The sequence below is a fragment of the Cupressus sempervirens genome, chromosome 10 (assembly GCF_028749045.1).
Source record: "Cupressus sempervirens isolate cs-2001-9-10 chromosome 10, ASM2874904v1, whole genome shotgun sequence".
NCBI lineage: Eukaryota > Viridiplantae > Streptophyta > Pinopsida > Cupressales > Cupressaceae > Cupressus > Cupressus sempervirens.
The window spans coordinates 599,564,032-599,852,389 of NC_143127.1; the positions used below are offsets into that span (position 1 = coordinate 599,564,032).

A 288,358-nucleotide genomic window follows, 5' to 3' on the forward strand; every position below is an offset into this window, starting at 1 on the left:
TAAGTCCAGCTTCACTTCAAGACACCAAGAACTCAGAGCAATTAAGTGAGAAGAAAGTTGTAACCATGTCAAAGATAACTTAAGAACCTCTATCGAGTCCAACCCAAGTTTAGTACAAGTTGTACCATAAACTAATGACTAAGCACATCCTTTAATCTTTGAACCTTGCCAAATGCATTTGAGAAATGAACAAGAAAGACTATGTTTTGTCACCAAAAATGTAAAATCTACACACCTCGCCCATGAGTGATAACATGGACCCCCTTTGCACTTGCAAAGACCCAAAACCAAAATTGCTTTCTGACTGAGGGAAGCTAAAAGATCCCAAGTCAAATGACTTGATGCAAATCATACTCACTCACAACACCTAAACTAAACAATTGAAAGAAATCTATTCTAACCAACTGAAAGAAATCTACTCTAACCTTTGGGCCAAGCTGTCCAAAACAAACTCTACTCTAAAGAATGGAAAAAAAACTAAACTACTAACCGAAAGAAAACCTAAACTAACTATGTACAAAAAGGGCTCCAGACAAAGTCCTAGGCTTGGAAATAATACTTGAGGAATTGCCCATTGACAGGCAATAGGACATCCTCACCAGTGAGTGTCTTAAGTCTAAATGTACTATCCACAATAATCTCTAAAATCTAGAAAGGACCCTTCCAAAGCTTGTCAAATTTATCATGTTGCCCTTTCCTTTCATGGGTTTTGTCCCAATATAAGACGAAGTCAGAGATCCTGAAGGCCTTGTTTTGCACTTTTTTGTCAAACCAACATTTTACTAGCCCTTGATGTTTTGCAAATTTTTCTAAGGCTTCATCTCTTTTTCATCTAACTACATCAATTGAGCCAACCTAACTTGGACTTTGTCTTCATTCTCATCATAGTATTCCTGTATGAACCTTAAAGTTGAAATTTTCAACTAAATCAGGAATACAAGGTCTTGTCCATAAACCAAATGATAAGGAGTGACTCCTATGGACTCTTTAACTCTTGTTCTATCAGCTCACAAAGCGTATCTTAGATGTGTGTGCCAATCTCTTGGGTACCTATCTAAAAGTTTTCCAATCACGGTCAAAAGGTTCTTGTTTTGTGGATTCCGCTAGGCCATTCCCCTAGGGATAGTAACCTAATGAAAATTTTAAAATGATCCCATGGTCAAATGCCCACGCATGAAATTTCAAAGAAATGAAAGTAGAACCATTATCACATACAAAAGCAAGACACCCAAACCTGGTAGTGATTCTTTCCTCTAAAACTTTGATGACAATCTCAACAATGCAATTCTTGAAAGCTTGAGCTTCTGACCACCTAGTACAGTAGTCAGTTGCGGTTAGAATATACCTGTGTTGCACTAAGGAAGGTGGATTGATAGGACCAATAAAGTCAAGTCCCCACATCGCGGAAGGTCTCAGCTCAATAATCAACCACAAAGGCATTACTGGATTCCTTTCTCTCTTTGTCGTTGTTTGGCAAACATGACAAGTCTTTACGTGCTCATGAGTGTCTTTGAAGAAGGTTGGCCACTAGTATCCGGCTCTTAGTATCCAATGTGTCGTAGCTAAATCTAATCTATGTTCTATTCCCCATTTATCATGAAAATGTTCCAAAATGTTTCTAGCTTCTTTTCCAAATGATTCTGCTTGTATAACACTACTCCTTGCAACATGTATATTTTTCTCTTGAATCTCAGCGCTCGCTTTTGTACTGGATTTGAATGCGAAGGGCATCGGTGATTTAACAAATAATTGATTATGTCTTGATACCATTCATCCAGGTGCACATCCTCCAATTTGTAAACTTGTTGCACAAGTCCAGGACCCTCTAATGCCATGCTCTGTGCCAATTGTTGTCATCTAACCAATTTCATCGGTTGAAATTCTATGTCATATTCCTGGATAGTGGTGACCCACTTACCTCTTCTTTCTCCAAGTTTGTTTTGCATTGAAAGAATTTTCACTACTATGTCTAGCACAATTGTGTATACTTTGCTTCTCAAGATGTAATGCCTAAACTTCTTCATTGCCTTCACCAAGGCATATGCTTGTTTCTCCACATTTGGATAATTCAATTCAGCCTCCCTGAAAGGTGCACTCATGAATGCTATTGGATGCTCTTCATCTACCTCATTCTTCTGTGTCAAAATGGTTGCACATGCATGATCAGAGGTGAAAGAATATATATTGAATAATCTCTCATAATTTGGACTTACTAGAACTGGTGCGTTGACGATAGCCTGCTTTATTTCTTCAAATGCCTTCTTTGCTGTTGGAGTCCAATCCATCTTTGCATCTTTCTTTAACATTGCATTCATTGGCTTTACAATCTTAGCGAATGTGGATATGAACTTTCTCATGAAGTTGATCTTTCCGAAGAATGATTTAAGCTCTTTCTTGCTAGCTGGCGCACCAAGTTTGGAAATTGCTTCGACTCTCTCTAGATCTATCATCATACCCTTTTCTGAAATTACATGTCCCAAAAGTTTTACCTCGGTGACTCCAAACATACATTTCTTTGGATTCAAAGAAACTCCAAACCTCCTACATCTCAAGAAAACTTTCCTCAAATCCAGAATGTGATCTTCTCTATTCTTTGAAAATATTGTTATGTCATCCATGTAAATGATAATGCACTTGTCTTTCAAGTCTTTGAAAGCATAATCCATGGCCCTTTGAAATGTTGCACCTACGTTGATCAGCCCAAAAGGCATCCTCCTATATGCAAATGTTCCCCACTTCATGGTGAAAGTTGTGTTCAATCTATCTTCTTCTTCAACAATCACTTGATTGTACCCTGAATATCCATCCATAAATGACATCATCTGTGCTCCATTTACAACTTGCAAAACCTCATCTAGTGATGGCAATGGAAAATTATCCTTTTCTGATGCTCTGTTCAAATTCTTGAAATCGACACAATCTTATTTCTTTGTTTTTCTTCCTAACTGGGATGAGATTGGCGACCCACGTTGAATGCCTCACTAGGAAGATGATTCACACATTTAGCAACTTCTTTACTTCTTGGAATATCAATGGTTCTAACAAAGGATTGATTGGCCTTTGTCGCTGTCTGAATGGCTTACTTCCTTCCTTCAGTGGAATTGTATGTGTGATGATGGAAGGATCATATGTTTTCAAATCTTCACATCCCCAAGCAATTTCATCTAGGAATACCTTCATCAAACTCAATATATCTGCCTTCTCCTTAGGTGTACAAACTTTCCCAATATGAACTATTTTGGGACAATCCTTTGTTCCCAAATTTACCTCTTCGCATTCATCACCCCTTGTGGGTTGATATGGCACTTTGTTGAATTGCTCCATGTTGAATATTCTTTCTAACTCTATCATTCCCTTTGGACTAGTATTTGTCTTCAAACTCATAATTCCTTCTAAATCAATCTCCGCTTCTTCATCCACTTCACTGTCAATGATTTGTGCTATGAAGACATCTGAATTGGTCAAGAATTTGAGGATATGTCTATCATCTTCAAATACTTGGAAGTTCTTGACATTATCTGGTACTGATGGGACCGATGCTAACTCAACTCTAAATTTCTTCAAGCCTTCCAATTTAATTGGTGCTAGTGAGGTTGCGGCTTGTGCGAGGGCATTAGCCACCTGATTGTTTGCTCTATAGCTAAACTTGATATTGAAGGCATCGAAGTCCTCTATCAAATCCCAAACTCTGTTTCTATATCTCTTCAATCTCTTGTCATGGCAAGCAAACTTTTGTTTTATCTATTCAATTACTAAATATGAATCTCCAAGTACGTGAAGGATCTTGGCACCTTTATTGATAACACACAACAAGCCTAAAATCAAAGCTTCATATTTTGTCATATTGTTGATGCATGGTAATTGCAATATATGTGCCTCCAAATATTTTTCCCTTGTTAGGCTAACTAATTCAAATCTAGCTCCAGCTCCTCGCTTAGTCTCGAAACCATTGAACCTTAGAGTCCATACTCCATCACTTTCTTGATAATCCTTTTGGGAACCTTTGGACTTGTCTATTTCATCACTTTTCTTCATTTCCAACTTAGGGGATGTAGTTTGGTTCTTTGTTTCACCCATCATGCTACTTTTTGCTTCATCAACTTGTAAAGTTTCAACCTTCTATTTGCCATGTTGATCATCTTGTTTTAGTGTTCTTGGGATTCTCTTCTCTACTTGTTCTAAGGCAATTGTACACAAGGACCAAGATAATTTTGAATGGAAAGCATTGCGGATTCTGCACCAGTTGGGCAATAATAAGTCTCTTACTGATGTTCAGTTACCCAACTCTACTGCTTGATGTACAGTTCTAATCACAAAGTTTTTAAAATTCACAAACATGCCTTCACCATCTTCGGATGAAGTATCTAGATCTGACTCGATCAGGATCTTCGTAGAATCCCTTCCTTCGCTTATGATATTCATTGTCAACACTTCTGTCTTCTTTGGTCTATAGGTGTTCATATTTGTTTCTACAAACAATATTTCATTTGGTTCCCCATATTCAGTAATTGTCAATCTCAACCTTGGGATGCTATCAATCCTAATTTGGTTGGCAAGTCCTCTCCAAGGGAGCCACATGTGAGAAAAGTCAGTTTTCATGTATCCATTCAACCTTCTGACCCAATCCCTACCTAGGATCTATCCATAGGTATTGGCCACATCTACCACTGAAATATCTACCATGTGTTCCATCCTTGGATCAGATGCCAACTACATGTGTATGTTGTGTAGCTCACCTACCACCAGTACTTCTGTCTTATCCAATTGGGTAACCTTTCTATTTGATCTCAAAGGCATGATTCCCAAGCTTCTACAAATATTTGAAGGCATGACATTACTCGATGCTCTTGAATCTATCAAAAAATTATGGAGAAGCTTCCCAAATATCCTCACTGATAACAGGAATGGGGCTGGCTCATCTTTCCCTTGATAATATACCACTAGCGTCTTATGTACTTGCTTCGACTTCACTCCGAAATCTGTTAGTTGAACTACTCTTCCTTCTTCACCATTTCCTTATTGTTTACTAGGTCTTGACTCCTTTGAGTATGTGGTTCTGTCGGTGTTGATCCTTGAGCTACATAAACTGGTTGAGGTCTTGGTTGTCTGTTGAAACTGTTAATGTCTCCATATGCAATCTCTTGTGGAGAGTTCTCTATCTCTTCGTATGAAATCTCTTGAGATGAATTCATCGTGTTCCCTCCTAGAATGTCTTGGATCACATGCACTGAGTTAGGAGGCCTCCCTTGAGTATGCGTTATTGCACTTTGAGTGTGAAACCCTTGTGATTTGTTATCCTTCAAATTGTTAAGGAATGTATCTCTAATCTATGTTATCTTTAACAATTCAAACAAAGGGAGATTGATTTTGATCTTCTTCATCTCCTATGTTACATTCTATCCTAATCTTTTCAACTTGTCATTGCTCACGACATTGTTTCCTGCTCTTCCTCTATTTGCTTCTTGTGTTGACTAGACACTCTGTGATCCTTGAACATCTTGATTGTTCTATTGCATACTTTGTTGAGAACTTTGTGTTCCACTTACATTGTTATGGCTACCATGTCTGTACTTGGGTGCATCCCTTGAAGAATTTGGTACGTTACTTGCGTTGGGATGTGGAATATTGAAATTGTTTAGAGGTGAGAAGGATATGAAAGGTCCATCATTCCTCTTATTGTTTCTCTAATAAAACCTTGCATTGCTAGCTGGCTGTTGAAATGTTTGGTTCCCATCTATCGCTTGAACTAGAACAGCGTTACTCAAAGGTGGGAAAGAATCCAACCCATTGTTATATCCATTTTGATCTATTACCTCGCTAACTGGCCCATTGGCTGACTCGAGAGGAAATCTCCCCTGGTGTTCTTCGTATGCTTCAAATTCTGGTGGAAATGAAATCTCCTCAAAAGTTGGGCACTAATCATATCTCGAGGATGGGACAATTTCATACTCCGTGACCTTAATATCTTCCTAATAGTTCGACTCATCTATTATGTTTTGAAATAGGTTAGATGCCCTCTTGAACTCAGCACATCCTAACTTTGAATGTTGATCAGTCTCATGGAATCTACAATATTTAGACATGGTGGACTCAGCCAGAAATATTCTATCCATTGGCCTACTATCCATTGAGGCTTGATTATCCAATGGCGACACCACATTTCCATTGTTTGGGCATGTGTTCCATGTCCTCTTTTGGTTAGACTAATTGTTATATCCTTGATCTTGTGGTTGGTTGTTACCTTGATGATTATTATTTTGATAGTTCCTTTGATAATCACCACCTTGGTTGTTTCTTTGATAGTCTATGTCCTGATAGTTTCTTTGGTATCCACCTTCTTGATGATTTCTTTGATACCCTCCTTGATAACTTCCACCATGATTTTGATAATTGTTTCCTTGATTACCTCCTTAGTTGTTCCTCTTGAAGGATTGGAGTTGATTGTTTTGATTTCTCAAATAAGTAACTTCTGTAGGCAGTTTCTTGACTTGATCGATCAATTCCTTCACTTCATCCTTTTCTTCTTGCATTCTTGTGGATGAACTTGCACTTTGCAAAAAAACTGAAATTGATGGCGGTGCCTGAGACAACGGAGGTCTTGGATGTACCACCAACTGATTTGTAGGTGACTGGTATGTAAGTTGCAGCATTGGAATGTTTGGATTCCTAGCATTTGGGGATTCCATTCCTTGTTGGCCCAATTGCTTCCCCATTTCAATTGCTTTAGTGTAAGGTTCATTCAACGTTGTGGGAGCAGGATTTGCCATCCTTGTAAACATAGCTATCTGACTATCCAAGGCACTGTAATATGCCTCCAAAGCACTTACCTTTGTCATTGTGTAAGGGGCTTGCAATCTCGTGTAGGCTTTGTGGAAACGATTGTTGAAGGAACTTATTGACTCTTTATCATGTCTCCTAATGTCCACAAACATCCTAATGTAACTCTAATGGTGTGGTGGGCATGCCAAATTTTGCAATAAAAGCTTCTCTGAGCTAAACCCATCCTGTTATAGATGACACTGGCAAATTGACAAACTCATAGTAAGGGTCTTCCCCCAATGAATAAGGGAAAAGCCTGCACGCTACATCCTCATGTTGAATCCTTCTATTGCACAATGCATCTTCGAACACTTTGATATGCTCCTCTGTTGTACAATTAGGGTCATTAACAAAGAACTTGGAGTAGAATACCACTAGAGTCTTTGGCAAGTCATGATATTGTTGGAATGAAATGGATGAGGCATTGTTTTGAATCCATGGTGGTTCAGCCATCGTTGCTTGATTGACTTGAGCTTGAACTGGCTGACTTGAGGGGCTAGCCAAATTTGAAGTATTAGCTACCCAACGATTCCTTGATTTCTTTTGAAATTCTAACACAAGTAAATATTCTTCTTGGTGTGGTGTGGATCTCAGTATCCTTTGCCTCCTATCAGATTGCAGTTTCTCGAACCTTTCAGGGGAAAAAGACCCAATTCTTCTATCCAGCTTGACTATAGTTCAAACCTAATTGATTTTCCTAATTTGAATTTTCCTCAAGAGCGGCCTGAGCTTGTCTTCATGCTTTCCTTTCTCTTTCAAGCTTCCTTTCTAGTTCTCTTTGATGTTCCAGCCTCTTTTGAATTCTCCTTTCAATGGCTTGTGCTTTCCTTTCTTCTTGGTTCAATATGTCAATGGTGTCCAGATACTCTCTAGTATTCTCACTTTCCACCCAAGCAGTTGAACACAAACTTGCTACAATATGATCTTGGAGTGTTCCCCAAGTTGCTTTAGGTTGATTTGATCTGGGAAGCACCATTCTTCTTCATAATTGAATACTGACAAATCCTTAAACAAAACACTTTCAAGCCCTCCTTTTAGGCCCAGATAATGTTGAGGTTAGTTTTGTACCACTACATAACATATAGCAATTGAACACCTGATATGGAATATCAAATCCTCAATTCCTCTCTTGAAAATTTAATACTCGTGAAGACATAAGAAAAACTCCAATGTTCCTTACACCTATGGATACTAATTCAATATATTGATGTGATTTGTTGGTAATTGCGTAGGTGGCTTTACGCTATTTGTTTGAGGACAGCTTGGACTTTTGGTGGGATGATGGTGACGATGGTTTTGTATGAGTTCTAGATAATGTTGATAGAGATGATGATGGTGATGGAGGGTGAATGTTCTAATGACTTATGCCTTCCTAACCTTCTTTAAAAATCCAAATACTATACTACTTGCTATTCTACTCCTACTCCTATGAATGGAAAGATTAGCAAATGGACGGGGATCGAATCTGATGAAAGTTAACCAATGGCTCTAGCTTCATAGATGCAATGATTCAAGAGAAAGGAACTAGGTTACCACACAAGGCTTCCCAACAAGCTGCTAGGATGCTAGTGGCCTAGTTATAGATCCCTATCAAACATCCACTAATACTACTATGCAACTATCCATCTACTTTTCTCTCTACTTAACAACCTTCTTGAAATGAAATCTACTTTAGCAACTTCAAAGAAAATCTTATTTACAACTATTGAAAGTAGAAACCATGCAACAACACCAAAAGTTCTTAATCACCATGCAAGTTACAACAATGAGAAAGAAAAGTGATTTTGGCATTATCTTAGCAACAAATTTCTTCAACCCTTTACAAATGAGAGCAAATGGCCTTATATAGAGGCCAAAATTACAACCAACGGTAAAGATTAAGATCCAAAACATCATTCCAAATTGGATCCTAGAAACCCTAATTAGGGTTGCCACCCCATCAGCCAATGAGAAGATGCCACCTCATTAATGGATCAATGAAAAAAGGGGAAAGTGGCAACTGATGAGAAGACACCAAAATGGTAGCCAATCAGAATCAAACACCTATCCTACCCAAGAAGGAGAATTTTCCACTTGGGCTTACATCAAATGATCTTCTAATATAGTTCTACCCTTTTCTTTCATCTTTTTAGCCGAAGTAATGAACTTGGCTATCTTGTCATTGACTTCCTTCATGGGAGGGCAAGGTGTATGTTTCATATTGAGCTCAGTTGAATTCGTCATACTGCTTGCTACTTGCAGTGTCTTCTTATGGTTATTCTCATACTCTATTGCATATCAAATAGAGGCACTGAGGGAGGCAAGGGTGCCCAAATGTTTCTTCTTGATGGCAACCTTCCCCAACTCATCCAAACTTGATCCAATTCTGTCTCATTGATGTTCTCCTCTTTGATATCTTTAAAATCAAGTGCGGCCCCAACATCGCTCATCATAGTTGAAATAAGTGTCAACGCCTGGGCTGTGCTATACAATCTCATTCTGTACCTCTTCAAGTATTCTCAACCTGATAGTCAAGGCAACAAACCAAGACTCTATCATACTCAATCCTCCATCTACCAACTTGGCTCTTTCCAAATATTTCTCTGGTAGCTCAACGAATGCCTATAGCCTAGGAATGGCTAAGTCCTTGACTGGAAGAAAATCCTTCCATTCACCTTCAAATGTTCTAGATTTATCTCTAATAGCCACTAATGACCTAAATGTCGAGACAAAGGAAGGTAAGAAATTTCGCCCATCTTGGATCATATCATGGATCCAATCCTTGACTTCATGCAGCTGAGCCGATATCTCTTCTGTGTTGCTCCTGTTGTCTTGAGGAAGGGCTGCCTGGTGCAACTGTTGGATAGGTTGGCAATCTCTCCAATACTTGACCTCAGCCTCCAACTTTACGATCCTTTCGTTTGTCTTCCTCAACCTTTCTTTGATTGAAACAATGCCTTCCTAGATCTCCTCACATGCCATGTCATCAGTGATTCTTCCCAAGTTATGTTCCACTATCTCATATTCCTGAGCCACAATCTCATCCAATGCCTTATTAACCACTGGTATAGCAATCTGAACTCTTTGGTGACCATCATTGTCGTTCTTGATTACCTTTGCCACCGCTTTTGCAATTTGTTTCTGGTTCTCGCTATCACCCTTTTCTATTAATCATTGGATGCTTCAACTGTTTGGACAATCACTACCTCGCCTCTTAGCATAAGCATTTTCCTTAACCATAGTGGTGCAGTGCATCTCCCCAAATCTAGATTTGGTTCAACTAGCCTCGAGCGCCTGGCTCATTTCCTCAATATTAAGTGATTGATCCTCTTCTCCACTAGTGACTGTCACATCTTCTCCATGCTGGTTCTCTGAGAAAGGAGAGTACTTGGTGATGTCACTATAACTGCTTGATTCTAAATCAGAGCTCACCTCTACTACAACCCTTTGTCCACTTGTATTATCCTCTTGGCTTGTAGCCTCAATTATGCTCTTCGTTGATGGTGTTGCATTTTGTTTCTTTGTTTGAGGTTCTTGATGTTCTTTACTTTTCTTAACCTCCAAACATCTCTTCTTGCTCTTAACTATTCCTTGTTGCTTCATTCCTTCACCCTTCTATCCGACTGACTCCACTAGACCTTCCTTTGGTTTCATTTTTTCATTAGTAAGCTGTACCTTTTGACTTTGTAATTTCTTCAACTTCCCATTGTACCATGACTTGGTGTGCAAATCAACTGCCCTTGTAACTGCCTCCAAGGAAGGATCCTGATGATCATTCCAATCCATTGGATTCAACTCTGTTCCCTCCATTATAATATAATCTTCTCTCAACACATTTTCATCATCCTCTAGTTGATCGAGAATATCAAGGCCTCTCCATCTTATTGCCCTCATCATGTTCACTAACAATCTTGAGAAAGCTAGCTTTCTCATGTGAAAGTCATCCCATGCATTGGCCCAAAAATATTCTATAGTAGGAACATTTTTTAATGTATTTCCATGAGATGCCTTGATAAGACAATTAGGATCAAACCTTTGCCTTGTTCTATACCATGCTAGATGATACCATTTCAATTCTTTCTCCACAGCTGCAAAGGCTACAGGATTGGGACAACTATCATTGCCAAATCCAAATGAGAAGGTAATGCCTATCTCACCTTTGAGTTTCATCATTCTGTCATAATGCTCAAGTTGCCTAGCCAATTCCATAAAGACTACCTTGTTGGGTGGGTATCTTGGAAGTCTCTTGGGACATACCATGCTTTCCGCTACTCTAATATAAGTGAATTGTAGAAATTGGATGAACCAACTCCCATACTTCTTGACTTTTGCTTCTGCTTTTGATGAAAGCCTATTAGCAAGTATATATCCTTACTATCTTCATGGAAAAGGCGTCACAAAACATCTTATAGTTTTTGTTGTTTTGCAAGAGAAGTTGTGGATAACATTCATGCCCCAGCCCATTGCCAATTACTCCTAAGGCCTTAAATCTTTGATTTTCGTACAACCTCGCAATCAGATAGAACATATATGATGCCATATAGAATTGCTTTTGATTTTGTACGGTCCTAAGTTGCAATTCTAGATTCTTGCTTATGATCCTAGCCCAATCAAATCTTCTTTTTCCTTTTTCAATTTCATCAATAAAATACATCCAGTTTTTGAATTGCATACCTTGAGCTAGGCCCATGATCTGATTGAGAAGCACAATGAGATCGCCATACTCTGATTTGAAATTTGATACTGTGAGCCTTGATGATCTGGTAACTCCCCTTCTTGCCCTCTTGTAGTCAATTCTACTTTAGATGAATGAAATATGCCTCCTGGTTGTCCTGGAAAAACTTAGCTGCCTGATCCAACATTACCACTGTCATGCTTTTGTACTGGGGAATATTGAATGCTTCTTCGATCACTTATCCACCGATGTTGGCTAACACTATCTTCCCTTCATAAAAAATGATGGACTTACTAACCAAATCAAACTGGGATGCACATTCCATTACCAATTCTAAACAAGGCAAGGTAGGAGGGAAGTCCGTCGCGTGTACAATTCTACTTCTGTAAATATTCTTTGCCATGGGGGATTGTCCTTCCTTCAGTCTGTCCTTTAACTGTATCATGTTTATTGTGCTGACATTGGTATCACTTATTTGCCTCACTTTCGAGAAGAAGGTGGTCTTAGGCATCATGTCTTCCTTGTTTTTTTTGGTGTTTGTTCCCTTTGGGTTCTTGCTTGCACTAACATCTACCATCCTAAACACTTATTTCTACCCCTTCGTTATAAGTGATATGGTTTACTCTTATCGATCTCCAACCTTCTTTATATCAATGGATTCTAACTTATTTCTACCTTGCTAAGTCCTATCACTTCACTTATCAATCTCCAATCTTCAACTTAGGGGTGGGACTACCACTTATTTCTGCCTTTTCGTTACCTTAGGATGGATTACACTTATATCTCCCAACTTTAACCTAAGGTGGTCTAGCTTATTTTTACCTCGCCAAGTGTCCTATCATGAAATCTACACTTATCTCTCCAATCTTCAACCTATAAATGAGATGATGAAGTGGTGGATGATGAATGCGAAAACATAAGAGAAACGAAACCAAGCAAGAACAAGGAGTAAAATCCATTTTTAAACCAATCTTCAGCTCTAAAATGAATTGAATTTTACCTTAAATTTAACTTTACCAATAGTGGGGCCCTCTTTGAATTCGGATCAAACCTTAAAAAATTCAAGCCTCCGTGCAAAAAATTAGGATTTCGATCTCATTGAAACTACCCATATTTGCCCAAAAATCAAACCTTCAATCATGCATCCTCTACCAAATAAAAATTGCCTCGATCTAAAATTGAAATCACAGCTCTTTGCAAGAAAATCAAACTCCTTTCTAATAGCCAAGCAAGAGGAAGATATTCTGATTTGCCCCTCAAATCGTCTAGGGCTGAAATTGCAGCCCTAGTTGGAAGAAGAAAATATGGTGCAAAGCTCAAAATCTGCCTCAAGAAAAAAAGAAAAAAAAAAAAAGCCAAGGTTTGAAATTGTTCTCCTTTGCAAAAAATCGCCAACCATAGCAAGCTGCTCCTCTAACAAAATCACCAAACAAGTGAGCTGTTCCAGAAATCGCCAAGCACATGAAATCTGCTCCTTGTAAAATCACTATGTAGAAGGCTGCTGCTTGCAAAATCACCAAACAAGAGAGGAAAGTTGTGATGGAATGAAGAAATGGGAGAGGGGGAGCCCTCTTATACCATACTCCCTTCACTTCTCCAAGCTGGCCAACTAGCCCTATAAGAGAAGAAAATTAAATTAGTGTCTCATTAATGATCCCAATTTAAATGTCAAGTCAAAATTAATTTTGCCTATAGTGAAATTTGCACGTTTAATTGCCGGTTAGGATCAAAATTTACAAAATAAAATTAAAAAAGCCTTGGAGATGTTAAAAAAAATTCATTTAATAACATTTTGGTAATTAAGATATTAAAATCAACTCTAGCAAGCCACAATCAATTTTCAATTTTTATTTACCAATTTCTTTCAACATTAAAAATCTTCTAGGTAATTTTATCCAATTTAATGCAAAATTTTGCAATTTAATCCATTTTCGATTTTGCAATGCAATTTCAATTTTTACTAAAAATAAACCATTTTTCTAGCATTCAAAATCGATTTTTCCAATTTAATTTCACACTCACAAAAAAAAAAATTCACCGAAAAAATTCAAGATTTTCCAAAACAATTAAATCTAAAAAATTTCATTTTGAAAATGTTCAAGTCTATACAATTGTTTCCAATTTCCAAAATTTGTTTAAAAACGTTTAAATTTATATTGCTGGGTATTGTTCTAACCATCGAAAAATATGTTGTCTTTGAAATTTGCTTGGCCTAAGGATAAAATTACAAGTTCCAGAAAATCAAGTTAAGATTGAGTGAAGAAAGAAATCCGACCACATCCCCCCTGGCCCAAAAGCATCCAATGCGTAAAATCTCCAAATCAAAACTTTTGGACAACTCCGAAAAAAATTTCAGTAAGGTGATCCAGAAAAAAGGGGGTCCCCAAAATTTTGGGGCAATGATGTGAGAACCTCACAACAGAATGTCAAATCTGAAATGCAATCTCTATTCTGAAACATTGAATTGAAGAAAGTGGAAATTCATACCTCCAGTTTACTCAAGTTTTCTCGGGTTTGCAAAGTTGAGTTTATCTAAGTTTTCTCAGGTTTTCGAAGTTGACTTTATCTAAGTTTTCTCAGCTTTGCAAAGTTGAGTTTATCTTCCATGATCATATTGAGAAAGTCCACAGTTGGGATGGACAGAAGCTATAATGGACAATGGGAAGCAAAAAAATGTCAATAGCATTCAAATTTTGCATTGTGATAGGTAACTGACTTGAGTTAATGCTTATGCCATGTTTTCCTGTTGGTTAATAAGGTTAGTTGATTGGTTAGTTCAAAGCAGTTTGTGTTAAGGTAGTGTATCTTTCCCAGTCCCACTACCTAGGGGGGATATAAAGCTCACATATGAGGATCTTTGAACCACTGGCATGAAATCAAAGCCTTGTAACTTTGTAAACTTCAATCAGTAAGAAGTAACTTTTTAAGCTATGAACACGAACACCTGCAGGTTTATATGCCTTGATGGATTTCTTTCTTTTGCCTTGGGCAGTTTCTCTGTGCTGTGTCCATCAAGTCGGTTCGTTAAAAATCATCTCCATCCAAAATTCTCTACTCTAATCTGGTGAAGTATTATAGCATGCAAGCTCAACATCATAAAATTTGAGACTTGAAGATTCTGTTTTGCATTAATTGATAAAAATTTTCACTGTAATATATGTAAATTTCATTACAGTACATTACTCACTGGGTGCTAAAGGTTACTCACCTACAATATTAACCAATTTGTGTTCACAAATGTTACAGGATAACATGTTTCCTATTAAATGCTTGGATCTTCACTTCTCTATGGAAGATATGTTTGCTATAATGTCCCCATTTTTGCATCTTCTTAGTGCTGATGTTTCTAGTAGGATTGGCCTACCATCCAGGTTCTCGTAGGCTAGTGTACTGCATAGGGAGCCCACCCAAGGGTCGCAGATTCACAAAGGACATCTGCTGACTGCATTTTGGGAGCTTTTTTGACATCGCCAGGGGTCAAAGACAGTCTCCTAATTTTAAGGAGGGGTAACTCTTTTATAAGAGGGAGCCAAATTTTGAGGAGACTAGCAGAAGGCTCTGTGAACCATTTGGGATGGTCTCCTAGATTTTAGGAGGGGTCCCTATTTTTTAGGGATTGACTAGGAGTTCGCTGGGATGTATCAGATGGTTGTGATGTATCAGAAGGCCTTTGGGATCAGTCTCAAGACTTTGGATGCAGTTCCTATATTTTAGGGAAGTTCTGTAAATTTTAGGAGTGTCAGTTGGGTCACAGTTGTCATTCATCATCCGTACAGTGGTGCTAGTAGTCATTCATCGTCAGCAGGCTGGTGCTAGTAATCAGAGTACAATTTGGAGTCCAGATGGTGAATTAGAAATAAATCTGAAATAATTGAAGTTTTTACTTTAATATTTAATTATTAATAAGTCATAATGGTGACAGGGAAATATAATAAAGTAATAACAAAATGTCACCTTGGGCACAATTTCCTAGGCAAAATTTTGTAGTTGCAAATTAAAAGGTTGTCTTAATATTCTAATGAGCAAATAACCCTCGGGGTTTGATTAATGAGGGAACCAGAATATACTATTTCAAATTTTTAATAAAGTTCAATGTAAATTAATAAAAGAATGCCCTAGTTTGAACTCTTGGAGGGAAAGGGCAAATGGCATAAAAGAAGTTTTGGAAGCCATTATCCAGGTTTATTTTCTTATTGTGCAATTTGGTGGGGGAGCTCTGTGAAAGGTTTCTACAGCAGTGGATCTTTCAGGAACAAAATCTTCTAGAGAAAATTTGAAGTTGGTCATAGCCCCAGGCTCTCAAGGCAACAAGATATAGCATAGAATAGCATTAGTTTCATATTGGGATCAACTTGGTTGAGGGAAGTTTCTAGATCAATCATTGTTGAGGACAGATTTGTGGTATCAGAATTCATATTCGAGTTTGTGTGGTTGAATTATCTCATTCCAGTCAATTCCAACTTCACCGTTTGGCCATTGCAATTGTTTCCAGTTTGGCCATTAGGCAAGAAGAGGTAGAAACCAGAATACTAGACATCTGAATTGGGTCCATTCATATTTTACAATATGACAGGATATAGATCAGACATTAGCAGCAAGGCAAAAATACCAATTACTCCCAGCCATATCATCCAATATTTCCCATCTTCGGTGTTGAGCGGGCAGTGAAATTAGTGCACAGAACTTAGAAATTTGGGCATTTTCAGTGTTTAACAAACTGCGGAAGTTATACCCGGAGCTGCCAGAAAGGAAACAATCAGATTTGTAGCTTTCCAGTCCAAATTTGGAACTCCAAAGCCTTCTTAATCAGACAGCATTCTACAGCAGCAAGCCAACATCAATAAATTCTGAGTTATTTTAACCTATTGTGGCTTTGGTGTAAGAGAAATCAGGAATATGGACCAGATACCATCCCTTGTGCAGTCCAAGATATCAGATCTGTGTACAGATTAGACCTGCTATGGTTAGATCAAAATTTACAAATAAATAAAAAATCAGATTTGGTTCATAATTTGGTTCTTGTTTCTGATGTTAAGATAAATTCTTGAGGTTAGCAATTTTCAGCATTGTTCATTTACAAGCACTCTCCAAATTACTATCAAAAACACAATAAAACAATTAAATCAGAAGAAAGAAAAAAACATCTGACTTTACCAGAAATCAGAATTTGCAAAAATGTATTCTGGGGGTGGCTATAACAGGAGTGTCAGAGCAGAGTATCTTACCATCCTGTTGGGGAGTGATCAATTGTTGCTTTTCATCAGCTGTATAACAGAGTACAAAATGACCATTGGTGATAAATCAATAGTTGAGTTGATGCAAGAACTTTCTAAGTTAATGATAGACCATGATTTAAAGCATATTTTAAGTCAATGGTAAGACATAAACAAGATGACTATTAGACCAAGGCACATGTTACCACTGTGGATACACATGCATCTACAGAGGGATAAGGTTTTGCATGAAGACGACAACATTACAACAGCCTTGAGCATACCCTTACAGCCCTTCAATGACATTATTGGCATCAGTACAAAGGTTATTGCAGATAAGATCGTCATTAGTTCACCTTCAAAAGATGGGCTTGTTAAAGGAAAAGAGGATGAAAATCTCTAAACAGCTAACCATGATGACTCATCATCTCATTATCATGATGAAGTTGATTTTATCTTTGAGAACGCATCTGATTCATCTTTGCAGCTAACTGGCTTTGAGTAGAAGTCTAGTGACCCTTCTGATTTGGACTCATAGTATACCACTGGAAATGATAGTAAGGATGCTTGAGAGAGCTTGGATATCTATGGAATCACTGATGACCAGTACGATGCTTCTGATTTTGGTAATTACCATTACAGCAGTTCACTTCCTTTACAAATCAGTTCGTGGTATCCTTGAATAACCCCTTGTATGCGATGGTTATTGAGAAGATAATCAACAATCCTCTCTTTGAGTTGGAGGGGTGAATCAGTTGCTTCTAAAACATAAAAATCTAAACCCTCAAATCACAAATCCTCTTGATGCTTAAAACCTTAATTCTGATTACTGAACTGTAAAGCATGTAAATATCAGTGTTAACCTGGTGTAGGGGTGCGGCGGTGCGGGGGGACATCGGGACGAGTTTTGGGTGGGGGAAAAAAGTGGCCTCAATTTGGGGATGGTGGGGGGACGGCGGGGGTGCGGAGTGGGGGGGAGGGGGAGGTGGTTGCATAATATATAATATATATGACTGAAAATGTTAATTATGAAATGATACTTCAATATATTATATAACATACCAAATATAGTTGAATAGAGAAAATTGAAATGTGATTCACAAACCATAAGTCCAAACTTCAAACTTCATAACCATTACCAATGACCACTACCAATGACCATTTAACAAATTAATTTAGTTCAAGATGCAAGATTCAAAATTCATTGTTCAAATATGAATATCATCTATGATATATCATAAAGATGCTCATGATGACAATGAGCTAAGTAGCATGAAACAGTGAAATGAATTAATGTATCGTAGTCATATCAAAGTGAGTACAATCAACAAAATGACAAAATGTCAATAATGAGAATGGAATCATCCCAAATGCTGTCTAAGCATGCATGAAAAACAAATTAAAAAAGAAAAGAAAAAAATATTTTTTTTAAAACTATTTGGCCATTTAGCCGGCCGCACCCCGCAAGCACCCTGAGAGCAACCCTGCACCCAAGCACCCGTGACACACCCGAGCACCCACGAACCACTCGAGTTCTTGACCGGTGCAGCTGAGGTGCGGCGGTGCATTTTCGGCCAGTGGGGGTACTCGGGTGTGTGACGCTCCCACACCGGGTGCTTCAGGTTTTTGACCTGGGTGTGCACACCCGAGTTACACTGGTAAATATAAAATAGAAAACATCAACACACATTAACACATAATTTTATTGTGGAAACCCAAATTAAATTAGGGTAAAACCACGGAGGGGCCAATACCTACAATAAACTACTAACTTGTTAAAAGTATAGATTATTACAACATGGGGAATGTGCATGCATTCAGGCACACTTCCTAGAGTCCACTGCTCAATTTTTCCTTGGGCTCCAACCCTAAGGAAGTCACTGAATTACATACACCTTAGACTACAATCTGATAAGTTTGGTGAACTGTGTAGTACTCGCATCTACTCATGCCTTGATCAGGTCCATTATGGTACATACAAATAAACTATTGCAACATTATTTTGCAATCTCCCAAATACAAACTCAACAATACAATTGCTCCTATGGCAATCCCTTGGTGTTTGTGATTACTTCTCCACCTATGCATCACACAAACACAACAATTCAAGACCTAATTCATCTCCTTTTATCAGCAAATAGGTCAATGAAAACCTTCCAAACCCTAAGTTGTGCATGCCAAAATCAACCATTAGGATCGCTGCATGCAAGCCAAAAATGACTTGGATCCATCTCAAATACCTAGAGATCATCTTAACAATAAAAGTTTACCGATCTCTTATAATCTATTTTATAATCTTCTTTTATCATGTCAACCTAAAACAAAAAGATATAACATTTAGCTAGGTAGATCTGCCATCTTTGATTACCTCGATCAATGTAAACCGTCAAATCATTTGACACATAATCTTAGATCATTCTAAAGCATCATTAAGCTTAATCAAATAGTTATATCCATCACATTCATTGGATCTTTCAGCGTATTATGCTTAACCCAAAAACACTATCACCCCCAAACAAAATAATAATAGCTGCCTCCCATATTATCAGAATTACAAACCATTTGAATGGTAGATACATAACCAAGTCATTAACCTATTCCCAGCTGCCCTATTAATGATATCATCATGCCTTCCTGCATGAAACAAATCTTTCCAACTGTGTCAACTCTATTATACTGGAAAAGTAGTAACATAACTAGTCTTGATCTGTGCCACTATAACTTGACCAAATCATCATGTCAGAATCTGTAACTTTACACGAACAATGTAGACAACCTCTACATCATTCCCTGAACTGTGTTGCACTTCAAACAAAATATTCTTCCTATTTCCACCATCTGAGCATCCTTTAACACTGGAAGACTACATCTCCGAAATGCAAACTGTGTAATAAACAGTTGCCAAGTACACCATCCGAACACAAACATATTAGTAACATGTTGACATTAATGACAAAACATACAATTTGCTGATAATCTCCCCCTTTGGCATTAATGGAAACATGTGATGGGACAAGCAAGTAATGAAATCAGAAAACAACAGTACAAATTGAACAATATCTAAAATATATCTTTGTTGTTCAAAGCCTTGCTAACTCAGTTCTGCAACTACTCCCCCTTGCATTACTTCCCCCTAGGGATAAAAAGATAAGTCTGATTACATTATCTTCTTACCATCCATCAACCCCATCAGCAGTACTCTTCTGGATGTAGGCTGCTCCTTTGCTAGGAACTTTCTTATTTGCAAGTATGAACTTGCACTTCCTTCTGCTCATTTGAATCATCTGAAAGCTTTCTTATGTGCAAGTATATGAACTTTCTCTTCCTTTTCTCCTCTTTATCTGAAAGCTTTCCTACAGCTCATCTGCAAGTTTGGTTCTACTTTTGTCTTTGCTTCTTGGCTAGTTTTCTTCTCACAAAGTTCTTTTTATCCATTTTGTAGCCTTCTTTCACATCTAGTAGCTCACTAGCTACTTGATATGACATTTGCTGACTTGTTTTTCACATCTGCTTCTCTCCCCCTTTGACGTCAATGAAAAAGGTGTCAGCCGACTGGATTGTCGTCGGTGTTTCCGTAGCTGACAGAATGATTGTCGTCAATGTTTTTGTAGCCGACGGGATGATTGTCATCAGTGTTTCTGTAGCTGACAGGTTGATTGTCGTCGGTGTTTTTGTATTCTATAGCCGACGGGTAAATAGTTTGTAGCGGACATAATGTTTGTGGCCAATGGACTCCTTCGGGAAGGTTCGGGGATAGTATTTATATCCCGTCTAGGATCATTGTAATTCATCTTCTATCATTCATCTTATGAAGTATAATGTAATGTTCTGGCATATGCGAATAATAATAAGGAATTCTGCTATTCTGTTCATTGTCTGTGTGCATTTCTTAATTAACCTATGCGGTAAACATTTGGCGCCGTTGCCTTATGAATCTGGAAGGTGGGAGGAATGAAGATTAATGCCAAATCAGCTTAACAAGGATCGAAATAAGGTCAAGGGAAAAGATGGAATCCGTACTGCACAAGAACATTTAATTCTGGCACAGCAGGTAGACCGTCAAAGGAGATTCCAGAAGATTGCCGACGGAAACAGGAGTGCGGAGGCATTGTTGGAGGAGACTCGATAATGGGTGGAATTGGTGGAAAAAGCACGGGAGGAGTTTTTGAATTTGTGTTCGCCGAGGGAAGAGAATCCAGACGGAAGAGCATCGACTCGCACGGCTCGGAGTGCCGATGGAGCAAGAGCGTGGAGTGAACTCTTCGTCCAAGATATACTTCCGCAGGGGACAACTTCAAAACACCCTTCATCACCAAGGTTGTTGAGTTTGACGGTGTGGGAGACCAGTCCACCGGTGTGGGAGGGCAGTCCGTCGGTGTGGGAGTGCAGACCGCCGGTGTGGGAGAACAGACCGCCAGTGTGGGAGAACAGTCCGCCGGTGTGGGAGAACAGTGTTCTGGTGCGGGAGTGCAAACCGCCGGTGTGGGAGAATAGTCCGTCGGTGCGGGAGTGCAGACCGCCGGTGTGGGAGCACAATCCGTTGATGCGGGAGTGCAGTCTGCCGGTGTGGGATTGCAGATCGCCGGTGTGGGAGTGAACAGCACCAGTGTTGCAGGAGCGAGCAACGCTTGTTTACAAAAACCAATTGTGATGGCAAGACCAAAAGAGAAACTGCCGAAGTTCGATGGTGATGGTACGGCCGATCCCATTCGACACTGCAAGACATGTGAAACGATCTGGAGGGAAAATGGCATAACTAATGAAGACAACTGGATGAGACAATTTCTAGCAACCCTACGAGGTGTAGCAATTGACTAGTTTACTAGTATAGATCCACAGAAGCTAGACAGTTGGAATAACATTAAAAAGGAGTTTCTGGCAGAGTTTCAACTGTTGCGCGATGATAATGAAATTGTTGGCGAGATCTTCAATACCAAGCAGGGGAAGAATGAAACTGTCCGTGTCTACGCCAAGAAATTAAAAGATTTGATAAATAAAATGGAGAATAAGCCGGCGGATGGACTTCAGAAAAGGTGGTTCGTGGAAGGTCTACGCTCTAACCTAAGGAAAAAAATGAAAATTGTGCCGCCATCGTCATACACGGAAGCCTGTAACAGAGCATTGAATCTTGAAAGTGAGCACAAGACAAAGAAGAAGAAGAAGACTAGTTCCTCTGATTCTGATGACGACGACCCTTCTGGCGAAGATAGCAGCGACGATGAAGGCAGTAGCAAGAAGGTCCGCGCCCTATAGAAGGACATGATCCGCATGATGAAGGAGTTTAAAAACATGCAGAAGGAACCAAAAAGCAGTGAGCTATGGTGCACGGAGTGTAAGACCGACGGCCACACTAAAGGATCCTGTCCAAAGAACCAATTCTGTGACATTTGTCAGATCATGGGCCATTCGACAAAGGAGTGCCCTTTTAACATGAAAACCAGAGGATCTCCATAGGTGCTTCTTACACAGGCAGCTTCCACGTCAGGAGGGAACGGAAATGCAAACATTGATGGTGTCACTCCGGGGGGTACAGGAATAATAGCAAAGGGCAAAATAACATCAACAATGTGAACAATAACAATAATAATGGCAATCGAAGTCGAATCCACTATGATGCAAACGGACGGCCGATCGTGCAATACCGAACATGTAATTTGTGGGGTCAGTTTGCGCAGGATTGTACAATGACAAACACACCAAAATTATTATGCAGATGGTGCGGACCCGACGACCATGAAGATGCTAAATGTCCAAAGTCTGGAGTAAACTTAATCACTATCGGCACGGATGAAGAGGAGGTTTTGGCAATTACGCGGAGGCAAGCAAAACTGCCAACGCAGGGAAAAAAAATTGGGGGAAGCGCAGGCGAAAATTGGAAAGGCATCGTCGGCAGGGACATCTCAGTTGAAGGACATCACCAGCACCTTGGCAAGGAACTTCGCAGAACAAAACATTGTACGGAAGATCTTACAAACAGAGATACTGGTCAAGATAAGTGACCTTCTCACAATGCCCCAGTTACAGACGGCCATTCTGAATCATACACCATTTCCGAAAGCAACGGAGGACACAGGAAGGGACAGTAGTCCAACGACGGCAACAGTCCCAATGTTGCTGGCACTCACATCCGGATGGCATCCGACGGTCGTCAAGATGGGGATTTTGGAAAATGTTCTGACAGACACAATTGTCGACGGAGGGTCCAGCGTGAATGTGTTGCCGGAGGATACTTGGAAGAAGTTGGGAAAGCTGACGCTATGGCCACCTACATTCCAATTGCTCACGACAGACCAGCACGAGATCAAACTGTTGGGAACCTTAAGGGTGCAACCGGTAACTATTGGAACACAGCCATTTTTATTGGACTTTGTGGTCATTCCATTGAAAAGAAAAGGATATGATGCTATTCTCTGACGGACTTGGTTGCTGCAAGCAAAAGTAAAACATGATTGGAAAGGAAATACCCTATCAATGGAGCACAGAGGCAAAAGAGTTATAATTGACCTGCACAAACAAATGGTAGGTGAGGAGGCAGCATCTTCAGACTCAGAAGGTGAAGGCGATAGTGACGACGAAAGAAATGATGATGAAGGAAAGAGGAGAATGGAACCGGACGATGGAGTATTGACACTGGGAGGATCGAATGACGATGACCTAGACTCGATGAATGACCTTTACCATTGACAAATAGAAGACTACGAACTCTTTCCGAGTTGTAATATGTTAAGGGTTAATGAAGGTGAGAAAACAGAGGAAAATAAATGTCCGAAGGAATATAGAGAAGCGGATGAAGCAAAGGAGGTTACGGCCGAAGAAGGGAAGGACATACAATACAAACCCAGAAAAAAGAAAAATTCCACCGTCCGGTACACGGTGAATGGACCACATAGGAAAAAAAGAATGCATCCCACCATAAAATTACTTGAAGGGTGCCGACAACAAGGAAATAAGCTAGATGCCCGATGACCATAGGCACAGTGGGTGATGGAGGGGACACAGAACAGACATAAGGGGTGGCATGACAAACTCAACAGGTTTCAGCCGAAGCAGTTGGTACTCAAGTATGACGGTCGGAATGAAATCAAACCGAAAAAGTTTAAGGCTAGATGGGTTGGACCATATCAGATCCGGGAGGTCAGCGACAAGGGAGAGATAAAGTTGGGAATGTTGAATGGGCAAGAGGTACCTCATGCAGTGAACGGATCCGAATTGAAAATATACGGTGCCAAGAAGACTCCGTTGCTGTCGCAGAATGGCCAGTTGACTCCCTCGTCGTTGCAGAATGGCGACGCCTGGAGGCAAAATTGAGGTGTTGTTTATTTGTTTTATAAATGAAAAAAAAAAAAAAAAAGAGTGCCGAGGGCACTTGTTCGCGGAAGATGTTCTGTGGGAGGTTCTCCACAGGCACCTGTCCACGGAAGATGTTCCGTGGGAGGTTCTCCGCGAGCACCTGTCCGCGGGAGGTGCTCCGCGGGCATTTGTCTGCGGGCACCTGTCCGCGGAAGATGTTTTGGGGGAGGTTCTCCGCGGGCACCTGTTCGCGGGAGGTGCTCCGTGGGCACCTGTCCACGGAAGATGTTCCGCAGGAGATGCTCCGCGAGCACCTATCCATTTTTATCTTCCGCAATAATCAACATCCGCGGGCTGGTATTCGATTTCGTGGGAAGGGCAACAGTAGTGCCAATTCAGCTCGACATCACCTGGCATTGCTTGGCTTGGGTGAAATTGGAGGACGGATCCACGGAAGCTATTCCACAGGGTCTTTTTTTTCCTGCGATGGTGTGTCTGCGGGGTCTCCGTCAATGATTTCTTCCAGATGTCAAAGACTCTTTCACGGATGTAACACTGTATTCCTGCGACATCCTCTCATTAACCACGGCATTTGTTCGTTCCATGTGTAAACCGATTCAAGTGTCATCTTTGAGGGGTTTCCGTAGCTTGAAGAAGCAGATTTAAGAGCTTGTTGCCGATACTGCACTTGCAGGTCATAGGTTTTGATTTGAGACGGACAGACAGAATATCATTGGGTTCGTGCAAGGCAGAGGAAGGATCGATACCAAATTTAAAAAAAAAAACGTCGACAAATCAAGCATGCCTAGAATGAGTAACGAAGGATACCAAAGGGAAGGGGAAGTCTTAGTGATTGTCCAAAAGAGTGTAGAATCGACAGAAAATGACAGAAATGGTGTTGCCCCCTGGACCCCCAGTCGTTGCAGATATCAGTCGTAAAGTGTGACCAGTTGAGAAGACTTGAAGCTACTGCAGGCATGGAGTGTCTATGTACCAGAGGCACTGGGAGTAGGTGTTGGCCGAGAGGCTGTCTTGGTGGATGCATAGAGAGCTCGAGAGGAGTGGGTCATCTAGAAGGCAGTACAGCGACACTTAGCTCAGTGGACCCAGTGTTGGAAGTAGAGAAAGCAGCACAGGTGGCTATCAAGGTCAGCTTGAGGAGACACTATTGTGTTAGCAGAGGCTGCAGATGTAACGGGATGAATGTAGAAGTGATGTGACAGAAGCAGATTTTTCTTGTTGTAGTCACTCTGTTAATGTATTTTGTTTGTTAATTTGTTTCAGATATTTTGTAATTGTCGTCCAGAGACGACTTTTCTTTTTGGGGGGGATGGTGTCAGCTGACTGGATTGTCGTCGGTGTTTCCATAGCCGACGGAGTGATTGTCGTCGGTGTTTCTGTAGCCGACGGGATGATTGTCGTCTGTGTTTTTGTATTCTATAGCTAATGGCTAAATAGTTTGTAACGGACATAATGTTTGTGGCCGACGGACTCCTTCGAGAAGGTTTAGGGATAGTATTTATATCCCGTCTGGGATCATTGTAATTCATCTTCTATCATTAATCTTATGAAGAATAATGTAATGTTCTGGCATATGCGAATAATAATAAAGAATTCTGCTATTTTGTTCATTGTCTGTGTGCATTTCTTAATTAACCTATGCGGTAAACAAAAGGTGTCATCTTTTTCATCAGCTTGTCATCTTGCATGAATGTTTGCTTCCTTTTCCTTTTGCACTTGTTTTCAGCTACCAAGTACTTTAATGTCTGCTCCCTTTTCCTTTCTTGTTAGTTCTCTTCATCAATGTCCGCTTCCTTTGAAATATCCCAAGTGGATATTTACTCTGCTGCTGCTATAAATTTTATTTAAATAATTATGTTCTCCTGTAGGTGTTTTAATTATCTTGCAAAACTAGACGGAAGTTGCAGAAGGAATGATTTTATTTGATATTTTCACAATAACTTGGTACATTGTAAAGGTAGTAACCGCAGCAAACAGATAACAATAACAAGAGCTCGATACAAGCGTATGAAATTCTAGAAATGCTTTTATCTGTGCCAATAAGTTTGATATCAAAATCAGCGTCTAAAATAAGAAGTTGCTAACAACTACAATCTTCAATAATTATGCCCACAAAATCCAATGCCCACCTGGTATAGAACTGCTGCACAAATCTGCTCACAATGATCAACGCCCAGAATGATGCAATCTGCAAAATGCTACAAAGATAGTCTTCACTTTCCCACGCCAATGATATGAACTGCTGTAGGAACTCCACCAATGTCGAAACCTTGTGCAAGAATCAGCAAATCCAATCTAGTTGAGAGCTACATCCCAACTCAATCAACTCTCAACCTAGGGTTTGACATCCTAGTGAGGGAATGCTCAAATCAAAGCCAAACGCCAAATTATGTTTTCCAAACTATTCAAGATACTTTTCCTTTCCTTGCATTGGCCTTATATCATCTTCTCATGTAATTAGAACACTGAAAGGAACCCTAAAAGTAATACTTGAGAACTTTATAATATAAAGTTATATTCTTTAATAATTAGCGCCCAAGTGCTTGAAAATCATTATTTCACCAATAAGAATAGTTTCAAGTGTCAAATAGGTCCCTGAAGATGATGATTAAATAAAAGAGGCCGAGCTCTTTGCAACGGACTATCACGTGATGGAAAAACTCACTAGATGGAGCCAAAAAACTCCTTATTACTCCCTAGTGGCTAAAAACTTAGCCTTATTTAAATTATTAAAATGCTAACTTAGGAGAATATTTAAATATATTAAAATATTTCCCAAATAGCGAACTCATAGCCAAAACACCTCTACAAGGTGAAACTGAACTCGTCACCACCTATGACTAATGCCGGATAATTTGAAATAACTGACAGTCTCATCCCTCAAAAATAGAGATACTCCTAAAAAATGGGAACATCTCTGAATCTCTTGAAAACTTAAACCATAGAATGATCTTGCAGAGACTCAAGACTATAACCCATTGCCACCTCCTAAAATGTAGGAAACTCCTACAATTAAGGAACTGCTCTCAACTGCCCTCCTACTGTCTGAAACTCCAAATCCGAACACTATATACTCTGACTGAGTCTCTAAACACCACTGCCAGCCTACGAGACCCCATAATAGGCTAACTCTCATGTCACTGCTAGACAAAGCTAAAGAGGGGACACGACAATCCTTCCCTCTTAGAGATGCTTGCCCACAAGCAACTACAGAGCTGGATATTGTAAAATAGTCTCACCCTCCCAAGTGGTGTCCTCTATAGGAAGACCTCTCCAACAAATCAGATACTCTCAAATCACCCGCTTCATAGTTGGCGTTCCCTCTCTTCCAAGATCTCCTCAGGAACCAATGTCAACTTATCTTCCTCAACCAATGGAGGTAGAACTGGAGATGGTATAATATGTTGTCCCAGTGTCTTTTTCAGACATGACACGTAGAACACATTATGAATCCTACTGCCAAATGGTAACTCAATCTCATACACAACCTCTCCAACATGTCTAATAATCCTATATGGTCCATAAAAATGAGGCTTGAGCTTCTCAGCTCCACCCCTTTTAAGGGTGCTCTGTCAGTAAGGCTACAGTCGTAGGTAAACCATATCCCCCACCTCAAATATCCTTTCAATGTTGTGTCGATCAGCATAGACCTTTTGCTGATTTTGTGCCTACTGAAGATTCTCCTTGAGAGATCTCATGATGTCTTGGTTCTCCTACACCCAATCCTGTGCCAAAGGAACCTTGTTGTCACTAACCGGAAAATCAACAAAAGATAGAGCATCATAACCGGCTCTAAATGGAGTCATACAATCAACATATGGTACGTAGTATTATAACAATACTGGCCCAAGTGCAACCAACACACCCATGTCCTTTGCTGCCCTGACACATAACTGCATAAATACCCTTCAACCCATTTATTAACAATCTCAATCTGCCCATTTGATTGTGGGTGGTGGCTGGTACTAGGTGTCAATTCCGTACTTGTGAGCCTAAAAAGTTCTTGCCAAAAAGAACTCATGAACCTGCTTCCCTATCACTCACTATGATCTTGGGAAGACCATGTAGCCTAAACACGTCTCTTAAAAATAACTTTGCTACCTGAGATGCTGTGAAGTCAACTACAATAGAAAAAAAGTGGGCGTATTTAGTCAACTTGTCAACTACCACATATATGCAGTCTTTCATGAAATCCATAGAGATTCCTGTCCACTTTTGTTCTAGTATGGGTAAGGGCTGCAATAAACCAATAGAGTGAGTATGCTCAGACTTATTCTACTGGCAAGTCATACACTCTCGAACATGATGTAGAATGTCATCCTTGAGACCCTTCGAAGAGAATCTCTCCCGAACTGCCCTATAAGTCTTACTATACCCTGGGTGCCCTACTGAAGGAGTATCATGGTAGGCTTGTAGAATCTGTTCCTTCAACTGAGAACTTGGAACAAGGAAGACTTTGCCTTTGTAATAGATAACATCATCTACTACACTGTAGCTATCATCTGAAACTAATCCATCCATGACCTCACAAGCATGCTGATCTTTGGAGTACTCAACTAAAAGTTGAGCCTTCCAATCTGTTGAAATCTCACTTAATGAACATAGGGTGGCGACTGACAGTTTCCTGGAAAGTGCATCAGCAACGGTATTGTTTTTGCTCGTAGTGAACTCAATGTCAAAGTCATAAGCCTAGATCTTGCTCACCCATTTTTGTTGTCTATCATTGAGTTCTGCTTGATCAAGGAAGTATTTCAAATTGTTGTGGTTCGTTCTTACCACAAATTTACTGCTAAGAATATATTGTCTGAACTTGGCTAATAGATGCATGATAGCCAACATTTCCTTGCCATATGTGGAATACAAGCTCTCATTATCCCGCAACTTCCTACACTCATAGGCGATGGGGTGCCTATTCTGCATCAAAACGGCTCCTATGCCCACGCCTGAAGCGTCACACTCTAGCACAAATGGCTATGAGAAACGAGAAGCACCAAAACTGCACAAGTACTCATAACCTCCTTGAGTCTGTCAAAGACCCCCTGTGCTTGTTTTGTCCATCTAAAAGCTCCTTTCTTTGTGAGGTTTGTCAATGGTGCTGCCAACTGAGAGAAACCCCCAACAAATATCCTATAATAAGCACACAAACCAAGGAATCCATGCAACTCAGTAATGTTCTAAGGGCAGGGCCAGTTACAAATCACCTGAATTTTCTCCTCATGCACCTACACTCCATCAGCATTGATCACATGTCCCAAATATAAAACCTCTCTAAGTCCAAACTCACATTTAGATAACTTAGCAAATAGAGACTGACTCTCCATGATGCTAAGTACCTCCTCCACATGTTTGAGATGGTCCTCCCAAGTACGGCTATAAATCAAATTATCATCAAAGAATACCAATACTGATTCCCTAAACTGCTTGTTGAAGATGTGGTTCATGCATGATTGGAAGGTGGCCGGTGCATTAGTAAGGCCAAAAGGCATCATCAAGAACTCATAATGTTCGTAGTGGCAGTGGAAAGCAGTCTTGTGTACATCCTTTGATTGTACACGAATCTTATGATAACCTAGATCAATCTAAGAGAAGTAGATAGCCCCATGAAGCTCATCTAACAACTCATCAATGCATGGGATCGGATATCTGTTCTTGATTGTCTTTTTGTTTAGTGCTCTATAATCTATACACATTCACAAGGTCAAGGTCCCATCCTCCTTCTTGACAAGTACCACAAAAGAAACAAAGGGGCAAGAGCTAGGGCGTATGAAGTCGATGTCCAACAACTCATGAATGGTCTTCTCAATCTCATCCTTGTATGCCCTAGGATGATGATATGAAGTGGTGATCACTGGTTTAGCTCCATCCTCCATTTCTATCCCATGCTCAAACCCTCTATTTGGAGGTACACCAAGAGGTATGTTACCAAAAACTCTACCATGTCGGTCCATTACTGACTCAATATCAATATGAAATGTTTTGGCATCCTGAGGAGCAGGTATTTTGGACTTCACAAAAAAACGTGTAGCCCAAATCATATCATCATGTCGAATAATAGACTCCATCCTGTGAGAAGTCACCCCCTTAGGTCCACCGTATGAAGCTACTCTCAAGATCACTTTCTTCCCCCCAGAAAGAAACTCTAACTGCATGTGGTGGTGATCAATAATATACCTTCCGATACCCTGTAGCCACTGCATACCCAAAATAACATCATAATCCTCCAACAATAGAATATAGAAGTCATTTGTCAAAGTAAAATCTCCCATCTGAATACTAAGATGTGAGATCCTCCTAGTGCAGCCCAAAATTGCACCATCTGCAACCTTTACTCCAAAACCCTCAAATATCTCAAATTGTAGCCCATGTTTCTCAACCAATTTCTAATCAATAAAGTTATGTGTAGCTCCTGTATCGACCAAGCTCATGATTCGCTAGCCCTATAATGTACCTTTCAGTTGAAAGGCATGGAATCTGGGATAACTAGATAAGGTAGCCATAGTTACTTTGGTTGCCGCCAATGACTCTGGCATGTCCAATTCCAACTGAGATTGCTCCAGATGAGCCTCCTCGGGACTGTCCTCAGTGTCAGTGTCAGGTATCTCCTCATCATCAAACTCAGATGTCACCTCAATCAAATGAACGTTGTCTTTCCCCATGCAACAGTGCTCGGGTTCCCAAGGTTCTTTGCATGAGAAGCATAGTTTCTTCCTCAAATCATTTCGTGTCTCTAGGTCCATCCTAGGAGGTCTAGCTAACTGAGCATCCCTAAGCTGTGAGGTGTTGGCCTTCTGTGGAGGCTGTGAATCTCTGAATGGCCTTTTATCCAATGGATAAGTGGGAGTGGTGTCCAGTCTCAATGTCACATCAATAGCATCCTTAAGAGTGATCGGCTGGAAAGCATGAACCAAACCCTTAAGCCTATCCTGCAAGCCCTCAATGAATAGCATCACACTATGCTTCTAGGGCATATCAGGTACCATAATTGCAATGCGTTGGAACTCATTAACATACGCCTCTACATGTCCAGCCTATCTAAGATGCGCCAACTCCCTATAGTAGAGTTCGGTGTGCTTTCAGTCAAACCGAGTAATTAGCCACTAAGTGAACTCAGAATAGGAGTGAATCAAGGCATGATCCTAGGTAACCAAACCATGGTGCCACTAGTCATAGGCAACCCCATCTAAATGCAATATGGCAAACTGTATAGCCTCTCTCTCTAGCATGTGTCATAAGGATAAATAAATGTCTAGCTTGTGAACCCAAGCTCGTGCACTTGAATTACTAGTGCCATCATAAGTAGCCAATGAAATCTTCCCAGTAGCTCTACTAAGATCATTGTTCTGTTTTGGCCTATTACCTCTATCTCCTTTGAACCTGGCAGTATCCCTGCATCGTGAACAATACTAAGGAAGAGGGAAAACATCCCTAACCTCTGGGGGTAGAGCTCTCCACTCAACTGTGGCTACCATGACGGATTCCTGGAATCCCATCTCAGGTGGATCAACCTGTGCTAGCCGCTCACCAGGTAAAAACTATGGAAGCAAGCGTCTATTCGTAGTAGGTATACGAGGACGTTCCTATCTCTAGGAGTGAAGGGAGCTCCCAACCGACGTATGGGATCTATGACTTCCAACAACTGACATAGATCTGTCGTGTCCTTGCCTGCCTATTCGCCTATCCAACTTCATCCGCTCCAAATTTTCCTATAGCCTCTCAAGCGTCTGGACTATTATAGGTTGAGTATTGATGAGAGTCCTCAATAATTCTTTTTCATCCTCATCAGTGGTGTTTTGTTTGTTTCCTCTCTATTCATCTGCCATAGTATTTCCCTATTCAATTCCAAAACCTTGCTCAAGTTGAGCTCTCCTACGCATATATAATCTATGTATCTTAGCTCTTGGATGCACAGATTTGTAATCAAATCCACAGGCTAGCAAGATTAGGCTCTGATACCACTGAAATATCTGAAGTGGATATTTACTCTGTTGTTGCTATAAATTTTATTTAAATAATTATGTTCTCCTATAAGTGTTTTAATTATCTTGCAAAACTAGATGGAAGTTGCAGAAGGAATGATTTTATTTGATATTTTCACAATAACTTGGTACATTGTAAAGGTAGTAACAGCAACAAACAGATAACAATAACAATAGCTTGATACAAGCATATGAAATTCTGGAAATGCTTTTATCTGTGCCAATAAGTTTGATATCAAAACTAATAAAGTTTGGTACCTCAAATACAATCAGCGTCTGAATTAAGAAGCTGCTAACAGCTGCAATCTTCAATAATTATACCCACAAAATCCAACACCCAGCTGGTATAGAATTGCTGCACAAATCTGCTCACAATGATCAATGCCCAGAATGGTGCAATTTGCGGAATGCTGCAAAGATAGTCTTCACTTTCCCACGCCAATGATATGAATTGTTGTAGGAACTCCACCAATGTCGAAACCTTGTGCAAGAATCAGCAAATCCAATCCAGTTGAGGGCTATGTCCCAACTCAATCAACTCTCAGCCTAGGGTTTGACGTCCTAGTGAGGGAATGCTCAAATCAGAGTCAAAAGCCAAATTATGTTTTCCAAAATGTTCAAAGATACTTTTCCTTTCCTTGCATTGGCCTTATATCATCTTCTCATGTAATTCGAAGCCTAAAAGTAATACTTGAGAACTTTATAATATAAAGTTATATTCTTTAATAATTGGCGCCAAGTGCCTGAAAATCATTATTTCACCAATAAGAATAGTTCCAAGTGTCAAACAAGTCCCTAAAGATGATAATTAAATAAAAGAGGCCGAGCTCTTTCCAACAAACTATAACATGATGGCAAAACTCACTAGATGGAGTCGGAAAACTCCTTATTACTCCTTAGTGGCTAAAACCTTAGCCTTATTTAAATTATTAAAATGCTAACTTAGGAGAATATTTAAATATATTAAAATATTTCCCAAATAGCAAATTGATAGCCAAAACACATCTACAAGGTGAAACTGAACTCATCACCTCCTGTGACTCATGCCAGATCATCTGAAATAACTGACAGTCCCATCCCTGAAAAAGAGGAATACTCATAAAAAATAGGAACATCTTTGAATCTCCCGAAACTAAAACCATAGAATGATCTCGTAGAGACTCAAGACTATAACCCATCTCCACCTCCTAAAATGTAGGAAGCTCCTCCTACTATTAAGGAACTGCTCTCAACTGCCCTCCTACTATCTGAAACTCCAGATCCGAACACTGTATACCGTGACTGAGTCTCTAAACACCACTACCAACCTACGAGACCCCATAATAGGCTAACTCTCATGTCACTGCTAGACAAAGTTAAAGAGGGGACATGACATTACTACCATGTCTCTTTTGTTCTTCTCATTTGTCTCACAGCTCTGAGACACTTGTTCCAACCAAGAGTTTTACTAGTCAATCTTATCCATTCCTTAATTTTCTTCCCTTAGTTACGAGCCACCATAGATATTCAACTACTTGCCAAAACGCACAAAAGTTAAGGTGGAAGAAAGTCTTAAGAATCCAACAAGGAATAGTGAGTGTGATGGCCAAAGGATTGGTGAGTATTACTTTTTCACATGATAGACATTTGGAGGTAGCTAGGCTTTCCTTAACGCACCTTGCGGATTATGAGGATCACTAGAATATAATGACAATGCAGCTTACCTTAAGCTACTTTTAGTTTTTGACCATGGCTCCAACTTACCACCCATGTTTTCTTCAAATCCCAACATGCTATTGACAGTTGTTTGTTTGAGTCAAAGGTCAAGCCTAGGCTCTACAATGTGATTTGTAGTTTATTGGTGTCAGTCCCTGCCATACTAGCGATACTGAGTAGATGGACTTAGTACCCATGGCTTTCAGATAGAGTTCAGAATTAGGCGGAGTTCTATTGATAGCATTGGAAGGGTGATGCAACAGATGCTTGTTGTGCATCTAGGATCAGTTTTGGATATAGTATGGGTCAGTGTGTTTAGGCTCACTATAGGGCTGATTTGTAAAATGGCTTGTGGGCATGCCTACCAATTGGACATTGGGAATGAGGTAGGTTCCTTTGGTTTGCATTGGTATGCTGAAACCTTGGTACCCCCCTTTCTATTGGCTGAGGTCGTAACAACGGTATCAGGAGACTATATGTTGACTTACTGGTGTGTGAGAGCTCATTACATCCCCCCGTTGGTGTTTCTCCATGGATGGTTGTTTCAAAATGAGGTCATGGATACTAGATATGGAGATATGGTGGGTTGGCATGATGATATTTTTGTTATGATCAAAGTCACACAACAACAGTGTGGTGGTTTCTTGAAAGGAATGATTTGGGACTCTGGGATCACTCTTGATTTCAATTTGGATCACCTTGTCAATTGGAGGTTGTATTGGCATTGCTTGAGGATAAGTAATCTTTGAAAAGGGAAAACTGTAATGTCCCATTTGTGTGCCTTCCTTAGTGCAAGTGTTTCTAGCAAGAGTGGCATTTATTTAGGTTCACATAAGACAATGTATTGGATAGGGAGCCCACTCCAGGGGTTGCAGATTCACACATCTTCAGATTGCATTTCGAGTGTTTATCAAATGTCACTAGGTGTCAGAGATAGTATCCTTCATTATATAAACACTCAATATATAGTTAGAAGATGTCATCGAATATCACCATATGTGTTATCCACTATAATGGACTATGGTAACTACTATTATGGCATGTTGTGAGATATCACCCCATGTGTTACCCACCATAATAGATTTAAAGAATTACCTTTATGACATATCGTCAAATATCACCATATGTGATATTGCTATCAAGATTTAACTATGTGATTTTTGAGTCAAACTCATTGACCCATGTTTCATGAGTAGTGATTCAACATGAATCCATCTCTCATGAGAATAAATGGAACACTTAGCACTCATTGGATCTAGGTGATGCTCATAGGGGTGAAGCACCAGGACTTCTCGGGAGGTCACCCATCCCAATACTACTCCAGCCTGAGCACGCTTAACTACGGAGTTTCCTCCATGGTTAAACCCAAAGCTTGCAACCCCATTTGCAAAACCTTCACCAAGTGTTGTGCCTTATGAACCATTCATTAGAAAGCCCCTTAAGCTTATCAATTGATATGTAGGAGCTAATTTCCACAGCAAGTCAAATTGTGATATTGCTATCAGGATTTAACTGTGTGATTTTTGAGTCAAACTCATTGACCCATGTTTCATGAGTAGTGATTCAACATGAATCCATCTCTCATGAGAATAAATGGAACACTTAGCACTCATTAGATCTAGGTGATGCTCACAGGGGTGAAGCACCAGGACTTCCCGAGAGGTCACCCATCCCAGTACTACTCTAGCTTGAGCACGCTTAACTATGGAGTTTCCTCCATGGTTAAACCCAAAGCTTTCAACCCCATTTGCGCAACCTTCACCAAGTGTTGTGCTTTATGAATCATTCATTAGAAAGCCCCTTAAGCTCATCAATTGATAAGTAGGAGATAATTGCCACAACAAGTTTATTCTCATGAGAGATGGATTCATGTTGAATCACTACTCATGAAACATGGGTCAACGAGTTTGACTCAAAAATCACAAAGTTAAATCCCAATAGCAATATCACAATTTGACTTGCTGTGGAAATTATCTCCTACTTATCAATTGATGAGCTTAAGGGGCTTTCTAATGAATGGTTCATAAGGCACAACACTTGGTGAAGGTTTTGCAAATGGGGTTGCAAGCTTTGGGTTTAACCATGGAGGAAACTCCGTAGTTAAGCATGCTCAGGTTGGAGTAGTACTGGGATGGGTGACCTCTCGGGAAGTCTCAATGCTTCACCCCTGTGAGCATCACCTAGATCCAATGAGTGCTAAGTGTTCCATTTATTCTCATGAGAGATGGATTCATGTTAAATCACTACTCATGAAACATGGGTCAATGAGTTTGACTCAAAAATCACATAGTTAAATCCTGATAGCAATATCACAATTTGAATTGCTATGGAAATTATCTCCTACTTATCAATCACCATATGTGTTATCCACCATAAAGGATTTAGAGATCCCACCATTATAGCATGTCGTCAGATATCACCATATATGCTATCAACTATAATGGATTAGGGTAACTACTACTATGGCATGTCATCAAGTATCAACACGTGTGTTACCCACCATAATAGATTTAAAGAATTACCTTTAGGCATGTTGTCAAATATCATCATTAAGGATTTAAGATATTTACATAAGTAATAAAAATTGTTTTAAGAGACCTGAACCTTCATTGTGAGATCGTCACTGTCATCGGTATAAATTGTGTAGCCGACAAGTTGATGTCGTCGGTAGATACTGTGTAGTCGACAGGTTCATGTCATTGGTAAAGATTTTGTAGCCGACAAGTAGATTAGTATTGTTATGTAGCCGATGGACCCCTTCAGGAAGGTTCGATGGAAAGTATTTATACCCCGTCTAGGTTCATTGTAAATCATATTATCTGATGAAGCATAATGTAATCTCTTGGCATATCTAAATAAAGGAGTATTGTTGTTTCTATTCATGTTCATTATCTATGTGCATTACTTAATTAATCTATGCAGAAAACATTTGGCGTCGTTGCCCGATGGACCTGGAACAAAGGCTGGAATGAAGACTAATGCCAAATCAACTGAATAAAAACAAGAACATGCTGAAGGACAAAGATGAAATTCGCACAGCTCAAGGAAATTTAATTTTGGCACAACAAGCCAAGCGCCGAAGGAGATTTCAGAAGATTGCCGACGGAAACAAGAGTGTTGAGGAATTGTTGGAGACTCGCCAACAGGTGGAATTGGTGGAAGAAGCAAGAGAAGAATTTTTGAACTTGTATTCCCCGAGGGAAGAGAATCCAGATGCAAGGGAATCGACTCGCACGGCTCGAAGTGCCGGGGGAGCACAAGCGTGGAGTGAACTCTTAGTCCGAGATACACTTTCGGAGGGGGCAACTTCAAAAGATCCTTCTTCACCAAGGTTCGCAGCTGTTGAGACCGTCGGTGTGGGCGAGCAGAACGCCGGTGTGGGAGTGCAGATCGCCGCTGTTGGAGTACAGATCACCGATGTGGGACTGCAGACCTCTAGTGTGGGAGTGCAAAGCCACGGTGTGGGAGTGAATAGTGCCACTATTGCAGGACCGAGCAACGCCTATTTACAAAATCCAGTCGTGCTGGTGGGACCAAAAGAAAAGCTGCCAAAGTTTGATGGCGATGGTACGGCCGACCCCATCCGACACTGTAAAACATGTGAAACGATATGGAGGGCAAATGGCATAACAGATGCAAACGAATGGGTGAGGCAATTTCCAGCAACCCTACGAGGTGCAGCAATTGATTGGTTTACTGATACAAATCCACAAAAGCTAAACAATTGGGATAACATTAAAAAGGAGTTTTTCGCAGAATTTCAACTGTTGCGTGATGATAACGAAATTGTAGCAGAGATATTCAATACTAAACAGGGGAAGAATGAAACTGTTCGAGTCTATGCTAGGAAATTAAAAGATCTAATAAGTAAAATGGAAAATAAGTCGGCAGACGAACTGCAGAAAAGATGGTTTGTGGAAGGCCTACGCCCAAAGTTGCGGAAGAAGATGAAAATTGTGCTGTCATTGTCATACATAGAAGCATATAACAAAGAAATGAACTTGGAAAGTGAGCAGAAGACAAAAAAGAAAAAGAAAAATAGTTCATCCGACTCAAATGACGAAGCGTTCTTTGAAGAAGATAGTAGTGATAATGAAACCAATAGCAAGAAGGTCCGCACTCTATAGAAGGACATGATCCGTATGATGAAGGAATTTAAAAACATGCAGAAGGAGACAAAGGGAAGCGAGCTATGGTGCACGGAATGTAAGACGGAAGGTCATACTAAAGGGTCCTATCCAAAGAACCAATTCTGCGACATCTGTCAGATCATGGGACATTCCACAAAAGAATGCCCCTTCAATATGAAAACCAGAGGACATCAACAAGTGCTCCTAACACAGGCAGCTTCCGCATCAGGAGGGAACGAAAATGCAAACATTGATGGTGCCACTTCAGGTGGGTACAGAAATAATAACAGAGGGCAAAACAATAATAACAATGCGAACAATAGCAATAACAATGGCAACCGAAGTCGAATTCAGTATGATGCAAATGGATGGCCAATTGTTCAATGCTAAGCATGTAATTTGTGGGGTCATTTTGCACGGGATTGTACAACGGCAAACACACTGAAATTATTATGCGGATGGTGCGGACCCGATGACCATGAAGATGCCAAGTGCCCAAAATCCAAAGTAAATTGGATCACTGTCAGGACGGACGAAGAGGAGGTTCTGACAATTACACAGAGGCAAGCAAAGGTGTACCCAAACCCGGCGGAAGAAAAAAGGAAACTGGGGGAAGTGCGGGCAGAAATTGAAAAGGCATCGCAGGTGGAGACATCTCAGTTGAAAGAGACCACCGGCACCTCAACAAGGAATTGCGCCGAGCAAAACATAATAAAGCAGGTGATGCAAATGGAAGTCCCAATCAAATTAAGTGACCTCACAATGCCCCAGTTACAGACGGCCATTCTGAATTCTACGCTGCTTCCAAAAGCAACGGAGGAAACAGGAAGGGACAGTAGTGGAACAATGGCAACATAACCAATGCTTCTGGCACTCACAATGGGAAGTATCCGACGGTCGTTGAGATAGGGATTTTGGGAAATGTTCTGACAGACACAATTGTCGACGAAGGGTCCAACGTGAATGTGTTACCGGAGGATACCTGGAAGAAGTTGGGAAAGCCAATGTTGTGGCCACCAACATTCCAGTTGCTCACGGCAGACCAACACGGGATCAAACCATTGGGAACCTTGAGGGTGCAAACAATAACTATTGGAACGCAGCCATTTTTATTGGACTTCGTGATCATTCCATTGAAAAGAAAAGGATATGATGCTATTCTGCGACGGAATTGGTTAGTGCAAGCAAAAGTAAAACATGATGCTATTCTGAAACAAAATACCCTATCAATGGAACACGGAGGCAAAAGATTCATAATTGACCTACACACACAAATGGTAGGTGAGGAGGTAGCATCATCAGATTCAGAAGGTGAAGGCGAAAGTGACAACGAAGGAAAGAGGAGAATGGAACCGGAAGGAGTATTGAGACTAGAAGGAGGATCGAATGATGACGACCTAGACTCGGTGAATGGCCTTTTCCATTGGCAGATAGAAGACTACAAACTGTTTCTGAGTTGTAATATGTTAAGGGTCGATGAAGGTGAGAAAACAAAGGAAAATGAATGTCCGAAGAACTATAGAGAAGCGAAAGAAGAAAAGGCAGTTACGGCTGAAGCTGAGGGGAATAACATACAGTCCGAACCCAAAAAAAAAAAGATTCTGGTACATGCTGAACGGACTACACAGAAAGAAAAGAATACACCGCACCATAAAATTAGTTGAATGGTGCCGACAGCAAAGAAATACTCTAGATGAACGATGACTGCACGCACAATGGGCCACAGAGATGACAGAGAACAGACGCAAAGCGTGGCATGATAAGCATCTAGAACTGAACAGGTTTCATCCAGAGCAGTTGGTGCTGAAGTATGACCGACGGAATGAAATTAAACCAGGAAAGTTTAAGGTTAGATGGGTCGGACCATACCAGATTTAGGAGGTAGGCGACAATGGAGCAATAAAATTGTGGACCTTGGATGGGCAAGAAGTGCCTCGAGCAGTCAACGGGTCAAAGCTGAAGATGTACCATGCATGGAAGAGTTCGTCATTGTCGCAAAAATGCCAAGTCGGAACGTCTCCCTCGTCATCGCAGTTTGGCAAGGTTTGGAGGGAAAATTGAGCAATTCTATTTTTTGAAAATTTTTTAAAAAAATTAGAAAAAAAAGAAAAAGAAAGAAAAGAAAAGAAAGAAGAAGACTCAGCATGGAGGCTGGCCATAGGCAAGGGTTTCCGCGAATGACTTTCCCGCAGATAGCATGGTTTGTTTCCAGCGGCTAAACTATTCCCACGGTGTGTTGGTTTATCCGCAACTTTTCTCTCTTTTTGCAGATCCTCTTGTTTCCTCCGCGGACTAGGCTTTCTCTCGTGTGTGTTTTTTGGCCGTGGTTTGAAGACTGTATTATCCGCGGGCATTATGCTCTCCACGGTATAGCTCATCCTCCGCGGTGTGTTCTTCCACAGATATACCCTTTTCCTTCACGATGGTTCTGTTCCCCCGCGGATATCTTCTTCCTTGAGTTGCGATTTCATCCGCAGATGGTTGGCACTATTCTTCACGTCGGGTTCACTTGGAGGTCCCTGCGGTTTGTCTTTGTGCCCGCCCTCATGGCAGTTCATCAAAATTTTCGTGGAAATCCTTGCATCTTCAACTTTCGAGAATGACAGCCCTAATGGTTGCCATGATATTGTAGTTGGGTTCGGGGCGCAGCAAGATAACAAATTTGGTAATATAGGGAATGCATCATCCTGGCATTGCATTAAATCCATTAGTTCTCCCGTAGAGGTGTTGGTGAGTTCGGAGGGTTCCAACACTTTCAGCTACAGGAATATTTTTCTTGCAACAATTGGAGTCATTGTCATGCACCAAATTCATCATCAGGAGAACACAGAGGAGTTAATCTCAATTCCATTGTTGTAAGGGAACCATTCGGAAAGAAGCAAGTAATGGTGAAATATATATTTTGAGGCATATTATCTGCGAGAAGGAAAAAGGCAAAAGCATCAGAGCAGTAGGGAGTGATAGAGAGGCAGAACAGATGTAAGAGGCACAGCAGCCGACAAGCTAAATTAATAAAAAAAAAAAAACGACGACAGATTGAAATAGTTCAGAATGAGTAACGCATGATGCCAAGGGGAAGGGAAAGACATAAATAGGTGGAAAATGCAAACAATTGCCAAAAAGAGTGGGATCGAAAGAAAATCATGAAAATGGTGTTTTGTGTGGCTTCGAAAGTGCTAATTTGGTCTTGGCGGTGAGAAGCACTACCCCTCGACCCCACCCTATATTGCGATAGGGAGCGCACCTGGGGCGCTGTCCCTCAACCCCACTGGGGGCGTTGCCCCCTAAACCCCCAGTCGTTACGGTTATCAATCGTAGGAAGTGTGACCAGTTGATGAGACTTGGAGTTGCTGCAAGCATGGAGAGTTTGTGTACCAGAGGCACTTGGAGTAGGTGTTGGATGTGAGCCTATCTTGGTGGATGCATAGAGAACTCGGGAGGAGCTAATCATCCAGTTGGAGGCAGTATAGTGACACTTGGCTTTGGGTACCCAGAAGTTGGAAGCAGAAAAAGCAACACGGGTGGCTATCAAGGTCAGTTTGATTAAGGAGACAGTATTGTGTTAGCAAAGGCTACAGATGCATAATGAGTTGGAGACCAGTTTGTTGCAGACATGGGACGAAGGTGAAAGTGATGTGATAGAAAACAGATCTATCTTGTGTAGTTAGTCAGCTAATGAACTTTGTTGGATAATTTGTCTCAGATATTTTGTAATTGTCATCCGGAGACGACTTTTTCTTTTGGGGGGGATGATGTCGTTGGTATAAATTGTGTAGCCGACGGGTTGATGTCGTCGGTAGATACTGTGTAGTCGACGGGTTCATGTCATCGGTAAAGATTTTGTAGCCGACAGGTAGATTAGTATTGTTATGTACCCAATGGACCCCTTCAAGAAGGTTCGGCGGAAAGTATTTATACCCCGTCTAGGTTCATTGTAAATCATCTAATCCGATGAATCATAATGTAATCTCTTGGCATATGCAAATAAAGGAGTACTGTTGTTGTTGTTCGTGTTCATTATCTATGTGCGTTAATTAATCTATGCAGAAAACAGTCACCTCACAATGAAGATAATAATATAAAAGTGTCATATCATTGTTAGATCATCACCTCACAAGGATATTCATATCACAAGTATAAGGAAATCACCACAGACTCTCTCACGTGGTGTTTGTCATGGCATCACACACATGACATCCACCATAAACCATATCAAAGCGTGAATCAAGGGCTTTCACCTCAAACTTCTCTCTTGTAGAGAAGAATGCATCACGGAGAATTACACCTCAAACTTCTCCCTCAAAAAGAAGAACTCATTAAAGAGGAATTACACCTCAAACTTCTTCATTATGAAGAACTCATTAATGAGGGATTGCACCTCAAACTTCTTCCTTACAAAGAACTCAAATAACAACCTTTGAGCTCCTCGTTCAACGTTGCCTTTGATGAACTGCCAAAATCCCTCTGAATCTGATATCAAGCTTCTAAGCTTCTAGTCCAAGGTTGCCTTTGTAGGTTAGTCAAACTCCCTCTAAATGATAATTCCTCTCTTTCAAAGAAACTGATCACAATTTGTATAGACTCTTCCTCTTTGATAGATGTCTCATTAAGAACAACATGAACAACTCTCTATCCATCAGACACTGTGACAATTGAAATTTCATCTGTAAGAGATGCTTCCATAAATCGTGATCATAACAATGTGACTAGCTTTGGCAAGGCTAACTTCTGCTTTTCTCCGGCAAGGACCATTTGCATGCCCACATCTTCAACACATTCAAGCGATCATAGGTTCCTTCTATAAAATTTTGATTTTGACTGATATTGCAGACCTGAAAATTCAGTCAATAATAACTTGGTGCACAACTCTATATACATTATCACTATAGAGAACTTCACCAACTTCATCATATCAGCTAGGCAATACTTAAGAGATCATGTGCAACCAGACTGCTAATACCTCCAATAAATTTATGAATTGTCCCCAATACTGCAGAGCATTGATTCGCATTAGCAACATTGATATATCATTCAGATCCTCTGAGATTGAGTACATTGACATTGTGCATGTATTAATCCGATTCAATACCACTCGTACATTATACAATTTATAATAGATAGTTATTGATAAGATTTGTAAAATTCCCAACTAGGACTGTCTATCTATTATGAGCATGTTTATATTGTCTCATGATGGAATTCAAATATACTGACAGATACATATAGTCAGATTACTTATTCGTAGTGCTTATATTGCTCCATATTTCAAATGGTCACCCTGATATAATCTCCTTCATATTAGAGTATCAATTCCATTGATGTGTATAAGACCCTTTGAAGGTCAATAGATACCTGTTTCATACTATCTAATCTTGCATGCATCCTATTTGATGTTTCCCAATTGTTTAATCTTCCCTGGTAAGTATTCTAAATTTCTAATATCAATAATCTTTAATAATGATCCATGGTGATAATAGTATCAATTGTATATGACTGAATTAGTTTCCCAATATCCACCTGCATATAGTTTACTGTTGTTGCTAGATTCTTGATCTTGGTATATTCTTTATTGTCTTTAATATTTATCGCTATTTGTTCTATTAGATAATTCTTATACGCATGATGCCATGGAAAAAAAATTTGTGTGCCAATACTGGTGATGCTGTGGTAAGGAGAAAGCTTGAATCAGGATGTTTTCTCCAGCCAATGCCACATGCATTTCTCATTCCAGAATACTTATTTCTGAATCTGGAGACTTTGTATTTCCTTTCCTGTATCAAGGTACATCACAACAATAACCAGCAACAACCAATATTAAAGTTTGAACCTTCAAAGCAAATGAATAACTCATTCTCTGGAGATGCAATCTATCCCTAACATTAGCACAGTGCTAAGAACAGAGGCCTTCAGTTTTATCTTCCATTTTTAGCGAAACTGCACAAGTATTGGTTTTGGCTCCAAATTATTCACCACAGCTCTAAATATTATTCACCTTACTATTATTTTATCAAAGTCGCCAATTCCATATATAGGACTTCATGTGTTGCATCAGCTCATTTAGTAATATTGAAGATGTTAATCGAAAGATTAATATACCACAGGGATACATTTTATCCATGAATAATTATAGTCTCCCAGAATAAATAGAATATTCAGAATAGAATACCTTTATTTCCTGTGGACTATGAATGATTTTATTACACTTGCAAAAAGATGAGTTTCATTTGAATATAAATTGGTAAGCCGCAAAGTGTTCCTCTTTATTGTTACTATTTTTTTTTTACCAACAAACATCAATTCCATGCTTTTCTATTGTTGACATTTACCACATACTGGTTATATATTGTACAGACCATACATGATTCTAATTTTGTCTTTATTCATATTCAGCAGCTTTTCCTTTGACTGATCCCTTAGTCATCGAGCTTTAATCTCTGTTAATTTTCTAATGACATCACATGGACACAATCTACGTAATTGCTGACGTATGATTTCTTGGACCATATCATCGCTGTGGTAGGATCGCTGCTATATAATGAATCGCTGATATTGCTTAGCATGATTCCCTGCATATTTAGTATGAGCGGTCACTTAAATTAAATGCTGAAAGCTCATATAGTCGCTGCTATACTATTGTTGTCAATATAGTTGCTGAATGATAAATAATCCTAATGTTACTTCTGTGATGGCTAAGAATCCACAATTTCCTTAGCATATGAAGAGGCTTCCACAAAACATAAGTTGTTTGTATTATATGTTGATGTGCAATGTCTGTCGTGTCTTGCTTGCGCTTACGCCAACTTAGCTGTGCACTGCTTTGTATAAATCTGACTTAGGTTGCAGCCTATTTTATTCATGAACAAGTTTGTCTTTGCTGGCATTTTGTTTTTGTCTTGGATCGCTTCAGTATATTAGCACTGTTCATTATTGAGTTCAGGAAACCTCACAGGCTGGTAGGGAACCTGCTCTAATACCATGTCATTTGCTATAAGTATTATATAATTTATATAGTTTTCTTCAATATTTTTTAAAGATGAATAGTCAATTCTTTCTTTTATACTTATCATTGGTGACCCTTCGACAAGGGTCACCACTTTTCCCTTAATATATAAGCAATTATATTATTATTAAAATATAATAACTTTATCATATTATATTAAATTATATCATATTATATTAATTATATTATCACAATAATATATTTATATTATAACACCATTTATGTTATCTATGTCACCCAAAAGGAATCCGATAAAATAACATCAACAACTTCAACTAAAACTTAATTGAAATTACAAAGATGGTGGTTCTCTTAATCAATTCCTCTTTTTTAAGAAATGATTTGCATGCAACTACTTTCTAACTTAACAAAAAGTGCCTTATTGTTACGATAATACTAGTGACTCTAGAATTGACATTAGAACAATATCAAGGGTAGCAAATTTACTTTCTATATTTTGTGAAACAAATACAAGAACCCGAAGTCTCTTGTGCTTGTCTCAAATGAAGATTCAAGTAGGATAACCAATAAGGCACAAAGTATCTTATTGGATACTTTCAAATTTAATAAAAACACTTAAAATTGAAGCCCAAAGCCTTCAGTTCTCAGTAACTGAAGCTACTACTATCTATCACAATTTGTCCTTCTATAGCACAAAGTCTCCAAAAGTTCAAATTTGTTTTGAATGCAACAAGCAACTCAAAGTTTGCACAATTGAATCCAAATCCCTTTTGAATCAAAGCATTCAAGAAAATGTCGGCATAAAACAGCTTGAATTGGCACAAAGTATCAAAACAATCTGCCTCCTTTAATGAAAGCAAACTGATTTACATCCAAGCACAAAGCCTTAAGATGCACATACAAACTAGCAGAAGTTTCTTGCCTTGCCAAAAGATGATTAGTTACAATGAACTCCCTTCTTTATATAGGAAAAGAAAAGAAAGAAAGGAGATAAAAGGGGAAACTTTCAACCACCTTGACTTATTCAAAAACAAACTCCTAACTTTGACTTTTTCAAAGTTGCATGCCTAATGCAGTTGCCATTTGATTACATGTTACAACTTTGCACATGATACTATCACATGCAATTACATTTTTCTTTTCCATTAAATATATGATGAAAATATTCTAGGTGTTTGACAAGACATGACTTCTATTACATCATGCTTTATTGGTCTTCATACTACTACAAGATGCTCGAAGTTTTACAGTTGTTGTGCTCAAGTTTGGTGGAAGCATCTTGAACCAAAATATGAAAATGCATCCTTGATTGTTTCATTGAGTGTTCATTGACCATTTTTGTCTTGAAAGCATTCTATGCTTGTAATCATTCTTCCATCTCCTTGAAGGCTCCATTATGTGATCATGTTTGCTTTGTGTCCCTCTTTCTTCTTTGCCTATATAGAGTTATGCATGTTGGATATATTGGATGACTTTTAAGCAACAAAGGGTGAAGGCTTTAAGGCAAAACAAAAAAACTCAAAATGGGTTTTTTTGGGAGCATTGCATATTGAGTATGGCTGGAAACTTTTGGGACAGTGAAAGGATGTATGCGTTTGAGCTCAAAATGTCTGCTTATATGGTGGGAAAATCCAAAAAAAGGTTTTTGGAGGGCAATGGCACATGCGGATAGAAAGCTTTATGCGTGGAAAATGCATGAGAAACGAGTAGCATAGCATCTACTTATAATTAATTATTGTGTTTTCATCATAAGCAAGTGCACAAGCAACCACTATCATGAGTTGTAGTCACATGGCAGCAATACAACAAGTGCAAATGAAGTGTATGCAAATGTAAAATTGGGATTTTTTGATGCAAAAGCATGTTGTAAAGTAAGCTTGCTTTCCTTGGTAGTTTCTTTCAAGAACAATGTTTTTAATCCCAACTGCACATACAAATAAGGTGAAGTATATGCATGTGCAACTTGGAGAATTTAGATGGAAGATGGAAGGAGCACATCATATACATTATGCAAATCTGAAAATTGAAATTAAATGACTTGCATAAACAAAAGAACAAGTATTACAACAAAGCCTTATGAGATTGGCAAAGAATCTAACCTTTTTTCCTCAAGAAACAAAGGAAAAAGTCTCGTTAGTCTCTTATGAAAAATCTGAAAATGAATCCAATGAGATCTTCAGATTTAGAAAGGTTGCATGAATGAAAGTTATATAGACTTCGAATCTTGACTCAATCCTTGTAAAATAAATGCATTCTTGAGTCAAAATTCATAGCTTGCCAAGTCTAGGGAGTTGGAGATTAAAAATACATAATAATTGCAATTGTATTGACTAAATCAAATGCAATGTGCAATGACAATTAAAAATGGCATCTAGGGCATCAAATGCAACTTAAAAAGAGTGATAGACGAGTTGCAAATAATAAACAATACCCAAGAACTCACCTTGGAAACAAAATCTTTGAATTTGAAGAAGAAAAATGGTTAGAAATGGGCCATTTTTGGGCAAAAATGTGCCTTATATGGGTTGTTTGTGACCAAATCTTTTCAAATCTGCAATTTTGATGAGCCAAAATTGGTCCTTGAGAGATTTAATGTGAAAAGAACCCTAATGAAGGAAAAAATCATTGAGTTTTGATCATGAATCTTGTGATTCTTTGCTCCAAAATCCTGTTTTTGTCAAAAATGCCCAAAATAAATGGGTTTTTGCAAGTCAAAAACACGTGCATTCCTCTCAAAAATCGTCTTTCTTGCTTGTTTGATCAAAATTGTATGCAAAATAGAGTAATGACTACCTTTTCAACTTCCAAAAAACATGTTTTTGAACCCAAATTTGTCACTTTACCAAAACGCATGCAAGAGGGAATAAAGACGTGGTTTTAGTAGTGAAAAGCATGTGCTTTTCAAGAAAAAATTGTCACCCTTGCCTTCAACGGTTATAAGATGAGCATAGACACACTTTTTGGTGCTTAAAACATGTGCTTTTGGATCTAAATTCGACTCTTATAGGAGGATTTGATCCAAAATGTCTTCATAGTGAGTAATGATGTGAATTTTGAACCCAAAAGCACGTGCTTTTGTATTTAAAATCGGCACTCATATGCTCTGCTAATGTAAACATAAGTAATGATGTGCCTTTTAAAGGGAAAAGCATGCATTTTGCACTTCAAAAAGTCCACCACATGCATTAACATGTCAAAAAGCCTCTATTGAAGAAGTATAGACATATTTTTGAGATGCAAAAATACATGTAATTTAAAATACATATGCTTTTGGGTTAAAATTCCCCACCATTACACATTTAAATCATAACTCAAGTCAAAAAAACACATTAATGGACTTTTAAAGTGCAATAACATGTGCTTTTGGGTTCAAATTCCCCACTTGTAAGCATTTACGTGATATAAAGATGTGTTATTACATATGAAAAGTCCACCTATGTATTTAGGGCTTGTATTTTATTGGCAGTGGGTTTTAAAAGGTGATTTGCATGTTGATGATATGCAATGAGTGATAAGAACCCCACCTTTAGGCAATTAAAGTGTCTCATGTCATTAATTTTAATAAATAACTATAGTTTCCAATAAAGTAACATAAAAATAGACTAGAAAAGACCATCTTCATCAAAACATTAAAAACTATGGTCAAATCCATAGTTTAAAATTTTGGTTTCAGCAATATCTCAGCCAACCCAAAATTCTTGAAAATTTTGGAATTGGCAAAATCTCGATAAAAAAATCGGCAATAAATCGACACTTTTATCAAAAATTTGAAAATATACAATTTCTTAAAATATTCTTAAAAATGCACACATACACACCAAATTTGTAGAACATATAATGATTTGAGATATCCATCATATATTAATCAAAGTTTTGAGTTAATTAGTAATTCCAACTAAAACTTAGTACATTAACATAGTGATAGAATCATTTACCAAAAACCAAGTACATGTGAATATAAATAAGTTCAATACATATAGAAGTCAAACTCCATGAAACTACAACTTCTGAATACATATTAAGTTTAAGATTCAATATCAATGAAAACTAAAAGTAGCAATCATAAATTGTGGCTACAAGTAAAGCTCAAAAGAGATCGTCATTGTTGGGTGGTTGGTGTTGAAGTAGTTGATATGGCAACATCATCAACAAGTACCTGAATAAGTGCCTCGGGCTCAATAGAAGCCTTAGATGGATGACCAAGCTCATGTTCCTCCTCGCGCTGTCTCATCTGCCTCCATCTCAAACTCAACTAGTTGCTCATTTGTCAATAAAGGATCACCCACATCCGCATCTACATCCTCACCATCAAGAGGATCAATCCAATCTGTTGAATATGGATCAATGTCATCTAAGTCAAGTGCTTCATATGAAGCTTGCCCTTCCACCTTCTCATGCAAGCGAAGGTTGTACCTCATATAAACCAAGTCATTCAAGCATTTTTGAGTCAACCTATTGCGTTTCTTTGTATGTTCTGAAAAGTACTCCAATTTCTCTCATAGCCAGAAGCACAAAGTTGTGATAAAATTTGGATGGCAAGCTTTTGAAGATTAGGCATTGTGGAACCATAATCTTCCCACCACAAATCTACAAAGATTAAACAAGACCTATGTTCCCCCAAGTTTTCAATACGCGTACGGCGGGGGACGGCAGGACGGGTTTCTGGGACGGCAAATTTTTTTGGCGATTTTGGGGACGGGGGGGGATGGGGACGGCTATATATATAGGAAAATTTTAAAATATAGTATATACATTGAAATTTGTAAATATACATGTCATTCATATGAAACTAAGCACAAAGCATGTCATTTAAACATTATAGAACCATAACATACAACATTTGAATGCCATCTATGAAATAATATCCGATTTTAGTATTTTACTATTTAGTATTTTACTATTTAGTATTTTAGTATCCAATTCTCAAAATGCATATCAATACAATATCAGAGAACACTGAACAATGAATATTAAGTTATTAACCATTGTCAATATCATAAGACTCATAATGATAAGCATGATAAATCATAAATCTGAAAATCAAAATCAAAATATGCCCAAAGCTATAGGCTGCCATAAAGTAATAAGTATCATATAATCAATGTATCATAATCATGTTCATGTTCAACATAAAAAGCAAAACATAGAAAATGAAGCAGACTGTTGCTCCTATTCTGCCTCTACTAATCCATGGCATCAAAATCAGAATCCTCCTCACTGTCATCCTCCACAGGAAGCATAGTCTCATCTAATGGAACCCCAACCAATCCTAGTGCTATGTCATCCTCATCTATCTAGGCCACATTCTCAGGCTCAACATCCCATCGCAAAGCTGGTGTCTGCCTATACTCTGAAGTCTGGTGATCGGCAAGTCGAAGAGCATGATGCACTGTCACTAGCTTCTCCGCTCTTTTAGAGGTAACTCTATTCCTCTTGATAGAGTGGATATATGAATATGTGGACCAGTTCTTCTCTACAGCTGAAGAACTAGTAACATGTGAAAGGAGGCGACTGGCAAGTATCTTTAACTCAGGTGTATCTCTCCCATGCCAAGTCCACCATCCAATAGGATCCCTCTATGCCAAAAAAACTCTATCCAACCTTGCTTGTGGCTTACCCAAGTTTGGGCCACGAAGGTTGGTGAAGTCAAGGAACTATGCACGAAGAGTAGAGGCATCTTGAGCTGAATACATCTTATCAATTGCTTTTGTGAAGCCATCCAAAACCTCAGGATCATCACATGGGAGGCCCCTTCCACCCAACTGTGCATACCATTTGGGATTTAAAGCAAATGTTGCCATATGAAGTGGGGTATTCATTATGTTCCACCTCTGCGTCACAATAGGCCTAATATGCTCCTCATAAAAGCCCAATGTAGGATCCTTTGCCGCAACAATTCTCTTCATCTTACCCAACATGCTGTCAATAGTCTCATAGATCTCTCCTAAACTAGAAGCATCAGTATCAGCATATCTAATGACATCAACAATGGGTGCTATGACAGAGTAAATGTATCTGCAAGATCAAAATGCCAACAAAAAAAAAAAATCAGAATTAGAATTTTAAGAATTTTAAGATTATTAGTAGGAAAATCAGCAAGTAAAAGACTAATAGTAAATTTAAAAACCAACAACTTACTTCATTGTGGACCACCAACTCTCATCAAGGATCATTTGCCTCACCGCTTTTCCTTCAGTGGACTTAGAATGAGACCATCGTCCCCACTCTGGATTCACCACCATCAATTTGAAGGACCTCATACACCTCAATCATCCTCTCCATCAAAATGAAATATGTGCAATACCTATAGCAACAATTAAAAATTAAAAATTTAAACTTAAACATTAATGATTAAAATTTAAAACAAAAAGCATCACATGTAAGTAAACTTATAAATAATTTTTTTAAATAACTTAAAGTTAAAACAAACTAAAAGTAAACTATAATTATAATTGACATACCTTGTCTCGGTTGGTTTGAGGAACTCCTTCTTAGAGAAGGACTTGATAGAGCAAGTTAAGTGTGGTGGTTGCAAATAAACATTTGCACTTCTCTAGCTTCTAGCACCATTTGCTTCACCCATTCAATCTTCCCTATGTCCTTAAATGCATTGTTCAAGGAATGAACACAACAAGGGGTCTAAAATATGTGCCTATAAGCACCCTCTATCATCAAACCTGCTGATTTGCACACAGGTGCAGAATCTGTGATAATCTCTACAACATTAGAGGGCCCAATCTCCTCTATGGCATCTCGCAAAATGGTGAACTGAAAATCTGCATCCTTCTTCTTTCCTGAGCAATCTATGGCTCTCAAAAAATAAGAGCCAGCAGGGGATGTGACAATGATATTGATGAGTGGCCGATGTCTAACATCGGTCCACCCATCTATCACAATAGAGCAGCCTGTCCTAACCCAAGTGCGTCTCATATCCTCAAATAATAAAGCAACCTTTGAGTACTCTTCATCTAGGATAGTGGTTCGTAGCTTATGCTCACCGGGGGGCACAAATGAGGAATTCATGCTCATAATATCTTTCACCATTTGTTTATAATAAGTGGAACAGGCTGCATTATATGGGATACTATTAGCAACAAAGAATCTACCAATGGATGCCTTACACTTCTCCTTTGCCTGTGCATTAAACATACTTTCCACCGAGCCCTTCTCACTTCTACTTATCTTTCTCTTCCCTCTAGACCCACTAGGGCTGCCACTAGTACCAATGGCGGATGAAATATGCCTAGATGATTGTGAGGGAATGGATGGTGATGTCACTGTCAAATTTTGCCCCTCCATTTCAGCCTCTAAGTGCAATCTTTGACATTCTAATTTTTGTTCATCGGTTAGGTTAGGACAAGCTTTGACTCCTTGGCATGTAACACCTAAAAAATGTGACTTCACTCTTGTATAGCTGCCCCTAAAATCATCAAGACAAACATGACAATCCCACACCCTAGTCCCTTCCGAATTCTTTTTATCTTTTGGCCTAGGTGTGACATATTGGAGAAGAGGTTTTTTCCTATTGAAAAGACCCTTTGCAAAATTCTTCATAATGTCGGAAGGGCATTTAAACAAATCAGCTTTAGGATTGGGTTTTTGCCTAGTGTCACTACTAACAAGATCAACCTCTACATTTTCTTCTTCACTACTACTACTTGTACTCCCACTGCTGCTCATTGTGTTTAAATATGCAATTGAATAGATATATGAGCTGAAACAATGAAAAAAAATCAGACTTTGCAAGCTACAAATTTATTAAAAAAACGATAGATGAAAGCACAAAGAGTTTTATACTTACTTGGTGGACAAAATAGAAGATCAAACTCTTGGTCAAGCTCTTGGAAGCAAAACTATTACCTCCTCTACATGCAAAATGAAAACTTCAGCCGGCTGCAACATAAAATGAAAACCAAAGAATGGTTAAAACAATTTAAATGTGTTGAGTTATATACATTTTAAGGTTTTTGGAGGAGTGGGGCCCACTAGCCGACCAAAAAAGACATAACAAATGTTTTTTTTTTTTTTTTTTTTTTAATGTTTTGAGCTTGCAAAAAAGGGGGACAACCGGCCGTACCCGGTACGGTCGGGGGACGGCTAGACGTCCCCTTTCCATACCGGCCGTCCCCCTTTTGTCCCCCCACGTCCCCAAGTTTCGGGGATGTCCCCTGCAAAAAAAGGGAATTTGGGGACGGCTGGGGGATGTCCCATACCCGTCCCCCTGTCCCCGGGACGTCCCCGTCCCGAAACGGGGGGTTTTAGGCCGGGTACGCGTCCCCGGGGAACATAGAACAAAACCATTTATGATGTGGTAAAGCTTCCAATAAACTTCATGAGCAAAATAAATGGTATGATAAAAGTTTAAAACTAAGTGTTAGAAATAGATAATACTGGGGGGGGGGGGTGAATCAGTATTTTCGATCTTTTTACCCACAATTGAATATTATTAATTACTTTACCACATCTAGAAGAAAGTAAACGAATAGTGCTGAACAGTATAAACAACCATACAAAAAGAGAGATCATAACACCATATTTTGTTAACTAGGGAAACCCTAGCCAAGGGAAAACCCCGGTGGGGATGAAACCCACTAGATGATTCACTATATAAAGAATCTGGTTAAGGATATTGACCCTGTTAGGAGTCTATGAAGCATGTATAGTGTCTCGAGTCCCTATTAGGAGACTAGGCCTTGTTAGAAGCCTCAACCCTGTTAGGAGTTGGTGGATCATATACAAATGTGTGCAAGAAGAGCCGACTGCCCTAACATGCAACTATACAATAAGTTCTTCAAGAAATAAGTATACATACAATACTGAGTTATTTGTTGTACTTCGCAAATCTTCTGACTGATGATTCTTCACACAAGAGCAACTGCGCAGATATTAATCTACAACATATCTTCGCATCATATAGAAAAGTATCGCATTCACTTGTTACTCGCATTTCACAAGATCTTAACAACTTCGCAATTATTGATCAATAAATCATCATCCACTTTTTCACTTCCACACCTTAACTTCGCAAATAAAATTTTTTACTTATACAAAACATTTTAGTAAATTCTTCCTTAGTCAACTCATATAACATCATTAGAGTCGGCTATAACTTGAAACATTAAATCAAATTGTTAAACACATCTTGCTAATATGCTATGTTTTGCGCTATGTCATCACTGCATCACTAATTCCCTCATAACTCAAACTCGATTTACTGTACGAACATGCGCACTAATATATGTCACCATTATGACGTCATGCATCTTTGGTCAACTGCACAAGAGAATATTCCAAGGGAATATTCTGTTATCATCAAAACTATCCTGCTGTTGTAACACTATCGGATACTTAGACAATTTTTCCTTCACAAGTGAACATGACTAATCTACAAAACAAATATGTTGCCATAAATGACAACCATAACTTACCTTATCTGATTGATTGGACATATTGCCAACACTAAGTACATGTTCTTTTTCACCTAGCTGCAAGGTGTATCTCCTACGTTTACAACCAGGAGAAGAAAACAATGGCCTCTCTTCCCTCTTGTAGCTCTGCAACTCATCAAGTATGAGGTCTCAGAGGTTCAAATCAACAACCAATCTTCGAATACATGTATCCAAGCCAATTTGAGCCTCTGCATCTACTCTAAGGGTCCGTTTGGTTGTTGGAATATGATTTGAGGATTGGTATTCAGAATCTTGGATTTGGGATTCGGGAACTTGGAATCCAGATTATGGTTTTGGGAATTTAGATTGGAACTGTTTGGTTCAAAAGAATAAATATTTGATATTATGAATTTGGTATTCTAGACCTATTTGGTTCAAACACATATTCTAAAGAAAGAAGAACAGTCTAGGAATGGTTTTTATGTCTAAGTCAGAGATCAATGCATTCAACCATAGCTTTGAATGAAATAAATTCAACCATGAAAACTCATATCCCCACATCAACACAAACCCCTCCCTCCAAGAAACACTTGAAATTTTTTTATTTTAGATCCCCATTGCCTGATTACCATATTTCCACATGGACTAGCTCAAAAATATAAAGGATATAGCAAATATAAGAATTCCAACCACCACCACAACAGGTTGAAATACAAGTTGCGCATTTGCCACGGAAACATTCAAATTGAATAATGCCCCCATTAATGAGAACGATAATCTGGAGAAAGTTCACTCATGTATCACTCAATTTCTCAAACAATCTTGTTGAAATTAAGTGCATTTTCTATTGTCCCTGTTGGCCAACTATAGCTGCTTAATCATTTTGATTACTCTACACATAGACATTTATAAATATGAGACTATATGGGAAAGCTTTGAGAATTCCACAAATCATTTCATGCCTACCATGAAGCTCTGGAAAGGGTTGAGAGTAACTGCCTGAAAGACTTCAGTGGATCTGACTTCTGTGTCATTCTCTCTCTAGTTGAATCCATCTCCAAGAAAGATGACTCTATTCTCTTGTAAAAAAATGAGCTCGAGAGACTAGACTGGAAAATATTATTCCACTATGTTGCAAGCAATTGATATTATTGATGTAGTTGACTAAACAAAAGCAACAGTAGCAGTCAGTTCCAGGTGCATCCCTCCTTGTTCCAAAATAAGCTTCCCCTGTTTCCTACTTACGATGCTAAAGCAATGGACCATCTAGCGAGCATGCCATCAGAGCGTGCATAAAGTGAAAACACGACGCCAGTCGGATGATTTGATAGAATCCATAGGTGGAACTACAAATTGCGGCATGTACAGTGTATGTGGGGCTTATGGAGTCTGCTTTAGCCAAGCCAGTATTCAGTTGTATAGCCATATGGGTGGTTTTGAGCCAAGAAACGCCTTCCTGTCACAAATGGATCATTGTTGTCCTCCATGTGAGGCCCTGATGCCCTCACGAAGTCTGCAAGTGGTTCAGCCATTTTGTATCAACAATGGCGATAAAGGTGGAGAGACGTAGAAATGGATCTGAAATCTAATTAATTTTCACTTTATTTGGAATCCTCATTTTTTTTTAAATTGGGAATTAAAATGTGGATTCCAAATAACAAATATTTTGAAGGAATTTGGAATGCTCATTTTGGGTGTCAAATGGGGATACCAAATCCACATTTCTCCAAATTCCAATTCTAATTTGGCACACCCAAACAATGGATTTGAAATTTTCAAGGATTCGGGATGCCAATTCTTGTCTAATTCCAGAAACCAAATGGGGCCTAAAAGTGTTGTAGAAATAGAACTTGAGGTTTAAGTAGTAGGAAGTTGCATAAATATGTTGGTGGAGTTGTCTGTTCCACCTACGATCAATTATGTTCCATATAGGTCTATATTTGGTCTCATTTAAACTATACAAGTGTTGAATGGCCTCTTTGGCCCTGTCCATGGGCTCATACAAAAACCCCGTGGGGTTTTTATCCCAATCCACAATTCGTAAAACCTTCACCAATGGTTCTAACACCTAAACATAAAAAATTATACAAAAATCAGTGAATGGAAATATATCAAAATTAACTAATAAATCGTCAACGAAGACTTGAAAAACTTACTTTGAGAATCTCCTCCATTAGCTTTTCAAAGCTAGCATCAAACAGAATCTTCACAGCATTCTCTGATTCAAGCTTCTTGGCATAAGGACTATCTAGCCATTTATTATCTAGAAACATATGCCTCAAGTCTAAAAGTGTCACATATATGCTTTGCAAGTTTAGAAAATTAGTAACAAAGCATGTAATGCCCGCTCATACAAGATCCTTACCACTAGTGCGCTCTCTCATAAGACTCAAGACCCATGTATGATTGTAGATGTACTTTGCAATACTCCTTCCATCTTCAACCACTTTCTCCACCCAGCTCAGTTTCCCTAGGTCCTCAAGGAGCAAGTCAAGACAATGGATAGCGCAAGGGTTCCAAAATAATGTAGGATGCCTCTCCATTAGAAGTTTATCGGCTGCTACATACACAGTTACATTATCATCACAATCTGGATGACATTAGCCACTCAAACTTCCATTACCACCTCATCCGACATGTTGCACAAATTTTCTACATTTTTTACTTGATCAGAGGCATCAACTAATTTTAGAAATACCAATTGTCCCCTTGAAGCAACTGTAACGCTGATGAGCGTCCTACTCCTGTTATTTATCCACCCATCGGATTTAACAGTGTAGCCTTTCTATTACCAAACATGTTTTTTCTCTTCCACAAGTTGATGAATGTTTTTGACCTCACCATCTAACAATGACCCACTCACCTCATAAGGAGTTGGGAGCTTGAACCCCTTACCAAACAAAGAAATCGAAGTTACCACTTGATCTCAATACGGTCTACATAAAGCATTGAACAGAATATCATTGTGAATCAAGAATTTTGCAATTGCCACCTTTGTCTTCTCATGCATCTCTTTGATCCATGCAATGCCTAGCAAGCCAGGTTGAGCACCAAGAGTGTTACGTGGAACCCAAATGTCTAATAAAGACTCAACCACACTTCTTGATCCTTGTATTTGAAGCCCAATGAAAAAAGCCTCTTCACCTGTTTGTGATCCTATAGAACTAAATGTAATGTCCCCATTTTTAGCAGGTTCCTGCAGTTGGCCAAGTTAGATCACCATAGCGACCCTCGTGAGCTGACAAGGTGTTTTGGGGGTCTCAATTGTGTATTTACTATTTTTAGTAAGCCTATTTTTAGTAGTTGTTATTTTTGGCAGTGCAGTGGGTGGCTTGGCAGTTGGTCATCACCTGCAGTTAATCAGGTTAATAATTGCATGAGCTCTTATTTATTTATTAATCGTCAAGTTGCATTATTATAATAATGTTTATATTATTATAATAATGACTTTAAGAGATATTTCTAAAAAGTGTATTGGAAAGTTTCTAGTGCTGAGTTCTTTTGGGAAATTTCCACAATTTCTGAAATGGAGTTTTAAGGAAACTTTGGCCAACGAAAGCTTATAAATGAGAGCTCATTTCATTGGGAAGGACACACTTGAATATATATATATTTGTTTTTATTACCTTTGTGGCTTTTTCCTGAGTTTTGAATTATGAGCCCTTGCTCTAGTATAAGGGTCTCTAAATTTCTAATGCTTAAAGTCATTGCTGAAGTATAGTGGTTTTATTGGTCAAATCTCCTATCTGTCATTTTCTGTGTCTGGGAGATTGGTGTTGTAATTATGAGATTCGTCATTGACAGTTGTGCTGAGGTAAACAATTGTCAGAATTCTCCAATTGTATTCACTATGGCTACGAAGATGGAAATATTGAAGGGAGTTGACTGTATTTAGATTACAAGCTTCAGCTATCGAATTGAGATTTGATAGGGATATTGATGATTGCCAATTGACAATTAGAGGCAGCGTTCAATATAGTAATTGCTCTTAGGCGAGTTCTGAGCTGGATTCATTCCCAAAGGGCTGGATGGCAGTTATTACAAGACCTGCAATTTACTAGCTAATGTGTGACAGCACAACCTTCTACTAGCTGCAGTTTGATATTCTGGAGCAGTGTTTGGGTTTGACAGCAATTTGGACGCCCAAACACTAGCTGCACTAGTCACGGGTTTGGCATTTGGGAGGAGTAATAACAAATCGCAGTCATGGCATTCTAAGTTAACCCTGTGATCAGCTTGTGCAATCTGTGTTGGAGCTGGACGACATTTTCATTTTGCCTGTCGTTAGCATTTGGAGCCATGTCCATTGTTCTAGACTTGTGTGATTGAGTCCTTGGGAGTTTTGCATTGAAATTGGTGAAGGTGAATGTTGGTGGCATGCATTCATGTGGGATAACCAACCATTAGCTACGGCCTACACATTGTTATTGAGTTGGCACGTGGCAAATCACATTGAGAGCTGGCCAAAGATCAGCAGTTATAAACCAAGTTCTTAATACATTCAAGTTGATTGGTTATAAACTCATTATGCATTGTATATGCTTCTTTGAATAAGAAATGGATTTGAGTGTTAATTTTCTATGCTTCTTTCGGTTGTGCTATCATTTATATATGTTCCACAAAATATCAAAATAAAATCAGAAAAACAATAAAACAAAAAATACCAAGATTATTCTCATTTACAATATTCAGTTCTAGCCAGCTAAGGGTTTTTACACTAAAAGTCCCCATTGGGGTTGCTATGGCCTCGAAGGCCCTTTTTGCTACCTTATTTTGTGCATATTTTTGAAGGCTTGTAGAAGCCTCTCTTATAGCCTCTTCAAGACACATGGTACACGATGTAAAATTACTACATGGAATCTTTGCAAGATAGTATTTCAATCATCTTATGTCTAAAGTCATATGCTTAAGGCATAGATACATTGAACTTGTCCTTTGCTTGCTCCTGGGATCCCATGTTTCCGTGAAGGGTCCTTCTCTGTGCCACCAAGCATCCTCTAAAGAAATAGGTAGACTTTGAGAACCTAGAAAAAAAACAAGCAATTATAATTAGAAAGTGTCTAATGAGTAACAACTTAATATTTTATAAATTTGTCAAAATACTACTATAAATCTCATAGTTACACTGCCTTGGGGGATGGGGGGACGACAAAATGGGGGGACAAGTTTCTGGGACAGGGGGACAAAGGGGTCTTAATTTGATGACGGTGGGGGGACAATGGCAAGAGACAGGAAGGGGGGTATATGTATATATATGCATATGGTACTTAAAATGCTAGTTATAAAAATATGTATTGCAATATAAGATATAAAGATGTAAAAGAGTAAATACTTGAACATTGCATTGAATTGGAACATCGAACATTAAACATAAATAGTCAAATCTACAAATAGTCAACATCGGGATGTCCCCCATCCTTGGTGGAGGTGGCGAAATCTGGTGGCGCCGCTAGGGACGAGGGATGGAGTCCCCAAGTGCCCGATGCATTGAAGTCTCTAGGACATGGGGAAAAAAGGGGGTAGACGCATCCCCGTGTTACTATGATAAATCTACTAAAATCTATTATAAATCTACTAATATATATTATATATTATAGATCTATTAAAATATATTAACTAATAATTATAAATCTGTAAAAAAACTATTGTTATTATATGTTAACAATTCTTTAAAATGAAAATAAAACAATATTACTATATATTCAAAATATAGCAAATTTAAATTACTTTAGTCTTTAAATACTTTAAATTTAATGTAATTTAAATATTTTAAATTTAATGAAAATATTTTTTATTTTTTATTTTGAGTATTACTATATTTTAAATTTTAATCTTTTACCAAAACAAAATAAATTCTTATCTGGGAGGTCTTGGGTTCAACTCTACTCGAGCTTAACATATACTAATAATAATTAATCACAACACATAATAATAATTAATCTTGGTTTCCACCTCTTACTGATCAAATAAATAAATAAAACAATTAAATTTTTAACAAAATTTATTAATCAAATTTAAATATATTCAATTTTTTTTTTATCGCTAAGAGGCCGAAGTCAAGGTTAATTATTATTTATTGTGATTAATTATTATGATTATTAGTGAAGCTCGAGTAGATTCGAACCCAAGACCTCTCGGATAAGACCCTCACAATTTACCATTGTGCTGTAGGCTCTTGCCTAAAAAATATTCAAATTTACATAAACGTTTACAAAAAGAAATGAAAATACCTGGAACTTTAATTCTAAATAAACTCCAAAATTTGAATGTCTATGTGCAGAGATTCAAGTGCAAAAACAAGTCAATGACATCCGAATGAGTGTCGTCACAGAATGCAGAAACAAATTTCGTCGCCACGGATGTAGTCATTGGTCGTCGCTAAGGGAAAAAAGTTAAAATGAAACTAACACTTTGTCTGCACATAAAATAATAAAAATGGTAAACCTAAAGTCCATGTCCATATGACTTGTCAACAAAATTCCTGGTGTATTTTTTTTTTTTCTGCTTGATGTTTCCTGTGAAAATCGCAGCGTGTTTTTGCAAGTTAGTGGTGGCAATTTTTTGCACATTTAATCCGAACAAGATGGAGATTTGCAAGATATCGTGATATCGATGATATCTCGCCATTTTTTGAACTATGGTCAAATCGACTTAGAATGAGCTGGAATTTTAAAATGACTGTCAAAATCCACTTTAGACATTAAAAACAATTTTATTTTGTGCAATTGCCAATAAAAAAGCTCACTTTTTTAATAAGACGTGTTGTTAACTTGAAAATCCCCACCTTTTCCTTTATAACTGGAGCTAGACAACTTCATTTGAGGCCTACATTAGCTCAAAATAAGCGGGATTCCAAGGACTATTATCCTAAGCGGAAAACAAGATTAAAAACTACTAACAAGTAAGTTAAAAATGAAGAAAAGACGTGAAAGTTACCAAAAATCATGCAGTTGCAATTAGAGAAGAAAAACTCTTACTAACAAGCATTTGGGGATTTAACTTGATGGAAACCTTCGAAGAGATCACACAAATAAAGTTACAAAAAGCACAATTCAAGGATGACAAATTGCCTTCATGACGTTTGACTAATACGTACAAACAAAGAGGATGCACCTACAAATCCATGAGAAAATTGCGTAGGGTTGCCATAATTTTGTGATGTCAAATTTGAAGACAACAAATTGTCAATTAGCTCATAGTGATCAATCATCATACGTGGACTAATGCTAGTAGTCAAAATCCAATTTAGAGTCCAGATTGTAAATCTATAACTAAATTTGAAAATATTTAAGTTCTTAGTTTAGTATTTTATTATTAATAAGTCATAATGGTGACTAAGGGAAAAATAATAAAGTAGCAACAAAATTTCTTCTTAGGCAACAAGTTGTAAGTTGCAACATAAAAGGTGCTCTTAATATTTTAATGAGAAAATAATTCTCATGGTTCAATTTGTGAGGGAATATATTATTTTTGATAAAGTTCAATGTAAATTAATAAAAGATTGCCTTAGACATTCGAACTCTTGGAGGGATAGGGCAAATGAAATAAAAGAAGCTTTGGGGGCCATTTTTCCATTATCCAGGTTTTATTTTTACTTGTACAATCTGAAGGAGGAGCTCTGTGAAGGATTTCTACAGCAGTGGATTTCAGGGAGCAAAAACCTTTAGAGGAAATCCAAAGTTGGGTGTAGCCCCAGCTCTCCAGGTGACAAATCACAAAATACAACATAGAACAACATTAGTTTCATATTGGCATCAATTTGGGTGAAGGAATTTTCCAGATCAATCATTGTTGAGGACAGATTTGTGGTATCAGAACTCAGATTGTGTTGTTGAATTATCTAACTCCAGTTAATTCCAGCTTGGGGGTGCAGTCTAGGGTTATCACAATTGTTTCCAGTTTCAATGTGGAGCAAGAAGAGGTAGAAATCAGAATACTGGACGTCTAAGTTGGGTTGAATTATAGTTTACAGTCTGAAAGGATTTAGATAAGACATTAGCAGCAAGAAAAAGCACCAATTACTCCCCATTGTAGCACCCCAAACTCCATCCGATATTTCCCATCTTGGACGCTGAGCAAGCACGCAGTGAAATTAGTGCATAGAACTTAGCAATTTTCATATTTTAAGTGTTTAACGACTGCAGAAGTTATCCCAGGAGCTGCCAGCAAGGAAACAATCAGATTTGTAGCCTTACAGTCCAAATTTGGAACTCCAAACCCTCCTCAACTGAACAACATTTTACAGCAGCAAGCTAACATCTATAACTTCTGAGATTTTTTACCTCTGCATCCACATCATTGCTTTGGCGTAGAAAAAGTCAGGGAATATAGACCAGATACTATCCCTTGTGCAGTTCAGGAAGTCTGATCTGTGTTCAGATCACCTGGTATGATTGGATCAGGATTTATGAATAAATAAAAATCAGATTTTGTTCATGACTTGGTTCTTGTCTTTGGCATTAAGTTAAAAAATTTAGTTGGCTAGTTTTAGCAATGTTAATTTACAAGCACTCTGCAAATTATAATCAAAAACACAAAAAAGAAAATAAATAAGAAAAGAAACGGAAAAAAAAAAACAGAATTTGCAGAGTCGTATTCTGGGCGTGGCTATAACATTTGCGCTGCAATTTTATATTATTGTTTCGTGATTCTCTAACAACAAATTCCTCTAGCTTTCTGGGTATGTGGATATCATTCAGAAAAAATAGATCTCATTAAGGGTCACTTTTTCATTAAGACTTCAAAGGTGTGAAGAACAGGAAATTCTATAGAGTACGTGACCTGGTCAGCCATGAAACATGTATCTTTCAAAAAATAAATTATTTTTATAGTAGACAGCCTTTTCACCTTGTCCTGGAAAGACTGCAAATATTAAATCTGTTGCTCTTGGATCACAATCGTGTTGCAGAATTCTGGACTTTTTAGTTTTGAGTTCCATTTAACATCGGTTCTTTACAGGAACATTCCAAAATCAGACTCATTCAAGCAAGGCCTGATCCAACTAAATATTTCCTTGCCATGTGACTAAATGTTCCGTACGCAAAACCATTTCAGTTCCTAGAACCCTTTAAAGGTGAAAGAAGGCCTACAAGAGTCTTCTTAGGGTATAAGTTTCATTTAGAAGTATTATAATTTCTTATCTGTTAATCTTCTTCAACGAATATTGATATGATGTGTACTGGTGAACATGGTTTGTTGATATCTTGAATAATTGCCATGAAAATATTTAGATGATATATGGTACGAAAAACACAAATGGTGTGAATTGGACCTTGACATTGGACTTGTTGATGTCAGTCGCTGACTGTGTCATTATGTCTATCCAATAGAAAGGCTGAAGTGGATCATTTGATGTGCAAGTCCCACAGTATTTAATACTCGGTCTTATTCTTTTAACTCAACCAAAATATTACAGGATACAACCCATACATTTATACAGCTAATTCACAAAAAGGTGAATTTAACTCTTTACCTCATAACAGTAACCTGCATGCATAGAAGATCCAACAGTATAGGATTTAATACACAATTACTGTCAGTCCTATTTTATTTCAACATTTCAACTTGAAAAAATATTTTGATTTGATAGTTGATTTTTAAACTTATTCCGTTCACAAACATGTTCATACTGAACAAGTATGCATCCCCAGGCCCCATTGGTATCTAATATGAGAGACTTATCAATGTACTCTTTAATTCCCACTGTAACAGAAATCCTTCAGGAAGTATCCCTCAACCAATGCAACATCCTTTGACATTCTTGTTGTTAATCTGTTCAGTTTTCTGGGAGGAATATTGATATTCAATTCACTCTTCTTTATACCAGATATCAAAGGAAAAATTGTTATTATTAATTTCTGAATAGCTTCATCCTCCATAGCCTGCTTGCCAAAGAAATTCTCCCTGCCAAAAGATGCTAAACCTTTTGATTCAAGTAGAACAGAGCATAAGCCACGTTCATTACAGACATCTAGAATTGAATCAAGATCTAGCCTCTTCAGTATGATTACATCCACACCCTTTTGTCTCAGAAGCATCTCCATAGATTGACCACTTTGTTTTCCAGCATTTTGCACATCATCTACAATACTTCTCTCATCTGCTAACACCAAGGTTGGAGAAAGATTAGTGTTAAAAACAAATGAGTCAATAGGAAAGTCAAATTTTCTGGTAACTACTATCCTCAGAGGCTGTTTTGCCCCTGCTTCAGAAGAAAGAAGTGTTGGATTGTCAAACAACGCGTGATCTGAAACAATTACACCATCGTATTCCTTTAACAGTTCTGAATAGTAACCCCCTTCCTCCACTGCACCATCTCCAAGATAATCTAGCATTCCACCATCCAGTGACATTGATAACCTACAATTTCACAGAACAGCAAAGTGAAAAAGGATATTGAATGCCTATATGATGGACAAAAAGCAGAGTTCAAATGAATTACACCACAGACCTTGAGCAATTAATCCTTCCCAGCTTCAGAATATGAAAGAGAGGTCATGAGAAGAAAGGAAAGATCTTCATAGGCTTCATAAAGGTGTTCTACACTACACAGAGACAAACTAGGGGCTATGATGAATAAGCACAGCCTCCAATTCTCCTAGTGATTGTAGAGTGGAAATATCACTCAAGGCCACAGAGATATGGCAATCATACAGAATAACACAATTGAACATAAACAGAACAGAGATGGGATAGAATCATGCATGTGGGATATTATAATAACAATTTCCTGCTTAAAGATTAAAAAATCATAGCTGCCTTGAGATAAGGGAATACAGGTACTGATACAAAGATGTGAATAAGGATGCCATTGATATTAGGATACATGAGTAAACAACTGAAGGTACAGCTATATTTATGAATAAATGTAATCACCAAACATTGTGGATAAAGGGACAGGGACATCATTCTTATTTGTATACTGGAGTTTTCAGTAAAAATGCAAAAAGAGCATTGTAAATATTGAATGCAGCAGATAATGCAGTTTACAAGCAATCTAGCTAGAAAGAGAACAGGGTGAAGAATACACGTAAAATATTGCATACGTGATACAGATTATAAAACAGGCAAAGGAATTGAAGCATAAAACTATACATAAGAATTACTCCAAGCATACTTGTTGCATGGTGTAGAGCACATTTCCTTATCACATAAGTTAACACAGTATAGTTACGAAGTTTATAATTGCAAGTTAAGAAATGTTTAAGTGATATATACAAGTGATATTGCATGGATAAAATAAATTGTTCTGGAAAAAAGAAATCAAGCTTAGCCTCAAATGGAGCAATGCCCAATGAAGAACTTTTATTTGATTCAACGTAACAGATTAAATTTCAAAGATCATACAAAAAGAAATAAATGCAAACACTGTACTCAATGCTTGAGTAGAGAAAATATGGTAGAAGACAGTTACCAAAAAAATATTCTCTCTGTAAAGTCAAATTAAGATATATCAATATTAAGATGATCAATTGTAAAGAAAGACAAAGTATCTGATTTCACTTTCAAATAAAATGCAAAACTACTAAATAGCAATTTGATATATAACAGATCTCAAGCACTCAAAGTGTTGGGTGGAAATTTTGTCGCTGTAACTACAACTTACAAAACTGTGGATGTTTTGCAACTGAAACATTTTAGGATCAATTTAAAAATAGTGGTTCCAGCCACAGCATGTGCGACACAGTCTCTCCTACTTCTCAGGGACGGATTCCCCCTCTTATCGCTAGTGGAATCAACAAAACACTTAACTACTAAGCTAAATCAGGTTGAGACCTTCATCCTCGTCTCATATTTCAGAAAGATGTTACAATTACAATACAATCATAGAGCAATAGTGTAATTCACTTACAAAGTATTTGTTGGAGCAATATTTCCAATAAATAGAAGATATGACGTAAAAATAATCTTTAGCGTACCATCATTTTATGTAACCACGAAACTCCTGAAAGCTCAAAGTCTTCCCATGGCTCCTTAAGAGATTTTCAGAATAAGAATGAAACACATGTGCAGCTCAAAGTCTCCAACACGTATTCCACCCTACATGTACAAATGAAGAGGACAAAGCAGCACAAAGTTTGCAAGATATTCCCTTTCTTGAATGTCCTATGTTAATCTCAGACTTGATAAACAGGTCAAAGTCTACAAGACCAAATCTGAAACCAAATTATAACTCTGAACGCAATATGCAGCTCAAAGTCTACAAGATTGAGTTTAAATCCCTTTTGAACAAAGCATCAAATCTCACAATCAACTTAAGAAAATTTCATCACATTACAGCTTGGATTGACACAAAGTCTCAAAACAACCTGTCTCTCTTATTGAAAGCAATCTAATTACATCTAAACTCAAAGATTTAAAGTGCATGTACAAACTGGCAGAGTTTTATTGTCTTGCCAAAAGATGAAAATAACAATAAGGCTCCCTCCTATATATAGATGAGGAGCTGGGAGAGATGGGGAGAGACGCAGCAAAGTTGGACCTATTCCCTAACTAACTTTGACTTATTCAAACTCCAAGTCCTAATGTACTTGACCTACAATTTAAGTACATACAATGACTTTGCATGTGAAAAGATCACTTGCAATTACAACTTGGTTCTTTTAGGTGGTTCAGGATGGTTCTATACAGAATATGTAGGACGGTTCTCACCAGTACTTTTGTCTACCATGACTAATAATCATAACCAAACACAATATACAGCTAATACAATACCATATGATGAGAATTGAATGATATCTTTCATTAATTCCAAAATCTTCCATACAAATCTTCCTTATCTTTACTTGGATCTGTTCTTATATACTATTCCTATTGGTTAAGTAAACAAACACACATCGCTTCACTACAACTAATTACCCAACTCTCCTACTAACAAATTTTAACATTAAGTATACTAATAATTTATTACTGACCTACATTAAACCCCTCCCCCTTCCTCCCCCCCCAAAAAACCTATTCGTCTTCTAGACAACTAAGACAAAAATGAGCCAACCAAATCACAATGTTTGCTAAGAGGATGGTTGTGAGGACGTCCTTGGAGTGGTGGCTCGTGTCTACTGTTGTTTCAGAAGTTTCAAGTCCCTTCCTGCGGCTAGTTGCTTTGCTTGTGTTGTCTGCAGTAGCCTTAGTGCATCTATTTTGTCCTTTCTACCATGGCTAGCTTCTCTGCTTGTGCTGCTTTCTCCAATCCCCATTCGGTTTTTAACTATTGTATTTTTGTTTCTAAGAGAGCTCGTCTCCTTTAGATCTATGTTGCCTCCCTCGTTACCTACTGTAGCTCCATAAAAGTGGTTCTGAATGTTTGCTCCATCTGCGCTAATATAGGTATGATGGGTGGTTGTCTCATGTACGTATGTACTACTTGGGATGTCCTCCATTTTCCCATTTCTTCCTCCATTTTGCCTCCCACTCCAAGAAGTGTGCAAAATTCCTCATATCATCCGCTCTACATAAATTTCAGCAATGATTTCATTTCCTTTACTACCACTCCCATATCTGACTCCTTTTCTTTTTTTATTATCTCTTATGTAGTCTATCTTATGACATTTAATTCTGCTAGGAATTTTTCTATTGTATCTCCAAATGATAGTAACCCCCTTTCTGTCATCCCTCCTCTGTCATTTGTGTGTCCACTTTCAGCTTCTATTCTATCTTCACCCTCCATTTGTTGATCATATTGCTCCTTGCATAGGTCTCCCATCCTCATCAAAGTAGGTGAGGGTGGGCGTGCTTCTTTTACTGCTATCTGAAATTTTTCCAATAGCTTATCCGCTTCATCGATCGTACCCTCCTCCCCTCCTTGTCCAGGGTTACTTTCTTGGTGACTATTTGGTTCTTGCTCCTGTCGTGTCTTTTCTCTACTAGTTTCAGCAAGTGTGATGTAATGTCCCCTTCTCCGCGCTAGACCTAATGGCGCATTGTTGGTCTATCTTTCCATCTAGATAGGTTAATGGCATTTATTCTTAGGATGCCAACCAGTCACAGGAGTCTATTTGGTTTCATTGAAGGAGATATTTAAAGTGGGAACTTCTAAAGCTTAAGTCACTTTATTTTATTAAGTTGATTTATAGAGTACTTTATCATTTAAAGTCACTTTATGACAAAAACGACTTAAGTGACTAAAAGACAAAATAGGCTTTTATCTCACATTGTTCAGTTGTTTGCAACTCCCCTCACTTCAAGGTTATAAAAGAAATTATTTGCATTGGGATTTACACCATGAATTATATCAGTATATTGAATATGAAATCGGTTGCTTAGATGTGACTAGCTTTCTTAAGGACGAACCCCCCTAAGAATTGAGTGACTGGACATAACCCCAGTACCTCCACAAAGACTATCTTAGGTCCAAGTCAAATTTGCAGCACAAGTCTTCTATTGGAGTCAACATTTAGGAGAAATCAGGTAGCAGTCATACCATTTGCAGTCCTTATTCTAACTGATTACAAGCATATGTTCAATCCCAATATATTAGTGGTTGTGGAAGACATACAGTATCAATAACGGCAGGGAGTGGTATTAGTACGCTCACGAAAACCTACCCAAGGAGGCCAGGTCTTAGACGACATGGAATAATAATGGTATGGGGTGAATACCATGCGTGATACAGCAGTAAGCAGAGGTGACAACGTCAGTATCAATCCAAGGTCAGCATAGCTCTCTCTCTAGTCACGTCATCATGAGCCGGTTGCACGGAAGGCATTTCCTACAACATGACCTCCAGTATAGCCTGAGCCAATCACAACATCTGATTTCGTCTGACTGCGAGTCACACATCACGTGCAGGGTTCACTCCCATTAGATTCGAGTTTACTAGCAGTTGCATCAAAGGGGATTAGAGGGTCACAGACCCAAACGCGCTACCTCAGAATTTATGAAGTTGAATGAATATAAAATGATGGTGCAAATAAAGAAATTTTAGCCCAACCGGAAAGTCTTCGACAGCCAACTCACTACGACTGCTCCAAGTTCATTTCATTTAATTCCATAACTTACTTGCTTAGCTAATGTCCCATGTCTTCAAACCGTGGAATATAAATGCTTGATTATTGCGGAATACTTGTATTACAATAGGTCATTAATGGCTGAAATGAGTCCTTAGTATAATGCATTTTTGGAGTTTGGTTAAATTTCAATATTGATTTTTGTTCTAGCTTTTGCATTATATTGGTCTTCCTTGTTATTGTATTGCATTTCTAGAATCTGTATATTACAGTGGTATCAAAGCCATAAGTCCTGCCAACTTGTGGGAAAGATTATTAACGTAACAGGTTGGATTAAATAGGAAAAATGACAATTTGCGTGAGGAGGAAACCTTATAAATTTAGTCACTTCCAACCTGAACAGGTAGAATCTTCAGATCAGATTGACATTGAGGATACTTATTCAATTGATGAGGAGTTAACTTTTGTGACAAGTGAACAGGTTGAACAAGTACAGGACACTCAACTGGCATGTAATGAGAATGAACAAGAACGAGAAGTGAGGGAAACCTTGCGGGTTATTAGAGATGGGCAGAATAATACTGCTACTGCACTTCAGTAACTTACAAGTGCTATGCAACAATTAGCTTCGCCTCACAGGGTAGCACCGAGTCATCACAGTGGAGATGGTAGTGTGGCAGGATCACCTCGAGCTGCTAGGGCCCCCACACAAAACACGGACAGGCCTTTGATGCCCGTTTTTAATGTAGAGGAAGAGGTAGCACCACCCGCGGCACCAGCGTTATTGTCGGATAACATTATGGCTATGTATGATGAATGGGATTTATTCCCTAATGTGGTTAAGTAGAATTTGTCCTTTGTTCAATACTTAAATCAAAAAAGGGAAACAGAGAGACCACAGGAAGACAGGAGGCCTAGAGCACAGAATAGGGACTTGAAGCACACCATGAACAAACTATCTCTCCCCATTTTTGATGGCAGAAGTAAGACATCCGCGAGAGCTTGGATTCACAAGGTAGACACCTACCTAACACTTAAGCCCATGTCAAAGACAGAAGCCATTAGATTCGCCACAATGCATTTAGAGGGAGCGGCATATGATTGGTGGCATCATGGGCTGATCACCCAGGATCATGGTCTCATTACGTCTTACGAGACTTTCTACTCTAAGCTGATCACTCACTTTGACAGTAACGACAGTGAGGTCTATTACAGGGATTTGGCGTAGTTGTGACAAGGTGGATCTCTAAATGACTTCATTGATGGGTTTCATCAAATTTCGGTGATGGTTTCGGATATGTCAAAACATCATAAGGTAATGTTGTTTACTGAGGGTTTACAAGACAGATATAGAGGTTTGGTTAAGGTCCTTAAACCAAACATTTTGGATGATGCTATTAAGAACGCACATGATCTAGACTCACCCTCTTCGATACTATAGCCTCCTAAGAAACCTTATATGGGGTCGACTTCGTTCCAAAAGAACAAGAACCAACAGAAGGCTACTCCTCCCAGGCTGGACTTCGAGACACGGAATGAACTCAGGAGGAAGAAGCTATCTTTCACTTGCAGGGAGCCATGGACACTAGATCATAGATGTCTTGGCAAAGGCAAAATACATTATGTCGAGGTACTCTCAAAGGAGAAGGATGAGCAGCAAGAGGGCAGCGATGTTGATGGCAGCGATGAGGAAGAAAGTGAGGAGTGGCCACCTAGGGAGAGAAAGAAGGAATCCACTTAGCGATCCCACGGGACATCCCTTTCATTTGAAGGGAGTAGTTAAAGGACAACATATTGTATGTCTTTTAGATACAGGTGCATCACATAACTTCATAAGCACACACTAGGTTACAAAGAGAAAGTTACAGATTGATGATATACCCAAATTCAAGGTTAGAGTGGCAAAAGGTGAGAGATTGAGGTGCACAGGGAAAGTGCCAGGACTTCCGATTCACTTTGGTGACTTTCTTCTTGAGGCAGATTTTTATGTGGTTGATTTGGATGGATTAGATGCCATGTTGGGAAGACAGTGGTTGTAGACTATTAGTAGGTACATAGTTGATCATGATAAGATCCAGCTAGAATTCTTACAGGATGGCCGACAAGTGATCCCCAAGGCTATGTCAGAGGATGAACCCAGGTTGATTTCAGCCCACGAGATGGAGGCTATTATGAGGCATGATGACATGGAGTGGGCAGTACACTGTTTCATTTCCTCTAAGGCTACCTTAGACTTAGGACAGCAGATTCATATTGACATTTAGTCTGCTTAAAAAGCACAAGAGGGTTTTTGAGGACATACCTCCAGGTATTCCCCCATATAGAGGGTTTGAGCATATCATTGAATCAGAGGAGGAAAACCCGTCATCACTACACCTTATCGTCATCCCAGGCACTATAAAGAGGAGATAGAAAAGACGATTAAGGAACTCTTAGACATGGGACACATCAGACCTAGCTTCAGTCCCTTTGCTTCTTCAATCATATTGATGAAGAAGGATGGCACTCTTCACATGTGTGTTGATTACTGTGCCCTCAACAAGAGGACCATCAAGAATAGGTACCCTATTCCTCGCATTGATGAGTTACTGGATGAACTACATGGGGCAGTTTATTTCTCGAAGATAAACCTCATATCTAGATACCATCAGATACGGGTTCGCGAGGAGAATGTGTATAAGACAGCTTTCCGATGTCACTATGGACACTACGAGTTCTTGGTTATGTCATTTGGACTCAACAATGCGCCAGCTACATTTCAGTCATGTATAAACCATATTTTTACAAAACAACTGTGAAAGAGCGTATTAGTATTTTTTTATGACATCTTGGTTTTAAATAGAACTTGGGAGCACTTGCAACATCTAGATGAGGTACTTAGTATTATGGAGGGTCACTCATTGTTTGCAAAGGAGACAAAGTGTGAGTTTGGATTGACCAAGATTCTTTACCTTAGTCACATGATTGGTGCAGGTGGAGTGAAGGTACACCAGGAAAAGATTCAAGCAATCCTAGATTGGCCACCATCGAGGAACGTATCAGATTTGAGGGGCTTCCTTGGTCTTTGCTCTTATTAGAGGAGGTTCATTAGAGGCTTCTCACAGACAAAAGCTCCCCTCACCGATCTGGGGGCATTCAGGTGGACAATTGATGCAAAGGTGACCATAGATAAGCTCAAGAAGGTGATGAGCACATGCTCGATTTTGGCACTGCCAGATTTCTCTCGCCCTTTTGTACTAGAGTGTGATACTTCAGGGAGCAGAATTGGCACAGTTCTGATGTAGAATAGGCATCCGATAGCCTATGAGAGAAGGAAACTCAAGGATAGTGAGAGATTGTACTCCACCTGTGACAAGAAAAATGTTGGCCATTATGCACGCTTTAGCCAAGTTTAGACAATACTTGGCAGGTGGCAGATTCACGATTAAGACGGATCACAAAAGTTTGTGCTACTTCTTAGAACAAAAGGATCTAAATGAAAGACAACAAAAGTGGGTTAGCAAGATTCAGGCCTATGATTTCGAAATTGAGTATGTCAAGGGTAAAAACAATGTAGTTGCTGATGCGCTTTCCAGGAGACCTTTAGTAGTAGAATGTTGTGTCATTTCCAAGATATTTGCAGATTAGAAGTCCCAGTTGTTGGTTAATTACTCTAAGAATACTCAAGCGTGTCAGATTATGGATGGATAGCTTCAGGACAGCAGGTACAAGGTAATTGATGATGTGATTTTTTATAAGGATAGGATCTACCTCATACCAGAATCTAAACTAAAAGGAAAGATTATGGAAACTCTTCAAAATGCACCATCAGCCGGACACCCAGGTTTAGTCAAAACCTATAGACAAGTCAGGGAAAAGGTTTTCATGGAAGAGCCTCAAGGACAATGTCCTTTGGCATTTCAGAGAATGCCGGATTTGTCAGTAGAACAAATTAGAGCATGAATTTCCAGTCAGACTACCACAGCCTCTTCCTATTCCAACGCAGAAATAGGAAAGTATCTCCATGGACTTTATTACAGGGTTGTCAAGGGTATGGTGGTGGATAGATTGACTAAGTTCACTCACTTCTTTGCTATAGCAGCAGATTGGTCGGCCTCTCGAGAGGTTTTTCATCTACATGGTCTTCCTCGAACCATTGTGAGCAACAGGGATAGCAAGTTTCTTAGTACTTTTTGGCAAGAACTATTCAGATTGGCAGGTACGGAGTTGACACCCAACACGAGTTACCACTCCCAAACGAACGGGCAAACTGAGATAGTAAACAAATGGGTGGAGGGTTATCTCTAGAACTATGTAGCAGGACAGCAGATAGCTTAGGTTAAATGGCTATACCTAGGGGAGTATTGCTACAACTCCTCTTACCACATGCCCATCCGGATGACTCCATTTCGAGCTCTCTATGGCAGTGAGCCTCTATCATTCGTAGATCTAGCCTTGTAGGACAACAGGGCACCACTAGCTAGGGATTGGATACAGGATCAGCAAGACATTCTCAGATCTTTTCAAGAGAACATTCTACAGGCTTAGAATCAGCAAAAGATGTATGTTGATCATTGTTGGACAGAGCGGAGTTTTGAGTTGGGTGACATGGTTTATCTTCGTCTCCAACCTTACAAGCAGAGCTCCTTGAAGAAGAGTGGGTCTGGAAAACTTCAGCCTAGATTTTATGGTCCCTATCGCATGACTTGAAGGGTCAGGGAGGTCGCTTATGAGTTGGACTTACCAAATGATGGCAAAATTCATAATGTTTTTCACATTACTTGCCTCAAGAAAGTAATTGGTCAGCATGTAGTACCCTCCACTGGATTGCCCCCACTTGATGTGAAAGGGAAAGATTCGTTGGAAGCATTTTCCATATGAAGATGCCACTTGGGAAGGCAAATCAATCCTGCAGCATTCGACACTGAGATTGCTTAAGGGCAAGCAATCCTAGGAAGGGAGGATTATAATGTCCCCTTCTCCACGCTAGACCTAATTGCACATTGTTGGTCTATCTTTCCATCCGGATAGGCTAACGACATTTAGTCTTAGGATGCCAGCCATTCACAGGAGTCTATTTGGTTTCATTGAGGGAGATATTTAAAGTGGGAACTTCTAAGGTTATAAAAGAAAGTATCTACATTGGGATTTAAACCATGAAAATGATATTCATTATATTGATTATGAAATCAGTTGCTTAGATGTGACTGGCTTTCTTAAGGACGAAACCCCTTAAGAATTGAGTGACTAGACATGGCCCCAGTATCTCAACGAAGACTATCTTAGGTCCAAGTTGAATTTGCAGCACATGTCTTCTATTGGAGTCAGCATTCAGGAGAAATCAGGTAGCAGTCGTACCATTTGCAAACCTTATTCTAACTGATTACAAGCATATGTTCAATCCCAATATATTAGTGGTTGAACAAGACATATAGTATCTATAACAACGAGGAGTGGTATTAGTACACTCACGACAACCTACCCAAGGAGGTTGGGTCTCAGATGGCATGGAATAATAATGGTGTGGGGCAGATACCATGCGTAATATAGCAGTAAGCAGAGCTGACAAAGTTAGTATCAATCCCAGGTCAACATAGCTTTCTCTCCAGTCACGTCATCGTGAGCAGGTTGCACGGCAGGCATTTCCTACAACGTGACCTCTAGTATAGCCCGAGCCTATCACGACATCTGATTTGGTCTGGTTGCGAGTCACGCATCACGTGCAGGGTTCACTCCCATCAAATTCGAGTCTGTTGGTAGCTGCATCGAAGGGGATTAGAGGGTCATCGACCCAAACACGCCACCTCAGAATGTACGAAGTTGACTGAATGTAAAACGATGGTGCAGATAAAGAAATGTTAGCCCAGTTGGACAATCTTTGATAGCCAACTCACCACAATTGCTCGAGGTTCATTTCATTTAATTCCATAACTTGCTTAGCTAATGTCCCCTATCTTCAGACTGTGCAATATAAATGCTTGATTATTGTGGAATACTTGTATTACAATAGGCATTAATGGCTGAAATGAGTCCCTAGTGTAATGCATTTTTGGAGTTTGGTTAAATTTCACTATTGATTTATGTTCTAACTTTTGCATTATATTGGTCTTCCTTGTTATTATGCTGCATTTCTGGAGTCAGTATATTACATGTGATCACTAGGGAAAATGTTTGGGCCATTTTTATTCCCTATGGAGTGGTGATTCTAATGGTATCTATTGCCTTTTTATGTGATATGATATCTACCACCTTGGCATGTGGTATCTGCTCTGTGGAGACTAACGATGCTACAAATGAAAGTTGTGATGGAGTGAATACTATACTTTTGGCTACCCAGTCTGAAAATGGTGGTCCTCTTTCACCCCAGTTTGTTGTCCTATTGATTCCTACTTCCTCTTACACCGCACGACTGATCTCCCAAACAGGTACCATGCGATTGGTTTTGTTGATGTGCTCCGTAGAGGAGTCTTCTGGTGGCATCATACAAGTACCTCCTCCACTTGGCTATGTAAAAATGGTCCCTTTGCATCCATGATCATAGGTCACATGGTCCCCTCCTTCACCCATACGCCATACTCGCCCTCAATGTCGGCTGATATGAATGTTGTGTCTTGGACTTCCTTGTCTCCACAAAATTTTATTGCCTTCTCAAGTAGGACTCTTGGCAGGGACCCTCCATCCATTGGTAGGAATGTGACATCTCTAGGTGTTCCTTTGATAGCATCACTTATGATGTGTTCACTTCATTTCCCTCTAAACTTCAAGATGTGTCTAGATATCTGTATCTTTTGTTCCCTCTCTATCCAAGGTTTCTTCTTCGTCCGTGTTCCGTATATTGGTGGAAGCTTCCTTCCCTACCCTTTTTTCCCTTGGTTATCCACTACCAACATTAAATGTGTCAAGGTGCAAGCAATAACTCATTTCAAGTCAGTCGGGTTCCCCTCTACCGGAATGAATGTTCACCAATGCTCTGAAGCTACCTCTGTGCAAAGGGCCTCTAAAAACATGGTTATGGCATGGTGGGCCATGTAATAGGTTTTGTGCCTTAGCTCCAAAAATTCATTCGCTCATTCTTAAAGTAGTTGAGCCCAGTTATAAATCCTTCCCATATTCAGTCCATTTACCAAGGGTGCCATCCATATGCTTATATCATAGGTTCGGTTCCCTCCTGTGAGCTTGCTTTTGATCAAATCTACGATGCATCTTCATTCTGTGTTGGCTATAAAGGATTTTTTCAAACCCCTATTGTTATTTTTACTCCAAATGTTGTCCCATTCTTTCTCTATAAGGTCATCTCTAAATCAGTTGGAGCCATTTTTTCTTTTCTTCTATTGACATTTTGGATGGGGATTTTGTTGGTTTTTGCCCTCTATTTGGGACTCCAAAAATTTTGCTCACTTCTTTTGGCGAATAAGAAGCTGTAACAGTTTGTTGCAGGTACTGAATTATAGACTTGTGCCCTTTCTTATCATACCCAACAATCATTGTTCTAAGCACAAACTCAAATTCTTTCAAATCAAAGATAGGCATAAAATAATTTTGTCTACCTCTGCTTTTTGTAATGTGGCCTTCAATGGGTGATTATCTTCAGTATTCTCCCACCATGCATGACATTCACTTCCATAAACACTTTCAAATGTGATATTAGTTGTTGTGGATTTTTCTTCATTGCTCTTCCCCTTTACTTTCCTCTTTGTGGAAGCCATGTGTTTTAACTTTTATCTACAACCTAATATCTTTTTGTGAGTTTATAATTGTGCCTTTGCTAAGATTCCCTGTGTTGGTTTTCACCATCTTGTTAAGTGTTTTAAATGCATTGTCCCCACTTTCAGTTATGCCTTCTCCCTTCCAATGATTGTTGTCCGCGTATCTTCCGCCTATAATTAGCTTCCTCTTGTCTACATCAATTTCCGATTGTATGGCTCGTATGGTCTTTATTATTATCTTCAACCGTATGTTGCCCCTTGCTACAATCTTATCGTACGACACTTCTTGCCACAATCCTTCCATACAGTACCTTCTGCCACTATCTTGTTGTATAGTGTCGTCTATCACATTCTTGTTGCATGGTGCCTCCTATCATACGACTTGACTTGTTATTTGGTTGGTATGGTTTGCTGCCATACAGTTTGCCCATGTACCTTCTATTATACCGCTGTCACAACATCTCTTATCATAGGGTCTATTAAAGCTCCTCCTAGTGTACGAGCCCAAAATTTTATGGATTGTGCAGTCCATACGAAGTGTGTCCTATGCTATTAGTCCTTGCTAGTTGGCATACGCAGCTTACTAGTTCCCTCCTTAGGTTGTACAGCCTCCACTTGTACCCCTCTTCCTTCTGAGTTTCTCCCAACATACGGTCTCGTGCTTTCACTTTTGATTGAGTTTCTCTCCCCATAGGTGGTTTTATAATTGCTTAGTAAGGTTAGGGTTAGCCGCTTAAGTGATTCAATGCTCCCTTTTTCCCCTTATTAAGCACTTTTTTATTACATTCATTTTTTCTTGCTTGTCTCCTTTTTCTCTCTTTCGTTTTATTCTCCTTAAGTGCATTTCAACGTCCATTATCCTACTTGGATGCTTTGTTTGTCTTATTGTGTTTAAGGATTGGCTTTCATGTTTTGTCTCCTCTTTGAGCATATTAATTTGAAATACCACATTCCTTTATGAACTTTGAGCTTTGATCCATTTACTGGGTCTCTTATAGGATTATTATCCAGTGTAGACAATTTCACAGGGCCATTTGCTCCAACCTCCCTTATTTTGTAGGGTCCTAACCACCGGATTCTGATTTTCCTGGTCAGAGTTCATTACGATATTTAAGTACAAAATTGTCTTGCCTAGAAGTTCAATCTTCGTAAGTGTCTATCATGCCAAAACTTCCTCCCTCTTTGGGTCACTTTCGTCACCAGTTGTGTTGTCATCCTTCTTTTATCTAGCTTCAGTAGAGTATTGAGCCACTCCTTCAAGTTTTCAATCTCTCCCAACGATCCTTAGGTTTGGAACTATGAACTCTACTAGCATTACTACCTCCTGCCCATACATTAATTGGAACGGAGTTTGTCTAGATGTGGCTTTATTATTAGTACGGTAATCCCACAATATTGTCGGAAGCCTATCTTTCCAATAAGTTTTCTCTACTCCACATGTTTTATGCAAAACAAATACCAATACTTTGTTTGTCGCTTCCACCTAGTCGTTGGCCCTTGGATAGTACGAAATGGAAAGTGTATGAAAAAGCTTGAGTTTTGTTGTCATTGTTTAGATGACTTGATTTACAAAATGCACTCCTCTGGCACTAGTGATCTGAATGGGTATTTTGAACCGAATTACTATCTGTTTGCATAGAAATCTTGTCGTACACAGTCTTGTATTATCTAGGAGAGCCCTTGTTTCTACCCGCTTTGTAAGATATTCAATGGCCACTATTACATGTCTACATTTCTGCATGTTACTCATTTTTAAGTGTCCCACAAAATCTATTCCCCACCTCTCAAATAATTCCTATGGTTGTGATGGAAAAAGAGGCATAAAGTCCCTGTTTGATGGTTTCCCTACTCTTTGACATGTGTCACAGCTCAGCACCTACTCTCAGGCATCCATATGTAAGCTTGGTCACCATAGTCCGGCTAGTAAGACTTCGCATGTCATAGCATTTGGTCCCATATGGCCTCCTGCAAGTCCTTCATGGGGTTCTCTAAGTACCCCTAGAATATCTTCTTCCACTACACATCTTTTCAACTAGGGTATTTTTTAGTGGCGAATATTCATAGTTTGGCGAATTTTGGGATTTTTTGGTGTTGAAATTGGCGATCTGTAAGCCATTACATGGTGGCCCCATTGCCAACCATATTTTGCATTTTTCTTTGTTGGCGTTATTCGCCTTGCACTACGTCAATCTGATCATTGTCACCAATAGCATGTTCACCAACTTTTAATAAATTTGATTTGCATGCATATGGAGGGTTTCCCCGCTGTATTTAATTTTAAATTGCATTAGTTGACCCATTTCGCCCATGGTTGCTCATTTTGCATTGGAAGGGTTGGCACATTTTGCCCCATCGAAATTGGAATCAATTGATATAAATTCCAAATGGCAATTAGCCCATGAAACATTGAAAATTTTGAAAACATAAACACTCCCGCTTTTGAATTTATTTGTCTTTTCTTATCCCTAAATAGCATCTTGATTGGAATGGTTCCAAAATCAAGTTCATAGTCGAGCATTTGCAGAGGGAATTCATTGTCATACAAAGGGCCATAGACTAATGTAATAGAGTTACAATCTTGCAACACATGCAATTAGAATTCCAGGAATCCAGAGCAAGCGTAAAGGACCAAGGTATACCTTGATCATCTACTAGTTTGAGATATGTGAGTCTGCAAGCGCATTGGCTTCTTGATTAGAATTTGGGAACAATCAAGGCATATGCGAGTATGATGTTATGAGAGTCTACATTGGCATCTTGATATAAAACTTGTATCCCTTGAAGGCAAATTCAAGTCTACATTGGCATCCTAGCCCTATTGCCCAACATCATCTACATTTTGGAGATCTAAAAGTCTGCATTGGCATCTTGATTCAAGTTCATGGTCCGGCAGAGGGAGTTCATCGTGGGGAGATACTAGAGTTATAATCTCACAACACATTAAGGGTTCGTTTGGTTCATGGAATTGTAGAAATCGAGATTTCTACAAATCTCAATTTCGCTGAATCAAGGTTTTGCAAATCTTCATTCCTATTTTTGGGATTTTACTTGTACCGTTGTTTCACTTGGAAGATGAGTGAAAAGATACATTTTTATGCATAAGCTAGGAGTTGAAGGCAGACTCAAAAAAATAGTCCAATCTAATTTTTTCACTCTCCTCAAAAAGCATAACCAAGTTTTGATTTTCAATTCCTAGTTGCTAGTGGGAAGCCTAATAACCTACTTTTGTGACAAAATTAGAAGTCTAGTATTCTAAATTCCATTTTGCCAATTTTGAAACAACGCAAAATTTCTTAAATCCGGATTATGAAAAAGCCAATTCCTATCATCTTCCATGAAACAAATGGACCCTAAAGGACCAAGGTAGGCAATAATTTCTTCACACTTCATAGTATGCTCTCACATTTTGATGCCTTCTAAGTTCTAGGTTAGTAGCAATTACATATTCTACAAAAATTGACTTTTAAATTGTTGTGGGGTTGTGAAATCTTATTTCTTTTAGGTGTTTTCTTTGTATTGAATTTGGAACCTGCAAGGCATCTGCGTTTTTGGAACTCATATTTTGCTCATGCATATTCATTTTCTATAAGCAATAATTCCAATGTCTCAACCTAGACCACAAAGTTATACCCTATGCACATCTGAAGACATCCTCCAAATTAAATGATATAGGTCAAGATCAATTGCGAATGAAGGAGCTCACTTCGAGTTCTATCTTTTCCATTATCTTCACATCTTCTTTGGTGTTGGGGAGTGCATTGAAATGCCCCTTCTTGTTGTACTCCTAAAATGAAAAGTGAGAAAACATGGAAACAAGTGCTAACAGGTTCTGCAACTACATCAACTATGAACAAAAATCTAAATATCCAAGAACCAATAACAACACCTCCAAACAAATTCCTCGGAGATCCATGAGTAAAATCCATTCTATTATATCATCCTTCAAGTGCAAGACATATCCACGAAACTAGATATGCACGATAGATTATTTTATGAATGTTCTTCCTCCTCTTTTGTAGTCCGGACTGCTTTGTCTAAATGCCAATCATGGAAGAGGCATTTAGTGTTACATTAACTCACTAGCACAAGGCTTGTTATCCTAACTCAACCTTCAACGTCTAGCCTCTTCCAACAGCACTTGAAGTATTTCTATGCTTGCACTCTCACCAAAACCAACTGATCTGAATTGGAAAAGGGATTATTATTAACAAGCTTCAAAATTGATGGGCAAACATGTCTACTCAGATCACTACCATCAATGAATCTTTTGTGAACCATAGGAAATGTGTTTCACTGATACATAGGGTAAAGCTTATAATGCTAAATGACTCAATGAGAATGGCATGCACATGGGCATGCTAACACCACGTCCAGTTATCAATTTGGAGGTCACTACATATAACTTGTTTGGTTGATACACTTAAGCATTATTAATATTGCACCACATTGCACAAGGATATCTACAACTCATTTTGCTGAACCCTTATACCATTTTGAACTTGTTCCCAGATTCATAGAAGTATACCAATCACTACAAAGGGATGCAGAGCATTCTACTAAGTCTAACTGAGGCATATTACACTGTTAATCTATAAAATGGAGAACAAACACTTACAAATCTTGCTGCGCGGATGTGTGTAACTTGAAATTCAGGGAGTAGGTACATTGTGTGTTGCTCAAACTAACTCTGGAACTACGTAAGCAAAACATGAAATGTGGTAGAATGCGGATCATTAACATAACAACTCATATACTTTGTCTCTTAATGAATATATGTTTTGTCTCTTATTGTGGCCTTATGATCTTTGTCTCTGTAGTGATCTTTTTCAGTAGAGAAGAAAGAAAGGGAAAAGGAAAAAGAAGGGTCATGTTACATAATGTAGTACAAGTGGTTTACATATAACCACATTAGTGGCCAGCATGAGCAGTAGGAGGCTAGGTCAGTCAGTAGTAGAGGTAGTAGTAGTAATGATACTACTAACTATACCATACTATACTGTGCAGAGGTAGACTATACTATGATCATAAATGATAACTAAGCCTAGGCTTGTTCATGCCCATCATATGATCATGTAGTAGGAAATCCATATAATCCTTTATCAATCTTAGCTAGAGCCCCACAAACTCCTTTTCGTTCCCTTGTGACCTAATTTTGCATTCAATGATCTTTTTGTTTCCTTATACTTACCAATCATCTAGACAGTCAAGCAGTGTCAAATACAATGGATCATAGTTCCTAGACTCGCCCTGAGTCATGCGAGTCAACGAGTCGGATCACCCATACCAAGTCAAAACAACCTGCGACCCTAACCCTCCGAGTCACAATGGCTAAGTCACCTAGGTGACTCAGCTGACTCGCCTAGCTGACTCGGCTGACTCATCTGACTCAACTAACTCGCCTAGCTGACTTGGCTGACTTATTTGACTCAGCTGACTCATCTAACTCGCTTGATTTTTAATTTTAGTTTTAAAAATTTTCTTAATACATCTAAAATTTACCTTCGTACTTAAATAATCGATGCATGTGATCAAATTACCTTCTATTTCATGATGTTATTGTGTCTTTAAGCTTCATTCAATAATAGGTGCATGGAATGTTCTTTAAATCCTTAAAATCTCTAAATTTCAAGGGTTTTGTTGCTTGGCCGAGTCTAAGCCGGTTCACAAGTCGAGTTACCCTTGTCGAGTTAGAGTCGGGTCCAAGTCTCAAACTATGCAATTATTGAGCTTTTACATTGTTTTTAATTATGCTATTCACATGTCAAACCATGTCTCACATGTATATCACAACTCATGATGTTGATGCTAGACATTTATTAGCCTTTCAATAGTTCTAGAAGATTAGCTCATTTACGACAGACAAGCCCTTTGTAGGTTTCTGATTTTTTTTGGATTGTATATTTTGGTAGACAACTGACAAGCCAGAGGCTAGAGTTACAATTCTACAACACATTACACAGCAAAAAGAATTCAAGAGAAAGCGTAAAGGACTAGGGTAGGCAATAATTTCTTCACACTTCATAGTATTGCTATTAATTTTAATTCCTAACCTCAAACTAATATAACTCAGTCTCAAGGCAGTGCAAGGATTGTCAGTTGATTGAGATGTCGAGGGAGGGTGGGTCTCAAACTAATACTAGTCTCAGGGCAGTGAAGGGATTGTTAGTGGAAAGCTATATGTTGACAAGGGTAAGACTCCCCAAGGCAGTGAAGGGATTGTGAGGCCATCAAAATGCACAAAACTTAGAGATACTACCATAAAGGCTTTCTATGGAATCGGCAATGTTTCTGGTCCATCAACTTGTGCAACTGCAAGTGCAGAAGCCAATTACAGTAGCTCACCACCACCACAAGCTGGGGTTGTTATTGAGTTAAATCAAAAATGCATCAAATGAGGATGACAATGTTGGAACAGCAGAAGATGTTGTAACAAAAATGTGGAATAAGGAAATTCAGTTGGAAGAACATGCTAAGACTAAAGATAATATTGATGTTGGTAGGAAGAAAAGAAAAAGGAATGTAAAAATGGGGCAGGAGTGGGAAATGAAAAGGAATTTTAAGGTTGATTGGGTAGCAAAGTACTAGTTTATTGAACCAGTCTCAAACAATGATGAACAACCAACAAAATGCAAGTGTAGGATTTGTATCTGGAAAACTAAAAGATAGAAGTTCCAACTAAAGTTTGACACTATAGAAAAGCATATTGGTAAGGTTTATGAAAAAAAAGATGGAAAGGAAATATCAATAGTAAGATGGAAATCAAAGAAAGAATGTCATGTTAAGTATGTCATAGAATATGAAGAGCATAACAAGAGAATGGCAGTTATTAGTACTAGTAGTAGTGAAAATCCAATCAAGGTTGGGCTTCAACATGTAGCCAATGATGCAAACCTAGCAAAGACCATTTCGATAAGTGTAATTTTTCATATTTTGTCCGAAGGGCGTCCTATGAGAGACTTCACAAAATATAGTAATTTATTATCTTTTTTTAGAGCTCTTCACTATCCTATATCACATTGGTCAATAAACGTTGGATGGGAAATGGCAAATTGTCTTGCTGAGGTGGAAAAGCAAAATGTACAGGAAAGTAAAAAAATCTGAATTCATTTCATTATTCATTGTGGTAGATAACACTGCTTGGTGGTGTATGCATGTATATACTGTAAAAGAACATGTCCGTCAAGCCCGTCTACTTTGTGTTTGTAAAATGAGGGCTAATTCAACTACAGATCATTTATATTTAGAAGTTAAGAAAGCTTTGAATGGAATTTCTGGTATGGATGACTTGACAATTGCCAAGAAGTTAGTGTGTGTTGGAGTTACGGTAATGCAAGGGCAAAGTACTGGTCTTTGTGCAAAATTACAAACTAGTATTGCACCTTACATGCTTGGCATATACTACATGGCCCACCGAATGAATCTAACATATAAGATTGTAAGTGATTTTCCTAGAGTGTCAAAAGTTGAAGATCTAATCCGTGAGCTCCACTACTACTTGTTCAGAAGTCCTAAGCGTTTTGCAAAATTTAATATTTTTCAGGGAGTAATAGCAGGAAACAAGCTTCTCAAGGATGTTGAGACCAGATGGATATCTTTGCATGGACCAGTAGAAAGAATTCTAACAGAATATCAGTCCTAGATTGTAGTATATGAGCAACACCTGACAAAAGACAGAGATCATGATTTGTTGAATAAGTGATATAGAATCTATTAAATTTAGCTAGTCTTCTCCCCATTCTTGATTTAATGAACAAACTTGTTAAGACAGCCCAAGATAGGACTATGCATATTCATGAGTATAGTGATTTACATAAAATGACATGCATGGCCTTGGATGCTCTATATTCAGATCTCACAATTCATAGCCAATTTTTTCCAAATGGGAGATAATTACATAGTTGAATCATGCTAAGAATTTTTTACAATTCAATGCAAAAAATGAGTTATGTGTGTTTGTGAAAGGATTTCAAATACTAATGCACCAATCTAAGACAAGTAAGAGAGGCAAAGTACTGCCAATTAGAAAGGAAGATTTTGACAGGATTGTTAAAACTATTAGTGAAAATGTGAAGACTATTTCCTACCAACTTTCAAGTGAGATCCATGAAAGAATCCCTCAAGAAGAAATTCTTGAAGCCATGGGTTGTGTGTTTCCTCAATTTGGGAAAAACTTCGGAGATAATCCAAATGATGCAAAGTTATTCCATAAAAAACTCGAGGAATTGATATCACAATTTTCAAAGCAATGCACATTGCGATGGACAACCAATACAAGGAATTTTAGATTCAAATAATCTTAAAAAACAATGTAAACAATTTGCAATGTGTATGAAACAACATATGCAAAACTTTGAGAATCCATTCAATCCTAGTTCAATAACAAGGCTCTAGAAAAGGATAAGTCAAAGTGAAGTATTGTGCAATCAAATATCAGAATATTTCAAACTTTCTGATTTATATCGAACAATGATATTGGGGTTGGTGGAAGATGAGAGAGTTTTCAATGCATTGGGGTTTTTGAAATCAAAGATTAGAAACAAACTAGACAAATATTTGGAAACTTGCTTGAGGTTGTTTATAACTCAATACAATGTTAGAGATTTTCCTTATGATAGGTCCCTGGAAATTTGGAATTCCATGCGCGAAAGACAAGGCCTTTGAACCACTTCAAAAGCTGGTGGTGCTACTGCTAATTCTGAGACAAATGATGGATCTCGGTCTCAGAGTCAGAATGAAGATGACGATTTTTTTTATTTTGACTACCTAACTCAGAATGAAGAGGAACCTGTTAGTAATAGTCAGCTTCAAGATCTGGAGTCCATATGGGATATAGAAGCATCACATCTTAGACTGAATCAATAAAGTGATTTAGTGTTCAGTTTTTAAGTATTTATAGTTATACTTTACTTCTTGCATATTCAATCATATTACAATTACAATTTACAAAACTATAGTTGATGATTTTTATTACTGAAATACCAAATGCAACCTTCGTTTGAATTGATATGAATAATTGTTGATTAATCTATATGTAACTTTTTTTGGCATAAGCTTTTGAAGAGTTTAATTAGCTACTACAATTTGGGTTAAGAAGGGATTAATAGTTTTATGGAAAAGACAGAACTTTACTATGCTATAGGATATGAAGTAACTTTGTTGGTTTGTACTTCATGGTCAGTCCCTTGGGTCTTGACCCACTGGTCAGCATCATTTCTATTTATCATTTTCATAACTGCATTTGTGACAGCATTTCGAAATATTTATCCCTAGCCTATAGCCATCTACTCATTCTCTTCCCTCCCTAATTCCAATAGTGTTACATCCCAAATTTTGACCTAATTTAAATTTATTATAGCCGTTGAATTAAATGGATTTTCTTCATAGTCATGTGAAAGAGGTAGTTAAATATAGTTGTACTCTATGAAAAAATTTGTCTAACTGTTTATTGATGATAATCGTTATCTATTATTTGTCATATGATGATGTTACCAGTAGCTTGGTTTTGAAATTATGGTTAATAATTAAATTCCTTAATAAAATCTACATTAAAATGTTGTTTTGGATTTATTACGGAACTTGTTTTTATCGTGGAAAATATTGCACGAGTGATTGCAAGAGAAGACAAAGAGGAGAAGCACTACTTAACGCAATCAACAGAATGGAGTACTAACTTAGTTCAATTATCAAGTCGACAAGTATGACCTTTAACTATCTTGGTAAGGACCTAGTGACTTGAACATCAGGATACAATCGATGGACACACATGAGCTATTAAATGAACATTTAAAATATCAATTATTTTTAATTAAAAATAATGCGTACCTCAAATAGCTTTTGATTGTTTTTTCCACCACATCATTATAATGTATATTTATGTACGTGCACATAGATATAGAAATAAAGGTGACACCATAATATTATTTTTATTCAAGATTCTATCTAATGCGTACATTTAAATACATGTACAAGTAGATAAAATAATCTTCCAAATAAAGCATGTATTTAAATATACATAATAATAGATACGACCTTGGATAAAATATATAATATGATGCCATCTCATAAATACATCTAAGTCCAAGTCGATAAATATATTGTAAATTATCCTTGATTTATAACCTTCAAATCTTTTTCCATATATATTCAATTTCTTGCTAGAAACCAAAATGTACACTTGGCATATTATATTGGCATTCAAGAAGCCAAGTCATTTCTTTATGAGTTATGGCTTATCGGAAGCCATGAAGTTTATCGAATACCTCTTTAAATATTTGGAAGCCGTGAGAAACCAAATATACGTTTTTTTTCGAATTGTATCCTTATTCACGATTTTATTTTTCTGAACTTTTGGCCATGTTTTTCCCTCTCTTTACCTCTACTGGAAGTCGAGATTGTTATTCACTCCAAGATTGCGCTCAGGATATCTCACGAGCAGGAACTGGTTGATAGCGTCCAACAAAGGCTCATCCTTCTCAAAAGATAATTAGGTTATGTGGTCGGCATACCATTTCCGATTGAAACATTGTATTCTTTTCTATATTAATGTGCGTGTATTTACAATAGTACGGATTCCTTCCTTAGGATGTCGTACATCATCATTGTTTTCTGTTATTGAATAGTTCCTTAGAGAGTCTGAAATTTTCAAACCAAGTCAAGAACATTGATCATGATATATTTTACAACTCCATTTTGCTGATTTTACATCTTTATTTTACTGTTGTATGGCAAAATCGAATGATATTCTTTTTGCAAGCCTTAAGTTTATTTTCCTCAAGTGATATAAGTTGTGATGTATTGAAATCTGAAATATTATTACACCAACTGTGGAATCAGAAGAATGAGTTGGTTAAACTCTGAGAATTAAACACCTAAGACTCACTTGGCCGAATGGCCATGGAAGAGGTGAAGAGGTGAGAAAGAAATCTGCAAACAACATGGAAGCAAAATCAGATGTGACATAACAAACACATAAATATTTTTAAAAAGGGAAAATCATTTAATAGCTCATGCATGTTCATGTTTATTGTTTTCCCCTGTTGTCAAGTCGAGCGGCGGTGATCAGGTAATTAAATCCATCCAATAACCTTGGCCAAGGTCGATAAAGGCATGTTTGCCAACTTAAGATCACATGATGTCGATAGTGTCAGTTATTCAAATAGTTTCGTCCATAACTGACCAAGCATTCTAAACACTAGAAATGCTCGGATGGCTGGACTAGTAGTACCCCAGGCCCGATTACGGGGTAGAGAGGGCCTTTCTTTCCAAAAGATTGTGTGGAGATGAATATGGTCTGCGGTTGGGAGGTTAAGCCTAAGTCAATGCTTCTCCTCTTACTGAAAGCCAAGGCTTGCACAACTAACAAAAGACTCGCCAATTACTTCTTGTATGTTCCTCTTTCTATTTCATGTTATGCATTTACTTTACTTGTATGCAAGGAAAGATAATTAATCGTTATTTCAGTTGATTGTTATTACAGTTATTTCAGTTAATCATTATTTCAATTATATCAATTAATGTCTAATGAAAAGGATTCAAGATATTTTGTTTCGATAGTTTGTTAAGGAAAACTCTTTCATTTCTATGTGAAACCAAATATTAGTTCTTGTTTATTTTGTTATGAAAATTCATTTGCTACATATGGTATCAGAGCATTGGGTTCGACATTGAGCCTAGGGCACATTACTTTCTAGTAAACCTGAAAATTCTTAGAATAAATGTATAGGATGCAAGTATGTAAAACACCTCGCAAGAAGGCACAACATCCCATCTTTTTGTACCTAATTAAGAACATGCCAAACTATGATTACACTTGTTGTTCCATGCCTCAAGACAATGAAACTCTAAAACAAGTTTTCCAACGAATGAAGAAGGAAAGACTCAGGTGGACTCCTATTAGTAAAGCAGCATATAGAAACAAACTAATTCAAAACTGGAACACTCGTCAAGCCAATTCTCTTATGCACTTCCATGATCTTGGATGGTGCGGGATATATACAAATCTGAAACTGAACTGAATGCTGAGAAACAAAATTTAGATTCTATAATATATACATCCTCAGAAGAGAATTTTTTTGTAAATAAAGGCTGCTGTAAATGCAACATAGAAGTATTAAAGTTGATTAAATAAATTGGTTTAATCATGTGTTATATCCACTCGCAGTCTCTTTTAATTTGTTGAAAGCATGCTTATAATATATATATATATATATATATATACATACAAATATACAACAAATTGACATAAGAATCTTGCAAATTTCCAAGTTAAACCAATAAACAAACAAAATGAGCAGTGATGAGAACATTGCAGGTCATGACATGGTCCATGAAAATAACTCACAATCATCCATTGATTTATTACTTCAGATTTTGCAAGAAACGCAACTGAAGTTGGATAATATGGAAAAAAAAAATGAATGAGATGGCAGCCCAAATGGGGCAGAACCAAGAGGAAATACAATCCTCACCTCCTCCCAGAACAGAAATAGAAGTCTCTGAACACAGCAAGAAAACCTCTTAGGCTTCACCCACCCAAATCGAAAAACGAAAGAAACAAGAAATAGTGAGTGACCTGTCCGCAGATATTAAGAAGATCAAACCACCGAAATTTGTTGGTTCTGAATCCGGAGAGGATGCAAAAGCTCGGTTAACAAAAATCAAACAGTACTTTGAAATCAGGAATTTTTCAAAAACCTCAAAAGCAATTTAAGAAATATATCACTTTACCAGAGAAGCTGCTACATGGTGGGGAAACACCAAAGTTGAACTAGACATTAAAACCACTGAGATTACCTGGGAAAAATTTGTAACCATTTTTAAGAACCGTTGGTTACCCCAAACCTTTTATGACCAAAAGCTGTTGAATTTCCAAAATCTTAAGCAAGGAGATATGACTGTACATAAGTACTGGGAGAAATTCACCCCATTACTGAAGTATGTACCACCATACCAACAAGATAGGAACCTAAAGGTGAGGAAATTCATCATGGGATTGACCAATAGAATCAGAGGGGCAATTGATGTTCTCACTCCTTGAACCATGGAAGAAGCCCTAGAAAAGGTTGTCAGACAGGAATATAAAATCAAGAGATATGATTACATTCGGGATAATAAAAGAAAAACAAACTGGAATACAAAAGGTGCAGAGACTGGATCTCTGAAGAAACCGTTTAAGGATTATAAATTTAACAAGCCAAAATCCGAAGGGAATGGAACCAAGGATTTCAAAAGTAATTTCCTTACAAATAAAAGTAACAAGGATAGTGAAAAGAAGGGGCCACCTTCAAGATGTTTCACTTGTGGAGAAGATCATTATGCTAATAAATGCCCTGTAAAGATCAATACCAATCAGCCACACTGACCACCCATTCCACAATAGCAGCATGTTTATCAGCAAAGAATCCACGCAGCCCTTGACAATCGACAAGTAGAACAACAAATAGGCCCGATCGAAACTCCAAATAAGATATACGAGAACCCTATTTCCATCTTAATTGATACTAGAGTTTCCAAATGTTTTATATCACCTAAATTATTAAGTAGATTTCCAAAGAGATCTAGTTTTATGGCAAAACCATGGACAGTGGAGTATGCAAACCAGTCAAGGGCTAAGGTAGACCAATGTTTGTTTGAGGCTCGGTAGACCAATGTTTGTTTGAGGCTCGGGTTGATTTTCCAAATTTTTCCACTAAATTGAATTTATATGTAGCACCACTTGGGTCTTATGACATTATTATAGACATTAATTGGCTTAGCGAGCATAAGGCCAAGGTTGATTGTCTTTCTAAAATTGCAGATTGTTTGGATGACCAAGGCAAACCGATAAACATAAAAGGAGTTATACATGAAATTAAATCAAAATAGATATCTACCATGCAACTTAAGAAATGTGGAAGAAAAGGTTGTGAGATTTTTGCAGTAAGGATTGAAGATTTGAGGGATGCCCCGCATGAAATGAAAGAAAATTTGAAGGATACCTTTGAAAAGAAGTACCCTTACCTAAAGAAATATCAAGATGTATTTCTTAAAGCACTCCATGGGTTACCTCCATTGCAAGTTTTTGACTTCACTATAGAATTGACACTAGGAGCAAAACCAATTTCCCGAGCCCCTTACAGGATGACAACCACAGAATTAATGAAGTTTAAATTATACTTGCAAGATATGCTAAATAAGAAACTGATCCCCAATATTCTTTGTTAGGAAGAAGGACGAAACTATGAGATTATGCATAGATTACAGAATGCTCAATAAGGTTACTATCAAGAACCGATATCCACTTCCTAGGATAGACGACCTTTTTGATCAAATGAAAGGTGCAACAATATTTTCAAAGATTGATTTGAGGTCATGATATCACCAACTTCGTATTAAGGATGAAGATATTCACAAAACTACATTTAGAACTAGGTATGGACATTATGAATTCACAATGTTACCTCTCAGGTTAACCAATGCACCAGCAACTTTTATGAATTTGATGAAGAGCATATTTCAGGATTGTTTAAATAAATTTGTACTGATTTTTATAGATGATGTCCTAATTTATTCAAAAAATGAGAAGGAACATCAAGAGCATCTAGAAAAGGTTTTGCAAAGATTAAGAGAACATAAATTATATGGAAAATTGTCTAAGTGTGCTTTCTATCAAAAGGAAATCCAATATTTAGGAAGTTTGTATGGAATAAAAAATGTCAATCAGCTTTTGAATGTTTGAAAGAAAAGTTAACTACAGCACCCATACTAAGAGTACCTAACCCAAAAAAGAAATTCGTCGTTATAACTAATGCATAAGGTGAAGGAGTAGGAGGTGTGCTAATGCAAGATGAGCAGGTGATTGCATACGAGTCTAGGAAATTGAAGAATTATGAACAAAATTACGCCCCTTGTGATTTAGAACTAGCAGCTATAGTACATGCCCTCCAAATGTGGAGACATTACTTGATTGTGAAACCTTTCAATCTTCGATCTAATCACCATGGTTTAAAGTATATTTTTACCCAACTCAACCTTAACGCAAGACAGAGGAGATGGTTCGAGTTTCTAGCAGATTACGAATTTGATATTAACTACATCAAGGGTAACAAAAATAAGGTAGCAGATGCTTTAAGCAGAAGGAGACACATTTCCACGATGGCTGTCATAAATTTCAGATTAAGCAATCAAATACTACAACATTTGGAACATGACGAATTTTATGCAGAGATCAGTCAAGCACTCATCAGATATCCACATGATCCTAGATACTCTGAATTTAGAATTGAAGAGGATGGATTGTTAAGATATCATGACAGAATTTATATACCTAATAAACATGAACTTCAAAGAGTGATTCTAGAAGAATTCCATTTAGTGCCCTATTTAGGACATCCTGGGGTGACTAAAATGTTGGCAGATATAAAACCATTGTATTTTTGGAAAGGAATGAAAAGGGAAATAACAAATTTTGTGGCCGGGTGTTTGGAATGCCAAAGAGTAAAAGCAAAACATCGTTACCCAACCGACCTTTTGCACCCAAACGAAGTACCAGCATGGAAATGGCAAATAATTTCCATGGATTTTGTACAAGGGTTACCAATGACACGGAATAAACACAACACTATTCTAGTAGTTGTAGATAGATTGACTAAGGTTGCTCATTTCATACTAAGAAACTTAACCGATGGAGCACCAGAAATCGCTCATAAATTCATAAAGGAGATTTTTAGGCTACATGTAATACCAAACAAAATTATCTCAAACAAGGATGCCAGGATAACCTCCAAATTCTAGCAAACATTATTTTCGGCATTAGGAACTAAGCTAAATATTAGTTCAACATATCATCCCGAGACTGATGGACAAACAAAAAGTGTAAACCAAGTTTTAGAGGATCTTTTAAGAGTTTACTATATGGATCGGCAATACCAGTGGGAAATGTACCTGCCCTTGGTAGAATTTGTTTATAATAACTCCTATCAATCCACCATCAAAATGGCTCCCTTTGAAGCTCTTTATTGTCGCAAATGTAGAACTCTGGTAAGCTAGAATAGAGCAGAAGATAGAATAATTGTTGGACCTGAAATACTCAAAGAAATGGAAGATCAGATATTACAAATTCGTCAACATTTGAAAGAAGCTAATGATAAACAGAAAAGTTATGCAGATGCAAAAAGAACACCTAGAGAATTCTCAGTGGGACAAAAGGTGCTATTAAGAGTAAAACCTCAAAAGAGTACCATCAAGTTTGGTAAGAATGCCAAGTTGGCACCAAGGTATGTGGGACTCTTTGAAATATTAGAAATTACAAACCCAGTAGCCTACAGAATTGCCTTGCCACCAGCTCTTGCAAGGATGCATAATGTCTTCTATGTGTCATACCTTAAGAAATACATCACTCATCATGATCATATAATTGATTGGAACCTATTGCAGGTATGAGAACCAGGGGTGGTGGAAATAGAACCACTCAAAATACTCGAGATCCGTAAGATACGCTTACGAAATCGAGATGTGACTCAATGCAAGGTCCAGTGGGACCAATATATGGAAGATAATGCTACTTGGAAAGATTACAATGAAATTTTCCAAAAATTACCCCATCTTTTCTCCAGAGCTAGAGCCTGAACTTTTACCCTTCTGTTCTTTTATTTTTGTAATGATTTGGATAAATATTGTTTTTAAATTTTGTGGTGATATTCATCAAGGACAATGAAAACATAAGGGGAAAAGTATGTTACATCCCAAATTTTGACCTAACTTAAATTTATTATAGCCGTTGAATTAAATGGATTTTCTTCAATCATGTGAAAGAGGTAGCTAAATATAGCCGTTGTACTCTATGAAAAAGTTTGTCTAACTATTTATTAATGATGATCATCATCCATTATTTGTCATATGATGATGTTAGCAATAGCTTGGTTTTGAAATTTGGTTAATAATTAAATTCCTTACTAAAATCTACATTAAAATGTTATTTTGGATTTATTAGGAAACTTGTTATTATCATGGAAAATGTTGCACAGGTGATTGCAGGAGAAGATGAAGGGGAGAAGCATTGCTTAATGGAATCAATGGAATGGGGCACTAACTTAGTCCAATTATCGGGTGGACAAGTATGACCTTAAACTATCTTGGTAAGGACCTAGCGACTTGAGCATCAAGATACAATTGATGGACATGCATGAGCTATTAAATAAACATTTAAAATATTAGTTATTTTTAATTAAAAATAATGCGTACCTCAAATGGCTTTTGATTGACTTTTCCATCACATCATTATAATGTATATTTATGTACATGCACATAGATATAGAAATAAAGGTGACACCATAATATTATTTTTATACAAGAGTCTATCTAATACATAAATTTAAATACATGTACAAGAAGATAAAATAATCTTCCAAATAAAGCATGTATTTAAATATACATAATAGTAGATACGACCTTAGATAAAATATATAATATGATGCCATTTCATATATACATCTATGTGCAAGTAGATAAATATATTGTAAATTATCCTTGATTTATAACCTTCAAATGTTTTTCCACGTTTATTCAATTTCTTGCTAGAAACCAAAATGTACACTTGGCATATTATATTGGCATTCAAGAAGCCAAGTCATTTCTTTATGAGTTGCAGCTTCTCAGAAGCCATGAAGTTTATCTAATACCTCTTTAAATATTTGGAAGCCGTGAGAAACCAAATATATGTTTTTTTTCCGAATTGTATCCTTCTTCACGATTTTATTTTTCTTAACTTTTGGCCACATTTTTCCCTCTCTTTACCTCTGCTGGAAGTCGAGATTGTTATTCACTCTGAGATTGCACTCAGGATATCTCACGAGCAGGGACTAGTTAATAGCATCCAGCAAAGGCTCATCCTTCCCAAAAGATAATCAGGTTATGTGGTCGGCATACCATTTCCGATTGAAACATTGTATTCTTTTTTATATTACTGTGTGGCATTCAAGAAGCCAAGTCATTTCTTTATGAGTTATAGCTTCTCAGAAGCCATGAAGTTTATCTAATACCTCTTTAAATATTTGGAAGCCGTGAGAAACCAAATATATGTTTTTTTTTCCGAATTGTATCCTTCTTCACGATTTTATTTTTCTGAACTTTTGGCCACATTTTTCCCTCTCTTTACCTCTGCTGGAAGTCGAGATTGTTATTCACTCCGAGATTGCACTCAGGATATCTCACGAGCAGGGACTAGTTAATAGCATCCAGCAAAGGCTCATCCTTCTCAAAAGATAATCAGGTTATGTGGTCGGCATACCATTTCCGATTGAAACATTGTATTCTTTTTTATATTACTGTGTGTGTATTTACAACAATAAGGATTTCTTCCTTAGGATGTCGTACATCATCATTGTTATCTGTTATTGAATAGTTCCTTACAGAGTCTAAACTTTTCAAACCAAGTCAAGAACATTGATCATGATATATTTTACATCTCTAATTTGCTGATTTTACATCTTTATTTTATTGTTGTACAGCAAAATCAAATGATATTCTTTTGCAAGCCTTAAGTTTATTTTCCTCAAGTGATATAAGCTGTGATGTATTGAAATATGAAACATTATTACACCAACTATGGAATCAGCAAAATGAGTTGGTTAAACTCTAAGAATTAAACACCTAGGACTCACCCGATTGAATGGTCATGGAAGAGGTGAAGAGGTGAGAAAAAAATCTGCAAGTAACATGGAAGCAAAATCAAATGTGACATAACAAACACAAATATTTTTAAAAAGGAAAAATCATTTAATAGCTCATGCACGTTCATGTTTATTGTTTTCTCCTATTGTCGAGTGGTGGTGTTCAGGTAATTAAACCCATCCAAAAACCTTGGCCAAGGTCGATAAAGGCATGTTTGTCAACTTGAAATCACATGATGTTGGTAGTGCCAGTTATTCAGATAGGTTCATCCATAACAGAGCAGAGATTCTAAACACCAAAAATGCTCGGATGGCTGGACAAGTAGTACCCTTGGCCCAATTCCGAGGTAAAGAGGACCTTTCTTTTCAAAAGATTGTGTGGGGATGAATATGGTCCACAGTTGGGAAGTTAAGCCTAAGTCAATGCTTCTCCTCTTACCGAAAGCTGAGGCTTGCACAACTAACTAAAGACTCACCAATTACTTCTTGTATGTTCCTCTTTCTATTTGATTTTATGCATTTACTTTACTTGTATGCAAGGAAAGATAATCGTTATCTCAATTATTTTAGTTGATTGTTATTACAATTATTTCAATTAATCATTGTTTAAGTTATTTCAGTTAATCGTTATTTCAGTTATATCAGTTAATGTCTCATGAAAAGGATTCAAGATATTTTGTTTCGATAGTTGAGGAAAACTCTTTCATTCCTATGTGAAACTAGATATTAATTCCCCTTTATTTTGTTATGAAAATCCGTTTGTTACAAACAGTTGTTTGTGATCCATTCTATTAGCATCTAGTAGAATAGTTTTCCAAACAAGTAGAATATAAATCATTACAATGTTTCCCAAAACCCTCGAGACTCCAACCCACTGAACACTTGCAAACTAACTCAACCCTTTTTGGTAACATAGAACCCTCATGGTGCTTAGGCTTTCGCCATCCTAACTTGACTTCAAGACTTGAAGTTCATCTCCTTATCAGACCTTTCACTCAATGATCATTCCCAATGGTACTTCAAACATCTCACAACACCCCAAAACCTTTGTGACACTTGCACAATTAGGTTATTACTGACTGCCCCAAATCCCTTAGACATTCGAGATACATTCTCTCTTAACCTTTGGACTAGTGTATCCCTTCCTAAGGAATACTCTCTCTGTCTTCTCCTAAGACCCTTATCTCATTCCACTAACAACATATTTTGATTTCATCCTCTAACACAATCCCTATGGATCTAATCCAACTTATACAACAACAATTAGCTGTCAAAATATAAGTGTGATAACTTATATCTGAGACAGACACCTTTGAACCTCTTCACTTGATCATCCCTTGACCCACCTTTGAACTTATATCAGTCTGTTGACCCATGAGTCAGAATCACTTCTATTTATCATTTTCATAACAGCATTTGTGACAGCTCTTCTATTTATCCCTGGCCTATAGCCCTCTGCTCATTCTCTTCACTCCCTTCAATCCCAACTGTTCTTTGTGATCCATTCTCTTAGCATCTTGTACAACAGTTTGCCAAACAAGTAGAATATAAATCATTTTGATTGACAAGTTAGGGTATTTGGTTGCACAGGAATATAATTGTACCCTGAAATTATTGTTCAGCCACTTGCAAAAACTAGAATTTGAACCACTGAATGAATCATAATTTCACTAAAACAAGATTGGCAGCGCACCCTTGAATCAATCCAATCTTTGGAAACAACATTCTTGAACCAATTTCCTAAAATAAACTTATGTTCTTCACATATTCCGATGCCCATACAACATATAGTATGTTCCATCACCGAGATTTGGTTGTTTATTGCAAAAATTTCATGCATAAGTTAAATTGCAAGGGATAACCATTATATTAATATATTGACTGATGACTCTTTAATTCTTACAAAAATGGCCTTGTCATTGATGCTAGAATATATTTAGAAAAGTATGGGCAAAACCTATGGGATAGCTGTGATAATCATAGCCATAATAGTAATTATAACCGGTCAAAACATAGTCATATAGGTTTTGATAACTGGGAGATAATTACAGAACCAATACATAGTTATATTACAGAATATAACTGTATGGCTATGATTCAAGGACCAATTATTATCTATAACATGTACTCTTATTACCAATTGTAGACAATTATATTTATATCCAACAAGATACTCTTAGAATGCCTTCAGAATGTTCATTTACACTTGATTCAACAGGTTCTCTAGCCCCAAGCCTCTGTCATATCACCAAACCCACAGTTCACCCTCAAAAGGCAACTAGCCCGAAATTTAGGCCTCCACCGCCTGATTATTGGCTTTTACTCCAATTTATTCCAAAACACTCGACGATGTTTAAACTGATTCAGATACCCATTTGGCTCTGCTATACATATATCAAATTCAGATATTGGTGTTTTGCTGCAATTGTACGGCCCTGGACTGTACCACTGTTTTTTAGTCCCAAATGGCTCTCTTTTTCAAAGCAAGTACCCTCAAACCTTGGCAAAACCTTCTCAAACTCTAAATAGTATCTCTAATTGATGGAAAACCAATAATTTGGGTTTTGTTTTACCAGCCACCCTCTACAAGCCTTCCAAAGATCAAACCCTCACCAAACCTGCCCAAGACCTAGGGCTTTGTAGTTTCCTAACCAAAACTCAATTACCCACTAAAAAACTTACCTTCTCACCTTCCATTCAACATCTAGAAACATATTCCAACACAAAACCACCTCCTTATAAAGGTCAAACCTCTATTGGAATAAGGTTGGCATCCAATTCATAAGTTTTCTACATTCAACTTTGCCTTAATTACGGTGTACACCCTCCATTTGTGACAGCATTTCTATTTATTCCTGGCCTAGAGCCCTCTGCTCATTCTCTTCACTCCCTTCAATTCCAAATGTTGTTTGCAATCCATTCTCTTAGCATCTCTGTAATATACCCTGCCCAAACTAAGTGATTTTAACTCAAGGAATATTGTCAAACACTTGTATTGCTGCTTTTCAATGCTAAGAAATTTAGAGTGTTCGCAAATGATATTGCAATGCCTCTTACAATGAACTAATATGCAAGTGCAGTTCTTTTGATATTTTCAATGCATATACATGGAAACTAGATATGGAATGCATACCTACAGCCAACTGACATTTTGACAAACAATTGACATACAACTATTATGTTGATCATATATGCTATTAGATGGATATTTCGTCAAACAAATGGTATGCAACATGTATCTCCTTTATTGAATTCATTCTCATGTACAATGTTGCTATGAGTTTGCCAAAACAAATGGCTTACAATAATGCCAAAATCTAATTCTGAATTATCATAGCAAAATCATATGCCCTAAAAAAATTACAATGTTAACTACTAATAGCTGCAAAAGGAACCTGATAATAGTGATGCCCAAGGATGGAAATGAATCAAGCATAAGTACTATAGCGCGGCATCGTTCTTGCGTACTATAGCAGCCAACAATAAATGTATGCTCCAATTTAAGCACAAATAGAACTCCTAAATTGAAGCTCTCTTGAATACCAAATTCAGTGGATGTTTCACCATCTCAAATGGTTACAACACTAAAGAGTTGACATTCTCCAATGGCTGATTGAAATCAGAAACCTTAGTTTCTTCTCCCAATTTTCTATCAAATGCAATTCACAATAATCGGATGATTAACAATGAAGCTCTCACAATAATTTTGTGTCACAATAATTTTTCTTGGCAGGGCAGATTTCCACTCATGGCCATACCATGGCACATGGATTTTGATCCTCTCTCGGAATCCTTTAATAAGTTCCCTATATGGCTCCGGCTCCCTAATCTTCCGTTAGATCTTTGGCAAGATTCGGTTTTTGAAACTATTGGGAATGCTATTGGGGATTTCTTATATGTGGATGCTAACACTTCGGGTATTCTCCATTTGACCTGTGCTCGCTTTCTTGTAGACTTGGATGTCTCTCAGGGCCTTCCTGAGGCGATTTGCTTGGATTCCCCAAGGGGTTCTTGGACACAATTGTTGGATTATGAGGGTATTCATTTTCTATGTAGGAAATGCCACTTGACGGGTCATATTGCTGCTCACTGTGCTGCTAGGAAATCCAAATCTAGGCGACCACCTTCTTGGTTGTCAAAGGCCTCCTCTGAGCACTACACGGTGAAACATTCCTCAATTGCTCTTGAGGATTCTGAAGCCGAGGCTAGCTCCGAGCCGGTGGCTGAGGTGGATGCTCTAGTGGATCTTTCCTTGGATGCTTCTAAGGATTCTATGGCTGAGGATTGCATTCATTCTGAGTCGGTGGTGGAGGTGGCTTTGGTCTCTACCCTTGGTTCGGATGTCCCTCCTAGGGATCAAACATCGTTTGATTCTCTCACAGAGATTGTTGCGGCTTCTGCGTCCCCTGGGTTCCTCGGGTCTTTGTCTTCTGAGGCTTGGGTTGTTGAGGCTGCGAAGTTTGAGGACGATTGGATTGCGGTTAAACGAAAGAAGTCTAATGCTTATCCCCCCCCTTTAAATAGGGTCCTTCGGTCAGGTAAGGGAAAATTCATATCAAAAGGAAAATCTTTTGTTTCCTTATGATGACTGGTTTTTTGTGTTGGTGAACTGGTTGCTTTTCTGGTTCGTTGGATACTGGTCTGGGAGGTTTTTCAGGTTGCTGTTCCAGTCTGTTGACTTTCCAGGTTCTAGTATTGTTTTGGTTGATTTTTCTAGTCACATCTGTTGGTCTCAAGTCCCTATAAAACCTGATTTAGTTGGTTTTCTAATTTCAAGTCCTTTTTTTAACCTGGTTGTGCTTAATGGTTTATCTTTCTCTTTGATGTAAAGGGTTTCGGGGCCCTTTCAAAACCTGATTTTACCTTAATCTAAAACAATGAAGCTCTCACCTCTATTTATTCTTTTCCATTACCCTTCTAGAAGGAAATAAAATATTATTTAATTGCATTCATTAGAAGCTTCCCCCTTTCCAATACAATAATTAGTTGTATTTTTAGAAAATGCACTCTCTAGAAGCTTCTCCCTTACAATACAACAATTAATTGTGCTTCTAGAAAATTAAATTAATTAAATATAAAGTCACCTTTTAATTTTAATTTATTTAATGACTTGATAAGAAATTAATTTAATCAATTTCTCCACTTAGCCTTCAGAAAATGTAAAGGCTAAGAGCTCCACTGAGATTCTAAAAAGATGGGGACATTACAGTCCGCCCTTCCTGAAATTACTTGTCCTCAAGCAACTTCAAGTCCGGATGCTACAAAATCTCCTCATTCTCCCATGTCACATCCTCTACTAGAAAGTCCTTCCATTTCACCAAATACTCCCTTATAGGACGCCGCCTCAAGTTCCTTTCCTTGAAATCAATGATAGCCTCTGGCACCAATACCAATTTTCTCTAATCATCCAAGGGTGAAAGCACTGTAGAAGGAACAATATGATGACCTAGCACCCTCTTGAGGCATGACATATGAAAAATGTTGTGCACCTTGCTCTCTGCTGGCAAATCTAGCTCATATGCCACCTCTCCCACTTTTCTGATAATCCTAAATGGACCATAGTATCGTGGCTTAAGTTTCTCGGCACCACTCTTCTTGAGAGTGGATTGACAGTAAGGCTGCAACATAAGATGCACCATATCTCAAACCTCAAAAGTTCACTCAGTCCTCTTATGGTCTACATACTGCTTCTGTTGATTATGTGCCTTGGTTATATTATCCTTGAGAGTCTTAACAATGTCCTGACTCTCCCATAACAAATCACCTACACTGGGCACTCTACTATCACTCAAAAGAAAATCCATAAAATTGGGTGCTTCATACCCATACAGAGCCATAAGGGGTAACATCTCAATAGACATCTAATAAGTAGTATTGTAGCAATACTCACAGAGATAAATCCACCTTACCCATGCCTTTTGTTGCCGTGCTATATAATTTTTGAGATATTCCTCCATCCATTTATTCACCATCTCCATCTGACCATCTGTCTGAAGGTGGTAGCTAGTACAGGAGTGAGCTCTGTCGCACACAACCAGAATAGCTCCTGCCAAAAGTGACTCGTAAACCTGTTGTCTTTGTCACTCACAATGCTCTAAGGTAAGCCATGTAATCTGAATATCTCCTTGAAGAACAACTCTGCCACCTGTGTAGCAGTGTATGTAGTAGTGATCGGAAAGAAGTGTGCAAACTTCATAAGGCGATCCACAACCGCATATATGCAGTCCCTGCCTTGGGCTCTAGGCAATCCTGTGATGAAGTCCATAGATAAAAACTCTCAGTTCCTATCAGGAATCACAAGTGGCTGAAGTAAACTGGCTGGATAGGAGTGTTCCTGCTTATTCTGCTGGCAAGTGGGACACTCCCTAACATACTTAAGTACCTCTGCTTTGAGCCCTTTCCATGTAAAGTGCTCTCTAATTTTCCGGTATATCTTGTAGAAACCAGGATGTCCTGCCATAGGTGAATCATGAAAAGATTTCAGAACCATCCTCCTCATTGTTGAGCCTAGAACCAAAAATATTCGCCCTTTGTAAATGATGAGCTCATTCACAAGGGTGTATCTGTTATCCTGAATAGTTCCATATATGAATCCAGCTGTCCACACATCCTTTGCATACTCTGCAAGGATCAAGTGTCTCCAATCCTCCGATATATCTGTTAATAAGCTCAAATGGGGCCTACGTGATAAAGCATCAGCAACTACATTCTATGTCCCCTTAAAATGTGTAATATTAAAGTCATAGGACTGTAACTTGCTCACCCACTTCTACTGCCTATCATTGAGATCTCGCTGCCCCAAAAAGTGTTTTAGGCTATTATGGTCGGTTTTGATACAAAATTTGCTACCTACGAAATATTGCTTGAATTTAGCCAAAGCATGAATAATGGCTATCATCTCTTTATCATATATGTTGAAGCTCTGCTCTGGCCCTCTTAATTTCCTACTCTCATAAGCAATAGGGTGCTCCTGCATAAGAACCACTCCAATGCCCTCTCCAGAAGCATCACAGTGTAGCTCAAAAGGTTTGTTGAAATCTAGTAACACTAACACTGGATAGGAAGTCATCAACTCCTTAAATTTTTCAAAACAATCCTGTGCCTCCGAAGTCCACAAGAAAGCACCCTTTCTCATCAAATCTATCAAGGGTGCTACATGCCTAGAATATCTATCCACAAACCTCGTGTAGAAACCACATAATCCCAAAAAGCCCCTTAACTGTGTAAGGTTCACCAATGAAAGCCACTCCACAATGGCATGAATCTTTTCAGGATCCATGCATACGCCTTCTGCACTGATGATGTGACCCAAATACGACAACTCTGTCATACCCAAATCACATTTCGACTCCTTTGCATACAAGGACTCTCTGCCCAATATATCCAACACCGTGTCAAAGTGAACCAAGTGCTCCTCCCAAGACCTATTGTACACCAAGATATCATTGAAGAAGACAAGTACAAATTTCCTCAACTGAGGATGGAAAACCCTAATCATTGTTGCCTAAAAAGTAGCAGGTGCGTTAGTTAGCCCAAATGGCATGACTACAAACCCAAAATGGCCACAATGACATCTAAAGGTTGTCTTCTCGATGTTCTGCTCTCTAACTCTGACCTATTCATAACCTGATTTCAAATCTATTTTTGAGAAGAAGCAAGCTCCATGAAGCTCATCTATCAACTCATCAATCCTAGGATTGGGGTACCTGTTTTTAATTGTCTTCCTATTAAGCACCCTGCACATCCTCAATGTCTCATCCTTCTTCACCAACACCACTGAAGAAGCGAAAGAAGACTTACTTGGTCTAATGTGGCCCATAGCAAGTAACTCCTTCATGGTTTTTTCAATTTCATCCTTCAACCTCTTCGGATGCTTGTAAGGTGTAATCATGATGGGCTTAGCCCCCTCCTCTAAGTCAATGATGTGCTCAATACCCCTGTCTGGTGGTCTACCGAGTGGAATATCACTGAACACCTTAGAGTGTTTAACTCTAAGCTCCTGAATATCAGTAGGATATTCAGTCTTTTGCTGTCCCTCCTATGATGGCATTAACATGCACTCTATTGCCCACTCTACCTTATCATGCCTAATTAATCTAGCCATCCTCCGAAAAGAGACCATTCTAATATCATTGTCCCTGATTGCCTTAAGAATCTATGTCTTCCCAATCACTTTAAACCTCATCTCCATCTCCTTGAGATTAAGAGTAAACTCACCAATATTGTGCAACCAACTCATCCCAAGGACTATATTTGTATCTCCCATAGGCACAACATAGAAATCTACCTTAAAGGCATAATTATTAACTTCCAATGGGAGTCCAGTGATCTTATGATCACAACTGAGGACATAGCCATCAGCTACCCTCACTCTAATTCCCCCAAACTCCTCTGTTTGTATGCCATGCTTCTCCACCAGCCTCGCATCAATGAAATTATGAGTGGCACTAGTATCAACAAAAGTTATAACTCACTGTCCAGCAACTACTCCTCTCATTCGAAATGATCCTTTCTACTTAATACTAGTGAGACGAGCTTTCCTAAGTTGCCCATCTCCTGCCCCATCCGTGGACTCCATTTTAGACAAGTTTTCAGCCTTGTCTTCTTTTTTTTCACCATCTATTTCCTCTATATCAGACTATTGGTCTGAATTATCTGATTTTGATTCCTCATAGTATGCCCACATAATTCTATTAGCTTTTCCCTTTGGTCTAAGAGAACAGTCATGGTTTGCATCATAAGGTCCCTTATAGTAGAAACATAATTTTTTCTTTCTCAAATCATTTAATGTTTCCCTGTCAAAAGGTATTGGAGTTTTATCTTTAGAATCATTTTTAAAATCAGCCCTCTCTAGTTTTTTATAGAATGGTTTGTTATCCTTACTAGAAGATGCTCCTTTGGACTGAAATTTGTTTGTTGGGACTGCATGTTCTATACTTCTTGCCTTTTTCATTGCTTCCTGTAAAGAAATGGGATCAAATGCCTTTATCCAACCTCTTAGTGGTTCGAATAGGCCCTTAATGAAAAGAACTATCGATCTACACTCTGAAATGTTTGGCACCATGACTGCCAACCGCTGAAATTCACCAATGAAATACTCCAAGTTGTCAGTTTGTTTTAGGTATGCTAATTCCTAGAAGTAAACCTCTGGATCTTTTTTGTCAAATCTTTCAACCAACCTATCCACGAAGTCCTGGTACTCTGTCACCTGATTATGCTGAAGTTTTACCATAACATGGTACCACCAATCATGTGCTACTCCCTCCAAATGCAAAGTGGCATACTTGATAGCTTCAATCTCTGACATTGGCTTCAATGCGAAGAATGTGTCAAGCTTATGAATCCAAGCTTGAGCTGTCATCTTACCACTCCCATCAAAAGTAGGCATAGTAAGCTTGCTGTAGCCCTCTTCAACTCACTATTTTGACCCCTAGGCCTCCTATCCTATCTAAGTGACCTGTAATGTTCTCTCCTCTGATTTACAAAGCATTCAAAGGTCATCCTCTCTCGAACCTGGGGTGCCAATAATTCCCATTCATCATTTGCAGCCATAAGGATATCTGCAAATGTCTCATCATCAACTTCCTCTTTCGGTTCCTATATTGGTTCCTCTCTAACAAAAGTAGGACGTGTGGGCGTATCTACTATTCTAGAAAGAGTTCTATTAGTTCTAGGTGATCCCACTGCACTCCTATTATCCCCTTGTTCCTGATTCCGTCTGTCTTGTGGGTTCATGCGCTCAACCATGGTGGTGAGTGCCTACAAAGCTTGAGCCATTCGTTCTTGTCCTGTAACCATTGCTCTGAAAAATTCCCTTATTTCGTGATCCTCATTCCTATTATCTCTTGGTGGGCTACACTTTTGCCTGTCACCCATTGTGTTTGGCTGCCTGATAAAATCTAGTTCCCTATCAAACAAAGATCGCTTTATAGTGAAAAATCTGTGAGAGCCAACCCCAAGTGGCTTGTGATTGCTAAACCCTTAGGATGGCAGGATTTAGCTATGATACCAATGTGATATCCCTTGCCCAAACTGACTGATTTTAGCTAAAGGAATATTGTCAAACACTTGTATTGCTACCTTTCAATGCTAAGAAATTAGAATGTTCGCAAATGATATTACAATGCCTCTTACAATGAACTAATATGCAAGTGCAGTTCTTTTGATATTTTCAATGCATATACATGGAAACTAGATATGGAATGCATACCTACAGTCAATTGACAATTTGACAAACAATTGACATACAACTAATCATATATGCTATTAGATGCACATTTCGTCAAACAAATGGTATGCAACATGTATCTCCTTTATTGAATTCATTCTCATGTACAATGTTGCTATGAGTTTGCCAAGACAAATGGCTTACAATAATGACTATAGTAATGCACATTTCGTCAAACAAATGGTATGCAACATGTATGCTAAGCATATATGCTATTAGATGCACATTTCGTCAAACAAATGGTATGCAACATGTATCTCCTTTATTGAATTCATTCTCATGTACAATGTTGCTATGAGTTCACCAAGACAAATGGCTTACAATAATGACTATAGTAATGCCAAAATCTGATTCTAAATTATCACAGCAAAATCATATGCCCTAAAAAAATTACAATGTTAACTACTAATAGCTACAAGAGGAACCTGATAATAGTGATGCCCAAGGATAGAGACAAATCAAGCATAAGTATTGCAACGCAGCATCGTTCTTGCGTACTATAGCAGCCACCAATAAATGTATGCTCTAATTTAAGCACAAATAGAATTGAATTGAAGCTCTCCTGAATACCAAATTCAGTGGATATTTCACCACCTCAAATGGTTGCAAAACTGAAGAGTTGATATTCTCCAATGGCTGACTGAAATTGGAAACCTTAGTTTCTTCTCCCAATTTGATATCAAATGCAATTCACAATAATCATCCGCTCTGACCTCTATTTATTCTTTTCCTTCACCCTTTTAGAAGGAAATGAAATATTCTTTAATTGCATTCTAGAAGCTTCCCCCTTTCCAATACAATAATTAGTTGTATTTCTAGAAAATGCACTCTCTAGAAGCTTCTCCCTTGCAATACAATAATTAATTGTGCTTCTAGAAAATTAAATTAATTAAATATAAAGTCACCTTTTAATTTTAATTTATTTAATGACTATAAAAAATTAATTTAATCAATTTCTCCTTATTTCTCCACTTAGCCTTTGGAGAATGTAAAGGCTAAGAGCTTCACTGAGATGCTAAAAAGATGAGGACATTACAATCTGATACAACAATTTGCCAAACAAGTAGAATATAAATCATTTTGATTGACAAGTTAGGGGATTTGATTGCAAAGGAATATAATTGTACCCTGAAATTCTTGTTCAGCCACCTGCAAAAACTAGAATTTCCACCACCAAATGAGTCATTGATATCCAATATTGAAAATGCTCTAATCTCATTTCATAATTCCACTAAAACAAGATTGCCAGCCCACCCTTAAATCAATTCAATCTTTAGAAACAACATTCTTGAACCAATTTCCTAAATTCAACTTATGTTCTTCATATATTCCCAATGCCCATACAACATATAGTATGCTCCCTCAATGAGATTTGGTTGTTTCTTCAATGAGATTTGGTTGTTTCTTCAACTCCAACATAGTTGACTCATGGTCTTTCCAGTAGGCCCTTGTCTTGGGATTCACTTTAGAAAATTTGGACCTTAGTGTGCTTGATCTTTTCAATGCCACGAACAAACCTTAAAATGAGGCCAAATGTCAACAATAAATAACTCCCATGCAAAGAATCCAATAATACACAAACACTTAGTGATTATGCCTATTGTTTTATTGCAACTAGGAATGCCAACCTTTGTATAAATGAGACAAATCAAAAGACAAATGTTTGAACTCATAATCAATGAATTGATAACTCCTAAACATCATAATCAAGTGATTTCATGGGGTATTTGTTGGTGACACACTATAAGGTATATAAACTTGACTGGTCACTACCTAATTATCACTGTTAATACAGTCCTTGTAAGACAATAATTATCTACAGAAAGTAGATGATAATTGCTGTTACCTCCAGAATTAACTTACTGACTGTGCTAGAAGAGAAAAATGCTCAAAAAATATTAAAAGGGTCAAACCAATTAAAATGGGCACCTGCCTCAGCCCAACAAAGATAAAGTAACAGGCCTGACACTAATCCCAAGTTGCTCTTCTGATTAACTAATCTACTCTAATCTTTTAAAATAAATTATTCTAAAAACTAGTGAACAAATACTAAAACCACACACCTGGCATATTGGCAACCCAATATGCCAAAAAAATCATATGGCATACATGTCCTCAGTGGTTCAGTTTCTATAATCCTCTCAGCTTTGGGTAATCCACTTATGGAAGAAGCCAAGTAGATAGAAAATAAACCCAAAAGGAAATGGTTGTGAATGCTGTAGCTGCTATTTTGGGAGCTGGGAAGCTTTAAAAGTGATGATTGGAAGAGCCTAGGGGCTATGAAGAGTGTTGAAGATGTAGCGTCAGTCAGATATGATTCTGATTGATCTAATGTTTGGTTATTGCACTTGTGAAGAGACCTTGAATATGTGAAAGGACTATAGATGTTTAATTGCAATGATAGTATGATGAAACGTTTTTTCTTGCTTTGATGTATAGTCAGGCATTTGATATCTTTGTGATAAAGTACAAATAAATCTTAGACTGATCCTATTGATAGGGCTGACAAATTGTTTAATACAAGCATGTGGGAAAGCCTCTAACAAGTTGAATATTGATTGATAAAGCCTCAAATACACTATATTTGTTTATGATTGCATGATAGATTGAACATTATGCTCAGATTAATGAAGGAATTCAACATGGATCAGCATGATCCTTGAGGGAAATTCAGTTGTTTGTAAGATGCTATAGTGCAGGAAAATTGATTGTTTGTAAGAAGATAGATTGAACATACTTCCATCCCTCTAACATAATTCCTACAAATGTCTCTTTAATTCATACAAAAATGGTCTCGTCATTGATGGAAGAACATATTTAGAAACGTATGGCTATGATTCAAGGACATTGGAACACACTATAGGCCCTCCCTTATACATCACCAGACCCTCAACTGTCTTTCAAGCTTCACTAGATGGGTGAAATCCTTCATATGTCCCTGCTTACTGCCCTTTCTCTGACAGAGACAGCGAATGCTGAATACAGACTTTCCATGGTCAAATGCATGCGAAAGATATCGCATGGTGCTCTGCAACCTTGATGGAATCAAAGAATACATTAAATACCACCTTACCAAGGATGAGGACTGGATCAGAGTAAAAGACTAAGTTTCTACATTTTTATATGCGTACTGGTTACCCTAGATAGGGTTTTTTGATTTTCACTAAAAATTCAATAACTTCCTCAAAACTGAATGAAATCTCACCAAAATTGTTTCAGAATGAAGATATCTGAATATGCCAGCTTTCCGTGGGGGTTTAGACTTAGAGCATCTAGAAATAGATACATAAGGACAAATAAGTCTGATAACACGTTTACAATGCAAAAGAACAGTAAAACTGAAATGTATTTACTGAGAATTTGATCTAAATCCCTTTGCTTTATTGCCAAACTCAGTGATCTTGATCAATACATTCCTTGAGAGCATTTGCATTGTATTCATAACTGTTGATGGAGCCCTAACATTTTGCGAAAATCAGGGCCTCCATTTCAAACATAATGTTGGAGACTTAAAGAAATGTTGTCATTAATGTCAAATTGATCAGGGATATTGATGAATTGAAAAACATATCAAAGAGAATTTATTGATTAAGATAATGAAATCGATGCACAAAAGTATTGAATGAAGAAATCAAATGTAGAATACGTTGCTATGAAGTGATCGAGAATGGTACTAAGTATATATGTGGTGACAGCATAGTGACAAAAATCTGCTGGGACAATAGACTCTTCATCAAAGCAATAATGATCTAAAGTTCTAAACATATACAGATCATTCCCATAGTTGTGTGATCATCCATTCACTGCCGAGATTCAGAGTGCACTAAGGCTGGGAAATTGGTACTATGGTATATATGAGATAAGACTCAGTAATAAGCCACTGTTAGTTTCATTTGCTTGAATACTGTAGAAGGCTAGATACACTTTTAGAACAACATCTCTGCAATGAATCACATCATCAACAAACAAGTATATTTATCCCGTGACAATTAGGGAAGCTCTGTTGGTATTTGAGGAAAGAAGGGTTAACTACATCAAAGATGGAACGGTAATCATGTGAAGATCAATTACAATGATCAAATTATGGCTAAAATTGATATGTAATAGTGAAGAAACGTTCACGATGATAAGCAATCAATAATAGAGTATTCCAAAAACCCATTAGAACTTCGAGTGGAGTATATTATAGTCTTCTGTGAAATCAAACTATACCATACCCGATAGGAATATTCAAACAGTGATAGCTAACTCCAATAAGGGAATCGTAGACAGGTAAGGATGTTTGGAGGCAAGTAATTGGGGTAGATGATTTATATCAATCATTTCTGGTTTGGAGCATGACAACCCGCAAGGAGTTATAGATTGAACGTGACGAGGGCAGAAAGAATATTGTATGATTCCAATTAATCTATGCATCTAAGTGCTACCACGAAGAGCCAGAAAATTATACCGTCAAAAGCATAAAAGCTGCATCCTATACACGACAGAGAAAACAACAATGATGGTTGTCAAACATCGCTTGAGAAGATACGAGCATTGAGGAAGCCATGCAATACAAAGCCCTACCAAGTAAGATTTGTGAGATACAGTAAATCAGATGAAGACAAAAATGAGGGACATATTTAAAGTTCCGTGGAATGCGCAATAACAAAGAATCATTCAATATTGAGAACCATCGAATTGGAATTATTTGAACTTATTATATGCTTTCTACCAAGTCATTGTTGGTTCCAATATGCGTCAATGGTGAAGTATTACTACCACCTTGGAAACATACTTAATTTGATATTTTTTGGACACTATAAGACTTTGGATCCAAAAAAGATCAGCAATTAAATCAAGGACTAAATCTTAAAAGACAGCACAACAATTTCAGACTCAAGAAAGGAGCATCCCATGTCATGGGGAGTTCACACCATTTACACAACATCCCCCCACTTTGTACTCCATTTTGACAATAACATGCAAAATGACCCCATTTATTACAGCTCCGATATTGAATTATGGGGCATCCCCAAGTATCGTATTGGATGCAGCTCCAGGGTGTATTGGTATAGTTATTATTACTCCCTCGCCAATAGTTGCAATACCCTTGATGCCTCCGTGTTTGTATTTCTTGATAGTGTGGAGGGTGGTGTGACTTGTTCACTTTGTGCAAGAATACCTGGGCGCTTCTTGTCTCCAGGTTATAGGGGCACTCCTTAATGGAGTGTCCTAATACCTGTCATATGTCATAGAACGCCTTCTTTGGAATAATTGATTTTTTGTAGCCCTCCAATGAGTTAGTACACCAAAGTTGCTTGCCTTCTTTTGTTCCTTCTTTCCCAACAATCTCTTTCATCATTCACATTGTATCTCTTCTTAACACTTGCATTGTTTCGGATTCTTCTCCACTATCTCCTTCCATATTGTCACTGTCACTCCCATGCTTCCTTCTTTTTGAGGTATGTTTTCGCTCTCAATGTTCATGGCACGTGTGCAGGCATCTACATACGAGGATGGTGGTACCACCTTCATCTTCATCCATAGGGATGGGGTTAGTCCTTCAATGGACCATTGTTTTTTAATCTGTCCACTGGTTTATTTTCTACTTTACCTATGAGTTCCTTTAGTCTCTGATTATATGCTTGTATGAACTCATTCATCCCTTGTCTCGTAATATATATTTCAGTGACTATTTCACCATCATCTCATAATAGTCTAAACTCCTCTTTAAGGGTTGTTCTAATTATTTTCCATTATGTTTTCTTGGCAACATCCAATTCCATTTACTAGTCTATTGAAATCCCCCCCAAGATGGCTGAAAATGCTCTTAACCAATAATCCTAGTCATTCTCTCCATTTGCTTGCTAGATGGTTATACATGTCTTACAGTGACACACTAGGTCTTCTGACCCATCATCTTGAAGCTGGGAAGTTTTTGTTTCTTTGCTATTCGTACCATTCTAGTCCGCCAACTATTGCCTTGTGTGTTTGCCAGAGGCAAAATTCTCTCTACTCCTTCTACCTCTTCTTCAGTCCAATTGGAGCTTTATTCGTTGCTTGTCCGGAACTCTCTTTGTGCTGGTGTTTCTAGGTTTGTCCACCCAAACCTCATTTCTAGTTCTTCGGAGATGGCCAAGTTTTCTATTCTCAACTTCAATCAAGTTATCTATCTCTGATTCAAAGTCATTTGGTTCTTCTAGTTTTCTCTAGGTCACTAAGTTCCTGTAGACAATGATGCCTCTCCTCATGTTCTCTGATACATAATGACCACTGCTATGCAACTTCTCCCTTAGTTTCCTCTTCTGCTACTCGCCTTGGGTCTTTATTTGGTATTAGGGGCATTAATTGTTTTATTCGTTGGGCATTCTACATCGTGATGTATCTTGCTCATGCATTTTTTGTTGATTCCTTTGAGCAAATTGTTAAGCACTTGCTACCTCCATTGCTTGTGTTGTAATTGAGCATGTTGTTCTCTAACAATATTAGGCTCCTTGCCAATAATCAAGGTATTTGTCCAAGAAGATTGTACACTGCTGATGAGACCGGAAGTTCATCGCCTATCATGCTCTTTGAAACCACTCTCTCTTGGGCTTCCATTAACACATACTGATCGATCAAAACTTCCCACACCTGCACCAAATCTTATATCGCTTGATCCTCCCTTGTTATAATGTCCTCCTCCACGTCACTGTCTATGACTAGTACTTGTTGGAGTGCGTGACCCATCACTCCATTGCCTCCATTATCATGAAGTTATTATCTCAAGACCGACAACAAGGCCAAAAAATGTAGATTGTTCAAGATGGTTCTATACAGAATATGTAGGACGGTTCTAACCAATACTTATGTCTACCATGATCAATAATTAGAACCAAGTGCAATATACAGCCAATACAATACCATAACACCATATGATGAGAAGGGAATGATATCATTTATTAATTCCAAAACAGTCCATAAATATCTACCATATCTTTATTTGGATATGTTCTTATTTACTATTCCTATTGGTTAAGTAAACGAATCGACACATCCCTTCGCAACTAATTACCCAACTCCCCTACTAACAATTTTTAACATTAAGTATACCAATTATTTATTACTGACCTACAATTCTTAATTACATCTAATTTGTAAATAACAGAATTACAAAATGCATGAGGAAAATAAACTAAGTATCCGGCAAGACAACTTTTACTACATCCTTTGTCAATTTTCATGTTGCTACAGGATGCTCTATGATTGATGTGTTCAGATTTGGTGGAAACATCTTTGAACGGAAACTGCATTTTGAATCATTTTACATCACAGAAGCCTTTTTTAGAGATGCATCTTATCCTTCCAAATGTCATAATTCTCACTATCAAACTTAAGACGTTCATTTTTGTAAGCCATAGATCTCCTCAAGTTGTAAAGCTTTCTTCTCAAAGAGGACCCGATGCTTTGATACCAATTGTTAAGAAGTAAAGTCCATACACAACTAGGGGGGTTCATCAGTTGTGTCAAGATACTTTCAAATCCAAACTTATAAATCATTAACCAATACTGAAACATGATGCACAGTAGTAAGAAACCATACACCATAACACAATGATTTGATAATGAGGGAAAACCCTTGTGGGGATGGCATCCACTAGATAATGTACTAATATATAAGTTCCTTGTAAAAGGATGTAACCATATTAGGAGTCAAATACAATGCATTTAGTGCAACAACCCTTATTAGAGGATAAATCCCTATTAGGAGACCTTGAACCCTTGTTAGAAGGTTCCAACCCTGTTAAAGGATGATAGGAAACAAATAGACCCACTATCTAAATGCTCTAGTAAATGTGAAGAATAAATGCTTAGGATAACATATTCAAAACAATGAACTAATTAATCTGCAACTTGCCATAATAGTTCCTATGAAGCTCAACTCAAATATCCAACTTAATCACTGCCTGCTCTAATCATCCAACATCAAATTTTGCATCCATTGATCACATAAATGATACCTATGATGAAATACAACAAAGGAAAACATCTTTCCTTTATACCCTTTACAATTTATTAATTAGTTCAGCCTATTAAAGCTTCCCCAATGTACTTTTACTAACATAGGTCCATACTAAGGCATACACGCCTTCATTAGAATCCTTGCAAGTGTTATATTATAGTTCTCACATGTTACAATGGCAATATTACATTTCGCAATGATAAACAATATGTTTCCTCAACATAGTCGGCTATTTGTAAAATATATTGCACTTTACACAACAATGACCTTTCCAAAATAGTCCCAAGCCCTTGCTATCATGCACATAGCTGCACGAACAAGTCATCCACCATAATCCAAGCTAGTTGATGCTAATTCCATCTCGCCAATAAGATACAACAAATGTAATGTCCCCATTTTTGCCAACATCAAAGTTTGAGGGATTAGCCTATTATTGTGATCCTCGTAGGCTAATTATTGTGGATAGAGGGTCTTTTGAAGCAGAGGATCGGTTATGGGATGGTCTTGTCTTCTTCACAAATCAATATGTTCCAATATGGTCTTCGTTTGACTCAAATTGGACTTCATTTGAGCTTAGTTTCATGCACCTTCTATTTATAGCAAGTTTGGTGATGGTTGAGACAAACCCTTTCTATTTTAGGAAAGTGCATTTGGTCACATGGGAAAATAATAGGTGTGACTCTTGTTTCAAATGACATTTAAAGATAAGTATTTTATGAATTATTATTATGTTAGTGGCCAAATTATTATTAAATCATTAAATAGCTTATTATAAAGTTATAATTTAACTTTATAATTTCACTTAAGTTGAGGGTTGAGTCATCAGTGGAAGAGGCCATTAATTTAATTAATTCATGGAAGCCTATGCCAAAGAATTAATTAAAGTGCTGGAGCAAGTGATGATAATTGTATATTATTACAAATTCAAATATGCCGCCAAAACCAAAGTTTGCATTTAAGTGAAGTGTATGGAAGATGCTATTGGTCATTGGTGCATTGAAGAAGATTTTGGCTTTAATTGTTATAAAAGAAAGCCTCTAGCTTTGATTTTTTCATCTCTTGTTATTTTGCTTTTATGAATTTGGTGAAGGTTTTGAGGGTTTCAGCGTTAGCAGCTGGGAGAGGACTGATTTCTCCTTATGGTTTGCACTTTGAGCTGTTGCAACATACAGTAAATTGTGTTTAAACTTTGATTCCATTTAGTCACAAAATTGATGTATATCAATTTGGAATGCACATGATCTGAAATTAGCATTCAAGGGAAGGGTTTATTACTGAAGCTGAAGATTGTTGGAGTTATTTGCCATACCATTGGGCGCCCAACATTACAAATTTAAAGTTGTTTTTCATAGCTGCTAGAGGGTTAATTTGTGGCTGCAATCATCTCTATTGGGCAGCATTTGTGATCACAGTTGTAGCGATCTGATTGGGGGTGATCCCTATTGCCAACACTCGGAATATTAACGTCACTAGGAAACGTTTATGTGAGCTGCGACTTCCTGTATTAAAGCAGCGTTTGGATGTGACAAGGCTGTGTTTGGGGTTTACAAGGATCCACATTCTATCTGCTAGCAATGTTTTTCATAAAGCTCGAAGTATTGGAATTCGGCATGGAGATTTATTGTTCTTGTTTCTATATAATAGACACCAACAATCATTACAAGTTCCTTGTTAGCTTTTTGTCAATAACTTATTGTTTTGTAGTAATTTGCAAATGTCATAATTGCAATACATAGATTTGTGATGGAGTTATTAGTTGTTTCATTTCATGCTATTTGTATAAGTATTCATATATATTCAGAAAAACAATGGAACTTTCAAAGATTCAAAACAAAAATGAATTCGACAACATAATTTGAAGTTAGAGCCGATTAGGTTCCTTACAGCAAATATACAATCAACTGTCTCTGCCATAATTTCCTGTACATTGGTCTGCTACTAGTTTTCACGAAACATATTGTAACTCCTCTAGAACTCAACATAAGATCCAATATAGATATGATATCTATACTCATTCTTCTACACAAATCTAAGCTCGCATAGCTTAACATGTTTGTGAAGTTTTACAGGATCGTCGCAAACGTAATAGCATTGTCTCATCAATATATGTTTTTCAAATGCAACAATCTATCTTGCATTTATATTGAGAATGAGGTAAGAGAGAGACATGTCCCTTCATGGGACACGTCTATTCATTATCGTGAGATTAATATTATAATAAGTGATTATGTAAACTATATATATATACATATATTATATATATTATTATATAAATTTCTCCTAACAGAATTAGATATATATATATATAAACTATATCTCACATAAGATATATATCTTCAATAGTCTCATAGAATTTATTTGATAGAAGCTACAAAACATCAACACTCCCTCTTAGCTAGAGAGGGTAACACATGATATGATATTACCTCAGCGTAATATCAACAATGGAAAGTTTTTAATGATATCTTTGATCAGAAGATACCCACTATTTAGATAGCATCTCATGATATCAAAAGTAATGGCCTCATGAATGTCAAGTCACATGACATTCACCAAGTACTCCAATAGATATAAGGTAATGGACTCTTGAATATCGTGTTATCCAATATTCACCAAGTACCTATGACATATCTATACAAACAACTCGTTGACCATTAATGCAATGACATCTATCACTTAGTTGTTGATTTATAAGATATAATCTATCATGATTTTCTTAGACATCATAAGAGATCCATCACAATAGAAGGTCGTGGTCTATTTAAGTAACTTAATCCACCATGCAAGATATAATCTATTATCATCTGTTTCAAACATCATAAAATGTCTATCACAATAGAAGGCTATGGTTTGTTTAAGGAACTTAATCCACCATGCAAGTTATAATCCGTTATGATCTATTTCAGACATCATAAAAAATGTCTATCACAATAGGAGCTTAAGTTATTGAAAGATTGTCACCTTTTAATAACCTCTACAAATACAACTGATGATCATTTGGAAGCCGTCACTTCCTCATGGGGGGTAGGCCCATTAAAAGCATACAGTCACACACATGGATTTTCAGATTCATCTAAATATCAATCTTTTGAGCTCCTCATCTAATATTGCCTCTAATGAAGTGTCAAACTCCTTGTGAATCTGATATCAATCTCCCTTTTCCTGCAAGAACATACTCGGAGAGAAAGGAAAAGATCAAGGCAAATAGCTCTTATAGTATGCACAAAAATTCAAATACGAGAGAGACTGCAATGAATGTATAAATGGAATACTCAAGGGAAAATACTTATCTACACATCATCTATGATGCAATCTTTTACACTTCTTGATTAGTCCTCTTGATGCTAATATCAATACTCTGAAGTTATAATTCCGAACTATATATCTTTAATATTTTGCACACATATCCTTTAATAATTATCCATATCAATTATATTCTTTTCAATTAGTAGTTTTGTTGTTTATAAATGAGATCATATATATGGAAACCTTAGTTGTGGCTCGTCAATACATGCTTACCCCTTCGGGTTCCACTTGGTAGGCATCCACGTGGGAGATAACCCGTCATTACCTTTAGTAGGGGTAATCAATTGATATTTACAGTCATGCCAATAGGGGGAAGGTTGAACTAATAAGAAATAAACACTAATGTATGTCTCCGTTGTAGAACTCTGGGTATCCAATTGCTCATGTCTATAATCTTTGTAATGTATGTCTCCAACAATCACGATAACATTCAAAAAAAATTGTTTTGTCATATACTGGAAACGCCAAACTTTATATTGTTGACCTTGTATTCTTTGATATTTATTCCCATTAGCAAATCCAATACTCATAGAAACCTTGTGTATAATTCAGCTTTGATTTCATCCCTCCTCAATACCATCCTTAAAGAGTGTCATTCTAGGGTGTAACAAGCCTCAGATATGATCGCACCCTCAATACTAGTCAATTCTCAGATTTTCGCCAAGCCTTCATTATATTCTGTGGTATCTTTCATGGATATAGTGCTCAACTATGCCTAGTACGATGTATATAATTTCTTGCACACTTCTCATGATAGTGCTCATACTTGTGCCCTTCTTTTGATCTCAAAGGCCTTACAAATTACACACTCACTCTTCCTCGTTGATCTTACCAACGAGTTCCTATGGCCCATGTCACCATGATAAATATTTCGAAGTGTTTATCTTATATCAAATCTTTTGTCAATATATTGTATTCCTTCACTGCCAAGAGTATGTGATATTCCTGTTACTTAAATCCTGACATAGCTTGTTGACTTGGCTAAATTAGGAAAATAATATGATTCTATGAACGATGGAGTACTCTGAGGCCTTTAGATGCTATTGATCTGCTATACATATGCAAGTCACTTGATAACAACTTGTATGGTAAGATGATCTTCTATAGATGATTGTAATCAATTGCATAAATCTTCAATGTAGCGCACACAAACAATTATGCTTGACTTGGATCAAAGATGGTGAAAGCTGATGCTATCAACAGTATCGTTGATTTGATTTAGCAACAATATCGTTTATTTGATTTAGCTCATGAAATTGCTTTACAAGTCAATTAGTCGTCTATAAGAATGATCACATTTACGAAGTTCACGCTTTATTTGATGAAGCAGTCAAACTCAATCTTTGAAGAATAATGCTTCAATCACAAGGCTTAGTCACGACCTTAGACTATTAAAGTCTCTCTCCAAATTGAACCTTATCGCTCATGATAATATATTCGGCAATCAAGACACTACAAAGAGTCACCAGCGAGCATGAAGACCACTGTGTTGTAGGGGAATAAAGGCAACCGCCGCACACATAGATTGCAAGATTGCTATTATAAATAATGTCACCCCCATCATTTTTTACTAGTAATTATGTGTGTTATGTCGCATTGTGTGATACATTTGTTTGACAAGAATTTGGACAAATTTATTGATGCCCGGACAAACCATAGTAATTTATTTGTAGAGTGTTGAATTATTGTATTTGTGGATAGCTTGATTGACCTTTGATTGCCTTCTGCTTATACTGGTGCTAGGGACAAGTTTCATCCTCCTTCCTTCTACCCGTAAACTGGCCTCGCACACTTACATTTCTAACATTGCACATTATAATGTTGGATCTTCCAGCGTAAGTGCATCAAAACTCGCATTTGATTTCTTTAAGAACATGCTTATGTTATCTGTGAAACCTTGTAGGCAAGTAGAGAACCTACTCTAATACCATATAATAGCAATGCCTCATCGTAATGTGTTTTTCAAATGCAGCAATCTATCCTGCATTTATATTGAGAATGAGGTAAGAAGGGAGACATGCATGTCTATTCATTATTGTGAGATTAATATAATAATAATAACTGAATACGTAAACTATATATATATATATATATATATATATATATATATATTCTTATATTAATTTCTCCTAATGGAATTTAGATATATATCTATATACATACTATATCTCACATAAGATTTATATCTTCAATAGTCTCATAAGATTTATCTGACAGAAGCTACAAAACATCAACAACATTATATGCTAATTTCATTGTACCAACAATCATCCTTCTATATACAGAATATTTGACTGTCATGATCACATAAACATATGTTGTCATCAATGACAAAAATTGTCATGAATACAACACATGAATAATACATCCAAGTGCCAACCAAACCTCTATTTCTAACAATTTTGTTGACAAGTCATACATTCTTGTACATATTTTTGTATGTCTTTTTTTAGCCCTTCCATGAGCATTTTTCCCCTTATGCCTTTATATGTTTTATAATATCCTAGGTGGCCTACCAATTGATTATTTTGGTATTCCTTCATAATGATTCCCTTCATTTTGGATTATGGAGTTAAAAGTATATCCTTCCTTTATAGAAAATGATGTCATCTAAAACTCGGAAATGTTCATTAGGTACCTTCCCTTCCAAAACTTCGGTTTCGAAATGATCTTTGGCAATTCTGCTATTATATCATTTTTCCAATCTCCTAAGATACTAGGAATAGTGTTGATGTGGGGTCGCTTTGACAAGACATTTGACGATCTGTTATTTACTCCTTTTACATATTCTATATCGAACTCATAAGCATAAATTTTGCTCACCCACTTTTTTTGTTTGTCATTCAGATCATTTTGGTCTAAGAAGAAATGTAGGCTCTTATGATCTATTTTAACTAAGAACTTTCTGCAAACTAGGTATTGACAAAATCTTGCCAAGGCATCCATTATCGCTTACATGTCTTTGTCATATGTAGAATAATATTTCTCTGCTTTCGTGACCTTATGACTTTCAAAAGCCATAGGGTGTTTCTTCTGCATCAGTACAACTACTATTCCTTCTTGTGATGAATCACATTGTAATTCAAAAGGCATAGAGAAACCTGGTATAGCTAATTCTCGGGATGAACTCGTGACTTCAGTTAGTTGCTCGAAAGCTTGTTGTGCTTTATCATTCCAAGTGAATGCTCCCTTCTTTGTTAGGTCTATAAGGGGGGCTGCAATCTTTGAGAAACCTTTAACAAATCAGCGGTAGTAATTACATAGTCCAACAAAACCCCTGAGTTGCGTATGTAAAGAATATGGATCTGTTCTGGAGAAAAACTAAGTTCAGTAATGTCAGTAACCAATGACCAGTTTCAGACCCTTGAATACAAGTTGAAGTATAATGATAATTTCTGTTCTCAGTATTGCAGCATGCAGAGACTGTTAGTAATAATCTGATGACTATAGTTTATCTTGAATGCCACGGTTATTGATTCGCTGATAAGAACAGTCACCTGATACAATAATATACATCTTGTAAGAGGTCACGATATCATGAGAGGGTGTGACTTTTCCGTGGCAATTGCCACGGGAGTCACAACCTCTCATGAGATTGTGACTCTTCATAACCGATACCAATGCTTTTAAAATATTTATTTGCCTTTACCAATTCATGTTAGAATATAACAATATTTAATATAGTTTGACTTATAATGATATTAAAGTAATTTCACAATATGTACATGTAAATAATATTAATATATACAAGTGTGTGTGTGTGTGTGTGTGTGTGTGAATATATTATTATATCAATATCACAATCATATATATATGTTCATAACCATAATAAATACAAATGCTTCAATCCGAATGAAGCTATATTCTTAACAATGTAAAGTTTCTTAGTTTTGGCCATTCTTTGATAGCTTTGATCCTTTCTTCATCCACACTCACTCCTTTGTTGATTTTATGCCCAAGATAAAGTATCTCCTGGAGTCCAAATTCACACTTTGAAATTTTAACATATAATGACTCTTTCCAAAATACTCAAAATCTCCTCAATATGTTTTAGATGCTCCTCCCATGTTTTGCTATTAATAAGGATGTCATCAAAAAATGTGAGAAGAAACTTTTGTAACTGTTTTCTAAAGGTGTTCATGCAAGATTGAAAAGTTGCCGGTGCATTTGTGAGCCCAAAAGGGAGCACTAAGAATTCAAGGTGTCCATAATGGCATTTGAACGTTGTCTTCGGCATTTTTTCTTCCCTCATTCTGATTTTACAATATCCCAACCTTAGATCAATTTTTGGAAAAATAGCATGCCCCATGTAATTCACCCATAAACTGATCAATTCTAGTGATACAATATTTACTTTTTATGGTTTTCTTATTTAATGTCATGTAATTGATGCACATTCTCATGGTTCCATCTTTTTCTTAACAAGTATCACTGATTAATGTAGCGTCCCCTTTTTGGGACATTAGAAATATTAAAGGACACATTTACATGATATTAAAATTGACTATGAAAGAGTGGACTCTTATTTTAAAAGGTCAATTTAATATTCAAAGTGGGCTAAAGATGACAAGGAGAGATAAGACAAAAACCCAGGAGGGAAGTCGAAGAGTCACGGTTGTGAGAATAAAAGGACAAGAGACTCTTCATTTGGCATGCTTGGTTTATTATTCAGATTTCAGTTTCTCTCTTGCAAGGGTATTCGGAAAGCTTGAGCTTTCAGCCAGTGTGAGGATGTAGCCCCTCGTATCGGCAGACAATGGACACAAACCCATTGTCCATGGAGACGTCACTTCAGGTGTCTCGTATGTGCTTATAGGTTCTTCTGTGAGTGTTCCAGTCTGACTGTCATTTCTATGTTTAAGATTGGATTCTAATTGTTGGTTATTGTATTGCTGTTGTATAATGTAATAACATATTTTAAGGAGTTGTATGAGAGTTTATTGGTTTTATACTATTGGTTTGTAACGCATTTTCATATGTTGGATTCCTGAATATTGTTCTGAGAAAGGACGGGTTTATATATATGAGAAAATCTACTGGTTTCTATTGTTGTTTCGTAATACGTCTGCCTATGTTTGAGTTCTGAACATTGTATTCAAGAAGGACTAGATAAATATCTATTTGGGATATTTCCTATGGTTTACATTACTGCTTTATTTATAATGCGATTTCATATATCTATTATCTGAATGTTATCTTGAGGAAGAAATCGAATTAATATCCGGTTTGGGCTATTTCAATTAAGCAATTGGACTATTACTAAGTTGTATATGTCTCATCTCTAATATCTCTTTGATGGCTTTTGCAATTTCTTCCTTATATTTATAGAGGTGTCTATAAGGTGTTGTAATTACAGCCTTTGCACGTTCCTCTAACTCTATGGCATTTTCGAAACCTCTTTTGGGGAGAAGACCTGATGGAATATCTTCAAATACTTTTTCATATTTCTTAAGGATGGGGCAGATATCTACATGGAATGTTTGTCTATTAGTAAGGGTTTTATCTAAGACCATGTAGTATATACGGAGCTACCAACTCTCCTTGGTCATGTCTCGAGATCCTCTCCATTTTATTGCATGATACTTATTTTGGGGTTCCATTAGGCATTCCTCTTAATGTTATTTATTTTCCCTCATGTTTAAAGCATATTTCAAGATTAGGGCCATCCATGATAAAATGCCCAAGAGAGTTTATCCATGGCATTCCTAGGCTGCTATTATTTTGTATGTTTGCTACATAAAGATCTCTTTTAATTATATGCCTATCGGTGGTAATTTCAGCTTGAGTAACAATTTATGTACAATGGTCTATGGATCCGTTGGCTAATGCTACTCTATAGCCTTCAAAATCTTGGGTTTTTAGTCTCCTCTTCGCTACCAAGTGGTTGCTAATGAAATCATGAGACACTCTTGTATCCAATAAAGCAATCACCTTTTGTCATTTAAGTGTGCCTTTAATCCAAAACGGTTTGTTTTCATTTTGAGAGGTAATTGCTAAGGTTCCTTGCTCTAATTCACCATTTTTTACCGTTTTACTTGTCTCGTCTATTTTGTTTACTTGTCCTCTTTTACATTGATGACCACATTCGCAAGGTTCTTTACATTTGAAACATCCATTCTTTTGGATTAGTTCTTCCCTTTGTTGGCATCTATATCCTGTGCTCCATGGTTTTTTACACAAGTAAGATGGTTTATCTTGGTTATCCTTCCTTACTCCTTCACTTTGATGGAATGTTCTAGAAGTGAAGTTTTTGGGCCTTGCCCTAGCATTATTAGATTCAATCTTTCTTGCTCTCCTAATGTCTTCCTCTAGGGTTTGTGGCTCAAAAGGTTTTAGAATGTTCTTTGTGGATTCTTTTAGACCTTCTATGAACATATGTGAGTCTCTTTTGAGAAAGATTAGGGATCATCACTGATAAACCTTGGAATTGACATGCAAATTCATCCACTGTTCCACTTTGTTTAAGTGTTGGTTCTTGAAAGTATCATTCTGATAATCTTTCATCAACTTTGTTAATAATTTCTTGGGAGAATTCTTCATAGGAGTTTATATTTTGATGTCCTAGGGAGATAAGTCTGTGGTGCCACCATTCGTGTGTTGTTCCTTCCAAGTGAAGTATTGCAAATTAGAGGGTGTCTTCTTCTGTCATGAGCTTAGGATGAAAAATGTGTTTATTTTTTGTAACCATGCATGGCCTCTAATCTTTCCTGATTCATCAAAGTTTGGAAGAGTTTGTTTGTTCAGTTTGTATTTGTGTTCTTTATTTACATTCCCCTCGGGTGTCTTCTTTCATTTATCTTCACAAAATTCCCTAAATGGTACCACTTCTCTACTATGAGGATCTAAATCTGCATAAGCCCTTGCTATGTCCTCAGTTTGAGTCATGGGTTGTTTCATTCTTTCCTCTTCTATTGGGGACCCTTCTCTAGGCAAGAATGGGGGTTGGGGTACTATAGTGTTAGAGATCATATTGCTGTTCTCTGAATGATTTGAACTAATGTCTCTCCCTTGGTTGGGATGTCTCTTTAAATTATTGATTGAATTTCCCATTTTCTGTCAGGCTTGGAGTAGGGCCTGATTTGGATTTCCATTTTACTTATCAACACTTGGGTTGTTTGTTCTAAAAAGGATCTCATCTCATTGGCTAAGTCATTCATTGTGTTTTTCCTTGTTCTTCTCTCGTAAGTTTTCCTAAGCCTCGACTCACAGGATGGCAAGATTTTGCTCTGATACAATTGTAATGTCTCCCCTTCCAGATTGAGTGATGAAGGCTAAACCTGTAACAATTGTTAGTAGATGATAAAGATAAATATAAACATATATAAATATGAAATCAACGTATTACTAAATTTGCAATAGATGTTAGTGAGTAACAAGATAAATAATTATTAAATCAACTAATTACTAATCTCATGCTAAACCCCACCTAATACTTAGGAGGAACTCTTCTCAAATTTACCTAACCCCCTAATGAGAATAGCTCTCAAAAGCAACCATCATATGGAGAATGCCTTTCTAAGGCCTCTGGGAGCTCTATTAATGAGCGGACTCATTAAGAATAACTACTTGGAAGAGATCCCACCTCTAACCAAGTCTCTGATCTCTAACATATGCATATGATTAAGCATTGCAAAATATTAATTGCCTCTAAGAGATTCTTTACAAATCTCTTCTTGGGTTTCAATTTGAATCGCGACATTCAATCAAGAATACCCTCTAATCTCTGAGTTTTCTTTAAGAGAAACTCGACATCCATAATGAATGTCCTCTATTAAGAATCTTCTTGGCCTTCTATGAGAACTATAAAGTTCTCTTACATATATAATTGGTAAGCTCTCTTTACACAGTATATGTCCAATTAAGACATATCAAATATAATACACCTCTAATGACCTCTAGGATCTGCAATCATATGTCCCTCCAATATATTTGGTTCTTTGTATTTGATATTATTTATCAGTACTGTTGCTCACTGCTAAGTTTGTATATGCCTACTAAATATGTCGTTGGTCTCTATAGTCTCCATTCTCACTGTATCCTCTATTGTTGGACTGTGTCTTTTATGTAGTTGTCGATCAAGTCTTATCATTGCCTTCAATGATTGCTATGATATTAATTTTGTTAATGTTTCGCTATTAAAAATTATGATTCATTATATATTTTCTATCTAACTTATTATTGCCGAGTTCATTTTATTCCCTATCACCATCCTTTACTTATTTCCTTCTTTAATTTCATTCAATGCTTGTCCTCTCACATACCACACAGTCTCATTATATATGAGTGGCCACTTATGTGGGACGACCATGGGTCATTGACCAAAGGTCACAACCTTTGCTCGTGACCTTGGTCAAGCGAGCACTAGTTGCTAATTCCATTTAATATTTTGTATGTTTATTTTAATAATTGTATTGATTTATTGTTATTTTTCTTTTATTATATAATTTGTTTTAAATATTACGTGGTTGTGGTAAAATTGAATATGTATATATTTATTTGTATATGTATACCAGTGTTACAAGACTCGGACTCGCCTCACTCAGAAAGTCAAAATCTGGACTCAGACTCGACGACTGGACTCGGCAAGGAGTCTGAAAATAAAAACCCATGAAATTCAAATATTTTTAAGGATTTTAAGAATTTTCCATGCATCTTTTAGTCAATTAACATCAAATACACAATAATTGAGATAAATAGAAGCTACTGAATACACATACAATTTTGCATGGATCGCATAAGTATAAAAGCGAAATTCTGAAGGAAAACACTAAATAACACAATATAAAGTAATAAACACAGTGTCACTACAATGTCAAATGTCTGCAATATTCATGAATTACGAAATCCATGTCATCAAAAGTTCAAAACATATATCAAAATAACAACTAGAGTGTAGAACAGTAGAAGACTAAGGCTCATAGTAGACTATGTCCTCCTATGAGTACGCCTAAGATAAGTCATGGAAGACTGCAGAGCCATTCTCTCTCCCTTTGTCTGATGCTGAACCTCATCCTCATCCTCATCTTCATCCTCACCCTCACCCACATAATCCTCATCGTTAGACTCGGATCCATCACTCCTAGCCTCATGGTCTTACACTTTGTCTCCTCGTGCTCTAGCCTCCTCGACTGCCATCGCTATCGATATGGGAGAGCCAACTAGTTTGCCAATTTCTCTCTCAAAACCTCAATACTCTTCTCTAACTCTTTCCTCTCTATCACAAGCATTAGCAAAGGGTGGAATGACCTTTTTAGGTCAAATGGATGTTATACATAACAAAAAAAGTAAGTCAACCTTTTAATTTTTATTATTCTTTTCTCTTTTTTGCTGACCCGTCAGTGGGAGTCCTAAGCTTGGGACTCGGCAAGTCTGGCAAGTTTCTGGACTCGGCACTCTGCCAGGACTCGGCCGAGTCTGAGTCCAGAGGCCATTTGCCTCAGAAAGGCTGACTCTGCCTCGGACTCGCAGAGTCCCGTAACTATGATGTATACATATATGTATATGTATATGTATATGTATATGAACAATCATTATTATTTCTATCTTTTCTTTTGGAGTGTAGAATATAAATTTAATTATTTATATATAACTATTATACATATATGTGTGTGTGTGTGTATGAATGTATATGGGTTTAATATACATTTCTTTTGTAATGGGGAAGTCATAAATTTATTACAATTTCAAAATTTACAATTGAGACATTTTAGGGGTTATTACAGAAGACCATAAATATAGGCGTCTTTGAAGCTTTTCAAAAGGAATCTGAAAATTTTTGAAGAATTTCCACTATAAATTTGTTACGAAAAAAATTTAGGATTATAAAAGATTTCAAAAATTGGGACCTTGCTCGAATACCATGTTACAATGGTAATTGCTTGATATTATTCAAATAATGAAATGCACATATATAGGCAATTACAAAGAGGATGTTTCCTAAAGAAACAATCAATAATTGAAGACAAAATTAAAAACTATCTAATCAAACTAATATTAACCACTAAATACCTAGATATGAAAATATTATCTAATAATTTATAATAAAATAAATTAATAAACGTTTTCCTTCTCATGTACACAACAATTTCTTCAGTAAAACCCATTAAGACATTATAAAGGTTAACTTTGTGACATATAATATGCCTCATCTTGAAATTGAAAGGTGAAAAGAAAGGTTTCAAAACCTCCATCTGGATTTGAAGCCAATTCTAAAATCTTATAGAAGTGCCAAAAATCATTTTATAATTCTCTTAGAATATCATTCCCGCACTTTGAAATGTTTCTCAAGCTTTCAAATGGTTCCCACAACCTTTGCAAGCATTAATGGAGGTTTCATAGACTTGCAAAACTTCTAACAAATTGATGTCTTTTGTTATTCTTTTCCTTTAAAAAGTTTGTTGGAAACTTCTATGGTTGCAACAACCATGTTGGGATTCAACAAGGTTGTGACAACATTGTCACGTTCTAACAACATTTTCTAACCTCTACAAAATTGCAAACTTAGAGTTTTCCTGAGACCAAAAATGATTGGAGAGTTTTTAGAGCATTTCAAGCTTGAAAAACTAATTTTGGTATTTAGGGTGGTTGTCACAACCTTGTCAGTTTCCTACGAAAGTTGGATAACCTCAAAATAAACTGACACTTGATTATTTTTTGAACTTAAAAGATTTGAACGGCTTGGCAACACATATAGCTTGATTAGAAACTCAATAACTAGGACCATGAAGGAAAAACATAGGTAATTTGGTTCAAGAATTCAACCAGCATTAGAAGTTTAGCCTTGGAATCATATGGCATCTAGAAGCATAGGAAAAGTTTAAAACCAAGCGGATTGAAAAATGTGGACAACAAACTACCATAGGCATTTGCCTCTTTGGAATCATATGTGAACCATTGTCAGCAGCCTTTTTGGAATCATAATGTGAACCATAGTCAGCCACCTCTTTGGAATCATAACCATTGCCATTCACCTCTTGGAATCATACGTGATTCCTCATGTGTTAGGAAAAGAATGACCAACTATGTTTTTGCATATTGCCACTTTTGTAAGTGTGCTTGTGCATGCTATCTATGTTGCCTATCTTCTAAGCAAGGTAGGAGTGGGCCTCTTAATTCCATTTGGTTGGGTGACAGACTTGCCCACTGCTGCTTTACAATCAGGAGCTGTAAGGATCTCATTGGAACAGTGGAGATCTCACCTGAAATGCATAAAAGTCCCTAGCTTTTATTTAAGCATTTCTGCATTTTTCATAATCAAGTGAAATTGTAGAGTGACAATTATTTGTCTTATGGATGCAACATATGTATTAAGAATTGAAGTTATGGGTTGGCCATTACCATTGTAATAATCATCAGAAAAAGAATTATGTTGAAAATAGATTCATTTGTTTATTATGGAATGTGCCTGAAAGAGGGGAAATATTGTTTAAATATTGAAAGTTATCATTTTGAATCCTGAGGGATGGACCATATTAGCTTTTGTTATTTTTATTCAACGTATTATAGGGCAGAACCATAGGATTTCCCAACCATCTTCAAAGCTTAATTTGAAGTTCTAGGTTGTACTCAAGCGAATTGGAGCTTTGGGCAACATAATAGTGTTTTTTGACCATAGAAAGCTCATAATTGATATCTATCAATTGGGGAAGCTAATAAAACATGTTCAACAGTGCTGTGTAAATTTTTATCTTCAAAAAGTGTCTTCTCTGTGAAGCAAAGTAATGTTCACATCCAAGTAGTTGCAAAAGTGTTTGGGGATTATGGTAGCATCCATCCCATCACAAAAGTGTCTTAGGCATGGACTGTTTTGGTGAAATTTTCAGGGGTTGTTTTGTGCAATTTTAGCTTACTGAAGTTTTCTCAATTTCCAGAACAGATTTATGGTGTTCCTTTTAGGCAGAGTTTTATGGAAAACTTTGATGAGCAATTACTGCCTCAATATGTACATTGAAATAGTTTTCTCTACATTGGTGGAATGCCCTTGAGATGGACATTAGTTATCAAATCTACTGGATGGACATGTCTTCCCTTTTGAACTATTTTGAAAAAAAAAAGCAAACTAGAAAAATCTAATAATACTCAAAATGTCCGTGATGTCAAGGAACTGCTAAAAGTATTTCCTATGGAATCCTAAAACATCTGCTTAGGAATGCCCAAATATTTTGTCTTATTTTGAAAATGCAGTAAGAATCTTCACTTTGGCAAAAAGAATCATATATATCATCCTGCTAGAGAATTCAAGCTCAGACAAAAGGTTGTAAAGGAAGCAAACAGTAAGAAAATAAGAAACTAATCACACCACTTGAAGTGAATGATTTATGCAAATGCCAAAAAGTAATATGCCGTGCTATAACCACATGCAAATGTGCAAGACATACATATTTTCAATGGAATATATTATATTATTGCATAAGTTTACTGTCAAAGAGGGATACCATATCTCCATATGACCAAATTACTCCAAAGAATGACTAGCAAGATAATTTACCTCATTGTAACAAAAGGCTTCCCTGTTAGAAAACGATAGATATATGCTTCATTTAAGCTCTGGCATAAATGTTCTTCCACACCAACTATTACATCAATTCCTGAATTTCTTAGTGTTGCCACACCCTTGGATGATACAATTGGATTTGGATCCACCATACCCAGCACCACACGTCTTACTTTTGATCGAATCAGTGCTTGAGTACATGGAGGAGTTCTTCCATAGTGATTGCATGGCTCTAGGCTCACATAAGCTGTGGCCCCTTCAGCCATTGTGCCTGCTTCCCGGAGTGCAAAAACCTGCCAAATGTTACACAGAGAAAACAAAGAGAGGCATGTGGTTATTTCAACTTGAAAAGAAAAGATTACCATGGCTCGTAAAATTAAAAAGGCAGTCCCAAACGGTTCTTCAAATCATATTAGAAGAATGATACCTCATATTTTGCAAAATTTTCAATTATGCAGATACCATATAAACAAGTATGAAAACATGCTCCATTATTCAATTGCCAGCCATTTTAGCTCCATAAAATGGATCTTCTAGAAAGGAAAGGGTATCAAATAGACTTTATAATTTACAACACCCCATTTATCTAAACTTAATGACATCCAAACTCCATAACTGGATATTCAATGACTCAATAGGCAAGGAGTTGATATGTAATAGGCATGGTGATGAAGTGTAAAACATGTAAAAAAAACAGAAAAAATTCCTTCCTTCATGTACTGACATCATCATCATTTTCGGGTGGCTTCCTCATGCTCTGCTTTCATCAAAAGGCGATGCATTTCTTTCAACCTGATAAACAAGCCTTCTAGAGAATGTTCCACAGCTCAATCAAGACCAAAAATCAAATGCAAATATATGCTACATTTAATTAACAAAATTTATCAAATATCATAGCACATTAGGAATACACTGTTGACCAGAATAATTTTCAAAAAGCACTGAACAGTAGTCATGCAGTCACATATATATATTGGGCTATATTCAGCAAAAAGTCCCACAAAGAAATTCATGCAGCTCCATAAGTACCTGGAGAAGGTAAATAGGTTTTTGTCAACCTCGTTCTAGAGGTGCTAATCATTGAAGCCAACCAATTTGAAGATTGCATACATAAGCTTGTACATTGGCAAATGAAAAACAATAGTTTAAAAGCAGACATACTTATTTTGCAGGCAAAACTATGAATAAAGGGATGATTAGTTTCACTATAGAGTGAACGGCATGAGCATAAACTGCACCGCAAAAAGTCATGGTCTCTGAAACTGAGGATTTGAAACTTTAGTTTTATTTGATAGAAGATGTTGACAGGCAGAAAAAAAAAAATTGGCTGTTCAAGGGACAGTGGCATAATGCTGTCTTGATTACCATGTGACTAAGGGACCTTTATTGTAGGAATTCCTTGCACTTGGTGCAGTGATACCCAGTCTGGTGCTAGTGCACCAGCTACTAAAGCTAAACAATGTAGTCTCCCACAAACACACCCTAGTAGGACCCTTATGCCATTGAACCACAATGTTAGTTGCATCAAAGGAAGTCTAAAGTTGGGTCTTAAGGTCATGTGCATGGAAATGGCATACCAAGGTCCACTATTAGCCTTGTAGAATATTCCTAGAGTTATGAAACACATTCCACTAGTCAATTGTGTAGGACTTGTAATTAAGCTATGTTACCAGATTTACTTATTGCAGGCTGAAGTCTGGTTAGATTCGCTAAAAACTCTGATCCTTATCACATTCACTGGAAATTTGGCTGCAGTGGACCAAATTCGTCGCAAATTCTTACAGAGGGACCTAGGCCAAATTTACCAGAATTTACAGCAACTTTGACTAAACACAGCAGAACCCAGGCCGAGTTTGGTGACCTTTTTTATGTTTTTTCTTGCGTAATTTCCTATATGAATATGAATATGGAAAAAAAATGATTATGTTGGTATGTGAATGAAGTGCCAACTGCCAAGGTCTTGTTCCTGTCTATTATTTTACCTCTTTCTCCAAATGATTGTACATACTTCATTCTATTTGCCAATGAGAAATAAAATGTCGTGAGTAAACTATCTGGTTCAGATTAAGGTATTCACCGTCTCATTTGCATTGGCATACATTTTATTTTGGCTGCTGCATTCTGTATTCCTGAAGGATCAGTCTGCGTTTGAGAATGCAGCCATCCGCATGTGTGTAGTCTTGATGTAGGAATCTAAGATGAAGATGAAGATCCATCAAACGTATGTCTATCAATATCTGTAAACAAAATGAAAAAACAAAGCTCCAGCTCGAGGCTCATCATCATCCTTAAAGCTCGGTCACAGCCTCAGCCTCAGCCTCTAAGTATCCAGTCTGCATCCATCAAACGTATGTCTATCAATATCTGTAAACAAAATGAAAAAACAAAGCTCCAGCTCGAGGCTCATCATCATCCTTAAAGCTCGGTCACAGCCTCAGCCTTAGCCTCTAAGTATCCAATCTGCCTACTACAAAGGCATCTAAGGTAGGTCCTAGAGGGCTGCCGAGCCATAGCCCCTGCATGTAAGATGGGCTCACGAACAACATCACTACGGCCTGTGTCTGTGTGTGCGCATGTGCATCTACCAATGCTTGAACATGCTCTAGCTACCTCCTCTGCCATGGCCACAGCCTCAGCCTCTCTATCCACCTAGACAACCCACTCATGGTCTTCCTCAGTGAAGATTGGATCCACAGCCTCAATAAGCCACTCTGATTCTGGATCAATCTCCTCTAGAATGATCAGAGAGGAGTCAGCACCCAAAATCTGTCTGATCCTAAGACGAAGGTTGTAATGAACAAAGACAAGATCATTCAACCTCTACATAGTCAAACTATTTCTCCTCTTTGAGTGGATGTGCTCGAACATGGACCAACTGCGCTCACATCCAAAAGTGCTACTTGGCTGACTCGAACGAATGGCAATTTTTTGAAGTTTTGGGGTTGTGGGCCCAAACATTTGCCACCATCTATCTGAAATAAGGGAAAACAAAAATAATTAGTCTCATTTACAATTTTCGGTCCTCCTCAAACTCAACCTTTATATCCTCTACCATTTCATCCAAGAGGTATGCACTCAACTTAGCCTCAGTTGGGGCTTTAAACCCTGGACCACAAATAGCAACTGCATCTATCATGTTTTGCCAATAAGGAGCCTTATCACAAATAAATTATGATTAGAGATTTAGATGTCAAATCATTATGTAAGCTTGTAAAGTGAATCTATGATTAATCAATGAATCATAAAACAAGTAGATATAATTAAAATTTTATTTTAACCTTAAAGAAAACAAAGAAAAAATAATCAATTACCTGGCTGCAACAAATAGAATGTTGCAAAAGTACCAAAATTTGCAAATCTCTTTTCTGGCAGCATCATAAATCTCCTTGTTCAAACCCATGCCCTCAAGCATGGGTTGTGAGCCAGGAGTAGTGCGGGGTGCAAAGTAACTATTTAATCTATTTTTCTACACCCTAGGCCGCAATAGGTTGGAGTTGGACTCAATCTTAGTATATAACCGACTAGCACTAGAACTAGGACGAAAAGGAGGCCTAAAAGAACCCTCTCCAACACAATGTACGAATACGGAAGCTGATGCAGATGCAGATGCGGCTACAGGAGCATGGGAGCCAATAGCCCTTAAACGTTCAAGTTGCATTTTCTTATTCAATTTCTCTTCTTCATATTTTTCTAATGCCACTAAACAAGTGAGTTTTGCCTCGGCAGTTTGTTGAGTACAAATTGTAATATCATGTCCAGGTATAGCAGTAATGTGGTATTTGAATCTATAAATACCACCAGAATTTATTTCTTTAAAAAACATACATTTCATTTGAAATTTTTTTCTTCCAAGAAACTCTTCGATATATTTCCAACATTCATCTTTTTGACCCATTGTGGAAAATGAAAACAAAGGGCTGCTGCAATAAGAAAATTCAAGTAAAACCTCAAAGTTTGAAACTAATAAACAAAAGTTACAAAACAACAAACTCTAGTTTGCAATTTAATAAAACTAAAAAACATTCAAGATTTGCAAATGAAAACTTAAAAAATTTAACATAGAATACATAATACACTAACATGCAAAAAAAATCAACACTTACTTCTTGCAAATGAGTTGAGGAGTGTTGCTATTGACTCCTTAATGCTCCCAATGCAATTATGGCCTCCCCAGATGGACTTCTGATCTCTTTGGTGCTCTTCCTTCTTACAGGTTGGAAACTTGTGGTTTTTCTTTTCTTTTCTTCTCTCTCTCTCTTTTACTTATGTTAAACAATTAGAAGGCCCTTTACGGTTAAAACAAAGAGCAAAGGCCAAAAAGAAAAAGAAAAAAAATTGTGTTTTATTAGAAAAATAAGTCCACTTTATGCCTTGCCACACGGCTAATTCATGGAGCCAATTTTGGCGATTTTTTCCATGAATCAACGATTAAACAATTCATGAGAAAAATTTGGCTGATCCGATTCACAACTCATGAAAAATCGTCCATGTTGAATCGAATCGCCAAACTGGCGATTTCATGGCGATTCTCAAAACTCTGGTGTATATAGATTAGAGTAACGAGATTCGCCACGAGTCAGGCGAGTCTGCCAAGTCAGCGAGTCACCAATGGCTTTCCGAGTCAAAATGACCTGTGACTCGAGCTCAGCGGGTCAAGTGAGGTGACTCGCGAGTCACAGCGTGACTGATCACGACTCACTTGACCCGGCCACGGTAACTAGTTTCTAATTAAGGAAAAAGAACACAAAAACAATGTTTTTTTAAATTTTTTTTTTGGTTCTTTGTTATTCTTATAACCCTAAAAGGGCTTTCATAACACTCTACTATGAGAACAGAAAGAGAGAGAGGAAGAAGAAAAATAGAGTGTCATTGTTTTGCAACCAGCTGAAAGGAAGAGGAGAAAAGCTTGCATTTGTGACATTGGAGCAACTATATGCTTGCATTTAGATTATCAAGGAGTTTATAAGAGCTCTTCTCAACACTTCTCAACGCATTTCAAAGAGGTAAGAGTTGATATTTTAGATTTTGATATTTTTTCTCTATGCTAATGGGTTTTTTGGATGAATCTTTTCTGTATGTCTAAGGGTTTTGTTTTACTTTAGGTCTTCATAAAATACAATGCTTAAATGGTAATATTTGGTCTTAAATGTCTTATTGCAGCAACCTTTACATTTTTCCTTACTCATAATGGCTCCTGGAGGTAAAAACCAAAGCTCTTTAAAGGCAATAAAAAAGATGAGTGTTGGAAGTACACCATAGACTTTCCGAGTAGACGTAGAACTCAAACAAAATGCTTATTTTGTAAGGTCGTTAATAGTGGGGGGATAAATAGATTGAAATCCCATATTGTTGGCATACGTGGTCATGATGCTGAGCCTTGTAAAGTTGCAACTGTTGAGGCTCAACATTTTTGTTATGTTGCCTTAGAAAAATATGAATAAGAAAACCAATTAAGACAAAAACAATTAGTAGAGTTAGCTCAGATTAGTTCCAATTCCCTTCCACGCTTATCTGAAAATGTTTATGTATCTAGTTTTACACCCGAACTAGATTCAATAGGTTGTGTTGGAGAAGGTTCTCCCCTTCCCCACTATCGTCCTAGTGCTTCTACTAGTTGTACTTCTTCTACATCTATTCCTTGCACTGCTACTGGTGCTACCCCTGCTAGTAGTACTAGCTTTACCTTTCATCTTAGAGTCAAAAAATTTAAGTTGGACAATTTTTTTGTTCCACGTTCCACTCCTAGTGCACAACCCTCACTTGAGAGCTTGGGCTGGAATAGGGAGATCCATGAAGCTAGAATAAGAGCAATTTGCAAGTTTTGGTTTTGCTGCAACATTCCATTTATAGCAACCAAGTACTTCAACTTTATTTATATTTGATCGTTTTACGTTTTAAACTTTTAAGTTTTAAATTCAATTTTATAATTTTAACTTCATGTTGAAAATTTGAAATATGATAAATAAAATATTTTTATAAATGTTACAAAACTCCTTATTGGCAAGGGATGATTAATGCGGTTTCCATCTGTGGTGCGGGGTTTAAAGCCCCCACTAAAGATGAGTTGAGTGGCCCCCTCTTACTAGAAATGGTTGAGGAGATGAAACTTGAGTTGGAGGACCATAGAAAGATTTGGAGCCAAAGAGAGTGTAACATTATGAAAGATGGATGGATAGATAGGAGGAATAGGACTCTCCTAAATTTTCTTGTTTCTAGTAGAGGTAATTCATCATCCTCTACTTCTCGAAGTCCAAAATTTAATGTACTACTGAATAACTAAAATTTTGTTTTCTTGACTATTGAATGATAATTATTTTGTTTTATTTTCACTTTTAGGATCCGCCATGTTTTTAAAGTCTATAGATGCTTCCTCACATGTCAAAAATGCAAAATTCATATGTGAGGCTATGAGGAGGTCATAAGGGAGGTGGGGGAAGAGAATATTGTCCAAGTGGTGACTAATAATGGAACTAATTATGTTGTTGCAGGTAAAATTTTAACTTCTAAGTTCTAAAAAAATTATTTTAGTTTTTCATTAAATTTTGAAAATTAAAAGTTTTTTAATACATCAAAAATTTTCATTGTTTACGAACTAATTTAAAATTGTTGCAGGAAAACTTTTGATGGAGAGACACCCAAGAATCTTTTGGACTCCATGTGCGGCCCATTGCCTCGACCTCATGTTAGAGGATATTGGCAAGCTTGAATGGGTGAAATCATGTGTTGCTAAAGCCAAAAATCTTTGCAAGTTCATCTATAATCATGCCTTGGTCCATTATGAAGGAATACACAAAGGGAAAGGAGTTGGCTCGTCCTGGTATCACAAGATTTGCCTCTAATTTTATCACACTAATATCCTTGCTGAGTTCAAGGTTAGATTTGAGGTGCATGTTTGTTGGTCCACAATGGAGTTCCTCCTCCTTTGCTGCCACCCCTACAGGGATAGATGCAACAAAATGCATTTATGATGAAGAAAGTTTTTGGGAGCCATGTATGGAGATTGTGGAGGTAATTTAAATTTTAAAAGCTTAAGTCTTAAAATTATATAAAGTAATTTATCTCATACATATTTTTGTTTTATTTTCATTGTGCAACTTTGCAAAGTTTCATCATTCACTAAATTGGTTTTTTGTTTAATTGTTTTGTAGATCATTCAGCCCCTTGTAGCCCTCCTAAGAGTTGTTGATGGAGAGAAGCCCACTATAGGCTACATATATGAGGGCAAAGATAGGGCCAAGGAGGCTATTAAGGCCAAATATGTAGGAGTTGAGGACAAGTATGGCCCTATTTGGGACATAATTGATAGGAGATGGCAAAATCAGCTTCATAAGCCTATCCACGCAGCAGCTTATTACCTCAATCTGGCATACCGTTTCCGTGAAGATTTCAAGGCAGATGAGGAGGTTCTTAGTGGTATACACTATGATATTGAAGATGGCCACTAATGCCACAGATATATTGCTTGAGATGGATGCCTATAATAATGCATTAGGGCCCATTTTTTCAAGTCAAATTTGCAAAGAAGGTCATACAAAATTGCAGCCAGGTAAAAATTGTAGCTTAAGCCTTATACAATCTAGTTTCTAAATTTCTAGCTTTAAAGTTCAAATTTTGAAATGAGACTAATATTATTTTCTTTTCCTTTTTTCAAAATTCAAATAGATGGCAAATGTTTGGGCCTTCAACCAAAAACCTTCAGCAAATCGCCATCCGCATAATAAGCCAGCCAAGAAGCACTTCTAGATGTGAGCGCAACTGGAGCATGTTCAAGCACATCCACTCGAAGAGGTGTAACAGGTTGTCTGTGGAGAAAATGAATAAGCTAGTCTTTGTGCATTACAACCTGTGCATTAGGACCAGGGAGATTTTGGATAGTGACACCTCTCCGATTACTCTAGAGGAGGTTGATCTAAAGTCTGAGTGGATCACTGACGCTACTGATCCTGTCTTTGATGATGAGGACTTAGAGTGGGTTGACGAGGCAGACAGAGAGGCTGAGGTCGTGGCTATGGCAACAGAGGACCAAAGAGCTCCAGTTGTTCCTAGTGGCACCTCACAGGCACTGGCAGAGCTAGAGACTACAATTGATCCTAGATGCACCTCACAAGCTGATGCTATGGCTAATCAGTCATCCAAGACCTACCTTAGACGCCTTACTAAGAGGCATTTTATAGATTACACTGAGTTTGACGTTGAGGTTGGGGATGAGGATGACGATGAGGACTAGGAGCCATAGCTATAGTCTTGTTTTAACTTTTTGTTTAACTTAACATATGATCGGAATTTGGAACATTTGATGATGACTATTGATGTAATGGATTTCATATACATTTTGATGGGTTTCATGGATTTATCATTTTATATATCTATGTTTAACTTTTAAGTATGTGCATTATGATCAAATTACCTTCTATTTAATGGTGTTATTGTGTCTTTAAGCTTTAATCAATAATGGGTGCATGGAATGTTCTTTAAATCCTGAAAAATCTCAAAATTTTGAGGTTTTTTCACTTTGCCAAGACACTGGTGAGTCCAAGCCGGGTCATGAGTCAAGCTACCCTTGCCGAGTCTGAGCTGGGTCCAAGTCACATTACTTTGATATAGATACAGACACACACACCTACATACATATGTACATACATATATTGTAATGTCCTCATTTTAGCAGATCCATGTAGCTAGGATTACATACACACACACACCTACTATAATGTTCTCATTTTAACAAGTTCTTGTAGCCAGGATTAGTCAATTCATCATTGTGACCCTCGTGAGCTGACAGCTTGATTTGAGGGTCTCTATGATGGACTTGCTATTTTGAGTAAGTCAATTTTGGGGTGGTTGTTATTTTAGCAGTGTAATGGAGGCACAGGTGGTTGGTCATCATCAATAGTTGATTAGGTATATAAATGGAGTTCATATAATAAGTTATTAATGAATCATTTATTAATACGTGACTTTATCTTTATTCATGTTATAATTTGAAAGTGTAAATGAGTAGCCTCTTAAGTGAGAGGTGTATTGAAGATGCTGAATTGCATTTTGGTGTTATAAATATGACTCCATGAAGAGGATCACCTATCTCTATTTGCCTTGTGTTTTTATGATAATTTCATTGTTGGTGAGTGTTTGGAGTTGGAGAATTGAGAGCACTAATTCCTCCTTGCTGAAGCACTTTGATCCATTGCAATACATGGTGAATTGTGCCTAATTTCTCAGGTTGAATTGCACAATCAAGTCTGAGAAATCTTGACATTGTTGTATGCCAAGATTGTTATTCATTTGCAGCAATTTGTTTCAGAAACTCCTACTGCATTGGGCTTTTGAATTATCCCAGCCTTCTTAATTGTGTTTACTGTGACTGGAAGGTATTTATATGTTGCAAATTGGTGTCATTATCTCTGCTATATTCTATATTGTTGAGTGGCCATTTTGATCAGAGTTTGGCATGGTTTTTTGGGCAGCCAATTACTCAATCAATCCATTGTTTTGGATGCCATTCAAAGGCATTTTCCTTGCTGCACATTTCTCACACCATTGGCATGAGTCTATACATTGTTGTGGCTTTTTCGAGTAGCCGCATGAGGGTTTAGCATGGAGGAGTTTGGGCGCTTCTTTGTTTGGGCAGTGTTTTATATATATTAGCTGAAAATTGCATAGAGTTGGAGGAAATACACTGCTGGTACGTGGCCACAAGACTGATCAGCTGCAAACTAATTCCTACAGAAATCACCTACAAAATGCCTTAATTTTAACTGTAATCTTGTGTAAATCAGCAAAATAAATTGCAACATTTGATTGCAAACATTAGTTGATGATTGGCATTGTTAGAAATTATATTGTTGATTATTTATTTCAGTATTTATTATCTATTTGAAAATCCATAAAAATTACATATTCCAAAAACACAATAAAATGTTGCAATAACCCAAAACACAAAAAAATACATATTCTTCAGCATTGCTAGTGTGAGCCAACAGGGCTCTTACAGTGGCATCAGAGCAGTTTCTTGCCAACTCACAGGGAATTGGGGGTTCAGCATGGCACAAAGCTTCAATCCTGGCAGACACTATAACCTCATAAAGGTATGATGCTAAGCTTCCAAATTTTTAGATCTCCCAGAACTATTGGATGTCAATCCTCACGTGTGTCTCATAACCTCAATGAGATATAGTTTCTCTGATCCATTAGCGCTCCAGACTATTGAGCATCTATCTAACCTTTGTATCCTTTTTTATCTTCAAAGTACTGAGCTCTTCAAAAGAAAACATGATTTTCATTTTCAATGATATAATCATCACTAACAACATCTAATGGTTCTGCATGAACAACTATATTTATTGATTCTTTAATTTTACCTTTGAGAGGGTCATTTGAAATAATTTTACAATTGATTGCAGTATGCCCTACTTTTCTATGATAGTAACATTCAATCTCATTCTTACTAGACATTCTCTTTCTTATCTTTGAGTATAATGCAAGAAAGAGATGAGTATCTTCTCTTGAATCTCCTGTAATTGTTCTTTTCTTTGACCTAGAGCACTGAAATCAGATCTTCTTAAGTCTGTGAAGGCATCTGGCTGAGAGTAAAAATAACATAGGTATATTTCAAAAGCAAAATATTTAGCAAAATAGCTTTAGCATCATCTTTATCAATCACATCAACAACTTTTTCCAGCTATTTGATGAGAGATCCTAAATTACTAATGTGGTTAGACATAGTAATTTCATCAGACATTTTAAATCTAGATAACAAAAGCCTCAAAGAAAACTTTGCAATTGTTGTTTTTGCTCAAAATAGCTTAGTTACTTCATCCCAGATTTCTTTAGATGATTTTTCTAAACCAAAGTGATTCAAATCTGAATCTGAAAGAGCAAGACCAATAATGGACTTGGCTTTCTCATCTCTGCTTTCCCAATCAATCTTTCTTTTAGCATCTATATGTAATACTTCAATGTCATTAACTATACCCCATAAACTTTAATTCATCAATTGCATTTTCACTTTCCATGTGTGAAAATTATGACCATTATATTTCTTTAGAGGCACATCCATTTTAAATTTTACAATTATAAATAATAAGATACCTTTCAATGTTGCACTGTACAAGATTTGTAGCAGCAGCAGACTTAAACTCTCACAACAGCTACTTCTTTCAAGACAAAAGCATTGATACGATATTAAAAACAGAGATATTGTAAAGCAGAAGTAACACAGAGAAAAAGGAACTTGTAGCTTATTATTCATCATTGGAAAATACAGGTATGTATAGTCATTTGATTTCAACAAGATCCCATAGTTATGCTAGTACAAATGATAGCAAACTAATACAAATGACAGCTAACTAGATATCACTAACCACTAACTAGAACTGTTTGACAGTTAACTAGGAATGGTGGAGAGCTAACTCAACACATTGAGCAAATAACCCTATTTGATGACACATACTGACTGATTTATTTATGTTGGAGCATTAATTCCAACAGAGCTGAAGGTCAAGAAAGGAACCAATAAAGAAAGTAATTAACTATGGTGTATCAAGTGCAATGCTGAAGGGCACACAAGAGATAATTGTCCTAAAAAGATGTTATGTGAGATTTGTCAAGTGATAGATCATTCAATAAAGGAGTGTTCATATAATTTGAAGACTAGAAGCATGCAAGTACTCTTTACACGAGGAGAGCCTACATCCAAACAACAAAATGCCAAGTAGTTATAGAAATCAACAACAAAATCAAGTACAATACGACTTAGTAGGTCGTCCTGCCATACAGTGTCAACAATGTAATGAGTGGGGTCACTTTGCACGGGATTATCAGAGCATACAAAAAAACTAGAGTTTGTTGAGCAAATGGTGTGGTCGAGGGAATCGTGAGGACTTCAACTCTCCAAAGAAAAGGGAGTAAATATGTTGGACATAAAAGACTTGGAGGAGGAAGTGTTGGCAATCAATAGACTTGAAACCAAGAAGGCAGTATATCCCTATCCTTGTGCAAAGAAGGAAAGTCTTAGAAAAGTAAAGGCTAACACTGAACAAGAGATCACAAAGGACAGAAGATCCTCAAATGTTTGCACTAGTACTCTACTATGGTCAGAGTCCAAGAAGACTATCATGAGATAGATGTTGCAAGCCACCATACCCATATAGGCACTTAATCTTCTGCAAACCATGCCACAACTGAAGATGGCCATCACCAACATTGTCGGTAACAATACACTAGGCTAGGACCATAGCAAGTCGATAGAGGAACAAAAAACAGTCCCACCATTGACCTAATGCTACTAGTTGTAGGCATTGGGAGCGATGGTCAAGATGGAGATAATGGGACAAAAGATAACATAAACTATTATCGATGAAGACTCAAAGGTAAACTTACAACCAAAGGAGACATGGAAGGCCCTCAGCAAGCCAACACTCTAGCCACCAACCTTCCATTTGGTAGGTGACAACTAGCATGGCATCAAACCACTTGGGACACTCATGAGACTGAAGGTCACCATTGGCATGCAATACTTCTTTCTAGACTTTGTTGTCATCTTGCTTGAAAAGAAGGCATATGACGCCATTCTGGGAAGGAGCTAGTTGATCGCAATGAAAGAAAATCACAATTGAAAAGAGAATACACTATTCATCGAGAGTGATAGGAGGAAGTATGTCATTGACCTACAAAGCTAGGCAGTGAGCCAAGAGTTTGCCTCAAACTTAGAATCTGAAGACAGAGAGTTTGAGATGGAGGAAGGCAGGATGATGGAACCCAAGGATACAAGAGTGTTATAAGTAGAAAGTTACTCAAAGGATGAGACAACCTCTTTGAATGGACTACTCTACTAGCAAATGGATGATTATAAAGTACATCAATCAACATATAATATTTTGGAAGCTACAACACTTGGTGAAGACCAGAGGATGGAAGCATGTGATACATCTGACACTACACAAATAGAAAATGAAAGAAAAAAGGAAAAAAGAGTGAAGGTGGAACAGGAGCTAACAAGAGGAAAGAATTACGTCTGTATGGGCTAGGTATGTGTTGTGAGGTTTTCACACCATCGCCCCAAAATTTTTAGGGACCCTCTATTTTTTGATCGCCTTGGTAATAATTTTTTGAAGTTGTCCAAAAATTTTCGATTTTAGAAAATTTTACGCCTTGGACGCCTTTGGATCAGGAAGGAGGTTAGATTTATTTTTCACCCGATTTTTAGCTTGATTTTCCAAAACGACTAATTTTATCCTTAGGCCGAACAAGTTTCAAAGAACAACACTTGGCAAGATAAAATTGTAAATTTTGTACTTAGACAATTTTTTTTTTTAAATCTGGATATAATTGTATAAACTTGAGTAATTTTCAGAAAATGAAATTTTTGTTAGATTTGGATTTTTTGAAAAATTTTGAATTTTTTCAGTGAAAAAAATTAATTTTGTGATGGTGAAATCAAATTGGAAAATCGATTTTAGATTCTAGAGAAATAATTTATTTCTGTTAAAAAATTAAAATTGTATAGCAAAATCGATTTAGATTAAATTGCAAAAATTGGCATTAAATGGATTAAATTTGCCTTGAAATTTTTAAGTCTTCAAAGTAATTAGTAATTTAAAATTGAAAAAATCAATTTTGGCTTGCCAAATCCGATTTTTAATGATATATTAATTACTAAATCTTCATTAAATGAAAACGTTTAGCAACTCCAAGGGTTTATTTATTTATTTATTGCAATTTTGGTCTATCCAGCAATTTAAAAATGCAAATTTCATTGTGGCAAAATTAATTTTTAGCTTATCATTTAATCCGGGCAAGAATTGTGCATTAATTAATGTTTTTTTTCCCTCCTAGGTGCAAGTCGGCCAGCTAGAGAAGGCAAGTGAATTGGGTATAAGAGGGATCCCCTTCCCCTTACCTCCTCATTCATTCCATCATCCTCTTCCATTCTTGGGCGAATTTTGAGGAAAGCAGCAATTTTTCTTAAGGCAATTTTTTCCAGATTTTGGCATTCTTGCAAAGGTGGATTTCCATTGTTGGCAATTTGATTTTTTTCCATGAAGGCTGCAGTTTTGCCCTAGGCAACTTCTTGTGGAAAATCAGAATTTCTTGCCCTAAGTCGAATTTTGTGGGGGCCGAAATTTGTGGAAGACAAAATTCTGATTTTCAAAAGGGGCTGTGATTTTCTCCCAGAGATTGGACGATTTTGTTGGTGAAGAAAACAAGTGATAAAGTTTGATTATTTGGCACATGCATTGGCAATTTCAAGTGGACAGAATTCTGATTTCTTCAGCTAGGGCATCAATATTTGCAAGGGGTTTGAAATTCTTAGGTCTGATCCTAAATTCCAAAAGAAGAGCCGGCCATTGGTAAAGGTAAGTTCAATTCATTTAGAGTTGAAAGGGGTCCTTAAGCGAATTTCGCTCTTTTGTTCTTGTCTAGTTTTGTTTCCCTTGGTTCTTCTTGCATTCATCATCCACCACTTCATCATCCCACCCTAGGTTGAAGATTGGAGATTGATAAGAGTAGAATCCATGATAGGACATTTGAAGAGGCAGAAATAAACTAGACCACCCTAGGTTGAAATTGGGAGATATAAGTGTAGTCCATCCTAAGGTAACGGCAAGGCAAAAATATGTGGGAGTCTCACCCCTAGGTTGAAGATTGGAGATTGATAAGTGTAGTGATAGGATTTGACGAGGTAGAAATAAGTGTAGAATCCATCGATAGAAAGAAGGTTGGATATCGATAAGGGTAGACCATATCACTTAGAACGAAGGGGTAGAAATAAGTGTTTAGGATGGTAGATGTTAGTGCAAGCAAGAACCCTAAGGGAACAAATACTAAGAAAGACAAAGAGCATATGATGCCCAAAACAACTTTCTTCTTGAAAATGAGGCAAATAACTGATACCAATGTTGGTACAATAAATATGATACAGATAAAGGACAGACTAAAGGAAGGACAATTTTCCATGGCAAAGATCTACAAAAGCAGAATTGGCTGCACGAAGGAAAGAAAGGAGTCACCAAATCATCGAGGCTCACAGTGGCAGACTTCAAATCAAAATATGGCGATCTCATGGTGCTTCTCAGCCGGATCATGGGCCTAGCTCAAGATATGCAATCCGAAAACTAGATGTACTTCTTTATTGATGAAATTGCAAATGGAAGGGACAAATTTGATTGGGCTAGAATTATAAGTGAAAATCTAGAATTACAACTTAGGGCAGTGCAAAACTAGAAGCAATTCCACATGGGGTCCTAGCCCTTCTAGTTGATTACAAGCTGGCAAAGGTTGAAGTGCGAGCTTTGGCGAAGAATGAAATTGGGTGAAGAGCAAATCTGATTGAAGATTAAGATTCAAAAAGCCCCGCAATTCAAGAAAGAGCAGATTAGTAGAAGAGATTTGAAAATATTTGAGGTTAGGCAAGGCTTGGCTATTCGTGCAAAGCTAGCTTGGTTGGATTTGAATGGGAAGGTTGGAAGACCAGGAAGGTTAAGGAAGGCAAGGATAATGAGGGAGGTTAAGTTCAATTTCAAGATAGTGGCCAAGAGCAAGGCTCTCAAGTTGCAAAGTTCACATCTAGGGAAGCCATCGAGGCCAAGGCAAGATTACCCCAAGTGCATGAAGACCTCATCCTTTCAGGGTCAAGACATCATGTACAAGCAAGTTCGAATGGTGATGAGAAAGTTTCTAAGGACAAGCTCAAGCATCCAAGGCTTCACCTTATCTCAAGGATTGAATAAATTTATAAGATAAGGTTGATGAGGTGGCACTTTCATGTGCATGCAATCAAATCATGCCAAGTGTCCTATGTTCTCATTGGTTGACAAATTATTGTAACTTTCCCATTGGCCCACAAAGTTGGTGCCCTTATGTAATTGGTTGAATAATGGTAATCCTAATTAGGGTTTGTAAGATATAATCTTGGCCCATGATTTTTGCCTCTTAATCTCAGCCATTCATTGTAATTTGGAGCCTCTATATAAAGCCATTTTGCTCTCATTTGTGAGGGAGTTATGTTGGAGAATTGTTGCCAAAATACTATCAAAATTGTTCTCTATTCATTGTTGTGGCTTGCATGGTGGATATACATGATCGTTTTGGTGTATTGCATGCTTCTCATCTCTCAAATTAAAGTAGGATTTCATTTCATGTTGTTAGAGTAGAAGTAGATGGCTAATTGTATGGTGATGTTAGTGAATGTTTGATAGGGACCTATATACTAGGCCACTAGCATCCTAGCGGCTTGCTAGGAAGCCTTGTGTGGTAATCTAGTCCAATCGCTCCTAAGTTCTACTTGCATATCATCTTTCCACTTGTAATTCAAGTTGGCTTGGAAGATAGGTGTCAGTGTGACAATCCTAAGAGTATCCCTTAGAATCATCGCACCAATGGAGGTAGTGGCGTTGGCAAGCTTTCATTTGGTTAGATCCCCATCCATTTCCTAATTTCTCCATCCATAGGAGTAGTAGTAGAACAATAAGCATTTAGTGGTAGGAGTAGTTGAAAGTGAAAGTGATCAAGGAGAAAAGAGCAAGTTAAGCAAGCAAAGTACCACCAAGTTATCTTCGAATGAATAACGTAAGCCCGCCTACGTGATTACTAGCAAATCACATCAATATACTGAGTTAGTATCCACAGGTGTAAGGAACATTGGAGTTTTGCTTATGTCTTCTTAAGTATTAACTTTTCAAGAGAAGAATTGAGGATTTGATATCCCATATCAAGTGTTCAATTGCTCTATGTTATGTAATGGTACAAAAACTGACATCAACAGTATGTTATAGCACTTGCAAGAATCGAAAAAGGTAAGATAATGCCACACGAAGGGAAGTCGTACAATAGTTGGAGCCATCATGCACAAGTGCATTGCTAGTCGTATGAGGAAGCACAACAACTAAGCGGGGAGAAACAGCCGTATGAGGAAGAAAAGCTATCAAAGGTGTTGTGCAGACATAGTTTCTTAATGACAGTGGCATACGGAAGAGCTTGGGAGAGAAGTGTCATACGTAAGTTGCAAGCAAAAAATGAATTGTACAAACCTTTTCATACAGACAGAGAAGTATCACAAGTTCTTCATGCCAAAGCGCAAAATTTGCTGCTGAATTTTTGTACAGTCAAGAGAGAACAAGCACCATATAGACAAGAAATTCATACACAGAAAAATAAATGATGTTGTATGGGATTAGGCTATACAAAGAGGAAGGAATCAATAGGTTGTATGACAAAAACAGAAGCAAGTCGTCTAAGAGAGGGGAATCATATAGGGGAACGAGTGAATTGTTTAAAGAAAGGAAAAGCCTATATGAAAAAGAAGCATCAAGTGTTGGTAGTGGACTAGCGTCCCTCACAGGGTTCGCAACATGGCTTAACTGCCTCATGTGGTTCTATAAGACTATTGGTTGTATCAACCATTAACAGGTCAATCTTTTGGTGCAACAGCAACTCTGGCCTTTCGAACAATTGGTATTAGAGCTTGGTCATAAATTCAAATCTTGCTAGCCACGGTGAGTGACGCTAGGAGGGCGATTGTTGGCAGTGGGCCAGCATCCCTCGCAGGGTTCACGACATGGCTTAACCGGCTCCTGTGGTTCTATAAGACTATTGGTTGTATCAGGCATTAACACGTCGATCTTTTGGTGCAACGCCAACTTTGGCCTTTCTAACATCAAGGTCATACATGTAGAGGACACCATACAAACCAAGGTCATACATGGAGAGTACACCATATGAGCAAGGAAAAGGTTGTACACAAAGCAAATAACTAAACCATCATGATTTCCAATTTGTACGTAAGAAAATGTTGCCAATCATATGTGGAGGTGCCATTTGGGTAGTATGGGACAAACCTGGCCATGCAATACATTGTGACGACTTCTAAGATGTATCTTGCATGGTCATCTCAATGTTACCCTTCAGTTAAACTAAAGCATTTAGTGGGTCATGTCTTGAAATTTCACTTTGATCATAATTGTGACTTGATATCTATATTGTTTGGCTCCTTTAATGTTATTTTTTACATCATAAAAAGTCATGAAAATGAGGTGCGCCATGGAGGACCAGGTGGATTTGAAAGTGTTACATTGGTATTGGTGGCAGTGTCGTTGCCCCTCAACCTTGTCTTGTATCATGACAAGGAGTGCACGCTATACTATGACAGGAAGCACACCTTGTATCATGATAATGAGCCCATGAGGGATGCTGCCCCTTGACCCCTTTGAGGACACTACCCCCAGACCACTATTAGATTTTTGAAGTAGATTATAATGAGTTTGCATAGTACAAATCATTGTCTACACTCTTGCCATTAGTATTCCAAAAGTATTACTTGTAATCCTTGATCGACAATCTCTGGTCTTCTTCTCTGTAATGAATTCATAATCTTACTATTAAATTTATGAGTGAATAAAGATATCATTTACTCCTATGTCTAGTATGCACTTCCATTTATATTATTATTTCATGTGCGTAATTTATAGGGTATAGTTGTAAACAATAACATTACCTTTAAAACTCACAACTAAAGCCTCCATATCAAACAACCAATATGTAGGATACGATCAAAATGTGTAGCTCTAGCCCTTAGTACCAAATCACAAAATGCGTACATAATCATAGGCTATAAATAGCATATTCCTTGCCCAAGTCGTAAGTTCATTGAAAGCCAACATTCAACTTGGGCATTGTTTGTCACTCTTAGAAGGTTGCAAGTGTAAATCAGTTGACGATTGTCTCTCTTGGCAACCGTTGGGTCATTTACATATGATGCTTAACGCCAAGGAAGGGGATAAGGTATCGTCAAATAAATAGTAATCCTTGACCGGCCACCTCTTGTCTTCTTCTTTGTAATGAAATAAAGATCCTAGTAATGAATTTATGAGCAAATGAAGATACCTTTTACTCCTTTATATGGTATGCATTGCCATCTATTTAATTATTTCATGTGCGTAATTTACCAGGTATAGTTGTAAACAATAAACTAAACCTTTAAAACTCACAACTAAAGCCTCCATATCAAGCACCCAATATGTAGGAGACCATTAAAAATGTGTAGCTTTGGGCCTTAAAAAAGAAAAACACCCAAATCACAAAATGAGTCCATAATCAGAGGCTAAAAATAGTATATTCCTTGCACATATCATAAGTTCATCGAAAGCCAACATCCAACTTGTGCACTCTATTATCTACATCTAAAGAAGGCTTGTGGCATGTCATAATATGCATCATAAATTGGTCAACAAGTGTAAGTTTCCATCTTATAATTTTTTAATGTACCAATAAGGTTTTGACACACAAAAAGCATCATATGGACGAGTGATTGTACGAAAGGCATGGACAAGAAGCGTTTAGCCATACATCAAGAAAATACACATACAGGAGAAGGTGTTTGAACCAGAGTAACAAGACTCGCTGCGAGTCAGGTGAATCTCCCGAGTCAGCGAGTGCTTGCCGGGTCAAAATGACCCATGACTTGGGCTCGGTGGGCCAGGGAGGGTGACTCACCTGACTCGCGTAACTTACGAGTCAAGGCATGACTCACGGGTCACGACAATTGTGACCCGACCGTGGCAGTCAAAGTCTGAGTAAGTTAAAACGTCAAAAAAAATGCTTATTTTTTAATATATTTTTTGTTCTTTTTATCCTTAAGACCCTAAAAGGCTTTCATAACACTCTATTGTGAGAGTGTGTGTGTGTGTGTGTGTGTGTGTGTGAGAGAGAGAGAGAGAGAGAGAGAGAGAGAGAGAGGAAGACAAGAAAGAGAGTACCATTGTTTTGCAACCAGCTGAAAGGAATAGGAGAAAAGCTTGCATTTGTGACATTGGAGCAACTATACGCTTGCATTTAGATCATCAAGGAGTCTATAGGAGCTCTTCTCAACACTTCTCAACTCATTTCAAAGAGGTGAGAGTTGACTTTTTGGATTTTGATTTTTTTCCTCTATGCTTATGGGTTTTTTGGATGAATTTTTTTGTATGTTTATGGGTTTTGTTTTACTTTAGGTCTTCATAAAATACAATGCTTAAATGGTAATAATTCATCTAAAATGTCTTATTGCAGCAACCTTGACATTTTTCCTTACTCATAATGGCTCCTCCAGCTAAAAAACCCAAGCTCTCTCAAGGCAATAAAAAAGATGAGTGTTGGAAGCACACCATAGACTTTCCAAGTAGAAGTGGAACTCAAACAAAATGCCTATTTTGTAAGGTCGTTAACAGTGGGGAGATAAATAGATTGAAATACCATATTGCAGGCATACATGGTTATGATGCTAAGCCTTATAAAGTTGCAACTCCTGAGGCTCAACGTTTTTGTTATGTTGCCCTAGAAAAATATGAACAAGAAAAGGAATTAAAACAAAAACAATTAGCAGAGTTAGCTCAAATTAGTTCCACTTCCCTTCCACGCTCATCTGGAACTGCTTCTGTATCTAGTTTTGCACCCCTAGGTTCAATAGGTTCTGTTGGAGAGGGTGCTTCCCTTCCCCCCTATCATCCTAGTGCTTTTGCTAGTTGTACTTCTTCTACATATATTCTTTGCAGTGCAAGTGGCACTGCCCCTGCTAGTAGTACTGGCATTACCTTTCGTCCTAGAGTCAAAAAATCTAGGTTGGACAATTTTTTTGAACCACGTTCCACTCCTGGTTCACAACCCTCATTTGAGCGCTTGGTCTGGAATAGGGAGATCCATGAAGTTAGAAGAAGCGCAATTTGTAAGTTTTGGTATTTCTACAACATTCCATTTATAGCAGCCATGTACTTCAACTTCATTTATATTTGATTGGTTTATGTTTTAAGTTTTAAATTCAATTTTTAAAATAAAATTTTATAATTTTAACTTCTTGTTGAAATATGCTAAGTAAAATGTTTTTATAAATGTAACAAGACTCCTTATTGGAAGGGATGATTGATACGGTTTCCATCTATGATGTGGGGTTTAAAGCCCCCACTAAAAATGAGTTGAGTGGCCCCCTCATACTAGAAATGGTTGAGGAGATGAAACTTGAGTTGGAGGACCATAGAAAAATTTGGAGCCAAAGGGGGTGTACCATTATGACGAATGGATGGATAGATAGTAGGAATAGGACTCTCCTAAATTTTCTTGTTTCTAGCGGAGGTAATTCATCATCCTCTACTTCTTGAAGTTTAAAATTCTATTTTATTGACTATTCAATGATAAATATTTTGTTTAATTTTCACTTTCAGCATCCACCATGTTTTTGAAGTCTATAGATGCTTCCTCACATGTCAAAAATGCAAAATTCTTATGTGAGGCTATTGAGGAGATCATAAGGGACATGGGGGAAGAGAATGTTGTCCAAGTGGTAACTGGTAAAATTTTAACTTTTAAGTTCTAAAAAAAAAATTTAGTTTTCCATTAAATTTTGAAAATTAAAAGTTTTTTAACACATCTAAATTTTCAATTGTTTACTAACTAATTTAAAATTGTTGCAAGAAAACTTTTGATGGAGAGACAACCAAGAATCTTTTGGACTCCATGTGAGGCCCATTGCCTTGACCTCATATTAGAGGATATTGGCTAGCTTGAATGGGTAAAATCATGTGTTGCTAAGGTCAAAAATCTTTGCAAGTTCATATATAATCATGCCTTGGTCCTCAACATTATGACGGAATACACGTAGGGAAAGGAGTTGGCTCGTCCCGGTATCACAAGATTAGCCTCTAATTTTATCACACTAAAATCATTGTTGAGTTCAAGGTTAGCTTTGAGGTGCATGTTTGTTGGTCCACAATGGAGTTGTTCCTCCTTTGCCACCACCCCTGTAGGGATAGATACAACAAAATGTAATTATGATGAAGAAGGTTTTTGAAAGCCATGTAAGGAGATTGTGGAGGTGATTTAAATTTTGAAAGCTTAAGTCTTAAAATTTTATAAATTAATTTATCTCATACATATTTTTTGTTTTATTTTCGTTGTGCAACTTTGCAAAGTTTCATCATTCACAAAATTGTTTTTTGTTTTAATTGTTTTGTAAATCACCGAGCCCCTTGTAGCCCTCCTACGAGTTGCTGATGGGGAGAAGCCTGCTATGGGCTACATATATGGGGGCATGGATAGGGCCAAGGAGGGTATTAGAGCCAAATATGTAAGAGTTGAAGAAAAGTATGGCCCTATTTGGGACATAATTGATAGGAGATGGCAAAATCAACTTCATAAACCCATCCGCACAGCAACCTATTCCCTCAATCCGGCATACCATTTTCGTGAAAATTTCAAGGCAGATGAGGAGGTTCTTAGAGGCCTATACACTGTGATATCAAAGATGGCCACTAATGCCACAAATATATTGCTTGAGATGGATGCCTATAATAATGCAATATAGCCCATTTTTTCAAGTCAAATTTGCAAAGAAGGTCGTACGAAACTGTAGCCAGGTAAAAATTGCAGCTTAAGCCTTATACAATCTAGTTTCAAAATTTCTAGCTTTAAAGTTCAAATTTTGAAATGAGACTAATATTTTTTTCTTTTCCTTTATTAAAAATTCAGATAGATGGTGGCAAATGTTTGAGCCTTAACCAAAAACCTTCATCAAATCATCATTCGCATAATGAGCCAGCCAAGTAGTGCTTCTAGATGTGAGTGTAACTAGAGCATGTTCAAGCACATCCACTCGAAGAGACATAACAAGTTGTCTATGGAGAAAATGAATAAGCTAGTCTTTGTGCATTACAATCTGTGTGTTAGGACCAAGGAGATTTTAAATAGTGACACCTCTCTGATTACTCTAAAGGAGGTTGATCCAAAGTCTGAGTGGATCACTAAGGCTACTGATCCTGTCTTTGATGATGAGGACCTAGAGTGGGTTGACGAGGCAGACAGAAAGGCTGAGGCCATGGCTATGGCAACAGAGGACTAGAGAGCTATAGTTGTTCCTAGTGGCACCTCACAGGTACTGGCAGAGACTATAGTTGATCCTAAAGGCACATCACAGGCTTATGCTATGGCTAATCAATCATCTAGGACCTACCTTAGATGCCTCACTAAGAGGAATTTTATAGATTATACTGAGCCTAAGGTTGAGGTTGGGGATGAGGATGAGGATGATGATGAGGATGAGGACTAGGAGCCATAGATATAGTCTTCTTTTAACTTTTTGTTTAGCTTAACATATGATTGGAATTTGGAACATTTGATGATGACTATTGATGTGTTGGATTTCATGGATTTGATATACATCTTGATAGGTTTCATGGATTTATCATTTTGTATATCTATGTTGTACTTTTCTATTTCCTTCAGCTACTATTTAGTATTTAGCAATTTACCTTTGTACTTATGTAATCAATGTATGTTCAACTTTTAAGTATGTGCATTGTGATCAAATTACCTTCTATTTCATGATGTCATTGTGTCTTTAAGCTTTATTCAATAATGGGTGCATGGAATGTTCTTTAAATCCTAAAAAATCTCAAAATTTTGAGGTTTTTTCGCTTTGCCAAGTCCGAGCCGGGTCACGAATCAAGTTAGCCTTGCCAAGTCCAAGTCACTTTACTTTGGTTTGAGCTATACAACAAAACACAAGGCAAAAAACCCATCATCATGTGGACCATACTGTACCGTCTTAAATTGGAAGCACTCCAATTTAATGAAGGTTTAGCACCTATTTGATACGAGATCATCAATCTCCTTGCACCTCTCCTTTCTTCCCTTTTCTGTCCTTTCTCCTAGGTGGAATTGGGGTAAAACCTAATAGATCTTTTTTAAAGCTCCTATTTTCATAGCGTTAAGCGCGAGGTAGGACCTATCCTCCTAGGTCCTCCCTTCCATTCATTTATCTACTTGGAATCTACTCTTTGTACCGAAACGGCTATATCTCGAACTCTGTGCTTGATTTTTGGGATCCAAGGCCTGTTTTGGGATCCCAGAGGTTCTAGGTCATGATTGTCAAGGATGCAGTGTGGCCCTGATGGGCCAATCAGGGACGAAGCGTGTCCCTGAATGGGCCCTATATTGGGTCCCCAGCTCGGGTCCCATGTTCGGATAGCCTCGAGGTGTTAATTCCTAGGCAAATCAACCTGTGCAAATTACTCAATTCCAAACCCTATATAAGTCATTCCATTGCCTCCATTTGACATCATATAAAGCAATTCATAATCATCAAATGTTCAAGCATGCACTCTAGCTCTCAAGTTCTCAAGCATTCAAGTCTTCAATCCTTCAAGCATCTTTTAAGCATTCCTCCATGGAAGATCAAGGATTCAAGCATTTCATTATGGGAATCTCCTTCAATCCATTCAAGATCATTTTTTGCATATTCTACATCTATTTATCTTCATCTTCTTGATCCCAATCAATTGGTGAAGTTAGCACATTGCATTCGATTCAAGAGATCCAGCTATTGTTAGGTAAATCTGTATATTTGCTTTACATTTCATGCTATTTCAATTGAAGGTTAATTCCTAAACTGGGGTTTGACCAAGACAATCCCCCATCAACAACAAAAGCCTTTTTTTTTATTGCAGATTGCGAATACCAGATTGACGAACAGGTTGTAGATTTGAGTACCCTTTTGGCTTTCTTCAAAATTGCAACATAAGAATTAGTGTCACACTCATTCTATCAGGCCGACCGAGTCACTTCTAATTGATCAATGGTGACCGGGTCACCTCTGATGCTCTATATTCCCCCTAACAAATTGCGAAACGATTTCTGAGTTTTGGCCACAATGCAATTCAGGCCTAGACATGATGATTCCAATCCATTATGATCAGTACAACAAGCATAAATTGGGCTTTAAGTGTGTTTTCTCTACCTTCTTTGTCTTTTCAGCATGTTCACTTATACACAGCTCTAGCTTACAATCTCATCTAGGATTTTCAAGAATTTGGTTATTGTTTCCCCTATTTTTCCTAGACCTGGTTTGCATTGGTGTTCCTTTCTTGTTTGGGTTAGCACTAATCTTCCTAAATCTAGTTCTCTAGAATTGGGAGTAAAAGTACTTATCGCCTTGATTTCCTCTCTCTATTATGTGTATGTATGTGGTTATGTGATGAACTTTGGTCTTGTATCCTTGATTCACATTTCCACCCCTACACATACAATCTAAGGTGAAGATTTTATTGGCAACTCTACAGAAATTCTTTATCGTACATAGCTGTACTAGAAGTCGCATGACACTTGGACAGTGTGAAGTTGGCATTTTTCAAAAGGATGGTTAAAATCAATTGCGTGGACCCTTGTACAGCCAGTTATTCTATAAAATATAAGGCCAAAAAAGACAAGACAAAGACATCACAAGCAGCTACGAAATATACAAGAAGAAAATAAGGGCAAAAGTATAGAGGGACAAGCAGGTAAGTATTGAGTCCCTCACATTTGAGAGTGTCACTAGCAATAGATGTCACACCTAGTGGAAGAAAACTCTAGAAGATCACCTTGTAAAACTCCCTAGGGTAATGCCCACATTTAGTCTCTCAAAGTTCAAGCCCACATTGCACATGATGGTTGCAGGGTACAATGAGCACTCAAACAAGATGATGAAGTATTTTGGGCACACAATGGTTGTAACTTTTTGACCCAAGGAATTTGCCAATGTGTTAGGCATTCCATCAAGGGGTCATTCAATAGTCAAACCCTTTAAAATGTCCATTGACGAAAAAGATATATTGCTCAACGTATTATGCAAGTCGGACTTCTCTACATAGGAGTGTAACAATTTGTGGTGCAGCAACAATAATCATGGGTTGAAAAGGCCATTCATTGTTACAGCAGAGTGGAAGTGTAATCTCTACCTGGTAAAGAGTAGACTTATAGAATCAAACTAGGCCTCTGGCATAGCCCTGTAGATGGTTAAATTGATGCACGATATCATGCTTGGGAGAGTGTACAATTGGGTGTATGTGGTATTAGAGCACATTAAGGACGTTTTTAACCTCAAGCACAAGATCTTTTAGGTGCCCCATCATGCATAGCATTATTTCTAGAACCTTGCGAACACAAGTACTTGTAGGCTAATGTAGAAAATTTGTACCAACTAGCAAGGTAGAACCCAATAAGCTGCTCATATTCTATTGGATGCATTTGGATACCCTTATGGCCAAAGGGGGAGAGAAGCCCCTTCAAAAGAAGCCATAGCAAAAGAGTGCAATAGCCGGTATGGAGGAGGGCAGTGAGGAAGAAGAAATGGTGGAACTATCATCTTCTGAGAGTGAGAGGAGAGTAGTTTTGGATGGTACAACATGTACAGGGTAGTAAAGAAGCATCAAAGACAACAAGTGGAGATGACTAGGATAGTACAGAGGAAGGAATCTCAATGGTAGAAAGGATTGTACTAGTAGTACTTGACTGGTGAGCCAAAATATCTATAGTACCACTAGCCAAGATTAAATTCACACTAGCACAACTGTCACCCCCTACGCATTTGGTCACATAACAAGAGGCATGACAAACCCGTTCGATGAACAATTTGGGGCCATCCACACTCCACATAACTACATCAAATGGAATCCAAGAGGTTACTCTCATGGCTTTGGTGGTGCAGTCCTTACAGTCAAAAGTTTGGTCTCTACGATCGAAGGTGTTGTCTCTAAGTCAAAGGTGCAGTCCTAAAAACTAAAGGTTTAGTCTCTACAATTAAAGGTTCAATTCCACTCACTATAAGATCAGGAGATGAAGGGAGGATGTTACAGCAATACATAATGATATCATAGGGGATGTGGACGTAAGCAGAGACACAATAAGAGGGAGTGTAATGCTTGTACCTATGAGAGGGAATTTGTTTGAGACCAGGATGGATAGTGTTTAGGAAAAGTTCAAGATGGGTGTTGATAAAATTCCACCCCCCTCATAAACCTTGTTGATGGTCTAACATGTAATGTCCCCGATTTAGCAAGTCTCCGGAGTATGGGTTTGTCAGCTCATTATCGCAACCCTCGTGAGCTGATGTCTAGTTTTGGGGGTCTTTGTCATAAGATTACTACTTTTGAACTTACTATTTTTAGTAAGTCACTTTTGGTCAGTTGCTATTTTTGGGTTGAGCAGTTTAGATAGGATGGCCTTTGATTCTGGATATTTGATCTTTCTGGGTTCTTTATTTAAGTCTTTTTTCGGTGAGCTTGTTGGCTTAATGTTGATTTAATTCACATTTAATAAGCATAGTATTTTATATTATAAAGTGTTATAACTTTATATTATAAAGTGTTATAACTTTATATTATAAAGTTGCCTTTTAAGCAGAAGGTGTGAGAGTGAAGCTGGATGGCTCAATTTGTGTTATAAATACAATTTTTATTCGAGGAGAGCTCCTCTTGAATGATATATCTTAATTTTGCTCTTGCTTGCCTGAGGGTTTCTGAGAATTTTTGAGTATCATTACTTGTAATTGTGTTGTAGTAAACAATTATCATAGCTCTCCGACTGCAATTACTGTGGCTACGGAGAATTGGACTTTTGAAGAAATCGATTGATACACGCTAGAAATCGATTGTTAATTTGATAACTATTGTTCATTGTTGAGATTTTGCGTTTTGAGATATCTACTTGCTTGACGTCAAGGTTGTTGGTTTGGACGAAGTGTTTGAAGATAAATGTCCCAGTCAGATTTGTATTTGATGGCCCCTAGAAACCAATTACCAGCATTTGGTGCATTGAAAGGGAAATTGTTTGGTCGAATTACCTGCTGCGGCTAACATTTTGGAACACATGAGGTGAAATGGTCACTATTGGTCAACAGTCAAGCAATCGACATTCTACACTTAGTTAAATCATGTGGCCTTCTCCCTACGTTATCTAATTTTCATCAGGTGTCCACATCCTACTTGCTGGTTATCCATGGAATCAAAAATTCTTGTTCGGCATCAATCAATTGGTGTTTAGGAAATTGCATTTGCTGTTGGAAGGTGATACATTGTGTTGGAGCTTCCATTGATGCATTTTGTGGTAGGGTCGAATACTGAAATCAGGTTCTAAATTAATAATTTTATTATTAAGAAATCTTGTTTTGCTTAATCGATTAATTCAAGTTCTATTCAAGAGTTGCTTTAGCTTTAATGTTCTTGCATCCTTCATTGAATCAAAAATATATATAAAATATATATTCCAAAAACAAAACAACAGAGAGAAAATTCACCCTCTGACAGACAAAGACCATTAGAAGCAGACTTGGGGTTTTTACAATGGTATCAGAGTAGTTTCCTACCAGCCTGCAGGAATTAGGCTCAAAATTTTCAGAGGAATATTTTGTTTGTCCGCATCTTGAGATATGGATGATGATCGAAGGTTTGTGCTTGGAATGCACTACACCCGACAAGATCAGAATGTACCTCCAAGAGAGGGAGAGCCGGAGATTCAGTTTGGCGTGGTAGGTAGTCCAGGGGGTTCTGGTGGTTTTGGACAACGTGCTACGGATGCTCAGGTTGACAGAGATACCTTGCAAGCATTTCGAAATATCGCAGCCGGGCAACAATAGATGATGGGTGTTCTCCAGCAATTGTCTAACACCTTGCAGCAGCTAGCTTTGCCTCGGGATCGGGGTAGAGAGAGAGAGACCGAGATATTTTTGTTGGTTCCTACAGGTCACATGTGGATGTGGTACCCAAGGCTGATGATAGGAACAGGACCGAGGATCATGTCAAGATGGATGATAGGGTGGACAGGAAAGGTTATATTGGTGCTCAAGACAGGCCACAGAGACCCACTTTTCTGAGACCTGAATTAGATATAGTTGGCACTACTTCTAATGCTGCTCCATTTGTTGATGATGTGCTAACTCATTTTCATGAGTGGGATGCTCTTCCTCATTAAAGGATAACTTGAGTTTTGATAGATATCTAACATAGAAGCGTGAGCATTCCAAGGGTAGGCCTACTATTGACAGATAGCGGCCTAGGCATATTGAGCTCCAACAAGCAGCTCGTAAGATGACATTGGCTCATTTTGATGGAAGCGATAGAGTGACTGCTAGAGCTTGGTCCACAAGCTTGACACCTACCTTGCTTTGCGTCCTATGACTAAGGAGGTTGCCATTAGGTTTGTTGTGCTACACCTTGATGGAGTTGTGCACGATTGGTGGAATCATGGTTTGGTATCTCTCCATCATGATCAAATCAATTCATATCAGGAGTTTGTTGACAGATTGATAGAACGTTTTGACAAGAAGGATCCTAAGGTTTATATTAGGGAGTTGGCTCAGTTAGGAGAGACAGTTGGTTTGGAGGCATTCATCAGTGAGTTCCAGAGGATGTCAGTGATGGTGTATGACATATCTGAGTGGAGGAGGGTTATGCTTTTCATTAAGGGCCTTGCTAAGCCACTCAAAGGGTGGATTAAGTCATTAGACCCCCCATCATTACAAAAGGCAATGAAAAAGGCTCGTAATTTAGAGGCCTCTACACCTAGAGGCAAGTTTTCCTCAAAGCCTACTATGTCCTCCTATGATAGGACACCTCCCTAGAGAGAGGAGAAGACTGCGGGTAAGCGTCTTGTTGCAGCACCCTTGGACTGGGAACTAATTAATGATTTAAGGAGGAAGTTGTGTTTCTATTGCAGGGGTCCCTATGATGTCAACCATAACTGTCCCATAAAGCCTAAGGGTAAAAATAGAATGATGGAATGGTTCTACAATGATGATGGTGGGGATAGTGATTAGGGTCAGCTTAGGAGTGATGATGTTGAAGATGAGGTGGATGACTCCAACCTCAAGGTAGCTTACTTATCCAGTATGAGGAAGGAGGGAGCTTCCCGGATGCATGGGCTCATAGCTAGATAGAGTATTGTTGCTTTATTTGATACTGGAGCTACTCATAATTTCATTGATGCTCGTTTGGTTATGAGGAGGGGTATGCTGACTGAGGATTTTGAGAGCCTATAGGTATAAGTAGCTGATGGTTACACCTTGAAGTGTAACAAGATGATTTCAGATCTTCCTGTGAAGCTTAATACATATGCTTTCACTGCAGATTTTTATGTGGTGGACATGGGGTGGGGGACAGATATAGTTCTTGGTATGGCATAGTTACACACACTTAAGCATATCTACCTGAGCACTAAGAAGATGGAGATGAGGTTCATTAAGGACGAAAAGCCCCAAGTTCTTAAAGCAATCCATAATGATGAGTTGAAGCGAATTTCACGTAGGCGTATGCAGCACTTGGTTCGTCATGAGGATATTGTTGACTGGGCAATAGAGTGTAGAATTATGTCAACACAAAAGAATATTGAGGAGGCAGAATATCCACCCGATATCCAATAATTAAGGATTAAACACTCTAAAATGTTTAATGATTTACCTCCTAGTAGGCCACCAGATCGCAAGATTGAGCATATTATTGAGCTAGAGGAAGGCACTAAGCCTATTATGATTACTCCTTACCGCCATCCAAAGAGGCTCAAAGATGAGATTGAAAAGACCATTTAGGAACTACTTGATCAAGGGTATATTAGGCCAAGTCCCCATTCGCTTCTTCAATTGTTCTAGTAAAGAAGAAGGATGGTACCTTGTGGATGTGCATTGATTACCGGATGCTGAATAAGAGGACCATTAAAAATTGGTACCCCATTCCACAGATTAATGAGCTCATTCATGAATTACATAAGGCAAAGTATTTTTCGAAGATTGATCTAAGGTCTGGCTATCATCGAATGCAGGTTAGAAAGCAAGACATTGAGAAGACAACATTCAGGTGTCACTTTAGGCATTTCAAATTCTTGGTCATGCCCTTTGGTGTCACCAATGCTCCTACCACTTTTCAATCTACTATGAATACGGTGTTCCACAATCAGCTCCACAGGTTTGTGTTGGTCTTCTTTGACAACATTCTAATTTATAGTAAGACTTGGGATGATCATGTGGTTCATCTGGATACAGTTTTGGATATTTTGGATCAGGCCTCCTTGTATGCCAAAGAGTCTAAGTGTGCTCTTGGTATGACAGTTACTTTATTCGGGACATATTATCAGTTTTGATGGAGTAAGTATGGACCCAGATAAGATCCATGCTATTGCGGAGTGGCCTACACCAGAGACCCTGACACAGTTAGGAGGGTTTATTGGTCTTTGTGCCTTTTATCATAGGTTTGTGGCCGGTTTCTCACGACATGCTGTACACCTTACAGATTTGACCCGTAAGGGTGCTTTCCAATGGTTAGCGCAGGCACAGGAATGTTTTGAGAAGTTTAAGACTATTATGATTTCATGTCCAGTGTTGGCTTTGCCTAATTTTTCCAGGCCTTTCAATTTGCATTGCGATGCTTCCAAAGAGGGTATTGGTGTTGTTTTATCCCAAGATCGACATCCCATCGTTTTTGAGAGCAAGAAATTGTGAGGTCCTAAGAGAACTTTCAGCATTTATGATAAGGAAATGTTAGCTATCATGCACACTTTGGCTGAATTCAGGCAATATCTGGTGGGCAGCAAGTTCTGCATTAAAACTAATCATAATAGCTTGAGACATTTCTTGGGACAAAAAGATTTGAATGGAAGGCAGTAGAAATGGGTCAGCAAGCTACAGTCTTATGATTTTGATATCTCCTATATCAAAGGGACTCAAAATGTAGTTGCGGATGCTCTTTCGAGGAGACCACACCTTTGTGTAGTTTCTGATATTTCAGAGGATTGGAGGCATTTAATTATAGTTGAATACACCAGGGATCAGTGGGCGACAGGTATTGAGGATGGTAGTATTCAGGATGACAAATATTCACTTTCAGATGAGTTGATTATCTACAAAGGGTGGATTTATTTAATTCCAAAGTCAATGATGCGTAAGATTATTTTACGGGCATTCCATGATTCTCCCATGGCTGGTCATCCGAGGTTTTTCAAGACTTATAGATAGGTTCGGGAGAGATTTACATGGAAGGGGTTGAAGGATGATGTTCATCACTATGTCTGAGAATGTTAGGTTTGTCAACAAAACAAACACGAACACACATATCCTATTGGTTTATTACAGCCACTTCCTATTCCTAAAGGGAAGTAGGAGGGGATCTCCATGGGCTTCATTGTGGGCTTGCCTAACGCCCAAGGGCGGGACTGTATATATGTGGTAGTAGATAAACTCACAAAGTATGCTCACTTCTTTCCTATTACCGCTACCTATTCAGCTGTGCAATTGGCTGAATTATTTTTTAGAGAGATCTTCAGATTGCATGGTTTGCCTAAAACCATTGTGAGTGACAGTGACAGTAGATTTATGAACCATTTTTGGCAAGAGATTTTTAGATTGTGTGGATTGAGTTGACTCCTAGCACCAACTACCATCCACAGACTGATGGCCAGAAGGAAATAGTGAACAAGTGGGTTGAGGGTTATCTGTGGAATTATGTCTCTTTTCAGCAGAAGGCGTGGGTAACATGGATTCACTTATGTGAATATTGTTACAATTCCACTCATCACATGACTATATAGATGTCGCCTTTCAGAGCTCTATATAGTTATGATCCTCCTAGTTTTGTGGATTTGTTATGTGGTGATAGCAGAGTACCAAGTGTTGGGGAGTTACTACAGGACAGCCAAGATGTAGTAAGGACCTTGAAAGATAATATACTGAGGGCACAGAATCAGAAAAAGCAGTATGCTGATCAAAAGAGAACAGCTCGAACTTATCAGGCAGGGGACATGGTCTACTTGACGTCGCAGCCATATCGGCAGTCTTTGATCAAGAAGAGTGGAGTTGAAAAACTTAAGCCGCAATATTATGGACCCTTTCGGATTGTGCGGCAAGTTGGTGAGGTAGCATATGAGTTGCAGTTGCCTGATGATAGCAAAGTTCATAATGTGTTTCATGTTTCACGCCTCAAAGGGGCTTTGGGTCATCATGTGAGACCTTCTCTTGTTTTGCCACCGTTGGATGACAAAGGGAGATTGGAGTTGATTCCAGAAGCAATGCTTGATACGAGAGAAAGGTGATTGCGACGGAGGACCATTCGTGAGTTTTTGGTTAAGTGGCAGAATCTACCAAATGAGGATGCTACCTGGGAGCCTGAAGATATTCTACAACATTTCGGACTTCGATTGCTTGAGGACAAGCAATCTTGGGGAGGGAGAACTATAATGTCCCCGATTTAGCAGGTCTCCGGAGTGTGGGTTTGTCAGCTCATTATCGCGACCCTCGTGAGCTGATGTCTGGTTTTGGGGATCTTTGTCATGAGATTGCTATTTTTGGACATACTATTTTTAGTAAGTCACTTTTGGTCAGTTGCTATTTTTGGGTTGAGCGGTTTAGACAGGATGGTCCTCTAATTCTAGATATTTGATCTCTCTGGGATTCTTTATTGAAGTCTTTTTTCGGTGAGCTTGTTGGCTTAATGTTGATTTAATTCACATTTAATAAGCATAGCATTATATATTATAATGTGTTATAACTTTATATTATAAAGTTACCTTTTAAGCAGAAGGTGTGAGAGTGAAGTTGGATGGCTCAATTTGTGTTATAAATGCAGTTTTTTGTTGAGAAGAGTTCATCTTGAATAATATATCTTAATTTTGCTCTTTCTTGCCTAAGGGTTTCTGAGAATTTTTTAGTATTATTACTGGTAATTGTACTATAGCAAACAATTATCATAGCTCTCCGACTGAAATTACTGTGGCTACAGAGAATTGGACTTCTGAAGAAATTGATTGATACACACTGGAAATCAATTGTGAATTTGATAACTATTGTTCATTGCTGAGATTCTGCATTTTGAGATATCTACCTGCTTGACGTCAAGGTTGTTGGTTTGGACGAAGTGTTTGAAGATATATGTCCCAGTCGAATTTGTATTTGATGGCCCCTTGAAACTGATTACCAGAGTTTGGTGCATTGAGAGGGAAATTGTTTGGTCAGATTACCTGCTGCAGCTAACATTCTGGAACACGTGAGGTGAAAGGGTCACTGTTGGTCAACAGTCAAGTAGTCGGCATTCTACACTTAGTTAAATCATGTGGCCTTATCTAATTTTCATTGGGCGTCCACATCCTGCTTGTCGGTTATCCATGGAATTGAAAACTATTGTTCAGTGTCAATCAATTGGTGTTTAGAAAATTGTGTTTGCAGTTGGAAGGTGATACATTGTGTTGAAGCTTCCATTGATGCATTTTGTGGTAGGGTTGAATACTGAAATCAGGTTCTAAATTAATAATTTTATTATTAAGAAATCTTGTTTTGCTTAATTGATTAATTCAAGTTCTATTCAAGAGTTGCTTTAGCTTTAATGTTCTTGCATCCTTCATTGAATCCAAAATATATATAAAATATATATATTCCAAAAACAAAATAACAAAGAATGAAAATTCACCCTCTGACAAACAAAGACCATTAGAAGCAGACTTGGGGTTTTTAGATAACACTTCCAGGAGACAAACATTTTGCACAAGCTTGAGTGCATAGGATGAGTCCCTCATAAATTGGGAGGAGGTACAAGTAGTAAGGAAACGATTAAAATTGAAGAAGAATGTGTGCACAGGCAAACACTTCCCTAAAGAGACCGTTGGGATGGGGGATGCTAGCAAGAGTGATACAGGATGATGACTACATTCGTGACTCCAAGCCTGACCCCCCACAAGACCCCTTGGGACTGATCCAGATATATTTGGTAGAACTAGAGGGGGTTGTTGTTTACTAGCAATGTGGGGTGACAGACCTCACCAAGAAGGTAGACATGGGACCCATCTTGGTTGAAGTAGAGAAGCTCCTAGAGTTCATGACACGGAGTTGCAAGCAAGAATTTGCAAACCATTTTACTGTCTATGAATGGTAACTCATAGAGACATCAGAAACAGTCAACACATGTTGTAAACCATACACACCAAAGGGAATCATGGCATGATAGGCACCCTCCATAGGGAACATGTATCTAGAGACACATTCCTCCAACACCAAAGAGTTACCTACAATGAGAGGAAAGAAAAGGAGCACATGTCAGTAGTATAGCACGAGGCAACTAGCCTGGAGAAGCTTGTGGGGCAACAAAACATTTCTACAACCCTCGGGGAACAATTAGTACATGAACAAGTGCTAAGCTAAAAGAAGAAACCATGTATCTCACTGCCCTATCTACCACCACTGCATCTAACAGCCTTGCCTCCAGTCTCTTCTAGTGAAGCTTAAGTCTATCCATACTCTCTCAAAACATTTATCTTCTCGCTATTGTCCATACCACTCCGCCGGCTCCCAGAACTACAAATCCTCTTGTGTTTGTCCATGGCAAGAAAATGTGAGAGTGTTGGTCCCTCCCAATACAACAACAAATCTGAAATAATAATGAATTTCCAATCCCACGGGATGGCAGAAAACCACTCTGATACCAATGTAAAGAGCCCAACTTGGCTCCCACTAATTATGCAGAATAGAGATGTTTATTTTTTGGATTTTGTGTTTTTTCTTTTGGAATATAAGGCAGACTATAAAATATAGATGGAAACTGCAATATAAAATTTGCATTCCATATCCACTATTTGAAATTCTAAAAACTTACAATTTATTTGTCAATAAACCAAGGCTGCAACTGAAAGATTACAATAAATATGAGAGTAACCTGGTTTGCTTGTGTAGTCCCAATAACACAGTAAGGCCAATTGAGATACCTAGTCGCAACTAGAATAACTAATTCGCTGCCCTAGAGTTTGAATGTTGCCTTCACCAAAACATTGCCAATATTGTTGGCTGCCCAGCAATGACTGAAATTATGAAACAGCAGGCTAGGAATAACAAACAATGACATCTCCAAAATCAGAACTGTTGAACGCTCAAATATAATATGCAGCAGTGACTGTTTATGCAGATATAACCACCCAGATATGTAGAAAAATGGCATCCAACTGCAAGTAATTTAGATGCCTAGGCTAGAGTCATTACAGACACCTAGAATGCAAGCAAAATAATGCAACAACAAGACATATGGGCGTTGTATGCTCAATCTTAATATTGCCAAAATGCATGAATGAATCCACGCCAAATACAAGACCCCTTGGCGTTCAAGCTATAAATCCAACCCTTCAATTCTGATGCAAATCAACTAAACTAGGATATCCAGAATTACCACATTCTTGAGCACCAAACTCTAATTTGCAGACTAAACTCTCATCCAACAATATAACTAATTGAGCACAAATTAACGCTAAATTCTTCAGCAAGCCAGTTATGTCTCAGCCACTACAGACACAGCATGACAAGTCTCTCAAATTCATACCAAGAATCTCAGAAGAAATCCATTATACTTCAGTAATGGATTGAATTCACCAAACTCAATCAAAACCCTCTCCAAGAAATAATAAAAGCAATAGACAAATGAATGATCAATTCTCATAATGGGAGCCATATTTATAATCTTCATTGTGCAACTTAGCTTCAACTATACACCTTTCACTTAAAAGCCTTTTTTCTTTATACTTAGGTGCATAATATAATTTATTAATTTCCTTTTTGGCTCTCGAAAATGACCTTTTCAACCATATCATGAAATTTCTAGACACGAGGTGATTGTTTCTTGTGCTCAAGGTCTAAAACTTTTTAACCCGGTTCTAACGAGCTATGACACTAAAAGGTGACCACCATACAATCAAAGTAACGTGACTCGGACCTAGCTCAAACTAGGCAAGGGTAACTTGACTCGTGACCCTGCTCGGACTCACCAGTGACTCGATAAAGTGAAAAAACCTTGAAATTTTGAGATTTTTTAGGATTTAAAGAACATTCCATGCACCCATTATTTATTAAAGCTTAAAGACACAATAACATCATTAAATAGAAGGTAATTTAATCATAATGCACATACTTAAAAGTTAAACATACATTGATTACATAAGTACAATACTACAAAGGTAAACTTCTAAATACTAAACAGTAGCTGAAGGAAATATTAGAAAAGTAAAACATAGATATATAAAATGATAAATCCATGAAACCCATCAAAATGTATATGAAATCCAACACATCAATAGTCATCATCAAATGTTCCAAATTTCGATCATATGTTAAGTTAAACAAAAAGTTAAAACAAGACTAAAGCTATGGCTCCTAGTCCTCATCGTCATCCTCATCCTCATCATCATTGTCATCCTCATCCTCATCCTCATCCCCAACCTCAACCTTAGGCTCAGTATAATCTATAAAATTCCTCTTAGTAAGGCATCTAAGGTAGGTCCTGGATGACTGATTAGCCATAGCATCAGCCTGTGACGTGCCTCTAGGATCAACTGTAGTCTCTGGCTCTGCCAATGCCTGTGAGGTGCCATTAGGAACAACTGGAGTTCTCTAGTCCTTTGCTGCCATAGCCATGGCCTCAACCTCTCTGTCTACCTCGTCAACCCACTCTAGGTCCTCATCATCAAAGACAAGATCAGTAACCTTAGTGATCCACTTAGACTCTGGATCAACTCCCTTTAGAGTAATCGAAGAGGTGTCACTATCCAAAATCTCCCTAATCCTAATGCGTAGGTTGTAATGCACAAAGACTAGCTTATTCATTTTCTCCACAGACAACCTGTTACGCCTCTTCAAGTGGATGTGCTCAAACATGCTCCAATTGCGCTCACATCTAGAAGCGCTACTTGGCTGGCTCATTATGCGAATGGCGATTTGCTAAAGGTTTTTGGTTGAAGGCCCAAACATTTGTCACCATCTATTTGAATTTTGAAAAAAGGAAAAGAAAAAAATATTAGTCTCATTTCAAAATTTGAACTTTAAAGCTAGAAATTTAGAAACTAGATTGTATAAGGCTTAAGCTGCAATTTTTACCTGGCTGCAATTTTGTACGACCTTTACAAATTTGACTTGAAAAAATGGGCCCTAATGCATTATTATAGGCATCCATCTCAAGCAATATATCTATGGCATTAGTGGCCATTTTCAATATCATAGTGTATAGGCCACTAAGAACCTCCTCATCTGCCTCGAGATCTTCACGGAAACGGTATGCCGGATTGAGGTAATAGGTTGCTACGTGGATGGGCTTATGAAGCTGATTTTGCCATCTCCTATCAATTATGTCCCAAATAGGGCCATACTTATCCTCAACTCCTACATATTTGGCCTTAATCACCTCCTTGGCCCTATCTATGCCCTCATCTATGTAGCCCATAGCGGGCTTCTCCCCATCAACTCGTAGGAGGGCTACAAGGGGCTCAATGATATACAAAATAATTAAACAAAAAAACAATTTAGTGAATGATGAAACTTTGCAAAGTTGCACAATGAAAATAAAACAAAAATATGTATGAGATAAATTAATTTATAAAATTGTAAGGCTTAAGCTTTTAAAATTTAAATTACCTCCACAATCTCCGTACATGGCTCCCAAAAACCTTCATCATAAATGCATTTTGTTGCATCTATCCCTGCAGGGGTGGTGACAAAGGAGGAGAAACTCCATTGTGGACCAACAAACATGCACCTCAAAGCTAACTATGAACTCAGCAAGGATTTTAGTGTGATAAAATTAGAGGCAAATCTTGTGATACTGGGACGAGCCAACTCCTTCCCTTTCGTGTATTCTCTCATAATGCTAAGGACCAGGGCATGATTATAGATGAACTTGCAAAGATTTTTGGCCTTAGCAATACATGATTTCACCCATTCAAGCTTGCCAATATCCTCTAACATAAGGTTGAGGCAATGGGCCGCACATGGAGTCCAAAAGATTCTTGGGTGTCTCTCCATCAAAAGTTTTCTTGTAGCAATTTTAAATTAGTTATTAAACAATGAAAATTTTTGATATATTAAAAAAAATTTAATTTTCAAAATTTAATGAAAAACTAAAATAAAATTTTTAGAACTTAGAAATCAAAATTTTAACTGCAAAAACATAATTTGTTATATTATCAGTCACCACTTGGACAACATTCTCTTCCCCCACCTCCCTTGTGACCTCCTCAATAGCCTCACATAAGAATTTTGCATTTCTGACATGTGAGGAAGCATCTATAGACTTCAAAAACATGGTGGATCCTAAAAGTGAAAATTAAACAAAATAATTATCATGCAATATTCAATAAAACAAAATTTTAGTTATTCAATAATACATTAAATTCTAGACTTCGAGAAGTAGAGGATGATGAATTACCTCCACTAGAAACAAAAATATTTAGGAGGGTTCTATTCCTCCTATTTGTCCATCCATCCATCATATAATGGTACACCCCCTTTAGCTCCAAATCTTTCTATGGTCTTCCAACTCAAGTTTCATCTCCTCAACCATTTCTAGTAAGAGGGGGTCACTCAACTCATCTTAAGTGGGGGCTTTAAACCCCGCACCACAGATGGAAACCGCATCAATCATCCCCTGCCAATAAGGAGTCCTATTACATTTATAAAAACATTTTAATTAGCATATTTCAAATTTTCAACATCAAGTTAAAATTATAAAATTGAATTTAAAACTTAAAAGTTTAAAATGTAAAACAATCAAATTTAAATGAAGTTGACGTACCTAGCTGCAATAAATGGAATGTTGTAAAAAAATCAAAACTTGCAAATTGCTCTTATTTCAGCTTCATGGATCTCCCTATTCCAACCCAAGCTCTCAAGTGAGGGTTGTGCACCAAGAGTAGAACGTGGTACAAAAAAATTGTCCAACCTAGATTTTCTGACTCTAGGATGAAAGGTAAAGCCAGTGCTACTAGCAGGGGCAGCACCACTAGCAATGCAAGGAATAGATGTAGAAGAAGTACAACTAGCAGCAGCACTAGGACGATAGGGGCGAAGGGAAGAACCTTCTCCAACATAACCTATTGAACCTAGCCCGGGTGTAAAACTAGATACAGAAACATTTCCATATGAGCATGGAAAGGAATTGGAACCAATCTAAGCTAACTCTACTAATTGTTTTTGTTTTAATTCATTTTCTTGTTCATATTTTTCTAAGGCAACATAACAAAAATGTTGAGCCTCAACAGTTGCAACTTTACAATGCTCACCATCATGACCATGTATGCCAACAATATGGTATTTCAATCTATTTATCCCTCCACTATTAACAACTTTACAAAATAATCATTTTGTTTGAGTTCTACCTCTACCTGAAAAGTCTATAGTGTACTTCCAGTACTCATCTTTTTTATTGCCTTTAGAGAGCTTTGGTTTTTACCTCTATTATGAGTAAGGAAAAATGTAAAGGTTGCTGCAATAAGACATTTTAGATGAAATATTACCATTTAAGCATTGTATTTTATGAAGCTCTAAAGTAAAACAAAACTCATAAACATACAAAAAAAATTCATCCTAAAAACCCATAAGCATAGAGAAAAAAATCATCAAAATCTAAAAAATCAACTCTTACCTCTTTGAAATGTGTTGAGAAGTGTTGAGAAGAGCTCCTATAAACTCCTTGATGATCTAAATGCAAGCATATAGTTGCTCCAATGTCACAAATGCAAGCTTTTCTCCTCTTCCTTTCAGCTGGTTGCAAAACAACGACATTTTATTTCTCTTCTTCCTCTCTCTCTCTTTCTTTTTCTCACAATAGAGTGTTATGAAAGCCCTTTTAGGGTTATAAGAATAACAAAGAACAAAAAAATTATTAAAAAACATTGTTTTTGTGTTATTTTTCCTTAACCGGAAACTAGCTGTAGCAGCCGAGTCAAGTGAGTTGTGACCCGCGAGTCACCTCACTTGACCCGTAGAGCTCGAGTCACGGGTCATTTTGACCCGGCAAGCCATTGGTGACTCGCCGACTTAGAAGACTCACCCGACTCGCGGCAAGTCTTGTTACTCTGCATACAATACCATCAAAAATAGCAAACTCGGCATATTTAGTTGAATAATAATAATAATTCACCCATCTTGTGAAAATGACTGAAGAAGCATTAGAATTGAAATCTAACAACACAGGAGTGCTCCTAATGAAGAAAAACAATGAATGAACTTGACATGGTGACTTACTAAAAATAGATGCTCCCTCCAAGATTCTTGGAGTCCGAAATAAAAAATTAAGAGCATCACTCAACTCCTCTAACCCAACTAAGGTCATCAGAACCAACTATTGACTTACTAAAAATAGTAAGTCCCTCAAAGTGAAGCCAAAACTCACCATAGGCCACTGGAAAGCCTAATAACTCCACAATAGAGACCCTCAAATCCCACTGTCATCTCACGAGGGTCGCAATGAATGAACTAACCAAGCCAACTGCAAGAACTTGTTAAAATTGGGGACATTACAGGGGGGTGGTCAAGGGACGTCCCCATCCCATTCCCAATTTTCATAAAGAGCCAAGGGACATTGCCCAAAGTTGGGGAGGTGGTTGTACGTCCTACGAACACCTTAGTTGTCCCCCAACCATCCCTGGGACAGTTGGCCATCCCTGATGGAAAAGACCATTAGCAGTCAAAAAATTAAATTAAAAATTTAGAAAGTGGATTGTTTATAATTAAAATGTGGGCCCCTACCTAATTTTCTCTAAAAGGCTAAAAGGCATTGTATGTCTTCACTTGCATTTCATTTCTGATTTTTCTCAATCTTTGTCTAAGCTCTCATAGCTGCAAAAAGGGTTTGAAGGAAGAGCAAAGTGCAAATGTGCAAATGTGCAAATCATTGAAGGAAGCAAGAGCTTGGAAGAGGTAAGTTACATCCTTCGCTCCTTTTATTTTTCATCTATTTTTTCAAATTTTAAAGCTTGAAAAAGTCTCTTTTTTTAGAATTTTTGTGTTGTTTTAGTATTACTATTCATTCCTCAATCTCAAAGAAAAATCAAAATGAGTTGTAGTAGTGAAGATGAATTGGAAATGGGTGGAAAAAAATAGAGGTCTACCTTAAAGTCTTGAGGCTAGTACTAGGCAGCAACCCAACTTGTTTAATCATGCTTCAAAAATCATGAATAAATATGCAAAGGGTCATTTCAACAAGAAGAAATCTATTCTCCAATACATTACTCCTAAGGGTCAAAAGGAAAAAAACAGGGGAGACTAGGGTGTGCGATTGTCCTGTTTGCATGGATGACTTTACAGGCAGCTATACAAGGGATACAAGGGTGAAGTCTCATTTTTTGGGTATAGCATGCCATTGGGCCATAGCTTGTCCAACTTTAACTGAAGAGGAGAGAATAGAGTGCACTATATATTGCACTCGGAAGCTGAAATGGAGAAATAAGGTTTAGCAATGCCAGCACCTTCTTTTTCAAGTTCATAATCATCTAGGCCTATCTCATCCCTTGTGTATTCTAACCCTATTGAGACAAGAGGAAAGAGGAAGGTGAGTGGTGGTGAGAAGGGAGAAAACATTCAAAGCATGTTTAATGCACAAGCACCAAAAGCTACAGAGTCAATCATTGCTAAATTCTTTTTTGCTAATGCTATCTCATTTCATGTGGCCATTCCTCTTATTTCAAACAAATGGTGAAAGATTTAGCCACTATGGGTCCTTCATTCGCACCCCTTGGTCATCATAAGCTACAAACTACCCTCCTAGACAAAGACTACTCCAAGGTTAATGTGTTGTTGGAGGATATGAGACGGACTTGGCTGAGGATAGGCTGCTCTATTATGATGGATGGGTGCATTGTTGTTAGACATCCGTCACTCATCAATATCACTTTCACATCCCCTTTTGGTTCTTATGTTCTGAAAGTCGTAGATTTTCAGGGAAGCCAGAGGATGCAAAGTTCCAATTGACCATTTTGAGAGATGCTATAGAAGAGATTGGGCCTGCTATTGTTGTATAGCTGATCATAGGTTCAAAATATGTGTACAAATCAGTTGGTTTAATGGTGGAGGGTGCTTACAGGCACGTGTTTTGAACCCCTTGTGTTCATGCATTGAAAGGCATAGAGAAGATAGATTGGGTGAAGCGAGTGGTGTCAAAAGCTAGAGAGTTTCAAATGTTTATTTGCAACCACCACATGTCACTTGCTCTTTTTAGGACCTTTTCGAAGGAGGAGTTCCTCAAAAGCCATGTCAATTATTTCATTTTAAAAATTTATTTAAATAATTGTTACTTGTGTTTTCCAATTACATTGAGTCCTGTAATTATAAATATTATAGGTATGCCACTTACTACATCTTGATGGAGAGGATGATTGAGGTGCATGAGCATCTACAATTGATGGTGATGAATCCAAGGAAAACCCAATGGTCTAATTCTAGCTATCCCGAAGGAAGATTGGTCAAGTTAAAAAATCCCTGATGACAACCGGTGGACCATAATGAGGCAAGTTGTTGATTTAATTTAAAATTCAATATGAGCCTTTTGATTGTTAATTTTCATATTAAACTAAAATTTATAATTATAAATTCATAATTCTTTCGAACTATTGTTTGCATTTTGCAGCTATCTTTGCTCTGTCAACTCACCCATCTTAGATCTCATTAAATATGTCAATACAAACTTTTTTAGTCTTGGAGAGAGATATGAGACATTTCACAATACACTAGAAAAGATAAAGAAAATGATTTCGGCTAGAGATCCTTCTTTGGGATTACATGAATAACATATTAGGCCCATTGTGGCTAGGAGGTGGAACATAATGAATACCCCACTTCAATGGAAACCTACACTCTAAATCCCAAATGGTATGCAAATATGGATGGAATAGTGCCTCCATGTGATGATCCACAAGTATTAGATGAGTTCACACAAGCCATTAATAAGATGTTTCCAAAGGAGGAGCCTTCCATACTTCGCACAAAATTCCTTGATTTTAAAAAACTGTGGTCCAACATTGAGTAACCCACAAGCAAGGTCGGATAGAGTCATGTTGGTACAAAGAGATCCTATTCCATAGTCGACATGGCATGGGACTGATACACCAAGTTCCTCTCACCTCCTTGAATAGGTTACTAGTTCCTCTATTGCAAAGAGGACTTGGTATTCCCCTGTCTTTATTCACTCCCTCAAAAGGAATAGACTTACTTCGAGATGAACAAAGAAGCTAGTGGTCATGCATAGTGCTCTTCGACTTAAGGATCATTGGATTGTGGGGTATAGGTAAACTCCAGCTTTATGGTGGGATGCTAATCCTATAAGTGTGGACGAAGATGATGAGGAGACACCACCAGGATTGGTTAAGACTTTGTTGGATGAGGATGCACTTATAATGGAGCATACAGTGGCAATGACTCAAATGACTTTGGTTTTGATGCAATGTTTGAAGAAGCAAAATAGGAGCAACAATGTACTTTGCTTTTTTGTGTTTTGATTTTTATATTGAGCATGAAACTATATGGTAGAATTTTAGCCTTTGGGCATTTTGTATATAAAACTTAATTTTTTGTTTTCACATGCATATTGACAATAAGTTCCAAATTTTGAATGCATATTAAGTGTTAAAATGGTTGACTATTTAGTATTTAGCATTGAAACAATTAAAAATGTTTTTGATTATATGAAAACAAGTTTTGAAGGGCTCCTAAAACCCTTTGCAAAAGAAGCATAAGATTTAAAACATTAAAGCCCAAACCAAACAACGAGACCATAAAAAAAAAGGCCATCCAAGAACAAAAAGCCGATGGAGATAGGGACAGCAACAGAAGGCCAGAACACAAAAGACAACACCCCTAGGACATAAATCAACCAGGGCCAGGCAGCAAAACACAACCTAGACACATCAGAATCTCTACAATCTCCAGCTCGAGCTCCATCTTTTCTGTTGCTTGCTTGATCTCCTTAACCTCCGTAGTGGCAAAGGAAGTCATCTTTCTAGTGTTAGCTCTAGTTCTCTTACTAGGGTCAGCATGGCTGTCAATATTAGCCTCCTTATCTTCCATGATTTGGATAATCGCCCTGTCATTAGTAGATCCCTTCAGCTTACTTATGAGAATCTTGATGTGCTCATTAGAAGCTTTTAGGATTTTGTAACTCAGATCAGCGATCCGTTTAAAGTAGATTCCAAGTTGGAAACCCTACCATCCAAATCCAAGACTTTAGCTTTCAGGTTATGGAAAGCAGCAATGTCCATAATAGAGCTAGCATTATCCTTCTTTTGCACAGTAAGCAAGCTAACACCAACATCCTCACCGCTATATTTAGCTACATCCTCTTGGTTATTCACCTTGCTCTCAAGAGCTCTCATCCTCAGGTTCACCTCTTTGATCTCATGATAAAACCATTTAATGGACCTTTAATAGTCCAGCATACCATTCCTTGCAATTAAGAGGACATCCATATTGGATTCTCTGCTAGAGTCACTTAGAATGAGCATAGAAGGATCAATAAGCTACATAAGAGAATCAGCACCAATATCCTCTGCCCTAACTGCCAAATTCATCTTTGCACTGGAAATGGCCAGCTTAACCTTGCTCAGATCAACATCCTTCCATGAGGTTTTCTCCCTTAGATGGGGAGTCTCCTTGTCCAGGGGAAAAAGAGGCAGAATCCATAGCAGGAGCCTTAGGGGAGCTCAGGGATACCTCTTTCACACCTATTAGTATTTTCCCACCATCGCCAATGGGCTTGGGAGTAGACTTCTTCATCTTTTGGCTCTTTGAAACAAGGGGCAGCATGCTCTATTTTTTCTTCTGCCTCTCAAGCTCATCCCTGTCAGTGTCCATATCATCCTCCTTCTCATCATACTCATCATTAGAAGAAATAACCTCCTTAATATTTTTACGTTTTTTACCCTCATCTTTCAAGGGGTTTCTTGGACATAGGCCCCTTCCCTTTGCCCTTGGTGGCTTTTGGTTCAATTTCCTCAGAAATGCAAGTCCTCACTATCCTCACTTTCAGAAAATTCATTAAAAGATTCAGAGTCATCTAACTCAACCCCTGGCTCATCTTTACCCTCAATGGGGATCCCCACCGAGTGCATCTTAATGTGCTCATAGATTAAAAACATAAGTCTATCATGCAGTGGGGGGTTGGTAACCTCAGGAGACTGTAATGTCCCCATTTGAAAGACTAAATTTAATAAGTAATATAAACAATAATGAATAAATAAATCAATTTATTACTAAATATACTATTTTAATGAAATATCAAATTGATATAATATTCTATTATATCAATGGATATAGTGATAATATTAAAATAATAATAATAATAAATGAAATGATAGGAATAATATTATGTACTATTAATAAAATAATATATTATCATTAATGCAAAATGTATATCACTCATATAATTTAGATAACAACATAGATATAACATATAAAAGAATATATTAGTGTAATGATTATATGAGTCACCAATCGGTGAATAAAAGAATGCAAAGATAATGAATGAAAGATGTGTTGACAATTATAATAAGAGTTAAAATAATCCTCATAATAAAGAGTGGAAATGTTAACCACTATAGCTTTGGGAAGACGTGTGATTAGTAAAGATATGAAGCAAAAGGACAAAGGGCACATATATGGGACATGAATCCTTGTTCAGGGAAGAAGGTATAAGAAATTCTCGCAATCATTCAAAGGGCATCAGACGGGGAACGGCAAAAATAGATTACTTATTACATTGACTAAGGCAGCAACTGGTCTATTTATTAGTCAATGATATTGGGATTATTCGGATAGCTATTCAGACTTTGGAAAAAGTGACAGAGCCAAAGGCCTATTCCATTTTTACATTCCAAGGATAGTGATTGTAGCTAATTAGAGGGATTGCATCAGATCAAACGCTACAGACAGGGATACCAGTAGAAGAAAGAATGATATAAAGGAGAAAACATCGAATAGAACAGACAATTAGGTGGACTAGGAAAGATGGTTCCAGCAGCTCCATGTGTGTGGACTATCTAATAAATTCATGTTACTCGTATAGATTTAGCACCAAGGCTATGAAGGATATCAGACCAATTTTTGGAAATATTGGGACTGCATTCGACTACCCAGGGAGCAATTTACAAATGCCTAAGTCTGTAATAACAAGGTCTGTAGCAAGCAGAGAATAGAGAACAATCTATCAACGTATAAGGATTTGAAAGGCCAGAAATGAGGAGGAGGCAAGTTGCGTATACATTCAGCAAGTAGAGATCTGACGGCAACAATTGGATAGTAAAGTGATAAAAAAGGACTTCAATATGGCAAAGGGAAGTCACCATTACCCAGATTTTTCGATCTTACTCAGTCAATGTCAGAGTGATTTCAGTATAAGTGATAATCGAAGGATATACAAGAGATGAATATTGAACAGATGGTGAACATTATATCCAATGATTAGTATCAAAGAAAAATCTTTAACATTAGACATCCAATAAATCTGAGACCAACCACCAATGAATGGTCAATCAATTGCTAAAGACCAAGTTAACAGTTATGAACTCAATCAGCACACAATTCAAATCCAGTCAGTGGTGAGTTATCAATAAGAGAGCTTTACACATCTTGGAATGGAAAGATCACTATACATTTATATGCAACATAGATTTATAAGGGAATAAGGAATCCTACTATATAGTAGTGAACAAGTCTAAAGTGAAGATAAAGGAATAGCTATAGGTTTAACATAACTAGATTAACATTTATATATCCATTCAGTAATAAGGAGAAGGAAGAATTATATTGGATGGAGAGAAAATCAAATCATGATATATCTAGTTCTGAACACAAGTTATCACTTATTCGTTATGAAGGAGATGGAGCACTAATAAGATATAATTTGTATGGAAACAAGGGGTTAACAAAATGGATGAAAAGAAGAAAGATTATTAGTTATTCATATTAGAAAGATTTATCTAGTAAAAAGGAAAAATCAACATATCCAATTATAATTCAATCCATCTTACAATCCTTAGTCAATGGAATTTGTCATTCAAAGACAAAATTAAGGCAGATACATCAAGGGACATTACAAAGACCTAATTCCAATGATGCTAGCATTCAAGGAACAATACAAGTAAAAGGATATGGATCTGAAACAATGAAATGTTATATGGTAAGGTTATATAATGTTTAAATTGCATGCTTTATCCCAGTATTACAGTACTCTATGAATCCCAAGCTGAGCCTCGCTTCCGGAGTTTTTGGCTCTGGACTCGGACTCGGCCGAGTCTAGCAAATTCTTGGTTGAACTCGCAAAGTCTTGGCAATTGGACTCTGTTGCGGCCGACAACAAAAAATGTGCAAAAAAAACAATTCTTAATTACTCTAACTTGCTTTTGGGGGTTTATATGTTTTGTCTACGACCTAAAAAATGTCATTCCATCATGTGCAAATAAAAACAAGAGAGAAAAAAAAGCTTGAGAGAAGAATATATGGGTTTTAGAAATAGATGAGCATATCAGTTGGCTCTCATATATCGATTGTTGATTGTTTGGGCAAGTTTGTAGCTTGCATTCACACATTGAGAGGAGCTGAATGAAGCATTTGGAGGAGGCTTCTACAAATTTGATTTGCCTTTCCATCTTTTCAGCAATTTTGAAGAGGCAAGTTACATTTTTTGTATTCTTTTCTGAAGTTTTTACATTCATGAATCATATTTTGGTTTCCATTTTGTTTACATTTGTTTTAGACTTTAGATTTGTTCCATTTTATCTTTGCGAGGTATTGGAGGAAGTGTTGAATGAAGTGGGTATGGAGAATGTGGTATAGACAAACGCACATAATGCAGCAAATTATGTAGTTGCAAGTAAGCTTCTTATGGAGAGGCATCGCCACTTGTTTTGGAACCCTTGTGTTGCTCATTGCATTGACGTCATGTTGGAGGATCTTGGTAAACTTCCCTAGATAAAAAAATGGGTAGAACAAGGAAGGAGTATTTATAATTTTATATATAATCATACTTGGGTCCTCTACCATATGAGAGAATACCCAAATAAAAAAGAGTCGATTCATCCAGGGGTCACTCGATTTGCAACAAATTTTATCACGTTACAATCCTTGCTTCAATCCAAGGGAGGTTTGAAATGCTTGTTTATAAGTGAGGTGTTGACAACGTCATCATATCGAAGACCACTGCATGGATTGAGATGGCTGATTGGATCTTTGATGAGAGTGGCTTTCAGCAACCAACCAAAAGATTATGCAAGTAATTTTCCTTTATGTCCTCATTTCCATTTCATTTCATCATTTTTGTAGCCACTTGTTTATGATCATTTTTCAGTTTTGAAAGTAAAACTTAATGTTTCAACTTTACAATGATTGCAGTTCATAGAGCCTCCTATGAATTATTGATGGAGAGAAGCCCTCAATGGGATACATTTATAAGGGCATATAAAGGGTGAAAGAGGCCATTAGATCTTTTTATGAAGCGAATGGAGGTAAATATGGTCCCAAATGTCATTGATAGACGATGGCACAATCTACTTCATGGACTTATACATGCATCTGCCCACTACTTTAATCTGGCATTCCAAATCAGCCCAGGTTTCAAGGCCAATGATGAGATGTGGAGTGGGCTCTATGATGTTGTAGAGAGAATGTCACCTAGTGAAATAGTTGGAGAAAATGTAATCCATGAGATAGAAATGTATAAGAATGCACAAGGAGACTTATTCTCACAAAACTTATGCAAGAAATATTAGACACTATTGATGCCAAGTAAAAATTTAAGATTCCAATTTCTAATTCTATTACCATTTTACATTGATAAAGTCCAAGATATGGAATTGATTTTAAATTTTCTTGTTTCAAATGCATGGTGGGAGATGTTTACTACTACAATGTCAAATCTTTAGAGGGTTGCAATTCGTATCTTGAGCCATCCATGTAGCACTTCAAGATGCAAACGCAATTGGAGTTTGTTTGAGCATATACACTTGAAAAAGTGCAACAGGTTAGTAGTGAAAAGGTTGAATGATCTTGTGTTTTTTCATTACAACCTTTGCTTCGTTACAGACAAATCTTGGGCACTGGCACATCTCCTATCATATTAGACAAGGTTGATCCACAACATTGAGATTGAAGATCCTATCTTTAGTAATAAAGACTTGGAATGGGTTGATCAAGTGGATCCATAGGTAGAGACAATAGCGATGGCACAGGAGGAGGCTACAGCATGAGGAGACCCAATGGAGGGGCCTAAGGTTGAGAGTAAGGGATTTGACTCTGAGGATGATGAGGATTATGAGGATGAGGATGAGAATGTCACTGAGGTTGGACCGCAAACACAAGGAGAGAAGATGGCTATAGAATCTTCCAAGACCTATCTTAGGTGTACTCATAGCAAAACATAGGCTACTATGAACCTTAGTCTTCTAGTCTCTAGCTTTTATTTTAATGTGTTTTGTGTTACGTAACATGGCTCGTGTTTGCAAATGTAAATATATTGCCATTGTTATCGATATGTTCCAAATGCAGATTTGGATTTCATATAAGTATGAGAGGAGGAGACATGTCTCTTGTCTCTTGAAGAGACATGTCTCCAAGGTTTAAACATCATTAGTTAGTATATTAATAATATAAATAACCATATGTATAATATATTCATTATTATTATATATATGTAGTATAATATATGTAATATATATATATAAAAGAATATTTATCTAATGATGATTTACCATCAATAATGAAACTCGCAATCATATCAAATTGACTATAACTACAAACTTAACACTCCCTCTTAATTAGGAAGGATTGATATAGAACATATTATGTTCTTGAGCATATGAAGAGATATCATCTCAGTATGATATTCCTAGAATGGTATATTTAAGGATATCAACATAAATGTATCAACACACACATATATGTAATAACATATATTACATATGGAACTAACTTCAATTCACAATGAGGCTAAATTTCTCAACACTTCTTCTTTAGCAAAGAGGGAATTTAAGCAAATCCTATAACTTTAATATAAGTCTAAACATCATCTTAAGTGTGGTTTATAATAAATTTATGTTGTGGTGTCTGGCAAGATCCGGCCTGAAGAACCATAACAATTAAATTTCATGGTGTCCGGCAAAATCTGGCCTAAAAAACCATGATAACACTCGCTCCAACACATTTTGGTGTTAGGAGATAGGTCTATTATTGATAAAATCATCACCTTACAATAGTTACCTTTTGTTTGTTATCATAACTTCCAGCACACCGAGACAACAACTTAATGTAGTCTGTTATGATAACAGGTCTAGCTATTGATAAGATCGTCACCTTTCAATAGCTCCCCTCTAAATATATACATCAATGAAAGATCGTCACCTTTCATGACATAATCACAACAGCATCATGTAGTAACTCACATGATATCCACCATGAACCAAGTCAGAAGGTGGACCCACCATAGCTGCTACTAAGGTGGAACAAAGGGTTTTCACCTCATACTTCTCTCTCATAGAGGAGAGCGCATTATGAAGAATTTCTCTTAGAACTTCTCCTCATAGAGAAGATATCATCCACAAAGGATTGCACCTCAAAATTTCTCCCTCTAAACATCGATCCTAGGAAGTCAGGGCCTCTAGTTACTTCCTCAAAAACTCTCTTCACCCAAGGATGCCTGTCGAACTCAATCTGAATCTAATCTTCTGATTTTCTGGTGATAAGTCGTCACTTCCTCATGATATACGTAGGAGTTGGCCCATCAACATCATCCACATGTATTTCTAGACTCCCTCTAAGTATCAATCTTCTAAGCTCCTGCATTGCCTTCAAAGAAGTGTCATACTCCCTCTTAATATAGAAGAATCTCATAATCTCAATCATCAAAAATGAGAGCCTTATTTTATCCATCTTGATCATCAGGTTCTTTGGAGCTACTATCATTAGGTTGAGTCTACACAATATCTAGTAGCATGTGTAAAGTACCAACTTTCTTTTCCTATAAGAACATCCTCAAAAGGAAAAGGTCAAGGCAAATAACCTTTTATAGTATGTATAGAAATTACCAATAAGAGAGAGATAAATGTCAAAAATAAGAATACTTATCTACACATAAAGATTCAGAATTTTCTTCTTAAATTATTTGAGAATGGAACATCTTGCCTCTAAAAGTGGGAATGGAACATTGACTAGTATTCCCCCACAATGTAAAATTTCCACTTATTCTTTGAACAATTTTGTATCAAATATGATAACTCCTTTCTAACTTGCTCTTTTTATCCATTGAAAGTCCAAACATTCATTTAGCTTAATAATAGAAGCAAACACAAACTCGTCCACAATATGCCAATATCTTGATTGAGTATGATTGTGCCACTTGAATGACTCTTCAACTCATACATCAAGTTTCATTTATCAAAGAGAGACTCGTAGATGGTTCAATTAAAGTCACTACTTTCTTATGATGTACACAAGGGGTAGGCCCATTCACATAGTTGCATGAATTATAGTCCTCTTGACTGGTACAATTTATCGATCACTGAAGATTCCATCACAACATTGGTTTACTCACTCTGAATCAATATGATCAATATCACTAAAGGTTGACGAAACCATATCCTCTATATGCTCCCTCTGACGGATGTGTCAGAATCCCTCTGAATCAGATATTAATCCTCATTTTCTTGCAAGAACATTCTTGGAGGAAAAGATCAAGACACATAGCTCTTACGTGCGTATAGAAGTAGAGCTACAATGAATAGACAATTTTAATGCTCAAGGAAAACAAATACTTTACAAACATCCTTGATTGTCCTCATCATCACTGATGTAGTAATTATGCATATAACATTGAATTTCTTTCACCCTTCTTATAAGACATTATATTGATCTCATAAACATCAATCATTTCTTAAATAAACATTATATATATATATATATATATATATATATATATATAGTTATCCATTGTACTTTCAATTATAATATACATATCACATAAATGAATAAAGCGCATCTTATACTCACCTTTATCTTTGGCCCTTATAACCATAGGCATCATTATTTTTGTTGTTTGTGTATAGGGTTAATCTTTATTCCCTTACATCTTCTAGCGCGGCTCTCTTATTAAAATAATCTACTCTCGATACTTCAATATGCCGATGAAGATATGACCTTCCCAATTGTCACAGTGTGAACATTATTAGTTTCACATCGACCAATACTGAATGGAGAGAAGACTATATGAATTGATGTGTTCGTTATTTGCAAATTTGTCACTCAACCTTCTTGTATATCACACTCTTAATATGAGTCGACATGACTTTAAACGATGACTTTGATAATGTCTCGGTCTTATGGGCCCCCATCGAATATTCAATTGTCCCTCCTTACCTCTTTATTGGCATGTGTTTTGAGTACATAGGCTTATTATTTCCACGTTGGTCAAGCACAGTCATTATTGGCAAAAACATATATGCACCGTCCTTGTTGATTTACCTGTATGTTGTCCAAGACTGTCATTTTCTTAGGAGGTGGCAACGCCAATATTTGAATCAAATATGCTATGTTCTTGATCTTCCTTAGTAGGTGTATATTCCCAAATTATATTCATATACAATCTGCAGTACCAAGAGAGCACGCCCTCACAATAACTTGGTTTTATTTGTGTGCATCACATTTGGTTTAATAGTTTCAAGAGTTTAACCACAAATCCATTCTTTGATAATTCTTTCAATTTTCGCATTCTGTGAGACATAATATAAGCAAAGGAATTCTATGAAGCTATTTGCGTGTAATGTTTATGATTCACATTCTACATACATGTCTATGCAGGCGGCTACAAATAAAAGAGTTAACAACGTCTTCTATCCCAATAATCATGTCTCTGAGGAACACATGTTCCATATATATTATATCTCTTGTGCAATCTCAATCCCTCCGAAGTCATATTATATTTGCAATTCTCAATGCGGATATAGCTTTATACTCCCAAATTGAAGGAGTGACAATATTTTTGGTTCATACAAAAATCAATCCCCCAAAATTTGTATATCTATGCACATATTGATCATGACGATATTTGCAAATGGCTGCTTTATAATTGAGGTGAATGTTTACTCGAAGTCTCCAATCGTAGTTCTCCTTGAGATTTAAGTAGCGTCGAAGATAGCTTGGGCTAGAATCATGTGTGGAGTTTATCATCGAACATTATGACCTTATTTCTCTTTGCAATCCCTTCTGTGCTACCACTCCTGCAATCTAGCAATAATAATTGGGGTCAATGTGCTTGGGATCCAAGTGATTTCAATGTCTTCCTAGGCAGAGAAACTATTTCCATTGGCAACCACCACAATTGAAATGTGTATGCAAGAGAATATGCATGGCCACAACTTAAAGCAGTGGACTCTCCTCTCAACATGCTTTTGGACAAGGATCCCAATTAAAAGTTTCTTTGACCTATGCTCACTGTGCACAAGATCTTTCTGGATATCTCATATATGTTCCAAAGAACCGTAGATTTTGACATTAGCTTGCCGTGTAACTTTAAATGGTCTTAAAGTTTCTATTGCCCTTTTAACAAAACCATTTTTTGTATTTCTTGCACTTAGATTGAGCATGTTGTTGGTTGCAGAAACTCACTTTGGTACCATCCATATGGATTACATGTATAAGGAATATGTCCTACAACTTAACTTACATCATTCCAACCACTTAAATCAATTCGACATCTAGACCATAACCCCTCTCTATGGTGCTTACTGGAGATAGAGGATAGTGGAGACCTTCCGCCAACCTGCGATCAAGCCATTTAATGGTAAGAAACTCTATGCGGTTATTCAGGGCCAATGATTTCTGATATAATTGCGACCATTTCTTGTTCACTACTGAAACTCCAATAGCACAGATCGATAATCTAAACACACAACTTGATCTGCATTGGCTTCCATTGCATTGATTCAATCTAATTATTGAACACCAATCTCTTATTATTCATTTATACATTTGCAACTAGGCTCTAATACCATGTTAAGTAACATGGATCGTGTCTGCAAATGTAATCATATTGCCATTGTTATCGATATGTTCCAAATGCAGATTTGGATCTCATATAAGTATGAGAGGAGACATGAAAGAGACATGTATCCAAGGTTTAAACATCATTAGTTAGTAAATTAATAATATAAATCAACATATGTATAATATATGCATTATTATTATATATATGTGTGTGTGTGTGTGTGTGTAATATATATATTATATATTATATATATAATAATATATGTATATAAAAGATTATTTATCTAATGATGATTTACCATCAATAATGAAACTCGTGATCATATCAAACAGACTGTAACTACAAACTTAACATTTTGAACTTTTGATACCATGGATTTCATCTTCCATGAATATTGTGGACAATTGACAGTAACACTATTTATACTTCTAATATGTTATTTTGATTAACTTATTTCCTTTAGAAATTTGTATTTATTCTTATGTAACGTATGTAAACTTGTGTATGTGTGCAAAGTAACTTCTATTTATCTCAATTACTTTGTATTTGATGTTAATTGACTACGTGATGCATGAAAAGGCTTTAAATCCTTAAAAAACTTTGAATTTCTTGGTTTTTCTAATTTGCCAATATGAACACCGAGTCTATGTCCGAGCCCAAACTCAATTTGTCGAGTTTGAGTCTTGTAACTATGCTTGATCCATATTTTCATATGATTATAATGTATATCCGCAAATTTCCATATATTTTATATAGTTGGTCCCTCTATCGTCCTCTTGTTGTCCCCAAACTCAATGAAAAATATTGTCATCCAAGAAAATTGTATCCCCATCTTCTACCATCTTCATCCCAAAAACTTAAGAGTAATATTGACTATAACATGTGACACCATGATGCGGAGCATTTCCAATTCTTTTCACTTTGATTTCTAGATGGCCTCCATGTAAAAAAACTTGTTACAAGCATATGATAAACATTAAAAGATTACACATTCCTAGCATCATTCATATTTATGAGACCATTTCTCATTATTCTACTTCTACAATCATTAGTCTTATGAGAAAATGAGAAAACTTGTTGAAACCATAGCACTGACCCTTGAACACTTCATGCCTTATGTTCATTCTACTTCTACAGTTTGTAGCCTTATGCCCAAATTTATTGAAAATAATAATCATTGCCATTAAAAACTTGAGAGTACCTAGTTTGGGCAGTTTGATTTGGAACTGTCCTTTTGAAGTTATTTCTTTTGTTTTGAACATGAATAAATTTGTTGATCTCCTACCGTCTTCTTAGATTCATCTTGAATCTTTTCTTTACCATTTTCAATGTTTATCTTAGAACATTCTCACTTATAAAACCCAAGGTCACCTTTGTTCTTCAATGATTTCTGAAAGCAGAGCATTTTATCAAGTGGGTCCGTCACCAAGCTGTAATATATTGCTTTGGGTAGACGATACTCAATGGAGGAATCTAGCACCTTACTCAATGTATGTACCATAATATAGTTTCCTTCATATGTTGGAGGGTGACAACACTATGTATGCAAGTTTTTGGATTGTGTCCACACTTGACACTATGGATTCCACAATGTCACTTCATATATAAGAGGTTTCAATCTTTTATTATCCATGGCTTCACATTCCTTTTTTCATTCTAATGTTTGGGGCTCCATATTATTTTCATTGGCAGAAGTTGACACACCTCCAGCACATGACAGCAAGGATAGATGGACGTGTGCTAGAAAGTATTATGTTACGTGGCATCAACCAGCAAGCAAGGCGATCTTCAACATTTTAAGGAGACACTCAGCCTGAACTGACATATGTTTTCAAAAAATACAAACAGCGAACAACCCTATTTGCTGCTCTATCAAGTTTGTCAAATGCTTCTTTACTATGGAGCTAACATAGTTGTAGATGGTGACAACAGGACACCCCTCCACTTTATAGTTGAAGCTGAACGTGACAGAATTGTATATGTATTTATGGAACATCCACATATTACTGAGTTAGTTGTTTTAAAGAATAGTTGTGGAACAAACCCTGATTTGGCTCCTGCAAATTCCCCGTGCCTTAGCTTTGTTGGTGTGGTATGTAATAATTGTGATTTTGGTTAATAAGGTGCCGAATATCTTCTCTATCATTACTTCTTGCGTTTCAATGCAAATGCAATATGCACAACTGATCATTCTTTAATAGCTATTACAACAATAAAAAAATCTAATGCACAACATTCTAATTTGTAGAGATCTTCTTTGAAATGCAAATGTAATATGCGCAATGTTATATTGGCATGAACTTCTCCAATGTCGTGCAATGTTGGCAGAAAGGAGAATAGAAGATCTCCACAAGACAAACCCGCTACATAGTTTCTTTGGCAATGCACTTCAATTTATATCCATATAATATATATTCACTCAATAGCATATAATAATAAATCTAAATCTCAATACTTCTTACATTTGCAACTGGCTATATTACACATTGGAGGCTTATTACAGAAAATATATTTTCTCGACTTTGCCCTGGTAAATGCGACATGTCTCATCTACCTTCATAGCAGTAATGAGGGTACTTTTATTACATGTCTTACCAAGTTAAGTCAACAAGTCGTTGCCAAGCATGCAAAATTTGTGGCCTTCTATAGAGAAAAGGATCCACCTATCAATTATTTCAGCCTTTAAACATATTTGAGACGTCAACTCAAGTCACATAGACTAAAATCTTTCAATAGTTTGTGTTTGTGCAAGAATCAAACCTTGCAGCACCATTATCCACTTGGCTCCTACACGAATGGACAAGTCTGTTATGGGCTATTTTCTACCTCCCTTCCGACACCCAACTTCATTCAAATCACACACAGAGTATCTTTTTCATCTGGCAGCCTCTTACTTCCAACAATGGTGAGTCTTGCAGAACCTTTGCCACTCCCTGTGATATGTTTAGCCAATGAATGAGCTGTTGACCACAAGGAGTTGAGAGACCGAAGAATTTTTATAAGTGCAATGTGTTATTCCATAATATTTCTTCCTCGTCTCGATTCATCACATACATCAATAATTGTGAAGCTCCCACAATTCCTTCAATACCAAAGTTTAACATTTGTTTGCATGTATGTGGCGTATTATGCCTTTCATAGATACATGAATCATCCAATCAAATGATGCTTCCATATGCAAAGTTCCTATTTATTAAAAAATATCTGCTCACAACATGACCATCTTCTGGGCAAGGGTTTTCTGAGGATCATTCATTATCGGATGGTGATCTCTGCGAAGGATGAATCCATCACCGTAAAGCCTAAGGAACCTCGCAATGTCTTTCACCAATCTTGACGCTTTCTTATGAAAACTGGACTCAATTGCAGACAAATTTGAGGAGGAATTTAAGGATAGAATATCTTCAGAAGAACAAATCAACTGATCAATAGGTATACACTACTCATGACTGAACTCGCAACATTTGTTCGTTGGACAAGCACATTCTCTTATCACCCTCTGTGTCACTGGCAACAATCATTCTGAAATTTATCTTGTCTTGACCTTCTAGTAGACTGATCTTTAACTATCATTATTTCACCACTTCAATATTGTTAATGGTGAGTTGTGGAAAATCGTTTCATCATATTTTCATTTGTCTACATTTGCACTCTAGCTCTAATACCATGTTAAGTAACATGGATATTTTCTGCAAATGTAATAATATGACCATTGTGATTGATATATTCCAGATGCAGATTTGGATCTCATATGATAGGAAGAGACATGTCTCATGAAGAGGCATGTCTATATATATATATATATATATATATATATATATATATATATATATATATATATATATATATATATATATATACTAATATATATTATTATTACATGAATACGTATATATAGAAAATGATGATTTACCAATAACAACAATGAATCTCCCGTTGTAAAGCGAGCCATCTGAAATGTTATTGGTGAAGAGTTATTATCTCCCGTGGCGCCCCTGTTTCTTTACTCGTCACATCTTGTTTCCATCTTCCTCTCCAATGCTATGGACCTCATGCAATCTCCTACGTTGCTTCGATCCCTAGCCCAAAAGGTAGTTCGAAGCATTTTCCTTGGTGATAATAAACTGTCATTGGCCATGCAACAATACAATCTCTGGAACGGTATGGCTTTAGTGGGAGGTTTGTTTTCACATTCTCAACTTTTGGTCAAGCACGAGTGCTTTGTTTTGTTTGAAGCCATCAAGAAGTTGATAGAAAATCGTAGCTCCATCTCCATGAAGAATGTATTGCAAGCGACCTCTCGCTCTCTTGGCTTTCAAATCGAAGAAAGAATTAAAAAGGTGGGTTATGCCCTTATTGATCTGCAAAGAGTTTCTAATCAGTCTAATCCTCCGAGGTCGAGTGGAGGAAATGTAAGCCTACAGCTTCATGATACATATGCTTGGAGTTCAGCTTTTCAACCAAATGTTGGTTCAAGTTGGTCTCATAATCGTTCTGAGGCGTGCTCAAGTTGGGGGCCTCACAGTGATCACAGTGGGGGTTGGCATGGCGGGCAAGCTGAATTAGAAGGTGGCAGTCAAGCTGTTTGGGAGGGTTTGCCTGATTTTGACAATAAGTTTCTTCAAGGATACGATGATATGGAAGTATGATTTTGGGGGTATGCTTTTTTGAGTTTTGGCCTTTTTGTTGGTTTAATTGTCTTCGAGATGTTGGATTGTTTTGAAAATCTCGACTGATAGAGAATTCTGGATGGGTTGATGTTTAGTTTTTGATAATTGATGGTATGTTGATGGGTGGTAGTTGATACACCCTTTGTAATTATGTTTTCTTCAATATTTTCAAAATATATAAATCTATGTATATATTAGGGACGATGCTAGGTTTTCTTCACTGATTCTTTCCCAGTTGACCTCGTTGAATCAGATTAATAAAATATTACAATGGAATTAGCCACTTTTGCCTTAAAAAAAAATAACAATGAATCTCAGATCATATTTATCCAACTAAAGCTACAACTTCAACAGATATGTCTGTCAAGAATTATACTGAAGAATTTTACAAAATATAAATCAGATCTGGACATTGTGAATCTTCTAAGGAAAAGGTTGCAAGGTATGTTAATGGTTTGAAATTCAATGTTCAGGATCAATTGAGTATGTTGAAACTAAGCTCAGTTAAAGATGCTTATTAGTATGCAATGAAGGCTGAAGAAAAGTTAGGAAGAAAGCACAGTAAACAAGTGACTAAAGTTGAAAAGGGTAAGCAAGTTGTTTCCAATAAGAAGTTTGTATTCAGATGTACTTGTTTTAAATGTGGTAAGGATGGAAATCGAGCTTTTGAATGTCCTAGTGTGAAAGTTGGCAAACAAACCTTGGTAGTATAGGAAGAATAGAAAATGGAATCTTCTGATGTCGATTTGGCTTCACCAGAAGTCGGAGAATCTCTTTTGATGAGAAGAATCATGTTGGCTAAGCATGATGTGGAACCAGTGCAAAGAAGGAACTTATTCCGAACTATTTGTAAGTGTGGAGGTAAATGTTGTAAATTTATTATGGATGGACGTAGTACTGATAATCTTGTTTCTGAAGAGATGGTTGGGAAACTTGGTTTGCAAAGATTGAAATGTCCTACTCCTTATGGTATCACTTGGTTTCAAGATGATCATTGGGTGTAGGTTAGAGAACAAGGCTTGGTTACTTTCAGTAGTGGACCTTTTAAGGATGAAGTTTTATGTGATGTAGACATGAGTGTTTGTCATGTTTTAGTTGGAAGACCTTGGCAATTTGATAGAGAAGCTATACATGATTGCAGAAAGAATATTGTTATAGTTCAAAAAGATGGTATAAAATTTGTTTTTATTCCTTTGAAGGATGAGGAAAATGTCAAAGCAAAGAACTTAAAGCATTTTCAAGACTTTCAATTTGAAGACAGCGGAACCTGTGGTTAAGATTCCTATTGATCCTGTGATTAAGAACAGAGGTAAAAAGAAGAAATCTTCTAATCAGATGAAGGCATGCAACATGTATGATTCATTTGATCCTAGAAGTAGTAGTAGTAGATCTAAGATATCTGATGGCATAGTTGGTTGCAACAATGAGTTTGGACAAACTTCTATTTTGATTGATGAAGAGGATTTGTGGATTAAGAATGAGCATGGGATTTATATTCTGAATTCGTTCAGATGTTCATAAGTGTTGATTTTTCTGAGGATCACTACAAATGTAATTGCATTGTTGGTAAAGTATATGTTTTCCAATGGCAGCAATATCACTCTCATTTATATTAAGGAAGAGACATGGGGAGACATGTCTCCTCATGAGACATGTCTATCTATTAGTATCTAATTAATATAATAACAAATGATTATTTGATAATGTAATATCTCATATAAATATATATATATATGCACTTTAGTATCATAGCTTACTACCAAACATCAACACTCCTAGCTAGGGAGGATAAGCACATGACCATTTATTACCTCAATGTAATATAAAGATTGGGAGTAATGGCCTCCAAATGTACTCTTTGAGGAATGACCTCCTAAATGTTGCCTTGCAAGATATTCACCAAAACTGTGAGTAATGGCCTCCTGAATGCCACCTCATTTGATACTCACCAAGTACTCTATGTAATGGCCTCCTAAACATCAATTTGCATAACATTCACCATGTATTCAAAATGTTCATAAGGTATGTGCACGTGCATTCTCATAATGCTTACCATATGAACATCCACCATGATAAGTATAACCTATCATGATCTTCATAGACATCATAAGATATCCATCATAATAGAAAACTAAGTTATTGTAAGATCGTCACCTTTCAATTACTTCTGTAAATTCAAGTGATAATCATTTGGAAGTTGTCACTTCCTCATGATGTACACAGGGGTTAGGCCCATTAAAATCACATAGTCATGATGTATGAAGCATAGTCCTCTTGACTGCTACAATTTATTGATTACTAGAAAATCCATTTCAACACGATTTACTCCCTCTGACTCAATACGAACGAGATCACCAAAGGTTGACTGAATCATATCCTCTCTACTCCCTCTATTTCAAGGTTTCCTCTAATGAAATTTCAGGCTCGTAAATCTCAGTCTCCTTCCTTCAAAAACATACTCAGAGGAAACAATCAAGGGAAATAACTCTTATCTATATAAACATAATCCTTTCAAAATTTATAGTTAGAAATCAATCACTATCTTAATGATTCCTATTAGCCATATTTGCCCTCCCGCCAAAAAATTGAATTTTGCCTATCAAGCTGGCCAATGGTCATATTCTCACAAATATTCATCTCGCATGTGTAAGGACATGGCAAAACCTTGATATATCTGTTATATTCCTAAGTCTTCAGCCCCTTATATTTAATGTTATACGGTTTTGGATTCAAGTTGCGACCATGCGACTTCCTTTTATCGCATAGTCGCAAGTTATCATGCCTTAACCTTCAAGTTGATTGCGAGGGCACAATACAGCTATCTCCACAGTTGGCACAGCTTTGTAGTATTTCATGTAATATCCCGTTTTAAGACCGCGAGGTGGCGATTCAGTTGTGCACATCGTCACATGGATTTATGTTGTGTTAAACGCTTAAGTGGCAATGGAGCAAAATTTAATGGCTCGCATGTTCGCAGGGGTTAAAGTGAAACCATGAGTTAATAGTGCGGATGTGCAACAAGCCGTCATGTCGATGAGCTTGGTGATGTGGCAGTCTAGTGCCAGGGTGAGTTGGTTCAAAGACAAGTCTTGATTGGTCGAAGGGTTGACATGGACAGTAAAAGCAACTACATGTTTCTAGGCTGTTAGATCTTTCAAGGATCAGTAGTTGTCGCTTTATCGCTAACGAAAGTCGCATGAAGGATAATCATAGCAAGATAGCGACAGATCACCAAGTGTCAGTGTGGGTCCTATTTCCATTGTGGGTTGCGAGCAAAAGAAAGAATGTCAAATGAGTTGGCACAAGGCAGTGTTTTCATTGGTTGAGTTACTAACAGGGGTCATACATCTTCGAGACCATCAAATTGAATGCAAATCAAGCGTCATTGTTATGTCGCTAACCAAAGATGCAAGGTCATTATCCATGGTGACATAACGATGAGTGGACACGTGTCTCAAAGGGCCCAGGTGGAGAGTAAGCAGTTGGCGGTGGCAGTTAAGATCATATTCGCAAAGTCGTGAGCATTTCATGTTAAGGTTCAGACCGAGACGATGCGAATGGTATGTTGACAGTTAGGTCCCCATGTTTCACAGGGTTGCTGACATTTGCTGCTAGCCAAGAAAATCGCGGTGATGATACGAAAGCTTAGAATCATGCAGTCATCGAGTAGCAACGGTTAGTAAGAAATGTTGGAGACAAACTACAAAGCAGCGATAGCAGTTAGTTTGACTATGTTCACAGATTCGTGAGGCAAACAATTAATAAAGGTAGAAAAGTGGCAAAGCTGCAACTAGGATAAGGTGGTCAACTCATGAAGACTTTGCAGGTGGTCAAATAATAAAACATGACTGGTCCATGTGGTGGATCCTGGGGGTTGACTCTAGTTGACCGATGACATGGCTGACTTGGCATGCTGATAACAAAGAAAGCCTTTAATGGCAAACATGATCTTCTCAATCATCTGCAACCACTTTCATTGTTCTCCATGCCCTATAAATGCAAAGGACACTCTCTTCATAGCCGGGTTATTTATCTACCCAGTCAGAATGATAATGGTCGTCATTTTTGTCTTCTCAAGGTTCTACTTGGTGAATAATATGATTTTCTTGCATTTGGATGCATACCATGATCAGATCTTTTTCCATATTTGCAGTGATTGTTCTCTGCAATCTTAATGGTGGTGGTTGAAGGTGACTTCCAGCTGAAGCAATCCAGAGGTTAAGCTTTTGAAAAGGTTGATTCTTCTCTATTTTCTTTGGCATGCACATTGTAAATAAGACTTAGGATAAAACGATCAAACCTTAAGAAATGTTGAAATAATTGAATTAATTACAATTTGATCAAAAAAATTGATTTGAATTGATTTAATAAAATATTGCAAACCATTGATTCATGAAATTGATAAATTGAATAATGGGGGCCCATAGTCTAGGTGACCATTTTAGGGTGCATACATTTGCCCCTCTTTGACTGATGTGTGATTGATTTGGGAACACATGTAGTCATAGAAAGAAATTGAAGTGTGACATCGATTTGGGATCACAAAACAACCCAGATGTGTGATCGATTCGAGAACACATCAAGACAAAGACCTTTGCCTTTGGACTTCATGACATTTTGCCTTATCTCTTTCAGCCATTGATGTACTATTTGAGATTCATTTGTCTCTCATCAATGTATTGTGGTTGTCTGTCATTTGCATGATTGTATCTCTTGTGGCCTATGAATGATATATAGTGGAACTCTTCTTCCTTGTGTCATTTATCTAGTTATCTGATTTGCATGTGATTGTTTGATTAAACGAGTCTGAATCTGTATATTTTGATGTCATGATAGTTAATTATGCATGTATGGGCAGAGACAGAGTTGAATACTCTATTTTGGTGCATCACCTCCTCTTAGATTAGATTAGGTAGTTTGCTTTCATACACGCCTCCCTTTTCCTCTCAAGAAATAGTTAGGTGCATCCTAATAGTAAAGAAGTCGGCCTTCTCCGAAGACTCAACCTTATTGTTCAAGTCCCACAACTTGAAGATTGTTTCCATGTTTCACAAGGTTGCCTTTAGGTAAAAGCTTTAGGCAAGGGTGCAAACTTTTGTGACAACAATTCCATAAAGTAATCTTAAAATCAAGATATATAAATATATATATATATATACTCCATCACTTATCAAATAAATTATTTATTTACTTAGAGTTGTGCTAACTAACTATCCCTATATATATACATCATATATGTATATAGCGATATAGAAATGATATAAAAAGGTTAAGTCCATTTTATTCTCAACATTGCCTATCAAATCTCCTTGTTGCTTTGAAAATCATTTGATTTTAAATATTCATATAAAATAATGCAATTCATTCTTATTATTTATTATCATCATCTATTTTAATAGATGATTTATATTAGATGTACCATCTTAAAAATATACCTTTGCTTTTAATGGGGTCCACTGTCATTGCCTCTATTACCTTTTGGTTATGTTACCCTTACTATATTCGTTGGTTCTTGGATGCCACATAAGCGGGCCCTCCTCCATGTATATGTCAATTGATCCTGCCATTTGTGGCTTTGTTATACATGTGCTCCCTTGTCACATTGTCCACGTCAACTGTCTTGGGTCGAGTATGGAGAATTTGGCGGGGTATTCCAACTTCCCAATTTGCTTGTTGCGGTCTTCTTTTCCAAACAAAATCGAAAATCCTCCTTGTCCGATTCAAACTTTATGCATTTTATAATCCATATCACCCTCTTAGTTTGCTGCTTAGCTTTATTGCCCTTTTACGTGGTCCTTAGGATTGTATTACTTTGATACGTTACTCATAAAAATTATACCTATATCACATGCACAAGTATTAATATTTGACTGTCATTGCGATCTATATATATTGGCTCGGTACATGACGTCTTAGAGGCGGGTCCACTTTTCTCATTCACATGTTTTCAATGCAGATGTGTTCCCTTTTATGACTGAAATGAGCTTATGAATACTTCAGTAACGCCTGCATTCTTCTACCATCGAATTATAGCATTTCATATGCAAAATTATCTCAGTCAGTAGCCATACATTTTCTAACATTTTATGATGATACAACTCCTCACTTCTAGAATTTTCCACTCATTTGATTAGTTGGTGTGTTGTTTATTCTTTGATCTATTAAATTTTATCCTTCTACTCCATTAAATCAGTCTATCTCTATTATATTTCATTCAATTATAGAAGATGTTGTGTACCATGTTTCTTAGTAATTTTCCTATTGCATCTTACTTATTCTTTTGGTACATTTGCAGCATTGCTCTGATACCATGTTGATTTTCTTGAGGATCGCTGCAAATGTAATTGCATTGTTGGTAAAGTATATGTTTTCCAATGGCAGTGATATCACTCTCATTTATATTAAGGAAGAGACATGAGGAGACATGTCTCCTGAGGAGACATGTCTCCTGAGGAGACATGTCTATCCATTATTATCTAATTAATATAATAACAAATGATTATTTAATAATATAATATCTCATATATATATGCACTTTAATCTCATAGTTTATCCAACTGAATCTACCAAACATCAACAATAAGTCCTTATGGAACATCTTTTTGTTACCTTGGGTGTCTGATGCAGGAGCATCCTTGGGCTGTTGGCAATCTTGCATCACCCGAAAAGATATTTGTTATTTATTGTTTCCAGTTATCTGTCTAACAATTTGATTTGGCGAACTCTTGTTTGTCCTTTCCAAATTCCATGAGCTTGGCTTCGTATTGTAGACCTATCATGGATCATTATCCTAAGCGTGCAGAATTTTACATTACAACTAGCATAAGTTGTGCTTCATCTTCTCCGGTGCTGATTTCCTATATTGTCCTTCATACGATGCCTGGCATTTATTTTGGTAAGGTTCTACATTTAAGAGTTAGCTCGCATGCTCTTGGATCTAGGCAGTTGGTTAATGTGTGGACCTATACCTAAGGCCGCATAATGTTATCTCGTGTATTATGTATCTAGTCATTATTTAAGGGGTAGTCTTATCTTGTAATGCACATTTCCTATTATTGGTGATTGTGAACTCAAAGTCGACCCGTGTGTCCTGATGGCTATATATGTAGTGTCCTTAAGTCTTAGTAAGTAGCATAATCAATGGTGAACAAGGAGATACTTGGAGGAAGCACGAGAGTAGTGAGTTTTGGTCTGTAATCTGGAATGTTCTTGGCTGTAACTGGGAAGGCCTTACAGCCCAGCATATTGCTTATCATTTTGTATGCAAGTTGTGTAATCAATCAATATTCAGTGATGTATATGATCTCTTGTTTATAAGTGTGTTATTTGCAATTCATCACTCTTGTTATATTCTGATGTGTTATATTTGTTGGGGGATTGGTCATCTCAATCAATCTTCTTCCCTTTTGGTTTGGCTTTCATTTTGATTATATCTTTTGCCTTACATATTCTATCTTCTTCCCTTCAGGTTTGCTAAGAATCAGAGTTCAAGCCTTGTAACTTTTGTTGCAGAAGATACCATGACTTGAAAACTGGACGGTAGGTACCTGACACCTAACTCAGCCAAACTCCTAAACTGCACAACAATAGGATGCAATGTGGTGAAATGTAACGCAATTGTCTTGCAATTATAAAGAGATGCACAGATTCAACACTTAGACAATTTCTTCAACCAAACAATCAAGAATTTGAGTACAAACTTCAACCCCATAACACCCATACCATGCAAACGATAATCAGAATGATTGCACCACATAGCCATACCAAAAAGTCAAATGAATCAATACATACTAATAAACTGCTATCTAAACCCCCTACCATCTCCCTAACAAAATTGTATGGCACAGCTGCTCTCAAATATGTCTCAACCTCCCAAGGGTATCTCATCTGAACTGACATGGCTACTCTCCAATATGCATCATCCAAAACATCAAACGGAATCACCAATGACCTCACATTGCATTCGTCTTAGTTAGATACAACATATACTGTCAAATATCAGGTTGACATCAATGACAACACATATTGCCAACACTACCTAGTTAGATGCATCTTTAGGCCCCTCTAAAGTCCTCTTCATTTGAGTCGCAACAAGGGCATTCAACTTCAAATCATGTGAAAAAGAACCATTGATTGCAATAGAGTCTCTATCATTCACGTTAAGAGAATATAAATTCCTTTTCAGATTTCAGAAATTACTTGTTAATAAGACTCTTAGTTTAGTAAATTTCTCATACTCTATTGTATAGTCTATATGAAATAGTCTCATCTGAAACATTTAATAGAACAGAATCTGACAAACACAAATGAATTGTGCCACAAGCCTTTTTATCTAATTTTTTCTGATCTTCATCTAACACAGTACCTAGTTTCTTCTCTTTATTAACAACATTCCACTCATCATTTTCTACCAAGAGATCATCCATCTTTAACTTCCAAAAGCTCATATACAGTACCATTGATTTTTTCAATGTCCAACCAAGATGTGCTAGCCACAATAATAATTTGTATTCTTGCATTCTCTCATTCTGATGATGGATCACCGAGTGTGATCCAAAACGTTGATGCTAAAAAAACTTACACAATCGAATCCAGAAATAAATTTCATAGTTTTCATGTTCCTTTGCTCTCCTACACCCTGATGATGGATCATGTAGTATGATCCGAAACATTGCTGATAAAATTATCTACACAATCTATCCTAGAAAGGAATATATGCAAATTGCATACATTTAGAATGGATTTTGGAAATCTGATAATGTTGAAATCTAAAACTGCAATGGTTCCCAATAATCTTTGAAGTATCCATGTCCCAATATTCACTCTTTACAATAAATCCTTGAGTGGATTAAAAGTTTGAGCCTAATCTTTAACATTAAAGCCTTTCCCACCCATCATGAACGAACCGTTACTTAGAATCCATTATTTACTCCTTTCAGATATGCACTCAACCAAGAAAAAACCGTTGGTCAAGGTTTTGAGTTTGGTCTCCTTTCCCATGTTATCATTTCACCATTTTTACACCTTATTCAACATAACCTATTCCCTGGCCCGTTTTATAAAAAGAGGCTCTCTCTCTAACTCTTTTCACCATGCCTCCCCAATAACTACAATCGATCTCTAAGGAAATGCATCTATCATGTAAATGTTTAATGCCTATTGGAATAGAATTCGCAATTGACACTACCTTGTCTATTTTGGGTTTCTATACATTGTTGGACATAGATTTGAACTTTGTCGACTTCCTTTTAGTCCCATCTCTCCACACACTCTTTACAATAGATCCTTACCTCCTCTTTCCTAGGTTCTAATCCACGCATGCCATTCAGAGCTCCCTTTGTCCTCCATATTCCACAGCTCTCTCCTCCGTCCTTCCTTCTCCAATCCCAATGTTCTAAGAATCCTCTCCCATTACCCCTTTTCTCACCATACTTTGATTCAAACCAGAGTGCTCTTGTCCCATATCCCTCAGAACATTAGTCAATTGAATTGTTTATACGCCATACATGATTCCTATTTTAATCTAACATCAATACTTGAATTTTCTAATACTACCAATTTATTTATGACTTATATGTTATATGTCTAACTTATTGTTAATATATTTATATATCAATTGTTAATCATAGATGGTACCTTTAATTATTTTCAATTATTAGATTGTCAAATATTATAAAAAAGCTAGTATAAGGGCACAAATCAAATGGAGAGAAAAGATCCTCATTACTCACAAGACTAGCTCCCATACTCAGGTGTTAGACAAACAAATGGACGACACTCAAAGAATATTGGGAAGAAAGGGTTTATATGTTTTGCACCATATAGGTAGAGGCAGAAGAAACAGAAGAACACTCCATCTTTGAATGCCCACATCTGAACCAAATATGAAACAACATAAAAAATCTGCTATATGATATAGAACTATCTGAAAAGATAGATTATAATATTAAGAGAGCTGCCAGTGTCATGTCTTGATTGTCGACTAGTCTAGTTATTTGCTTATGTGGCGATCAGGTTGACTTTGACTGGTCAACCTTTGACTGAACATGGATTAAGGAAACTTAAGTTGATTATCTTATTATGTTGTGAAGCATTAATTAGTGTGACTTAGTGATTATTTGATGCGTATATGTTGTTATGGTGATGTCACTTTTTCATTTCTTATATGATGCTGCTATGATGATTCATGATATGATGATAATGATTATTGTTAATGTTTTATTTTGATATCTAATTACCTGATTATGATGGATACTGACTCGTCTGTTGTTGCGAGTGTCTAAGTGATTGCAAGTTCGTCGAGACGAGGGTGTGGTTGAGGTAGAGAGGGTTAGCCTCTCGGAAGGGGATGGACAGATAGCCCTTTTTGCAGCTCGCACACCACTTAGGAACTTACATATTGATTTAATATTAATCATGTTTTATTCCTCCTTAATCTCCTTATGAATAAGTTAATGCTGGTTTTAAAGTTAAGTCAGAGAATAAAAGAGAAAGGTTTTCAGAATTGTTATTACTAGCATCCAATTTATAGGTTGGTAACAAGACATATATAAATGCATCTAAATAAACAATAGTTATGACTTGTACATGTGAGAAGATTATTAAATTGTTACATCTTTATTTTTTTTACCGCAAAGAAAAAGGAAATATGGCACTAAAAATAAGGAGGAAGTTGTGCTGATGGGGATTGGGGAAGTTATTTATGTTTTGGGTTCTTTAAAAATGATCTTGACAGGGGGGAAAGAGGAAGGAGGACGGCTGAAAGTTGGAGGAAGGCAAGTGCACATTCAACAGAGCAGCTGTGTTTGGAAGAAGGACTGGAGGCATCAAAATAGCCAGGTTCCATATCAATCTCTCATGTTTTACTCATAGTGTCTTCCTGTTTTCTTTACTTCATTGTTGAGTGACATATACTGATTGTAGTGGACATCTGGTAAATTTATTGTTTCCTGATTTTACAACGTCTAAAAACGATGCCACATTAATGCAGTAATTAGATTTAATTCAGTAGAACACTCACTGACATGAGACCATTTAACATACAGCAGTGAGGAAGCCCCAACATAGGCAGAATTTGATTCACAGACTAGATGTGAATATGGTTAGAAGGAATACGTTTGTTTTGCTGTCTATCTTTGTTAATATAAGTGTAGTCCACCATGACTCTTACTAATTTGCTCTCTTCGGAATACTTATGAGAATAGCCATCAATTCCCTGATTAGGTTGAAACGGTAAAAATCCAATCAAGATGAACACCCTTTTTTCTTTGTTAATCTTTGTCTTCAAATCAAGTGCTCTCTTTACTATGATTCTAATGCTTTAGCAATTTCATTTCATCCCTTCATCTTAGCCGAGTACGGCATCGAACCAGAACTGGACTGTTAGGAGGAACATTATGGTGTTTCTGAATAGAAAGAACAGAGCTTATAGCAGAGGTAAAACCTCTTTCGAGCGCACGCAGCTGTAAAGTATTTAGGAAAGTGGATTCATCTTCATTGAATCTTTAGTCTCTCCTTTACCACAGTCATAGTTCTTAAGTATGTTATTGGTTTAGAATGTTTTTTTGATTTGATATTATGCCAAGCAAATCTGTGTCTATATATGTTTCAAATCTTCGATAGGAAGGCAATCGTATTTGGGATCAGCAAACCCTTCCATTTAACTGCCAAGTTGAGGAAATAGATCTTCCAGATTTTTCCCTTTAACGTAATTGAAACTTTGTTTTTGTATTCCAATCTTAGTGAAATACCATCATACTTGCTCTTACTTCTTTTAGTAACAAGTAAAAATCTTTGGGTTGTGCGGCCAACTCATATAAAGATTGACTATGAAATGTTTGAAGAAATGTCAATAAAATTTAAGATGTTAATAACCATATATGATTATTGTCCAAAAGCAATCTGTTGCGTCCTGTACAGAAAGAGGTTGTATTACTGTATACCCTCAAGCTTTGACACCGAGATGAACTTAAAACAATGCGTAGGGGATTAATTTCTGAGGAAGGTATGAATTGGAGCACATTTTTCAATTAAGTCTTCCCTTCTTACTCAAATTCACACTGTTGAACTTGAATCACAGTTTGAACTGAACCTATTCTCTGTAGAACCATTTTTACCTTGTACAATTTAAAATTAGATATATGTATAAATGAATACACACCAAAAGGGAAACCAGCGGTGTCTAAACTTTTCTTTCAAACTTTTAAGTGTAAGATGAGTTACATGTAGATTAGTGAGTGGTGTCTAAACTATTTCTTTCAAACTTGCAAATATAAGATGAGTTGCTTGTAGATTAGTGATGAGAAACTAATTCGTCTTCATCATTGACTGCTATGAAAACTACTTCCTCAAAAAGTACTAAATTCTGGAAGGTACCAGTGATCTTGAAATATAAATTCAGTACTCCCACTGTATCCTAATTAGAGCTGGGCCTAAACAAAAGAAACTAGATAATTCCGTTGGTTGGCTGCTTATAATTTTTCCACTTCTATTGGCTATCGTTACACTAGTTAAGGAAAGTAGCTACCCCGTGAAAATATGATGTTTTGAGATACTGTGCTGTTCTGAGTGACTTTTAGCTCCTGTGTAGAATTGGAAAAACTTATTGGTTTAATTCGAGTTGGTGTTGATGAATGCAACTTGTACTCTTTAATTTTTGCAATGTTGATAATGCTGATTGAAGTTCATTTAGTTGTAGCTGTAAAACCTTTTGATAATTCTCCTAGGTGTCAAATGTTTATCTCCTTTATGGTTGGTTGTAATGTGGCGTGAGGGAGGATGGAGATGGATGCATTTTGTTTTTGCTTCTCTCAACCCATTAGGTTCTGATAGGCAGGATTCATTACATTTTTATCTCTCATTTCAGTAATGTTGGTGAATCTAGTGCTTGGCGAAGCCATTTATCTATTCATATTTAATTATGTTATTGTAATCTAATGCATATGTGTGTGACTATGCTTATTTTTATCTCGCATATGAGTAGATATGCTTAATGTTTCATGTGGGTAGAAATATTTCAGTATTTCTTTTCACTGCATATGAGTAGATGTGTAGTGTTATTTTCTTTTCCCTGCCACATTCTGTGATTAGGCTACTAGGCACATGTGTAGATGTAGTATGTTTCACGGCTGCAACAGATCCATCCGATCCATCTTGTTCCAAGAAGCTAGGCTTCTCATGCCAGGGTTGGGGCATTCTCCATGTCAGGAAGAACCCCAGGGGAGTAAACACTCTATTGTTGGCATGGTAAAAGCGTCTGGGCCACACTCCTGCCTCAGATAGCAAATGGATGACGTCCAACGGCTTTGGAGACCAGGTCACACAGAAGGACACATGACAAGGTTTTATGAAGCCAATTTACTGATTGTACATTCATCTTAAAGATGAACTTTATGACGTAATTATTGCAAATGGATAATGTATTTATAGAGATCATGATGTAATTTTGATCATGCTTATGAGGGGCATACGATGAATGTTGATGTGTAGATCAGCATCTTAGTCATTATATTGTATTATATTTTGGTTGGCAAACTAAAATGTTAAATCTTGATTATTAGATAACAAATGGCTCTTGACTTTTCAACTCAGTTTTTATTTGTTTAATTCCGCTTTCTTAGCATTCTGTCTGATGTGGCATTTTTGTCTAGGACATGGTTCTTACAGCTAGCCCACATTACCAAGGGGAAAAACAGCCTTCTAAAGAAACCACATCCCATGAATCATTGATTGGTTATCGCAGCTCATGAATCATTGATTGGTTATCGCAGCTCCTAAAATCAGTAATCCCATAGACCGTTTTGACCTCCTAAAAATAACTAAAATCATTTTATTGCGTAATAGGAAAAAATTAGCAGATCCAAACTCATCCCTGCACTCCCATGTTGTTCCTCCATTTCCCCATCCATCAATCCATGTTACCCCATTCCAAAACTTTGTGAAACACTATTTTTTGTGCATTTCTTATATGCAACTTCATCCGACCCCTCTTTTTGTTATATTGTCATTTCCATCATGTTGTTTCTCTTTTCTAGTAATTAAGGGATGGATTACAAACAAAACAAGAAGCATAATCCTCTCTGAAGAATACAAAGAGTTCTGACCATGAAAAGGAATGTTGTTGATGTTCGCAGGACTTCGAGATGAAGAGTTGCGGAGAAGGGGTTGGGCCTAGGTCTGACCGTCATTACAGTTTCCAATCAAGAACGATATTAATCTGGTTTTTCTTTTAGAATAAAGATGTGTCTTTAAGATATGACACCAGAAGCTATATATCTTGAACTGATCTTTAATTCTAAATTTAAAATTTCTAATAGCCGCCTTTCAAGCTGCTAGTCGATGTAAGGTTAGATGTCTGTTCAGACGGTATTATTGACTACTTGTTTTAGAAATCTCATTTATTCATTTAGCCTCTGAAATATAACCCAAGCCAAAGGACAGGCTGAGAAAGAGATAGCATACTTCAGCATGAGGTTCTCCTGCTTTGGGATGGAATCCTTGACCCACAATTTGGCCATCCTTGACAATCACGCAACCAACCATTGGATTGGGAGAGGTGCAACCGAGTGCCTTCTTTGCAATACTTACACACATTCTCATGTACTGCGCATCCTCTTCTGTGGCTCCTTGTGGGAGAGGCGTAACTGTAAACCCACCACATCTGGCACACCCAGAAGTTCCCTTTCTGGATTTTCTGCTCATTAATTTAGCACACTTATAATTATTCAGCTTTCCGAAGAGACTGGATTTGTCACATCTCGATGACCGTTGCAGGGAGCCAAAATTGAAGTGTGCTCCTGATATCACCGAATGCCTTGCTCTTGTTGGGTAACTTGTATAAGTTCTGTGAATATCATTGTTTACAGGCCTGAAAGTGCACAATTCCATCCGCACCTGGCTTGCTACAGACCTTTGATTCGTTATGTTGTTAACTAGTTAACATGCTATAGAGTCTTTCTCATACCCATATGCTAATAAGAGCAGGTGCCAGATTGTTTATTCGATGCACGGGGTGCCATACCCAATTCGTACAGTCTAACTGAAACATTTCGATCTCCTAACCAGTGAACGAAAGATTATAATAATAATGTCTTTTGGGACCTATAAATTAGGCTGTGTTCTATGGAAGGGTTGTTGAGCATTATTAGGAATATTTAAAGATTACAGCTTTAAAATTTTAGTTCCAGTAATGCTATGAATATCATTTGAAGAATTTAAATTATGAAGTCATTATTTTGTTACTATCATAATTAAATCTTTAAAATAATTAATAAATTGTTTACATGTGGTAAAAAGAAAACTTCTAAGTTGGTGGGGTGCAATTCAACCCCACCCCATTTTCCCCTATTCAAATTGAGAGGGCTAGAAAGCTGGGCCTCTTATTTTGTAGGAAAATATTTCAATTAAATCTCTAGCTCGCCCATAGGTACTTCTAGTAGCTCTTCTACAAGTCCATCTTCTTCATCCTTACTTGTATCCAATGTTCTCTTTGGTTTCTTCTTTGGCTTTCCTTCTTGCATTTTTCCTTTATCCTTTGGATCAGTATGTTGAGGCAATTGAGCTTTACCTTCTTCCTCCTTTTTCTTTATACAAAACTTCTCCAATTGATCGACTACTTCTTTCCAAATCTTTGTCACATCTATATATACTTTATTCAATTGACAATGGTAACAGGAGCTACATTCTCTTGCATTCCAAACTCTTATTTGTAGGATTCTACAAATGTCTACCTTTCTTGTGCATTGTATTCTAGCCTCATTTTTGCAAGAGTTTCATCAAATATGTTCTTGAATTGTAGAATCTCTACCTATCATTTCTTGGTCATAATGTCTCCCTGTTCCTTTGGAACTTTGTCTCTTATGTCTCCTAGGCCTTCTATTGAATGTTGAAGTTGATGAAAGATCAACCCCACAACTCCCAAGAATCACCTGCATGCAAACACCTATCACAAAAAGAGAGAAGCAAAAACTATGGAGATTGGAATTCCTAGATCCATAGATGAGACATTCTTGATGAGCAAAAAAAGAAATTGCTATATCAAAAGTGAATGAATAAATTACAAAGAGATCAATCTTTATAAAAGGAAATCAAAACCATAACAAGTAAAGCCTAGGTTGCATGATAATAATTAATAAAAGAATTAATTATTATATGCCTAAAGTTTAGCTTAAGTAAATTAGAAATAATAAGTGACTTAACAATTAAATCAAAATGATTTAATTAATAAGGCAATATCTTATTACTCTAACACCCACCCACCCCCCCCTTAAGATAAATTTAGGGAGTAGCTGAAAACCTAGAAACTATTGGTGAAAGCAAATTAGGTATGTTGGTGTTTTGAAATGTTACGCTTCAAATTATCCCAATGAGAATAGAATACATCTAGGGGCAGCTACTTCCCCATCTACAACATATCATTTTAGACACCAGGCCAACTATAAGGCTAGACCCTTCTTCTACTTTAGGCTCTGTAAAACCTAGGCAAGTATACTTATAGATTCTTCATATGGTACCAGTATTCAAAGCATACACTGAATCTAAAACAAAGTAGATAAAAACTCTTGTATCTTATGTACTTCTGCAAAGATCATAGACATGAAATAGCTAATAACATGACCTAAGAAATTGATAAGCTAAGTGAGGGCATCCTTTTAGCTCTTAAATGGAAAGGGAAATGGATGATTATAATTTGATTTCAGTAGATCCCCAAATATGCAACAACAAGAACAAGTTGATCTTATAGCTAATCAGTGCCTTATCTATTGGGCAGTTCCATAAATCACACACATACATCTATGACACCAGTGACATATTCCATACATCAAGATATTAGATCTATCTTATCATTTGTGAATCAAACATCAGTGTTCATAAAGACTTCATTCTCATGCAATATCCTTCTCAAATAACTAGCAACCCTTTCAAATACATCAAGCATTTACTTGGCTCTTTACTCCAACAACAAAACATATGAGACATGCAACCTTAAGGAAATGCAAATAGGTCTAAGTTCTTTGTCCCTAAACCACACAACATTGTAGATTATAGAGATAGGAGATGAGAATCAGAATGAAACTAAGGAGATTCTTGCTCATTGTACTCATTTATTTGAAACTATACATTCAAGATGCATGCAAATAACTTTTGAAACCACTAAATAGATCAGAACTATCTATATTAGCTTTATTCAATGTTGTTCATACAAGAGAGAAGACTAAAGAATGTGGAAATACAGTTCTCGATCCAACCTTGTGGCCTCAAAGACTAACTACAACCAACATGGTATCACAGTAATGAAGCATATCAAAAACTTGAACCAACTGGTCTCACCATAAAAACTGGAACCCCTCTAATGAGAAAGAAAGAGAAAGATATAGGAAAGGAAGAAGAAGTTGGATCTTATCAAGAAGTTACATGTGTCCACTTGAATCTTCATTCCCTATTATTGCAAAGCATCTCTCATCTTTCTACAACTAAAATCTAATATGATTCTTATCATTGTTCTATAACAAACTTGAAATATCTCTTCCTTAATGATGAAAAACCCTAATCTAATAAAACCATCAGATATACATCTAAAATGTTGATAAATCATTCATTAAAATGACTTGAAGTTGAGAAAATCCATTCCTAATTGCATTTTTACTGCCTCTAGTGTTCACCCAGTTCACCATTTCATCAGAAATCAAATTTGAACTGCCCTAATTGAACGAGGTTGAAAAATGATCATCTAGTACAAAACCCTGAATAACTCAAACAGACAGCTTCCTATGTAGAAATAAACCTCAAATATGGAAGATTCGTTCTCTTTTGGTTCTGACGGTGTGATAGTCCTATGTATGCTTACTGGAAGTGCCCAGAGGATCAAATTGAAAACCAAGTTCTTGTCATGACCTTTAGGTCTACTTCTTTATGATAAAATTTTTATTTTTTCTAAAATTTAAACTATAGGTTAAAACCAAAATTTGTTTAAAAGACCTATTGTATGTGCCATTTGAAGAAAATAATAAAAAACTTGATTTTGTGTATTTTGAAATTTTCCCTCTTATTTTCCATTCAGGTCAACTTAGGTTTGACCAAGCTGACACATGGCACCACTGGATTGGTCCTCAATTTGACACATCTTTTTGGGCCAGCTACCACATCCCTAATTGGGTTGTCATGCCACCATATTAACCTCCCTTCATCTTCCACTTCACAAGATAGCGACAACCATTGGATTTTATGCCACGTGGTGCAATCTAGCACAATCTACCCTGTACTTGCCACCTCAACATTGACTACCACATGTTGCTCTACTACTGCACTACCTCATCATCATCCTCTGGATAGGTCTTCCACCTGAGCACCATGTGTCACTTCCTAATTGTGTCACTATGTCACATGACAACTCAGCACCTTTCCACATCATTGCGACATAACGATGTCGTGACACGTAGCACCTCTGTCCATGTTACTGCTCTATTAGCTATCTTGTAATCCATGACACATCACTAAATCCATGTCATCAACCCTACCACATCGTGGCTTGTCACTATGTTTCTATCCTTGTCATCTAGTCACCATGTCACTAGCAACATTGTGCCACGTGTCACTCCTTGCCACGTGGTGACCTTATTTTGCATGCCAATCCTATAGGTATCTCACCACATGTCACCTCACCATTCTCCCACGTGCAACCACTTGGCACATTTTGGTTCATCTAGATCCACATCATCTACCATGTCAACTCCCCATGTCAACATGTAGGTTCAAAATTCCATTAATCCTCCTCTATCTTGGGACCCAAGTGCACAACTTGCCTCTTCTAAAAGACTGAGTCTTCAAGACATTTTATGTATTGTGTTGTTGGGTATTTAAACTTTTGGAAAAACACCCAGGGGATTAATGTGGGACTAAATGTTATTTCAAAACTAGATTTCTCTGCTCCTTCTTGCATTTCAAATTCACTGCAACAAATCACCATTGGCCTTGCTCATGGCCAGATTCACAATCCCAAATGCATCCACTCCAAGAACATTACCCCTCAATGAATCTATGTGCTCCACAAGAACACAATTTGTCATTTGGCACATGAAAAGATTGGCAAGGAGTGGCATCTATCATTTTGGCCTAGGTAAGTTTCACTTTCTTCAATTTTCACTTTCCGAAAATTAACAAGCAAAACACTAGTGGGTGAAATATTGTATATGTTGTAATTAATTTTACCCTGCATGGTTTCATCAGATGGTAGCCAGGCAATTTTGCATTATTTCTCTCTTTAAATCCATTTTATCTACCTATGGATTTTCATCTATTTGACATTTTCAAAAATATTTTCTCTCTAACGACCTTTAGCTCACTTGATCCTCCTACACATTCGTGGACCACCAATTGTTGAAACTGTGTGGGTGAGTGTTCTGACCATTCAACTTCTTTTAATCTTTGATCGATCCACAAGTGATGACATCTGCCAAGGATACTTGGTTCTTCATTTCAAAAATGGGCATTCTTCATTTTGTGATTGACATGCCATGGAGCTCTTCCATTACATGTCATGCTTGATTCCAAAACAACTACAATTTCCCTCATACCTGCCACAAGGGAATGATTAGCAATTGCTTTAATGTTTTGTTAAGCTCCATATGACTATGTCTTTCTCCATTTTTGCCTCAAGTTCTTGCATCTTCATTATCCATCATTGTGACAATGGCCTATGGCTTCCCGAGGTTGCTCACGTGGAACATCTAAGTGCACCCAACAAATTTCCAAACAAGCATGCTCCAAGATGCCTATCTCTATTCATCCATAAACCAGCCCAACTATGGATAGAGAGTAAAATGGAAAATCAACCGCTACTTACAAAAACATTAGCTAGGGAATAGAAAGGTATATGGGGATTAGATTTTGCATAGTAGATAGGAAAACTTAACAGAAATCTAGAAAGTTAGGCAACTCAACATTTAGGCATTGCTCAAAACGAGACTTGATGAAATGACTTGGAATGGCAATTTATCTTCAAAGATGCATGAATATACTAAATGCAAGGTGTTAGAAACATTAAACACCTCTTAGGCCTCAAATGGATAGTTGGGTAATCATGCGTTAAAATGCGCTTATAGGGCTCAATTTTTAGGATAGTACTCAAATCGAGAAGGCAATTTTGAGTCCCAACAAGGTCCCAGCAACAAGGCCTGATGAGGTACCCAAGCACAACCAAATCTCTATAAATAGGAGAAATAGAGAAAACCACATGGGGAAAACTCTACTCCAAAAAGAGATGGAAATAATGTTCTAGAAGATAGGAACAAAAGGATGATCACGAAGAACACCACTAAAGCATAAAGTTGCAAATACTGTCAAATTGATGATTTGAAGAACCTCTATTGTACAGAACATGACTAGGTAGAGAAGACTAAGTCTGAAGAGCTGATCAATCAAAGATGGAAGGTATCTTCATGGCCTCCAAAAATAGGAATAAAGAATCTATATATGGTAAATGATCCATCTCACTGAAATGTATAGGTGTCCAGCCACTGCAATCGCCTAGTACATAGGATCAAATACTAAATACATAGCTCACTCCATTGAACCAAGAAAGAAATAGAACCAACATAATCCCCCTATAATGTTGAGAGGTAAGACATAAACACTAAAACTCAATGCAATATCTCCTGCAGAAAGATGAACCAGGAACATCAAGAATGCAAAAGAAGTACTGTCAGTGTAAATAATTAATTATTATTACAGTTTACTTAAGTTTACTTAGGTTAAATGTATTATCATATAGACACCTAGGAGTATGCATAGTTATATGAGTTGTCTTGTTGACAGCACAAGAGTTTGCATATTCATTAGAGTTGTCATGTAGACAACACAGTTGTTCATACTCCAATTGAGCACATGGTGTCTACAACATTATGAGATACACCTATGTAAGCTTATCCTCTCATCATCGCACAAACTCTTGTGCTCAATGGATGATAATCCACTCTTGGTGGACATGTACTTAGTTGTGAGGCTTATCACTTTGTTGACTCCTAGTCATTCTAGATGCCTTTATATACAGGCACTTCTAGTGTGTATTCATCTAATTTCTATTATTGTTTTGATCGTTATTGAGATTATCATTTGATCATCATTAGTCTCTCTTGTGCTATCTATTAAGCTTCTTGGTCTTGGTGTTGAATTATTGCCTTAGGCAAATTCTTACATGGTATTAGAGTTGAGGGAGCTTTATTGCATAGCCATTGGAGGGCTTCATTTTTTTTTATCTTGGAGGGCCATGATTCAAATCTAGGTATCTATAGAAATTAGGAGTGTTTTGAGCAAGATATGACCTCCCCATTGTATCCGAGTGGCCATTTCCATAAATTTTGACTATAAATTTGCCTATGTTGGGCAAAAGTCAAATTTGAGGCAAAAAAATTTTGCAAATCAGACTTGGAGGCCTGATTTGCCAATTTGGAGGATTACATCTGATCTTTTTTTTTTAATCAAAAAAACTATTTTCAATTTTTTTCTCAAATCTGCATATATTCTATCATTATTTGGAGATTTAGAAATTTGGCATTATTTTGTACATATTTTTGAATCTTTGTTATTTTATTCTACATAATTGTGGCAATTTTTTTTTGCAAATCAGACTTGAAATCCCGATTTGCCAATTTAGTGGATTACTTGTATCATTCTCAATAACAAGAGAAGCAGATCTAGAGAAGCCATAACATCCTAATGTTCATGTTCAGGACTGCCAAGTGAAAGCCACAATTGGGTTACGAATGTTGCTTCGTGGGTGGCTGCACTTAGAGTTGGAACTCTAGACCGAGACTTTCTCGCTAATGTTTTGTTGGGCAACAGGAAAATTGTATGAGGAGCATCATTGTACAATGGGAGAGGTTTGAGTCGATCAAGGCTCCTTCCTTTGGTTTATTGTCGTCGGGATCGTGAGATTGGATCATGCCATGGGCAATGTGAAAGTACCTTGTAGCATTAAAAGACCCCACAAGCCACCCAAAGACCTATGCCTCACATCTAGCAAAACTAGCCTTCAACATTCTAGTTCCATTGTCATAGACGAGGGGTTGAATGTCCTCTACATCGGTCATCTTTTAATGCGCTTACAATTGAGACATCAGATCTGAGACATTTGGCGAGATCTGCAAATGAAAAATTGAACCACAATAACATTGTCGATTCCAGGATGACTCTTTCCTATGTTCCTAAGCTCGATTATGGGATCCTTCTTGTGGCCTTCGAACAACTAGCTTTGATCTTGTCGGTGACATCTTGATTGCAAAGCTATTGTGTTATTGGCTTTGCTCTTGTTCATGGCTCTTATTAAGGAGGTTGGCTTTCCAGTTGACAAGGGCTTGTATGTAGGAGTGCTTGATGGTCTACTGATTTGGCTGCATCCTTGAGTATTTTGCAAAGTCTTTAGAGCCTTATTGGAAAAGATAAACTCATTGTCTCCACTTCGTGCTCCCTTATGCACATGATCGTGGATCTGGTGAATGAAACCAAGCTTGATAGTGAAATCAAGTCTTGATTGGATTTCGCTACATAAAAACTCATTGAAAATTAATGCTCTAGCCAAAGCACTAGTTGGTCTCCATTGCCATGAAACTGTGATTCTCTGTGCATGATTTGTGGCTTCCTTGCCAAGATGGATTTTTCAAATTAGTAACATTTTCATTAATTTGCATTTTTTGTAGTTACCATAGCCATTAAATTTGACGCCGATTGGACTGTCATAGGGATTTTGTTTTGGTTTGCCCTCATGGGACCCAAACTATCAAATTTAGGCTCATGTTTTGCTAATGTCATCAGCTATTGGAAAATGGAACCCCTCTTCATATGCATTTTTTATTTGACAGTCTAACTTCAAAGAGCCATATCCTTGTTATCCAGACTCCAAATTAGGTACAATTTTTTTTTGGGCTAGAATTTAATAAATTTTTAAGTGGTGCTATTATTTTCTAGTTTTGGTGCATGGATTTGTCAAATTCAATTTTTGGTGATTGTACCCGTCCAATCCTACATTTTCCAACTTCAAATGCTCTGTATGGGCTCATTTGGACATATATTCAGGTTCTATTTTTTTTGAAAGTGCATAATTTTTTGTCTACTTTTGAGATCTACAAATAGATTATAGGCTAGTGTGGATAGAAATACCACTTTCAAAAATAGCTCCTTTTTGCATTGTATTGCTTTGATTAAACTTCAAAATTGTCATATATCAAAGCTACATTGCTAAGTACCAAATTTGAACTCCAAGAGGAGGTTGTAAACAACAAAGTTAGAAGTCCATTTTTGTCTATTTTGACAAGTGGCCTATTGTAATCACACTAAGTATAAAGAGCCAAAAGTATTTATTTGGGGTTTTTTTTTTTATTGAGTGAAAAGGGGAGGTGTGTCTTGTGTTTTTTTGTCTCCTTGATTTTGTGCTCTTTCTTTTTCATTATGGGTCCTTTTTTTAAGTTAACACCACATAACTATGCTACTTGGAAAGAAAAGATAAAGGAACCATTAGTTAAAAAAGGTTTACTGTGTTATGTAACTAGTGTAACAAAGAAACCTAATGATAATACTAGTGAGTCTCATAAAGAAGATTGGGCATCAAAACAAGAAATGGACCTAGGAACCTTGTTAAATAATATCTCAGATCCTATCAAATATCACATCAGGAACATTAACAATCCAATAGAAGTTTGGGATAAACTCGAAGCATTGTATGGGATAGTAGATGAAGATATGGCCTACACCATTGAGGACAATCTTCTGAAACTAGATCCTAGGAATTTCGACACCATCAAACACTATCTTACCCAAGTAGACATGTATAGGGCACAACTTAAGCATTGTAGTGAACCCATCAAGGATGGAAAGTTGATCAAACATGTGATGACTCATCTTCCTCATGAATATGCCACTTTTGTTTCAAGTTATAATACTCACAAGTTAACAATGGGAAGTGCCTTCACTAAGCCTTCATTCGAGTCATTTTTAGGAATGTTAGTCTTAGAACATGAAAAGTTAGTGAGTGTGGGAATTCTCCAATCTTCCAAGTCCAAGGCATTGGTGGCTAATAAGGGGAATCAAAGGAATCAATGTGGTAAAAATTCCAACAAGAAGCAAAAGCAGTGGAAGGCTAAGCCACAAGATGACACACAACAATCTTCCTCTACATATCAATCTTCCTCCACACAACAATCTTCTTCACAACAAGGCAAGTCTTTTTCCAAAAATAATAAGAAGGGAAACAAATTCAACAAAAGGGAGAAGAAGACTTGTGCCTATCGTAAGACGAATGGTCATGATGAACATGAGTGTAAGGATAAGAAAATTGATGAGTTACTAAACTTAAGGAGGAAAGATAAAATTGATGTACCAAATGCCTATAAAGATAAGGGATCTTCATCCACTTCAAAAGGTAAGGGACAAGCTTTGGTAGCAAGTACAGATAATTTTGAGGAATCGGTTCTTGATTCAGGAGTTGGAGCATTTTTCCTCTTTGAAACCATCACATGTGCCTTTCATCTATGTGGGAAATGAGATACAAGTGGAAGTTGAAGGAAAAGGGAATGTTGAGTTGGACAATGGAGTCTTCAAGGATGTTCTTCATGTTCCCAACCTTAGCACTAGCCTTCTTTCAATCTACCAAATAACTCACTATAGATGTGGCAACAAAGTGGAGTTCCTTCCTGATTCAATTGTGGTGAAAAATCTAAAGGATTATTCTATGGTGGCAATTGGAAAGGCTAATCATGATAAAAGACTTTATTCTTTTTCTCATTTTGTGCCTAAGTCCACTTCCCTTACCTTGTTGACCCACTCAAATTCACAAAGTAAACTATGGCATGAGAGGTTTGGACATCTTATTGACCACTAACTTCAACAACTTAGCAACAAGGATATGGTCATAGGTCTACCTCAAGTCAAGTATTCAGAAGGTGTATGTATAGGTTGTGAAATAGGCAAGCATCTCGAAGAGAAGTTTGACAAGGGGAAGTCTTGGAGAGCTACTATTGTTCTTGAATTGGTTCATAGTGATGTAGCTGGCCCATTTCCAGTACCATCATTTGGAAAGGCTTGCTATGTTCTCACCTTCATTGATGACTTTTCATGCTACACTTGGGTCTTCTTTCTTGCTCATTAGAGTGAAATGTTTGATAATTTTATCACCTTCAAACCTTAAGTTGAGAAGCAATCAGGGAAAACCATCAAGATTCTACAAACATATAATGGAAGGGAATATGTGAACTCAAGGCTTATAGACTTTTGTACTCATGAGGGTATTGATCTTCAACATTCAGTTGCATACACTCCACAACAAAATGGTGTTTTTGAAAGGAAGAATATAATCCTTAAGGATATGACCGCTTGTATGCTACAACATAAGTCTCTAGATCAAATTTGTTGGGAAAAAGCTATGTGTTTTTCCAGTTACATCCAAAACAGAAGTCCCCATAAGGCCTTAGATGGAATTACACCTTTTGAGGCTTGGTGTGGAAGAAAACCAAGTGTAAAACACTTTAAAGTTTTTGGTTGTCCAACATGGGCAAGGATACCTCCAAAAAATGGAAGTCATTGAAACCTCAAAGTAAACCTTGTATATTTGTTGGATATCCTGACCACCTTAAGGAATACAAACTCATGGATCCAAAGACACATGAAATCTTCTTTAAGAGGAGTGTTCACTTTGAAGAATCTTGTCCAAGTTTGGCTTCTTCAACTCCTCCTTCCTCCTTCATGGAAAGTTATGATAGTGACTTGGGAGATGATATTCCTTCAACTTTGACTCACAGGACACCACCTTCGTAGGGTCCACAAACAATTGAGGATATTCCTTCTTCTTCTACCACTAGACCTCGTTGGCACAACAAACACTTGATTCAACAGGTTCATTGGTAGGAAATCATTTAGATTCTAAGAGGACAAGGTCACAACATCAAAAAATTCCACATGCATGCATTACTACAGTGATAGGTTCATGTAATTTAGTACAATTAGGTACACCTTGTCTTCTAGTTCTAGCATCAGGGGATGACTACTTGACAAATATTTTTGGTTTTTTTGTGGAGTCCTACATAGTAGATCTAGCAGACATTATTGATGATATACATCTTATCTTTGATGAAGATGATCCTTCTTCAATTGTTGTGAGGGAACACTTTGAAGTCCATTCTCTACATGATCAGTCTTTCAAGGTTGATATGATTGTGGATCCTTATGTACAATAGTTTTAGGAGGTCTCTTTATCATTTGAGGAGACAGTTGGTTCTTTGGGATATATTCTACATCCATCCTTGATGGATTTGAAATTTCTCTTCTCAACAGTGATGGAAGGGGTGACCATTAGTATCAACACATGGATAGTTGAGCAATTTTTAGAGACACCATTCATCTTTAGGATTCTTTCTACACATTGGGGGAGCATCTCATATGTACGTTTGACATTTTTTCTTCCTAAGGGGAGGAATGTTATTTAGTAGTCATGGATTAGCTTCTACATTCATCTTGGAGCAGCTATCATTGATGGGCATTTTCTATTGTAGGAGAACTACCTTGTCTCCTTTCTTCTTCTACTTCTTCTCTCTTATGGGGGAGACCTTTTCCTCTTATGAGGTTTTGTCCTTCTCATACTTCTTTATTGTACTTATCTCTCTTTTTGGGGGAGGGTTTTTCCCATGAGGTTTTTCCTCTTTCTCCGTTTTCAAAGAGATTGCAATGTATTGCATTGCATCACATTATATGTAGAGCTTCGCATTTATACATGGGTACCTAACATGACCTAGTAGCGAGGACCCATCATGCATTTTCATCATAGCTTTTGTGAGCTTAAGTGCATTTCCCTAAGTTGCACTTAATGGGGGGTGTTAGTGTAAATAATTAATTATTATTACACTTAAGTTTACTTAGAATAAATGCATTATCATATAGGCACTTAGGAGTATGTGTAGTTATATGAGTTGTCTTGTTGACATCATAGGAGTTTGCATATTCATCTGAGTTGTCATGTAGACAACATAGTTGTTCACACTCTAATTGAGCACATGGTGTCTATAGCATCTCTTTACAAGATACACCTATGTAAGCTTATCCTCTCATCATCACACAAACTCCTGTGCTCAATGGAGGATAATCCACTCTTTGTGGACATATGCTTAATTGTGAGGCTTATCATTTGTTTACTCCTAGTCATTCTAGATGCCTTTATATACTAACACTTCTAGTGTGTATTCATCTAATTTCCATTATTATTTTGATCATTATTGAGATTCTCATCTGATCATCATTAGTCTCTCTTGTGCTATCTATTGAGCTTCTTGGTCTTGGTGTTGGATTATTGCCTTAGGCAAATTCTTACAAGTACAAACACCTATAATGGCATGTGTCATCAACACATGATGAGGCTAATGTCATGGATGGAACACTCACTTGACAAAGGAAGATGGCAAATATGACCAACATGAAAACCCCCAAGACACTTTATAATGTAGTGCGAGTACAACAAAACACAAAAATGTGCAAGATCCTGAAACGCAATAGAGTGGCACTTTATCTTAGTGTGTTTGCAAAAATACTACAAAAGGATGTCAAAAAAGATCAAAAAAGACATAAGGCTGATACAATAGATAGTATAACCCTAGAGTAGAATCTAGAAAATAAAATGTCTCAAAATATGTCTCTCAGAGTGCAAAATAGAACTTCTAAATTTGACAGCCAAAACAGACCACCAAACAACATCAAATATCCAAATAAACTACACCATCATGACGGGCCTAGGATCAACTTTTAGGCACTTCTTTCAGATCAAAAAATGGAGTCCGGATGAGCAAGTTATGGCCAAGAAACTAGATGTAGGTCAAAAAAGCATCGGAAAAGCAAAAAAAATTATTGCCTCAAGATTCATGCCAAAACACCTCAAAAAGTGTGTCCACTAGCACCAAAAATTGCCTTGGGAAGCATGCTAGTTCCATACCAAACTATCTTGATTTGTGTGCCCAAAAATCTCAATTTACTCACCAAAAAATATTGATTATTGTGCAAAAAATACCACCCTGGGAAACATGACAAAAATCTCAATTTGCATGCCAAAATTCAGAAAATTACCACATTGAGAAATGTGCCAAAAAAGATTTGAGTTCAAAATCAGAAAATTGACACCTCGAGAAACGTGCACAATCTTGGAGCAATATTTTTTAGCCTCAAATTACAATTGTCTCCAAATTGGACAAATTTTATATGAAAATAGGGATATTTGGGCACTTTGAGCTCAATGGTGATATCTGTTTGGGCTCAAAGTGCACCGAAAAATGGTGACCCCCAAATTCAATACAAAAAAACTTTGAAAATTGAAACCCTTTGAAAAAAAACACAAATTTGAAAGCCAAGCCAAACTTCTCATAAACAGAACATGGTCATGAAGATCTGGAGCTCTGATACCATGTTGAAGTTGATGAAAGATCAACCACATAGCTCCCAAGAGTCACTTGCATATAAACACCTATCATGGAAAGAGAGAAGTAAAAACTATGGAGGCTAGAATTCTCAAATCCATAGATGAGACATTCTTGATGAGCAAAAAGAGAAATTGCTATATCAAAAGTGAATGGATAAATTATAGAGAGATTAATCCTTATAAAAGGAGATCAAAACCTAACAAGTAAAACCTAGGTTGTATGATAATAATTAATAAAAGAATTAATTATTATATTCCTAAAGTTTAGCTTAAGTAAACTAGAGATAATAAGTGACTTAATAATTAAATCAAAATGATTTAATTAATAAGGCAATATCTTATTACTCTAACACCTCATACTTAGTAGTACAACACTTATGACGTTTTTATTTTCTTTATTGAATTTTGAGAACCTCTTTCCCAATGCCTTATAATTACCATTATGTACAATATCAATTATAATGTGATCAACTTAGAGAGAGGGTTGTATTGTTTCTTACCTCTCTTAACCTCCTTTGTCACTTCAACATTTGTTTCTATCACTAATGAGTCTTTAGATTTAGTTTTTTTCTTTTTATGACATGTCCATAGCTCTTTCTATGATTTAACTAGTGTAGGAGTCTACCAATGGTCATTTGGGCTTCATATCCTTGTCTTCCTTTGTTCAGTGGTTGCCAATCAATTACAACACAATGGTATGCTAAGTGTTAACATCCCTAGTCGTGGGTCATCATGCCAATAAGACTTGTAAGTCCAACATCACAAGAAACCTATGATTTTTTATGGTGGAAAGCTACACTTGACACATACAACCTACAAGAATGGTGCATGATAAAGACATGAGAACATGCATGAAAAAGGAAAGAGAATTCAAAATCTCATATTGGGGTTTGAAGGTGATTGAGTAAGAATCGTATGTAGTCATTCATTTTTTAATGAACAAGTTGGATTGCACATTTGAGAAGCTAGAACATTGAACCGCCAGGAAGTTGCAATCATAGAAGAAAAGAAGAGGAAAGCGAAGGTGTTAAGGGTTGAAGTGAAGTGTTTCAAAAGAAGCTGGGAGAGCCTAACACACTATGAGTAGAAGTGTTGAAGCTAAGAAGAGTTGAACATAGGAGTGATAAAGTTTGAGTTGTAGAGTTGAGGAGAGCCAAGCAAGTTCTAGACCAGTGTATGAGCATCAAAGAGATTTGAATCAAGCTAAGACATATAGCTATCTTTCATAGGTCAATCTTCTTGTTGTTCTCTTGTAATTGAAATAGTAAATCCCATCAAGGGTGGACTCTAACAAGTCTTTTGTACTATATCACTTAATTGGGTAACACATTCACTTATGTTTTAAGTCCTCTAACAAGGTTGTCTTTAACTGGGTAAAGACTCTAACATGTCTCTCTTGAATCCCTTAATTGTGTAGCACTAAGCAATGTCTTTGTAATCTCTTGACATGGATAAACTCCTGATTAGGTGCACTCTAGAAGGGCACAAGCTTTGTGAGCATCACCTCACACCGCAATTTTCACCCAAATTGGATCTCCAAGAGATATATTGGTGGTATGTAAATGTCTTTTTATCTTGCATGATTATATTGTTTATCTAATTGATGATTAAGAAATTGGTAAAAATATCATAGATTGGAAAAAGGTAAATGTTTGGATTGACTAGTATTATACTGATTCACCTCCCCCCAACCCTCTCAGTGTAATCAACATTGTGTGGACCAAAAATTGGTATTAGAGCTTTGGTCCTCTGAAGATATAAGTATAACAACTTGAGGAAAATATCAAAATGATGAAGAGAGATGCACCAAAGTTTGCTAAGGAAAACTATCTCTTGTAGCATGGGAAAATGAAGTTGCATCTCAAAACCTTAGAAGATGCATACTAGAAGCATGTAGAGACCAAATATGTCTAGCTTGATGGATACCAATTAAAGAAGAAATAAATCCAAGTTTATACCATGGGTGCCCTTATAAGTACTCTCTTATGCTCAATTTGTTGATTTAGAAAGTCTTGACATTGCATATGAAATTTGGGAAAATCTCAAGACTATCTATGGTAGAGACAAGCATGTCCAAAAGGCAAAGGTCGATAGTTTGAAAGGAAAGTATGATGAAGTTAAGATGAAAGAGGGAGAGAATACTAAGTAGTAAAGTAAAAGGACAAAAGATGTGGTGGTCTACATAAGAGGAGCTAGAGGCACACTAGAGGAAGATATTACAGTAAGCAAGATATTGAGGATGTTGATACAATTATATGCCATAAGGGTATCGGCCATTCAAGAAATTAAATCATTGGAGAGTATCACTTGATGCCTTGATAGTGAAGCTCATAACTTTTGAGCTAAGAAACTATGACAACAACCTTCCTAAGGGAGAATCTACATTCAAAGCATCTATCACACCTGATGTACCTAGAAAAGGAAGAGAAGTGGAGAGCACTTCTAGATCCAATAGATATCTTGAAAGTCTCTTTTCTAAAGAAGATGAATAGGAAAAGTTAGAGCTATTGCTAGCAAGGAGACTGCCTTGAGGTAAAGTTAAGAATAAAGGTACACTTCCTTTAAAATGTTTTGATTGTAGCAAGATAGTACATGTAGCTTCAAAATGTCCTAACAATGACAAGAAAGGGAAGAGCAGGAGGTGGAAAAGTTACAAAGACACAAGCAACAAGCATTTTTATCTTGCAAAAGAAGGTGTGACTGATGAAGAGTCAACCTATTTGGATGGTGAGGAGATAACCTTCTTTGTAGTAAAGGAATAATGGGTGGGAAGAGGTCTAGTGTTGAGCACAATCCACAATGAAAACTATATATATTATCAATAATGGTTGCTCTCATCATATCACTAGATATCAAAGCAAGCTTCTTGAAGTGGAGGAATGTGATGGAGGAATAGTCAAATTTGGTAATGATGCTCTTGTTAGAAAGTAAAATCCACCAAGATAACTTGGGGGGGAGGGGGGCAGTTGTGAATTAGTTGTCCAACTATTAAAACATTTATCAACGTTATCAATCCTTAAGCATGTGAAAAATATAATCAACAACCTTTACAAGATACTCATACATGATAACACTAGATATGTTAACTAGGGAAACCCTTGATCACAGGGAAAATTCTCGGTGGGGATGGTTCCTGCAAAATGATGTATTAATATAAATGTTCCTTGTTAGAGAATGCTCTGTTAGGAGCCAATGAAATACATGCAGTACATATCATTCCATTTTAGGAGACTTTGAATCCATGTTAGGAGATTCCAACCCTATTATGAGTTGTAAAAAGTAGATGGACCCATTGTCCAAATAGCTCCAGGGGCAAGACCATTGAACTCACTATCCAGTTGGTCTTTGTATTATTCCTTGCAAAATAAAAAAAATGGAATAACTTCAACTCCTTCTCTGTCCTCTTGACCAGATCAAACCTTTTCTGATCTTAATACAAAATTACCAACTTTGCATCTAAATAATCCATTGAATCACTTACACACATTTACCAACTTCACATATTACTTTCACAATTTGTACTTCACTTCACAAATTCACATTTCATCAAAAGGAAAATAAACTTCCTACCTTATCCTCAAAATAATTCCTTAAATCAACCTTGAGGCTTTCCTAATTAATTATAATATGACCTCATTAAGCTATTACAAAACATTACATCTTTTTTTAATTACAAATTACTATCGGCTCACAGTCTTTACAAATTTCCACATGTGTGACCTTAGAGCTTACACACTTGCTAAAGTCGTCATCAGATTGTCTAGTTTCACTATCTAACTGCACTTATCAATCAAATCTAAAATCCACTAGAATATTTTTATGTATGTGCTTCCTCTTTCTTAGGATCAACATTAGTTGTTCATACTCTAAATCTTAGGAACAACTTATAGTATTTCATGGATGGTCATCAATTTTCACACTTCTCCCCCATTGACATCAATCACTCTCATTGTAATACTTCTTCCGCATTATAACACTTCTCCCCCATTCATAGAATCTTTGCCATTAACATCAATGGAAAATGCTTTAGTATGCCAATCATTTCCTCCAAGTCTTCAATCAGCTCAAGTGTCCAAAGGCATTGTTCAATATCAACTACCAAGAGTCCCTGATGACTTTGTTCATCTTAGATACTCCCCCATACAAAAAGCATCAACATTTAGTCTAGATAAACAATAGTGCTCAGTACCATTGGACTAATGTAATCTTTGCATTATCTACTCAAAATTAGGCAGGGGCATAACCCCAAGCATACCTTGCAGGTACTCAAAGGTATCTTTAGGAAAAGGCTTTATAAAGATATCTACAATATTTTGTATTTACATACTCCAATGTGATCTCTTTCTCTCTCAAAATATGATACTTAATAGATATATGCCTAGTCTTAGAATGAAACAAAAGATTCTTAGACATACTCATTGTACTTGTATTATCACAATGTATGATAACAAGTTTTGAAAACTCTAACCCAATATCCTTTAGCATTTGTGTTATCCACATGATCTGATTACAATTGTTTGTTGCTACTACATACTCTTCTTCTACTATACTTTGTGAAATACAATTTGTCTATTACATAGCCAAGAAACCAATCTTCCTCCAAGGAAAATGCTTCACCACTAGTTCTCTTTCTGTCATCCATATTTTCTACCTAATCCACATCAGTATATGCCAGTCCAAAATTAGGTGTACCCTTTAAATATATGAAAAGTCTTTTTATTGTTGCATAATGTGATTCCTTAGGATCAACTTGAAATCTTTCTACTATTCCAAGTGCATTTTCTATATCTCTTCTAGTGTTAGACAGATATTGTAAACCTCCAATCATATATCTTTTCTCATCTATAGGTGTTTCATCTTTGCTAGATAACTTGTGACCATTTATCATAGGTGTACCAACATGTTTACAATTTTCCAAACCAAATCTTTTCAACAAGACTTTCAAGTACTTAGCTTGTCATAAAAAAATACCATCACTATTTTCTACAATTTGTAAACCTAAGAAAAACTTCATCTCACGAATCATACTCATCTCAAACTCATTCTTCATTTCATCAGCAAATTTGTCACATGCTTCATCATTTCCTCCAAAGATTATGTCATCAAAAAATATCACAATGATAAAAAAATCCATTCTCAATTTCTTTCAAATACAAATTGCTATCTGTCGTACCTTTAGCAAATCTCAACTTTTCCAAATATTTTTTCAATCTTGCATACCAAGTTCTAGATGCTTGCTTTAGACCATATAATGCTTTCTTTAATCTGCATACCATGTCCTTCTCTTCTATCAAAGGAAATCCTTTAGGATGTTTGATGTAGACTTTTTCTTCAAGTTCTTCATTCTAAAATATTGACTTTACATCCATGTGATATACTTTGAACTTCTTACTTGCTGCATAAGCTAAGAACATTATCACTACTTCAAGTCTTGCAATAGGGACAAATATTTCCTCACTGTCTATGCCTTCTTTTTTTGAATATCCTTTGCATACTAGACTTTCTTTATTCCTCATAACTTCACCTTGTTCATTCATCTTATTTCTGAATACCCATTTAGTTCCTATAACATTCTTGTCTTTAAGTCTAGGAACCAATTCACATGTCTAATTCTTCATAATCTGATCTAGTTCTTCCTTAATTTCTTGAATCTTACATGCCTCATCTGCACTCTTTGGTTCAACTTGAGAAATCAAACATAATTCCTCATGTATTATGTTTCTATCATAACTCCTTTGTCTTTGCTTCCAATAATCTAATTCTTAGGATGGTTCTTTGTCAAATTCTTGTTCGACGTAGGAGTTGATGTTTCAACTCTTACTTCTTCTCTAGGTTCAGATCTTGGTTCTTCTCTTTGTTCAACAATTTGAACATCATTCTGCAAATCATTGTTAGTCTCAAAGAAAACTTCAATATTTTCTCTAATAGGTTTAGGATTATCTTCTTCTTTGTCAAAAATATAATCCAACATTCTTTCTTTAACTCCAAACTTTTCATCCACTTTCACATTTGCACACTCAAAAATTGTCTTAGTTTTATGATCAAAACATATATAAGATTTTCTTTTCAATTAATTAACCAAGAAACATATCTTTATCACTTCTTGCATCAAACTTACCAATATCATCATCCCTCTTTATGTAACGTTTACTTCCATAAAATCTGAAATATTTCACTAATGGTGGATGTCCAAACCATAATTCATAGGGAGTCTTGTTTGTACCTTTTCTGATCTGCACTTTGTTCATGGTGTATACTACTGTGTTGATGGTTTCTCTCCAAAATGTCTTGGATACATCATTATTCTTGCTTCTTTAGTTACAGACCTATTTCTTCTTTCAACAATCCCATTTTTCTCAGGAGTCTTAGGTGTTGATAGTTGTCTCTTAATACCATTTTCTTCATAAAAGATGTTAAACTCTCAACCTCTATTTGATCTCAAACACTTTATCTTTACACCAAACTCATTCTCAACTCTATTCTTGAACAACTTAAACTTTTCAAATGCCTTAGATTTTTCTTTAAGAAATGCTACCCACATCATTCTAGTCAAATCATCAACAAAAATCATAAAGTGTCTTTCACCATAGAATACTCTTGTTCTTGTAGGACCACTCAATTTTGTAGGAATAATCTCCAATTTTGTTGTGGTAGTGTACTTCTTGCTAGGAAAAGAAACTTTCTTCTTCTTAGCCATAACACATTCTTTGCAAACAACATTAATAGGTTTCATAATTCTAGGTAGATCTCCAACTACAAATGTATTGCTAGGCTTCACAATAGTATCAACATTTATATGACAAAACCTTCTATGCCATAACCAACTATTATCCACTTTTACAACTAATCAAGTCATCTCTCGTAGGGTTCTATTGAAAAAAATTACCTCTGAATCTCATACCTATTCCAATCAACTTACCATCCTTATCTTTGATAATGCATGTCTTCTTTATGAATTGCAACTAATAACCTTTATCAACCAACTATCCAACACGCAACAGGCTATGCTTTAATCCATCAATAAAATAAACATCATCAGTGTTACTCTTTCCATCAAGAGTAATAGATCCTATTCCTATGATATTACAAGTTGCATTTTTACCAACTCTAACAATTCCTCCATCATGATTTATAAACTTTACAAACTTGTTCATGTCTCTAGTCATATGGTGTGAACACCCACTATCTACAATCTAATCAAATTTATTTTCAACTTGTGAAACTAAGGATTTTTCTTCTCTAATTTATTTTTTAGGATTTTTTTCTTTTATAGACACAAATCCTAATTCATCATCACTTTCACTTTGAAACCTTTCATCAGATTCATCATATTCATTTGCATACAAATAATTTCTAGGTCTTCTAGGATTGAAATTCTTATTATACTTTTTCTCTCTTTTAGGACACTTAGAAGCATAATAACCAAATTCATTGCAAGTCCAACATTAAAAAATTAGCTTACCATCTAGTTCTCTTCTTACAAGTAGGTCAATTCCTTCTTCAATTCTTATATCCTCCTCAGATCTGAATTTTTGTTACTAGCATAGTCTCCACCGGTGCTTGCACTTCTTGATAAAGAAGGATAAATATTTAATGCACTAATTTTTTTCCCACTATGGACAATTCTCTAGATTACTTCAAGCTCACTTCTCTTGCTTCCAATCTTCCAAGTAAAGTCTCTCTGGTAAACTTCTCAATGCAAGGTATCACTTGCTCAAACATTCGTGTTATTTGTCTGAATGGTGGTGTCAATGTTTTCAAAATATTCCATATAATGTCATCTTCATCTTTAGATCCTAGAAAAGACTTAATTACTAGAGTAGTCTCTAATATTCTACCAATATGGCTTTTGAGAGATTCATCTTCCATCATTTTAGCATCTTGAAACAAACATATCCAATTCTATAGTCTATTTTTTTAGCATGCTTATCACCTTCAAAAGTAGATTCTGAGGCTATCCAAAATTTATGAGATGTCTCTAAGGATTTTACCTTACTATATTCATTCTTAGGAAGAGCTGACAATAATGCTTCTCTGGCAAGCCTATTGCACATTAAAAAATATCTTCAGCTTCACTGGATACTTCAATTTTTCTTTCTTCCACAATCTCCTTTTCATTCTTGATGGGGACACAACCCAGGCATAGAATGGACACAACAGGAAAGGGAAAATTTCATTAACTGTGAAAATATGCTTGTACACTTGGTGCAGAGAAACAGACTCCAAAACATGCCTTAAGGGCTTACAATAGCATAAATCTGGAGATAAATTCTTCTCTGAGTACCTTCTCTCAAACTCCACTCCGAACTGCCTTTTACAATGCCAGAAATGTTCTTAAATAGACCCCAAAGGGTTAAGGATTAGGAATACATACTAGAAAGTGCTAGTTGGCATCCACCAACCAAATAGAAGGCTCTAGAAGTCACATTAGAAGTCGACACAAATTTAGAAGAATCCAGAAATGGTAATCGAACTTTCAGGAGGCATAACTTTTGAACCGTAGCTCTGATTGACGAATCATTTACATTTTTGGAAAGGTCTTGAAGCGCTCTATAGCCCTATGGATAGCTTTTCTTGTCCCCCATTTTTTGGCCTTGTTTGAGGTCATTTAATGCCCTAAACTTGACTTTGAAGCATTCTTAGGATGTCTCCAAAAATCAAAAAATTGCGATAACTTTCAAATAGTGGGGCCTTTGGGCCTGATTCTTTTTCTGGAATGCTCTAAATTACAATGACAATCATCCGACCAATTTATACCTTCTAGTTCACCAAAAAGATGGCTCAATTACATACTCCTATTTTTTTGGCATTTACATGTTTCCCAAGGTGATTAAAAACTCTAACCTAGAACACTAATAGTGGAACTGTGAGAGTTGGAACCTTTACTTGACCCAAATGGGTATCCAAAAATGAAAACACATGAAATAGAAACTAAGTCTAAGTACATTTTTTGGGTGACACAGGATTGCCTTTATACCTCTGGATGCTCCTGCATCAATTCTTTGTCATCAGTCAATATCCTCGACCCATACAAAGGAAAATGAGTCTTCATCTTCTCCTTCCAGCAATCATAGTTAACTCCATCAAATTTAGGACTTTTTTTTTTTGAAGTGACCTACCATTAATCTCCCAAAGTTGTTAATTTTTTTCTTCAAGGACCTGATGCTCTAATACCAATTGTTAGAAAGTAAAGTACACCAAGATAACTGAGAGGGGGGGGGGGTGTGAATCAGTTAAAACATTTATCAACCTTATTAATACTTAAGCATGTGAATAATATAATCAACAACCATAACAAGATACTCACACACAATAACACCACATATGTTAACTAGGGAAACCCTTGATCAGAGGGAAAACCTCGGTGGGGATGGTACCCACAAAATGATGTACTAATATAAATGTTCCTTGTTAGAGAATGGCCTCTATTAGGAGCTAATGAAATAAATTAAGTACATATTAGTCCTTATTAGGAGACTTTGAATCCCTATTAGGAGATTCCAACCTTGTTAGGAGTTGTAGAAGGTAGATGGACCCATTTTCTAAATAGCTTCAGGGGCAAGACCATCAAAATCACCATCCAACTAGTCTTTATATTATTCCTTGTAGAATAATAGAAATGAAATAACTTTAGCTCCTTTTCTATCCTCTTGACTAGACCAAATCTCTTTTGATCTCAACATAAAATCACCAACTTCACGTCCAAATAATCCCTTGGATCGCTTACACGTATTTACCAACTTCGCATATTACTTTCACAATTCATACTTCACTTCAAAAATTCACATTTGATCTCAAAAATTCACATTTCATCAAAAGGAAAATAACCTCCCTTTATACCTCATCCTTAAAAGTAGGCCTTGAGGTTTTCCAAATTAATTATAATAGGACCTCATTAAGATATTACAAAATATTACATCTTTTCATAATTACAAATTACTATTGGCTCACAATCTTTACAAATTTCTACATGTGCAACCTTAGACCTTACACACTCATTGATGTCATCATCAGGTTGTCAAATTTCACTTTCTAACTATGTTCATCTTGATTCTATCCCTATTAAGAGATACAAATCAATCAGAAGAAACCACTTATCAGATACTCTATCTACTTACCATCTTATGTAAATCAAGCACATCTTTTGCATGTCTCCAACTCTCTATATGTTCAATTATCCACATCATTAGGATGTAGTTTAGAACACATCCTTCATTGTGCTTGGCCTTATCAACAATACATAGTCTATACAACCTCGTTGTCTATCTACTACTTGGCAGTCTTCACATAAAAAATGTTATGTTGACATAAATGACAAACACAATCATGAATACAACATGTCAATCATGCTAACAATATCCCCAAGTGTTCTAGCAATTCTTATGATACTCCTCCAAAGGAATATCATCAACATTCATGCTAACAAATTTGTGTGTTGTAATAGGTAAGGGTTCTATAGCCCTGAATGATTCCACCAACTGTGATGATGTATATTTGGTGGAAGGACAAAAGTACAACCCATTGAGCATAGATAAACTTAGTAACAAAGGTTATAAATTTGAATTAGATAAAGGGTTGTGTAGGATATTAGACAATACAAGTAACATGTAGGAAACTGGTGAGCAAAGAAAAGGTAATCTATTTTACCTTAACTCTACTCTAAATAGGTCCTTAGTAGCCAAATCTAAAAATAGTTGGCTCTAGAATAAAAGGTTGTGCCATGTAAATTTTGATAAAATTGTACAAATAGGTAGAAAAACATGTGTGAGAGGTTTTTCTCCAATCACTAAACTTGATAATGCTAAGTGCAAAGATTGTCAACTGGGTATGCTAGCTAGTTCAAGTTTTTCTAGTAAATATTTTTCCTTTGAATGCATTCTATAGATAGTACACTCTGACCTGTGTGGTCCTATGAGGACTTAGAGTGTATTCATTGCTAGATATTTCATGTTGTTCATAGTTTAGTTTTCTAGAATGGTGTGGGTTGTCTATTTAAGAGAAAAATTTGAGGCATTCCACATGTTCAAGGTGTTTAAAGCCAAAGTGGCAAGAGAAATAAGTAGAGCTTTGAAGTGCCTGAGATTAGATAGGGCAAGTAAGTTCACCTCAAAATATTTTGTAAGATACCGTGAAGAGCATGGCATCAAAAAGGCAAATGTATGACCCTAGAAAACTTCAAAATAATGATGTTCCTAAAAGAAGAAGTTGGACATTCATAGATTGTGCCAAAACTCTCACGATACAATAGAATATCACACAAGTCTATTTGAGAAAAGTAGTAAGCATTGCAGTTTATACCTTGAGTAGGGTACGATTAAAGAAGAATACACAAAAAACTTCCTATGAACTATGGTTTGGATATCCAGCATTAATGAGTTATTATAAGGTGTTTGGAAGCAAATGCTATAGCAAAAGGGATGAGTACCAAGGAAAGTTTGAGCCTAACATTGATAAGGGAATCTTCCTAGGATACTCCACAAAGAGAAATCCTTATGATGCAATACAAGGTAGGAGAATCCCCAAGGAGGTGTAATAGACCCCAACAAATAACCACACAACTAAAGATAAACAACAATGCAAGATTTGAAGCCAAGTCACAATAATTTATTCATAGATATAACTGATTACATGCAATGTGTCAGGCTGTAAGGCCTTCCTAATTATGACCAAATAAAAAGAAATTAATAGTTCTACAAGATCCCTCAAGATACAATTGAAACCCTAGCTAGTCTAGATCCACACTCTGGTAGAAAACTCCAAGGAAGATCCAATTGGTACTCGCAAGCTCACCAAGCAATCTCCTTGTTTCCCAAGCCTCAGCTACTAACCTTTCTCAAAATTTGCTCCTCTACCACCTCCTCTTCTCCAATATGGATGAATAATGACTAAAGACTTCACCAAAACCCCTAGTTATACCAATCTAAGCCACAAGTTAGCCCAATATGCTACAAATAAATATCCTTACATTAACTACTTGAAGAGCCACAAGTCAACCTCCAACAAAAATTAAATACCAATTTCCTTTAAAGGCTTACAATACTTATTAAATACATCAAAATTAATTATCCAAGAACCAAATAGGTCCACTTAACCCACCAAATTCCTTAATCATGCAAGATAGCCAACGCATGCTCCTACATCAGACTCCCCATGTGTGAAAAGATGTTCTTAGTAGCTAGAAGAACATCTTCTAGGATCCAACACATAAATCCCAAACTAGTTCTTCACATACATGTCCTCCAAGTCTTCAACTTGTACACTCTTTTTCTTGCCCTTCTTCCACTTTTCCATCCTTGGTGTTCCATAGGTTTTCTGTCCATATTGATAGCGAACCCTTTCAGGATCTGCCAACCCAACTCGGCTACCAATACTTAGGTTCCTTCTACCAACCTCTTCATTCCACAAAGGAATCAAGGGATTCTTCCTGCCTCCTTTCTCAATTGTAAACACATTCTTGATACAATCACGCATAGCCTTGCAATCATATTGCCAAGGTCTACCAAGCAACATGTGACAATTATTCATGTCAACAATATCACACAACACTTGATCCTTATACTGCCCAATCTAGAAATCAACAAGGTATTGGTCCCTCACTTCCAAAGCATGCTTAACTCAGAACCAACCAATCTTATAAGGAGAATGATGTCTCAATCTCTTTAAACCAAGTTTCTAAACCATCCTTTAGCAACAAGGTTATTAATAATATCACCATCCACAATCACATTATAGACATTACCACATAACTTACAATGATTCCTAAAACAATTACCCCTCTGACAAGATTCCCTCTAACCAACCAATACTCGTCGACCTAATAAACTCTCTCCCTACTCAGGTTCATGTTCTTCAACCTCATTCACATCAGCAACTCTTCTATCACCATCCGTCTATGGATACTTATAAGATCTATGTCCTTCTTCATGACATCTAAAACAAGTGACCTTAAACTCACCTCTACCTATCCTTCTCTTTTGCACTCGATTTAACCTTTGTCGAATAGTCCTACTTCTCCTTCCTTGGGGAACTACCTTGATTCTTCCATTTTGGCTTCTCCTCTTCTCTCAAAGCATACTAATAAGTATCCTTGACCAAAGAACTATTCACCATACCAACCTCATCCTGAATATTGAATATCAAACCATTAATGTATTGAGCTACCTTCTTTGACAATTCTTGATGCCTAGATCGAATAGTCAACTTGTAGAATTCCTCAGCATAATCCTTTATGGTCATATCTTTCTACTTTAGATTCTACAACCTCTTAAACAACTCAAGTTCATAATCAATAGGAATGAACTTAGCCTTCAACTTAGTCACCATCAATCTCCATCTAGTGATCTTTATTTCACCTTCGTCTTCTCTATCCATTTGTAGTTCCTTCCACCAAAGAGCAACATGTCCCTTTAGCTTAGTTTGTGCCAACCTTACTCTAAGTGGATCCTCAATCTCAAATTAGTCTTCTAATTCACCAATCCAATCAATCAGGTCTTCAAGATTTAAGTACCCAATAAATTAGAAACCTCCATCTTATGCTTCAGCTTCAACTAAGATCCAAGTCTAGCAAACTGGCCAATCCTATTTCCCATAGGTCTCTCCACACGATTAGTTCTGGCCTCACCACTCAATCCAACAAATTCAAAGTCTTTAAAATATTTCTCATAACCATCTTCAGTACCCATATGCCAAGGTACACCATCTATAACACTTATGATCTCAACGATCATATCACTCTTCATCAATGCCATCCCATATCTAAAACTTGCTTTAACCTCCTCTATTTTAGATCTAAAATCTACTTTAACCTTCTCTGAGATCCTTTCTTCCACAACATCACTAAGATCATCAATCTCCCTAGGGTCCAATCTTCTCAAAGGCATCTTCCAATATTTTTGCAAACCCTAATAAATCCCCTTCACAAGTCCTGGTGCAAACTGCCTCAACTTCGACGCTTGGTCTATACACTTAGGGACAACCTCTCTTTGATACCACTTGATGTAGTACAAGGTAGGAGAATATCCAAAGGAGATGTCCTAGCCCCCAAAAATAACCACACAATGAAAGATAAACAACAATGCAAGATTTGAAGCCAAGTCAAAATAATTTATTCATAGATATAACTAATTACATGCAATGTGTTGGGCTGTAAGGCTTTCCTGGATATGGCCAAATATAAAGCAAGTAATAGTTCTATAAGATCCTTCAATATCCAATTCAAACCCTTACTAGTCTAGATCCACACTTTGGTAGAAACCTCCAAGGAATATCCAACTAGTACTCAGAAGCCCACCAAGCAATCTCCTTGTTTCCCAAGCCTCAACTACTAACCTTTCTCAAAATTCACTCCTCTACCACCTCCTATTCTCCAAGATGGATGAATAATGACTAAAGACTTCACCATAACCCCTAATTATACCAATCTAAGCCACAAGTTGACCTAGTATGCTACAAATTAAATATCCCTTACATTAACTACTTAAAGAGCCACAAGTCGGCCTCCAACAAAAATTAAATACCAAATGCCTTTAAAAGCTTACAATACTTATTAAATACATCAAAATTAATTACCCAAGACCCAAATAGGTCCACTCAACCCCACAAAATCCCTTAATCATGAAACATATCCAACTACCCTTGGATGCTCTTGCATCACCTTACCATTGCCTTAACACTAGAACAAATAAAAAGTTGAGTCCACAAATGTAAAAGTAGATAGGTTCTCTAAGAAAAGTGATGAAGGAAGAAATGGAGAACTAGAAGACTACAAGAAGCTTGTTTACACTCCATTCTCTGAAACTATAGTGAATAAAATTTTGAAGTTGCATATGAACAAGTATAGGTAGAGGTAGTTCATCCTAAAGATCTAGTGAATGAAGCACCAAGATAAGAATAGGTGCTAGAAAAATATGTAAGGAGACACCACTCAGCCAATCAAATCATTGGAGATAAAGATGCTAGAGTGATGAATATGAGAAAGGTGAGAGAGAGAGAAAGAGTACCTATCTACTCTCACAAATTGAGCCCAAGGCTCCAAGAGAAGCCTTAAAAAATGAAGACTAGTTAAAGGCCACGAGGAAGAAATTGAGAAGATAGAGAAAATTGAGACATGGACTTTAGTTCCTTGACAAAAAGACAAAAGTGTCATTGAAACAAAATGGGTATACAACAACCAAATTAATGAGGATGGGAAGTTATTAGGAATAATCACATACTTATTTGCAAGGGATATGCATAGTAATAAGAAATTTATTATGGAGAAACCTTTGCATCAATAACTAGACTAGAAGTAGTCAAGATACTCCTATCATTGGTAGAATACAAAAAATTATAGGTATATCAAATGGATGTAAAGTCTACATTCCTAAATGAAGTCCAAGAAGAAGAAGTGTACATAGATCAACCTATGGGAATTGTATTAGAAGAGGAAATGACAAAGTATGAAAGTTGAAGAAAGCCATATATGGACTAAAATAGGCACCTATTTCATGGTATGATAGATTTCACTTATATCTTATTAAGATTGGATTTGTGAGTACAAAATACAACAACAATATCTATTTGAACAAAGAAACAAGAGTTGGGATACTAGTAGAAAAAATATTTGTAGATGATATCATCTTTGGAGAAGATGATAAAATAAACAAGGTGTTTGCTAAGGAAATGAAGAAAGAATTTGAAATGTTCATGATTAGAGAGATAAATTTCTTCATTGGATTTTAATTATACTCTTAATTAAAAGGTGGAATATTCATAAGTCAAAGGAAGTATGTGAGGGAGACTCTGAAGACCTTTGGACTAGAGGAGTCCAAACTAGTGGGCACCCTAATGGTGACTGGTTGTAAACTGTCAAAGGAAGATGAAATCCCCTAAGTGACTAAAACACTTTAGTGGTCCATAATTGGTAAAATACACTATGTGGTGCTCAATAGACTAGATATTGCACAGGTAATGGGGATATTAGCAAGATTCTTTGTCAATCCTAAAGAATCACACATGGTTGTTTTAAATAGGATCTTCACATACCTAAAGGGCACTAAAGAATATGGATTATGGTATCCTTAGAAAGGAACCTTTGAACTTAGTGTCTTCATTGATGTTGATTGGGATTGAAATATAGATGATAGAAAGAGAGCGACTGGAGATGCATTCTTTCTTGGAGGAAGATTGGTAGCATGGGCTAGCAAATAGAAAAATTGCATTTCTTAGTTGACAATAAAGAGTTGAATGTGTAGTTGCAGCATTAAACTAAATACATATAGTATGGATCAAATAACTATTGGAAGGTATTCAAGAAAAGGTAATGCAACCATTAGTGATAAACTATAACAATACAAGTGCCATCAATATATCAAATAATTTGATAATACACTCAAAGACAAATCACATTTCTATTAAGTATCACTTCCTAAGAAAGAAAGTACAAGAAAAAGAGGTTTGATTGGAATATGTTCTAACTAAAGATCAACTAGCAGATATATTTACAAAACCTCTTCAAAAGGATACATTTGAGTATCTTAGAGAAAGTTAGGGGTCATACCCCTATCATGCTTGAAGTAGAGCAGAAAGGTCAAGCATCAATCCATTATCTTTAAAGATTATACTTATATTAAATTGTTGACTGATTGGAACTACTCCATATGGGGATAAATCACAGAGATAAAGGTGGTAGATATGGATCTTTGGCATTGTTTTCAAAGGGGGAATTTTGAAGGTAAGCCAAGATAGGGGGAGAAGTAAGTAGTATACTTGCACAAAAAAAGTATGGAGAAAAGGAAGACATAGAAAACATGAGAAGTGACAAAGAGATAAAGAGATTGAAACACTGAACAAACATAGAGCACCAAAAGGAGTCAACTATCTTAGGGAGAGATGTTGAACATAAAGAAGAATCGTGTTCTTGCTTGCTAAAGTATGTAGTAGTCAAAGAGTTTCTTTAGACATTGTGAAGATTATGCTAAGGTATAAACTAGTGTAAATGGTGTTGAGGGTTGCCATCAATGCCAAAGGGGGAGATTACTGATATAATTGTCAAAGGAGTAAGAATCAAAGAACATTGTAGATTATTGGTAAGACCAATTGTTGGCATAGCGACTATATCCCCGATGAGATCCCTCTCCACCATTAGTACGTGCTTTTGGTGTGATGGCAAAATCTACATGGTATCAGAGCGCAGGTCACCGATTCGAGTCCCTCAACCCCTTTGCCCCTTCGTCCGCGTAGGCTTGGATTATCAACATGGTATGTAGTGGGTGAAAATCCCACATGATAAATGGTTGTATCCGGCTCCATCGTGTGGGGGGGTGTTGGCGTAGCAACTATATCCCTGATGAGATCCCTCTCCACCATCAGTACTTGCTTTTGGTGTGATGGCAAAATCTACACCAATTATATTATGCTTTTCATTGATGTCAAGCATGCGTTAAGTATCAACTAATGGGAGAAAGGGAACTTGTGAGGTAAGGAATGAAACAAGCTCAATTATAGGTATCCAAGGGACTGGAGTATGATGAAAATTAATAGGTGAATATGATTGATCTTCACAAAAAACTTTGGCAAAGTGGGATTAATGTAAGTTGACATTGAGTAGAAGTTAAGATAGGTGGATAGGAAGATAAGACTGGTTGTTATACAAACATAATGAGAAGGAGTCATCAAGGTATAAGAACAACGAAATGGAACATGTGACTGGAAATGTCAAAAGGAAGGTATAATTCATCTAACACCTTAGATATTAGAGAGAGAGATGGAAGGTCAAGTTCCAACAAGAAGATAGGTGGGAGAATTCAAATTTGAATTCTTCCTTGCAAGCAGATTCAAAGGGTCACAAGAAATCCATGACTTTATATTTTGGAAAAGTACACTTGACACATGCAACCTGTAAGAATGTGCATGACATAGCCAAGAGAACATGCATGATAGAGGTAGGAGAATTCAAAATTTGAATTCTCAAATTGGGGTTTGAAGGTGATTGAGTAAGAACTATGTATATTCATTTTTTTTTAATGGACAAGTTAGATTGCACATTTGAGAAGATGGAACACCAAAGTTTTAGGTAGTTGCAATCATAGAAGAAAATAAGAGAAAAGTAAAGGTGTTAAGGTTTTAAGTGAAGTGTGTTGAAAAAATCCAATAGAGCCTAACATACTATGAGTTGAAGTGCTGAAGCTAAGAAGATATGAGAACATGAGTGATAAAGTCTGAGTTGCAGAATTGAGAAATTTGTAGACTAGTGTTTAACCACCAAAGAGATTTGAATCAAGCTAAAACAAGTATCTATATTTCATAGATCAATCTTCCTATTGTTCTCTTGCAATTACAATAGTGAATCCCATCAAGGTTAGACTAACAATTCTTTTGTATTCAATCCCTTAACTAGATAACACAATTACTTGCATTCTAAGTCTTCTAACTAGACTATATTTAACTGATTAAAGAATCTAAAAAATCTCTCTTAAATCCTTTAATTGGGTGGCACTTGGGTGTGTGTTTGTAATCTCTTAATAGGAATAAGCTCTTTATTGGGCACACTCTAGAAGGGTGAAAGCTTTGTGAGCATCACCTTACACCATGGTTTTCACCCAAATTAGGATTCCACAATATATATTGGTGTTATGTGCAAATTTTTGGAACACAAACACCACTGAGAGGTGGGGGGGTGCGTGAATCAATGGTTTAAAAAACTTTTCAAAAATTGAAACAATTACAAGTTTTAAAAATTTAACACCTGAGCAAGATAGTTAATGAATAAAAAGGTAACACAATATTTTAACATGGAAAACAACTTAGGGTAAAAATCCACTTTGAATCTAAAAATTTATTGGCCTCTTGGGAAAATCTTTTAGAGCTACAACTCTGGGAAGCACCAACACCCTATTTTAGAAACACCAATTTCAAGGAACGCCAATCCCTTACACCTAAAGCACCAACTTCATGAATAGAAGAAGCACCAATTTCAAAAATGAACAAATGAGATATAAAATTATAGGATCATCTCTATTACAACACAAATCATGAATAATTAGTTTCAACTTCTTGCTGAAAACATAATACAGGATATACTTCTATTCTCCTCAAAACATCCAATATCCAAATATATTTTCTTTTTCCATAAAAAAGATCTGATAAAATATTGATATGAATGAATGAAGAAGAAATATATAACTCTTCTTCTACCTCTAATAAATTTTTTCAATGAAAATCAAATCACAAATATAAAAATAGAAACATAAAGCATAACCTCTTCTTTGCTATTAAAAATCTGCCTGCAAACTATTCAGTCTACAAGGAATTCCACACCAATCCTTCAAATTCTATCAAAACCACCTATTGGATGTTTTAGAGGAATGTATCCTCTACTTATAAACTAATAAAGTCAAAATTTTGGAGGTAGGTACATACCCCAAACTTCCTTTAGATCAAAACCTCTCAAAACTATTAAAACTGTCATAACAATTTTGTAACTATTTCTGATAAATAGAATTTTTCTCTTTCCATACATGTGCTATGCAAAAACTAACAAAGACCAATTTTAGCTAACTTAAAGACCTTTCCAAAAAGTTATCATAGTTGGGATCTATCTAATAAAAAATCTTGTCGACTTTCTCATAGACCAAAACTTTTTTTTTTTTTTTTTAAACCGTTTTCTAAACCAATGTGAACATTAAGTGTTCATTGTATAACACTTAAGTGTTTGTCTTGAATATGTTTCGAAAAATATTTAAGGACATCAAATAAGATAATTACATGATGTTAACCATACCATATTCTCATTATCATTACATTATTGACATCAATGACAACAATCAAAGACCAAATACCAATGGTTCAACATACTCCCCCTTTGGCATTGATGTCAATACCAACTTCCACTTGTATATCCATGTGTACCTATATATCCTGTATCTGTACCTATATATCCATCATGTAGACATCTTCATCTTCACTTTTCTCCCCCTTTGACATCAATGACAAAGGATATATACCAAGGTTTCAGTGTAACAAAAAGATAAGCAAAATATGCTCCCCCTAAAACCTATCACTCATTTATGAACTTATGCAAGAGAAGAGAGGGATAAAACCCCCAATCTTGTTCTTAATCCTTCAAATATGGTTCTTGAGAGAGGTTTTGTAAATATTTCAACAAGTTGATATGAAGAAGGAACAAATTCTAATTCAACATTACCTTTCAAGACATGTTCCCTTATGAAATGATAATGAACATCAATGTGCTTGGTGTATGAATGCATAATTGGATTCTTAGAAATACTAATTGCACTCTGATTATCACAATAGATATGAACTAGTTTAGACACTATTAATTTCATGTATGCTAAAGTTTGAACCATCCAAAGAACATGTTGACAACAAGAACATGCAGCTATATATTCAACCTCTGCAATAGAAAGTGTAGCAGATTCTTGCTTCTTACTATGCCAACACACTAGCCTGTGACCCAAGAAAAATGTTGCTCCTGAAGTACTTTTTCTTTTATCTAGACAACCTGCCCAATTTGAGTCAATATAAGCAACAAATCTGAAATCATCATGTTTAGGATACCAAATCCCATAATCCAAAGTACCTTGAATATATCTAAAAAATCTTTTGACTACCATAACATGAGATTCTTTAGGTGAAGATTGAAATCTTGCAACCAAACATACAACATGAATGATATCATGCCTTGAAGCTGTGAGATATAGTAAACTACCAATCATGGATCTATAACTAGTTTGATCAACATTAGGAGAATCATCATTTTTAGTAAGTTTACATCCTGTTATTATTGGTGTTCCCATAGGCTTAAAATCTTCCATATGAAATTTCTTTAACATTTCTTTTGCATACTTAGTTTGGGATAAGAAAATACCATTTTCCAACTAAGAAATTTGCAACCCAAGAAAATAGAATAGTTCCCCAAGCATGGACATTTCAAATTTAGATTGCATAAGCTTTGAAAAACCTTGACTTAAAGCATCACCATTGGATCCAAAAACTATATCATCAACATAAACAAGAACAATGAGAACATCATCACATGTACCATATATGTACAAATTGCTATCAACACCATATTTTCTAAAGCCATTTTTGATAAGTTACTGATCCAACCTAGAATACTAAGCCCTCAGAGCTTGTTTCTAACAATAAAGAGCCTTTTTTAAGCCTATAGACATGATTAGGATAGTCTTTGTTTTCAAATCCTTCAGGTTGATCCATATAAACCTCTTCATCAAGATAACCCCATTTTAACATCCATTTGGTACATTTTAAAGCCCTTGAAAGCTGAATATGCAAGAAATATTCTAATTGCTTCAATTCTAGCCACCGGTGCAAAAGTTTCATCAAAGTCCACACCTTCTATTTGTGCATAACCCTTACAAACCAATCTAGCCTTATTCCTTGATATCTTTCCATTTTTATCAAGTTTATTTCTAAAGACCTATTTAGCACCTATTATATTTTTATCTTTAGGTCTAGGCACTAATTCCCAAGTTTTATTCTTTTCAATTTGACTTAGTTCCTCTTTCATAGCATTAACCCAAAACTCATCCATACTAGCTTCTTTATATGATTTAGGTTCAATTTGAGATAACAAGCATAGATTAACACATTCAATAGATGTAGTTCTTGTTCTCATTTGAATACCTACATGTTTATCCCCTATAATCTGTTCTTGAGGATGATACTCCTTCAATCTTATTCCTGTAGCCTTTGTACCTGTGGGCTTTGGTGTTTCTATTTGATCTTTTATCTCTTTTCACCTTCAACAACTTTATTATCTACTTCTTTCAAGTCTTTATCATTGTCTTGTAGGAAAGTATTATCCATTCTTATTTCCTTTTTATCTTGCACAACTTCGTCCATTTTCACATGTACAGTTTTAACAAGTTTATTCAACCTTTTATTAAAACATTTGTAAGCTTTACTTTGAGAAGAATATCCTAAAAAGATTCCTTCATCACATCTTGAATCAAAGTCTCCTATTTTATCATCAGAATTCTTAATGAAGCATCTACTTCCAAAAATTCTAAAATGATTAACAGATGCAGGATGTCCATACCCTAACTCAAAAGGAGTATACTTAGTTTTTGCCCTTAGTTATGCCCTGTTTAAAATATATACTGTTGTTTGAACTACTTATTTCCAATACCTATTTGGTACTTTAGATTCATCTAACATAGTCCTTGCCATTTCTTTCACTATTCAGTTCTTTCTCTCAACAACTCCATTTTGTTGAGGTGTTCTGGATGCTTCATATTATCTTTTGATGCCATATTTTTCACAATAATCAACAAATTCATCTGAAGTAAACTCACGACCTTTATCTGATTGTAAGCATTTAATCTTCATGTCGAACTCATTTTCAACCATTTTCTTGAAAATATTAAAACTTGTTAAATGCCTTTGGTTTATGCTTTAAGAAGGTTACCCATGTCATTCTTGTATAATCATCTATAAAATACATGAAATACTTTTCACCATTTAATGACATTGTCCTTGTAGAACCACATAAATTAGTATGTACTAATTGTAATGGTTTAGAAGCAAAATATTCTTTTGAAGGAAAAGATGTCTTTGATTGTTTACCATGTCGACACCCTTCACAAATGACATCCTCTGGCTTACTTATACATGGCATACCTCTTACTTTCTGATGCTTACTAACTTTTACCATGTTGTCAAAATTCAAGTGTCCAAGCCTTTTGTGCCATAATCAAATTTCATTCACCTATCCAATAAGACAAACATCTTCATGATTTTTAGTATTTGTGATATCTTTTAAATTATCTGCATTCCCTTTAGATCTTTTACCTCATGCAACCAATTGTCCAAATTTTAATTTGATTTGGCAACCATGGTCATCAAAAACAACTTCATATCCATGATCACAAATTTGACTAACACTTAGAAGATTTTACTTTAATTCATCAACATAATACACATCATGAATGGACATTTTTTCACTAAGTATCAAAGAACCCAAACCTTTAATTTCCCTTGAAGAATCACCACTAAAACTAACATTCCCATATTTGTAGTTAATCGATTTGTCAAACTTTGTTCTATCTCTTATCAGAATTTAGAGCCATTTGAAAAAACATAGACTTATTAATCGTAGGCCTCCATATCTTAGTCACTTTAGTATCAAATTCTTTATCAACTTGTATACTAGCATAAGATTGATCATTCTGAATTGACTTAGTTTTGCAATTACTCATAACATGACCAAAGAGATTGCATTTGTAACATATTAGACCATTTGTTTTAGGAAAGTAATAACCAAAATAAAACTTCAAATACCTTCTTGACATGCATTTTCAATTACTTATTCTATGTCCATATTGATGACACATGAAGCAATACCCATCAAAGAAAGAAGTGAATCTATTTGAGTATCTTTTACCCATGAATGAAGTGCTTGATATAACCTGATTTTTATTATTAGAAATCTGATTAAAAGCTGCACCTTTACCTACATTTGAAGTGGTAGCATTTTGATTTGTATCCTTACTTTCAAATCTAACTATCTTGAATAAAGATTTATCTTTCTTGTCACTAGAACATTGTCTAAGTTCAAAACCAATTCATGTTAGATCATCAGCTCTTCTTTGTTTCCTAAACATATCATCCAAAGTAGTGTTCTCATATTTTTCTAACTTTCTTCTATATGATACTACTTCATTCATTAACCTTATACATTCTCGATCTTTAGAACTTAACTCTTCCTTAGTGACAAAGACAATTCTTTTTTGTTCCTCAACTTATAATTTCAATTCTGTAACTTGTTGATTTAAGTCCTTAGTTTCATTTTCAAAGTTCTCTTTTTCTTTTAAGAATTTATTTTCTTTAACACTTAAATTCCTTGATCTTTTAAAGTGCATAAATAAATTCACATTCTAAATCAGCCTTAACAAATTAAACATCATCATCACTATCTAATTCTTGACAAGTAGTTTCTATAGCTATGAATGAAACTTCATTTTCATCACATTCAAAACTACTAGATTCACTATTTGATACATCAGCAATCAAACTCTTCTTCTTCTTAGATAACTTCTTTTTGTTATAGAATTTCTTTTTACTTGATTTCTCTTTCTCACCATCTACTCCATCATGACTATTATAATGACATTTAGATGCAAAGTGTCTTATTTTACCATGATTAAAGCATTTGAAAGGAAGTTTACCTTTGTATTTACTTGCTACTTTGCTTATTCCTTGATAAATGTGCTTCAAGAACATCAAGATCTTCTAATTCTGAAGAGAATTTCTTAACTTTCTTTTCCACCTTGAATGGTGCTTCTTTGCTTGTGGATTCCTACTTGCCAAACTTTCCCATTTCATAAGCTACAAGTCCTCCATGGATATCTTCCATTGTATACTAGTTAATATCTCTAGTTTATTCTATAGAATATATCTTAGAATCAAATTTATGAGGAAGAGATCTCAAACCTTTCTTTACAACATCAATATCATCAATTTTTTCACTAAGTCCTCTTATGCCATTTACAGTTTCATCTATCTTAAGGAGATAGTCTTCTACCTTTTTGTCATTACCAATTTCAAATGTTGTATCTTGGCTTCTTTAATTCTATCATTACCATGATATGTGTTTTTCAATTTGTCCCATTCTTCTTTAGAAGAACTGCAATGCATTACCTTAACAAAAAACATCTTTAGATAAACTATTAAGTATAACAAATCTAGCTTTCATATCAATTTCATACTTCCTCTTTTCATCAAAATCTATAGGTAAGGTATTAGGAACTTTATAACCATTAATAATTGAAGCCCAAAAATCAACATTAATAGATAAAAAATATGTTTGCATCATTACTTCCCAAAAAGCATAATCTGATCCATCAAAAATAGGAACCTTTGGAGAACTATCTTGAGCTATAAAAGATAAGTATTCCACTCAACCAAAATCTACCCAAAGTTGTTAAACTTGATATAGTGAACCTTTCTCTAATACCACTTGTTGGATTAGAAACACCACTAAGAGGGGGGGCGAATTAGTGGTTTAAAATACTTTTCAAAATTTGAAACAATAAAAAGTTATAAAATTTTAACACATGAACAAGATAGTTAATGAATAAAAAAGTGACACAATATTTTAACATGGAAAATACCTTAGGGTAAAACACCACTTTGAATGTGAAACTTTATTGGCCTCTTGGGCAAATCTTTTAGAGCTACAACTTTGGGAAGCACCAACACCCTATTTTAGAAACACCAATTTCAAGGAACACCAATCCGTTACACCTAAAGCACCAACTTCCAAAATGAAAAAAATGAGATATAAAATTAGAGGATCATCTCTATTACAACACAAATCATGAATCACTAGTTTCAACTTCTTGTTGAAAACATAATGTGGGATATACTTCTATTCTCCTCAAAACATCCAATATCCAAATATATTTTCTTTTTCCATTAAAAGATCTAATCAAATACTGATATGATTGAATGAAGAAGCAATATAAAACCCTTCTTCTAACTTTGATAAACTTTTGCAATGAAAATAAAATCACAAATATGAAATAGAAACACAAAGCATTACCCTCTTCTTTGTTGTTAAAAATCTGCCCCCAAACTGTTTGGTCTACAAGGAATTCCACACCAATCCTTCAACTTCTATCAAAACCACCTATTGGATGTTTTAGAGGAATGTATCCTGTACTTATAAACCAATAAAGTCAAAATTTTGGAGGTAGGTACATACCCCAAACTTCCATTAGACCAAAACTGCTAAAAACTGTTATAATAATTTGGTGACTGTTTATGATAAACATACTTCTTCTCATTCCACATGTGTTATGCAAAAACTAACAAAGACCCATTTTAGCTTACTCAAGGACCTTTCCAAAAAGGTATGATAGTTTGGGTTTATCTAATAAAAAAGCTTATCAACTTTCTCATAGATCAAAACTATTTTTTTTTATAAGCATTTTCTAAACCAATGTGAACATTAAGTGTTAATTGTATAACACTTAAGTGTTTGCCTTGAATATGTTTTGAACAATATTTAAGGACATCAAATAAGATAATTAAATGATGTTAACCATACCATATGCTCATTATAATTACATTATTAATATCAATGACAATAATCAAAGATCAAATATCAAGGGTTCAACATGAATACCTTTCTGTCTTGCATGATTATATTATTTATCTTAAGAATTCTTAAACAACTAGTAAGAATATCACATACTGACAAAAGGAAATTTTTTGAATTGAATGGTATTATATTGATTCAATCCCCCTCTCAGTATAATCATCATTGTGTAGACTAACATATTATTGTCAAAAAGGAAAGTCTTTTGCGTCCTCATATTAATTTCAAAGAGAAGATCATCTCTTTGGTTTTGTTAGTGCTCACTTTTATTCCAACCTTATGACAAAAGAAATCAAGTCACTTCACATTTTCTCTTATACCATCAATTTTTTTTGTAATTAAAATTAGATAATCTACATATGGATGTAAATTTATCATGTACTTGGCTAGTTAAACTCTATCACCATTGTTCTTTCTTAACCATTCTTCTAATTTATTGGTATACAACCTAAACAATGTAGACAAAAGGGGAAACCTTTCTTAACACTTATATCATTGCCAAAGTGCTCTAACATTCCATCTAGTGTTCCTATTATAGATATAACCTATTCATATAGCCTATGCATAGCATTCCCTAGCTCAATATGGATATTAAGTTCTACCTTTCTATTCCACAACTTGTCATGTGAGACTATGTCAAAAGCCTTTTTAAATTTAACAAAGTAGAAAAAGGGCTCCTCACCCTGAGTGTTCCATATTTTTTCAACCAAGAATCTAACCACATAGTCAGTAATAGAATATTATGGTTTGAAACCAACATGTCCTTTGTCTCTTTTACCTTTTATTTATGTCCATTTGTTGATTTTGTATTCAACCATTTTACCAAAGAGCTTCCATGATAAGGGGTTAATCATAACAGTATAATATTTTAAAGGGTTATTTATGTCACCACCTTTGTGAAGAGAAATCACTATGCTGGTCATCCAGTTTTAGAAAATCCATCCTTATCACATCATTGAAGATGTGATATATATGAGGTTCCTGGACATCAGTACCCCATTTTGAATATTCATCTTGCAACCCATTAATATGTTGGGGTTTTCTCCTTGCCAATATCTTTATGCATTAAAAGATATCTTCACTTGTGTAAATCTTATTTGTGGCCTTGATTATCAAGGGTCTATGTTTATTATTCTCATGCTCATATAATATTTTTGCATATTCTAACCATTAGGGTCTTGTGATGTTTTCTACTTACTTCCTCTTTTGGTGCAACTCTTTCCAAGAAAAATTGGGGTTTGATTTGCCAAGAGCAATCAAATCCATCATTTGTATTCTCACATTAGTTTCTTTTTTAACTCTTAATGGCTTTTTGTACTCTTTCTTGTTTTCTTTATTCATTCTCTTTCTCATATTTCTTTTAGTTAGCTTCACTCATTATCAAACCAAGGGTTTGTTGATTTTCAACCTCTTTTGGAGGTTTAGTTCTTTTACATTTTCCTAATGACCTATGAATTAGGGGAACTAAGGTATCATTGTTTACATTTTGATGCTTTGTGTGTTTAAATTCTATTAGGATTAACCACGAACATAAATAATAGTTACATGCAAATGTAAAAAATATTAAAAAATAATAGATCACACATAAGAGATCACAAGACACTAAGGTTTAACGTGGTTCACCCAATCCCTGGGCCACATCCACCAACAACAAGTCTAATATTATTACTATCCAATTATTACAATTTGCAATCCCTTAAAACTCAATACTGTCATAAGAAGCTACAATATCACCATATATTATGAAATCCCTAACCCTTAGCCATTTTATTCAAGCTTTTGCCACTTACAAAATTAGGGCTAGAATAAGTCGTCCAATAGAAAAATAGCAGCCAACACCTTTTACAATATAAGGTCATTTTTTTCTTTAGGGGTGCTACCCCCAAAACCCTTGCAAGGGTGTTGCCCCTCGACCCCACCCTGTACTGTGATAGGGAGTGCACTTGGGGCACTGCCCCAGGACCCTATAGGGGTGTTGCCCCTTGACCTTATTGTAGGGGCACTAACCCCAAACCCCCATAGAAATAATCTGGGGAGAAATCACATTGAATAAACCTCTGAGTCTGATTATGCTCCACATCACAAGAATTTTTTCCCCCTAGTTGTTCATTTAAGTGAAAGTTAAACATTAAATAGTTTGGGTTGTAGTCTAAATTTAACCCTATAAAGCATTCTTTCACCCCTATCTATTTGACCCTTGTGATGTGATATTGGGATCATATTACATAATCAATAATCTTTTTCCCATTGTATGTTTTAAAAGTAGTGTTTCCAAAATTTGGCCACACTTTCATATTATTATATATGACCATGTTTTACAAGTTGCATAATCCCAATAACTCTTCCCCATAATGATTAACCTTGTCTTTGTTGTCCCTTGAAGACCTTTCCCAAAATTGATCATTCTTCTCTTCTATACATAGCGTCTCACTTCCTCCTTTGTAGCTTATTTTTAACTAGAGGTCTTATTTATTTGTCATCCTAGCATTAAAGTCACCTATCATTAGAACTTCACCCAAAGTATTAAAATAGTGACATCTTTTTTAGTGATGTGTAGGATTCTTCTTGATTGAGATTCTTTTCCTTGTATGTTTTTATTCCTTTAAAGAAAAGTATCATGTTTCCACTCTTATGACAACCTATTTTTTAGTGATTTTAAGCCACATATATTGTTTGTTTGAGTCTTGTTTCTCTATATTTATATATCTGTCCCAAGTTTCCTTAATTAAAATAGTGATTACTCCATGTTCTTTTCCACTATCAGCTCATTCATTATATATATATATATACATATATATATATATATATATATGTATATATATATATATATATATGTATATATATATATATATATGTATATATATATATATATATGTATATATATATATATATATATATGTATATATATATATATATATATGTATATATATATATATATATATGTATGTATATATATATATATATATATGTATATATATATATATATATGTATGTATATATATATATATATATGTATATATATATATATATATGTATGTATATATATATATATATATATATGTATGTATATATATATATTATACCTCCAACTATGGTATTTTACATCCATTAGGTTCGTGTGTTTTTGTGAGTAAGATCATGTTTTTACCTTTAGCTATGATCCCTAAACTAGGTCCTCTTCTCCATGGGTATCCTCTATAGTTCTAACTAACTCTAGAAAAATATTCCTGGGGGACCTTTAGTTCCTATCACATATATTCTATTCTTTCATTGATTTGGACCTTACCATTATGTAACCATGCCTAATTTTTATTATCTCTTGTTGCTTTTACCTTTTATGTTTTTCCATTCTTTCCTTCTTTTTTCTTGTTGAAATATGGTAAGATCCTTGCTTGTGTGTGTGTTCCTTTGAGGAACCTCTTGTTCCTTAGTGTCATGTTATTATCTTCCGTGTTCTTCAAAGTGACCCTTAAATGTTATCTTTTGTCCATTTATCAATCCTGTGTGCTTTTAAAATTGTTCCATAAAACTCTAGATGACCCTTAAGAAAATCTCTTGCCAAATATTTGTTGGAATTCTTTAGAATAACTAAGAGACAGGGGGGGGGGGGGGGGGGGTGTGAATGAATCAGTTATCCAAGGTCCATATGTACAAATAAAACTTTACACAACTTAGTGAACCCATATCCATAAAATATTTTCATCATGCATGCATCCATTAGATTATGCAATCACTTAAACTTGTAGGTTACTATCAAATCAATTTGTAGAAATGTAAACATGAAACATAACAGATTCAATAACACATTTGACAAAATGATTTAATGTGGAAACCCAATTTGAGAAAACCACCAATAACATGTTACTCATTCTCACTCTTTTGAAGTGATGCCTTGTGAAAGGTCAACCTTGTTAAAGGTTACAATGCACACTGTTAAATGTGACCCAGTTAAAGGATTTCAATCACCCTGTTAGGAGTGAGCCTTGTTAGAGGAATTTAGATCATTCACTTGGAATGTCACCTAATTAAATGATTTAAAAATGATTGTTAGGTCAACCTTAATCCAAAGTATTTACCCTAGATTGATACAATGATTAGAGAGTAACAGTAAGGCTTGATTTGATAACAACTTACAACTCAATTTGTAGATTACAGATCTCTATTTCAGTCCTCCAATTTTCTTGGCTTTCATACTCTTCAGCTCTGATATCTTGTTCACCCTTCAAGCATCCATACCCTTAAGCCTTCTTTCTTTGCTTGCCAATGAAGTCTCTTTACTTAGGTCACTGAATGAAGCAAATACTCTAGATTCCTTGTCTTCCTTAGGTTCTCACACATGACAACCCTTGCTTTTGACCAACCATCTTTATAAATAGAGCATTGAGATATTTTTTTGTTCATCCTCCATCATTTATTTTAGGGTTAGGTTGGATTAGGTAGGATTTAATGAATCTATCCCTCATTTCATTTCATTCCCTTCTAGAAACTTCTCCTCCAATCCTCTTTGACTTTGCCTCAAAATGGTTCACCATGGATTTTGTGCCACCATCTCATCAACCTTATCTTCCACATGTTTCACACAATCCAAAAAAATAAACTTGTTGGCTTAGATTCATTGAATTCTCGATCTTTCTCATAATGTTAACACTCGACATTAACTGGCTTCTGATGCTCAGCACATACTGCATTGCTCGACATCCTCTATTAAATCACTTGGCATGAACTAAAGTTTACTGGTGCTTGGCATCAACTAAACTTTATTTAGCTTACACCATTTCACTTGGCTTATGCTAAAATTGACTTTTCTTAGCTCCAACTAATTTTCTACTCAGCTTGCACTAACTTTGCTCAACACCTATTGTACAAAATGTTAAGCTTGGTAGACAAACTTCATTTAACTTATTCTTCTGAACTTAATTAGTGTAACAATCTTTTGAAACCTTAAGTAGATTATCAATGCACTATAATATCACTATCTTAACTGATTCTTGTACTCCTTTTCATACCATAACTCAACTTTTCCTCTAGGTGCTATTGTTACCTCATTTGATCAAATCCTCTTCATCAATCAAATAAATGATAGTACTTAAATCATATAAGCAATTATCTTACCAACAACTAGAAGTTTTGACATCACTAACAAAACAATGATTGAAACATATTTATCATACTTGTATCAATCTGTTTTCAACAATTTCCCTCTTTGGCAATGATGGCAAACCAAACTGACCAAACTTAATCAGTAAGACCAACAAAATACCAAAAAGAAAATTCCTTGCATTGAAATCTCCCCCTCTATCAATAAATTTCATCTTCTAAATAGGTTACAAAATTCTATTCTAACCAATAGACAATCAATCAACTCATCCTTATGAGTCCTTAATCACTTCTTATATCTCCCTCAACATTATCTCCCTCTTACTAGGTAGATGTAATACACACTTACTCCCTCAAGTTTCATCTCTTAGTATTCTTTAACTCTCAATACATTTTCTCCCTCTTTGACAATAATACCAAAGACTTGTCATCTTCATATGCAGATATGAATATTTTTAGTTTCTCCCTCGGTCACCTAGCTTGTGATTGATTTGTAGTTCTAGCTCTTTGGTTACTTTAGGTAGCTCCTAAAGTAAGATCCACTGCATCAATGTGTAACATATGTCAATCAACTTATTTGATGTAGGGCACTCCTCATGCTTCTTAGATAGCCTTTGATAGGGGCATCACCCTTGGTTTACCTCTTAGATACTTGTGAGCATCCTTAGGTAATGCTTTTGTGAAGCTATCAACAATTTTGTCTTTTGTGTTAACATATTCCATCTTCACCTCTTTGTCTTGAACTAATTCTCTCAAGTAATGATACATGATTGCAATGTGCTTAGTCTTTGTGTGCATCATAGGATTCTTTGATATATTTATAGCACTTGTATTATCACAATAAAGTACCACTGGTTCAATGATTTCCTCTTTCATACCTTTGTAGCTATTTGATCCATACAATGTTTGTGCAATTTATTGCAATGACAACATATTCAACTTCAACAGTAGATTGAGAAACATAGTTTTCTTTCTTGCTAGTTCATGTATCCAACCTTTTTCCTAAGAAAAATGCCCCTCCAGTGGTGCTCTTTTTTTCATCAATATTTCCAACCCAATCAACACCAGTTTAGGCTCTCAATTTAAATTTCTCAATTTTCTTTTAGTATAGACCATAGTCTTCTATTCCTTCTATATATTTCATTATTCTTTTAATAGCCATCAAGTGATTCTCCCTAGGATTAACATAGAATCTTGCAACTATCCCTACAAATAATGTAATATTAGGTCTATTATGTATTGCATATTGTAATTTTTCAATCATAGACTTGTATAATGTTTGATTCATCTCAATCGAATCATCATTCTTTGACAATTTATGTCCTGTCACCATAGGTGTACTTACTGACTTGGAATCTTCCAATCCAAAAGTTTTTAGTATTTCCTTAACATACTTTGACTAAGTGATGTATATACCATATTTCATCTGATGTACTTGAAAACCCACAAAGAACTTGATCTCCCCAAACATTGACATCTCAAATTATTGCTTCATTTCATTTGCAAAAGCATTACATTAAGTGTCTTGACCTCCAAATATGATATCATTAGCAAAAATTTTAGATAACAAAATACCTTTGCCTTTCTCTATCTTCAAGTACATATTGCTATTATCATCAATCCTCTCAAATCCAATATTCACAAGATAATTATGAAGTCTCTCATACCATGCTCTTGGTGCTTGCTTTAAACCATATAAAACTTTGTGTAGTCTACATATGATTTTTTTGATGCTAGCATCAACAAATCCTTCAGGCTGTTCTATATAAACCTCTTCCTCCATTATACCATTCAAAAATGCAGACTTAACATCCATTTGATAACTTTGAAACCTTTGTATGCAGAGTAAGAAAGCAGAGTTCTTACTCCTTTCAGTCTTGCAATAGGAGTGAATGTCTCTCCATAGTCTATCCCTTCTTCTTGTGCATAAGTGAATGTCTCTCCATAGTCTATCCCTTCTTCTTGTGCATATCCTTTACAAACTAATCTTTCCTTGTTCCTTGTGACTTCACCATTTCCATCTAACTTATTCTTGTATACCCACTGAACTAGAGTCCATGTCTTATTTTTCTCAATTTGTTCAATCTCTTCTTCCATGGCTTTACTCCAGTTCACATATTCTAAGGCATCTTTCATTGTAAATAGATTTATGGGATGTAGAAGTCTTATAAGTTTAACAGGTTTTAGAGTCCATGTAAATACATTAATTTTATTATGCTTTATCATTAATATTATTTTAAATTTTGACCTGACTCTACATCTTCAAGAGTAGAACTAACTCAAGAACCATGAATTTTTAAAAATATCAATTTATTTGATACTTGTAGTGGATGTTTCATGACTATTATTTGTTGGTCATCCTTATCTATAGTTATTCTCAATTATTTTTTATTTTATAGATAAATTTGATCTTTAGATCATCCATCTTTGTACATTTTTATTTTAATTTGACCTCATTTTTATCTTCTATCTTTTCTTCAATTATTGAGTTTTTGTATTTTAATCTAATATCATTTTATCATCGTCTATATTTTCCCTCAAACCCTTGATAACCTATTTTAAGTTTTCCCATGTTTTAATCTTATTTTTATTTCTCTTTATCATCCCTTAATCCTTAAATTTCAAATTTATCATTTTGTTTTGATTTCCCTCCCTTTGGCATGCCTTTGTATGTTCAAAGTCGTATTTACCCTCTCTAAAAGTTTTCATTTTTTCATCAAACCCTTACTATTTATCCCTAAAATCTTGTTTTATATCTCTTATCTTGGACCTCTTTGACCTCTTTGAATCTATATAAGGCATCTTTAACCATTATGTCATCTAGTCCTTCCAACCCTTTTCTTACCCCTCTCTATTTACATTATATATATTTTCCATTTTCATTATCAACTATGGCTTACTTATTAATGTTTTAAGTTAGAGTGATTTTATTATCAAATAGGGTAGTCTTATCTATATTTTTTAAAATTTCTATACTTTGATTTGAAATTGTTGAACCCCAATGAGAGGAATCATCAAGGTTGTCTACCCCCAACCATTGTATAGGTTTTACATTTACATTATCATTTTGTAGGCCATTTTATGGAAGAAATTGAAGGTTTCCAAACTTAAAACAAGATAAAAGTGTTACTAAAATCTACTAATGAATTGCCCATCAAAGTTTTAAAAGGTTGTGTTTTAATGGAAAAGATTGAAGGGTTTCAATTTCAGCAACTATATACTACCCATGTAAATTTAAGAAGGTTGTCTAAATAGGTCAACATTAACTACTAGCATGCTCATCAAGGTGAAGGCTACCCACAATGCCACAAGCTATTCATTGTAAGCCAAAGATAGTGGTTTGTGGTGTGTTTGTGTTGTAACTAGTAAATGTTTCTCCTAGATTCTAAACACATATTTTACTTAAGTTTACTTAGGGACCATGTAGGGACATTCTCACTTTCCTTGGTGTTATCACATTATCACTTTTCCATATTAAAAAAGACTTAGACCTTTGGTACACTTATTCCTTTTCTATATTTTGAGGGTGGTCTATTTTTATTGGACATGTACAATCACATTCCCACCTTAGAGGGTGATCTACCCATGACACTTTCACTTTTCTACCTTTGGAGGAAGGCTCATCTTTAGTTATGTATCATAATGTCACTTTTCCACATTAGTCGGGTGAAAAGTTTTTACTTTTTGTATCATGCCTTAATATTTATATTCTTGTCATAATCTTATGGATTTTTATGTCACTTTGGTTGCTTCATCAATGGGTTTTCGTTTTAATATTGATTTGATTTGTTCTATTGTGTTCTTGGTGAGAATACGATTTATTATAATCATATTGATTATCCCTTATTATTGTGCATTTTATTAGTTTCTAAATCATGGGTACCTATCTCCATAGCCAATATTATGTGGCACTAGAGCTCATTGAATACCACTAGATAGTATTTTTCAAATATTTTTGATGTAATTCATGGGTTATAGTTTTGTGTATTTATATTACATGTTAAAGTTAGAGCTTCTTGGTGCAATTATGAGGTCATCATTAGATTCAAAAGGCCCAAATTAGTTAAGATCAAATTTTAATTGGATAAAGTCAAAGTAATTGACCCGAAGCCCTAAATTTTTTTTGTCTTCCTTAAAAGTATGGGTGTCCTAATCAATTCATATCTTGTAGGCAGTTTTCAAATAGCTATATCTTAATAATTCAAACTCCTCCTTTTTAGCACTTTTTGAAATTTGGGGTAGAAGTTTTTCTCTTTGCAATGGTATGTGTGGTTTCTAATTATAGCACCTTTAATTTGTTTTGAAAGAGTAATTATTCATTTTAAAGGGGTCTCATTTAGGCTTATAGGAACACCTTTCCTAAAGCTACTTTTGTGTGGAAGTGTATGATTTTGTTTTTTCATTTCATAATGGTGCTATTGATATGCAATGATTGTGAAAAAAATTTACTTTCAATACATGACCTTATTTGGCTTATTCTTGCAATTGTAATATGTAGATCTCACTTTGGGCCTTTTCATAGAGATTTAAGTCTATTTTAGCTTAATTTTAGCAATTTTAATTATTGATATGGAATGTCCCAAAAAACCTTATTATTTATTAAATGATTAATAAAATAATCTTAAAGATTTTAATAAGTTTTGAAAAGAAATTTCACTTTAATAAGAAAATTTGAGAACAATTTTTTTTTAATAACTATTGATCACATGCCAACGAGTTGTCTATTATTCCACACAACATCCATTAGGGGTCATTTCTTCCTAGTTTCTTGGCAACATCTTAGTTAGAGTCATCTTTAATAGTTAGATATGTTTGACATATCTTTTGATGTGTGGGTTGCTTCATCATGTTTTCATATTTTCATCATTATTTTAATCTCTTATATGAGCTATGTGTAAATGCACCATCATAAAGTTCCAAAATTTTTAATATACTATTTCATTTCATGATTCTTTGGATATAATATTCTTTTAATTGGTATGTCAGGGTCTATATTATGAGAGTTGGCACATCTATGTAGTTGAGATTATAATGAACCATTAGTTGATGCTCATGTTGTTGGATTCTTGATCTCACTCTTACTCTAGTTGAAGTGTGAGTTTCTTAAACTATTTTTCATCAAAAAATTCTTCAATGGAACTTTGATATTCTTGGTACACCATTAGCTCTAATTCTTCCTATATCATCATAAAAAGTTATCACCCATGATTGGATGCTCTATTAAGCCCTATTTTGGTGATTTCAAGATCAAATGTTTGTTATGCTTGATCTTGGAAACATTATTCCTTTTTTCTCATTTCTTCTCTACTATCTTGACAAAATTTGGGATCAAAATCCTAGGTATATAATGGCTCGATCATTTGGTATCCAAGTACAAATTGACTCATTCATTTTGTACCCTTATATTTAGGACCACTTTCGGTCCAAAGCCTCATGTCAAAATAGTAATGGAGAAAAAGATAGTGTGTTTAGACTAGGTTAATTCTAAATTAAAAAATGATGAATGAGGCATAAAATTACCATATCCCTTATCATTTTGTAATCAATAACTATACTCTACAATGACAATCAAAGTTTCAAGATAATCTAAACAATCAAGAACAATTGAACTATTAGGTTAAAGATTTGAAGGCAAGCAAAGAAGATCTAGTTTCTCCAATTAATGCAATTGAATCTTTGCAATTAAATAATTTTTATCTCTCATAATGTGCAGTGTCTCTCCCATTTGAATTTTGTAAGTCATCCTGATGGATGCAACCTTGTTGATCTTTTGTTGTGATGGATCATTATTGTGACTATTACTGGTCTACACTGTAGAGGTGATTTGATGTATGTTTCTGTATCAGTTGCTTTGATTATGCTTGTGGTTGATTTATGAGATTATGATGTGATTTATGGCTCACTAAGGTTTGTGCCAGTGCTTACCAGGATTGATGTGGTACCATGATGTTGTTCCATGATTACTTGAGATGTGTGCAGAGATTGCATTGCATACTATTACCATGCTACACTGGACTAGGTTCCTATGGCAGTGGTTAGTCATGCTTATGATGGTGTTTGCTTTTGTGTTTTAAGTTCCTCCTTGTTATTGTTTAAACAACCATGATTAAATGCTTTAATAGTTAGGAATGGATTGTCCATGTTGGATTCATTGGTTATGTGTTGCGGATATTTACCTTGTTATGTTTTGGATCCGAGAGATATTAGTTACTTATGTTATGTTTTACTTTTGAGATGACTTGAGGGTTAGATGTTATACCTTGATTTCAGTATCATAGATTTTAGACTACTATGTTGTTTAGTTGATCATATTTCATACTGATGCTCTTTTTATATGATAGTGTGTTTTATGATGATATCTGGTTATCTGGTAATTAGATTTATCTCTGATTATGTTATGAGATGGATTTAATCCTATGGTTATTTACTTCACTCCTGCGTTGTTATACTTTATGCAAACGTGAGTGATGTAAATAGATTATTTTGATATAATTAAATAAATGGTTAAATTAGGTGATTTAAAGCATTTATTGCTTTGACTATGTTATTATATGCAATTGCACTTGATCGTGTTGTTTAGTGTGTAGGATTTATATCCCTGGCAGTGGCACATGGAGTTAATGATTCAGCTATTCATTTTTTTACCAATGTCATCCCTATATGGTTGACGTATCCTTATTTTAATTGTTTAATTAAACCTTTTGGTGATTATTAAATCCAAACTCATTTGCATTATGTGATTAAACCAGTGAGCGTGTCTGTGCATTTAGAGTTTTGCATTGTCGTGAAAGTTGTTAAGGAAATTTTTGTGTTTTTGGGTTTTCAAGATTTTTAATTAATTAATTTTAATTTCTAGTAGCTTTTTCATAAATGAATTCCTATTTATAGGAATAGCCTGTTTTCATTTGGGTCGATTCAGGGTTTAACTAGGTTGGCTAGTTAATTGCCCTAACCAATTATTCACTCAAAAAGTGAATAAGTATCCAAAAAGGAATTTAATTCCTCACTTCTCACTTTTGAATTAGAAAGTTGGAGAGTAAAACCCAAAATCCTCTTCATGAGAATTTACTATTTTGTTCATTGTGGGAGCTATGAGCATGGGATCATCACAAGATCGGGCTCAGGGAAACTTTGGATTGCTGTGATTTTCAGCTACTTCTGTGGGCTATTTATTTTATGGTTTAGATTCCCATTTTGCCCTCTTGGCTGTGAGGTAGGGCTTTCATGTTTTATTGTTTCAGCTCTGTTTCTACTTCTATTTTTGGTAGCTATTTGTTTGGAGGTTGAGAACTAGTGTTCCCATTCGTTTCTGTATGCTAGTTCTACCCGGTTGGGCGGGTGTGAACATTTTCCTATTTTTCAAGTTAAGGGTTTGGGGTTTTGCACCGTTATGCTGGCCATTTTTACATACGGTGTCCAAACTTGATTATTTTTGAATTTTTGGGAGTTCTTGTACCTAAAGGTCAAATGGGTTTTAATTTTGAAGTTTTCCAAAATTTTGGAGTTTTTACCTCATTTTGTATGCTGCCTTGTTTTCTTGAGTTTTCTTGGCACAATGTGGGTCATAGACCTGGATGATCCATTTGGATATCAGTCAGACAACTATTGCACTCTTATGTTGCATTGGGATGCATGTCACACCTGTACTCTCGACCTTGTGTTCGGATGAGTGGATTTATACCCATTGTTATGGTTTCTTTTGGACCTTTGTTCTTGTTTCGTGGACACTAGGATTCATGTAGAATCCATAGTCCCGCATTGAGGCCAATTGAGTGAGTTCATGATGTTGGGTCTTGATGCATCATTGGGATTCATGTAGAATCCATACTCCTGGATTGAGGCTAGTTGAGTGATTTCATGATTTCTAGTTTTATTGGCTTTGGGATTCATGTAGAATCCGACCTTCCTGTTTTGCTTTTAGTTGGGTGTTATCTTTTGCATTATGTTCTCATCCAGTCCTTTTTTTATGATCTTCATGATGGTGGTGCACCACACACAAGTACATGCACATATATTTTTCAGGTGACTTGCGAGGCCTGATCTTCTATGGTACTTTTGGAAGTTATGATCATTGGGGTTGGGATGGGAGTATGCATGCCCATGAACACTTGTCATAGGATGAGCATGGGTAGGGTAGGGTAGCATATGGAGGGGCTTCTATCTCACAGCCTGGTGACTATTTCCTAGTTGGTAGAGGAAGTTTTATATAAGTGATAACTAAATATAATGCATGTTTGGTATAAAACATAAGATAATTAAAAAGAGGAATTGTGTGCCTTCCATTGGGAAGTTGATGTTGCTTGGAATTGTGTGCCTTCCATTGGGAAGTTGATGCTACCTGGAATTGTGTGCCTTCTGTTGGGAAGTTGATGTTTCCAATACTAGCTTGGGCTTGTCGATGCCAAGAAACTCTCCATGATATCAACCCTTACTTAGTAGCCTATTGAGTGTCTGACCAGAACCTATACTCCTTGCATTGTCTTAGGTTCTTGGTTACAACCATCATATTGTCTGGCATGAGTATTAGCCATGGATGATTATTTTGTGTGTGTTTGTGGTTGGATCATTATCTCCATCAACACGATGGGTGTGGACCTATGGGTGCCATGTGGTTGGGAGGCGTAGCTACCTACACCACTGCTAGGGACCAGTGTATAGAGATGATCGTTTATTCTAGTGCGACCGTTGCTAGATGTTTTCACTTGATGCTTCGAGTTCCAAAGTATGCTTTCTTGTGATTTATACTTTCATTAGAATGCTTGGATATCATGTTTCGATGATGTTACTTTATTTGATGCATTCCCATATTATGATGTTTAGCATATGACTAGATAATGTGAATTGTTGTATTGGATTATTTATTGCTTATTGGTTTTGCACATTAGATTTCCTTATTATGATGATCAACATGTGATAGGTGATGTTATCTACTTGAAGAATTATCTCATGCTTTACTACTAGCATGTTAGATTTCCTTATGCTTATATTGTAGCATGTTTTAGTAGTGATGTCCCTATTACAATAGTATCAATGATTTGATCGGTGGCTTGGGATGTTACATGCGGGGGATGGCTAGGGTCCATGATGGTCTTATGATGCTATTGATAGTTGGGAGGAACTGCGTACTTAGTTAGTTGTTTTATTCATTGTGATGTTATTTTTGTACATTGCAATGTTGCTTATGCTCACTGTGATGTTGCTTTCAATACATTCTTTATTGCTTTGGTTTAGATGGATAGATGTTCCTCTTTCCTTTTTGTTTATGCACTCAAGTGTTCATTCCTTGATTTATGTGGATTTGATACTCCCCAATGTGGAGGTTTTCACATTTTTATGCTCTATTGTCACATTGATGTGTTTTCTCATGTGGAAAGGTAGTTCCTTACACAAGAATATACTTCCTCGTGTGAGAATGTATTTCCTTGTGTAGGGATGCAAATCCTTACATGGTGTGTAGTGAATCCTCGCACAGAGCCATGTACTTTCTCACGCGAAGTGATGCAAGGTCTCTCATGAAACTCAAGACCAATGTACTTCCTCACGCAAGAAATAGGGAGTAGTTAGGCTTGGTTGAGGAAGTTTTGGAAGTTGGTTTTGGACACCTTATTGGATTTCACACCTTTCTAGTTCAAAATAGTCTTTCTATGGGGTTTAAAATATATCATTTAAGTAAAAGTTGATGTCTATTAAGATATATATTAATATATGTGACGAATATTTTGAGATAGGTTTTAGACCTCTCTAAGATAAGATAAAGATTCTAGGAAATTTCAGGGCTTCAAAAATTCAGACTTAGCCAAATTTTAGGGCTTCAGGATATCAGACTTAGCCAAATTTTAGGATTCTACATTTGCACCCTAGCTTGGTGTTTTGTTGATGAGTGGTCATTTCTTTGAGCCCTCATCATGTGCATGGTCATTGTTGGCCTCTGTTTGTGTGTGTTAGTCTATTAGTGGCATTCAGAGATTTGTTGGTTGCTAAGATTGTGATGAAGTCTTTCATTGTGATATTTGTGATCCCTGTATGATGTTGTCATGTGCATTCATACTTGTTAAAAAAAAAAAAATCCTTGGCTTGAATTGAATCCTTTTTCCAAGGATCTCTGGGAGGGGCATTGCATAATGGCCAATAATAGAAGTTCTCAATCAAGTAAGAGGATCATTTCTTCCATCCATATTTATCTCTCCTTTGTTGCAAGTGATTATCTAGCATGTCTATATTGAAGATATGGGAGTGGAACTCATAGATCTGTCCATTTTCTCAGGAATAATTGATTCCTATTGTGCAAATCAAGTTCATCTTCTTAATTCCAAGCCCATTCAAGTATCTTCATGGGTATGAATAATTCCAACATTCTTCTATCTATAAGCCTTAATTGATAATGCTAGAGATATGAAAGATAATGCATACATAACAATCATAATTTTTTTTAATGTTATCATTGATGTCAAACCTGAATTGATAAGAAATTATGCTGATTTAGTAGAGTTCCAAATCATTTGATTGATGAAGAGGATTTGAAGAAAGTATAATGATGAAGAAAGTATTGATAAGTTTATGGATTTTAATGGGCACTTGATGAGTTAGACTTTGAAAATATGATATTGATTTGATTGTTTTACATGATTTAATTAAGTGTTGAGATTATTTATAAGCAAGTTTTGAGATCATGAAGTGTGAAGAAAAGTAAACATTAAGTTGCATCGAGTTAGTTAGTTTGGTCGATGAATTGAGTCATAATGGTTATTGAGCTATCATAGTTGTCACCAAGCACAAGATAAGAAAGTGAAAGATAAGAAACATTAATTGAGAAAGAGAATTGTTAACCAAGCCCAATGTTGACTGAGAAAATGTAGTATTAACCAAGCAGAGGTAAGAAGAATAGTTTGGAGAATATTTAACTAAAGGAAACCATTTGATGAAAATATGGATTGTTTGAGAAGTTTTGAAGATAAGGACATGTTAGCATGAATTCTAATAATAGTCTTATGGGGGAGTATCGACACTTGGGAAGATTGACACCATGTTCATATATTACATTCATGACTAAGTTTGTCATTGATGTCAACATATAGTTATTCCTAAGAAAGTAATAGAGTACCAAACAAAGATTATGGAAACATGGTTTGAGGATTGAAGATGAAGCTAAGAGCACTTATATAGATGTTCTACACAATGTCTAGATGATGAGGTTAACTGCATGCATGAAAAGATGAAGACTAGCGACAATTATTAAAGATTTACAGAGGATTGTGTACAGACAAAGTTTGTGAAAAGTGATTTCTAGTATTTGGATGATATCTCCTAACAAAGATAAAATTTGGGGAAGTGCACTTAGACAGAGGAAGAAGACATCCTGAAGATGATAAGGTTGATTGTGCAAGTCAAATTTGGCATGTGTATAGACTTGTGAGTGAAAACAATCTACAGATGTTTGTAATTATGAAATATTAACATAACCTGTATTGTATTATCTTAACGAAGTCCTATTTTGTATTTGTAATATGGGAAGGGTTGAGGCCAAATCAAGAATTATATTCTTGGACTTTGTATAAAGGAATGATCATTTTCCTTGGTTGTATGGTGTAAGTAAGAAAATAATATATGATAATTGTGAGTAAGTAATCTAAGAGATTAGATGTGAAGTTGGTGATCTAGTATTGACATCAGAAGAGTGTTTTGGTCCAGTCAAGAGGATAGTGAAGGAGTTCAAGTTATTCTATTTTTGGTATTATTCTATAAGAATATTATAGTTGGATAATGAGTTTGATGGTTTTCCCTTGAAGCTATTTGGACAATGGGTCCTTTTGCCTTCTACAACTCCTAATAGGGTTGGAATCTCCTCATAGGGATTCAAAGTCTCTTAATAGGGAATGATATGTACTTAATGTATTTCAAAGAGTCCTAATAGGGTCCATACTCTCACAAGGAATTTATATATTAGTACATCATCTTTTGGGTATCATCCCTACCATGGTTTTCCCTATGATCAAGGGCTTACCTAGTTAGCATATCTGGTGTCATTGTGTATGTGTATCTTTTTATGGTTGTTGTTCTTATTGCTCACATAGTTAAAGATTAATAATGTTGAAGAAAGTTGTTTTGATTATATAACCAACTCACGCCCCTCCTCCACTTCTCAGTTATCTTGGTGGACTTTATTTTCTAACAATTGGTATCAGAGCATTAGGTCCTTGAAAAGAAGTGTAACAAATTAAGAAGATCTATGGCATATAACTACATAAAAGAAAGTCCTAAGTTTGATGGAACCGACTATGAAGGTTGGAAGGAAAAAGATGAAGTCACGTTTGCTTTGTATGGGTCTAGGATATTGGCTTAGTACAAGAAAAAGAAGGTGATAATTGAAGATGAAAAGATTGAAGAGTGCACTGAGGAACATAGAGAACTATTTATGTGTAACATGCATGCTAGAGAAGCTATGTGTTAGCTCTTCCAGAGAATGAGTATTGTTAGGTAAAATTTCTAAAGATAACTTATGAGATTTGGTTAGCCTTAGAGGCTACTTATGAAGGAGATCAATATGCTAAGAGAGTTAGATTGAAAAAATTTATATGCTTATTTCAAGATGCTGAAATGATGGAAGATGAATATGTTAGAAGCTATGTTGGTAAAATATTAGAGATTTTTGCAAGAATCAAAGCTTGTGGAGCTCCTATAGATGAAGATAAAGTTGTGAGAAAGATCTTGAAAATATTAACTTCAACATTTAAGCAGACAACACAAATGATTGAACATATACTACCTTTAATTGAGAAATTTACTAGAGAGAATCATCTTCAAAGATTGGAAGCAAAAAAATTCAGTCTAAACCAATCTATAGATTTACCTCGAGTGGAGATAGTTTTTAAGGCACCAAACAACAAACCTACATTAACAAGAAGTATAAGCACAAGTGGGATTTAAACTAGTAGCAGGAGGAGAAGATCAAAGGATGAAAGAATCATTGAAGAAGGAGTTGCCTTGCTTGTAAGGAGAGAACGCGATGGTGAGAAAATCTTTAGATGTTGGACTTGTGATAGTTATGGTCATTATGCTTCTAAATGTCCTAAGAGAGTTAATAAATATAAGAAGAAATTTATACCTAGAAGATCTAAAAATTGTTTGTGTGCAAATGAAGAAGAACCTAAAGAAAGACCAACTAGTGAAAGTGAAGATGAATTAGGGTTTTTTGATATTAAAGAGGAAAATCCAAAAAAATATGTTAGAGAAGAAAGATCATTAGTGTCACAAGTAGAAAAGAAATTTGATTGGATTATTGATATTGGTTGTTCACATCATATGACTGGTGATATGAGAAAATTTATCAAGTTTAACACCTATGATGGAGGAACTATCAAAGTTGGAAGTAATGTAGCTTGTCTTATCAAGGGAATAAGCTCTATTAATCTTGATGAGAAAACTAACAATACTTATGTTTATTTTGTTGATGGCTTAAAGCATAATCTTTTGAGTGTTGGAAAACTTTTTGATGAGGGATATTAAGTGTAGTTCATAGAGAAGACTTGTATTATTAAAGACAAAGATGGTAAAATGATTGGAAGTGGTACAAGATCCAAAAGTAATGTATTTCAATTGAATGCTATTGAGGAAACATGTTTGGTTACTAAGGTTGAGAAAAGCTGGTTGTGGCACAAAAGGTTTTTTCATATAAACTTTTTCAATATTGTGAAGGTTAGCACTATATCTGTAGTAAGAGAATTTCCCAAGATTTATAAACCTACTAACATTATTTGCAAAGAGTGTGTGATGGAAAACCAAAAGAAAATCTCTTTTCCTAGAAAGAAGTTCACCACTATAGCAAAGCTGGAAATAGTTCATACAGATCTGAGTGGTCCTACAAAGAAAAGAGCATTTTGTTAAGTTTGTAGTTACAGTCAGATTGATATGATCACGAGTTTTAGTATTGATGATAATATAAATATTCCTTTATATATATATGGTTAGTTATATTATTTTACGCTAACTAATGATGTTTAATCCTTGGAGACATGTCTCTTTCAAGTGACATGTCTCCTCTCATACTTATGTGAGATCCAAATATGCATTTGGAACATATCTATAACAATGGCAATATAATTACTTTTGTAGAAAAGATCCATGCTCCTTAACATGGTATTAGAGCTAGACTACAAATGTAAGAAAATAAAAGACGAGCAGTATGTATACCTTAAGAAGAAAAATGGAGCATACCATAGATTAAGGAATGTAAAAATAGATGAAATAGAGGCATAAAAGGAATGAACAAAGAAATAATTCCAATCACTGATAGTTACTTTGAAAGGAACCATGATGAGGATAATAGTGATGTTAGGTAGAAAAGCATATAGGGAGGTCGAACTTTTCAAGATTTGTAACAATTTTTATTTTTGGCTATTCAAAGTCACAATGGAATATCAACAACATCTTAGATGGAATCACATTTTTTATGAGTCAAAATAGATGAAAATAAAGATTTGTAGAGTTGAGTCCTGTCAAGACAAACAAAGCTTGTGTTTATTGAACAATAGAGACACAACCAATCCTGAATAAAAGTTTGACATTTGATAAAGATCGCCACACAATCATGATTCAAGAGGTGTATAGAACAAGATTGTATGAGTACATACCACCCAAAGTGAAGATCCACAGACCTTAACTAGAGAGACACAACATAGATAGGTCCACATAAGCACAAATCGATAAACACACACACACCAAGAAAACAATCTCAAATTGTGAGCATGAAGGAGGACAAGTCTAAAATTCAACAAATGAAATTAACCATGTTTGAAGAACCCAACAGAGAATTTTTTCATTAACACTTGTGATAGTAGTTGGAAGCACCTTCACCAAATAGAGCTTTGTGATATTGCTAAAGACATCTAATAAAGAATGCCAACTTATCTGTGAAAATAGAGGGATCACATTTGATAATGAATTTATTAGAATTTCCTTAACTTAGTAGTTGACATAATGAACCAAAGGAAATAAAAAAAAAAAGAGTATGAATGGAAAGTTTTAATAAGTCTATTATCAAACTTATTAGTATCAGTCATGACACAGATGGGTTATGAAAGTTGTAATTTTATTGCAAAGGAGTTGACAATTACAACTAACTGATTGAATGATTAGCATATAAGGAAAAGAAGAAATTTTGAACATACATTGTATATGATTCTTGGATACAACCTAACATTACAATAAGCAATATTTAAAGAAGATGATCAATACTTTGTACCAAGTAAATTCTTGGCAATCTTCCTATGATTCTAGTGCAAGAGTACAAGGATGTCTTCATTGCTACTAGTGATGACATGAAAATGATTCCTTACTAGGATAATTCTAAGAGATATGGGTTTGAAGTGGTTAAGTTTGAGGATGTTTCTTGGAGTGTAAAGAAAGATATAGCTTCCTTCTCAAAGAATAAGATATAATTGCTTTTATACAGTATGATCAAGAGACACAACATGTGCTTAAAAAAGAAAATAATTTTATTATTAATAATGAGGAAAGATTTAACTATTATGAGAAATCAAATATTCAAGCCCAAAATAGAAAGGAAATTTCTAGATGGAAGCTTGTCATGGAAATTACTATTGGGTATGTTGTAGCTAAAATGTAGAGAACTATTCAAGGGTATTCTATAGTCAAAACACATGATCCATCTTGATTTTCCTTTGTGGGTGTTGACTTGGAAAATTTGTCTCATCATTCAAATTTATTGTTCTTACTCTAGACATGTGAAGATCAAAATCTAGAAGGGAGTTGCTAAATTAATCAATAATATAAGGATTAAAAGAAGGTTGGGGAGGACACTTTATTTTTTAGTAATTGGGGAAGATTAATGTGTTGGAACATGAGTATAGAACCAAAAGTAGGAACACAAGGATCATTCTAAGAGGATTGATTAGGATTCATGGTTCAAATTAATAATAATGAAGCATGTGGGAGTTTTACATTGCAGGGGGGTGAATAATTACCTTAACCAATGTTTCATTCCCAATTTCTAATGGACCTTCATTGAAGAAATTATTATCAATGATGTTGATGTGCAAATAAGTATTCTTATCTTTTATATTTATCTACTCATCGTAGTCTCTCTTATTTGTAATTTTTATACATACTATAAGGGTTATTTATCTTAATTTTTTTTCTTTATGTTTGAGGATGTTCTTACAAGAAAAGGAAATTGGTACTTTACACATGCTACCAGATATTGTATAGACTCAACCTAATGATAGTTGCTCCAAAGACCCCAATGATCAAGATGAATAAAATGAGGCTCTTGAAGCAAACATCTTTTATGATTGAGATTATGAGATTCTTCTACATTAAGAGGGAGTATGACACTTCTTTAAAGAAATGCAAGAGCTTAGAAGATTGTTACTTAGAGGGATTCTAGAAATACATGTGTGTGACTACATGATTTTGATAGGCCTACTCCTATGTATATTATGAGGGAGTATTGATTTATCACTAGAAAATATAAAGATTGGTATTAGATTCAAAGTGAGTTCAATAGACATCCTTGGGTGAAGAGAGTTTTTGAGGAAATAACTAGAGGACCTGACTTCCTAGGATCGATGTTCATAGGGAGAAATTTTGAGATGCAATCCTTTGTAGATGATATTTTTTCTATGAGGAGAAGTTCTAAGAGAAATTCTTTGTAATGCACTCTTCTCTATGAGAGAGAAGTATGATGTGAAAACCCTTTGTTGCATCCTCTAGTAGTAACTATGGTGGGTCCACCCTCTGACTTGGTTCATGGTGGATATCATGTGAGTTACTTCATGATGCTATTGTAATTATGTCATGAAAGATGACAATATTTCATTGATGCATATATTTAGAGGGAAGTTATTGAAAGGTGGCAATCTTATCAATAATTGGACCTGTTATCATAAAAAACTACATTAAGTTCTTCTAGTGTGCTGGAAGTTGTGATAACAAACATAAGGTAACTATTGTAAGGTAACAATCTTATCAATAGTAGACCTATCTCCTAACACCAAATTTTTTTGGAGCAAGTGTTATCTTAGTTCTTTAGGCTGGATTTTGTAGGACACCTTGATAACCAACTTATTATGGCTCTTCAGGCCAAATTTTTCGGAACACCATGAAAATTGTTATGGTTCTTTGGGCTAGATATTGTTAGACACCATAACTTAAATCTATTATATACCAAAATTAAGGTGGTATTTAAACTTATATTAAAGTTATAGTAATTTCTTAATTTCCTTCCTTGGTAAAAGGAAAAGTGTTGAAAAATTTAGCCTCATTATAAATTGTAGAAAATTCTATATATAATAAATGTGTGTGTTGATGGACTTATGTTGATATCCTTAAATATGTCATTCTAGGAATATCATACTAAGATGATACCTCTTTATATACTCAAGAGCATAATATGTTCTATATCAATCCTTCCTAACCAAGAGGGAGTGTTAAGTTTGTAGTTATAGTCGGATTGATATGATCATGAGTTTCATTATTGATGATAATATAAATATTATTATATATATATAATATTACATATATTATATTATATTATTTATCTATATATATATAATAATGTATATATTATACGTATGGTTAGTTATATTATTTTACGCTAACTAATGATGTTTAAGGCTTGGAGACATGTATTTTTATCCTCTCATACTCATGTGAGATCCAAATTTGCATTTGGAACATAGACTAGTTTTCTTGTCTTTTGAATTTTCGTCTTTCTGGCTTTTGGCTTTTGGACAGGCTTTCTGTAGTCTATTTTAGTTAGTTTGTTTTCTGGCCTTTCTGTGGGCCTTTGTTATGGGTTGGGCCTTCGAGCTTTTTTTCAGCTGTTGGACCTCTATTTTGGCTGGGCTTCTTTTGCTTATTATTAGCCTTGTTTTTTGTAAAACTTATGGGTTTCAGGATCCCTTAAAACCTGTTTATCTTATAAAAAACAATAGAAATATAATTAAATTTTTAGAAAAGATCCATGTTCCTCAACACATTCTATGGTGAAAGGTACTTTATGATTTTTGTTGATGATTTGACTAGAATGATGTGGGTAACATTTCTTAAAGAAAAGACTGAAGCATTTGATAAGTTTAAGATATTCAAGAATAGAGTTGAGAATGAATATGGACTTAAGATTAAATTTTTAAGATCTGATAGAGGTTGATAATTTACATCAGATGAGTCTAATATCTTTTGTGAACAAAATGACATTAAAAGATAGTTTTCAACACCTAGAATGTCATAACAAAATGACATTGTAGAAAGAAGGAACATATTAGTATTAGAAGCAACAAGAACAATAATGTTTTAGAAATATGTATCAAAGATATTTTGGAGAGAAGAAATGAATACACTAGTATACATGATGAACACAGTGCAGATCAAACAAGGTATGAACAAGATACTTTATGAATTATGGTTTGGCAATGCACCATTAGTTAAGTATTTCAGAATCTTTGGAAGCAAGTGTTATATTAAGAGAGATGATGGCATTGAGAAGTTATATTCAAGGAGTGATGATGGTATATTTATTGGTTATTCATTGAAAAGAAAAGCTTGTAGATGCTTTAATAAAAGAACTAAGAACGTTGTTGAGAGTGCAAATGTTAGATTTGATGAACAATTCAAAATTTAGGAAAGAATACTTGATTATAATTTAGCTAAAGACATTGATCCTAGAACTAACCATGAAAATATTGAGTTATTCTTTGAGACTAACAATGATTTACATAATGAGAATCATAATGTGGAGCAAGTAGAGGAACCTAGATCAACATCTACATTTGAACCTAGAGTTGAAGCAAGAGTTGATACAATTGCACATAATAGGAATATGATCAAGAATCGCTCTCTTGAGTAGATTATTGGGAGAAAAGAAGGAGGAATTCTGAAAAGAAACAATTTACATGAAGAGTTGTTTTTAGTATATCAATTTGAACATAAGACTACATATGATGTTTGTAAAGATGAAAATTAGATTCAAGTAATGAAGGAAGAATTAGAGCAGATTGAGAAGAATGACACTTGGGAATTAGTTCCAAGACCTAAAGACAAGAATGTTATTGGAACCAAATGGGTATTCAGAAACAAGATGAATGAGTAAGGAGAAGTTGTAAGAAATAAATAAAGATTGGTATGTAAAGGTTACTCACAACAAGAGGGAATAGCTTATAAAGAGACATTTGCATCTGTATCTAGAATTGAAGTAGGAAGAATTTTTTTTTGCTTATGAAGAAAATAGGAATTTCAAAGTATATTAGATGGATATAAATTCAACATTTCTAAATGGAGAACTTGAAGAAGTCTAAATAGAATAGCTTGAAGGATTTCTATTGATAGAAGAAAAAGATATGGTCTACAAGTTGAAGAAAGCATTGAATGGATTGAAGCAAGCAACTAGAACTTGGTATGTAAGGTTGGATAAGTACTTGGCATAGTTTGGATTTGCCAAGGGTACTGTATATAGTAACCTATATCTGAAAGAAATAGACAATGGTTAGCTATTTATCATTATATTTGTGGATGATATAATCTTTGGAGGAAATGATGAAGCAAGTGACAAGTTTTCCAAAGATATGAAAAATGAATTTGAGATGAGTATGCTTGGTGAAATGAAGTACTTCTTGGGTTTGAAAGTTGTGTAGAATAGTGAAGGTATTTTCATTTCTAAAATTATGTATTATGTGTAGTGTTAATAGATGTTTTTTATTAGTGACTAGCTTGTAGGGCTTGAATTTATTTTGGGGGAGCTCTACTATCTCCTTGCCGCTACTATAGCTCAGGCCAATGTCTAGGGATTGGGGTGGAAGGTTTTACCAACTATAGAAGGAATGACCCTAATATCTATAAGGCTACTGAGAATACAAGGTTATGATCAAAGGCCCCTAAGTATACTTCCTGGGAATCAAGGTGGATAATAAAATGTCGAGTCCTAACTAGCTATAGAAAGCTATGGTAGGAAGTGGGGGCTCCTACTTATCCCACCCAACTTGGGCCTAGTTCCCTTACTAGATCTTAGAGACCACCCCCACCCCCACCCCCACTCCCACTATTTATATAGGCTATAGGATATATGCTATATGCTATATAAATTCCTTGATCTCAGCCTAGATAGATTGGTTTGGATTGGTTTATAGCCTAAAACCTTGTTGCTAATATAGTTGGCCTCCCCTTTGAGATCTTATGGGAGACAAGGGGCAATGAGAAAGGAACCATATGGAGTAGGTTGGGAGGATATAGTAGGATTTTTTGAAAATATTTGGATTAGAGAGTTGTAAGTCTATTGGTACACCTATGATAACTGGACACAAGTTATCTATAAAAGATGAAGAACCTACAGTTGAACAGAAAAAAGTATAGATCTATGATTGAAGGATTGCAATATCTGACTCACATTAGAGCAGATATAGCAAATGAGTTGGAGTAGTAGAAAGATTCCAAGATAATCTTAGAGAGTCACACTATGCAGCAATAAAGAGGATATTTTGATATATAAAAGGTACACTTGATTTTGGTTTGTGGTATGACAGATCACACAATTTCACCCCATGTGCATTCACTGACGCAGATTGGGCAAGAAGTGTGGATGATAGAAAGAGTACAAGTGGTGGAGCATTTTTCCTTGGAGGCAGATATGTCTCTTGGCTAAGTAAGAAACATTATTACACCTCACAAAATATAATAGAAGCAGAGTATGTAACATCAACAAGTAACTATAATCATATAATTTAGATGAAGAAAATGCTGAAGGATATCAAAATTGAGTTTAAGGAACCTATTATCATAAATTGTGATAACACCAGTAGAGTAAACATGTCCAAGATTTTGGTGTTGCATTCTAAGACTAAGCATATATTTATTAAGTATCATTTTTTGAGAGAAAAAATTGCAGAGAAGGAAATCATATTAGAGTATGTGAATACTAAGGAGAATATTATAGATATATTCACTAAGCCCTTGCCAAAAGATACTTTTGAATATTTATGTGGTATTCTTTAGGTTATGCCCTTGCCTACCTCTAAGTAAAAGATGCAAGAAATTCATCATTCTAGTGGTAACATAGCACTATGAATTAATTGGACTGGATGCTTGATGCTTCCTATATGGGGGAGTATCTATATGAGATGAGTCACTAAGGACTTTGAGTATTTAATACTTAACAATGTCTTTGGACACTTGAGCCATTTGAAAACCTTGATCAGTAAATTGACATAATGAAACCTTTGTCATTGATGTCAATGTGGGAGAAGTTGTATGAAAAACATCTCCAGGTTAATAAGGGAGATATTAAATGAAAATCATATTCTTGGGGAGAGATTGCATCTCCTAGATATTGGGGGAGAGATACTTGAAAAATAATTCATGAAAAAGAAAGTCATGTCAATGGGGGAGAATCATTGACTATGGGAGAGATTTGATTGATGAAAAGGATTTGAAAATTATTGACAAAGAGAATTTGAAAAGATAAGCTACAACATAAGTTACAGAGATAGATTGTTGGAACTTAGATATTTATCATCTATGTTTCCATCAATGCCAAATGGTGAGATTGTTAGCATGAATGGTAATAATAGTCCCACAAGGGAGTATCAACACTTGGGAAGATTTACAACATGTTCATATGTTGCATTCATGACTAAGTTTGTCATTGCTGTCAACATACAATTGTTCCTGAGAAAGTAATAGAGTACTAGATAGAGATTTTGACAACACAGTTTGAGGATTGAAGATGAGACTAAGAGAACTTAGTTGGATGTTCTACATAGTGTTTAGATGATGAGGTTAACTACACATACAAAATGATGAAGTCTAGCAATAGTTATTAAATATTTATAGAGGACTATGTACAAATAGAGTTCATGAAAAGTAGTTTCTAGTTTTTGGATGATATCTCATAATAGAGATAGGATTTGGAGAAGTAGACTTACATAGAGGAAGAAGACATCCTGAAGATGATGAGGTTGATTGCACCAAGTCAGATTTGGCATGTGCAAATACTTGTAAATGAAGACAATCGATAGATGTTTGTCATTGTGAAATATTAATGTGATGTGTATTGTATTATCTTAATGAAGTCCTAGTTTGTATTTATAATATGGGAAGGCTTGAGGCCAACTCAAGAATTATATTATAGGACTTGGTATAAATGAAGGATCATTTATATGGTGTAAGTGAGGAAAGAATATATGATAATTGCGAGTAAGTGATCTAAGGGATTAAATGCGAAGTTGGTGATATGGTATTGAGGTCAGAAGAGTATTTTGGTTTGGGAAAGAGGAAAATGAAGGATTTCAAGTTATTATAATATGGGTGTTATTCTACAAGGATAATACTAAAGCCAATTGGACAGTGAGTTTGATGGTCTACCCCTGAAGCTATTTGGATAGTGGGTCCTTCTACCTTCTACAACTCCTAACAAGGTTGGCACATCTCCTAACAGGGTTGGAATCTCCTCATAGGGATTCAAATTCTCCTAATAGGGACTAATATGTATTGAATTTATTTCACAAACTCCTAATAGGGTTCATCCTCTCACAAGAAATTTATATATTAGCATATCATCTTGTGGGTATCATCCCCATCGAGGTTTTCCATCCGATCAATGGTTTCCCTAGTTAACATATTTTGTGTCATTATATATGTGTATCTCTTTATGATTTTTGTTCTTATTGCTCAAATGGTTAAAGATGAATAAGGTTGAAGAATTTCTTTTTTGATTATATAACTAATTATGCCCCCCCTCTCAATTATCTTGGTGGACTTTACTTTCTAATAGGATAAAGCTTCTTATGAGATCTACAACCAGATAAATTCAAAGAAGATCTCATGAAGGATATTTAATTATTTGAATTGAAGCAAAAATTTCAAGGTGAATGGATGATACTATTCAATGAATCTAAGATAGATGGAGATTGGATGATTGTGATTAAGCAAAAAGCATTGAGTAATATGGTGAAGAGACAAAATTTATCTATTTAAGGGATAATCAAGATGTTCACTATTATTGATCAAGTTGTTGATTAAGTCAATTGTGAAGAAGGAGAGATAAGGGCCAGTGAGTAAAACTATATTGAGAAGATCAAGCAAGAGAAGTGCTAAGTTGATGTGTATGTAAGTAGGCCATCCATAATAAAGAAAGAGGATAAATAGAGGATAGAGATTGTATATATTAGGTATTGGAGACTATGCAATGTAATATCTAGTCAACCAATATATATCACCACCACTTGGCCTAATGATATTTGAGAAAATGAAAGAAAATCAAGAACACACCCCCTTGATGATAGAGATTGCTTCATCTCTTAATGCTGTTGAATTTGAAAATGTCAAGTATTATTTTACTGCAAAAGAGATGTGGGATAAGCTTATACTTGTTCATAGAGAAGATTAGAATGTGTTGATTGATATGGATAAAAGCCTAAGGGGAAAATATGATGATATGAGAATGAAAGATGGAGAGGATATTGCACAACTTACATTAACAAAATCAAATAAGTGGTTAGTTTCATCAAAGTTGTTGGAGGGGTCATAAGTGATGAAGAATTTGTAAGTACTAAGAACTTTGTTTCTTATTTATGCTATTAAATTATCATCTATTAAAGAAATAAGAGCTACTTCTAGTAATGTTCTTACTCTTGATGCTTTGATCGGTAGATTGATTGCTTTTGAGTTGAGTAACTTTGATAATAATGTTCCTACAATAGAAAATGCTTTCATTTCTTCTCTAACTATTAGAAGTTCAAGGAAAGATAAGTGTATAAAATATTAGAGTGATTATGATTTACTTAAGAAAGATGATGAGGAGATTGAAGCATTTCTAGCTAGGAGGCTCCCAAGAGGAAAAGGAAAGTTCAAAGGTAAACTACCCCTGATATGTTTCATATGTAATGAAGTTGGCCATATATGCATCTAGATTTCCTAACAAGAGAAGGAATAAAAGATGCAAAAAGAAAGAACAAATATTACAAAGAAAAGGGAATGAAGTCCTATTACATCACTAAAGAAGAACACATTAAGTCAAAATCTAATGATGAAAATGAAGATGAGGAAGTTGTGTATGTTTCTATGAAAGAAGATTCAGAAGAAGAAAGGTATGAAGAAGAAAAATCCCTTATATTTCATGTTAGTAAGAATGAAACTTGTATTGTTGATGGTGCTTCTCACATCTTATGATTGGTGATATTGATAAGTTTGATAAACTAGAAGAGTACGATGATGGATTTTATAAGCTTGGAAATGATGTTCTATGTATAGTGAAAGGAAGAATTTGACTGATGTTGAATGACAAGATTATATCTGATGATTCTTATTGGGATAAAGGACTGAAATAAAATTTGTTGAGTGCAGCACAACTAGATAACAAAATCCACCTACTGGAATTCAAGGACCAAAAAAGGTAAAAATCTTTGATGCTGATGGAATATTGATTGGAACTAGAGAACAAATAAGAGGTAACAAATTTTACCTAGATCATATTATATGTACATTCCTATTTTCTAAAGTTGAAGATATATGGTCCCTGTCATGCAAATTTTAATAACATGATTAAAGTGAGTAGAAGGAAGAAAGTGAGAGGTTTACCGAGTTTACATAAGCTTGATAATTTAATGTGGAAAGATTGTCAACTTGGTAAGATGACTTAGTCTAGTTTCTCAAGAAAGTTACATTCATCTAATGATATATTGGATTTGGTTCATATTGATCTTTGTGGTCCTATGAGAGTTAAGATTTACTATGGTGATAGATACTTTATTCTATTTGTTAATTACTATTCAAGAATGATGACTATGATGTTTCTAAAAGTTAAATAAGATGCATTTCAAATATTCAAGTGGTATAAGGAAAGAGTTGAGAAGGAAAGTGGTAAGATCTTGAAATTTTTGAGATCTGATAGAGGAGGGGAGTTTATGTCTGATGAGTTAAGTAACTTTTATATTGAGAATGGAATTAAAAGGAAATTGTATGCACCTTGGAATACCAAAATAAAATAGTATTACAGAGAGGAGGAATAGATCCATTATTGATTTAGAAAGGAGTTGTACAAATGTTATGGAGATAATCTATAAGTACTATTGTTTACACCCTTAACCAAGTTTAGTTAAAGAAAGGTACAAAGATGAAACCCTATGAACTGTAGTATGGACACACATTGAATGTAAGTTATTTCAAAATCTTTGGAAGTGGGTGTTATATTCATAAGGATGTTAGAAATGGAAAGTTTGATTCAAAGGCTACTCTAATGAGAGTAAAGAATATAAGTGTTTGAATAAAGTAATTGACACTATTGTTGAAAGTGCAAATGTGAGAATTAATGAGTTTGTAGATAGGAATGATGAGGAGTGAAAGAAAGAACCTAAAGATTATAATAGATTTTTCTATGTGCAAGATGGAGCACCTTATACTTTACCTGTACACTAAACCAAGTCACTACAGTGGTACATAGAGAAATAGGAAAGTGCAACTGAGAAATGACCTATATTACCTAAGTTAGAACTAAAGAACACCAAGCACATTATTGTGCCCCAATTGAGTGTTGATAATGTCAAAGAATAAAGAACCAAGCCTATTTTAATGAAGTATATTAGAAGGCATCATTTACAAAATTTGATTATTAGAGAAAAGAGTGCTAGAGTCATGACAAGAAGTATGTTGAGAGACAAAACATGCTTGATTTGTGAATTTGACCCTATAACTATAAATGATTCACTTGGGAATTAAGATTGGATCAATGCTATGAATGAGGATATAGAAAAAATTGAGAAGAACACATGGACATTGGTAACAAGACCCAACGAAAAAAATGTATTTAGTACAAAGTGGAGTTTAGAAACAAGTTGGATAAAAAAAGAGAAGTTATGAGGAACAAAGCCAAACTTGTATGTAAAAGTTATGCACAAAAAGAAGGTATTGACTATGGAGAAACCTTTTCCCCTATTTCAAGATTGGAAAGAGTGTGAAATCTACTAGCATATGCTGCCTATAAAAGATTCAAGTCTACCAAATGGATTTCTAGTATGTATTTATGAATAGAATTATTGAGGAAGAAGTTTACATTGAACAACTTGAAGGATTTGTGGAACAAATTTGTAAGGAAAATTCAAAGCAAAAATATAACTGTTTCCACATAATCCAAAATAGATCTAAAATAAATATATAATTAAAATCCACATGCAAGAGAATAGACAACATAGCCACAAAAATGTGACACAAGATATACCCTGGGGAATCCTTAGAGGGAAAAACCCAACCTCTAGAAGCAACCATCTCCTCGTATTATTTAGTAAAAAAACCATTGCAAAAAAACCATGGAAGCCTTCAAATCCATAGCCACAACCAAGAAATCCATATGAATAATCATGAATCCATACATCACATGCCATGCTTCCAAGCTTCACAAATGCTCCCTTGGCTAACCTATCAAACCTTGTCTTGCTTGATTTTTTTTTTGGTCATTTTCTCTTAATTCTACAACTACCCTTATGGTTGCTTATATAGTAGCAAGTGCCATAAAACCACCAAGTGGTATAAAATTAACCATGTGCTACCTAACCTATTGACCCCACATTTAATATTACATATTTAATTCTTTTCCTCAATATTAAATAATTACATCAAATATTATCACAATGTTACAATACAAATCATCAAGTATATCCCATGGGAATATCTACATATTGCACATTCATCTAGGTACTCCTAGGTGCAATATTACATAATAAATAAAATAACACAATATAACAATATTATGCAATGTATACAACACACATAATCTCAACAATCTCCCACTTGTTGTATACATTGCATAGGGTCAATCTATAGCCATACAAGGAAATAATCCCTCATTGCACATCCACCATCATGGATCAAAATACACCAAGTGATCCATCCTAGTACCCATAAAAATCAAAGTATCTAACATCCTGAACATAAATGATCCCACCTCCTATTATTCCATTGACACTGGACATACATAGAAGCCATCCAAAGAGAAATCCACTCAACTTGTCACATAAGAGCCATGAAATCTTGAACCAACTAAAATTATAGGAACAAAAACTTGATCTAAAGGTAATAGCATGTCCACATAGCTTTTAAAATCCACAGCTGAAATAACACCTACAACAAGTGCCAACCCATCCAGCTATTCATACCTCCAAAGGTATACCAAGTGAATCTCACATCATCAACATATCCAATCTATAACCTACAATCACAAACCTTAAGAGCAATACCTGCCACATATATACCAAGAAGCTGCCACTGCAAAAGATAATGTCAAATCTATAACCAATCCAATAACAACATCTCATAGAAGTGAATTAGTATAGTATCAAAAAATCCATAATACATAAACCAATAACCTGCAAGAACAACTTTAATAAAAAGTCCCCAACACTTTCCCAAGTTCTCCACAACCAACAAAGGAAAGAGATAAATTAATAACCATTTCCTCTCTCACATGACATACATGAAAATAAACTATTGATTACAATATCCAACCAATCTCAAATACATTGTAAGTAAAATGGAACATCTAGGAAGATAACCAAAACCAAAGAGAAACCATGCAAATCATAACCTATATCATGTCCTTCTACACACACCTCTAGATGTAAACTATGCCAAGTAAGATCTGCTCCATAAAACCTCAACCAAGAAGCCATAAAAACACCCATACCATACCATATAACTAATCATGAATGTAATCTTATCACAAGAAGATCAAACTCATAAAACATTCCTTAATCAAGGAATAACCATTCCTAATCCAAGGAATATGCTCAATATAAAACCATCTCCCAAACTCAACCAACATAGCAACAACATATGCACATGGAGATAACCAATGCTAAACCATCTCTCAAATGAACCCTCTAGAGCTAACTAGTGTACCATAGCTCAAGATCCATATCTATGAAAAATAAGTATAAACATAACACACTTGAGAAAAATAATAGGCTATACCTCTCAAATAGTAAACCACCTAGTAGATCAAGACTTGTGAATGAGAATGCTCATCAAGATATCCAAGTCTCGTACAAAGACTCATCTAAGGACAATCTCCTCTCAAGTCCATATTAGGTGAATGCCCCTCAAACTTCCTACTAAAACCATCAACCATCCCAACAAATACATCTCTAATCCAAGAGAAACCAACATCACCACCATCTCTAAGTAGCTATGAGAACCTATAACCAATCAATCCATGACAACTCTAAATGCAACATATAAACATTATGAAGTATCCAACAAATGATCAATGTACTCAATAACAAGAAACTAAACCAAGATCAATGTCAAAGTTCTAACCATGGCCTCAAGATCATAAACATGAAAACATGATCTAAACCATCTCAACCAAAGAGATAAAATGCTCCATATGAACATACTATAATGAGTTTCAACTTCCTCAACAATGCAAAGAACAGTTTGATTGACGATTTCCGCTCCATTAAGTGGCTTTTTCAGGAAATTGAGACTCTGAAGGATAGGTCCACCTAGACCAACAACAGGGGGGAAGTCAAGGATCATGAGGCCAGAGGCAGTAAAGACCAGGTGGGCAGCCAGGAAAAAGATAGAAGCAAGGACCACAGTGACAATCAGGAGGACAGAATCACCCGGCTCGAGCAAAAGGTCCAAAGGTTGGATTTCATCCACCAGGTTGTGACTAAATAGATTGTGGATACCCTCCATACCTTGAATGAAAACATTGTTAATCTAGGGGACTATCTGACCAATGCTGATCTTGTGGAGAACGTGGAGCAGAGTACAGAGAACGAAACCAGTCGGGAGGATCCTCAGAAAGAGACTAGAATCTAGGATAGCCAAGGGGACCAGATGCATTTCCGCCCCATGACCTAGGAGGAGGAAGCCATCCAGAAGGAAAGCGACACTATAGAAATCCTACAGGCAATGGAGAAGAAGGGACACTAGTCTGCCTGCCAGGCTCTGTTCCTGGCCTTTGTTTCCCTGGCTTCAGGCCTTTATGTTTCTGGCCTTTTGAGGCTATTTTTATTTTTTTTGACTTTTATGCTTTAACTTGTTTATTGCTGTAAAACTTTGGGTTTCAAGATCCCTGTAAAATTTGTTTTCCAAATCAAAAACATGTCAAAAGTCTATACACATATCAAGAGTATACCTTGACATAATAATGAAACCATCCTAGCAACAAGGAAAACATGTCAAATGAAAGCAGAAACCACACCTTTACCAAGAACCCCACGAGTCCTCAAGATGCAACTGTCTCCACACACTATAAATAACCATATCTATACACCATGAAGATAACCATCTCCACACACTATGAAGATAAAAAGTGCAATATGCAAATGTCAAAGACACTTCTGTAGCAACCAAATTTAAGTCATTCTCCAACATCTGCAAACACTTAATAAATATATCAATGCCAAAAAATCTCACTCAATTGTGGTACTGGTCACCCATGGCATCATAAAATACATTTCCTACATGAAGACCCTTTAGGTCTACACACACACACAACCAAAGTGTTAGTACCAAGTGAAACCAAGACCTCCAAATTAAGAATATACAAAACAACCTAGGAACTAATCTCACACTTTCACCTCATCATTGTCACAAGATCCCACTAAATTGTGTATCCAAGGAAATCATGATGAAAAATGATTTAGGGGATAAAAATGAGTGGAAATTGAAATCCCCCCAATGCTCCAAAAATCAGCATCATTGCAAAGTGTTCAAAATTATGACTCCAATGCAACTTGAATGGGAAAAATCAGAGACCAGATGACCAAGTTATGACTAGTCAAAGTTTGGTGAAACTGAGAATAGAGGCTGTAAAAAGGTGAAAGATTAATAATCTCAAAAGTGGTTAATAATGGATTTAAAATTAAAGAGCTCGTTAAAAGCTTTCCAACGATTTTTGTTTTGTTAAAAATGGAGTCCAATTGTGCATTTCAGGTAAAAAGGGGTCATCTGGATGACATCAACATGATGATGTGGCACATTAGAAATGAGGTGGAAAAATTATTTGGAGGAGATTTGAACTCACAACCTCTTTGTTCAAACCATCCACCTTTGCTGCTACACCACACATGGCACTTGCTAATTATAGGTGGCACGGTTTTATATATCCTCATGTACACCGCCCATGTTGGAAAAAATGAGGCCAGTGGGGGTTGAACCCCAACCACTAGCCTTCCAAAACTATGGTTAGCCATTTCACCATGCACATTTCTTGAGATTTTAGTGGACAATACTTTATTTAAACATTTCTAACCTGCCAACATTATTAATATGGGTTGTTTGTTTAAACAAATCCCAAAAATTGAAACAAAGCCACATCCCTAAAATTGATAGAGGGGTTATTACAAAGATCAAATTAGTTAAAGGGATTATTTTTGTAGTTAGTGGTTATAACCCATTTATGGCTAGTTTTATGTATAAAAAGAGGCATTAGTACTTTGAAAACCATCTAGGTGATGAGAAGGAGATTATGAACTTGAAGGCTTGTTGATTATTCCTCCACATTGGAGAATAATGTTGCCATTGTGTTTGAAGGGAAAATCTTGTAAACACTTGTAATTGATTTTGGAGCTTATTGGATTGGTCCCTCTATTGGAGTAGGACCTAGAGATGTAGTCTGACCCACAGATGAACTTTGTTATCAATTGTGTTTTGTCTTCTATCTCTCTTCTATCTTTCTTTTAGTCATTACCGTATTATGCTTTATTCATTTGCTAAATAATTCTTTGAATTAACTTTATGTAATTATGTTAAGCATTCATTTGTAATCATCCTAGATTCTAATCAGATAAAAAAACCATCCTCTAACCATGAGAATCATCAAAGAACTCAAAGTGCACATCATGAGCTCCTTAAAAGAAATCAAATAAGCATGATCCTTAATCAAGAAGATATATCACCATAACCAAATCATAAATCTAAACCAATGAAACTCAAGGATATACTTGTATATCCAATCATGTGATATCAAAATCCATGGCACCATGATCACATCCATGAAGCGAGTAACTAATTCTCAAACTATCCAACTTGTCAACATAAAATAGTCAACCACAATCTTCCACCATGATTATACCTGGTAGCAACATCTTATCCCCTCTATATGAAGCCAAATCATCAAATCACATGACTAAGGGCATAGACAACCCAAAACTAAGCCACCAATTTGAATATGCACCAATAATGAAGGATCAATGGGCAAAGACAACCCATATCCAAGCCATAAATGCAACCTATAAGTATAGATCACTTGCAACACTACACAACTTGTAGACCCAACAAGTCATCATACATATCCAAATGAAACACTGATAACCACATCATCATGAGACAAAATTAAAATATAAGCTAAGTATACAATGACATCAAACTCCAAATCTCCAAAATACACAATGCTATAAACTCAGAATGATACCATAGTCAATATATATCATAAACTATTCAGATCAATATATCACCAAATAACTAATGCCAAACTTGCACCACATCTGAATCAATGTATAGAGCTCTTCAAGAGCTTTCTGGTGACTATTTGCAGTCCAAAATCCAAGTTTGTATCCCTAGGTTATTCCCAAAACCATGCTCAAAATAAATAAAATCTAACTTTTAGGTTATTAACACTGCCAAAATGTCAAAATCACAAAATCAAACCTATACCAAGTTGTAGTGCTCTAAATTAGCTTTCTAACAACTATAAGAATTCCAAAATTTGATATCCCAAGTAAAAGTTATGGTCATTTTACCAAGGCAGGTTTTTTTGCAATTTTCAGTACCTTTTTTTGTTATAAAAAGTTCTACAGGATTAAATTTGATGATCGTGATGGGTTGAAACTAAAAAATATTTGCATTTTCTCTTTACATGGCCAAACTAGGGCATATTATATATTAAAATTTATGAAAATGTGAGCTTGAATACAATGGTGAGGTTTATTTTTGCTAGAAGGTCATTTGTGCAACCTTTCCCCTAAAACCCTCATTTAAATAAAACATCCAAAAAACCCTTTTGACTAACAATTTCACATGCCTGAAATTTGCCAACATCCCATCATAAAAAAAAACCCAAAAGCCTCAGATCTATAAAAAATAACATACAAAACTCATATATCTTGCCCTTTCTTTTATCCTTTAATGCATTCCCATGGATTCAATCTAAGGTTGCAATAATGAAACCATAGCTTTGATACCGCTTGTAAGGAAAATTGCAAGAAAAAATATAACCATTTCCACATAACCCATAATAGATCTAAAATAAATATATAATTGAAATCTACATGCAAGAGAATAGACAACATACCCACAAAAAATGTGGCACAAGATATACCCTGGGAAACCCTCATTGAGGGAAAAACCCAGCCTCCAAAAGCATCCATCTCCTTGTATTATTTAGTAAAAACACCATGTCAATACAACCATGAAAGCCTTCAAAGCCATAACTACAACCAATCAATCCATATAAATAAGCATGAATCCACACATCCCATGCCATGCTTCCAACCTTCACAAATGCTTCCTTGGCTAACTTGTCAAGCCTTGTCTTGCTTGAATTTCCTTTTCCTTTTCCTTTTTGCCCTTTTCTCTTATTTCTACAACTACCCTTGTGGCTTCTTATATAGTAGCAATTCCCATTAAACCAAAAAGTGGTATTACATAAACCACATGCTACCTAACCCACTAACCCCATATTTAATATTGCATATTTAATTATTTTCCCTAATATTAAATAATTACATAAAATATTATCACAACGTTACAATACAACTCATCAAGTATATCCCATGAGAAGCTCTACATATTGCATACCCATCTAGGTGCTCCAAGGTGCAACATTACATAATGAAATATAACAATATCATGCAATGTGTGCAAGACACATAATCTCAACAAAATTCAAAAGCACATGGTATGTAAATTGAACAAAGCCCTGTATGGATTGAAGCAAGCACCAAGAGCATGGCATGAAAGGTTACATTCCTATTTGATTAGAATTTGTTTTGTCAAAACTAGTGATAATGGTAATCTATATTTGAAGAGTGAAGTAGAAGATAAGGTTATACTAGTAGAGATATTTGTGGATGACATTAAATTTGGAGGAAATAAATTGATATGTAAGTCATTTGCAGATCAAATGAGTAAAGATTTTGAAATATCTATGTTTGGTGAGATAAAGTTCTTCATTGGCTTATAAGTTCATCAAGAAAAAGGAGGAATACATGTTACTTAGTCCAAATACATTAAGGAGATGTTGAGAACATTTGGCATGAATAAGTCTAGAATAGTTGGCACTTCTATGGTCATTGGATGTAAATGATCTAAGGAAGACAACTCGACATAAGTGACTAAGACCATTTACATGTCTATGATTATAAAGTTGCATTATGTAGTTCATTGTAGACCTAATATTGCACATGTAATTGGCATAGTAGAAATATTTTTAGTCAATCCTAATGAGACACATATAGTTGCAGTGGAAAGAATAATTAGATATCTAAAGGGAACTAAAGGATATGGTTTATGGCACAAGAAAGAAGGTGATTTTGAGCTAAGAGTTGACACTAATGCTGGTTGGGTAGGAAATATTGATGATAGAAAGAGCATTAGTGGAGAAGCTTTCTTTTTAGGAGAAAGCATGACATGGATAAGAAAGAAAAAATTTGTATCTCACATTCTACTACTGAAGCTAAGTATGTAGCTAATATAATTAATTGTTCAAATATTGTTTGGATGAAACAATTGTTAGAAGGTATGCTAGAGGAAGTCACTGAACTTGTTAGTATCTATTGTGACAATACAAGTTCCATTAACATATCAAAGAGCTATGTGATGCATGAAAAAACAAAGAACATATCTATCAATTATCACTACTTAAGAGATTAATTTCAAGAAAACAAAGTCAGATTGGAGTATGTAAAGTCTAAGGAGAAGATATTAGATATATTCACAAAGTCATTGCCTAAGGATGCTTTCGAGTATCTAAGAGGTAAACTTGGGGTCCTACCCCATCCAAAATTCACTAAGTAAAGATGCATGTTGCATCAACTCATGGGTGTTCAAACTATCTTTATATAGTTGATGCAAGATTTCACTCTTTAGAAACAATTCGTAGAGTTGTGAAAAAGATTGTAATGTATAAGATGTAATTGTTACATGCAAGTTACAAGGTTTTATAAGTTTCACATTGAAGTTTATATTTACCTTTGGCATTGTTGTGAAAGGGGGAGAATATTGAATGTTGTCAATGAGGTAGCATGAAACAAAACAAGTAAATGGAAGAGGAGAAATAAAGGAAGAAAATAAAGATGTTGTATAATGATAGAACATGATGTATTCCAAAGGGGGAGAATATGAAGAAGTTACAAACTAAGCATGAGTACTTGATGAAGACAAGTGAACCTATTGCAGAATAAAGAACGTAGTAAAGAACAAAGAACTTAAGTTGTAGAGAACATGATGAAGTCAGAGCTGAAGTTGTTTATGATGGTTTTATGGTATTATTTCAAAATGTACTATTATGTAATAAATGTGTTTTCATCAATGCCAAATGGGGATATTGGGGGATATTGTTAGCCCCAATAGATAATGTTGAAGATATGAGAGATAATGTATATAAAAGAGTCATATTAGTTGTTATGTTGTTGTTGATGTCAAGCTTGAATTGGTAAGAGGTTATGCTAATTCAATAGAGTGCCATATCATTTGATTGATGAAGAGGATTTGAAGATAATATAAACATGAAGAAATTATTGATAAGTGCATGGATTTAAATGGGTACTTGATGAGTTAGAATTTGATAGTACAATATTGATTTGATTATTTTACATGATTTGATTAAGTGTTGAGATCATGTATAAGAAAATTTATAAGATCACGAAGTAAGAAGATAAGCAAATATTAAGCTAAACTAAGCTAATCAGTTTGGTTAGTGAATGAAGGTATAATGGTCACTAAGCTATTACAATTGTCATCAAGAAAAATATAAGAAAGAAAAGGATGAGAAATATTAACTAATCAAGAACACTATTAATTGAGCCTAACGTTGATCAAGAAAATGTAATATTAACCAAGAGAAGGTAAGAAGAATAGTTCAGAGAAGATTTAATTGAAAGTTGACATTTGGTGAAAATATGGATTGTTTGAGAAGTTTTAAAGATAAGGATTTTTTTTTTTATACGATCTATGATTGGAAAAATTCAAAGAAAATCTCATGAAGGATATTTAATGATTTGAATTGAATAAAAAAGTTCAAGGTGAATGTGTGATACTCAAGTGTCTAGATTCAATGATTATGAGTTGGATGAAGATCAAATGACTATGATTAAGCAACAAAACCTAGAGGGATCTAGTGAAGTGACAAAAAGTAATCTATTTAAGGGATAACCAAGATGTTTATCATTTTTGATCAAGTTGTTGATTAAGTCAATTTTGAAGAAGGAGAAAGAAGGGTCATCGAGAAGAACTGTATTAGGAAGATCAAGAAAGAGAAGTGCTAAGTTGATGTGTATGTGAGTAGGCTAGATAGAAGAAAGAAAGAGGATGAACAAAGGAAAAAGATTCAAACAAAAAAAGATCTTAAAAAGAAAAGTAAGTTGCTAATATTAATAGATAAATTATTGTTACTCTCTAATCATTGTAGTAGAAAATCTCTTAACTGAGTGGACTTAACAATATTATTTGTAAATCCATTTGTATGGTAGAATTTAGTTGAATGTTTGTAATTTATTTAGAGTAGGCCACTCTAAATATTTAGGAGTGATAAGGTCTAGATGATCTTTGGTGTAAATCCTCTAACAAGGTCACAATAAACATTGTGTATGTAACCTTTAACAAGGTTGGCTCCTAACAGACCTCACTTTAGAATAGTGAAATTTTTGGGTTGCTTGATCCAGGTGTTTTTATTCTCTTAATAGGGTTTCTATGTAAAAATACTTGTGGCATTTTGTGCTAATGATTGTGATGAACATTCATTTCATGTTTATCATTTCATATAGTAACTCATTATATACATGAAGTTTACTCTTATACTAGCTTTATTAAGTTAACACTTTATTAGTAAAAGTTTGATTTGATAATATTATGGAGTTTAGTATTGTTACCAAGTTGATGTCTTGAAACTAAAGTTGTGAAAAGTGTTTAAAGGACTTGTAGGATATCTGGTTATAATTTATTCACCCCTTCCCCCCTTCTCAGTTATCTAACACTATCATGAGTTTAAGCAAGGCAAATTAAACATTTACCTTTATACCTTTTTCCTTCTATGCAATTTCTTTCTATTTTCAAGGTTGATTCCTTAACAATGGTTTGCTCAAGGAAAACCCCTTTTAATCAATATTTTCCTAATTTTTCTATACACAAGAATAAGATATAGGTTTCAAAATATTTTAGGTAGATCATGAACAACTAGAACATCCTCATGAGTTTTAGGTGAAAACCTAGGGAATATAATGACTCGGTCATTGTAAACCTAGGTACAATTCAAATTATCCAATGTATACTATCCAACATAGCCTCAAATTTTATAGATATATATGTTACTTAGAAAAATTGACACATGTACTTTCAGGACTTTATCTATGAGTTATTCAAATTCGAAGTAGCTTTTTCTTATTTTTTCTAGATGCATCCATATCTTTCCCAATATGAATTTTTGTCATTATTTCCCATTTCAAGATTACATATTTACCGAAGGATCATTGTCACATTTAACACTTAAGTCACCTCTTGAGCCTATTGGGTTATCTTCCTTTTAGAGAGGTGATCCACCTTATTTGTATTGCTTATATTTTCATACTTTATATTTTTATGAACTTGAATTATAATATATTCTCTTTAGATTTTGGTAGTTAGATTGCATTTAATTCATTGTATAATTTATCTTTTCATATTTTATTTGATGGTTATCTATGATTTTTTATTGATATTGCTTGGTTATGTTCAAATATCTCTTTCAAGGTCCATATTTACACTAGATCTATCAATATTTCTTCTCATTTTTCATGAGTGTTGTTACATTAAGTCTATCTTATAGCATTATAATTAGGAGAATTTGTAGACTAATAGGTTCCTTTGATCATGAATCCTCTTTGTTTCCTAGGAGCCTTAATGAGACCAACATGCATACTAATGGTATTCCTCCTATTAATAAAAACTCTTCCCACTCTTCTCATGATAATTATGAAACCTTAATATTTCCTCCTATGAAAGTTCAAAAGATTTTATGTGACTTTGAAAAATATGAACAATGGTTAAGATAAAAAAACTCTAATCTCGAGGTCATATTTGTAGTAGAGGGTTTGAAAAAGATAATTCATAATCGTGAACATGGTCTTAAAATATTGTGTACTATCTCTCATCTTAGTGCTAACAATTTCAAGCCTATTAGAGATTGTGATAATTAATTATTTTTTATTCTACCTATGACTAGTATTGAGACCTCCATTCCTCTTCCCACCTCAATATCTAGTGTATCTACTTATGCTCCTTCTTTCATAACCTTCCATCACAAATTATCAATCTTACACTACCTTCATCCATGTCTACTTACAATATTATTTATTTTTTATATTCTACCATTCCTTCCATTTCTCATAGTGGTCCAAACATTTCACACATATTGCTTACCACTCTTTCCATTGAATCTACTATCAGTATCTTGTCATAACTTATTTCATTATTTCAATAAAAATTGCACTTCTATGACTTTATCCAAATTTAGAATTCCTACTTGTGATATTTCTAAAGTTGAGTGTCATTTCTACATGATGTAACAGTTAGGGAGATGTAATGCAAATCCCTCTTTTGAAATAATGATGAAGTCACTCTCAAGGTTCTTTGTAGTCATGGTAAAACCACACATAGGATCAATAAAAGATCATGTGAAAAATATCACAAGGATTCTTTTGCTGGTTAATTTTGATCCTAAAAAAGGTGGAACAATGAATTTGATAATCCTTTTTTGTATTAAATTAGATTTTTTAAATACCATTCATGCTTGAAATATACTAATGTAAGTTTAATTCCTTTGATGAATTTTCATTCTAACTTTGTTTTGAACAAAAATCAAGAGATGAGAGTAAGAAGAGAGTAAGAAAATAAATAAAAGTAAATTCTAATAGACATAAGCCACAATGAACCTAACTTTCATATCGAATGTCAGATTAGATAAAGGAAACCCACAAGTATATGATTTAGAATAGTCACAAATCATACCAAGTAGACACAATCATCAAAGGAATTTTAGAAAATTAAAGGTATCTCATAAATCATCAAACGCATGAAGCCATACCATACATGTACACATGGAAGAAAAATTCATCCTCAAGTATGAATAATAATATCTTCTCTAAGAGATGAAATAATATTTTTTCAATTTTCAAGTTTAGAACATAACAAGAATCAAATGATCTCTAAAATGGTGATTGTGATTGACAAGTTGTATGAGTATGCAGGAGATTACTATCAGAATCTAGGTGGACTGGCAGCACGACAACATAGTATTGATTTGGCAGATCGGCGATAGAGTAATGGGTTGGCTGATTGACAATAGGATTTTTTACAAGTGGTTTCTGTAGAGGCTAAGGTGGGCAAACATAGTGCTAATATGTGTTGGGGTGATTTTCCCATTGATGAGGAATATTTGGCATGTTTGAAAATTTTTGGTCACACGCCGCAATGGGTTCTCTAGCAATGAGTATGGAGGGACAATATGAAGCTGATGAAGATTTGTGTTTCGTAAGTTTGGGTGAATCAGCTAAGGGTTTAGTCTACATTTCCCCATTGGGTTGCTGTGTTTAGAGGTATTATGGGTCCTCACCCTTCTTCTGGTGCCCATCTTAGTAAGTTTTTTATTGGTATTCCCCCTCATCAGTTTAAGCCTCACTATTTTCCTACTTCTTCTACTTTTCATAGATTCAAGTGTAAGAAACCCTTTGTGTGTCAACCCCCATTTGATATCTATCAAGATTCTTAGCCCACATCACCTATTTCTATGTCATAGTGAAGACCTATACCACAGTTTGTGTTTCTCCTAACCATAATCTGGTTCTGAAACCCTCTTCTTACTTGTGTCAAGCTCTCTTCACTCTAAAGATAGGGCTCCCTTGCCCTAATCCTCCTTTGATGCCCTTCTAGAATTAAGAACAACAAATTTCAACTTAGGGTAGCTCATCTCATCGGTCGTCCAAACATAGGGTTGTATTTCCCTTTGATCTGATTAGTTCTAGGGTGGATCTGCTATGTTTATCAGCTCTTATTGGTATGATTTAGTCTTTAATGGAATTTGAGTCTTTACTCTCCTGGACTAGCTATTATTGGAGAGTGGGTCTAACAAGTTTATTTTTGTTTGAGAAGGATTCTTTAGCTTTTGTTGTGATTTTTGACTCCCACACTTACAAAGCAAATGTGCACAAGTTTAAGGGTTGGTTTTGCAAGGGGATTGGCATTACTACTATGGGTTGGATGCCCCATGTTGATGTATCTAAAGATTTTCTATAATTTTACCCTTGGTTGCATTCCTAAGTCTTTCATTGGAATACAAATATCCCTCTATGGTTGAGATTATTAAAAATAAGATGGGAATATTTGTTAAGGATAATTTGGTTCCATTCTCTTGGTTGCATCTGGTTGTAAGTATTTTCATCCTTATGTAGAAGAGGGAGCCTTTTCTTATAGAGATTTCAATTTGCTCAAAATTTGGGACCTAGGTTCAGTAGATTAAGTATTTAGAGGTAACTACTATTGACAGAAATGCCAACTCTCTGGGCCATTTTTCATATCATTGTTAGCATTCTCTTCTAGTGTTGTATGAGATCTATCAAAGTTTTATTTTTGATCCAAATTTGTGTTCATTTTCTTGCCATCATTCAACTTCAATATCACACTCTTTACAATTGGTTCCTATTAATCAATGTTCTTCTTATGATGCTTGTGTAGTGGAAGAGTTGGATGTTTCCTTCCCATGGCTTGATATGGAGAAGAGATTTGGGGTGCAAGTAGTGCCAACTACTTAGGAGGTTATTC

At 36.2% G+C, this 288,358-nt stretch overlaps 2 protein-coding genes across 3 annotated transcripts; both read right to left on the reverse strand.

Annotated features, from left to right (window-relative positions):
- Positions 1-49,801: 49,801 nt before the first annotated feature.
- On the reverse strand, positions 49,802-52,789 carry LOC149535288 (uncharacterized). 2 transcript variants are annotated; one of them, XM_089804108.1, is made up of 2 exons: positions 50,898-52,789; positions 49,802-50,774 (listed from the first exon to the last, which is right to left on the reverse strand). In XM_089804108.1, the coding sequence occupies exons 1-2, from the start codon at positions 51,017-51,019 to the stop codon at positions 50,414-50,416; spliced, it is 483 nt and encodes a 160-aa protein (XP_089660234.1). In that variant the 5' UTR covers positions 51,020-52,789; the 3' UTR covers positions 49,802-50,413. Both variants share the same exon structure in this region; 1 of them encodes a protein (XP_089660234.1).
- Positions 52,790-63,665: 10,876 nt separating this feature from the next.
- LOC149535289 (Cytidine/deoxycytidylate deaminase family protein) lies at positions 63,666-203,759 on the reverse strand. Its single transcript, XM_089805217.1, has 3 exons — positions 203,142-203,759; positions 129,431-129,729; positions 63,666-64,507 (listed from the first exon to the last, which is right to left on the reverse strand). Exons 1-3 carry the CDS (start codon positions 203,565-203,567, stop codon positions 63,841-63,843), a joined length of 1,392 nt encoding a protein of 463 aa, XP_089661343.1. The 5' UTR covers positions 203,568-203,759; the 3' UTR covers positions 63,666-63,840.
- Positions 203,760-288,358: the final 84,599 nt, after the last annotated feature.

Bases quoted from the DNA above. Each gene is read 5' to 3' on its own strand.
- LOC149535288 (XM_089804108.1), bottom strand. From the start codon at position 51,019: ATGAGGTCCTTCAAATTGATGGTGGTGAATCCAGAGTGGGGACGATGG. The intron at 50,775-50,897 runs GTAAGTTGTTGG...TTGATCTTGCAG, and splicing joins AGTTGGTGGTCCACAATGAA to ATACATTTACTCTGTCATAG.
- LOC149535289 (XM_089805217.1), bottom strand. From the start codon at position 203,567: ATGGAATTGTGCACTTTCAGGCCTGTAAACAATGATATTCACAGAACT. The intron at 129,730-203,141 runs GTATGCTATCTC...AACATTTGGCAG, and splicing joins CAGGAGAACCTCATGCTGAA to GTTTTTGCACTCCGGGAAGC. The intron at 64,508-129,430 runs GTAAATTATCTT...GTGAAATTGTAG, and splicing joins AAGCCTTTTGTTACAATGAG to GTTATCAATGTCACTGGATG.